General features: G+C 43.6%; 8 protein-coding genes across 20 annotated transcripts; 4 read left to right on the top strand and 4 right to left on the bottom strand.

The window, feature by feature from the left end:
* Nucleotides 1-14,349: 14,349 nt before the first annotated feature.
* Nucleotides 14,350-55,517, top strand: TMPRSS6 (transmembrane serine protease 6). The gene is made up of 18 exons (XM_054987842.1): nt 14,350-14,419; nt 16,845-17,001; nt 18,656-18,798; nt 19,789-19,856; nt 20,073-20,257; nt 28,647-28,688; nt 30,756-30,960; nt 33,282-33,418; nt 35,417-35,529; nt 36,491-36,600; nt 39,493-39,638; nt 43,938-44,036; nt 46,336-46,449; nt 47,741-47,857; nt 49,764-49,932; nt 52,338-52,609; nt 53,944-54,077; nt 54,232-55,517. Exons 1-18 carry the CDS (start codon nt 14,366-14,368, stop codon nt 54,391-54,393), a joined length of 2,427 nt encoding a protein of 808 aa, XP_054843817.1. The 5' UTR covers nt 14,350-14,365; the 3' UTR covers nt 54,394-55,517.
* A 2,484-nt stretch (nt 55,518-58,001) lies between these two features.
* Nucleotides 58,002-76,877, bottom strand: KCTD17 (potassium channel tetramerization domain containing 17). 3 transcript variants are annotated; one of them, XM_054989319.1, is made up of 6 exons: nt 76,662-76,877; nt 74,376-74,484; nt 66,272-66,363; nt 65,175-65,270; nt 62,919-63,044; nt 58,002-60,670 (listed from the first exon to the last, which is right to left on the bottom strand). In XM_054989319.1, the coding sequence occupies exons 1-6, from the start codon at nt 76,875-76,877 to the stop codon at nt 60,524-60,526; spliced, it is 786 nt and encodes a 261-aa protein (XP_054845294.1). In that variant the 3' UTR covers nt 58,002-60,523. The 3 variants fall into 3 exon arrangements, with proteins under 3 accessions (XP_054845294.1, XP_054845296.1, XP_054845295.1); XM_054989321.1 differs by having other exon boundaries at nt 58,002-58,786; XM_054989320.1 differs by having other exon boundaries at nt 76,776-76,876.
* An 8,881-nt stretch (nt 76,878-85,758) lies between these two features.
* MPST (mercaptopyruvate sulfurtransferase) lies at nt 85,759-93,744 on the bottom strand. 5 transcript variants are annotated; one of them, XM_054988131.1, is made up of 3 exons: nt 93,516-93,744; nt 87,783-88,405; nt 85,759-86,292 (listed from the first exon to the last, which is right to left on the bottom strand). In XM_054988131.1, the coding sequence occupies exons 1-3, from the start codon at nt 93,530-93,532 to the stop codon at nt 85,994-85,996; spliced, it is 939 nt and encodes a 312-aa protein (XP_054844106.1). In that variant the 5' UTR covers nt 93,533-93,744; the 3' UTR covers nt 85,759-85,993. The 5 variants fall into 5 exon arrangements, with proteins under 5 accessions (XP_054844106.1, XP_054844107.1, XP_054844110.1 ...); XM_054988132.1 differs by lacking the exon at nt 93,516-93,744 and adding an exon at nt 90,905-91,035; XM_054988135.1 differs by lacking the exon at nt 93,516-93,744 and adding an exon at nt 90,820-90,880.
* An 89-nt stretch (nt 93,745-93,833) lies between these two features.
* Nucleotides 93,834-102,461, top strand: TST (thiosulfate sulfurtransferase). Its single transcript, XM_054988136.1, has 2 exons — nt 93,834-94,485; nt 101,958-102,461. Exons 1-2 carry the CDS (start codon nt 93,891-93,893, stop codon nt 102,254-102,256), a joined length of 894 nt encoding a protein of 297 aa, XP_054844111.1. The 5' UTR covers nt 93,834-93,890; the 3' UTR covers nt 102,257-102,461.
* Nucleotides 102,462-112,293: 9,832 nt separating this feature from the next.
* On the top strand, nt 112,294-118,831 carry TEX33 (testis expressed 33). The gene is made up of 4 exons (XM_054989192.1): nt 112,294-112,616; nt 113,614-113,764; nt 117,576-117,686; nt 118,658-118,831. Exons 1-4 carry the CDS (start codon nt 112,338-112,340, stop codon nt 118,747-118,749), a joined length of 633 nt encoding a protein of 210 aa, XP_054845167.1. The 5' UTR covers nt 112,294-112,337; the 3' UTR covers nt 118,750-118,831.
* Nucleotides 118,832-127,051: 8,220 nt separating this feature from the next.
* CSF2RB (colony stimulating factor 2 receptor subunit beta) lies at nt 127,052-155,674 on the bottom strand. Its single transcript, XM_054987733.1, has 13 exons — nt 155,598-155,674; nt 152,742-152,871; nt 151,624-151,787; nt 149,309-149,466; nt 145,270-145,441; nt 139,728-139,863; nt 139,330-139,490; nt 137,616-137,740; nt 137,378-137,543; nt 134,920-135,010; nt 132,681-132,750; nt 129,844-129,932; nt 127,052-129,361 (listed from the first exon to the last, which is right to left on the bottom strand). The coding sequence occupies exons 1-13, from the start codon at nt 155,656-155,658 to the stop codon at nt 128,233-128,235; spliced, it is 2,652 nt and encodes an 883-aa protein (XP_054843708.1). The 5' UTR covers nt 155,659-155,674; the 3' UTR covers nt 127,052-128,232.
* An 11,738-nt stretch (nt 155,675-167,412) lies between these two features.
* Nucleotides 167,413-224,997, bottom strand: NCF4 (neutrophil cytosolic factor 4). 7 transcript variants are annotated; one of them, XM_054988769.1, is made up of 11 exons: nt 224,780-224,854; nt 197,654-197,693; nt 187,785-187,869; nt 185,566-185,719; nt 183,467-183,537; nt 176,855-176,982; nt 174,352-174,409; nt 172,110-172,208; nt 170,660-170,790; nt 169,439-169,504; nt 167,415-168,251 (listed from the first exon to the last, which is right to left on the bottom strand). In XM_054988769.1, the coding sequence occupies exons 4-11, from the start codon at nt 185,717-185,719 to the stop codon at nt 168,032-168,034; spliced, it is 927 nt and encodes a 308-aa protein (XP_054844744.1). In that variant the 5' UTR covers nt 187,785-187,869; nt 197,654-197,693; nt 224,780-224,854; the 3' UTR covers nt 167,415-168,031. The 7 variants fall into 7 exon arrangements, with proteins under 7 accessions (XP_054844741.1, XP_054844740.1, XP_054844743.1 ...); XM_054988770.1 differs by lacking the exon at nt 224,780-224,854 and adding an exon at nt 199,320-199,557; XM_054988765.1 differs by lacking the exon at nt 197,654-197,693 and having other exon boundaries at nt 167,414-168,251; nt 224,780-224,997.
* A 157-nt stretch (nt 224,998-225,154) lies between these two features.
* PVALB (parvalbumin) lies at nt 225,155-248,462 on the top strand. The gene is made up of 5 exons (XM_054988932.1): nt 225,155-225,262; nt 236,055-236,123; nt 241,153-241,285; nt 243,625-243,734; nt 248,246-248,462. Exons 2-5 carry the CDS (start codon nt 236,063-236,065, stop codon nt 248,272-248,274), a joined length of 333 nt encoding a protein of 110 aa, XP_054844907.1. The 5' UTR covers nt 225,155-225,262; nt 236,055-236,062; the 3' UTR covers nt 248,275-248,462.
* The last annotated feature ends 432 nt before the right edge of the window (nt 248,463-248,894 follow it).

The raw sequence follows: 248,894 nt of genomic DNA, 5'->3' as shown, positions 1-248,894 counted from the left end.
TGATTAGAGAGGCAAAAGTTTTATTTGAGGAAGTTACATACTTGAGGGAAAAAGGGGAGAGATCCTAGCTATCTGACTACATCTTGCAGAGAGAGAGAAGAAGTGAAGGCAGGAGAGAGAAGAAGCAGGATATTGCCCTGTTTAGCCCAATAGGAGACAACTCAAGGAAACGACCCCCCAGGAAACAAGAGAGGTGCTGCTCTCACTGTCCTAACTACGTGACCCTTGCTGCCCCCTGCATAGAAGGCTCTTCTTCCTTCTTGCTGCTGCAGTACACCAGACATTGCTATTTCCAACAATATTTTAATAAGATGTTTCAAATATGAATAACCTTGCCTTGTATATGAAGTTATAAGACAGTAAGATAGCCAAGAATGTGAGTCTCTGAAGCGGGACAGACAGCTATTGTAAGAAGATTGTTTTGGAACCCTATAAATATGACAAGCTGAACTGATTGAAAGCTTCCTCTTAGAAGGGGCTCCTTGCCTATGACCTGCTTATCTTTGGGTAGGATACTTTTTTGCACTTATGTAATTGATCTCCATAAATGATCTATGTAGTTATAAGGGATGGTATGATTTTCTGTTGATTCAATTGATATTAAGATCGCAATTGTCACTTGGTACTATTGTAATATGCCTTGGATCTCAGTGAGAAAGTCTGACTATGAATGAATGAATGAATATGTTTTATTAATAAAGGCTTGGAATGGAAGCAGAGATTCCATAATTGTATTACTTGTGTACAATACCCGATAATGAACCTAGAATGTTATCACTAGTGTACCTCTTGCCAGGAGTTAAATTATTTCATATAGGAAATCTAAGTAGATGCTCAGGGCTTCTTAAATGCATGTCTATATTTGAATCAGGCTTGACCAGAGTCATTTAGAACAAAGATCTGATAATAATTTAACCAATAGCTCATTGCTTTTTGATGCACTTTTTTTTAGGGGTTCTCAATTTGCTAATTTTTTTATCATGTTTAATTAGTTGTGGAGACAAAGAATCATAAGGGGAAATTGTGCTTTACCTTGGAAAAATGGGGCCTGAAAAAGGGAATAAAAACTGAGCAAAATGTTGAGTACTTTTATATTGAATATGATCATAGAGGTGTTTAAATGAGAATTTACCAAATTTAAAGAAAGCAACTTCTTAAATGCAAAAAAGATACAAAGTTAGTAAAATCTTTAAAAGAGAAGGAATGGAAATTAGAAAAAAATAATAGAATAAGATAAGAGAATGGAAGAACAGGACAGGATTAATAGAAAAATCAGGTAAGATTTCTAATCTTGGGCTTCGTAGTTATTGAGGGAGGGTGAAATGAAGATTTGGGGACATGAAGCCAGTCCTGCCTATTTGATTAAAGCAGGCCTGCATCCGGGTATTTATGACTTCACAGTAGGGATGTGCGTTTCGGCATTCAGAATGCCGAAAGAATGCCGAAACAAAAGTGTTTCGGCTTCTTTCGGGGAATGCCGAAACGTTTCGGGGAATGCCGAAACGTTTCGGGTAGCCGAAAGAAAAAAGCCGAAACGTTTCGGGATTCTTTCGGCTTTCTTTCGGCTTTTCAATGGGAAAATGCCTCCGTCTTCCCGGACGTCTGGGGGAGGCATTTTCCCACCGAATAAGCCCAAAATTGGTGGGGACCTTCCTCTAACCCTTCTCTAACAACCAACCAAGTTTCAGACAGATTGGACTTTGGGGGGCCATGTTATGGCCCCCCAAAGCAGGTCCCCCCATCCTCCCATAAGAAAGCGAAGGAGCAGCATATTGTTAGCATGCTGCTGCTCATCTTTCTTCATTATTTCCTATGGGGAAAAAATGAAGAGGCAGGCTTCCTTTGCCAGGGGTGGCATTTTGCATGCAAAATGCCCCCTTACCCTCAGAGGCCCTTCTCCCACCCCTCCTCCCACCCCCCACCAAGGCTCAGCCTGCTCCCACTTGGGGGGGCCATTTCATGGCCTCCCCAAGTAGGTGCTCTAATCTCTACCACTGACAGCTGGGGGAGGCTTGTCTTGCCAGGGGTGGCATTTTGCATGCAAAATGCCCCCCAGCCCTCTGGGGCCCTTCTCCCACCCTTCCTCCCACCCCCCACCAAGGCTCAGACTGCTCCCACTTGGGGGGGGGGCATTTCATGGCCTCCCCAAGTAGGTCCTCTCAGCCCCTAAAGTCCACCCCTTACAGCCCCACACAAACCCAATTCCCCCCCAGCTGCCACACACAGACCCAAATCCCCACATTAGCCCCTCACAGACCCAAATCCACCCCCACCTGCCCCACACCCATAACCCCAGGAACAGGCTGGCAAAGGCCAGCCCTCTCCCTTTGTTCCCTATGCTGGGAACTTCTAAACTCTCTTTCCCTGGGCAATTCTGCACAGCCCAGGGGTGCCACAATGGTGGGCACACTTCTGAGTGCCAGCTGGTCCCTGTGAAAGAGCACCTGAACCACAGACACCCTCCCTCAAATTCCCCCGCCACCTACAGAGATGGCTGGCCAGCCAGCCCCATTGTTCCCTATGATGGGAACCAACTGCACAACAAAGAATAAAACAAGAACAACACAAAATAAAGTTTTAAATTTTTTTTCTCCCTTCCAAAGTACAAGTAGGCAAAGCATTATGACACATTACACCAGCAGTCCCCCACACAGAAAAATAACACAACTCACTTAACATCAGAGAATCACAAAGCACGATTCCTGTCAAAAACACTTTATTTCTTGAACAGCTTTAGGTTACACAGCAGGGGGGAACACCAAAGGGCATGGCAGCACTATCTTACACAAACATAACACAACTCACTTAACATCAGAGAATCACAAAGCACAATTCCTGTCAAAAACACTTTATTTCTTGAACAGCTTTAGGTTACACAGCAGGGGGGAACACCAAAGGGCATGGCAGCACTATCTTACACAAAAATAACACAACTCACTTAACATCAGAGAATCACAAAAACACAATTCCTGTCAAAAACACTTTATTTCTTGAACAGCTTTAGGTTACACAGTAGGAGGGCACAACAGGGCATGATAGCAATGTACTACAAAAAATAATACAACCCACTTCACCGTTTTTGACAGCAATTGTGTTTGTGTGATTCTCTGATGTGAAGTGAGTTGTGTTATTTTTGTGTAGTACACTGCTTTCCTGCTCTGTGGTGCCTTCCTACTGTGTAACCTAAAGCAGTTACAGAAATAAAGTGCTTTTGACAGCAATTTTTTGGGGTGATTCTTTAATGTGAAGTGAGTTGTGTTATTTTTGTGTAAGATACTGCTTCCATGCCCTTTGGTGTTCCCCCCCTGCTGTGTAGCCTAAAGCTGTTCAAGAAATAAAGTGTTTTTGACAGGAATCGTGCTTTGTGATTCTCTGATGTTAAGTGAGTTGTGTTATTTTTCTGTGTGGGGGACTGCTGGTGTAATGTGTCATAATGCTTTGCCTACTTGTACTTTGGAAGGGAGAAAAAAAATTTAAAACTTTATTTTGTGTTGTTCTTGTTTTATTCTTTGTTGTGCAGTTGGTTCCCATCATAGGGAACAATGGGGCTGGCTGTCCAGCCATGTCTGTAGGTGGTGGGGGAATTTGAGGGAGGGTGTCTGTGGTTCAGGTGCTCTTTCACAGGGACCAGCTGGCACTCAGAAGTGTGCCCACCATTGTGGCACCCCTGGGCTGTGCAGAATTGCCCAGGGAAAGAGAGTTTAGAAGTTCCCAGCATAGGGAACAAAGGGAGAGGGCTGGCCTTTGCCAGCCTGTTCCTGGGGTTATGGGTGTGGGGCAGGTGGGGGTGGATTTGGGTCTGTGAGGGGCTAATGTGGGGATTTGGGTCTGTGTGTGGCAGCTGGGGGGGAATTGGGTTTGTGTGGGGCTGTAAGGGGTGGACTTTAGGGGCTGAGAGGACCTACTTGGGGAGGCCATGAAATGGCCCCCCCAAGTGGGAGCAGGCTGAGCCTTGGTGGGGGGTGGGAGGAGGGGTGGGAGAAGGGCCCCAGAGGGTTGGGGGGCATTTTGCATGCAAAATGCCACCCCTGGCAAGACAAGCCTCCCCCAGCTGTCAGTGGTAGAGATTAGAGCACCTACTTGGGGAGGCCATGAAATGGCCCCCCCAAGTGGGAGCAGGCTGAGCCTTGGTGGGGGGTGGGAGGAGGGGTGGGAGAAGGGCCTCTGAGGGTAAGGGGGCATTTTGCATGCAAAATGCCACCCCTGGCAAAGGAAGCCTGCCTCTTCATTTTTTCCCCATAGGAAATAATGAAGAAAGATGAGCAGCAGCATGCTAACAATATGCTGCTCCTTCGCTTTCTTATGGGAGGATGGGGGGACCTGCTTTGGGGGGCCATAACATGGCCCCCCAAAGTCCAATCTGTCTGAAACTTGGTTGGTTGTTAGAGAAGGGTTAGAGGAAGGTCCCCACCAATTTTGGGCTTATTCGGTGGGAAAATGCCTCCCCCAGACGTCCGGGAAGACGGAGGCATTTTCCCATTGAAAAGCCGAAAGAAAGCCGAAAGAATCCCGAAACGTTTCGGCTTTTTTCTTTCGGCTACCCGAAACGTTTCGGCATTCCCCGAAAGAAGCCGAAACACTTTTGTTTCGGCATTCTTTCGGCATTCTGAATGCCGAAACGCACATCCCTACTGTGAAGTCATAAATACCCGGATGCAGGCCTGCTTTAATCAAATAGGCAGGACTGGCTTCATGTCCCCAAATCTTCATTTCACCCTCCCTCAATAACTACGAAGCCCAAGATTAGAAATCTTACCTGATTTTTCTATTAATCCTGTCCTGTTCTTCCATTCTCTTATCTTATTCTATTATTTTTTTCTAATTTCCATTCCTTCTCTTTTAAAGATTTTACTAACTTTGTATCTTTTTTGCATTTAAGAAGTTGCTTTCTTTAAATTTGGTAAATTCTCATTTAAACACCTCTATGATCATATTCAATATAAAAGTACTCAACATTTTGCTCAGTTTTTATTCCCTTTTTCAGGCCCCATTTTTCCAAGGTAAAGCACATAGAAAAAAGCCGAAAGAATGCCGAAATAATGCCGAAAGAATCCCGAAAGTCGAAAGCCGAAAGAGATTCTTGTTTCGGCTTTCGGCTTTAACGATAGAGAATCTTCTTTCGGCTTTCTACTTTCGGCTATAGCCGAAAATTTTTGGCTTGCACACCCCTACTTCACAGCAATGGGCCTCAAATAACTGCCGTCTTTATTTTTAGAGGGTTAAGATGGAGGTGGATTCGTTGAACTACAGGATGCTTCATTCAACCTTATTTGTTATTCCTGACAGAGAGATGCATTATGAAAGCCTATTGTTCGGTCGTGTCTCTACATCTTTGGGCTTTGCTAAGGCGTGAGATGCCCAGGATTTGGCACCAGCTATGACCCAAGCATCTGATTTGCATCTCTACTTTTTGAAACTCTACATAATTGTTGATGCTCTCTAGGCTGAGGTTCTTCCCAGAATAAATCGAATCCTTGGGAATAAAAACCAGATGATTTATAAAATTTTAAATTAAAAAAAAGTCTACTAGCAATAAAACTTATTGTGAATATCTTTCCATATTTGAATTCAATAAAAGGTTTTGCAATAAAAACTAACCTAATTTCCAGCTGTAGCTGCAATAGTGTAGTGATGCCTACTGGCTCTTTGCCTTGAAGAACAAAAATAGCCCATGATTTGATTATGATATGATTGCTGGTTAATGCAGCTCATAGCCTTTGCTAATGGAAAATTGTCTAATTGATACTGCCTGTTGCTACCCTTATTTGAGGAGATCACCATCTAATTAGAAGCAAGAGTGGATGAATGATCTCATCCAAATCACTGTCTTTGCCAAAAATTAATTTTCAGACTATTTACTCCAATGCAGTAAAAGTTCAGTTAATATTTTGTCATGCTACTTCTTTGGCTTGAGGCAGATATACTGTTACCTCCATGAAGCAGTGCAGAAGTGACTACGATGCAGTGAAGGATGGTCAAGTTACAAGAGATTGATCACAAGTCCATTCCTTATCTCAAAGAAAATACAAAATAGTAAATACAGGCAAATTACTGCTGCATCAAGGAAGACAGGCCCACATCACTGCATACCACACAGAAGAGACAGGAGTGGCACAGAGTGGCTTCTGATTGCTTTGCCATCTTTACTGGAAGTCTCATTATCTGCATATTTATTTATATTAGAATCCTGTTGTGTAATATTTGTCAGAAAGGGACTATTGAATTTCAGTTTGAAATGGGGAAGAACATCACAGATATAGCGAAAACTATAGCAGAACAGTTGCTGGATTTGGCCAAGAAACTCATAGATGTTGTCTTTGCACACAGAAACAGGGCTAGCCCAACCCAATAGCTAGGCATACCTCAAAGGGAGAGGCCTAGAACAGAACAACCTTGGAGATAGGCATGAAACAATGGAGTTGTATGGCCTTGTGTAGATTCGAAGAACCGTCTAACCCATATCAATAGATACAGTGTGTTGAGACCTTGATGCAGAGAGTGTCTGAGAGTGATAGGAACGTCTAATTTCGCAGAAGCTGGAAATATAACTAAAGGTTGGGTGTATTGGTTGAGGGCCAAAAGATATTCATGTGTATGAGAAACTTGTAATCACTAATTTCCCATCAACATTTTTAAAATAAAATGTAGCAAATGTAACAGTTTTTATATACTTTAAGAAGATATTTCAAATATAACTTCAAACACCAGAGAAGGTTATCTATAAGATAATAAGTTATCCAAGAATGTGAGCCCTTTGAATTGGACAGTTATTGTTAAGAAATGTTCTGAAACTGTATAAATATGAGAAGCTGAATTGATTGGGAGCTTCTTCTTAGAAGGGGCTCTTTGCCAGTGACCTGTTTCATCTTTGGGGAAGATACTTTCTTGGACTCATGTAACTGCTCTCCTTTAACGATCTGCATTGTTTTAATGGATGGTATAATTTTTCTGTTGATTGAGCTGATATTAAGAATGCTGAATAATCATGTTTTATTAATAAAGGCTTAGCATATAAGCAGAGATTCTATAATAGTATTACTCAGGGCTTTTTTTCCTGGGAAAAGAGGTGGTGGAACTCAGTGGTGGAACTCAGGAATGCACAATGACGTCACTTTGGGTCAGCTGGAACAAGGGGGGGGTTAAAGTTTAAACCACCCCTCAGCGAAAATGGTCACATGGCCGGTGGCCCCGCTCCCTGATCTCCAGACAGAAGGGAGTTTAGATTGCCCTCCACGCCGCTGCAGCAATCTAAACTCCCCTCTGTCTGGAGATCAGGGAGCGAGGCCACCGGCCATGTGACCATTTTCAAGAGGTGCCGGAACTCCATTCCACCGCGTTCCAGCTGAAAAAAAGCCCTGGTATTACTTGTGTTCTACACCCGCTAACAAACCTAAAACATTATTTGTGGTGTACCTCTTGCCAGGAATTACATGATTTGCTATAGGAAAGCTAACTAGATGCTTAGGGCTTCTTAAGTGCATGCCTCTATTTAAATCAGGCCTGACCAGAATCATCCAGAACAAGGAGATACTACAAAAGACAGAAAAGAATTTGTCCTGGTTATAGAACAGGAAACCATGAAATACCAAAGCGTTTCTGAGCTGCCGCCTTGAAAATGTTGCATTGGCTGGTGGTTCTCAATCTAATATTGTGGTAGCCTGCATGCGATGCTAACCTCATTTGTTTGCTACATTCTACATTGTAACAAAAACAGGAAATTGGTAAGAAGAACCTTTTAATTGTTTTCTTACACTGATCTGACAATAAGATACACTATGTACTGGTCTTGCTTTAGTTTTGTTTGCATCTCTGAAGGGCTGTCAAACTACTATGGGCCTCTAGACAAAGATTACCTTGGTGGTCTCTTCTCATTCTGAAGAGCACACGTAAGAGGCTTGAATAGAACAGGCATTCTGTTATTGCCCCCTCCCCAAGTGGCATTTTACCGGGCCTCCAGGCAACCTTAGCCCCCCGAATTTTGTATCCTTAATCCTCCCTCTCAGCTGCCTTGCAACTGTATAGGAGAGATAATTCAGGAAAATGTTGGCTAGGAAAATGATTGACAGTACCTTGGAAGGCAAGTCACAGATGAGCAAAATCTCCAGCCCAGTTCCTGGAGTCAGGTGCTCTTACTTTCCTTCCCGTTCTCTTGAGGATGCATTTCTGTCCTCTGTCTTGCAAAATTTATCTCAAGGAAGCCCTCTAGGCAGGGCTGTTGTGGAAGGGAACTACGAGGGCACAATCCCTGAGGCTGGATAAGTTGTGACTGATTTGTTTTCATCTGATCTTTAGGTTGGGGTCTGGGTTGTGTGAGAGAGCCCAGAAAGAATCTTTGTCTGAAGGCTCATATTTCAATGAGCAACTGGAATAACTGAGAAGCTCTTACCTGCCCTTCCTCTAAGCTATTATACAAACCCTGTGACCACCTAACTAAGCTTTCAGTCAGATGACCTCCAAGGGCCAATAGGTTTCTTTCAGGTCTTCTAAAACTCCAGTCAGATACAGTACTTCAGCCCAAGAGAGGACTCTACTCCTTGTGCACTGCTGCCTTTGGCACTCACCTTGCTACTTTCTTCTGTTTTATTTGAACTTGCATGGACAGAGTCACATCAATGTTGACAAACACAATTTTGTTTCAATGTTTGCTAAGACCCTTCTAAACCATGGTCAGGATCTCTGCAATGGGCCTTACAATGGCTCTGGATTCTCCAAGCTAAAGGGAAGGATGTGTTTGTATGTGGTGGAGAAAGAATAATGGTATATCCTGGAGATAGTTTCAGATGGCTAGCCATATTGATCTGTAGTAGAAGAGCAAGATTTGGCCCCAGTAGCTCCTTAGAGGCCAACTAGATTTCCAGGGCGTGACCTTTTGAGTGTCAGACAAAGAGAAAATCAGACTGACACTGCTGTGAGTTGGCACTTAGGGGGTACAGGCTCTTCCTCTGAGATCTGGTGTATGGCAGGAGCTTTTCTGCTCTGTAGAGTCTCTCCTTGCCTCCGCCTATGCTCTACTTACGTATTTTGTAAATAAAGCAAATATTGAAAGTCTCCAAAGTTCTTTCCTGTGCGGAAAACTAGCCCAGGTGAATGCTGGCCCTGGAACTTCTCACTGCTTGGAGAAATGGTGAGAGTGTACCCAAACATATGTTTTAGCAACTGATGTCACAGCAAGGAGTTATCTGAAGCTAGCAGACAACAGACAGCAAAGGTTTCTACCAGCAGTGAGGAAAAGTATGCAAGGAGCCCAGTGGGCCCATGACTAGGCTAGGTGCGAGGTATGGATTTATGGAACAAAGTCTGACCGTTGGTCCAACTAGCCTCATATTCAGACTTGCAGCACTTTCTGAGGCAGTTTCTAGACCTGCTACCTGAGACCTTAAAAACCTAGAGATGTCAGAGATTGAATCTGTAATCTCCTGCATGCAAAGTAAGTGCTCAGCTACTGAGCTATGGCCCCTCCTTGGCATCCCAGAAAGCATATGCCTGGAAATCGGGTGAGGATGCCTACATGCAAAGCCAAGGACTTTAGGGTTTGAGTGCTGCCATTTACATCACAGGTAAGTTTCATGCATAAAGGCCCCAACAACTGTTCTGCTAGAGGCAGGGGTTCTTCTGAGGATTTGGGAGGTCAAGAAAAACTTTACTTTTTCCACATGTGGAAAAATATATACTAATAAGTTTAATGATTATTTTGATTATCTTGATATCAACTAAGGTTATGATTTTTGTATTCTGTATTTTAATAATCCTTGTAGCACATAGTTTTATATTTGTCTGTTTGTCCCCTTCCCTGCTTTTTTTCTGTGCTCCCCTTTTGTTTTAATAAAAAAAAAATTAAAAAGAAAGAAAAGAAAAAGTTACTTGAGGCAAGGTACTTTGTCAAGATAAAGCTTTAATTGCGGGGAAAGAACCAGGCATACAGCATGCCATGGTAATCAAACAGGGAAGAAAACCACCAGAAACAATTACTAAAGAGTGCTATTTATAATGATTAAAGTGCCAGTGCTCTACATAGGAATAAGTAATCGTAAAAGCCTATACAAAAATATTCAGTACATTTATAAATACAGTAGCAGTGCAATAAACCTTTCATACAATAAAAGACTGATTCTTTTTCTTATTTTCAATAACAGAGTTTAGTTGCCAATTAATAGAAGGTTGCATCCAGGTAAGTACAATAAATTCAAGCCCAGTTCATTAATGTATTAATTTTCCTTTTTAGGTATCATGATGGACAGTCTATCCATTCAGGGGTGTAGATGTAATACCCCAAAAGAACTCTAATGGCTGGTGAGCTTGCCAGCTTGAAATCCAGAGCTCAGCATGCCATTACAACAGGGGAAATGAAACAACAATCCCTCAATTTAGGCAGAAATCAAGTAATCCCTTAATTCAGGAGAAACAAACAAAACCCTTAACTCACAACACCAGCACACCCCTGAGTAGCTCCAGCAGGCAGGCCAGGTTGGTTACTTCCTTCTTCTATTATATATTGGGCCTCTGCTTACCTGGTGCAGCTTCAAGCACCAGCAACACCTGGCAATCTGTTAGCTCTTTGTACCTATCCGGACCTAGCACTCTGGTAGCTCTTTTAATCCTTCCTTAGGAGGTCACAAAGAGATAATCCTGCACCTACTTATGGTTTGTAATATTTAGTGCTGGTATCCTTGAAGCCAGAACTGCACCACCTGAAAACACCATTCCCTAATTCTCCTTGCGCTTCTTCTGCAATTGCACTGATTCTAGCCCTTTCAGCATACAAGACAATGAGCAAAATGGCAAAGAGAAGGACCAGGACACAATGTCTCACTGTCCTTGTTGCCTTTCTTTTTAACACAACCATAGCTGAGAACAACAATTCCAGAGAAGGATGTATCTATTCATTCTGTGGACAGGTGCAGTACAGGCAGAGGCGGTGTAGCCTTTCCATTTAGCAACACCTTGACATCTTTGCCAATGTCCCTCGCTGGTGGCGTATGTAGTGATGCACAACATTCCCATGGAAACATGGCTGTTGAGAACCAAATTCAGCACCAGTGGGTGGACAAAGCTCCTTTGCAACCAGGTCTAATTTTGGCCTGTTGTGTCCTTATCTTATTCACGCAGATGCCATGGTGATGATGATGAATTTGGTATGAATGGCTAAATGGATTAATTTTTCATTCCTTCTTCAAGTAGCAAAGCCTCAGAAAGAATACATTCCGTGAGAAAATAATGTCTTCTGGGGAGTTAGCACATGTGCCTGGCAGGGCAGAGATCTATGTTTTCCTTGCTCTACTCCATAGGTGAGGATTTTCCCCCCATGATCTTCATTAGTTAGACCACGGATGGTCACCTTCAGCAGTTCCTGGCCTATACATTTTATTTTATTTATTATTAAAACATTTTCATCCTACCTTTCTATTCAATAAGGACCAAAAGGTAGAAAACAATAAAAAAACATTAACAATCAACTTTAAAAACAATAATACATATATCAATATCAATATCTGTTTCTGTCTCTCTCATCTATCTAAAACAGCAGTTAAAACATAAAGAGGAAGGAGGATCAGTAAGGGAATGCCAACAAAACAGAACAAAAGTCTTTGCCCACTGGAGGAAGGCAACGATATTAAGGCTCACATAATTTTCCCCACAGATCCTGTTGGCTTCCATGGGCATTCATATTTCTCCAACAATCTAAACTAGAATAATGAGAAGTTCCAAGACCTTTCTGGACCTATAGAATTTAGGAATAAAGCTGTCTCCAAAATAGAGATTAAAAAATCGTTATTTTTTCCCAGCTGAGTCCTCCCACTGGCTGTTAGACCAATTAAGATAAGCTTATGAATCTTGCTCAACCCAGATGTAGTGGCATTTGACAGAGATTAGTGCTGCAGATAAACAAAGAGATGAAAAACGAGATGGCACTAGCAGTTGCACATCAGGGATTCTAGCACTAAAGTACAGATGGATAACTCATTTTTTGCACCATAGAAACAACTTGCTAGAGGAGGGTGCTGCTTACCTGCACTTTGCAGCGCCACCATTGCAAATGGCCAGAGAGAGGTATTGCAGCTATTAGCTCAATATGTGTCAGTGACACCAGATGTCCATTATGAAATGCATGTATTTCTTGAACAAGCGTGCCTGGTAAGGACCTGAAAGTAGCCCTACTGGGTCAGACCAAAGTCCCATCTAGCCCAGTATCCTAGGTCCTGTAATATCCAGCCAGGTAAACTCTGGAAGCGTATAAGCAAGACCTGAAGACAACAGCCTTCTCTTGCTGCCCTCTCTTCCAGCAACAGATATTTCAGAGGCATTCTGCCACTGAACATGGAGGTTCTCATTTAGCTGTGGTATAAACAGGCATTGAGAGACCTCCATGAATTTGCCTAAGTCCTTGTAAAGCCACATAAGGGCCAAACCAGATAATGATGCAGGTTGATCTGTGAGAGGATTTCCCCAGCATTTTCAAGATGGAAATAGCAGCTGCAAAGGGACCCAGCTCAGACTGGGCATAGTGCATGGGGAGAGGAGGATTAAGCTTCTGCCCCAAAGCAGTTTTGCTAGTCAAAAGTGACACCCCCACCCAACTCCTAGTAGCTCTGCAGGGGAAAAAGGACAGGCACCATCTTTTAGCCTGTCCTTTCCCCCTGCTTCCAGAGATAATAACAGCATGTGGGAAAGGGGAGCAGTTGGATTGGATCAATAAAAGCAAAAAATCAGAGAAACTTTAAGCCTATCTCCCCAGTACCATATAGCCCTTACCTGTACTGCAGCCTTAATGGTGGTGGAAATTGCCTTCAAGTTGTAGCCAACTTATAACAACCCCTGCTGGGGTTTTAAAGACAAAAGAATGAAAGAAGTGGTTTGCCATTGCCTGCCTCTGCATAGCAAACCAGGTCTTCCTTGATGGTCTCCTGTCCTCTTTTTGAAATCTCTTGTGTCGTTCAGCATCCCAGTTTGGACCTAAGCCACTGACCACAGACACATCCTGTGGCAGTGAATTCCGTAAGTTAATTGTGTGCTGTGTATGGAAGTTTATTCTTTTATCCAATTGAATGCTATAACAAAGAACAAAGCTACATCTTTGAAATGAATAAGGAACTGCAAATAGAAAACTAGGAACTAATTCTTCAGCTTCATACAGGATTAAGTAAATACAGTTTTTGTCTGCAGAATGGAAAATAAGAATGAAGAAAGCATGAAAGCAAAAACAGGAAGGCTAGACTTGCCAACCTCCAGGTGGTAGCTGGGGATCTCCTGGAAATAAAAATGACGTCCAGGCATCAGAGACCAGTTCCCCTGGAGAAAATGGCTGCTTTGGAGGCTGGGCTCTATGTCCGTCTCCTGTTCAAACCTCAGCCTCTTCATGCTCAACCCCCAGAATCTCCAGGAATTTCCTAATCTGGAGCTGGCAACCTTAGGAAAGCAGAGTTTGGTTCCACTCTTACTAGTTTTGTTTGTTTAGATTGTATTCTGCCTATGACTGCTGGGTGCACTGCACCACCTATTCCACCACACAATATTCCCTGCCTGTATCCATTCTGCTGACAGCCTTGCAGGAAGGGTTGCCAATAGGCCTGCCAGCCTCCAGGTGGTGGCTGGAGATCTCCCAGCATGACAACTGATCTCCAGGCCACAGAGATCAGTTCCCCTGGAGAAAATGGCTGGTTTGGAGGCTGGACTGTATGGCATTATACCCTGCTGAGGTCCCTCCCCAGGATCCAGGCCCAAAGTCTCCAGCAGTTTCCCAGCCAGCCTGAAGCTGGAGTGAAGGGGGGGGGCGTGTTTATAAAAAGAAATAAACCATTTCCTAGCACAGAGACACACATTGCTTGCACAAGAGGGTTTTTTTCCCCAGTTAGTCCAATTTTGACTTTATTCCCCTGGAACCAGCAGGTGTAACTAAGGCAGGGAAAAGTTGCTGGGCAACTTACTCAGTGCAGCCCCTGAGGAGGGGGGACCAGAGGGAGGAGGGGGGTGGAGGCAAGGCACTGTGATATCCTTGCTCTTTCCAGCATCTTCCACATCCTGCAAGCCATTTCCCTTCACCCCAAGCCCTCCCTCTTGATTTTCTCCATTTGGAAAAAAAAATGTGTTTCCCATTTGGCAAAGAGCGCTGCGACAATGTTTTCACCAATACCAAGTAGGTAAGGGAATGCTTTTTATTGGATAGAGTTCAGGTACTTCTGTGCATACCATAACAGGAGATCTTTTCTGGGATGTGCAAAGCTTTCTGTGTAGGGCTACAAAGGGACAAAGGCCGAAAGACGAGGACAGAGCCTCCGATTATTGATTGCAGGGCAGTCCTTGCGCCTGAGTAAATAAATCTCGCCCCGTATTTGCATATGATTATGTGTATGTGTGTGTGTGCTTTTGCATGCGTCCACCAGGCCCGGCACCAAACACAGTGGAAGAATCACAGGTAGGCCCTGTAAGTTTACCACCCTTTAGATTTTTTTTCCTAGTGAGGGAGGATGTTTGGTGGGTGTACTATTTGGGTGACGTTTTTGGTGATTATATAATAGAGGGCAACCTTTTTATGGCTATGGGGAGAAGAACAGCCAAAAGACATTGGGGTGGCAAAATGGAGGCCTAGGCATTCTGCTTTATTAGGCGTGAGAAGAAAGTTGTGTGTGCGCACGGTTAGGTTACCAGGAGCAATAGTAATGCTACTTCAGGCTTGTTTCTCTATTTCTTTCATGTTCTTTGCACTAGACATTCCTGGTTAGTTAATTATTTTCTGGCTAAGCAAAGAAGTGGCTGTGCTAGGGTTGCCAACCCTCAGGTGTGGCCTGGTGTTCTCCTGGAATTACAGCTCATCTCCAGGCCGCAGAGATCAGTTCCCCTAGAGAAAATGACAGCTTTGGAGGGTGAGCACACTACGGCATCACATCCCCCTTTGAGTGCCCCCCCCCAACTGTGCCATCCGCAGGCCCTGCCCCCAGATCTCCAAGAATTGCCCAAAGCAGAGTAAGCAACCCTAGACCGTGCATAATGAAAAGTCACAGAAGGGAGAGCAAGTGATGCTTCTGCCCTTTGTTGTTTTGGCACACTCCTATCATACATTTATTTTTTACGTTTCTATCCTAACTTCCAAGGGGCTTAACAACAACCCTATGAACCTAAGACCACTCAATGCAACTGAGCAGGGATTTGAACCTGTTTTTCTCTAAACAACACACAACTAGGGCTGCCAACCTCCAGGTGGGGGCTGGAGTTCTCCTGGAGTTACAAGTGATCTCCAAATGACAAAGCTCAATTCCTCTGGAAAAAATGGCAGCTTTAGAGGCCAGACTCTATGGTATACCATAGAACTTAGGAGAAACAGAAATCCCTCCACAGATACTGCACCCAAATCTTCCTTCCTTCCTCCCTTCCATCCAGTTTGTTAGTCTAGAAGATATCATAGGACTCCTGTTTATATTCCTAATGAGTTCGGTTTTCTTTTGCTCTGTCCTGTTTCTGGTTAACTGAACTGTCTTGTCTCTGTGTAACCTCAGTATGAATTTACTCTTTCATTTGTGTTAGAGAGAAATCTATCCCTGCAAGGCACAATTTGCTGTCATTTTCTTCTATGATGTTTTCCTCACTTCTGTAAGTGAAGAAAACATCACTAGAAGAAAATGACAGGAAATTTCCTGTAGGGAAGGAGAAATTAATCCTATTTTAGGATGTAGTGAAATAGCTCATAAATGATCATGTCAAATGACTCTGAAAATGATCCAAGACATTTCTGTAAATTCACCCATGCAGCTGGGCCCAGACTGGCACCAGCAACCACCACACAACTCAACCAGACTTTTCCCAGGGAGAGGCTGCAGGGGTGGGGGGGGGGAATAAAAGCAGGTTGGCTGATGCCTGGGAAGGACAGAAGGAAGCATGGAAAGGGGGGAGGTCATGGCTGCTGCTATGAAAGGGAAAGAGGAACTAGTGGAAGATGGGTTACAGATGGAAATGAGATACCCCCTGCAGGTGCTTATGGGTTCCCTGCTTCTTTATTTTGTTATTTCTGTATTTGTATATTACCCTCCTCTAAGAAACTTCAGAAAGTGTCTTCCCTTCCTTCACTTTATCCTTGCAGCATCCTTATGAGGTAGGTTTGACTGCAAGAGAATGACTGGCCCGAGGTCACGCAGTGAGCTTTGTGGTTGAGTGGTGAGTAGAATCTAAGAGCTAAGCTACAAGAGACAAATTAAACGAGGAGGAGCACATGAAGGGAGTCACAATATTAGCCGGGAAGCTGAGTTTTAAAAGAGATTGGAAGGCTTTGTCAATTCCCCTCTCTACAGAGCCAGGGGGCTGCTCAGAGGAGGTGAAACTGACAGAGCCTTCTGGAGGCAAAGAGGAAATTAACAAACCCTCTTGAGCAGCAATCTCCCTGGCTCTGTAGAGAGGGGAATTGACAAAGCCTTCGGATCTCTTTTAAAACTCAGCTTCCTGAGTAACATTGCAGCTCCCTTCATGTGCTCTTCCTCATGTAATTAATCTCTTGTAGCTTGGCTCTAAGTCTTCCCAGACTCAGTTCAGCGCTCTAACCACTACACTAGACATCCTTCTCTTGAAGGAGTTTGGCTTATACAATTCAGTTCATCTCTTGTCGAAAGGACCTGGTAGTAATGATGTCAATGACCTCGGCCTAAGACCTTGGAGAGCTAATGCTAGCCAGAGTGGACAATACTGACCTTGTTAGATCAGTGGTCTGACTCATGTGAAGAGAAACCTTTAGTGTGTCCATGTGTCATCAGGGATGATATGAATGCCTTCCAGCTCAGTTCTCTTGATTTGGTCAAGCCGGATCATGACATAGAACCTCAGTTATAGATAACAAAGCCGTTCCTGGTTTCCTCTTTAATAAGATTCCCATGATGGAGGGAGAAGACCAGGAGGAGGACTCAAAGGAACCATCTCAAGATGAGCACAACAATAGACGTTACAACCGCCGACGCTACCTCCTGTTTTCAGTTGTCTTGGTGTTATTGGGTGGAGCTGGAGCAATAATATGGTATTTCTTTGGTAAGTATTGTAATGTTTTGGTTGTTCTTGTTACTGTACTGTTGGGGAAATGAGGTCAGGGCTGCTGAGAATCTGACTGCTCCCAGAGGTTGTAGGGTTGATTTGCTGCATCTACAAAGTGAAAATGGGTTAAGGGAGAACCTGCAGACTTGTGGGTCGTTGACTGGTTCAGACAACCAGTTCCCCTTGTGATGAAGGCAGCTTGCATAAAAAATATGCCTGTCCCTCTCTTTCAACTAAATAAGGCTTTTGTTGTCTTACTTATTTGGCCATATTTAGGTGGCTAGCTGTGTTGGTCTGCAGTAGAACAGTAAGATTTAAGTCCAGTGGCACCTTAGAGGCCAATAAGATTTTCAGGGTATAAGCTTTTGAGAGTCAAAGCTCTCTTCTTCATACATTGTCTGGATGTCTGAAGAAGGGAGCTCAGACTCTCAAAAACTTGTCTCTGTGTGTTATGTGGCATTGAGCCACTTCCAACCTATGGTGACCCTATGAATGAAAGACCTCCAAAAATACTATCATGAACAAACTTGCTCAGATCTTGCAAACTGGAGAACATTGTTTCTTTTATTGAGTCAAGCCATCTCATTTTAGGTCATCCTCTTTTCCTACTGCCTTCTACTTTTCCTAGCATTATTGCCTTTTCCAAAGAATCTTGTCTTCTCATAATGTGGCCCAAGTACTATAGCCTTAGTTTTGTCATTTTAGCTTCTAGGGAGAATTCAGGCTTGATTTGATCGAGTACCCACTTATTTGTCTTTTTGGCCATCCATCGTATCCACAAAACTCTCCCCCAGCACCACATTTCAAATGAATCAATTTTCTTCCTGTCAGCTTTCTTTACTTCAACTTTCACATCCATATATCATAATGGGGAATACCATTGTTTGGATTATCTCGATATTGGTCCCCAGAGAGACATCTTTATCTTTAAGGATCTTATCTAGCTCCCTCACGGCTGCTCTTCCAAGTTTCAGTCTCCTTCTGATTTCCTCGTTGCCGTCTCCCTGTTGGTTGATAATTGAGCCAAGGAATAGAAAATCTTGGACACTTTCAATTTCCTCATTATCAACTTTAAAACTGTGTAACCCCTCAGTAGTCATTACTTTTGCCTTCTTGATGTTCAGATGTGAACCTTACCCTGCTTTGGCACTTTCTCCTTAACCTTCATCAGTACTCAAAAAACTTACACCCTGAAAATCTTGTTGGTCTCACTGATCCTGTTATTTGGACATTATGTACAATACCAAGATTTTTTTTCTTCCTCACTTCACAGCATAATTGTGGCATTACGTAGTTTATGGGAATAAAATAATCCAAAGAATATCTGCTGTTACTTGTTGTGTTTTGTTGTGTGTTTTGTAACCTATTTCTGTTCCAGTTTTTGATTCACAATTCTGGGGTCCTCAGAATGAATGTTGCCAAACTCTTTTTTTTAAAAAGTAATTTGGCCCTGCAAAGTATCCTAATGACCAAGACTAATAGTGTAGTCTTATGTAGAGTTGATTTCAATGGATTTAGAAGGGTGTTAACTCCAGTTAGGATTGCACTGCTAATTATTTAAGACTGAGTTTCATTGAACTTCCATTTTTTAAAAGATTGTAGTCCGTTCATTTCCTTGTTTACATTTCTCGCCGTTACTTTCTCTTGGCAGATTATAAACCACGTTTTTGGGAGTCAACTGCTCTGCATTTCTACTCTGGCAGTCTGAGGATCCTCAACCGGCAGTATTCCCTGGACCATGGGCGGATGGAATCCAGAGCTTTCTGGACAGAGACGGCCAAGACACAGAAGATGGTGGGGCGCAGCTTCATGGGATGTGGAGGGTATTCAGTGACTTTGGCCAGGATTCTGACAGGCCCTGCTCCTGCGTCTTGTTCAGCAGCAAGACACTCAGAAATAAAGCAGATGCCCCCTTCTTTAAATTTCCCTCCCCCTGCTAAGTTTCTGCATGCCATGCTGTGATAAAGGCGTGAGGGCACAGCCAGTCAAAAATGTAGCCACCTTTGTGGAAATTAAATGGTTCTGTGCAGGGCTTTTTTTCTGGGGAAAGAGGTGGGGGAACTCCCACCTGGGGCAACTCCTGGGAGGAGGTGGTGGGCCTGTCAAAGCATGGAAGTGCGCACGCTCCCGGGACTGCATAATGACGTCATTTCCGGGAAGTGACATCATCACACAGGCCATGGCTGCCCCGGGAGTGCTCCTGTGTTCCATGGTGGGGGAGGGGGTCCGATTCGGCCTGGGTAAGGCAAAATTCAGCCCAGAACAGGCAACTCTGCTGCAGGGGAGCACTCCCTCACCCGGCTGTGGCCAGATCCAGGCCATTTCGGGCCTGAATGGGGCCCAAAATGACTAAGATCAGTCTGCTGTGGGGCAAGCAACTCTTCCCCCATCTGGCAGGGGCCCAATGCTGGCCACTTCAGGCCTGATCCTGGCCATTTTGGGCCTGAATTAGGCTGAAAATGGCCGAAAGGGGCCAAAAATGGCCAGGATCGGGCCGTTGCCAGGTGGGGGAGTGTTCCCTTGCCAGGGTGAGGCCCGATCCTGGCTGTTTTGGCCCTGATCCTGGCAGTTCAGGGTCTGAAATGGGTCCAAAAAGGCCAAAATGGTGCCAAAACGGCCTGGATCGGGGACGAAATGGCCAGGATCGGGCCAGTTCAGGTTCAAAAAAAGCCCTGGTTCTGTGTACTGAATGTGGGGTGAATGATATAGCAAGAAGACTGGGGTGGGGTATCCCTCTGTGATTATACTGCTGCTGGTAATCACTGAAAAACATTTTCTTTATAGCTGAAAGATCTTATTCACGCCACTGAGCTGGCTCCTTACTACAACTCCAGCACTGTCTATGCTTTTGGGTGAGTATTTTTTTTCTCACCAATTTACTTTGAAGAATTATTCAGCCATTTGAAAGTTACCTGAGTTGTTACGTGTTCCTCTAAAAATTTGGGGGGTGGGAATCCTTTATTAGATTGGCTCAATGTTTCACTACTTCTATTAGCGATTGCAGGATACATGAAGAAACATGGAGCAGTGGAAGTAAAGATAATGATAGATATTTCTCTCCTTACTAGGGAAGGCTCTCTGACCTGCTTCTTCTGGTTTGCTCTTCAAGTTCCCAAAAGCCAGCACAAGGAGATGACTGCAGAGAAGGTGAACACCATGCTGTACAGGAAGCTGCTTGCCAGCACCAATCAAACCAGCCACCTTGCCTATCAAACCGAGTACAAGATTGAACCTGAATCCTTGGTTCTGCTAGGTAAGTACCATCCACATATATGCAGTAGGTATCTTCATGGCAGGACTGCTCTAGACAGGTTGAAAAAATGGAGGGAGGAGGAGCAGTTAAAGAGGGAAGGAGAAAAAATGATTGTGTAGAGCAGAAATCATTAACAGAAAAAGAAGAAAAGAACTATGAAACTGATCCCAAATGGTTCCCCCCTTATAAAACTAGGGTCTGCAACCTTTTACTATTAAAGAGCCAAACATCATAAAAATTCAGAGCAAGAGATCAACAAATAGCCAGTATAAAAACAGTCCATTTGCAGAACTGAAAATATACAATTTAACATTACTGATATCTGACATGTTGATTCATCAAGTTTCTGCACCCAAACATGGATTGATGTAAATCTTTTATTAGGAATTGTTGGACGCACGCACACACACAGTCTCATAATAAGTAATACATTTACTCAGAAGCACTGTGCATAATTACTTTAGTGCACTGGCATAAACCTGTGCATAGTTTGCACTTGGATTACTGCGGTTGTTCACTCCTATTATTTTCTTTCCTGTAAAGCATCTCTAAGAAATCCTTTAGCCTTACTAAAATCTTTGCCTGCCATTTCTTCACTATTCGCGCATCCCTCCAACCTCTCTAATAAAACTTAATTTGTATGATTTGATTTTCATTTTAAAAGAGTCATATTTGATTCTGTACACATTTGGCTCTGTTGCTATGATTGCAAACTCCTGCTGTAAAGAAATGTCTGCTGATGAGTGCTGAATTCACTAGTCCCCCAATGAGCTTCCTTCTGCGCTGGAGTCTGTTTCTAGATGTGGATTGCACTTGTTAGATCGGGGCATATAGATATGCTAAAGAAATATCAAAAGGATCTTTGTGTAGTGCAGATTTTCCATAAAGTTTGTTTTACACAACCTCACTTGCTGTTGCAAGAATCATTTTATTGTATCAGGCATGCTGATATGACTGGCTTCATTTGCTCTTAGTATATTAGATGTTTGTTTCCCTGGCTGTTCGCTGTCAGCAAATGAATTTGGGGTTTTAATTTTTCTCTCTGATCATCGATGAAATGCGACATGAGAACAAATCTATCATGCTACTCAAAATCTCTCTCTGCTATGATGCAGCTGCCAATCATTATCTTTTATTTACTGCTTCCCTCCATTTCTGATGCATTTTGCGTGACAGAGCTCTCTTCTAACTAATTTGTACATTACAGCTTTGCAGATAAACCTTGGCAAAGACTAGAAGAGCACATTTGAACATATCTAAGTGGCAAAAGCTGTGCATTGACACGGAGGGGTCATATAGTGTGATGACAATAGATTGTGATTACCAATGCATGTGAATAATCTTCAAGGGTAGTCCCACATAATGTTTAATGCAGTAACCAAACCCGATCTTAAAATCGCTTTGGACAATACAGTGACAAAGCCTGAGTTCCTTCATGTTCCTTCATTTTAGCATTCATCTTTGTATGTAATTCAACTTCTGGCTCCTGCGCCTGCGTATGAATGAACAAATATGAGTACACAAAGCTTAGTTAGACCATTAGTCTATAAAAGGCAGTATTGTCTACTGTGGCTGCTCACCAAGGTCAGGTAGAAGATTTTTGTATCACCTCTCATCTGATCCTTTTAACCCGAGATGTGGGGTGGGGTGGGGGTTGAACCTCAGACCCTTTGGATGCTAAACAGCACCTTCTTGTGATTTGCTGCATATCAGAGTACCTCGTATGAGGGCTATCAACAAGAGAGCACAAAATGGCAGCATCCCTCATACTAACTCTTAACTGAACTTGCCTATGTTGCAGATATTTGATGTCACCAGCAGTGTGTGTGTCCATTGGACGTTCAGGCAAAACAATGTTGTGTCTTTTTCTTAAACATTTAAGCAACAGCATTCGGCAGACAATCCAGTGCAACATTTCCTCTTGTGCTAGAGCTCTTGCGCATGTGCAGATGCAAGAAAAGGACTGCAGTAACCACTTGTACTAAGTCAAACTTATTTTATCCCTACTTGTGTTTCCACTTATGCAAAATCTTGTTCAACCAATTTATGAGCACTTCATATATAGAGAGAGGAAAGTTCGGAGTGTTGCACACAATCTTGTCCAAGCAGAACTGTGCTAAGTCTGTTTGTGTTTCCACTTGTGTTTCACTGGGTCCAAGCCAATGTTTGGGTAATGTCCATAACTTGATTCAAAATTGTAAGGAAAAGTTTTAAAGTCAGGCTTACTCCATCTTCTACATTCTCAGTCTTTTTTCTGAACTTATCATGTGGAGAATTTATACCTTTACATTCAGTCTGGATTCATATAAAGGCAGGTAGCAAAAGCAGTGGGGAAACAGAAGCCATATTTCTATTTAAAAACCTCTTGAAGATTCCATCACTACCTCAAAGTCCTCTTAAGTCTTCTTCTACTTGTATACTCTGTATTTCTATTACGAATAGAAAAGCACAGTCAGATATTAACTAATCAAAATCACCCCGCCTCTGCTGGTTCATATTGTTATGAGAGTTCTTAGCAGCCTTGATAATAGGTCACAAGTAATGGTTCCCTCTGGGGACCTCCTCACATTCAGAAGATGATTTAGAACAGGTGTTCTCCTGCTATCCTCCTCTGGCTCCTTCCCTGGTTCCCAGGCTCCCCATGGCAACCTAGGCCCCTGGAATTTTGTACCTTTCTGCTAGTCCTGTTCGTGATACATAATCCAAGTTGAAAAATTAACAAGCGTCACACTTCACATCTTTGGATGTGGCCATTATTCTGGTACTTGGCTGGCTGGTTTAGAGTTCATGAAGGTCAGGAGGAAGAGGGGCTAGATCCCACAGGTCTGTTAATGGTGGTGCCTTCCTTCTGGCACCTGGCATTGGAGGAAGGCACCATTGTTAGTGGAACTGAACTGTGGGATCACATCTGTTGATTAAGCGTAACCCAGAAGAACCCTGGCTAAGTAAATCCTTCTCCTAAATGCTTGCAAATGGGATGGTTCAGTCCAGAAATGACAGTGTTCCTTGTTGGGCATCTAAGCAGTTGCTTCAAGAAAAGTATCCAAGATGGTATGTTTATAATAAATTTGAAATATAACAAATTTACAACCACATGTATACTAAGACATAAGTGTTATGAACATAGCAACCTTTGTAAATATAGGATCTTCAGTAACCTTCAGAAAGGGTATTCAGAACAGAGGCAAATTCTAACTGGTGGTGCCTCTTAAAGCAAAGAAAGAAAACATACAAAGTATTCCCTTACAGACACGTATGATTTCTTTTGCTGTATTTATTATCTGCCTTTCTCACTGAGACTCAAAGTGGATTGCACAGTGTAAATCAATAATAGTCCGTATGAAGAGACATCTAATAAGCACAAGGAAGGTCAATACACTTAATATGAGGAGACATCAAATGAGCAATGTACTAGCACTAGGATTACCAAAATCTGATTGAGCATAGCCTGGCTGTTTCAACACGTTCTAAAAAGAGTGCCCCACTCACCAAATGCTGGCAGCTTTTTCGTGGGATTTCTGACATCTCCGTTTCCAAAACCAGGCAGTTTTCACAGTGCCATGAAAACGGAAGCAAAACTGCCTGCATCTGTTTTGGAAATGGACACCTCAGAAAGCGTTCAGTGAGTGGGGTGCTCTTTTTAGGATGTATGGAAATGGCCCCTATTAGGCATGATACAGAGTGTGGAAATAGTGTAGAAAAATGGTATTTCCTGAGTAGAAAGTGAATTGACAACAGGATGATAAGTGCAGCAAACTGATAATATACATAGTGGTATAATCTACAGTCCCTTGCCCTTTATAAAGTGCCTTCCTGAACTATTAGAGTATTGCCTATTATCTTTATAGAGAAGCTCTTGTGAACAACTCTTTACATAGATCCAGACGAGTTAGCTGTGTTAGTCTGTAGTTGCAAAATAGTAAAGAGTCCAGTAGCACCTTTAAGACTAACCAACTTTATTGTAGCATAAGCTTTTGAGAGCTACAGTTCTCTTTGTTAGATGCTAAAGGTGCTACTGGACTCTTGACTATTCTGTTTACTCTTTACTATTTTCTGTTTACTCTTTACTATTACGTTTTACATGATTTACCTGCAAGGTCTCTTTTCCTCCTGAACGCTCTGTGGTGACTCTTCCCTTAGCTGCTGCTTGGTGCTTTCTCTTTGGCTTGAGCAAGCAATGAAATTAGCAGTTCTCTCAAATCTAGCTCTGGGCCTTCTCTCTCCTGCTGCTGGCTAGATTAACTGAGGGCTGTGCCCTTGCATTTGATAATACAGGAGCAGTGTTATTCGTGCTCTTTGCAGACTGAATGGAGCCAATTCACTCAATTCTAAAACTTTTTAAAACATAGAAATAAAATAACCTCTTAATAGGAAAGTAGCATGTATTGAGTTAGCATTTGGGTTGCCAACCTCCAGGTGGTCACTGGAGATCTCCCAGAATTACAACTAATTTCCAGGTGACATAGATCAGTTCTGCTGGAAAAAATAGCTATTTTAGAAGGCAGACTCTGGCATTATGTCCCAGTGAAATACCCTTGTCTTTCCAAACTCTGCCCTTCCCAGGCTCCACCCCCTAAATCTCCAGGAATTTCCTAACCCAGTGCTAGCAACTCTAGTTAGCAGATATGCAATTGATAGGGATGTTTATCAAACAGCAGAATTAAACAGATCTTACCCCAGAAGCAGATTGTGTTGATAGATGTCTTTCCAAAGACACCTAGTCACATTGTTGGCTCATAGTTTGGAAAGGGCTGTCTCCTCTGTGCTTGAGTTAGTGCTGTGTCTGCTTGGCACAGGGTAAACATTTTGTTTGCACTCATTGGCATCTAGGCAGCATTGCAGACTGGAGGGAGGGAATGCAGGCAAATGCCATACCCCCCCCCCCCCCGCCCACCACCCAATGGGCAGCATTGCAGCCAGGATGGACAAACATTTTGCTTGTATCTCCAGAAGGAAGGAACAGAGCCAGAAGTTACATCTGGACCTTTCATGGATGCCAGGCAATGTCTGCCCCCTTTTCTCAGCAGATTCACTGCAGTCAGTAAGTCACAGAGAGACTACATCACCCCAACAGGAAAGCTCCATTCAGTTAACAACACACTTAGTTAAGATCACAGAACAGCAAACAATGTGTAGATTTGCCCTCAGGGGAAAGGAAAGGGGGGGAAAGCTTGCACACTAGTGCCATGGAGCAGGCAGGGGGGTTGTGTAATGGCTCTGTCCTCACCCAGTCCCTTCCCTGCATGCCCAGTACACCTTCCTGCTCGGTTTGGTGCCCAATGGCATTTCATGTATTTTTGGGTACCAACTCAGTGGGGATGTGAATCTTGTGGAGAGGACAGGAGAAGGGTAAAATCCCTGTTCATTTCCATCTCATTTTGATCAAGGTAGGGGCCAAAATGACAGTCGAAAACTGAAAGCAATAGAAATGAAAAATAAATTGAATGTCCAAAACAACAAGTGCAACAAAACAGAATCAAGGTGGAAAAAAAACAAGAACAACTTTTGTGTTCATCCATAACTGAAAATATCACTATCCAGGCTTGAAGCCTTGGCTTTACCTTTGATTCCTCCCATTTTTTGCTCCCTGTATTTAATCAGTTGCATCATTCTGTATTACATTAAGAGCCATGCACAGTGGTGATGTTATACAAATAATGATACGGCGCACTAAAATGCTGATGAACATGATAATGAATGCTTTCCTCCTCTACTGGGTGTAGAGTGGTTTGAAACATTAATTGGGAAAGGCTTTTGTATCTCAAAAGGCAGGTGGTACAAGAAAACCAATTTCAGACAGCAAATTCTAAGCGCTTATTAACTGGAGGGGTCCTGCATTAACTCTCCTTATTTTGATTTTTGAATCAGGAACAGACATATTTATTTTAAAAAAGAAAAAGAATCCAGACTAGATTCTTATGTATGTTCCAGTCATCTATAGTTGTTGCAAATCCAGGTATTCTTAAGAATAGGGATTCAGTACGCACATGCTGAACCACCCAGGGATTACTGCAGACAAACGACTGGGGTCGATTCAGGCCCAGAGCAGATGTTGTAGTAATCACGTGACTGCTGCAGACAGCAAGAGCAACAGCCTGGGTCTTCTCCACTTCGTCTATCCCATGATAATTGCAGAAAGTGTGCTTTGACATCATTGCATTGCAAATTTCCACACCTCCAATCAGTGCATTGCTTGTCACTTTCTCGGCCAGGGAAACTTGCAGCATCACCCGTTTTGTATTACTAGATATAAATGGAGAGACAAGAGGAGGCTATGCCCTCTGAGTTAACTAGGAGACTCCCGTTGGTGCAGAATGCTGCATCTCGGTTATTATCGGGAGCCAGGAGGAGCATGAACATTATTCCCATTCTGCAGTCACTCCATTTGCTGACTATCAGTTACTGGGTCCAACTCAAGGTACTGCCTATCACATATAAATCTCTTCACATCATTGGTCCATCATTTCCCTGAGAAATCCCAACAGAACCAAACTGAAGTCCCCCCAGAACCCAAATGCCCCCTGAACAAGCCAAGCCATTCTCCATTGTTTCCAATGGTGGAAAAATATTCCAAGCTGGCTATCAGGAAGAAGTGCACAAGAGCAAGACAGCCACTGGCCACAGGCACAGTCCCATATGCAAGCTAAACCCAAAGAAAGCACAACAGAACCAAAGTGAAGCAAGGGGATGAAATCCCTCCCCCCCAAAGAACTAAAGTGAAGCAAGGGGAGCAATATCAAACCAGAGAATGATGTAAAATCAGCAAATCGAATTCCACTGAAACCAAACTGAAGCAAGAGACACTGTTGCAACTTAGCCCAACAGAACCAGTGTTGCCAGGCACAACTCAGGGGCTGTGGGGTAACACCACAGAACAGATCGAAGCAAGTACCCAGCTGCACAGCAACAGAATCACCTTGCACAAGGCAATGGCAAGCAAACACAATTGTAACTTAGTATATGATGGATCCCTCTTGGCCTCAGAAAGTGAGAGGAGGGGTGATCTTGGGATACTCAAGTTCTTCTCTCGCTAGTCTCCAGCTTCCCAAATTGGATCTGGGATTCTCTAATCTGAACCAGCAAAACGGGATTTAGCCGAATTGCCATAAATCTGGCTATAAAAGCTGGTTCAGAAAACCAGATTGTACACCCCTTGTATTGTCTGCTCAGACTGGCAATGGCTCTCTGGGCTCTCAGGTTAAAGGTCTTTCACATCACCTACTGCCTGGTCCTTTTTAACTGGAGAGTAAATAACTGGCTAAGAGTAAATAATAAAGTGCATAAAGATAAAAATTCAAAACAGCAATACCAACAAAACAGTGCAAAACATTAAATATGCTCAAGAAATATTAACAAGAGCAGAAAAAACTCCAGCAGCATCAAAGCTGCAGTGGACAACAAGTACTAAGATCAGGTCAATCCAATCAGCACAGCTGTTTCCAATAATAGTCCTTAATCAAGCACCAGAAAATAGAGAAGGAGTCAAGTGAGCCTCCTGGCAAAGCCTTCTAGAGTTCTAAAGCCTAGAAGCCACCACAGAGAAGGTCCTGCTCCATGCTCCCACATGATGTATTTCAGATTCAGGGAGAGACAGAGCAGGGCTCCCTCTGAAAGTCTAAGCAGGTGGGCAAGTTCCTGTGGAAAAGCATGATCATTAAGATAACTTGACCCCTAACTATTTAGGATTTTAAACCAGCACTTTGAATTGGGCTCAAAAATCAACTGGGGGTCAGGTGTAGATGATGTAATACCAGTTATATGATCTGAAGCCCCCAGACCCAGTCAGGATTCTGGATGCCATCTTTTGGTCCAACAGAACTTTCCAAATGCTCTTCAAAGGCAATCCTGTACGTTCTAGTAATCTTATCAGGATGCCATGTATGACAGCAGCCAGAGTTGCCTTTTCCAGAACAAGACACAATTGGCACACAGTTCTAAGCAGGGCAAAAACTCTCCTGGCCATTGCTGCCATCTGGGCAACCGGGAATGGTGCTGGATCCCAAAAGAATGCCAGACTTTGATCCTAACTCTCCAGTGCAAAAACAACTACCAGACATTCAGAATAGGCCATATGCTTAATCCTAGAAGAGCCCTTCTGCCAACCAGCAGCGGCTGAATATCTCTTCCCAAGCATTCTTCCTTTCCCCTTCTCTTTCTAATCTCTGTTCATACGTGGCTGTTGATTATTCTAAGGTTTTCTAAAGTTATCTCTGAATAAACATGTGTAGGATTAGGCTCTCAGGTCTAAATTCCTGATAATGGGAACAGAAAGGGCACACTGTACCCTGTGGAAGATAAAAAAGGGTAATTGGGCAGGAAGCATTTTTAGTTTTAGTTCTTGCATCATCTCATGTGTTTGTTTTTCTTTATGTATTTTCTTTTCTGACAGAATCCAGTGTGAAAGACATAATAGTGCTGAAATCCACATTGGGTAGGCTGTTTATTTCCCACCTTTTTTTATGTTTGTTGCATTTAGGGCAGGGGTTCTATAGAAAGCTCCTAAATGTATGAGGATGTCAGGAACAAGGCGAGCTCTTGAGAGCATTCATGAACACAGTACCTCAAGGAGCAGCACAGACTTTGGGGATGGAGTATATACAAGACACAAGCCTTTTTTTAACATGTCAGCTACCTGAGGGTGGATCCTTACATATACTTTATATGCTGGGAGTGCTGTGTATGGGAAGAGGATCTGTGCTCATATCACTTGTTAAAATGCTTCTCTGCATACAGCAACGGTTAACAACAGTTTGTTTGAATACCGCTTTTCTGAACAAATTAGTGCCCACCCAGAGTGGAGAACTAATGGTGCGATCCTAAGCAGAGTTACGCCAGTCTAAGCGACTTTAACGGGCTTAGACTGGAGTAACTCTGCTTAGGATTGCACTGTAAGTTGGTGTTGTTATTATCCCCATACTACAGCTGGGGAGCTGGGGCTGAGAGGAGTGGCTTACCCAAGGCCATCTAGTGAGTTCCTGGCAGCAGTGAGATTTGAACCAGGGGAGTGCTCCCTCGCAGCTCAATTACTTAACCACTATGTTGCTCTTAAGTGCATCTTATACGCCACTGAAAAACAGGCTGTTTTGGGGTAACTGGTATATTATCCTCACCTAAGAGGGCACAAGCCCTGGTCTGGATAGCCCAGGTGAGCCTGATCTCATCAGATCTTAGAAGCTAAGCAGAGTTGTCTTTGGTTAGTAATTGGATGGGAGACCTCCAGTGAAGACCAGGGTTGCAGAGGCAGGCAATGGCAAACCACCTCTGTTAATCTTTTGCCATGAAACTGCCACCAGGGTTGGGTGGAGGTTGCCATAGTCAGCTATGACTTGAGGGCACTCTCTACCACCAACAGGGCACAAACCACCTCTGCTTCTCACTTGCCTTGAAAACCCCTTGGTGGGGTTGCCATAAGACTTGATGGCACATGTATACATGATAGGACATTTGAAACAAGCAGGGATATACCTAAATGTACATTATGGACAAGGCCAGTTCAAGGTATTTTGTCCCTCCCCTCCAAGCAAGGTATGCACATTGTCTTCTCTTGCACTGCCTCTCACTGGGTCCAAGCTGATCCCCTATGGCAGTGCTTGGACACAGCACTGCTAATGCAGCTCCAGGAACAATATCCGTCATCTCCTGCGCTGCAAATGGCTAGGAGTGAGCCAAGCCTTGTGGTGAGTTGGTGTCTGCCTCATTGTGCAGGCAAAAGCAGTTCCTTAGGTGGCTTGCTGGAGACATGGGGAACACACATGAACATCTATCCCAACAGCCAAGGTTTCAAAGCTGTACACCTGAGAAGAGCTAAAAATGGCAGTGGGAGATTTATTTTCAAAGAGGAAAAACTCAGAGCATTTACATGTGGAAAAAGGTATCAAAGCAGCTGTTTCACACATTCAGCAGCAAAAAAATGGGGGTTGTCCCCACAGAGCTGTAGCCAATTTTGTCTCTCTGACAAGTATCACTTGCATATTTTGAAATGCCTAACTTAATGGCATTCACACTTCATAGTTTTCTGAATATAGACACTTGAAGAAAACATTAGGTGTACACCAGGAAAATGTAATGCGTGAGGCAGCTCACAGATGCACAGAAATAGAGGACACCGTTAAGCACTTCAATGTTTGTTTCTAATAGAAATATGGAGTATGTTTCTCTCCCATCACAATTAATGGGCCTTAAATGTACTTAACTTAATGGCTGGATTGGGTGCAAAATCTGATATGGGGGGAGGAAAGATTACCATGTAATTCCATAATTAGCAAGGATTTCGCTGGTGAGAGTAGACTGGGACCACTGTGGGACAGGCCATACCTACAAGATGCAATCACAGTGCAAGCTGCTGGCTTAATGCAGAATTTCTCCCATCACTGTATCCTTTTGCCTTCATCTCTTGTACTGACAGAGAGCATTTTAAGTAAGATCAAAGCCTTTCCTCTATGTCACCTTTTTTGTACTTTAGCAGGGCTCTGTGCAACAGTTTGTCTTGTTTGTTCAGGTTGCTACAGATACAGCTACATCGGGGAGGACGAAGCCCTGAGGCTGAAGGGCCCAGATTACCTGGCCTCCAGTTGTCTGTGGCATCTTCATGGTCCCAAAGGTCACATGATTAAGCTACGCCTGGAGTGGACCCTCTCGGAATGCAGGGACAGGCTAGCCATGTATGATGCTGCTGGGCCGCTGGAGAAGCAGCTCATCACTTCGTAGGTAGCCTTGATATCATAGGGGCATGCCTGGCAACAGGAAATACAGTCATGAGTGCCTTCTCTCCGGTTTTCCACTCATATGTCAAGTGCAAGGGTAGACCTCTACATTACTTGTTGTTCTGTGATCATTTTAACAGACATCTTTCCTGTGATTTGCAGGAAGAGAAAGAGAAGGAAAGGGCTTTTTAAAATCCCCGTGCTTTTTAACCCACTCCCATCACCTCCAAGCTGCTTTTATGGCACCCACTGGTGGACAAATACGGTTACATTTTCCCTAGCAATATTCAGAAGAAAAATTGCAGGAGGGTGGTTAAAGCCCACCAATATCCTCCTGGAAATTGTATAGCTGCAAACTTTTTTTCTTTTTTAAAGGAAAAGCTTGTTAAATGATGAAGAAACGCTTAGCTAGGCTGGTTCATGCCTGATTTAAATGTGATGTTGCCAGGACAGGCGTAGCCATGCAATTTTATAGGTGGCCAGTGGCTCATTTAAATTGGACCCTCAATCACTGCAGTGATAGAACGCCAGCTGTTTGTAGCCTGCTTTGGGTGGATGTTACATCCGCATGCTAAAGTTGAACACATATCCCCCTTGGATGCGTAGTGGTCCAGTTTAGGTCTGGTCTAAGCAAAACTCTGAGGATGTCACACACTGTTAAGCTGCCAGCATCGTGTTTAAATAAAGATGGAGTCTGGCTATCCTCCTGTTCATGTTTGTTTATAAATACGTGATACAATTGTCATAGTTGGCTCAAAGACATGGTTTATTCCACTGAAGCCTTATGAAGAGGCAGCCCTGGATTCAGCAGAATCATCAAGTTTGTCAGGCCACATGTTCTTTAGGTCAACAAGATTAACTGCATCTAGTGATTAGATGAAACAGACTTTTTTTTCCAAATCAGAAATCAAATGGGAATATCTGTTTTGAATATTCCCACATCCATTCAATTAATCCTTTAATTGCAGTTCAGACATTTGCAGCATCATATAATTTAAACATTTCCCTAAATTGTTAACAATTAGTGGTTTTATTTATTTCATTATTTAAAACATGTATATACCTCACACTTCAGTAATTTTTTATCACATGGTTAAACAAACAAAACAATCAAGGTTACATAAAAATAAGATTAAAGACCAAAAAATAGCACTAAAACTTCACAAATTGATAACTCTCACAAGTATTTTTAATGTAATAAATAATAAGATGCTAGGTGAAGGGCTGGTTCACATGCAGAACTCTGAATTAAGAGGTGAGCTTCTGTATCCAGTATTACTGTATGGCCCTCACTCACAGTAAGATTGTTTATTTTTATTTATAGACTACCTTTCAACTAAAAAATCCCCAACGTAGTTTACAATACAATTAAAATAACAACAACATTCGATTTATATATCGCCCTTCAGGACAACATAACGCCCACTCAGAGTGGTTTACAAAGTATGTTGTTATTATCCCCATAATAATCACCCTGTGAGGTAGGTGGGGCTGAGAGAGCTCCGAAGAGCTGTGACTGACTCAAAGTCACCCAGCTGGCTTCAGGTGGAGGAGTGGGAAATCAAACCCGGTTCTCCAGATTAGAGTCCTTTTGCTCTTAACCACTACACTAAACTGGCTCAAGAAAAATTAATTGAAAGCCAGTAAAACAGAATAACAATTAATTTAGAGTACAGTAAATATTTTTTAAAATTCAGTTTCCAGTTATGCCACTCCATTTCAACAGCTCTCTAAGAAAAGCAGGTCTTCTCACTCACCCAGAAGCAGGGCTGCCAACCTCCAGGTAGGGTCTTGAGAGCTCCCAGAATTACAACCGATCTCCAGACTACAGAGTTCAGTTTCCCCTGGGAGAAATGGCTCCTTGGAGGGTTGACTCTATGGATTTATACCTCACTGAGGTCCCTCCACTTCCCAGCCCCTCCTCCCCAGATTCCACACACACACACCCGCCCCAATCTCCAGGAATTTCCCAACCTAGATTTGGCAGCCCTACCCAGAAGGCCTGTAGGGAGTCAAGTCTTCTCAGCTCCTGAGGGAGGGAATTCCCTAGTTGGGCAACAACATCTGAAATAGCCCTTCCCTCTGCTAAGGCTGATTCCTAAAGGAAGGCTGTGTGATACAATTACCAATCTCCAGTTGGGGCCTGGAGTTCTCCAGGAATTAAAACTGATTTCCAGACAGTGGAGAACAACAGATTTTCCCCTGGAAAAAAATGGCTCCTTTGGAGGATAGATTTAGACTTTCAAGTTCCTTTCATCTTTCCTCTACATCTTTCCAGCTTGTCAATACCAATGCTTGTATGTTTTCATGTTCTGCCTCAGGCTGTATGGCTGCAGCCGTCAAGAACCCTTGGTAGAAGTCCTGTCTTCAGGACCCGTCATGTCTGTAGTCTGGAAGAAGGGGATGTATAGCTACGATGATCCTTTCATACTCTCAGCCCAGGCAGTGCCTTTTAAAGGTAAGAAAAAATCACAGAAAGCCTGGAGAGAGAGCGAGAGAGAGATGGCATGTAGAGAACAGCATTTGTCAAGCCATTAGGTCCCCTTGCAAATTGTATATATTCTTACAGTCTCTTTTTCAGCTAACAATAATATAGCTGAGATTTCACAAACTGATGTTTAGTGGGGTGCAGTAACATTACATGACAGCTTGCCACTGGAATTCACTATCTGGAAGATAACACTAAGCCATTCAGTAGGAAGATAAGATGTCTGGCCATTCACAGGTTTTGTTATTGTCTTTCCAAACTGGCATGAGGATGCATATTTGTTGAAAGAAAAATAAATGGACTTGAGGTATTTCCTTCATTACTTAACGGTTTGCTTCATTCCCATAAGCCAGAAAAGAACTCGGCTTCCTTTTTGGTTGCACTGAAATATATGGTTGCCAACTTTCAAGCAGGTCCCTCTAGCTGTTCCTTTAAGATCAATTTGATCTGCAGCACTTGGCTGGGGATATTAGTTGCCTGTGTGCCATGAAAAGCGTCTGCTGTCCATTTCCACACATAACTGCCATTAAAGGAACAGGACATTTTCCTTTTGGCCTGCTCAAAGGAGGTCCTCCTCGCCTCCTGCTTGCCAGATTGGGAAACAAAGAATACAAAAAAGAGGCTTCTCTAGGAATCAACAACACAAAACAACCAAGACCCCCCTGCACCGGAGGAGGAAGCAATAAACCCAAATGTACAGAATCGTATATATCTATTTAAAGTGACTAGTGCAACCAATGAATATATATGAAGCATTTACAATTTCAAACAAACATCCTAAAACTGTGTATAAATACCCATCATTACAATCTGCACATATCAACAATTCTTCTAATAATTCCTATGGTAACAAAATTAATCCAATATCAAAGTTATTTCAAATACAGATGTGAACTAAAACACATATGTATATATACGTGACCATTCTTCCATAACACAGTCCAATGTGAACAAAATCCTTATGTCTCTTGCAGAGCTGTTAAAGTGACAATGGTATTCAAGGGCACAAAGAATATCCACATTTCCCTGACCCCAAAGGACTACACTGCATGCCTCTCCTGCATCAAGTAATTAAATGTCAGCCATCATCCTTGAAAAAGTGTAAAATACAAAACAGGTCGAGTGAGCTGGCTTCCCTGTCCGGCTCTTTCGGGGTCTTGTACCCCCGGGATGCAGTATCTGACCTGTAAAAGAAAGAACAGAGAAAGAGGATATTAGCACCATTATATCTTCAGAATTTGGTGCACTTACCTGATGAACTCCATACAACAGTGGTTGTCACTTTAAGACCTTACTCTGATGGCTCTGCAAAAGAAAGAGACAAAGGATTTTGTCCGCATTGCATTGTGTTATGGAAGAATGGTCATGTATATATACATATGTGTATTAGTTCAAATCCGTATTTGAGATACCTTTGATATTGGATGAATTTTGTTACCATAGGAATTATTGGAAGAATTGTTGATATGTGCAGATTGTAAAGATTGGTATTTATAGGTACTTTTAGGGTGTTTGTTTGAAATTGTAAATGCTTCATATTTAGTCACTGGTTGCACTAGTCACTTTAAATAGATATATACGATTCTGTACATTTGGGTTTATTGCTTCCTCCTCCGGTGCAGATTGGGAAACAAAGCTTGGAAACCAGGGTGCCAAGAGGCAGTTTAAAAAAAAACTACAACCTCCATTTCTGTATAAGTTCGATTTCACCATAAATACCAAGTTACTCCTTGATTTCTACAAAAAAGATACACACCTGCCTACCTTTCAGCTGCAGGTTTGCTGCTAATGATAAGCAGAAAAACCAGTCTGGATTCTCCGTAAAGTAGGGATGTTGCAGTGAAAACCTCACACAGCCCAGTTTTACAGCATCCTTAGAAGCAGCCCCTCACTTTGAGTCAGGAGAATAAACACAAGCAACACGTTTTCTGCCGTTCATCTGGCACAGGAACATTTCTGTCTTTTCAGCCTGCCAGATGAATCTGACGTTGCAGGGAAGCCTGGAAAAGCAAGGGAACATCAAGACTCCCTACTATCCCAGTTACTATGCGCCCAATACACAGTGCACTTGGCACATGACGGTAAGATCTTCTTGTCTCTACAAAAATAAGCTCTGTGTGACCTTCAAAAAATAATACCATACCAAGGAAATTATCATTTTGTGAACAACATATGCTGCGCACTTCAACAAATGTGACTGTGTTTTCTAGTTTCCCCCAATTTTTTTGTCATACGAAGCTGCCTTATACAGAGCTAAACTGTTTGTCCCTCTAGTCCTGAAATGTCTACTCCGGCTTTCCAGGGTCTGAGGCCAGGGCCCTTCGCAAACCAGAGATCGGCTTTGGCTGGAGATGCTCAGTCAGGATTGAATTCAGGGCCTTCTGTAGCCCATGTGTTTTTGACTGAGCTATGGATGCTTTCCTTTTAAGACCCAGGAGATAAGCTTCCAAGAAAACTCAGCATTGCCTGGAACACTGTCTGGTAACCTCTGGCTTGGACTGTGTATTTTCATTCAGACCTCACACCAAACCGAGATTAAACTGTGACCAGAAACAGACAGAGCTGATTCTCGCACGCTCCCCTGGTTTGTCCGCTTTCCCACTGCATGTAGAGCTCACTTTGCTTCCATGCTTGAGATACCTGGAACCAAGCTCCAGTTCCCAATGACATCCAGTTGTAGATGCCTGGGTGAACTGGAGTCTGTTCTCTCTACATGAACTGGGACTCTAAAGCAAAAGTCCAGTTTGCGGGAAAGAATACAAACTTTTGCTCATTCAGGCATCACATCAAGATTGAGTCATAGTTTCCCAAACCCAGAAGCCTTTAGTTGTGCTCTCTCTGTGTGTTATGTGGGATGGGAGTGAGGGAAGTGTGCAAGCATAAGAACAAGCTACCTCTGTTAGTTATGCCATCTAACTGATGGCACGCATAAACTTTCCCCTTTTCCCTCATCTGTTCTGTTTAAGACCTCTGGGCTGAATAGAAATGCTCCTTTTGGCACTGTGATGCAAACTCTGTGCTTGAACGTTTCCATTGCTGCAGGTTCCGTCTCTGGAATATGGAGTTGTCCTCTGGTTTGATGCTTACACTCTCAGCAGACAGACCAGTGATCTGCCATGTACTCAAGGGCAGTGGACAATCCAGAACAGAAGGTACGGGAATATAACTTGGGTATTTGTACTTACAGTCCTTAAGTGAAACCGTGTTCTTCACGTACAGTCCAGTTCATCTCTTGGTGGGCTGGAATTCTCTCTTAGGCTTCTGCTTTTGTATTATTATTATTACCCATCTTTCAAGAAGGCAGCTGCTAGGAAATGTTCTCTCCATCTGCTCCCACTGAGTCATCTATCTCTTCAGTGTTTTCAGCTCTGACTCTGTTCTTTTAACAGCTGCATGACAGGCAGACATTCAGGAGATACAGCTTGCGCTTTCCTTGTCTAAAGAAATCTGCATTGGTTAGATTTCTGCCTACAGTGCTGTTTTTAGAGGCCTCAGGCCACTATTGGGAGAAAAGGTAGCATATCGGCCCAAAAACCTGGAAAAAGGAGGTGTAAATAATGAAAGCTTTTGGGGTTCCCTTCCTTTGGCTTTAAAGAACAAGCCTGGAAGTGCAATCCTGCACAGAGTTACTCTAAGGTCACTGAAGTCATTTGAGTTGGCTCCAGATTGGCAATTTCCAGCGATTTCCCTGTCTCATTGTCGCCCCCACGCATGTCATTTCTCCAGGTTCCCTGGCTCCCAGGAACAGCATTTTGTCGAGATCAGTGTGGGCTGCAGTGGGGGGAGGGGGGAATGCAGGAAAGCTCCAGTCTGCAACTGGAAATTTTAGTCTGGTTCCAACTCAGTGTGTTTAGAGTGACTTAGCTTTGCACATGGCAGCATTATAAAGCTCTTTACATGTGAATGAATCCTGAGAGAGACCCAAACTGGCATAGGGGCCGTTTCCAGATGGCTTACCTGAAGCCGCTCCATGCTGCAATGTTGTGGATTGTGCAGGGGAAAACGCGAAATATCGCGTTTTCTCTCGCAAGTTTTGCGCGACGTCATGCAAAACTCACGCGAGAAAACGATATTTTGCGTTTTCCCCGGCACGATCCACAACATTGCGGCATGGAACAGCTTCAGGTAAGCCATCTGGAAACGGCGCTGGTGTTGCTGCCAGCAAACTTGTGCTAATTCCTTCTCCTTTCCCAGAGATACCCTTAACAATAGCAGAAGGCTGTCCTTTTTCAGGGCAAAACTGCACCAAGAGTGTGAAGCCCCCTGTTTTTCAGTTGGAAAGTAGATGTGTTGTTGGAGGTTCATGATTAGGTAATTTTGAGCCACCACAGTTATGATCCTGGGAGTTCTGCATCCACAGCTCTCCAGTTTTGTTTTTTATAAATATAGCAGGGCTCCAGTTTGGATCATGACTGCAGCATGGAGCAGGGAGTAAGCCTTTCCCTGCAGTCCATTTTCCTGGCCTGAATTGGCCTAGTGGCGCTGTGGGCACTCTATGCAGTCTGCATGTTTGCCCCAGTGAGGTAAATACCAGTTCAGTGCGGCCACCTCAGACCAGGAACTTGGCAAGGGGAGGTCCTGCATGCCTGCAGTTTTTGAAAAATGCTTCATGGTATTTCCAGCATCCCGTCTTATTTTGCCCTTAGCAGCCCAGAGAACGAGTAATATCTCACAGTGGCCACCATGTCACAATGGGCAGGAGAGGTCTGTGTCTATACAATGGCACTCCTTGCTGCTTTGTTTCACACTCCCTTCCCACCGGGTAGTTCAGAACCTGCCACTGCCCAAGACCTGTCCCTGTCTCCTTTGCTAGAGGCTTGGGACACTGGTTGGGCTCTGTGTGCATATGAAGAGTGTGGATGTTCCTAGTTCCCACCCCCTTTTCTCCTGTTTGCTATCCAAACCAGCCTAGCCAAGAGATTGTAGCCTGTGCGTGAAAGAAATGGCCTGATACACAGGTAAAGCTCTTTGAACACAGTTTGAGTTCTTAAAAGAGAAAGAACTTCATTCATTACAATACTGCTTTACACTCTCAAGCACATGTGAGCTAAAGACTATTGCAGAGCTAAGAAAGAGAATAGGGCTGCCAGGTCTCCCACTATAGTGGGAGGCCTCTTGCCGGCAGTCTTATTTGTCCATTGCTACTCCAAGTGGCATGGGGATAATTTTTTAAAAAGCAGCAATGTTGGCTATATGATGATGTCACTTCCAGGTAAAAGCCAGAAGTAACATGGGGTAGCTTTAGGAATCACCTGAAACTCTATGGTTTTACATCATTTCTGATGATTTCTAGAGCTACAGTATATCAGTTCCAGGTTTTACCCAGTAGTGATGTCGTAATGTAGCTGACATCATTTCCCCCATTTCCCAACCCCTCCTGCCAGTTGCAAGGCTTCACCTGGTAACCCATGGGTCTGGGGGCAGGAGGCTGTCCCTATATGTCATTTTCCTGATCAAAACCGCCCTCTCTGAGCTTCTGCTAGCCCCAGTAGGGGGGGAAGACAGGCACACTATGTCTTATCCTAACACAGCCTGGGGTGGCAGCTGCAATGGTATTTATTTGTAATTATTTATACATTTTTTATCCTAACCTTGGTCCAAGGAGCTCAGGTTGGTGCACATCATATTCCCCTCCTCCATTTCACCCTCACAGCAACCCTGTGAGGTAGGTTAGGCTGAGAGTGTGTGACTTGTCCAAAGTCACACAGTGAGCTTCCAGAGCAGTCCAGGGATTCAAACCGGGATCTCCCAGAGCTTAGCAGTGCTTTAACCACTACACCACTGGACTGTCTCTCCCTCTCCCCCCCTCTTTCCCTAGCTCTGTACCACCCTTTCAACAGCTGTGTTTTGAAGCTAAATGGCCCACCTGGGAGTGTGTTCATCCTCTCGAGCTTCATATGTTGTTTAGTCCTTAGCCTCATCATTAAACAACTTGCATTTCTTCAAGGTCATCAAATGTGTTGTTGCCTGTTGTCATGTTGCTTGGAGGCAGCATTACTGTCCAAAGGCTTAGTTATTTTTCCTACCTTTGTTTTAAAAACCAGGCTGTGTGGCCTGCGGAGTTTGCAAGCCTATGCTGAAAGGATTCCTGTAGTGTCCAGTGCTGGCATCACCATCAACTTCACCTCTCAGATCATCCTCACTGGGCCTGGAGTACAGGCTGCTTACAGCCTATATAATCAATCAGACCGTGAGTAGTCCCCTTCTCAAGAATGCGGTGCAGCTCAGCTCTGTGAAATATTATAGAGAAGTTTAAATCACACCCTGTTGTTACGAGTTTGGATGTCGATTAGTATGAATCAGGGGCCTATTGCTGTGGTTGTGCCTGACAGACTAATGGGTAGTATGGGACTTGAAAGAACATTAATATTCCTTAATGACTAAGGATGTTTTCTTTAATGGCCTGGAAAGCTCTTTCCCCTATGTTCGGAATGTGACACTGCTGAGAGCTACTGAGAGAGGCAGAGAAACTGTTACCAAGTCAGACTTATGAAATAAAGAGTGTGGAAGAAATGTGAGTTCAGCTGGGCTGGAGCCACAGGGGGTCTGCTCCATTGCTCTGAGAATCAGCTGCAAAATTGGCAGCTTTTCTGCCAGTGTTTATTTGTTTTTATTCTTCCTTGCTCATATATTTGTAAATGCAACATACATTCCACAGAGCTGTAAGGTTCCAGTGCTCTCTCATCCAAAGGAAACTAAACCATATCGTTCTCCGTCTACAGCAGGGGTCACCGTCTTATTTAATCAGAGCTGCTTCTGAGTCATGAAAAATGCTCCCTCTGACACACCAGCATATTACTTGTCCTAGGAACAAGAACATGAACTAAAAAAGCACCAGCGAAGCAGCACAGAAAATTCATATGAAATAAAAGCTTTTTTAAAAAAGCCTACAGTGGATCTTTTTGCATTCTCCTCCCGGGCCTTCTAAGGGGTTCATGAACTCTTCAGCAGCAGTTGGTGAACTCTCATGGGTAACCTGCAGGAGATTCTTGCAGTAGCCTTTCCACCATTTAGTGCATGGGCAGTGGTTAACCTGCTGAGAGGTTTTGCTGTCTGTGATTGAATTGTGAGGCTGGGACGTTGGAGTCTTTTTACACCTTTTACTGCATGCTGATTCAGCATCCCAGACTATGATATTTACAAGGCAGAGGTGAGTGATGTTGGCCATTTCCACATGTCTCCCCCTCCCAAAAAATAGCACAAAACTTATGGAACTACATGCCTTCATGGCACGATTTTCCATCATGACTTTGCTTTGTGGTGCATTTTCTGACGTCATTGCGCCACGAAGCAAAGGCATGTCGGGAAATCGCGCCATGAAGGCACAAGTTCCATAAGTTTTGTGCTATTTTTCGGGAGGGGCAGAAGACATGTGGAAACGGCCGTTGATACTTTCACCAATAGCATGTTCAACAGGGCCAGGTTCAGTAACGATCCGTTCAGGGGCATAATTGCTACTCGGTAACTGTGGTCCCTCAAAATAATAGGCATCTCTAGATGAGGTGCTTCAAAGTTTAGTCTGCCATTGCTGGGGAACCTGAATGGAAGAGTCCTCCGTCATCAACCAAGGTAGATTAAGGGTCCACTTCTGACATTACATGTCTTAGGTCTGTACCTATAAATGTAAAGTATGGTTTTGACAATGTACTGTAAAGGCTGTATAATCATTCCTACCAGCGGGTAGTGTTGCACATCTGAGTGTTGGGTTGCTTCTATATTGTTTGTTGTTCTGTTTTATTATAATAATAATAATAATAATATTTGATTTATATACCACTCTTCAGGATGACTTAACACCCACTCAGAGCGGTTTACAAAGTATTTTATTATTATCCCCACAACAAAACACCTGTAAGGTGAGTGGGGCTGAGACAGCTAGAAGCTGTGACTGACCCAAGGTCACCCAGTTGGCTTCAAGTGGAGGAGTGAGGAATCAAACTGGGTTCTCCAGATTAGAGTCCCATGCCCATAACTAGAGATGGGCATGAACTGGGGAAAAAACGAACCATGTGGTTCGTCAAATTTCACAAACCACAAACTTTCATGAACCTGCCCCTGGTTCACGAACAGGTTCGTTTCGTTTCATTCGTTTCGTTCGTGAAAACGTCACATCCAGGTCAGAAAATTGTCACTTCCAGGTCAGCAGAAGGTCACTTCTGGGCCAGCAGAAGTTCACTTCCGGGTCAGCTGCAGAAGGTCTGCAGGAAGGCCATCCCCTGTTGTCTAGGAAATTGATTGATTGGCACCAGGCTGTTTGCAGTGACGAACCAAAACACGAACCAAAAAACCAGCCTAAAAGTTCGTGGCCGTTCATCAGAAATGGGATCTGACAAACTGTGGTTCGTGAACCACAAACCAGCCTGGTTCGTGCTTAATTTTAGTTCATATTTCAGTTCTTGCCCATCTCTACTCATAACCACTACACCAAACTGGCTCTCTTGAATAAACCGTTGTAAGATCTGTGCCGGAGATAGGGTTGCCAACTCTGTAAGGTTGGGAAATTCCTGGTGATTTTGTGGGTGGTGACCCAGTGGGTGGAGCTTGGAGAGGAGCAGGAGCTTAGCAGGAACGTGATGCCATAGAGCCCACCCTGTAAAGCTGTCATTTCCTCCAGCGGAACTGATCTCTGTAGTCTGGAAATCAGTTGTATTTCCAGATCTCCAGGCCCCACTTGGAGATTGGCAACCCTAGTTGGAAACCACTTGGAAACCATTTATTAAAGTTGGTTCCTGAAACAAATATGTTATAGTAGACCATCCAGGAGCTCTTGAAATATTCACTCAGCAGCAAACACCAAGCTTGTTAGTACTGTGAAATGTCTCTAAAGATACAACTGCAAATTATAGTTGCCTTGTCCACAACTAAGGTGTGGATGGTGTAGTGGTTAGAATAGCATCAGATTAGGATTTGTGAGATTTGGGGTTGAATCCCGACTCCACCATGGAAGCTCATAGGGAATCTTGAGCCAGTCTCTCTCCCTCTGCATAGCCTACATCACAGGACTGTTGTGAGGAAGAAGGGAGGAGAAAATAATAGTATTGCCCTGATCTGGATGGCCCAGGCTAGCCCAATCTCATTAGATCTTGGAAGCTAAGCAGGGTTGGCCCTAATTAGTACTTAGAGGGAAGACCACCAGGGAAGTCCAGGGTCAATACACAGAGATAGGCAATGGCAAATTACCTCTGTTTGTCTCTTGCCTTGAAAAGCCCTACAGGGTTGCCATAAGTCAGCTGCAACTTGGAAGCACTTTCCACTTGCATCTACAACTAGATCTCTGATGGTATTTTCAAAAGTCTCAGCAAGAAAGGCAGGCTATAAATGAAGCAAGCAAATAAGTAAGTAAATAAATAAGATGGCACCAGAGCAGCCAGAATCAGTTTGATGAAGTGGTATTGAAAGGGGGGGGGATGCTAATCTTTCCCCCTGTGCTGCTCTTGTGATCTAAATTATCCTCACAAAGTAGCTATTTGCTTCATGTGGGAAAAGTACTTGCATCATACCTCTACAGTACTGGCATGCTTCCCCCCTCAGGACAAATATAGGAGGGGTGTCATTGAGATTGGGGAAGTGAGATGGAGAGATGGTCAAATATTCTCCGTTGCGCCACTTTCATGATAAGATTTAAGAAAAAAACACATAAGATCCAACTGGAGATTTCCAACTTTCACACATTTTATGACTCGAGGACAGGGCTTTTTTTCTGGGAAAAGAGGTGGTGGAACTCAGTGGGTTGCCCTCGAAGAAAATAGTCACATGGCTGGTGGCCCCACCCCCTGATCTCCAGACAGAGGGGAGTTTAGATTGCCTCAGCGGCGCGGAGAGCAATCTAAACTCCCCTCTGTCTGGAGATCAGGGGGCGGGGCCACCAGCCATGTGACCATTTTCAAGAGGTTCCGGAACTCTGTTCCACCGCGTTCCTGCTGAAAAAAAGCCCTGCTTGAGGATAAATACAAAAGAGTGTAAATTAGAATTTCCAGTGGAAGCCTAGACTTCTGAGGACTCCCTTGCCAATACTGAGCACACACCAATGTGAAAACACTGCAGCTGCATTAAGCTTCCCCCAAACCAAAATGAGTTACTTGTCAAACCTGATCAGGCCCATTTAACTAAAAGTAAACATTACAGCAATGCAGCTTGCAATAGTGACTTTAGATGAGTTATCATCAAATCTCACAGTCAGTGTTCCACGCTATTAAAATGTATTTTAGGGGAAATGTTTTTAATTCCTTACCACACTTTAGGCAAGAATTTGCCAGTCTGATGAACCGTCTAGATATAATTATACGATGCAGGTGTGTTTTGGAAAGGCTGGAGGTAGTCCATCTTTCATTCTCATGTCTTCGCACTTTAAAATGGATTTATATGTTTTAAAAATGTATAGTACATAATCGAGTAAGATAAAAGTGCTGAAATATATAAAATACAGCTATAATGCTTGCAATCATTGAATTTAATTTTGATTTAGCAAACTCTGTCTTTTATTTTAAAGCATGCCCCAGGGAGGCCCTTTGTTCTGTGAATGGCTTGTGTGTCCCAGCTTGTGATGGGATCAAAGATTGCCCCAATGGACTCGATGAGAGAAACTGTGGTAAGTGATCTCTTACTGGCTTGGATGCACAAACAGAAACATTAAATGGACTTGTTCTGCTTGAACAAGATCTTGTGCATCACCTAGCACTTCCTTCCCCATATATTATAATGCCTGCAAATTGAATGCACAAGATCATGTGCAAGCAGAAACACAACTGGGGATAAAATAAGTTTGACTGAGCACATATAGTTACTATGGTCTTTTCCTTGCATTTCCTCTTGCTCAAGAGCACTAGCGCAAAGGGACATTTTGTATTGGATTCAGCCCATTGTTTCTACTCTTTTCCCATCACACTTCAGTTGCCTTCATTAGCAAACGATTAAGTCCATCTTTGGACAGATGTTTCGGTCTGCTAGACCCAAGAGTAAATTCTGGAAGAGACAAAAGGGCTTGGGGAGAGGCTGTGGGTCCATCTTAGAGCACATCATGCCCATCTCTCAGGTTCAAGCCCTGGGTTCTCCACTTTAAAAAATCTCAGACATTGGGTGCAGGTGCTGGGAAAGTGATGTTGGAGAACCACTACTGGTCAGAATACATGCTAGTGAGCCAGACAGACCAGACTTGGTGTAAGGCGGCTTCAGATGTTGTTCATATACTTCCATGAAGCCCATCTGCTCCATTCAGGAAGTGCCATTTGCTGTTTGCTGAGTCTCCATTCGATAACTAGCAGGATATTATAAATATCCTAATAAAATAAAGCAGAGATTGAGTGATCCTGGCTCGTGCAAGGCCACTTTGTGTATCAGAGAGTGTTGGTTTTAGATTCAGTGGGCCCAGCCTCCAATCCCATCCTCTTATGTCTAGCAAATTTAGGTGAGTTGGCCGCTGCCATCACTTTAAAATGATCCCTGTGGTGACTGCTTTCACCACGCAAGACCCATCACTAGGTCAAAATGTTTTCTGTGGTGGTATCATTGCTACAAGTCCTTCCTGTGGTATAATGACAACAGGCTTCTGCATGAAGTGAATACATGGTGCACAGGGCACCATGAATAGGCTGATTCACAGCTAGGGCCAGAGTTCTTGAAGGACTGCTTCCTTCTGGATTATATAGCCTGCTGGTTAAGATTAGAGATGGGCATGAACCAGAAAAAAAAGAACCATGTGGTTCATGGTTCGTCACATTTCATAAACCACGAATTTTCATGAACCTGCCCCAGTTCGCAAACCAGTTCATTTGGTTCATGAAAACGTCACATCCAGGTCAGCAAATCATCACTTCCAGGTCAGCAGAAGGTCTGCCGGAAGTCCATCCCCTGTTGCCTAGGAAACTGATTGATTGGCGCCAGGCTGTTTGCAGTGACGAACCAAAAAATGAACCAAACGAACCAGCCTAAAGTTCATGGTGGTTCGTTAAAAATGGGCTCTGACGAACCGCTGGTTCGTGAACCACAAACCGGCCTCATTCTTCACAAACTTTGGTTCGTATTTCAGTTCGTGTCCATCTCTAGTTAAGATACTCTTCTCATGCCCTGCTCTCTGTGCCCCCACCTGCAGAGGTGAGGCAGAGTTTTTTCAGTGGTAGCACCTCACATTTGAAATGTCCTTCCCCTGGAGGCTCACCAGGCACTTTCCTTTCATTCAGACTCCAGGCTGCAACATTTCTCTTTACCCAAGCTTTTAACTAAAGGGTCCCATCTTTTTAAACTGTGGTTTGTTCTGCTCCTAGCAAGAGGACTGTTTTATTGATGCTGTTTCAGACCGCTCTCTTTTATATGCTTTTATTGACATATTTTCACTTGTATTAATTTACCTATTTCATTAATGTGTTTTTATTGACTTGCCTTTATTGTCTTCATTCGTTTTGTTTTTTATTTAGTTATGAGCTGCCTCAAGCAGGTCTGGAGAGGCAGCACACACATTTTTAAAATACATTATTCAGAAGATACCATATGACCATTTTATGTGTGTGTCGCCCCTTGCTTATATTCCTTTTAATGCAACATGATAGTCTTTGATAAAAAAATATTCAGAAAGGCAACAGCTGTGATTATTATTTTAAGTATGGTCAGGATTATGGTGTAAAGTTCCTCAACGAGTGCTCCTAGTTCAGGCCGTGGGTCCATCTGGTGGACAGAAGCTCTTTGTCATTTTACACAGTAGTTCTTGAAGGATGCATGGCACTGTACTCCTGCTGCCTGCAGTCTGGAGATTGAAGGGATTTGCCCCAAACATATAACCACACATGTGATAGAGTAACTTTGTTGCCCCAAATCTGCTCTCCATTGCTGTAGCATTGTCAGAAAATGTTGGCTTTCCTCTTCTTCCCTTTCTCATGTCTTTTGAAATCTGTCAGTATGCCCTGCAAAATTCCAGTGTCATGAAGACAGCACGTGCCTAGAATTCTCCAGAGTCTGTGATAAACATCTGGACTGTGTCAATGGGAGTGATGAGGAACAGTGCAATGAAGGTACGGGAAAGTATTAAGTTTAGACCATTTGCATCGAGCTGGGGTGTCGGTGAAGCATTTTCTCAGAATGTACCACCTTGCATTTAGTATGGACTGCAGATATAGTCTTCTGAATATTTTGACAGGAGAAGAATTCAAATGCTATTATATTGCCATGAGCAGTCCATCTGGCCATACCAGCCAGAACAAATAGTCTTCCTTAAAGTAGGCTAGAACCAAAGAAAGACCGGGGAAAACCAAAAATTTAGAAACTGTTAAATAAATTCTCATTAGGAAAGAAAATCAGTTGCAATCAGAAAAAATCCAGGATATGTTCTCAAAGCTCAAATCTTTGGAGTGTGAACAAGGAAAGGAATATCCTCTAGGGAACATGCTTTTTATGTATCCTCAAGCATCAAATTCAACTATTGTCAGAAATAAGATACTGGCCTAGCTGTCTGATTTGGAATGTTTATTTATGTGTATCATGTAACGACTCATCAAAACGGGACTTCATAATTCCCTTTGTATCCTTTATCCCTTGATTCCTTATAAAAATACTCTGGAATAAGCACTCTATAGTCGTGATGGTTGGTGGTATCCATCCAACCATACCAGAAATGTGTGCTAACCATAATCTTCCTGAAATGCGCAGTCATCATTTTGTCTGAATAGGACACCACATATATTTTCAGCTTCAGTATATGCTGTAGAAAAAAACCACAGTGCCCTATTTAGGCAAAATGGTGACCACGTGTATCGGGAGGACCGTGGGTAGTATAGACAAGCAAGAATACGGCATTGGGAACCCTTTTCCTGATAGTTTTGTGGTGGAAGGAATTTTTAATTAGCAGTTGCACTGTTATGATTGTCAGAATTGTTGCAATATCAGTACATTTGCACAAACTACACATTAACAATAACATTTCTGTATAGCGTCTGTCATATTAGGAGGTTCACACCCCTGGTCTAGTACTTCCACCCACCACTTTTTTTTTTTTTTAACCCACAGTTACCCATTCCGTGCAGGGAATTCTTGCCCTAAGGAAACACTGAGTGATAGAATCCACGACTTGCATTCTGAAGTGCTGTATCCTAAGGAGGGCTGTACTATATAATTTTTTTTCTGAAAGTATAAACCAGCTCTTTATGTCAATTATAAGGTCTTTAGACAGTAATTATGTGATTTTCACACTCACTGCAACTAAAAAAGCTGCTAGGTGTTTGGTGGCTGCAATAGTAAAACAGACAATAGGAATAATTATAACAGAAGAAGTAACCTATTTCATCCCCCTCCCCACCATGTCTCCAGGAGTTCCCTGCAGCCCTTTCACCTACCAGTGTACTGATAGGAGCTGTGTAAAGAAACCTAACCCTCGGTGTGACTCAGTTCCTGACTGCAAGGATCGTTCTGATGAGATGCACTGTGGTGAGAACTCAATGAGAGAAGACCTACTTGGTTAAGAGAAATGTCATCACTATGTCTAAGACTAAATCCAATGGCTGAAAAAGTAGCAACCCCCAGGCATGCACAACATAGGGCTTCTTACATACTCTGGTCATAGATCCAGAGGAGTTAGCCGTGTTAGTCTGTAGTAGCAAAATCAAAAAAAGTCCAGTAGCACCTTTAAGACTAACCAATTTTATTTTATTGTAGCATAAGCTTTCGAGAATCAAGTTCTCTTCATCAGATGCCTGATCCGAACTGGTCGATGCCTGATCCGAACTCTTTTTGATTTTACATACTCTGGTTATTCCACAGGAATACAGAAAAATATGACTGTCAGGTCTCGCCAGATATTTTCCCCAAGCACTTCACTGCATCAGTCAGGTGTATGAGTAAAAGTTACTTTATTAAAGAAGAATACCAGTATCAAGATGGTCAGACAGGATCATTGGCTGAAGTGACTCAAGTTAGCAAAGCAAGGTTAATTATAGGACAAAGTCCACGCCCCCAGTGGGAAAGAAAGTCCGTTAGGATTTTGGCGTGCTGAGCCAGGGAGCCAGGAGAGAGAGGAGGAGGGAAAGGATGAGCTCTGCTCAGTCTCTTAGGAGGTTGGTGCTGTCTCTGCTGGAACTTCAAGGCCACGTTCTCAGACCAGCCAGGAAATGGTAACCAAAACACCTGCAAGATAAGCAGCTAGCAACCAGTCAGCAAAACAGGTTCCCTCTGTATGTTCTCAGAGGTCCACTACACACTGCAGCAAGAAATCCATAACACATGGCAGATATGCTGGAGGCGTATCTGACAATGACTTTGTAAATCATCAAAAGAAAAGGTGATAATAGGCAGATGAAGACTGAGCATGCTTCAGGAGGCACAGAATATTGACTGCAAGTGAGAGTCAGTTAAAAGAGTGGGTGGAATTTGCCTATTAGAGGCCCTAAGACTTTGCAGGATCACAGGGGAGTGATTACTGAATTGTTCCTCTTTCCTGGAGTTCCTCACAGGCCTCCAGCTGTGTGTGGAGAATGCCCTCAAGTCATAGCTTACTTATGGCAACCCCTGGTGGGGTTTTCATGGCAAGAGACATCCAGAGGTAGTTTGCCATTGCCTACCTCTGCAACCCTCATCTTTGTTGGAGGTCTCCCATCCAAGTACTAACCAAGGCAGACCCTGCTTAGCTTCTGAGATCTGACAAGATCAGGCTCACCTGGGCTACCCAGGTCAGGTCCCTCCAGCTCTAGGCACCAGGCAATTAACAGTGCAGTCTCAAAGTTATACCCATCAAAGTCCATTGAAGTAAGTGGGCTTAGAACTAGATCAAGGTTAATATCTCCATATTAAGGATGAAGCACTGAGCGATAGTGGCTTATCTCACGGGCCAATTTTTTAATGTATACCATAGGGTTACCAGTCCCCCAATGGGAGTGGGGGATTTCTCCATCCCCAGCCTCGGCCCGCCACCACCACTTACCAGGCTGCCGGGGGAAGGGCAGGGAACTACAAACGTCCCTCACGCCTCCCTCCCATCCCCCGGTTTGGGCTCCAGGGGACCTGTTATACCACCTCCTCATTTTCATTCTGCTGCTCAAAATTTATCAACAATTTGCTACCCTTCAACTGCACCATGAATTTGTCATCTGAGACAGGGTTTTCAGCCTGTCTTATGTTTGGAGCCATCCTTGCTAACCATTAATTTTATTTAATAAAGTCACAAAGAAAAACTTGAACTAGAGTTTTCTGTAGCCATGACCTTTGAAATCCCCAAGAGCTTCTGTTATAAAGTGCCAAGAAACAGATGTCGAACAATTAAATAAAAAAAAAAATCTGGCATTGTATCCTGTTCCTCTCGTACTTGCTTCCCTTTTAGAGATCCTTTCTGTTTCCTCAGATTGTGGCCTACAGGGTCCAATTAATCGGATCGTGGGTGGTGCTGATTCCTTAGAAGAGGAATGGCCATGGCAGGCCAGCCTGCAGGTTCGTGGGCACCATGTCTGCGGTGGAACATTGATTGGAGAGCGCTGGGTGATCACTGCCGCGCACTGTTTCCAGGAAGACAGGTGACAATCGGAAGGGGAGTGGACAGAATCTTACGGAGTATTGTTCACGTTGCTTGCTGAGTTTTACTTGGGCCCAGGCTTTATGTCATGTGGGAGATCTTTAAGGCTTCCAAGAAGCTGTGGGAGTATTAAAGCTGGATCAGAGGCATGCTGCCAGGTGGTGAGGGGGGTTGACTCTTTTCCCTGTGTTGTTGGCTTAATATCTGTCTAGCACATTTTTATCTCACCCTTCCTCGACAATGCTCGGAGTGGCATAAGTGGTTCTTCCTTCCCCAATTTTATCCTTGCAACAATCCTGAGAGGTAGATTAGACTGAAACTGTGTGACTGGTCTGAGCTGTACCACTTCACATTGCAGATGGAGACATATATGATTGCAGGGCTTTTTTTCAGCTGGAACGCGGTGGAACGGAGTTCCGGAACCTCTTGAAAATGGTCACATGGCTGGTGGCCCCGCCCCCTGATCTCTAGATTAGATTGCCAATCTCAACTCCCCTCTGTCTGGAGATCATAGGGCAGAGCCACCAGCCATGTGACCATTTTCTCTGAGGACAACTCACTGAGTTCCACCACCTCTTTTCCCAGAAAAATAGCCCTGCATGATTGTATAGTCCTCCACACACAGAAATTCCCTCCACATAGAAGAGTGGCTTATCAAGGAGAAGATTAAGTTGGAATTCATCTCTTTGCATTTTCTCTGGGGATTTTTTAAAGATGGAAGAGCATTCGTTCACATGATTCCCCCACCCTGCAGTCTAAAGAGGGAGAGTCCAACAGACCAAGAATTGAGTCTAATTAGGCAATCAGTGCAGCACTCCCAGAATTCAGTTCTGTTTGCTGGTCTCTTTAACATTTACGGAATTGAACATTTTTAAGCTCATGAAAGAAGCAACGTAATAAGAATCGCACATGGTGATCCAGTGTTGATTTCGCAATGAGTAGACATTGGTTAACAATGTCCAGGAGGGACTGAAGACAATTCTAAGACAGGATGAAAAATGTTTTCTTGTTTATCATGCAACACTTGTATTCACAGATGTTTTACAAGTATTATTTTTGGGTCATCCACACCTCACAATAACTCTGAGAGGTATCAGAACCCATCCCCTATGGAGACACAGGTGCCATCTTCTACCAATGTAAAATAGTGTCATGCCAAGAAACTTTACACCATTTCATAGAAGTCAATAGCCTTAGAAGTGTGTGATGCTTCTTAGGATTGCACTGTAAGCAGCCGGCTCTTTAGTATCCCTTCTTCATTCGTTTTGAGAGCTTTGGGGGAAAAAACATGATCCAACAAATTCATGGAGAGTAGACATATCAATGATAATTAGCTATAATAATTTAAAATGGAACACCCATGTGCAGGGGCAGTGTACCACTGATTGCTTATGCTGGCACAAACAGCTGGTGAGGTCTGTAACCATCTTGCCAACCATGTTCCCAAGGATATATACTGGCTGCAGTTGAATACACAGTCCCTGGCTAGTTGGACTTTAGATCTGATCCAGGAAGGTGATTTTAACACATAAGCTTCCTTTTCATAGAATTTTAGGGGTGTAAGCAATGTGGAGATCATCTGTTGTAATGCACTTTTATGAGACAGACTCTCATGACAGAGTCACATTATATTACTGGCGCTAGATCTCTAACCTATGTCAGTAACACAATCACATGTGAGTTGTGGGTTCTCTTCAATTTGCACGTCTTCTCCCTGATTTGGTTCTGGATTGTTGTCCTTTTAGAGCAAGGGATGCTAAAGGGCCTGTAGGGGAAATCCACGAGTGTCCCAGAAAATGTGGGTTTCCCAAAACAGTGGCCGTCTATAAATCACGCGAGACTCACGGAAGGCTGCCGTCTTCCTCGCGCGATTTTTAACACCATTCAATTACAGAACGCCGTAAATCACTGTTTGTGGCGTTTTGTAAACGTCACGCAAAACTCGCATGATAAAATGCAATCTTCCGTGTTTTTTTCCGGCATGATCCGCAACGTTGCGCAACATCCCAGCTTCAGGTAAGCCATGTGGAATTGGCCCAGATGGCGTCAAAAATCGTGCGAGAAAGCCAGCAGCCTGCCGTGAGTTTCGCGCGATTTATAGACAGTGTGAAAGTGGCCCGTGTCTCCTGGGACTGTTTCAGGCTGGAAAAATGGCACAGGGTAGAAGGCTGAAGCCCCTTCTTCACATGTGCCACATTTCTGATCTTAATCAGGCACTGCACATGTGGGGATTAAAGAGAACCTGCAAGTCACAGCTGATCGTATTATGTCTGACATGAGGTGGGGACCTCAGAGCCAACCTGTGTACTCTGTAAGGTGTGATATATTGTCACACGGACATGCCGTTCCTCAGGCACCTGTAGAAAAATCGTGCTGAAATCTTGGCCTCCGTATTTTGCCTTGCAGGCTGGCTTCTCCCACTGTCTGGACTGTCTACCTTGGCAAGTGTTTTCTGAATATAACTAGCCACAATGAGGTCTCCTTCAAGGTGAGCCGAATCCTGCAGCATCCTTACTACGAAGAGGACAGCCATGACTATGATGTGGCACTGCTGCAGCTTGACCATCCGGTTGTCTTTTCCTCTTCCATCCGACGCATCTGCCTGCCTGCCAGCTCCCATCTTTTTGAGCCTGGCCTCTTCTGCTGGATCACTGGCTGGGGGGCAGTCAAGGAAGGAGGTATTTGCATTGTGTGTCTCATTCTGTGTATGTCCTTATTTGAAATGGTGTCAATCTGAGCTTTACAGATCATGGTGTCTCTAACGTGTGCTATATTGCCTGTTCAATTCCAAAAGTAATTTAGCATCATAGAATAGTATATAAAACAATGTGGTAGCTCCAGTTTTGCAGCAAGGTGCTCTTTTGCTCCCCTTAGTGGACCTTTGTATAAATTGCGATAATACCAATATATTTTTGGTATGTTGAAAAGATCAAGCAATTTCACTATCAAAACATTTTAGCCTGTGAATCCAAAGGTCTTCATTTGAACTCTATGCAGTTCAATTTTTTTTAAACTCCGAACTTAACACAAGTTTGAGAATGTTATTTAAAAAAAAAACCTTCTCAATAGCTGATCTTTTGAAGATAAAAAAGCTGTTCAGGATATTTCAAGATGAAACTCCAGGAACATTAAAGTAAAAAAAAAAATGGGAACTTTAAAAATTAGTACACAACAAGAAAAGGAAGTATGCCAAAAAACTATTATTATTGCAGCACTAGTAAATTATACAATCAATATAATCAATATAAACACAACAGTTTCAATTCAATTCAATTCAATGTGACTGCAAATTTGTCCCAATAGAATGAGAGAACCAAGTCCCATATATTGACGGAACCTCTTTATCACAGGCTGCAAACGGTGCCAATTGAAGTTAATTGGTGGCGTCCAAGGTTTATGAAATCCAAGGTGGCGACGAGCTATACCGGTTCTAAAAATTAACCTATGGCCTCCCTTTTACAGATACTTTCCACAATGCTTGAGAAATGACATAAGCTACATCTTTCAGTCCCTTCCATTGAATATGTACACCTTTTTGCCTGAGGCAGACGGAGGCATTCTGGTGCTCTCCAGAACTGGGCCTGTCTTTGAACACATTGGCCAGGCCTTGAATTAAAGCATCTAGAGATGACAGTCATATTGTGAGTTCTTTGAGTGAAGCGTGCCAAGGTGGGAGCAGGGGGGTTGGGGTGGGATCCACAGGGCTTTTTTTCAGGGGGAACGCGGGGGAACGGAGTTCCGGCACCTCTTGAAAATGGTCACATGGCTGGTGGCCCTCCCCTCTGTCTGGAGATCAGGGGGCGGGGCTACCAGCCATGTGACCATTTTCTCCTAGGGCAACCCACTGAGTTCCACCACCTCTTTTCCCAGAAAAAAAGCCCTGGGGATCCATATGTGCTGCATGAGCCCATTGAACCCAGAGAAAGATGTGTGTTGTAGGGAACTTTATATGAAGGGGAGACGTGGTTTTGCTCTTTGCTTTCTCGTTTCTAATCTTGTGCCCCACTCCCAGGTCCCACAAGTAAGATCTTGCAAAAGGCAAACGTATCACTGGTGCAGCAGGATATCTGCAATGAAGTCTATCACTACCGGGTCACACCCAGAATGCTTTGTGCTGGCTCCCATGATGGAAAGGATTCTTGTCAGGTAACTTGGAGCCTGTCTCTACTATTCCTAAATAGCTGGTGGGGTCCTCCTGCTCAGCTGCATGTAACCCACAGCACAGGTCAAAGCATATATATATGTTTCCATCTGCCTTCTTCCAAGCCACATGACGGTTGTTTTGTTTCATCTTTTCCAGGGTGACTCTGGAGGCCCTCTTGCCTGCCAGGAGCCTAGTGGCAGGTGGTTCTTGGCTGGCCTGGTGAGCTGGGGCCTGGGCTGTGCACGTCCCAATTACTACGGAGTCTACACCAGAATCACCTCAGTGATAGGATGGATGAAGCAGACCATGATGAGCTAAACAATGCCCCTCCCAATCCTGTAAAACTCCATAGGCTGCATGGAGGCACTACACCTGGGCCCCAACGTACCTTTCAAAGTGCTGGACTGCAAGAACGTTCCACATCCGACCAAATCCTATCTGATTTTCAAGTGCTGAATAGTGTAGGAGCAGAAGGGGCCTTACGAGGCCAGTAAGGGTAGATTTTTCAAACAGATCCAAAACGTGGGGCAACATTCACACTGAGGAACAATTGTGAAGTGCAGCTCTCTGCCATTATTCATCTGCCTTCATATTGCCACCAAAAGGTAGCAATCATGGTTTGTTTAGAAGGTAGTCAAGGTTGACTAACCTGAAGACCTTGAAGAGGGAGTATCTTCTGAAATGAAAGGTGGAGGTTATAACGTGGAAGCTTTTTATCCTCCCATGTAGAAATGCTTTGGGTTTTTTTTTAAATAGCCAAGCATTTATAATATGTAGTAAGTGTGCACACTGGAAGATAAGGGTACAGCAAGCCCTGAGCAGATGCTGCTGAGGGTGGGTGGAAGAGATGAACTTCATGTGAATGGTGTGATGCAATTATCCAATGAAAAAAATCCCATCATAGGGCTGCCTAATGACAGCTCATGGGACAGCCCTTAAAGGACCACATGCTCAACTGGAGAAACCTTCAGAAAGTTCCATCTTGGGACAGGTACCTGAGGCTGCCTAATACCAAGCCAGACAGTTGGTCTAGCAAGGTCAGTATTGTTTACTTGGACTGGCAGTGGCTCTCTAGAGTCTGAAGTCTTTCACTTCAGTTACTACCTGACCTTTTTAACTGGAGATGATGGGGATTGAACCTGGGACCTTCTGCACGCAAAGCAGGTGCTCTGTCACTGAGCTACAGCCCCTTTCCCTAATACTGGCTGCTCCACAATGAGCTATGTCTCTGCATTAACTGATTTTCAGGTTTGCATCTCCATCCATCACCAGTACACCTGTATCAGCTCTGTCCAGCCTCCCGCCTGGCTGATTGCCTCAGTGTGGGGAGCTGTTCTTCGCTTTGAGGCCTATGCTAGTTTTGCCCTCATCTTCCAGAGGACACTACCATCCTGGACACAACCTGAATATACATTCACAGAGTCATTTTTAAGTACAAGTAACTTTTTGCCATTACATAATGAAAATTCTTACCTATACCGGACCCTGAACTCACTTTAAGTTTTAAATGCACGTTTCTTACTAAAACGAAGTAACATACTGACAGTCTATGAAGATTGCTTTCCATAGAAACAATACTATTTGTTCCTTATAACAGTTTGATCTTGCCTCTTTGTCACCTTATTGAGGAAGGTAATCCATTTGTACAGCCTGTCCCTGTCATGTTTACTCTGAAAGTTCAACGCAGAGTTTGTATTCAAGGGCAAGTATGCACATTAGGACTGCAGCTTACTTCATTGTTTGCAAATGTGATGAAATTAAAGATTCATCAGCATACAGAAACATAAAATACCATTGTACTGTACTAACTGATATGGCAAATGTGAAAAATTGTTTTAATAACATAGTAACATTCAATTGATATACCATCCTTCAGGACGACTTAACACCCACTCAGAGCAGTTTACAAAGTATGTTATTATCCCCACAACAACAATTACCTTGTGAGGTGGGTAGGGCTGAGAGAGCTCCTAGAAGCTGTGACTGACCCAAGGACACCCAGCTGGCTTCAAGTGGAGGAGTGGGGAATCAAACTCGGTTCTCCAGATTAGAGTCCTGCGCTCTTAACCACTACACCAAACTGGCTCTCAGTTTTCTGTGAGAAGTTCATATTTGTTTAACTGTCATGGCTCCTGAACAGGGAACATGTAAGTTATGTAGTTCTATGATGGGGCACCAGATAAATCAAAGCATCCTTCATCTCTGCACCTCCAAACACATACAATATCAAGGTCTCTGGCAGAACCCATGACGAACCTGTTTGAAGCTGGCAGTGTTTACTGACTATGTGGCCAAAGAACATTGCATCAACACAAACAACACAGTTGGCCTTTTGCCAATACCCATGAAGGCCTCTGTTGATTTGAGGGACCAGACAAAAAGTCAGTTATGGATATCTTGGCCCCAGATTTTTCATCAGGAATAACCAGCTTGTGGTTTCTAAACTAGAAGAAATTCCCCAACTGGTATACAAACTATGGAGGACAGACAAAATGGTGACATTTTCTTCTGTAGTCATATCTGCAGATTGAGATGTCCATGATGACAAGAAGTTTCTGGAAGAAACAGTGCAAGCTGTGAAAAGACCTAAACAATGAAAAGTCCCAGGCCCCACAGCCCAGGTTGAGATCCAGGAGAGGGCAGCATTCATTGACCAGAATGATATGGGAATTGTGTGTCTCGTGGGGCTCAGGATTTTAATGTACTTGGGTCTTAGCCACTCTCGCTCTGTAAATGAAATGTTCTGGGATACAGAATTTGTGTCCCACATAAAAATGTAAACAGCTCCTGAAGTTCAAATTCCTTTATGGAATGAACTACTCCCAGGCCAACCCCCACTCCTCCTGCAGAACTGCCATAGCCGAGAAAACAAAGAGACAGTGATAATACTCTGTGTAATTTATGCAGAACTTCTTACATAGAATCCACAGGCGTAATTTTATGGGTATGTTGTTGCAGTATCAGAACTGCTAGTAGGCAACACCTTCCTAACCTTGTAGGATAGCACGGTGTTCCCTCGCTGCTAGATATCCAGAAATATCCAATGATTGAAATAAAGCCCCTTTATTTAAGTGGTTTGTTTTCAGACTTCCTAGATCTCCCTCCCTCATGCTTTACATGAGGGGATGCTGCCATCACAGGGATAAGAACAATGCAACATGGCTGCCCCGACTCAACAGCCATAAAGAAATATGTTTTGCTTTCAGCAAAATTAGAGGAGCAAACAATGTGGCCATGGTCATTTCTACAGTTATAGATTATCAAAAGCATACTTGTCTCTTATGTTCCTGTGCATTGATGTTTCCAAAATCTGCTTTTAGTACAATCTTTCCTGAATAATGACAGTCAGGCGAGGTATCGTGTTGCGTGGACAGGAAGGTGCACAATTTTTTCCTCTTGCCCACATAGGTGCCATTTTGCTACTGTCATCTTGTCACAGCCACTACTGCCCTCACAACACTGGAGGGCTTTGAAAATAAATCAGTCGTCCTTATATCATACTATAGATATATATATCTCTACTGATTTTTTTTTTTAAAAAAGCTGGCAAAAAGCCCTTCAGTGGTGAGGAGCCTCAAGGAATGACCAACGAAAAAACAGAGACCAACAGCCCCACCTTCCACTCCAGTAGATGGTCCGCAGCCCCTGCAAATCCCTCTGCATTCACAGTGGCAATGAATGGACAACATGGAAACATCACCACATAAGAGAGATCTTGGATGGAGTCACAGATCAGTTTAGACGTGGCTGCAGGCTGTCAAATCCCTCAGTAAGGCTGAACAGGTAAGATATATTGGATCTGTTCTCCAATCAGCCCTGTAGCACATCTGCTAGCTGGAAAAAAAATTCCCATTTCACGCTGAGAGGCAAACCCTTCAGTCTGCTAGCAGATCTGCCTATGAGTAAGCACGCAGCCTGCTTCTTCATATGCTAGGATGCTCTCAATTAGAATACAGCTCTCAGTAACTCAAAATTACAAACAGCAAGAGCAGAGCATTATGGGAGAAAGATCGATCGCTGACCCTTCTACTTCCCAGAAGAGGACTACATGGCTCAATATATGCCAGCATTCTGAAACGTACAACTGCAACAGTATCCCCCCAAAGGACTCTCAGAAATGTGGTTTATGGTAAAGTATAAGGAACCTTACTTAAAGATCTCTAGACCCTTTGGAGAACTATGGAAGCATGACTGAGAACCAGGACTATTAAGCAGGTTTGAAACATTTAAATATGTAATGCAGACATGCCTTTAGTTAGTTTGATTATTAAACTCTCCTCCTCAGCAAGTGTGGCAGAAAGGCAAAAATGCAACTGATATGCTTTGTTATCCCTATCATGGTTGCAGTAACAGTTTGGAAGGCCAGGTCTAGGGAAACGATGAAGAAACAACCCACATTCAAAGTGAACCTCAGACGGGATGCCTTGTTAACATCCGGACCTCAAAGATTTTGCCAAAACTCAAAATGCTACAGGCGGAGGGAAATGACTGAGTGCAGGTGACAAATTGCAACATAACCCCAACTCCAGACATGTGTTTTATTGTTTTTTTAAACACAATACAAAAATAAAGATCTAAAAAATTACACACACAAGAAAAAATTGATCGTCAGCATTACATCCTGAGACTTCTGGTTTGTAACAGCTTGAATCAACAAGAATGAACAGAGCTGGAAGACAACGTGAAATCAAGTAAAAACGAAAAAACAAGACTAAGATACATTAAAAAGGATGCAGGAAACGAAAACGTGGGTGGGAGAACAGATGTGAAAGAGAGAGGGAGGGGGAAAAAACACCTTTGTGAATACCAAGCATTAGGATTCCATAGTGCTACATTATATTCAGGCTACAGCTGAGAGCACAAAGGCTGCAGCACAGGAAGAGAAAGGCAACCCACCTTCTATACCAAATCTTCCACTCTCTTTCTGCAGGAAACAACATAAAGGCACCTTGGCAGCCTGCAACCTTATGCTGGGTCCCAGAACAAGTCTTACCTGAGACCCAGTTCAACAGAAGCGGCCAGTGTGACTGGGACATGCTTCACACGGCCAAAAAGCTAGAGCACAATTATCTGCTCCTTCAAGTCAATTCTGCCAGACAATTTGTTTTTGCATAGAAAAAGGAGACTGGAGAGAGAAATAAGGGCTTTTTCATGCACAACCCCAGTAGTTTCTCACTTGGCAGCCATTTCCAGGAAAGCCTTTTGTGTTGGATATGCTGACAAGGACTGCTATACTCTTCTGCTTTGGACCTCCAATTGAAATCAATCGTCTTAAGTGCACTTAACTCAGTACTGGATTGTGGCCAGCATCTGGACTCTGCTGCAAAGCTTGGCTTATTAAAAACCCTAGTTATAAATTTTGAGTGTTACACAAGAGGATAGGCAGTAGCTAGGTGGTGGGGACTGAGTGGGGAGGGGCAGACTTTCTATCATGTTCTACATATAGTCCCTCCTCAATCTCCTATTAATGTCCCCAGTCCACACTGCTTGCCCTCTGCCAATCATTCTTAAGTACAAGCAGAATTTTGCAAAGCAAGCAAAATGCAAAATACATAATTTATTCTGAGCAAAGAAATTGGGGAGAGGGGGCACAGAATTTGAGGTGGGGTTGCTTTTGCCAGGACTATAAATCAGCACTCTTTGCCATCTTTGGAGAAAGGCCCTGAAACTAGCTGTTCAGCCCATGCTTTGCGTGCAGGCCCAGGTTCAATCCCAGTTTTAAAAAAGGAAGGATCTTGGGTAGAGAAAGGTGGGAGTGGGCTACATGGACTCAATATAAAGGAAGAATTGAACAGTTGTTTCGTGTCATTTTCCAGCTACTTCTCCTCCCCCTCTTTCACTGCCCCCCTCCCAAGGGGAGTTACCCTGGAAGACAAATTCAGTGCAAGAAGCCTGTCTCCGTATTAGAACCTCAGCAGCAAAGTCCTTGAAAAGAGATGTGAGAACCAATCATACAAGCCTGAGAATGCAAACAGGAGTGGTGCCTGCAAAGTAGAATGGGGAAGAAGAGGAGAAGAAGGAAATTCTGACTAGGGTAGAATAAAGGATTCTAGGCGTGGGAGTGAAAGAGGAGACTGCAGCTCAGGCTTTCAACTTAGTGAGGAAACAGGCATTGTTGAGCAAGGGAAAGAGTGCAGAGCAGAGAGAGTACAAGCCAGGTAAACGGAACCCCAAAAGAGCAGGAGGAGATCAGGAGAGAATCAGCAGAACCCTGGTTAAATGACCTTGCTACCCATTTAAAAAAACCCTAGTTTGCATCAAAAAAAGCAACAGCTGCCCAAAGGAACTGATCCTCCCCAGTCTCTCACTGAGTCTTTGGCCCCAGCATCTTGCTTGCTCCCTGCAAGGCATTCCCTGATTCCTCTTCCAGAATGATTTCCTGCCACCAGCTCTCACCCAAAGGGAGCAGATGGCTTTCAGCTTGTGTTTGTTTGGGTCATGATTTTCCTCAGGGATTTGCTGCACCTTTCTCCTCCCCTGCGAATGCCTCAGCCTCAGCTTCTGTCTCCTCCTTCTGTTCCTGCTCTTCTTCTTCCTCTTCCTCCTCCTCTTCTTGCTGCTCCTGTTCCTTTTGCTCTGGATCCTCCTCTGCGCTCTGCATCCCAGCATGCAGTACAAAAGGAAGAGAGTGCGGGAAAAGCTTGCAGACTAGGCTTTGTAACCTCTAGCTCATCCTTAAAACTAGGGGGTGCAACACTTTCAGTGCAGTCCTTAGCAGAGTCACATCCTTCTAAGCCCACTGAAGTCAGAAAGCTGCTGTAGCATAGTGGTTAAATGGCTGGGCTACGAATTAGTACTCTGCTGGTTTGAATCCCACTACTGCCATGAGATCAGCAGGAGGCCTTGGGTAAGCTACTCCTCTTAGCCCCAGCTGCATTGTGGAGATAATAACAACACTGACTTTGCTCACCACTCTGAGAGTGAGGCATTAATTTGTTTAGAAGAGAAGTATATAACCACAGTAGAAAAGAGCAAGAGTCCAGTAGCACCTATAAAACCAACAAAATTTGTGGTAGGGTATGAGCTCATACACTACCACAAATTGTTAGCCCTATAGGTGCTACAGGACTCTTGTTCTTTTCTACTTCTACAGACAAACACGGCTACCCATCTTGATCTATATAACCTCAGTTATTATTAATGGACTTAGAAGGGTATATAACTGTGCTTAATAATAATAATAATAACATTTGATTTATATACCGCCCTTCAGGACAACTTAATGCCCACTTAGAGCGGTTTACAAAGTATGTTGTTACTATCCCCACAACAAACACCCTGTGAGGTGGGTGGGGCTGAGAGAGCTCTGAGAGAGCTGTAACTGACCCACGGTCACCCAGCTGGCTTCAAGTGGAGGAGTGGGGAATCAAACCCGGCTCTCCAGATTAGAGTCCTGCATTCTTAACCACTACACCAAACTGGCTTTTAGGGTTGCAGTTAGTCAATTGACCCACTAAAAAGCTGTAATTGATTTAAAACATTATCCTAATTAATTGGGCTGATTATTTTTAATCCCTTTAGTTCCCTAAACTATAGGTGACAGGCACCATTTTAAAAGAGCCAACCCCACACTGACACCCCTCTCAAATAGGAAGGGAATGCCTCTTCTAAGATAGCGTGTAATATGCAAGTGTGAAATATTTGTATGAAAGTGTGCATATCATATAAGCATTTTTCCCTTCAGATTTTATTCATATGTAAAAATGTATAGCGATTTAATAGATTAAAGCTGATACAATTAATTGGCTGAATTTCATGAATGAACAGCAGTCCTGTTGAAGTGGTCAGATTTGCACTCAAAAGAATTTTGGTTCCTTTTTTAATTAATGAAGGCTTTCAAGGAAATTCACTTTCCCCCAGAACATCACATACATATCCTACATAAAATTCAGGAGATGCCTGCTTACCAATCAAGCTGGAAGTTTTACATACTACATTTCCGTATCTATTAAAACAGGTAGCTCTGCCTTTCTCCCTGCTTCTCCTATCTTAGGGTAACCATGTTGCTTCCACTGACCAAACCTTAGCAGGAGAGATGCCATTCACCCTCTCCAGAAGGAATAAAAAGGAGACCATAAGCAGCACTGTCAAGGAGGCATTCAAAATATTTAGGGCATTTGTGTACCAACAGGATTGCAGTATGGTGCTGGTGGAGAATAGATTAAGTGGGGCATCAGACATGCCCCATGCTTACCTTCAAACCTACACTGACAGGCATGCTAGCAACTAAGAACATTGGCTGAATCCCTCTTAACCTTGTCCTTCTCTGCAAGATTTCATATTAATGTTGCTGCTACTTTAAACAAAGCTCAGCTCCTTCATGTGATTTGGGAGAGATCACCAAGCAACCCGGCACTTCCTGAGAGTTCTCATCTCAGGCAGTAGAAGCTGTGAATGACAGAGCCAGTAGGGAAGGGACAGCCAGTATTTAAGTCACTGGAAACATATCAGGTACACAAACCAGCTTCAGAGCACTGCAAGTTAATCAGAGCTCTTTTTTTAAGAGCTCCATCCTTTTTTTAAGAGCCTCCATCCTTTGAGTGGCCAACAACAGTCTGTTCAGAAGCACAACATAGTAGTGCATCCATGTTCACCCCCAGGTTCTGACAGCTAGCGACTCCAATGTACTCCAAGATTGGGATTACAATCTTAGTTAACGATCACATAAGCCCTATCCTGCTCCCTGTATTTAATCCTCCATGAACAGAGGTTACTATGAAACTATATTCTGTACCCTGAAAGGAGAAAGTACCTCAACATCAAGAGTGAAGTAGTGTGCCTTTACACATTTGTTTGAAAAAGCAGACAATTAAGAAAAGAAGGATGCTGAGAATGGCTCTCACCTTGGCTTTTCGACTGGGCTCACAAGCCAAGCCATTGGGTGAGCTGCACAGTTCCTTGGAGACGACACACAGGAACTCTGACTGGTCCTCATTTCCATAATTATAGGACGATCCAATATTCACCAGCTAGAAAGCATAAAGGAAGGAATTTATTCAGCTGTTATTTACTTATTGCATTTCTATCCCACCTCTCAATAAAAAAAGTTCAAGGACAGATAAAATACAAAGTAAAAAAAAAACAACAGCACGCTGCAAGAGGAACAATATATATTTTTGATTCTAGTTTGTGAGCACTCATTCTCCCTTCCTCTGTCTAATACAGATAGGCCCCACAAAATACCCTGGAATCAAGAACATTTGGCTCAAATGCCACTATACAAACACACCATTTTCTGGCACATAATTAATGATGCTTTACTCAAAATTCCACAGAACATAACAGAAAATTTTTGACACCCTGCAACCAACGAACGCTCTTGATTGCACAAGGATATAAAATTAGGTGCACTTACATACTTAGCATACATTGACCAACTGCCAAATTTGCTTTTTTGCAGAATTTCTCCCCCCTCCCCTTGTTTTAATTTGGTGCTAGACTACAACTAAGGGGAAGGGGATGTGCAGAAGACATCTTTGGTGGCAACAGATATGTAGAAAAAGGGAGCATACAGCGCAGCACAATTCAAGGTTGAGAAAGGAGATAGAGTGAACTCCTTTCTTCTCCTGTTACACTAGACATTAGCAGCACCCAATGAAGCCGATAGACAGATTCAAGATGGACAAAAGGGAAGTACTTGTTCACTAAACAAGTAATCTAATTGTGCAATTTGCTGTCAGTAAATGTAGTGATGTCCATGGGCTCAGATGGCTTTAAAAGACAGATTCACAGAGGAAAGATCCATCAGTGGCTACCAGCCACGCTGACCAAAGGGACCACCGCATTCAAAATCCTGGATACCAGTGCTAATAGCAATGGCAGAAAAAGAGCTTGCCGTGCTTGTTAGAGCTCCAGGGCCAATGGTTGGCTACTGTGAGGAAATAGGATGCTAACTGAATGGGCCCCAGGTCTGATCCAGCAGGGCACCTCTTATGTTCTAAACAGTTTATATATAAAATACATTTCATTATAGCTAATGAGATTCTGGGTTAAACTTGTAATTTATATAAAGGAAAGCTGTTAGTTGCAAGAATCAGCACTTTTAAAAAATCTGGAGGGAAACAAACCAGTAGGAGAAAGTTACAATACGTTGTAAGCTACCTTGACCTTGTTTTCATTACAGACAGTGGTGAAAAGTGTTAAAGTGTTAAAGAGCATAATAAATGCTCTTCCAGTCTATATTTGTCAGTTAACTTGTGGCACATTTCTGACCCATACACGAGATTCCATTTAAATGCCAAACTCCTGGAATCTAAATTCCCTTGCTGAATTATCTTGTCTGGAACTTGATGTTTATGTATTTTGTATTATGTTCTTGTCTTCTCTTATATATGGCAAGTGACAAAAACTTGTGTACAATCTTAAAATCTAGAAGATAATAAATGTTCCTACAGCAATTGGTTCCCAGTGGCTCATCTGACATAGCTCCAAATAATTCAACTACCACATGAGTGACTGTAGTTCCTTTCAGCACAAATGACAGTGATGGATAGACTAAATTCCTTCATCTAACCTGCTAGCACAGGAACTAGCTTCAATCCTGGTGCATTATTGATAAGTCAGAGCATTCATCAGAATCAGCCCATATGTTTTCTAGCTCCACTGCACAACTGGAGGGCAAGGTAAAAAATATCATAAATCTCATAAGCTTGATTCTGTGATTCTGCTATCTACAATGCTTCACCTCCTAGAGACAAGCCAGAAGTCACATATGCTATTGTCTTGGTTGGTAGTCCCATCCAATAGTAACTGTTAATTTTGTTGTACAATTTCTAGAAAGGAAATTTCTGCTTATTCATAGCATCACCATAAGAACAGACCAAAGGGGGGGGGGGAAGCAGGGTTAAAAAATACCTAAATAAACAAAATAAAAAGCAGGAACGACAGAGTGCAGGGGAGAGGAACCATGTGCCTCAGCGTCTCTTGGCTGTGTCGCTACCAACAACTAAGCAAAAACTGACGTTTCTTCTTGTGTTAATACCCTGGAGATCAACCAATCAAAAGATGAGATTTAAACCTTTAAGAACTGAGTCTAGGGAAACTGTATTCAAAATGTCCCCTCCTTTGGTTTGCAGTGACCACCAGTAATTCCTATATACCTGTTCAAAGCGCCATCCATCAGACATAGTGGAAACCATCTGAGTGAGCTCTTCCTCTTGGCACTGCAGCACTCGGTACACGTGCTTTGGAGGCACCTAGGAGGAATGGAAACAGCATTCATGTAATAAGAGGGCCTTTCTCCCAGTTACACTCACCAGGTTTGAAGTGCCACCTAAGCAGAGTTACACTTTTCTAAGTCTAGTGATGTTAGTAAATTTAGAGGAAAGTAACTCTGCTTAAGATGACACTGTCAGCTCACTCACAACCTCTGTGCCAAGGCAGATCACATCCGGAAACTGATACAGGTTATAAATTGTCAAATAAAGATGAGTAACTGCTAGCTGCAATAGCGGTAGCTATACACTTAAAGAGCAGGACATCCTCTTTGGAACCTTCCTTGTCAGTACATGTGATTGCCAGTTCCAGATTAAAAGGTTTCTGTGCCTTTTACACGAAGGCTGCACTGAACACATGAGGCTGCCTTATACAAAGGCAGACATTGGTCCATTCAGCATGGTATCGTGCACTCCAATTTGAACTCTGTGGGAACTCAGGTTGAGATACATCTTCCCAGGACTTGTTCCTAGAGATGCCAGCCACAGTTCGTATTTTCCACAAACCAGTTATGTGCTACTCAGCCACTGCCTCTGAAATGTCACGTCACAAGTAAAAGCTCGAGCTTTTTCCAAAGGAAAGGGTACAGAATGCTCCTACTTCAGTGAGTATTCCCAGTGTCTGCTCCCCAACACAAAAGTCCTTCCTTCCCCTCTCTCTCAGACTTGCACAGCTGTGGCAATTTATGTACGTTCCCCCAAGCAATTGTCTTTTCTACTTGGAAACAACTCTTATACTTAAGTTGTGATCTAAGATTCAGGACAGCAAGAGCCCAGAAATTCAACCATGCAGCAATCAGAAAAAAATATCAACCAGTTTCCTCCCCACTTGCGCAAGACTGCTCCTGGGTCCCCACCAACATGGAATTAAATGTTTTCAGCACCACCAGGGAGCACAATGCCCCTGAACTTCCATCTTACACGCCCTCTGCAGTGATCCTCCATTTCTCAAGTAGGCTTTCTGTAGCCACATCCCATCACACCTGTGTTACAGTGTAGTCTTTTTCCTCCAGTCTGTCCTTTATTAGTCTGATTAGAGACCCGATGTTGTAGAATTCAGCTTCTTCCAGAACCCCTAAAAATACAGGCAGAAGGCACAAGAGAGATTGGAATGAATGACGCCATTAACTGTGGTTTTTATGTGACCTACCTGTTTTAATACTAGTTTACCTTTGTATGATTTACTTTTGTTGTGGCCTGCTCTCAGCCTGCTTGCATTGGAAAGCAAATTGGGAAATACAAAATACAAATGAACAGCTCTGCCTTATAAGTTATTGAGCTACCTCACTGATGACTGAGTAAAATATGAACATTGTCATCTTGTCTGCATACTTATGAGGCTTGTATGCTCTGATACTTGAACCATCCAAGTAGGAACAGTATAAAGATACTTTCAAGACCAATTTTCTGAACTGAATCCATATAACCAGCTATTAGCAGAGCATTTTGAGAAACTCTGCAATGCTCAGGTCCACTGAATGGGGAATATGTTGCACTGAGTTGTCATGCATACAGTGACAAAGGTGTTGGACTACGATCTAGGAGACCAAGGTTCAAATCTTCACTCTGTCAGGCGGCTTGCTGGGTGACCTTGGGCCAGTCACCCTCAGCCTAAGCTATTTAATAGAGCTGTTGTGAGAATAAAATGGAGGAGGGAAGAATGATATATACCATCATAAGCTCCTCAGAAGGGCACGATAAAAACAAATACAATAAATATATACCTCAATACCATGGAAACAGAGGAGGAAAGCCCCACATATGGTTCTGTTCAGAGAATTCAGATTCTAGAGAACAGCTTTATTTCTGAAAGCTGAGGGGGGAGAGTATCTCATTTTACCCTGTATTCCCACCGCCACTACTTCTTCTTTCCCTTCCCTGGCAGTCCCTATCGCCTCTCCCCTTTTCATGTTTCCTCCTCTCTTTCCCATCAACCAGCCAATCTACATTCATCTGGCCCATTTCCTCCCCCTGACAGATTCACCCAAGAAACCATCTGGCCAAGCTGTGCAGTGGCCACAGGCCAAATGGTGTGAGTACCATGTGTCTGGGGGCCACTCAGGCCTGTCCCTGGTGAGTCCTCGTCCATCAAGGAACATGATGGGGAGGGACCTTTTCCAGGGCTGTCTAGGCCTCCAAATTCCATCCCTATTCTCCTGCCATGGCTTTGATTTATAGAAACCAAGGTTTAGAGGCTCAGCAATATCATTGTGGTTGCCTAGCAACCTCCAAATGGCTGCTACGAGCAGGAGGGAGGAATTTGGCACTTACCTCAGTCTTCTTCTGCACACAGACACAAAGCATGGGAGTGCTCCCAGGCCTGTGTGATGATGTCACTTCTGTCACTCCAGGATGGCGACGCAATGACGGCACTCCAGGAAATGATGTCATCACACAGGCCTGGGAACACATACATGCTTCACACTGGGCTGATTTGGACCCATGTGAAGCAAAGCAGCACTCCTGGCCCTGGACTCCAGGGAGTGACATCGTCATGTCGCCCCAGGAACGCGCCCTGGAGGTCTGTTTCCCTGCCTCCCCCCCCCCCCCGCCACCCTTACAGGCCACATGAGTGGGGTGCAGGGGGGGACCAGGGAATCCCCTGCCCCCACTGGGGGAACGGCAACTCTAATTCAGCTCCTCCTCATGTTACCTTAAACATATACTTCGGGAGGGTTCTGGTCACACGCAACACTCACATAGTTTCAGGTCTTCCCTACTTCACCCAGCCTTTTATCTTGAAAACACCTATCCTTTTTTGTGTGTGTGACCTATTTACTTCTGACTCCTTCAAAAGGTTTTCACTGCCACTAAAGGCTTTTGCCTTAGACCTGGTAATATAGGAAGGCTTGTTACTGATGTTAGTTTTACAGAATGGTCAGCACATGAAGGTGGTTGTGAGATAAAAATGGGATTTTTTTTCTTAAACAAAAGTAGAATGTATTGATATGTACGTAAGTGTGATGGTTGCAGAGTTATGCTAAGCCTGTTGGTTTCTGAACAATTCTTAAGCGTCATGGTTTCAAAAATAATCATATCTTCTCAAAGGTATGTTCTCAGTTGCGCAGACTAATTTTGCACACAGATCTTCAGTAACAGAATAAACGCGCATCTCATCCATACAGACATAGATTCACTCAGGCTTTTCCACATAGCTTGCCTGACCTAAAAAGATTAATCTCTTTCTCTTGGATACATACAGACTGCCCCAGGCACACACACAGTGTGCCTGATTTGGCAAGAATCTTTTCTGAGACACCCAAGACTGACTGAAAACCTCTTCCCTTAGCTCTCTGACTACAACTCCAGTTCAATCCTCCCCATAAGCTACCACTACCAGCCAATCATAGCAGACTCTATTCACCCATCCAGCCCCCTCTTTCTTTCCTCAGAGGCCTGCATTTAAACCTATAGTAACAATTATTTAAAAACCCATATTAGCAAACAGAAAAGAAATCCAAATTAAACACATTGAACGCAAAATATTACACCCTAGCTCCATCTTGTGGTTCTATTGATCATGTACTCTGTGGCATGGTTTTGAAATGGATATATGACCCTTGACTGTGTCTAGTGATTGCTGAAATCTTACAAGTCAAAAGGGTGGCTGGAGGTCAGGAGGTGAGGCTCTGATGCTCCTCACAGCTCCTTGCTCCTCCTAATGACTAGCGGAAGCAGAAGGTAATTCTAGTAAAAGCTGCAGGATCAATTGGGCTGTTCTTGCAAGCTTAGAACTTCATGCTGCCATCTTTGAGGCTTGGGGGGACCTGGGTACGATTACCTCAACCTGGCCAAGGCCCAGGCAAAATGACAGCACAAGCAAAGTATTCTGGAAGAATATAACAGTAGTCCAGCTGGCCAGAACTAGAGACTCATCTAGTCCAGCATCCTGTTCCTAACAGTGGCCACCAGATACCTCAAGTCCACAAGCTGGGCATGAAAGTAACAGCCCCTTCTGTGTTCTTTGTCCCCAGTATCTCATGGTCAGAGATCATATCACCTGTGAACACAGGGCTTCTTCCATTTAGCTATCACAACAGACCATTCAATCTTGGTAGACCTATTGTAAATGCGCAGATAGCCAACTTCATACGCCACTCCCTTTGGCCACACATCTGCCATCATGATGGCTTCTTGCTGAAAGGCCCACAAAGACGTGGAAGTGGTCCCAAGCAAACTGGACCCAAGTATCCCTTTTAAAACTACTGCCACCATCACCCAAACCCAAACTTCCCAATGATATGCTTTATCTGGAAATACTATATTAGAGAAGAAAGGGTTCCAAGTATTAATCCTTCCTCACTATTTAGTCACCACTGCTGGGCAGCCAGGAAGGTGCAAGCTGGGCTTCTGACAGCCAGATCATACATTAATACTGCTACCACCATAAATCCTCTCTATTTTTTTCCTGGCCCTATAAGGAGGTTTAACTCAGACAGGTAGGCTGGATCAAATGCATATTCCCCATAAAAGAGTGGCTGAAGTAAGAGCCACACGGCACCAAGTAGACTGGCTTATATGGCATCCCAGTAGACTCCATTCCTAGCTCTTTGCTTGTTGCAAATTAAAGAGGAAACCCTGAACTGAGAAAATAAAAAATCCTTAGGTTCTGCTGAGGCATGGGGGAGAGGTCAGGGAGACAACTATGAGACAAAACTAAAATGACACCCAAGTAAAAAAAAAATAGGAAAGAGCCTGGTATTGAGCACCAAGGAGATACAGGCTTTGAATGCCAAAAAGAAAGAGGTACAATTGTGGGTAGAGACAAAAGAGGAGGAAATATTTATTTCTTCAGTCTAGCATCCTGTGAGCTCTATAATTTGCTCGAGGCCAAGACCCCACAGTACGATGCAGTTAAAGGCACAAAAGGGAGTTAGAATTTTTGTAAACTCAAGCAGAACACAATTGCCATCAGCGTACAAGCAACAATATGATGCTGCCTGCAAGAGAACAAACAGATGACAAATGAGAAAGAGGAAAGGTGAGGGGAGAAGCTAAAAAGATGCCTTAAAGAGTTGACTTTTAATATTTTGTGTTGTTGCCGTGCTTTATTTTGTAAACTGCCTTGGGCAGTCTTCCTGGATATATTGGATAAACACTTTCTAAATAAATAAGTGGGGGAAGAATATACAGGAATGCATTAAGCTGCCTTATATTGATTCAGATAATTGGTCCATCAAGGTCAGATTGTCTACTCAGACTGGCAATGACTCTCTGCAACACCTACACAACCCGATCCTTTCTGCTGGAGATGCTGGGGATTGAACCTCGGACCTTCTGCACGCAAAGCAGATGCTCTACCACTGTCAAGGGCCCCTTTCTCCAACTTTGATAGGCCAAAAAACCCCCTGCAACTTCACAGACTATATAGTCTACACCAACCTCTTTCTCTGGATCAGGGCAAAGAAAGGGGTATAATTTTTTCCTGCAGTGCTGGAAGTGTTCCCAAGGGGGTGTTTTATGGATGATTGGTAGGGTGGGGCGGGGGGGGGGGGAGATGTGCTGTATGGTTATCTGTCTTTTCCCCTTACCAGGCAAATTACAACTCCAGCATTCCAGTCTCCAAACACCAGCATCACTTGTGGTTGCCCTAACACTATGCCGAGTCTCCTCCGCTTGGTCATCCCCCTTCACAAAGTTAATCACAATCATTGTCAGACCCCATGCTTCCTTTATATTACTTTATATTATGAAAGGTTACTGTACTTGATCCCATTTATAACAACTACGCTATTAAACATGTCAATGCTTTTAAATAAAGCAGACAGTCCACTCTGAGCGTGAGGGGGAGGCGCAACGGTTAGCATTCAGTCTGAAACCAGATGTGGGTGTCTTGAGGAATAAATACAGAGGAAAGCAGAAATCTCTGCGTGAAAACAAACCCCCACACATGCTTCTGCTTCCAAGCACACCCCAGGACTGAGATGCAATTTCAGCATTATTAATGAATACAAATCTGCTGTGGCAGACAGCCCCATCAAAAAATATTACAGAAGACAGCACGTAAAACTGAAGCTCTTGGTAGCAAGGATTTTTTTTAATCTATCATTTTAAATTCAAACATTACCTCATCCCTCAAAAATAGAAAGTCTTGCCACATATACTAAGGAAGTATAGTGAGGAAAAGGATTAAAAAACACCCCAGATGCCTAAATATTCATAAAATGCATTTCATTTTAATGATAAGGGTGGATCTAAGTGTTGTCCAATATCTTTGACTAAATCTTAAATGGGAAAGAAAAAAAACATCAAGATGAAGGAAATGGCTAATATGTCACAAAATAGTAAGAGAGAAATAATTCTACCAATACAGAGAGAGATAGAAACTGGTAAACAATGCCCGATGAACAAGGGAAGGACAAAAGATACAGCGCATGTTTCAAATGCAGGAAGCTGCGGGTTCAGTCACTGGTGTTTGTCCTTAGTTAAAAGACACCAGCACTGGGAAAAACCTCAGCCTGAGACCCAGAAGAGCAGAAGCCAACTGGAGCAGACTATGCCTGCAAAGTCTGTAACCTACCAAGCAGAACACAGCTCTCCCCTGACCATATATGGCAGCCCGCCAGGAAGTCTATACACTTTTTGCTTGCCCAGGGCTCCAAGAAGCATCCAATAAGCTTGTGTTCAACTTGGTGAATTACTAACCTGGCGTAGATGGCACTAGGCTAGAAAGGAAGAAAGAGAAACCCCTATGACTGAACCACGACAGTATTCTGAGTTGTAGATCTCGGGTCTTGCATGCAATGCTATCAACAGAGGGGCAAATGGTCTTACAGGATGGTTAAAAGATGTATGAAATAGCTCCTTTGCGGAAGCTAAGCTCCAGGCCTGGTTAGCACCTGGGAGACCTCACGAAAACCCTATGTATACTGCCTTCCACAGTGAAAGAAAGGCAGAATGTACTGTAAACACAACTAAATAATGATAGATCCTTTCTAAGGATGTGTTATTAGAAGAATACACACAGAGAGGGTAAAGCATTAATATCACTGCACAAGACAACTTCTTGAATCCTGTAACTATATTTAGTCACTCTGTTTAAAGTAGACTAAGTACAAAAGAAGACCTATTTGAATAAACAAAGACACTGGATGATTTACATGAACGTGAGATGTGCAAGAGCAGCCAGGATGATGTAGAGGGAGAGGAAATTACATTCTTTGAACACGCTCTGTGTAGGATCTAATATCAGAGGAAGCGATCCATTTAGGTTAAATGAAAACAAGGGAATATACAAATGTCCCATTATTAGATTCTGGACTAATAGGAAAATGGCTCCCCGCCCTGGAGTAATCATGATATCAAGGCACTCCATCCATCTTTCAAAAGGTATCAACACACTTAATTATTTCAAATCCAACAAAGTCTTATGGGAGATACAGAAAGCTGCTCCCCCTGCTACATACTTTTCTATTGCAGAAGAGGGGAAAAAATGGGAAAACAGAAATGGAGTATCAGGTCAGGTGCTAAGGCAAAGTTCTGTTTGACTGGCTGAAAAGCGTGCTACGTAAAGAGCCTGACTGCCACGTTTTGTGGCGGGAAGGGTCCTCTGTCCTCCCACCCACTCCCCTTGCTTCACTCCACAAAATACAGCCTGGTGATCTGGATAGATGCTATGAGGATGTATTCCCTGGTAGCATTAAAGGTATACTTCAGTTACTTAACATATTGGGGACATATTTTTGTTAAGCTTATTCTTCAGGGATTTCCACTGATCATCTCTAGCCCACCCTTTTGACCTCAGCTCTCAAATGCCATCTGGACGATCCAGGATAGTGTCCTTTTATGATGTCAGTTTATTTGGAAGGACTGCTTGGAGTACAATGAATGAGCTTCAGTTGCATTAAATACCTTGGGACAAGGCGTATTGTTCTCTCACAGGCCTCTCTTTGGCCCCTGAGGTTACTCCCTCCAAACAGCAGGGGGGCTGAAATGAGCAGTTCTCATTCTGTTTCTGCAGAAACCACCCCCTTTAGCAAAAACTCAATAAAACTGTACTAAAAACCCCACAGAGAAGTTCCTTCTCCAGCTGCTGTCCAGTAATAGCTTTCTGGATGCTGCTTACTTCAGAGAAGGCAAATGTTTGCCTTCTCCTTTGCTAATTTGCATCCTCCTTCTCTCCAGAGGCACGCAAGATCCTCTTTGCTTGCAGGCAACAAGGATAGCACTTAATGAACCCATCGAGGAATCAGTTTCCCTAGGAACCAGCATTCAGTTACTATCCAGAACTGATCTGAACCTGCCGTTTTATCTGGAACTTTGCCCTCAACACATTTCAGTCGACTGGATGCATAAACAACTATGGCCACTAGAAGCCTGAATCCCCCTGCAATGGCCTTTCTGTTCTCTCCCTCTACCCTTCCTCCACACATCATTCCAGGTCCTAGATATGGATTGAAAATGTCATAAAAGGTCACTCAAATCAAGGAGACCACAACCGAATAGCAAGAATCTTTTCCCCACACCTACTATTTCCTTTTTGATAAAGAAAGTGAAGCAAAAGCAGAGGGGTTTCCAATATAGATTTTGAGGAAAGGAAACTGATAGGACTGGAGTCTTGCAGAGTAATTTGTGGAAAGCCCCATATCCAATATTAAAAAACAGCAGACACCAGAAAGATCTTCCATTTATAAACTATGAAACTTGTGTCTCAAAAGCTTATGCTGCAATAAAATTGGTTAGTCTTAAAGATGCTACTGGACTCTTTACTATTTAGAATAAGGGACTTATTTTCTAGTCTTCAGGGCTGTGGCGTTTTGGGGGTTCTTACCAAGAGGATTATGAAGGACTTTAAACATTTAAGACATCCCAATGCATGTGTATTCTCAAGGATCAAATCATGTTGCCACAGGATATTGGCACTATTTCTTGCGCTTCCCTTCACATCCAGTTTGGACACAATTCTTAAATAAAGAATCCATCTTAGTGCAGTAAGCCCATCAGTCATACTGTATTTACTGTGGATGCTGCATAGTGTTGCAAGTAAATCTTTATTTCGCAGTTGATGGGGCCAAGGCCTATTTCAGCCAGCTTTTAGAAACAACAAATGCCACTCCGCTGCTAGAGTAGGCAGATTGGAAGCCTCACCTTCTTCAGCCATATCTTTATCTAGGACCAGCTTCCCATGCCGGAGGAAGTTCAGGATGGGTCCAAAGTAAGTGGGGTCCCGATCGATTAGGTAGGCACCTGTCTCATCCTAACCAGAGAGCAAAGGAAAAAGAGAAAAACAGGATGAGTACCCTTGTGACCAATGACAACATTCAAATTGTCAAAAACCACACAACTAACAACTGCTGTTCACTTGCCTATGAAGCATTACCTCTGCTGTCTATTGGTTGTGCTGCTACAGAATAAGCATGACTATGCTAATGAAGAAGAAGGGAGAGTCATAGAACGTTATTACAACGAAGAAAATAAAATGTTGACCTGGATAAGAAAGAAGCTTCATACAGAATTTTAGGGACAAGCAATGTGTTTGTGTGGCGGTGGAGGAGTTGTCTTGGGAAGCAGGGAGGGACAGCCAAGAAGGCAGAAAGAAGATGAACAAATACCTTACACATGGTTTAAGAATATGGGCTCAATGTTGTTAATAAGAACAGATGGGAGAAAGTAAAGGCAGCTGAATTCTGATTATTTTTGAACTAATATTCAGTCAAATCTTCAGCTACCATCCGAATTTTACATTTTTAAAAAAATGTACCTTTAAGGTCCAGGCCTCACAAACATCACAGATAAAGTGATTATTTATTCATTTATGTAAATTTATTTATTTATTTATTACACTTCTATCCCACCCTTCCCACAAGTGGGCTCAGGGTCGGTTACAACAGTAAAACATAATTTACATTAAAACTTCAATAAAACCACAGAATTCCTGTTAACACCACTCTCAGGCAGCAACCTTACACCCTATCCCTGTATTTTTTACCCCATGCTGATGAACTCCAGCGTGGACTGCTGGACTCCAGACTGATGGTGGGGCCCCACCAAGACTGTCCTAAAAAACAACTCACCACACTCAAACAACATGCTGGCCTTCTATGAACAGAGTAGTCTTTTCTTGACTCAGTTTTCATCTCCAAACGCTTATGTCTCAAAAAGCACTTTGTAAAACTTAAAAAACTGGAATTTTTAAGTAAGCAATTCTTAGGCGCGCAATTTATATAATCACAAGACAGCCAAGATACATTTTTGGACTCTAAAACTGCAACTCCCATATCAGACTCATGGGTTGCCTTGCAGATTAGAAAGCTGCCTTCCATCTTTATACTGGAAGTTTGGCAAAGTGGTCTGTGATGAAGTGACATGATTTTGTAAGGAAAAAGGGCTGTGGCTTGTAAGCAGAGCTTCTGCTTCACATGCAGAAAGTCTCAGGGGTAAATCCCTGGCAACTTCAGCTTAAAAGCATCTTCTTAATGTAGGTAATATTAAAAAAACCTCTATGGGACACTCAAGGTCAGGCTAGACAATACTGACCTTGACGGACTAGGGGTCTGATAGTTTTCAAGACAAACAAGTAACATGGAGGGAGGGGAGCGAGTTTTGTGATGGTTTCAGGTAGGTAGCCGTGTTGGTCCGTAGTAGAAGAGCAAGATTCAGGTCCAGTAGCACCTTAAAGACCAACTAGAGTTCCAGGGAATGAGCTTTTAAGTGTCAAAGAGCCCTTCTTCAGAGTAGTATCCGACAAAGAGAGCTCTGACTCTTGAAAGCTTATACCTTGGAAATCTAGTTGGTCTTTAAGGTGCTACTGGACCCGAATTCCTGTCATCTGTTTTGTGAGCCTCTCTCTGCTAGCAGGTTTCATCAGGAAGCTGCAAGCATCAGAATGAACAGGATAGCAAGCAGCAAAATTACTTCCCAGGGGTAACTGATTATCGCCACACTTCATGAGCCAGAGGTGCTGCCGCAATTGCTCCGTAAGTAAATATTTTGCATATTCATGCAGGTAACAAAGGGGCCGGGGGGGTGGGGTGGGGGGCGAAACGAGGTAGATTACTTCCAGAATAAAGATGCTTCTGTGGGATTTGCCTCCTTAACCGCTCGGGCACTGCAAGCATCCATGTACCTCTCTACCACAAGCTTCCAAAAAAGCAAGCCGGCTACTTTTCGAAATAGAAGAGAGAAGGAGAACAAGATTCGCTCCCGGGGCCCAGGGACTCTCGGCAAGGAGGCGTGAGTCTGCAGAAGCAACGAAAAGCGCACGAGCAGCAGCGACTTCAAGAGGCGGAGGCCGAAGCCCCGGGCAGTGCAGGCGAGCCCTTTGTCCTCTCCCTGCCTGCAGGCGCTGCTCAAGCACGGGGGAAGCGAGCGCGCCGCACATGCCTGCAAAACAGCGCCGATCCTTAGGGAGCAAGAAGCGAGCCCGCGCCTTACCCGATCCGACTGCAGCTCCTCCCCTTGGCACAGCCGGCAAAGGAATGATTTCTGCTCGCGGCACAGGGTTTGCCTGGTAGTTAAGAAAACGGTCCCTCCGACATTCAGCCTCACCCATTTGCCGCGGTTGCTGGAGGGCAAGGGCGCTGGGTAGCTCTCCCATGCATAAGAAGCCCGCTGCACGGCGTGCATTTCCTCCCCTCGATCCATCCTCATCTCCCTTTCTCTCTCTGTCCCTCCTACTTTTACAAACCGGCGGCACTCCAATTGCAGGTGTGAGAGAGGATTCTGGGAGTTGTAGTTCTCCCGGGGATTTTTCTTGGAGGTGTGGCGGAAACAACCAGCGTTTCAGCACAACCAGTGTCATTCTCAGCAGCCGGGCACTGGGTTCAGCCAGTGGGGGAATACCACAGAATGGAACCAAGCAGTACCTAACCACAGGCATGAGGCCTTCCCTTGCTTCAGTTTGGTTTGGGTGGAATGGATGTGATTCTCTGACATTATGTTCGTCCCCTTACTTCACTTTGGTTCTGGGGCCAGGGGTGGGGCGGGATTCCATTCCTGTGCTTCAGTTTGGTTCTGTTGGGCTTTCTCTGGGATGAGCTCAGCTTGCATTCGGACATGTGCCTTGGACATGGCAGCCTTACCTGGTGAGTTTCTGCAGTAGGAGTCAGCTTTAACTTTTTTCCCATAGGAAACTATGAGTTGCTGGGGGCACCTTGTTCAGGGCCCCACAGAATTGGCCCTTGGGGTCCAATCTTCCTGAAACTTGGGAGGTCACTAGAGGACAGTTAGGAATAGGTCCCATGAAAATTTGGTGGTGTTTGCATGAAAAATGCCACCCTTGGGTGGGGCGTCGCGAGCGTTCATGCCGGATGCTTGAAGACCGGGCTCCCAACTCCAACCCACCCACCCCCATCACTTTTAAAAGCCTCACAGCCATTCCTTTTTAAATTCAGCAATGGGGAAGACTGGGGGAAACAAAAATAAAGATGCAGAACCCCACCCCACCCCCCATCTGTAAAAGCTTTATTTTCTGGCTGGAGAGCCCAGAAGTAGTGCCAGCACGGAGCAACGCTGACTACCCAAGATGGCCGGCACCAGCAAAGCAGAGTCAGGCGAGGAAGACGCACAGGTATTGGAACTTGAGATTAATCGTAAAATTGATCAGTTAGAAGACAAAATAGCCACCAGAATAGAGAAACTCTTAAAACCTATGAATGAACAGTTGAAAGAAATAAAGGACACATTGCGGCGAATAGCTCAAACTGCTGAAACAGCCTTAGAATTAGGCTTGAGTCTCCAGGAGGAGACACACAACCTGCAGACCAATGAGAACTGGCTTAAAAGCAAAAATATGGACCTGGGAAACAAAAGATAATAACCTCAAATTTAGAGGTTTTGCTGAGTCAGATGAAGGCAATCTGATCTAGCAGCCTTCCTTGCAGGGTGGTTGGCGCAAGAATTACATCTAGAAGATGGCATAGTACCAGTCATAGAAAATGCCTACAGGCTAGGCTCACCCCGCAATTTAAAAAGCAAACTCAGTAGAGATATAGTAGTTAAATTTCTGAATTCATGCACTAAGGATAAAATACTACAAGAAGCAAGAAAGAGAGGTTTCTTTGCATTCCAAGATAAGAAAATCCAGGTTTTCCAAGACCTATGAAATGAAACCCTCTTACAAAGAATAGAACTTAAGCCTGTCACATCTTAAACTAAATATCAGATATAGGGTGGCTTCAACTAAACTGCAAGTAAAACATCAAGGTAGAATACTCCAAACAACTAATCTTGACTCTGGCTCACAACTCCTTCTGGAACTGAACTTGGCACCACAAGATGAAGACATCAAGACAACCAATGGAGGAAAAGACTGGAAACCTTCTACCCTAACAAAATGGAGCAAGAGTCCTGTAAAACAATCTTCCTGAAAAAGACAGTGTTGACCTGAAGGCTCTCTGTGTGTCTGAGCATGATCAGGAAGATCAAAAATGCTTTAAACTGCAATCAAAACTAATTCTTTTTCATCCTTTTTACTCCTTCTATCATGCTCTTTTTATCATCTTCCTCTTCTGTCTCTTCTCTTTTATTAACCTTTATCATTCTAAATCTTATTGTCCACCGATTGGGGTGGGAGGGAGTAGTCTAGTGTTCGTATAAGTTCCCAGTTTTACAGGGTCCTCCAGAGTAAGGGAGAATTTTAATTCCCATTTTTTTCCACGGATCAATAGGTTCCATGCATCTGGAGAGGTCACTCCTTTGGTAAAGGAGTTAGTTATAATGCAGTTACATTTAATACTTGTGGTTAGTGGGGGGGGGGGTATTTTTAAGGGCAGTAGCACAAACTTTATAGCCATGGAAGAAAACTTTGGGGACTGATGCTGTAAGTCAAACAACAAAAGAGGTACTCTCAGTCTATTTGTTTATTAATATAATTTTAGCTTTAGTTGGCAAAATGAGTGGGATTGTAAGTTATGACTGATAAGATCAAAGTAATTACTCTAAATTGTAGGGGTCTGAATAACCCTATCAAGCTTAAGTGCATTACAACAGCATTAATTAAACAAAGGCCGGATATACTGTCCCTGCAAGAAACTCATTATAGAAAAGTGATGCCTCAAATGCTAAAATCAAACAGGCTTTCTGCTTATTTTCAAGCCCCTGGCTTATCCAAAGCCAGAGGTGTAGCAATTTTATTTTCTAAGAATAGTAGATTTCAATATGTTGATTCAAAAATAGACCCCTAGGGGCCGTTACATTTTTGTTAAAGGTATTCTTGAAGAAACCATGATAACTCTGGCCTCTATATGTGCACCAAATGACAAACAATTAGATTTTCTTTATGAAACCATCTCTAATTTGTGCATGTTTGCAGATGGTGAGATATTGATTGGTGGGGATTTTAACTGCATAGCTGATTTAAAACTAGACAGATCATGCGGTAATAAGGCACGCAAATCAGGTAAAGTGCAATTTTCAAAACTTAACCTTTTATTTGATACAAGTATTGCAATCTCATAGTTCCAATACTTACAACTTAAACATTTGCTGAAGGGACCTTTATTTAAAACCTTATCAAAACCTATATTAACTGATTTTGAATATTTGCTCATACACTTTCAATCACAACGTAAAGGCTTAATAGCAAGAATCTATAATATTTAAACTTAAAGGAAAGTCACATCCCTCCAAAATATCAATCTAAACAGAACAGGGATTGCAATATTACCTTGTTGGAGACCCAATGGGACACAATTTGGTCAGGAAAGACTCTACAGTCCAAAGCAATCAATATTAAAATGACATCTTTTAAATTAATGGCAAGATGGTACATGACACCCCTTCAACTTCACCATATCAACACGAAAATACTCCCACTTTGTTGGAAGCAATGTGGTTTAGTTGGAGACTATATTCACTGATGGTGGATGTGTCCCAAAGTCCAACTATACTGGGATCTGATTATAGCAACAACAAAAAAAATTAAACCTGAGTATGCAGTCCCGAAACATCCTGAAACAATCCTCCTAAGCCTTTGGGAAGACCCCACGATACCAACCATCAGGAAAAACTTGATTTTCACAATGCTTGCAGAGGCAAAAATGCTCCTAGCAACAGCCCGGAAACAAGAAAAGTTGCCATCCATATCAAATTGGAACAAAAAACTATGGGACATTTTTATCATGGATAAAATAGCTGACCACCTCCAATCCGTTGATAACCCGCAATACCAATCATTATTTTTAAGCAGTGGTTACCGTTCTTAAATTATATAAGCAAGGATAAGCAGTCATATATCTCTGATCCACAGGGCTTTTTCCTGGGAAAAGAGGTAGTGAAACTCAGTGGGTTGCCCTCGGAGAAAATGGTCACATGGCTGGTGGCCCCGCCCCCTGATCTCCAGACAGAGGGGAGCTTAGATTAATCTAAACTCCCCTCTGTCTGAAGATCAGGGCGGGGCCACCAGCCATGTGACCATTTTCAAGAGGTTCCGGAACTCCATTCCACTGCATTCCAGCTGAAAAAAGCCCTGCTGATCCATATATTCATAGTTTTATTGGTGTAATCTGAATAAATATATTATGTTTTGTAAAGTTATGGTTAGACTAGTAGTCATGTAATTTGCTAACTCTTCCTGGGCATATTTAATCTTTTCATGTTGTAAATAGTTCATTGTTTATTGTATACTGTTGTTTAAAGTTTTGAAGAAAAAAGTTATAAAAATAAATTTAAAATAATGTCACCCCCAGCCCCCTGGATACACCCCCCCGATATTTTTCACCATATGGAATAATGGCAAGTGGGTGAGAGCACCTTCTTTGGGGGCCATAAAATTGGACCCTGGGGTCCAATCTTCATGACACTTGGGACATCTTTAGAGGAGAATCAGAAAAATCCCCCATCGTGATTTTCCCATGGAAAATAATGGCTAAATTTTTCAGAATTCTGATTTTTTTCAGATTTGTTAAAAAAATATGGATGTACTGCATTGGGGGGGGGGAACCATCCAGAAACCTTTCAGACAGCACTGTGATGTATCTGTAAGGATTGCTACAAGAGCCAGGAACGTTATTCAAGTGACCATTTTTGAACAGCGCTTCTCAATGAGATGTTAGGCTTTTGAGAGTAATAATTCCCCTAGCTAGTTCTGTAGCAACAAAATAAAGCAAGAATCCAGGGGCACCTTCAAGACAAAATTTATTCTAGCATCAGCTTTCAGAGCTCATTTCATCAGCTGCATGCTCAGATGGTCTTCATGCATTTGATGAAGTCAATTCAGACTCATCAAAGGTGATTTGTTTCTGAAATGCCACTGAACTCCTGTTTTATTTTACTAGGCTTTTGAATACTAATTTGCTTGTCTTTGTACTGCTTGCCAAGGTACTGCAATGCAATGCAGGCACAAGCAATCTCTGATGTCAATGACACATGTTTTTGTAGGCACCTCAAAATTAAATTTATTCCCATGAGACTTGTGTTTGCAAGTGCATGTAGTATATACGTTCCTATGCCAAGACTGGTCACAGTTTCTGAGTGTGTGTGCCACCAAATGTATTTGCAACTATGTGGCATCCTGTAATTTTCCACTTGCCACAGGTTATGCATTGCAATAGAAATTAGGAACTGCAAGAAAAAAATACATCTCCACGGAGAACAAATAAACAGGTCTTTATGGATTTATATACTCCTAACCTGAATAGCCCAGGTGAACTTGATCTTGTCAGATCTCAGAAGCTAAGCAGGGTTGGTCTTGGTTAGTAACTGGATGGGAGATCTCCAACAAAGACCAGGGTTGCAGACGCAGGCGATGGCAAACCACCTCTGGTAGTCTCTTGCCATGAAAACCCCACCAGGGGTTGCCATAAGTCAGCTATGACTTGAGGGCACTCTCCACAAAGGGCACTTTATACAAGTTTTGGTTTGCTTTCCTTTTTATGACTTCAGATGTCTTTCCAGCAATGAAGTCAGCACTAAGAAAGGGCTAATTAACCCCTTTGAGTCTGTAGTAGATAGACTTGTCTATTGAGAAACCTTGCAAATGTTGTAGGATCACTGGCACATTTTGCAACTGCAAAGAAAAGAATTTTGCATTCTTTTCTTTCACGATCATTTACAGGAAAAAGAGAACACAGTAATGAATTACCAACTCCTAAAGCAGGAAGGAATTTGCTAGCTCAGTTACATAAAACTGGGTACTGGTGACTCATGTAGTTCAAGGACTAGCCAGTCAAACATATGCTCTGTCTAAAGTTCCCCAAACACTAGCAAATCTTCACTCTGGTAGTCGGCAGCTGGGGCCTTGTTAGTTTCATTTAATGCTTCTCAAAGCATGAGAATAAACAAACCTCCCTTGGGAGGGTCAGGCAATTGCTAACAACCTTGAGGCTTCTTCCTGGTCTTTGCATGGTAAAGGTTACAGCAAAGGCTTAGCTGTACATAGGAAGAAGCCCAGTGTGCTCTGGAAAGCACGTTCACCATTCTGCTGTAACACACTCCTCTTCAGGATTAAGCTGGGATGTCAGATTTTGCTCAGTTAGGACTGTGCACGAGTTGGCATGGTTTATTTTTACTATTACGTATTTATTTTGTTTTCCATTTCAATGGGAGATGTATCCAGATGTGACACCACCCCTCCCCCCATTCAACTGGGAAGACATTCTCAGAGATTGGACCCACCACCCAAGTCCTTGTCCCTGTCAAATTTCAGGGAGACCGGAGAAAGTGCCCCATTGACATGCCTTTTAAAAATTCTTGCATACAGAACGAGAATAGTAAAGGTGCTTGGCAATCCAGGAAGGCAAGCATTTGTGCACAGTGATATATACGTTAGGGGGAGAGGAAGCTGATTGCCATTCACACATAAATAAACCGAGGGTCGTTTTAAATAAAACAGAGCATAAGCAAGGAGAACTAAATCCTGTCCCCTCATCTGCATCTTCCCAGGTTGCACTCCAATGCTAAAAGTTGTCCAGCGTTGATCCTGGAAAGTAGCTGGGCTTGGAAAACAAATGAGGTAAGATGGGAGAGGTAATAGGGCTCAGGTCTCCCTCATGTACATATTGTTTAAAAAGAGGCCCCCTCCCGTGTTTTAGCACTAACAGGCCACTTGCTCCTACCTCCCAATCTGGTTTGGTCCTTAGTTTAATTTGCTAAGAAAAGCTGTCTTTTCTCTCTATTTGATGCAATAGTAGCTGGAGTAGGTGATTTCTTTTCAAGGAAATAATAGAGTGGGGAGGGTTAACTCCTCCCATATTTACTGCCGCACACATACAGAGCTGCCTTTATAGAAACATTCGAGATACATCGGTCTTGCTATGCCAGCCCATACCTCTGTAACTTTCAGGCTTGACTGCTGCGGTGTGCTCTACATGGGGCTCCCTTTAAAGGCAATTGAACTCTTTGTTATCTGGTGACAGACTGCAGGCCCATATATACTACAGGCCTATATTGTACTGATTTCACTGGTTGATTCCTTCTAGATTTAATTCAAGATACTGGTTTAAAGGGTTAAACCTCCTAACAGCCAGTGACTGATGTATCTGAAAGATTGTCATTCCGATATGGTCATGTCAATTGAGGTTAGGAAGAAACCCTGTTCCATCTGTCCATGAGGTTTGATAAGCAGGTGCAAGAATCAGGGAACTTTCTCCTTGGAACCCCTTCACCTGAGGATGTATAGGAAGCTACAGTGCTCTTGATGCCTCTAAAGATCTGCAAGTAATTTTTATTTAGCCTGGCGCTAGCAAGAAGGGGTTGCTGTTGAGATCTGGGTGGAATTTTTTTATGATGTGACATTTTTTGTATTTGATTAAATTTATTGTGAAACTTCTTTGGAATGATGGTCTATAATTTTAATAAAAGAAATGCCCTTACAATTCCCAAATGCCTCCAGAGAAGGGTCTCTGTATTCCAACACTGACCTAGGTGAGTCCTGAGAGCTCAGTGAAGCTTTAAAGCTTGTACACTTTCCTCAGCACAACTTCACTCAATGTGAGACTGTTGTTCTGAGGGCCAGGGCCATTTTTCCACCTGGGCTTTCCATCATCTACTGGCCTTTCCAATAACAGGCAGATACCAGAGGGACAGCTAAGGTTCTGGTTTGTTGTGTATTTCACACACAAAAACAACATCCTGAGTTCAACTGTACTACCTGGAGGTCTGCCTACCCACTACTACTGCAGCCTACCTCTCTCAAAAGCACTGGGAGCAGTTTCCAGGACTGAGCACCTGCCCAGCCTCCCTTGGAAGTTGCCTCAAGCCATTGCACCTTTACTACAGGATTAGGCTTCAAGGTTGCTGGCCCCAACGTCTGTAGGGAGTAAACGTGGTGTTCTGCTGACCTGGAATACCCCCTCCCTTATCCTCAGGAAACCCTGGACCTTACCAGCTGTCCACGGATAACCTTACAGTAAAAGACATGATCTAGGAGTGTTTGTGACCGGGAGTTGTTCATTGTGCCTAAGAAGAAGTGTTTTCAACACGAAACGGGAACTGGAAAATCTATGCACGCATCTGCCCATCGGCACACTCATCTTCTACCCATGTGGACTGTGGTCTACTTACCTGGTACTTACCTGGTACCCTGGCACAGCTTTCTCCTACCTCCGGATCTCCCATTGTGGATTATTTATGGCTTTTGTATACGACTTTGATGAACTGAAATTGCATTCATATTTATATTCATTTATTGCTATTGTACACTGTTTACACTGTTTGCACCTGCACTTTGCAGTTATATTTAATAGTAAGATTTGGTTAACTGGTGGATTCCCGGCTTTTTGTATTCAGTGCTATCTACTATCCGGGTTTGTCTCCCCTACTCTTGGTAGCACTTGCCCAGTAATGGCAAAATACATCCCAGTGATGCCCCCGTCCCCTGTAAAACTACAGAAGATTTTTGAAATTCCTAGTGTCATGATGTCACTTTCTGTTTCTGAAAGAGGAAGTGACTTCCAAGAAGTTTCTGCCCCACTAATGCTCCCTGGGATTGCCAGCCAAGGGCTTTTGCTAAACCCACTCCCTGACTGTCTTGACCTATGCCTGAGCAGGCCTTTACTCCTGAGGCAGTCTCTACTCCCAATGCAGTGTTTAGAACCCTCTCAAGGGGGCTAATACTGACAGTCATCACCCCTGCCTGCCTTCTGGCTGCCATTAAGCCAAGTCCTGTTTGGTAGCTAAAATGCAGCCTTTCTTGCGACTGTTCTTGGGCTCCACTGCATCCCACTCTGATCTGGGTGTGATAAGAGTCAATATCAGTGCAACCTAAGCAGACTTACACATTTTTAAGCCCATTATCTTCAGTTTTACTTAGAAGGCGGCAAGTTCGCTGAGGATGCGACTGTATCTTTCCGATAATTTTGCTCCAGTGCAAGAGTGCAGAACTGTGTGAACTTAAGCTGTGGTCAACAGCATGCAACATCAGGACAATATGCTTCAGAGGCTGAGCAACTTCAATGAGTGGAAACCAGATTTCAATTTGTGGGGAAAAATATTGTTATTAAGATGTCAGAAGAATGACACAACCTGTCCAAGTGCAAGATTAATCCCATCCCCAACCCTGCCCAGTGTACAAATGTAGCCAGACCTCTTGATCCTAAGTTCAATCAGAAATTTTATCCACCATCCCAGAACCACTGCTTCCCATCAACAGCACAGTGCTGTAGAGAGGGGAAAAAGGCATTACTCATGCAAATGAAACATGCAAATGACCACACACACCCAATGTCAGCAGATCCATTGTCAAAGATGTTTTGCTCAACTGTAGTAATGTAGTCCAAGACCTGTTATCAGGCAACATTTCTGCCCCCTTTATGGCAGGAAGGTGCCTCTCAAAGGTTCTTGCACCTTCCCTCTGAGATGATGTGTTCTGGCCGTGCTCGCATGAACCACTCCACCCAAGCTCCGTCATAAATGGCCACGTCAGGCTTGCCACAGAGATATGCCGCCAGTGCCACATGACAAGCGGTGACTCCTGAGCCGCAAGTGGCAACAAGGGGCTTCTTGAGATCCACTTTCCTCTCCTGAAATAAGCTGTGGATGTCCTCCGGACTCTTCTCCATGCCAGCCTCAGTAAGGAAGTCAGTGAACGGGATATTCACCGAGCCAGGGATGTGGCCAGGTTTGATTCCTGGGGGAGTTTTTTAAGAAGAAAGAGAAAGAGGAACAATGTGAATTGGAGTTCAGGTTGTAACAATACCTACACCCCCCTACCTGCATCCTGGCCTGGTTCTTCTGGTGTTTTACCAGGACATAAAACTAATGTTTCAGGCCTGTTTCACTGAAATGGCAGATGAAGTTGCAAAATTGTTCCATAACTGAACCAGTTCTGATTGCAGGACATCAACTGGCTGAGTGAGAGCAGTTCCAAAGAGATCTGAGCTGAGATTTCCATTTCAATGAGATATTAGACCAGTTAAAGATGATGTGGGTAAGATGTTCTTGCCTGCCGCATCACAGAATATTCTTGTGGCTGAATTAGAGTCCATCAGTCTGACAGCATTTCCCAAGGACTTAACAACGACCTGAGGTTGCTTAGCCATTACAGGGGTTAGTCAAATTAGCAAAGCAAGGGAAACTGCATGATCACCAGTTACTGTAGTTGTGAATGATTCCTGTACTTTGCTTGATTACATTTAATTTTACATCATTACATCTCATCCTATACTTCTTTGCACTTCATAGCCTTCTGAGCCTACTACTTACAACTATTTTTCATAGATTTTCGCATGTATCTTGATGACGGTAGTCCGTGAAAGCTTATGCTAGAATAAAAACTTCTTAGCCTTTAAGGTGCCATAGGTTTCTTCTTTATTGTTACAGTATCATGTACTGTATATTCATGTGGATTTCCTATTGCATCCAGGGACTAGTAACGCATCCCAGCCAGTTTGATCCAGGATGTACTATTCTGTATATTTGCAGAATAATCCACAGAGGCCATGTGAGTGATCTTGTACTCTTATTTTATATCCTTTGATGACTCACCTGACCTCTGCAACGGATGTTTATGACTCTACTAATCAAATGTTTCATTTCCATTTAAATGAGAAACATGGTTTTGTCAAGAAACCATAGCTTCTGGACACTCACATCTTCTAAATATTTTTATTTGAGATAAGCCCCACTAGGTTCAAGGGGACATACTTACAAAGAAGTGTGCTTAGAACTGCAGCCTTAGCATCAAACAAGTGATTGTGCTTAGTATCCTTGCACAGGTAGCATTCTCTGTGTTTTTCTCTCTAAGCAGACATGTTTGCTGCTTGCTCAAAGATTTTTGGTGATGCTCCTAGCCCACATAAAGGATCTCTTTAGTTGCAAACAGATATATCTGAATTGTTCTAGGAACCAGTTAATATACGTTTGTTCAAAAATACCTGAGTTTCAAACTGGAAAAAAATGCTTTAAATCGCTCTTAAATGGCCTTGCTTTCAATGTGTCTACTCTGGGTAGGAACAGAATGCGAGGTACTATCTGAAACAATCGTGATCTGTGGAACTATAACCAGAATTCAGATCTTACCTGTGAAACTGAGTCTTATTTTCAAACTAAGCAACTGAGAAAACAATGAGCTAAAGAAACCTAACTCTTCTGCTCTGGAGGTCGAAACAGATGCATTACCTTCCCGGGGCTCTTCCTCCGTCCCTTGGAACCGGCCTGCTGACCGCGCATCCACAAGCTGGAAGTGGCATGATTCAGTGTTCTCCATAATGTCCTCATGGACCTTGACTAGTGATTTGTCCAGAGTAGCATGGAATTCTGCAGGCACAGGTCTGCTCTTTTGGGAGGTGACCGGAAGGCCCTCCCGCATCCAGTTCTTCAGCCCACCGTCCAAGAGAGAAACAGCATCGTGCCCAAAGGCTCGGAACATCCACCAGACACGAGGGGCAGAGAACAAGCCCTGTTCACTGGCGTCATACACCACAACATGGGAGTCGCTTCCCACACCTAACTTGCCCACATATTCTGCAAAATCTCCTGCGCTGGGTAACATGTGATCATAAGGCGAAGTGCGATCACTGCACTGATCCACGTCAAAGAAGACGGCTCCAGGGATGTGGCGCTCCTCAAACTCATGCCGAGGGTTGCGCTTCATTTTGGGGAGGTACCAGGACGCATCCAGGAGCCGTACAGCCAGCCCAGCTTGAGAAGACTTGATCGCTTCAGAGACCCACTTAGCAGACACCAAAGCTCGGTACAGAAGCTGCTGAGACATTGTCCCTGTGTCCTGTCCAGATTCAGATCTAACAACAAACAGAATTTCCATGTTACCCTATATTCGTTTTCTTGCCCAGCAGTGTAAATTCACATATTCAGGTGTTAACTGCCAAATGTTGAGTTATCAATGGACACATGTGCAAATCAGCCCACAGTTAAGGTATGTTACCTGACAATTCCTGACTGCCAAGCCATAGTATTCCCATGTTACAAAAGTACAGTGTTGCTTGTGTACAGTAAATGTACTTAGAAGTCTGAACTAAAATGGCCAGCTGAAACTGGAAGAATATCTTACAAATTATAGCAATACTTTCTTAGGTTGTCACACCAAGGAAAAGGCAATATACTGTTCAGCTAGTGCCCCCAATAAAAAAAGACTAGAAGATGCACGACAACATGCATTGATCTACATTCTGTAAAAGTGCCTGAAAGATTAAGAACTGTTTACACAGGGCTGCCTCCCCACCCCCCCAATGAGAAATAATATTTGGTTCCAAAAGTGGTTAACTTCAAAAAAGAAACCTGATTTTTTAAAAGTTGAAAATGTATAATTTTTAATCTGTATCACTTTGCATTATAAATACTTTCTTCCTCTTTTCCTGGAATTATTTTCTGACTGTCTTTATGCTTGAGCAGATGATACATACATATATTGCAGCAGACACTATTTTTAAAAAGGCCAGTGCAGGCTCCAAGTTCTTGCACTGGGCCACTTACAAAAAAACCCTTCGCTTGGAAAACAAAAATGCCCTTTTACTGCCTCTGGCCTTCTTGGCTGTTCCGTACGAAAGGAAAAAATTGTGTTGTTCCTGTCGCTGTGCTGATCTTCAAGCCTCAGAAAATGCCCAGTCTTAACACACTCTGGAGCCAGCCCCGGAAAAAGGACTTTTGATGTGTGAAAAGGGGAGTGAGCCTCTTCTAAAATGGTGTCTGGCAACTGCGATTTTTGTAACTGTTGTAAACCCATTAAAGCTACATTCTGCTTTTTTTAAAAAAAAAATCTGCTGCTCAGTGAATTGGGCCTCTTTCTTAACTCTAATCAACTCTTTCAAACTTAGGCTCAGGTTTTCTTGGGAAATACCCCTTTGAACAGGAGCATATAGATGGGATTTCTAAACTATTAGAAAAGTACTCTGCACATGCTCTGCAATATTCAGTTTTGCTGCTTGAGTCTCACATGCAGGAGAACTGGTTGAGAATGAGGTGACAGAAGAGCTCAGGTGCTAGAATGGACTGTACTACTTCAGAGGGCAAGTGGGTTCCACCTTTTAATGTCCCTTTGCATAAAATGCTTCCTGCCAAAATAAAAGTTGTACACCAGAGAGAAAAGTTGTACACCAGAGAGAAAAGTTGTACCCCTCCATCTTTGCCTGCAATGATAGTTTTCTGTTTGCAGAGAGGTTTTTTCCTAAAAATATAAAGGAGTATTTTAAAATGTGATCTTCTGCCTTGACTCTCAAAAGCTCATACTCCGGAAACCTAGTTGGTCTTTAAGATGCTACTGGACCTAAATCTACTACAGACCAAGACAACTACCCACCTGAAACTAGCCATCACGTCAGCATTCTACCACCACAATCCCAACTCGGGCCCAACCTGAACAGGACACTGCTTGGACAGAAGAACATACCTTTGCAACATTGCATGTGCCCAGCATTACATTTAAATTCAGTCTCAGAGACTTGGTGTGCAGTGCCAGAACGCCAAGACTTTTGTAGCCCAGGCAAGTGTAGCACTGGCATACAAATACTGCGCACTTACAAAATCTCACGGGGTAAATTCTTCTGTCCCACGAGCATCACATTTAAGTTAGGCATCATGTGAACCAAGCCTTCAGACAAAGATCTTGCCCAACACAGGCTACTGGAATTTTTAAAAGGGTTTTGGTCAGGGATCGACCCCTTTCTGCACACAAAAGATATGTTCTTTCAGGAAGGCAGATCCACTTCTCTCCACCATCTCAATTTCTGTGGGAACAAAGCAAGAGACACTTACTGGTCTCCAAGGCCTTCGACTTCTAGGGCTAGTGGGGTGCCTGCGCCAGGGGCGCCTGTCGCTCGAGTTCTCACCAAATTGTAGCGGCTACCAGAATTTGGGCTCCTGCCTCTGCCCGCAGGTCTTGAACAGGCCAGTTTCTAGAGCGGGATCGGATGACCTCTGAGCACATGGGCGGCAGTCCCCGTGAAACCCGCCCCCAAAGCTCCCTCCCTCGAAACCCTCGAGGTCTAGTTTCAGGCGAGTAGCAGTGCTGGTCCGCAGTAGAAGAGCAAGGCTGGAGTCCAGCGGCACCTTAGAGACCACCTAGATTTCCAGGGTGTGAACGTTTGAGAGCAAAGCTACAAGTGACGCCAGACACAGGTTGGACACTTGAGGTAAGCTGACACGTGTCCAACTGGTGTAAGGCGCCGCTTATAGCTTGGCTCTGAGAGTCCGAACTTACAGCCTGAAAATCGAGTTGGTCTCGAAGGCGCTACTGGACCCCCGGCCTTGCTCCGAGTCTCGACGCTCGTCCTCCCGCTGGGTACCTGCGCGCCCTCCGAGCCTCCCTGCCTTCCGTGCCGGTCGCGGCGCGCAAAGCTCCTCGGAATCACAGCGCTGCGCCCAGGCCGGTTCCTTCCTCTTCCATGAAACACTCCTGGGAGGAGACGAGCGCCACATCCCACTTTGTCATCTAGTGACGGGAGGGCGCGGCGGGGCAAACCAACTCGTGGCAAAGGGACGCGTGGGGGAGTGGACAAACTGCCCCACCTCAGCCAGGCTCCCGGCTACTTTCAAAGGGCCGACCGAATTGGTCTTCTGTGCAGGAAACTGGGAGCAGAGTCGACCTTAGTCCGTCCCCCGACCCCGAGCGTCTCTCTGGGGAAGGAGAGAGAACCCGGCTCCCCTCCCTTCGTGCAGAACTCGAGAGAGCCGGGCGGAGCTGAGATATGCCTAAGGGGAAAGGAGCAGTTTGTGGCCTGCGGGGCTCAAATGCAACCCTGCTGGCGATGCCCGCGACGGCTCTTTGCAGCCCTGCGTGCTCTGAGCTCCAACTCAAAAGACAATCAGGCTCGAGCCCTCCTTTCTCCCCGTTCAAAGCTGCTGTTTATAAAGCGTGCGTGTGCACGCAAATTGTGAGCGCGCATCCGCACGGCCAGAGGAGTGGAAACCACCCCAATGGCGGCGTCTTCGGTAGGAATAAGGAGAAGGGCGCACGGTTGCTAACCTCCAGGCGGTGGCTGGAGAGCTCCATGAATTACAACTGATCTCCAGGCCACAGAGATCCGTTCCCCTGGACAAAACGGCTGTTTTGGAGAGTGGACTCCATGGCATTGTACCCCGCTGAGGTCCCTCCCCAAACCCCGCCGACTCCAAGTCCCCCCCCCCTTCATCTCCTGGAATCACCTCATCTGGAGCTGCCAACCCTAGCGGGATATCCCCAGAACGGAAGGGGAGATACTGAAGGATAAAGTTGCTTCTGAGAAGGCAGAGCAAGACAAAGACTGCGCAAGTTACTATTTAAAGCCGGAGGCGCACAGATTCAGTTATGTGCTCTGCCACAGACTTCCTCTGTGACCTTGGATGAGTCCTTTAATATTACTATACAGTTGGTTGACAAGTGACCCGTACTGAAAGTGAGTTTGCAGGCCACAGTCTCACAACTCCATAGAATGAGAGTAAACACAGAGTGGGTTTTGGTGTTCTTGCTTCAACATTTAAGAGCCCAGTAGATTCTAGCGCTCAGCAGAACAGTATCCCCTATTGTATCCCCTATTACCTCAGCTTCTTGTTAAAGCATCGATTGCATTGGAAAATGTGTGCATATACATATGCTGGGGCCTTTAAGGAATTGTGGGGAAGAGGAGACAATTTACAATTTCGAAGTCCGCAGAACCCTCTACCTTTTCTGTAGCCCGTGTTTGCAGTTTGCAGCATCTGCACAAGGGGCAGCCAGTTTACTAGTAGATACATAGTTTTGTTTGGATGTTTAATTTATTCACTTATTTTAATTTATTCACTGCCTTTCTTGCTGAGACTAAAGCGGGTCACAATTGTTTTTAAAAATGCAATTAAAACAGTATCATATGTACAATAAACAATGCCATAAAACGGCCCCCATTTGGCAGGGGAATTTTTAAAATAAATGTTTCATAGGTATAATGAAATCAGCTTTAGGTGTGGACTTTCGATTTACCTTAAAAACTCTTTGGCTTAATTATGTAACAATATTTTCCAGAAATGTTTGTAGTATTATTCTACGTCTGTCGTATTGTTCTACGTTTAATCCCTACAGCTAGAATTGTGTTTGCAAGGCACTAGAAACAGCATATCCTTCTGAAAATTGAAGAATGGATTGAGAAATGCAAAGAAATGTATGGTTTAATCAAACTTACTGCTTTCAGAAATGGAATGGATGTTTGACAAATCTACACTCTGTAGCACCCATTAATTTGAGACTGAAATCTCTCAGTTTTTCTTTCATTGTAGTTGGTTAATGTAACATTAAATTTTTCTTAGTGTGGTACCGAACAAACACTTTCTTTTTGAAAATTAAAAACAATAACCTGTTATTTTTAACAAATTAAATCTACAACCCTGTGTTCGTTCTCATTCACAGAGAGAGAGAGAGAGGAGTTGTCATACGGGGGGAAGTTATATGCTACAGGTCAATGTACCCTGTAGGGTTACTGTTGTTGCATAGACATGCAATTTGGAAGCAAAGCCGGGGGAAATGTTGCCGCAAATTGGAGTGGGTGAGACTCTGTCTCCCACTGCACAACAACAGTAGGCTTTTAATAGTGCTGCACTATTAAAGGCCTGCACAACAACACCAGGCCTTTAATAGTGCTGCACTATTAAAGGCCTGCACAACAACACTAGGCCTTTAATAGTGCTGTACAGAAACAGAACAACCGAAGCAGTGTTCTTGCATTGGCAGTACCCCATGAGGTGCCTTGGCCTTGAAGCAGAACAGAATACATTCTTAAGTCACCAGGGTGATAGCCTGGCTCCTCTTTTCCTCCTGTGTTTGCTTCACCCTTTTCAACCCCACATTCTCAGCCTTCCTGGGACTCATTTTGCAGTTTCCACTTTCAGGTTCGCCCTTCACCCCTCTGCCAGATGAGCCAATCCCATCACTGTTGTACCATCACTTACTGTGGAGCTTGAAACATTTAGTCTCGTAAAGGCACGGCACGTCTTCCGACAGCTGGCTTTGAGAGGTCGGGAGGCAAGAGGAAAAGATACAAACTTTCTGGGAGGAACTTGGAGAGACTTTTATTCTCTCTGGAATCTTTTAATTCACATTCTAAAAAGCTACCAAGCGACTGAAGGGGCCGTGGGGAATATTCTGGGACTGGCAGTCAGTTGTGGGAGGGTCTGTGTCAGTCCAAAGTACAGGCCTGAAGACAAGTGAATGCAGTCCCCACCCCTTGCTCCCTGATTGGTGGAGAACAGGACACCAGAGCTTGGGAACTCTCTGCACAATTCATTCCGCTGCAATAGCCTCAGTCAAAAAGTCTCTTGGCTAACATGGTGCAGCAAATCCTGTACAGAGCTCTGGTCTCCACCAAATGGCTTGCAGAATGTATCCGGGCCAATAAAATGGGACCTGAGTTGCGTGTGCTGGATGCATCCTGGTATGAACCAGGGCAGAGGGATGCCCAGAAAGAGTTCAGAGAACGGCACATCCCTGGAGCCTCCTTTTTTGATATTGAGGAGTGCCAAGACAAGTCCTCTCCTTACGAGTTCATGCTGCCCAGTGAAGAACACTTTGCTGACTATGTTGGGCACCTGGGCATCAGCAATCACACACACGTGGTGGTGTATGATGGAGATGACTTGGGCAGCTTCTATGCACCCCGAGCCTGGTGGATGTTCCGGGTTTTTGGGCATCGGACTGTCTCTGTATTGAATGGAGGATTCAAGAACTGGGTGAAGGAAGGTCACCCTGTGACGTCAGAGTTCACCCGGCCAGAGCCAGGCTTGTTTAAAGCATCCCTGGACAAATCACTCCTGAAGACGTATGAAGAGATGGTGGAGAACATGACATCTAAGAGGTTCCAGGTGGTGGACTCCAGATCTGAAGGAAGGTTCCGAGGAACAGAACCTGAGCCAGGGAAAAAAGGTAGGATTAGCAACCTGGAACCACAGTCAGTCACAAGGATTGTTAACTGCATTAAGTCTTTCAAAAACATGTTTTGTGGGAGATGTAAGATTGGGTTTCAAAATCTTTTTAAAAAAAACTTAAGCTGCAGCTGCAGAAGCAATGGAGGAAGGGTGTTTAAACCTTTCTGTTGTGCCTTTTTCCATTCCAAATTAACCTCACCCCACAAGATTGCTTTTAACTTCATGAGAACAAAAATATAGAAACTTGCTGTGTCCTAATTAGCAGCTTTTAAGTAAAACTCAAAAGTTGTGAGATTTATTTACAGCCCTCCCAACTTAAGTCCAGTCTCTTTGGACTCTCTGCTGCAGCCTCTTGATCACTTATTGCTGCTGCAGTGTAGACTCATTCCTTTAGTACAATCCTAAACAGAGTTACAACCTTCTAAGCCCATGGACTTTAACAGATTTAGAAGGCTCTAACTTGATTTAGGCTTGCATTGTTAAAGTGCAGTTTTAAGAACACTTTCTTGGGAGTAAGCTCCATTGAATAGATCTCAATAGGGTTCTTAGACCTGCTTAGGGTTGTTTTTTGTCTCTTTTGTACACTCTGGGGTGTAGGGGTGTGGGCCAACATTTCCAGGGACAGAGTGAAGTTTTCTTAAAAGTCTGGAAATGTTTAATCCTGGGGTATTTTTTCAGCTTGCTAGAAATGCATAGGTACCTTTAAAAACTGTTTTAGCCCTTTATACCTTGCTCTTCTCCTCTTTATATGGCATAAGCCATATGCATTTAGTGTCAGGGGGCAGAAGTTCCATGTTCTTCCCCCAGGCGTGTATTTGATATGTCGCCTTACAGAGTTTGCTGCTAGCAGATGCAAATGTTGGCATTTATACTTGCCAGTAAATTGTCAAAGAAACTGAAGCACAGTTTAAATAATTTGTTGATAACCCAATCATTCTGCTTCTCTTTTAAACAATGAGACTATTTTTTTTTGTTTTTTGCGCAAGACGGAGAACCAGATTGTCTGGTTCTTTAAACTCTATTTAAAATCCAGATTGTTACACAAGAATTCCAAAACACAATCTCATATTCTTGTATTGCCCTTTTCCTCCCCCTCCCCCCTGCCCCGTAATGTGTATGAAATTACAGAGCTGGGACTTTACCTGCACAAAGGTCTAGAGCCAAAATGGGGAGGGGGGGTCATTTATGTGTTAGGGAGGAATTGCAGTGTGACCTCGCAGATCAAAGATAAGCACTTAAATTGCTCTCCTAAGCAGAGTCACACCCATCGATGGACTAAGTCAATGGACTTAAAAGGGTGTGACTCCCAGTGCAATCTTAAGCAGAGTTGCTCCAGTCTAAACACACTGATTTCCATGGACTTAGAGTGGAGCAACTCTTCTTAGGATTGCACTGCCTGATCATGAATTTCCCCAGCCAGCCAGTTGAACTTCTCATTCCAAACAGAAATGTTAGGTGAAGAGACTGCTCTAAAGCATTTTCCTTGCAAGGTAAGCACTCCTCTGTCAGGAAGGGCATGAAACAGACATGGAGGTACTGTCACATGAGATGGTAACGCCTGTGCCGGTTTCATTGCAGGCATGCCAATCTGCATGTAGCTAAACACATCTTCCTGTCATGTGCCTGCACAGGCCATGTTTGCCACCCCAGGCTTCTATTTGTTTTTATCTCCTTGAGGCTTCTCCAAAAGAATATTGGGAACTCTGTTTTGCTCTTGAGTACTGAACACTCTCAGGGTTGCCAACTGCCTGGAGAAAAAAACAAGTCCTGTTCCTCTAATATAATATGTCCAGAACTCAGCCTGGACTCAGAGCCACCTCCCTCCACTGATGCTGGCTGCCTGGGACCACGCCAAGCAGAAGCAGCCCTAGCAAGCCCTACTCACCCTGCAACAGCCTGGGGATGTCAGTAGAAGGAAAGGAAAGGCCCCAAAGTGCCACGGCAAGCAGGGAAGAGTGGGCTGCCACAGACGATGCTCCCCAGTCATGATGACAGCATCCGCCAGTGCCCAGACATCTGAAATGAAGCCGGGGCTTGAGCAAGACCCAGCTATGTCACTGTTGTCTCCAAAGCCTGGCAGATTGGCCAGGAAAGGCTCTGAGGCAGCAGCAGCAGCTGCACAGAAAGCCCCAATGCAACAGGGCAAGGGATGGGGCCCAAGACGAAAGAGGGCTCAGGCAGCAATCCAGTCACAGGCTGGTAAAACTCCGAGCAGTGCCAGCTACAGCCTAGGCTGAATAATTCTCCCACCCCTGGCCCACGTGGTGGCACTTGCCCTGGGGGCAGAGGCAGGAGGATCCACCTGCTCATGTTCCTTAGAGTTTATAGAAGCTGAGAATCAACCGTCCACCTTCTGATTCTTTGCAGAATCCCAGTTTTTGTACTTTGAGCACCAAACTAGACATCATGGTGTCCTCAGGCCTGCCACCAAGACAATACTACCATTTTAAAGTCATTTGAAGATGCCGTGAGGGCCCACTCCTGACCAGTCCAGCAATGTGGCACTCTTGATTCCCCTCCACACCTTTTCAAGTGTCAAAACAGCCATGGGGTGGGCATCTCGGTATTTAATAAGGTGCTTCAGCCTGCTGCGATGATGACACTGTATTTCATATTGACTTTAAAACAGCAGTGATATCCTCATGGGCGCCATGAAGATACCATCACATTTAGTTTGTTCCTGACACAGTTTTCAGGTGTTACATGGTTGAATGCTCCCTTGTGCCCTTTCTACACAATAGCCCAAAACCTGCCCCCTTAATTAATATTATTGAATACATTCCACTTCAGTAATAATGCAGAATCCTGTTTGCATCTAAGGGATGGGCAGATCTGCATACAGGAAACTGGGCTCAGGAGTTAGTCCCAGGCTCTTCCTATAGACTCTTGGCCTGCAGCAGGTTATCTGTCCTGCAGGGTACCTTACCTTGTTCTGGTCACCTGTCTGTCCTCTGCATGCCTCTGGCAGTTTGGAGTAAGGTGTCGCTAATATGTGGATGATAACGCCTCAAGCTGGACTCTGAAAAGGCAGCATATTAATATCCTAAATAAAGTTATTATGTTCTCTACCACACACATACAGTTGACATTGTCGTTTCTTCCCAGTACACTTCATATACACACATAATGCAGAATGGGAGTGTTAGAAAAAAAGCCCAAGGAGACACTTGACTTTTCCTCTCCTAGATTTCCCTCCCTGCTGATCGGGTGTGGTGAAATATGATAGATTGCCTCTCTTCTCACAATGCCTCTGTCTTTAACTACAGACTGCATATTTATAAAGGTTTTCAGGAAGATTGAGGGCAAAGCTTACACTGGTACAATGTATTAAAATACATTATTCTTGATTGGGGGGGGGGCTCTAACTCCTCCTCTAGGTGAAAACAGCAATGGGTTACCTCCTAAAAGCAGTGTATTTATGGCTGAAATCACAATGTTATACACGGGGCTTTTTTCCGGGAAAGAGGTGGTGGAACTCAGTGGGTTGCCCTCGGAGAAAATGGTCACATGGCTGGTGGCCCCGCCCCCTGATCTCCAGACAGAGGGGAGTTTAGATTGCCCTCCGCGCTGCAGGGGGCGGGGCCACCAGCCATGTGACCATTTTCAAGAGGTTCCAGAACTCCGTTCCCCCGCGTTTCTGCTGAAAAAAGCCCTGGTTATACAACTGCTTGAAGACGGTGCTGCTGGTATAAGGCATTCTACCATAATGGATGTCAGAAGATCCCACGATGGGAGGAGGTGCGCAGGGGGGGAAAGGACAGGGATGTGCTTTGCTAGTTAGTCACTCCTGACTTAAGAGGGTTTGTGTGTGTGTGTTTTAATCACTTCAATTTAGTCTCCCTTGATCGCCTTTAAGTGACTTCCTACGCTTGCAGTGAGTGCGTGGGTAAAGGATTTTTTCAAAACCATTCAAGGATAGTAGTAATGGCCAAGGATTCTTGCATACTATTAATATCCTTAATTCTTATGAATTAAGAACTTTACCTGTAATTTAGGTCAAAATGCTCATAATTGGAATTTCCATTCCACTTGGCTTTTGCATAGCCTGCATAAACTTGTTAGAATGTAATTTCTTTTTGCCGGTGGTGTTTGTTTAAGGAAGGTGTTTATTAAGTAGGCAAAAACTTCTTAACACATTCCTGTCACTATCAATCCAGAAATGCTAAAATACACATATATAACTGGAAACTTGCAGCAGGGGTATAGATGCTTTTATTGGTTACGAGAAAATCACAGATCCCATCTTTTTAAAGCCCCACCTGAGAATAAGGCAGCCACTTCTAGCCAAGACAGCGGATACAGCTCTGTTGAACAATGGTTTCTGCCTTAGAAGAGATATCACCTTATTTCCATTGATCTCAGAGCCAAGCTACAAGTGATGCCTTACACAGGTTGGACACTTGTCAGCTTCCCTCAAGTTTTGATGGGAAATGTAGGCGTCCTGGTTTTACAGCTTGGCTCTCCATTAAAGCTGCAAGACCAGGACGCCTACATTTCCCCTCAAAACTTGACGGAAGCTGACAAGTGTCCAACCTGTGTCAGGCGTCACTTGTAGCTTGGCTCTCAGTGTTCCACTCTGTGACCAATGTACAGGAGTTTCAGCTTTTCAGAGCATAGGTGTTACATGAATGGGGGCCAGCAGAGAACATTTAGTGTAACATTTATTCATATAATCAGGCTTTTAGCAAGTCTTACAGTGCTAACCAAAGCAGTCACACCTTTTTCAGTCCATTGACTTCAATGGATTTAGAAGCATATAATTCTGCTTAGGATGACTCCGTTAAGCTGTGCATGACAGAATCAAGAGCAGACTGGTCATGTAACTTACAGGGAAAGTTCCCGGTTGCCACTATTGTGCACTATGATATATTGCTGTTCTGGTTCTCTTTAAAGCAGGGAGTGGGGTCGGGGTAGAGAGAGAGAGAGTGTGCACATCCAAATTAGTCAAAAGGATGAAATGTACATTATTCTCAGTTCAACATTTTTGGCCCTGTGCAGCTGACACAGTGTCCAGAGGAAGCAGAGCCAGGTCCTGAGGAGTACACAGAGGAGACAAATCAGAACTCAAATGAGATGAAAAATGTCCATCTGGAATGGTGGGAGAGCAACTGTGGCGTGATTCCAGCCCAGCTTTCAACAGGGATTGCTGCAGACTCAGCATTCCCGCCACTCTTCTTTGCCGTGCAAGGGGGGAAGCCAACATGTTACTGGTTTTTGTAGCTTTCCATTAGGATACTCTCCTAGTAAAAGACGGCGATGTATCAGTGCCTTGGCTTAATGCAGCAGAGCCATGACTGAGGTCACAATTGGAAGCCCAGATGAACAGCCGAGCCATTGCAGGGTGAAGGCTTTGATACATTTGTTTGAATGTTGTGAGATATCGTAGGGCAAGGGTACAGCCAAGCAACATCAAAATTCAGAGCAAGAGATCAGTGAAGAGCCAGTATAAAAAAGTCCATTTGCATAACTGAAACTATAAAATTTAATATTTATGATAATTGGCACACTGATTAATAATCCATAACATTTTTGCAGCCCAAACACTGTTTTTTGTAAGTCCTTTATTAGGAAGTGGCACACACACTCACACGAGGTCTCACAATAAGTAATAAATATATACAGGAGCACCCTGTGCAATCAGTGTAGTGCTCTGGGCTCACATATATCTGTGCACAGTTGGTACTTGGATTATAACAATTGTTCACCTCTTTCATTTCCCCTTCTGTAAAGCCTCTCTAAGAACCCCGTTAGTCCTATAACAATCTCTGCTTGCCATGCACATACTGGTTATTCTAGCATTCTACCAATATATCATAATTATTTCTTTTTCTTTTTTAAAACCCATATTCAGTTCTATACTGAGCCACATTGGGCTGTAGAACCACATACACATACAGAGAGAGAGATCTGGAGCCATCAGGTAATCACGTTGTGAGGAAAAGCACAGCCATTTTTCTTGCTAGCCAGAAATACACAGCAGTTCAGTTGCTTGGCCTTGAGAGTGTAACTATGCAGAGAGCAGCTTAGATAGCAGAAACTGGTAAACAAAGGAGGCTGAAACCAGCTAAGCTAAGAATGAAGAGAAAGTTTCACTTACAGCTGACAGAAGAGGGTGGGCTTTGTTTCAGAACAGAGGCTTTGTCTCAAGGGTGTTTTAACTTGCTTGAAACTCTGTCCTCTTATTTCATGAAATAAAAGCTTTTCCTCCTCAAAGTTCTCCAATCTTGGTGTAATTATTGGGCAAATGCACCAGGTCATAACGAACTGGCATTTTTGTAACAATCCTGTTAATCTTCATGGCTTCTGAGCAGGCACACATTAGGACTGCACACACGCAGGCCAGCTACAGAGAAGACTAGGAGTGCCGCTCCGCCCATTGGTGCTTTCCCTCAACTTTACTTTCCCTTTTTAGAAAAGCACAGTCCAAACATGTCAGCATGGAATTTGGAAGGAATGGTGGACATTTTCCTGGTCCTACCCACATTTATGCCATTTTTTCACCATCAGCCCCACATCCCCTGGTGTGCCTCTAGAATGCATTGGTAATTGCCATACCCCTATAATGAATTATTGCCACTTTCCTATGCCAGTTTTTAATAGAACTGTAGTAGCACTATAGCACGCGTGAAGAAAAGAACAAAAAGGGGAGGACAGCAAATTGCCATGGCAGCCACAATGACCATGCTCAAGAGCCACTGTGGAGTTGCTGCAGAGCATGTGTAGAAGGGAAAAGTCAGCAAAAGCATGGGGGAGGTGTATAGAAAATGTTCATGTACGTAAGCCCTGTTGCCAACATGCATTCCTCTGTACTAGAGTGGTAATGAAAGCCACTCAGAGGATCTTTGGCATGTGGAAGCAGCCTTAGATAAATGTTCAGTGCAGGTTTTGTGGATTTATCCCAGAGAGGAAATGAGCTGTTCAGAATCCCTTCTACATCAGCTTTTTTAAGGAATTCCCTTTTTACAACCTTTCCACTAGCCTTGTCATGAAATGCTCTGTGTCTGTAGTTTTCTAGACAGAGGTTAATTGGCACCTTCAAAAAATGAGGAAGACCCTTGTGCTTCATTAAAGAATAGAAGATTTATTGTGGCATAAGCTGTTGAGAGCTAGAGCCCAATTTATTAGATGACCCATGAGGATCTCCTTAAGTGGGATCAGGTCCACAAAGGCCTATGAATCTGTTTGTCTTTCAAGTGCCACAAGACTCATTTTAGGATTTGTTGCAACAAAGAAAGATGGAATGTGGCATCTTCAGATTAGAAATATACTCATTGGTTTATTTTACAAGGGCCGATTCCAGATGGCCCTTCACTTGCCAAAACGTCGCGCGTCGTCGCGCAGAAAACGTGAAATATCGTGTTTTCTCGCGCGACGACACGTGACGTTTCGGCATGGGGAGGGCCGTCTGGAATCGGCCAAGCTTGGCTGCATGGAGTCTCCGTGGAAACTATTTTCTCTCTTCTCTTCTAGGGATTGAACCAGGCCATATTCCAGGCACTTCGAACTTGCCTTTTTTCAGTTTCTTAACCGAGGAAGGATTTGAAAAGAACACTGAAGAGATCCGTAGCATGTTCCAAGAGAAGAAGGTGGACCTCTCAAAACCATTGATTGCCACATGCCGCAAGGGGGTCACAGCCTGTCACATTGCCCTGGCAGCATATCTGTGTGGCAAACCAGATGTGGCCATCTATGATGGCTCCTGGTGCGAATGGTTTCACCGTGCCTCACCAGAACATAAAATTTCTGAGTGGAATCGCAATAAAGCATAGTAAGTGAGGTGTGTCTGCTGTGATTCTTCTCATTCGTGCTCTGAAGCTGAGTTTCTTGATCATTTGTAACTAAGCAAAAGGAAGGAAAGTATGTGAAACTTGTAGTCCTTTATAATTTTTTTTCAGTTTTGTAATCCACTTGATGTTTTGCTCCCTATCTCCTTTTCTTAATCAGGTAACTGAATAAACTAGGATGTAAAGTTAAGTGACTTTATGTCTTTTGTTACTGCGCACTGCATGTATCAGAACAACATATTTCTGTTATACTTCTCCTGACTGCCTAAAACTACTAGCAAAAGAACTGGTCCTCGTGTAGGTTTTTTAAAAAAATCCACGACTAGCATTTGCAATGATTCAAATTTAGAGTTTTTCAGTTTACAGTTTGCAAAAACATTTGATTTGTTTTTAAAAGCCTGATATAGGATTAAAAATCTCAAAAATGTTGAGAGCAATATTTGTCCTTGCTCAGACATTGTACTGCCTCTCCCTCACCAGAGTTCAGGAGACATACATTTGGTAGTCATCACAACCAAAAATGGCTCCCAACTTTGTGGCAGTGGTCATCACCAATATATGGAGACAATAACAAACAGAGTTGAATCCAGGGGAAAGTGAAGCAGGAGTGTAGGGGGTATGATTTCCCCTCTCCCACCAATTCACTGTTGTTTTAGATTACTTCTAATATCCTAGGCAAACACATGGGCCAAATCCACACACACTCACCATCCGCTTATCTTGCGCAGTCATGGCAGTTGGGTTCATTCCACTACCATGCTGTGCACCATCACATTCACCCTCCCAGTGCGTCTTCATGGCGCAATCACTTCTCCATACTCCACTGAGTAAAGTGTTATAGTGGGCAGTTACCTCCTCCGTCGTCAGTGTTGACGGCGCACGTCACTTCCCTTTTTTTAAAAAAAGTTAATTTTGCGCTATACCAATATTCCGACTCTCATGTAGGCAGAGCCAGGGAAAAGCCAGAGTATTTATAGGGGGAAACCAGGTTCCATTCAAAGCCGAGAGTGGCAAGTAACTGATGGTAAGATAAAGGACCATCATCTGTTTCTTTTCCCACGCAAACCGCTGCTCACGGTATACCGACCTTTCTTTATTGTGCAAATATGCTATGAAAGCCCATTTTTTTAAAGAAAAAGGGGCCGGGCAAAAACAGATTTCCGCCATTATCACGTAGTATGGAAAGGAGGCACAATTGTGGCGCGTTGATGGCGGGGAACACACAGAATGGGAAAGCATGTGAGTATCTGCTTGAACAGCGCCGTGGTTGCGAAAAAGGCACGGAAACAAAAAGGAAGTGTGGATTCGGCCATGGAGAAGTTAGTAGTATTGAACTTTATTGGACTTACTTCCAAATAATTGCACAAAAGATGTCATGTTTAAAGTAGCTACACTCAACTTTCATCATCTGTATATGGCAGGGAATTGTGATTGGCTGCATCTCACCAGCAGGTGTACATGTAATGAAATAATTACGTTTCCGTTCAGACATGATGGTATACACGATATACACTCTTAGTATATTTGGTGATAGTTATTGTTGATTCTTTGTTCATCAGCAAATGCAGAGTGACTTAAGTCAGAGCTTCCAGTGGTCTCTCATAAAGACATTATATGCACAAAGTTGCCTTATACTTAATCAGACTATCGGTCCATCAAGGTCAGCATTGTCTGTTCAGACTGGCAGCTGCCCTCCAGGGCTTCAGATAGAGGTTTTTCATATCACCTGCTACCTGATCTTTTTAGCTGGAGATGCAGGGGATTGAACCTAAGACCTTCTGCATGCCAAGAAGATAGTCTACCATTGGACCACAGCTCCTCCCCATTGATCAGGTGCACACCCATGTGATTTATTTATGGTGTTATTTTTTTTCTTTTTGCTCTTCAGATGACTATTCTACTCATTCAACTTTTGTGTGAGCCTCAAAATAGTTGAACTGCACTGCAGCACCTTGCACAAAGAGGGTGGCTCCAAAATGTACCTATAAACTGAAACCACTGCAGCTAATGTCACATTTCTTCCATGAAACAGAGAAAGAGATGCCCATACGAAATGTGTGAAATCAGATCTGGGTTGGTTAAATTCTTATACACCTTTCTCATGTGTCAATCAGCTGGAGACAAAAATAGATCTTAGCCCTCCAGAAAACTGTGAAACTGAAGATACTCATTTGTGAACTTACTGGCCACAATCCAACACAAGCATCTTTATGTCAATTGATTGCCAATGGGTTTAAATATGCTTAACTATGATGGGTTGTGGAAATAAATCTGATGGATTTCAAAGTATGTGATTTCCATATAGTGTTATTGGGCCTGAAGAGCAAAACAAGGCAGCATAGTAATTTTATGCCCTTGAAAAGCAATGGCTGAAGAAGATCTTAAATAACTGTTGTTATTGTATGACGAGGGCCAGGAAACCATGACCCTGTGAATTTCTGTAATGCTACAGAACAAGATAACTCTCCACTGGTACCTATGTTTACTTGGGTTCCTATAGCAACTACAGCTCACAGATGGGGATGTTTGTCACTAAGCAACTGCCTTGGTTGCCACTCATAGTTCCGACTCTTTATCTCCACTTCTGGACTTCACAAGGACCTGCTGGATTCACCAAGAACTACTTTGGCACCTCAGTTGGCCACGGAAGAGGTGAGGCACACATTTATGAGGCAGGCTTGACTTCTGATATTAAAATAACCCTCCCAGGCAGCTACATACAAACAAAGATGCTGAGGTAATGTGACCTACACAAAGGGGGCTTGGTTTTTAGGCACAAGCCAGTGCTGTGGGCCTTTGCTGCTGTCTTGCTGCTAGTCCAGGCCACATGTGGCAGGCATGTTGGGTTCTCCTTGGCCACCTCAGGCAACTGATTTGGAGCCACGTCTGGTTGGCGACACTGGGACACGCATGGCATGTATATAGTTCATATATCATCATTGTCGTGCTGTTCACAGCCGGAGGTTTTTTGAAAATGGCCAGGCAATATCTTTACAAACATCGGGAGACAAGAGACTTGTTTCAGTGTCAGCAGGAGCTTGAGGAGGTTAGGTCCTCGCTCCAATGCCAACCAGAGCAAAAGACAGTCCAGCCTTTACCCCAATATGTACAAGATCTTGAGGAGGTTAGTCCTGTGCTACGATATCTCCAGCACCCTGAAGAATTCACCAGCTTCCATCAACAACTACAACAGCCAGAGGAACAGGGTGATACCTCAGTCCAGCAGTCTGAGGAAATCAGTCCTGTGCTGCAGTATCTACAGCAGTTGGAGGAGATTGGTAGTAACCTCATCCAGAGAGACAGATGCCTCATATCTCCCTGTCAGGAAAATACCAGCAAAGTGGAAAATGTGACTCAGGTGAAAATATGTGGGACTAGTGAAGCTATAAGTATCTTCATGGGAACACAAAAGTTAAATTGACATTTCTGGCTTGTAATGGGGAGGGGGAATATCCCTTTTAAGCTTCCCTGGTTATCTAGATACCACCAAATTCTAGTAGCAACTAGAATCTGGCAATGTCTTTGCAATTCCACTTACTAGCAGGACTGTACCAACTCAGACCCTGGAACTGAAGGGAGACCAGAAGGTTTCAACCCAAGTCCAGAAGGCTGCCTTAATACTATGGAACATGTGACCTATAAGCAGATGCTTCTTCCTCCAATGAGTCATGGATGCTTCTGGAATCTGAGATTCTAGAAAGAGAGGCAGAATTTTTGAAAACATTTGGGAGAAAAAATCTAGGTTGTTATTGTTAATAGCAAGTGTTGAGCAGAGGGATGGGGACTTGTTAGCACAAGCCATGAACTGGAGAGTCAAAACTGATCTGCTAATCTTACTTGCTTAAGTGTGAGGGGCAGGGGTCATTTTGAGGGGGAACGCACAGGAACACTGTTCCGGTAGTTCTCCAAAGAGGTCACATGTCAGGTGGCCCCACCCACCTGATTTTCAGTCATTTTGGACCCATTGCGGCCTGGATTGGGGCCAAAGCAGCCAGGATAGGTGATATCAGGGGGTGTGGCGTATGCAAACCAAAACCAGTTATGCTAATGACACACTTCTGGTGATGGCAAGGGGTGTGGCATATGCTAATGAGTTCCTGCAGCTCTTTTTCTACTGAATGGCCCCTGGTGAGGGGGAAATTGTGATAAACTGTCAGTCACCAGCTATGTTTTGCAGACAGCTAAGGTGACCAAGGGCCATCATATTGACACCTCCAAATGTTCAAAATTTAGATTCAGAATTCCCAAAATGACTTTGAATTGAAACACCTCATGTGTGTGTCTGGAGGAGGGGAAATCCTTTTTTTTTTTAACCTCAGAATTTTAAAGATCATTGTTAGCTTATGGGATGAAAAAATTTCTAAGCTGCTGTGAAGGCTACACATGATTTCATGGAGTCCCACCAGTCTGCTGTGACGCTCACTTGGGTGACTTTGAATGACTCTCTCCACCTACCTCACAGAGGCTTTGTGAGGACAAAGTGCTGGAGTGTCACTGCAGCGTAGTTGTTGGGCTAGGGCCACCCTACCTGATGGGATGGTTGTAAAGATAACAGGGCATAAGGGAGAATTATATAAGCTGCTCTGAGCTCCTTGGAGGAAGGTTGGGATAAAAAATGTGAGAGAGAGAATATGAGGTAAGGAATATGAAACGTCATGGAGTAAAAGCCTACTTCTTCTATTGTCAATTTCCAAGATGAACAAACATCAAGAATTATTCTCTATGATTGAAAATACTACGCATCAACAATGAGTGCAACTTGATTCCATTTAAAGTGAGAGGCAAGAATCTGTCTCAAAGAGACATGGAGGTGGTCTGTGTTATGAGTCTACCTACACTTTGAAGAAATGTCACCATCATATGGAATGTTCCTAAAAGAAAGTAAAGCCTTGTTCCAAACTGATTGATATACCATCTGCTGAAACATCTGGTTCAAGCTCTACAGAACAGTCTTTGAGCTTTAATTCACGGTGATTCATAAGCTCATGAATTTAGACTTAGCACTGGGATGCTTAGAAATAGGTAGAGGGGATGGGGAGCAATGAGGAGAAGTAGAGAGCAAGAGATTAATAATACAAAGTTTGACTCCATTCCCATTAAACTAGCAATAGGTGACTTCAGTTACCTGGCCTTAGGATTTCCCCAGGTAGCCTCACTAGCATAAGTTCTTTTCCCAAGAGGCTTCTTACAATGCATCTCAGCTGCTCGTTCTAATGTGAGACAAGCACAGACAAAAGGTTTAGGCTTTAGATGTCTCTGCTGCCAGGGTGCCATCAGCAGCAGATGGTCTGTCAGGGTTCTTTTTATGGGTCCGAAGCAAAGAAGAGTGAGAGAAGGTGAGATATGTAACAGGAGTCCCCTGGCAGAAAGCTGGTGCTGTTCACCCCATCTAGGGGTCAGAAGGAGGAGGAACTAAAGGCCTCTTAACCTACATCTGTAAAAAGGTTGCCAACGCTGACTTGGGAAATACCTGGAGATTTGGGGGCTGCGGCTAGGAAACGCTGAGCTTGGGGATGGGAGGAAGCTCAACAAGATGTGATGCAATAGAGTCTGCCTCTGAAGTTGCTATTTCCTCCAGTGGCACTGATCTCTGTACAACTGGTCAGTTATAATTCTTTGAGAACTCCAGGGGTCTCCAGCTTGAGGCTGGTAACCCTAAGTAGGTATATAGCAGGTGAAGGAATATAGAGTAAGTTCCGAGCTGTGTATGCTCACTGGATGAGTGGGGAAAAGGCTGCATACACTTTTGTTTGTTTGTTTTTGTTTGTTTATGTTTTTAATAGTCTGCTTTTCTCACTGAGATCCAAGGTGACACAGTGTAAGTCCATGTGATGAGCTACTGGGACATTCAATAAACAATAAATCCACCCTGATCCTGCCCGTGTGGGGAGGGTGGAATATAAATCAAATATAAATTAAAAAATAAAAATATAATAGGGTATGCATAGCAGAAATTTGAAAAGAAGCATAAAATTCAAATACAAAAATACAGGTGAAACATGGCTGTACCCAGGAGGATCCTATCTACATCTACAAACCGTACCCAGTAGAATAATTTGTGTGCATTAGAGTTGCCAGGTCCTCTTACCCTCCTAGTGGGAGCGGGGGATCTAGCACTCACCATTGCACCGTTCTGTGAGTTCTCCCCCTAACCTACGTGAAGACGTCACTTCTGAGAAGTAGATCCAGAGGAGTTAGCCGTGTTGTCTGTAGTAGCAAAACAGAAAAGAGTCCAGTAGCACCTTTAAGCCTAATCAGCTTTACTGTAGCGTAAGCTTTCGAGAATCACAGTTCTCTTCGTCAGATGCATGGAGGGTAAGAAGAAACTAGTCAGATATATAGGTGGAGAGGGGAGGGGGGAGTAGATGCAATCAGTAGCTTCTGATAATGGGATCAGTTTGCTTCTGATAATGAAATCAGTTACTTCTGATAATGAGATAACCCTCCATGCATCCAAAGAAGAGAACTGTGATTCTCGAAAGCTTATGCTACAGTAAAGTTGGTTAGTCTTAAAGGTGCTATTGGACTCTTTTCTGTTTTACTTCTGAAAAGTGATATTGTTGCACAGGCGCAGTGGGCTGAATGGGGCCCAAATCGTCCCGGGAAATGACGTCATCCCACCATCCCAGGAGTGCACCTGGGAGACCTGTTTCTGCACCCTTCTCCCGCCCCCCACCCACCAACTGGGTGAGTGGTGGAGGGGGACAGAGTGTGGAAGCAGTGGATCCCCAGCCCCCACCAGAGGACCTGGGATCCCTAGTGTGCATGTAGGCCTCTTTAATGATAACCAGGAAGCCTGGTTTCCTGATCAGAGATAGTTGTACTCAGATAATTCTACACCCAAAGGTCCTGTTCTGGCCTTCCACTGGCTGCAAGTATACTGGGGATAGGAACTAACCTTATGATCCTGCTCCCCATTCTCACTTGTTCTCCTCTGCACATACGCAAAGTTCCAAAAAGGGCTGGAGTGAGAGTCTGACGCGTATAATGGGATAACTCTCTGCTTTTGTCTCTCTGGGCTTCAGGAAAAGAAGCATATATATTTCATCACAAGAGAAAGTAGCACAGAGTTTCTTTGCAAGTGGTTCTCCCAAAACAGGGCTTTTGTGTGGTGGTACTCACTGGTACTGAATACTGACACCTTTGGGTAGCCTCTCCCAAGTCCTAAGGGGGAATTTGTGGAGTTGAGTGCAACCATATAGTACTGGCACTTCTTTCTTAACAAAAAAGAAAAAAGAGCACTGCCAAAAAGTAAATTGAGAAGTAGATCCCACTGAAGAACATTTGAGATAATCCATACTTTGTTTCTCTTTCTAGCAGGTGCCCATGGATTCGGCCTTCCCATTTCCTGCCGCCACACATCATGAGACCAGGATGGCCGATGAAACAGCAGGTTGGAAATATAATGGGGAGAATGGGGTGGGAGTGGTGGCATCTAACTTCTCCAGAATTCTCTTCCTTGGAAGGCTAACTCAGAGTCAAGCTACAAGTGACTTTTTTCACGTGTAGAACACTTGATCATTTTCTCAAGTTTTCCTGGGAACTGAAGTCCCAGTGTCCTTCCCCTCTCTGCTAGAATCGCTGCTTGAACAGCCAGAGAAACCCGGCTCCAGCAGCAACTTTTGCAAATCGTTCCTCCAGTCACAAACCTGCTCTCAATGATCTTTGGGGGAGGGCAGCTGCAGCCTTCTCCCTGGGTATCCTACTCCCAGGGAGCTGCTCTGGATTTGCAAAAGCTGCTGCTGTAGCCGGCTTTCTCTGGCTCTTCAGGCTGCGACTCTAACAGAGAGGGGAAGGACACTGGGACTTCAGTTCCCAGGAAAACTTGCAAAAACGATCAAGTGTTCTATGCGTGAAAAAAGTCACTTGTAGCTTGGCTCGTAGACTCTCTACACTCGCACTGTCACAGTCCAGGCCTACATCATGACATGGAGAGAAGACAAGCTGAAACTGTTTCTATAGTATCTGTTCAGCATCTCCCTTCCCATAATGTTTATCACTTGACAAGGTGGAAATCCATTCTGTGATCTGAATGAGTAATTCAGTAGGTGGTAATAGCGACCCTTTTTCAGAATATGTATGCACTGTGTTTGTGTGCATGTGTACAAGCATCGGGATATCTATGGAGAAATATTAATGTGTGTTCTACCTTAAATGCATTGGGAATGGTAGAGTTTTCCTGTCCCCTCCCCCAATCTGAACATAAGCAAAGGCCATGCTTCTTTGCTGCTCCTACTGGACTTATCTGAAGCCTCTGATATAGTGGACCCTGCCATCTTGCTGAGGCATTTGGAGGAAGAAGTAGATATTAAGGGATGTGCTCTGGACTGTTTCAGAGCCTCACAGACTGGACTCAAAATATTGCCATCAGAGACCAGTTGTCATCAGGCTGGGACCTGCCCTCTGGGGTTCCATTAGGGTGCAATTCTATACCTCATTCTATTCAGCCTCTATGTAAAGCCCTTAGGACAAATCATTCATAGTTTTGGGGTTGGCTGTCATCAATATGCTGATGATACTCAGCTCCAGGGCCTTTTTTCAGCAGGAACGTGGTGGAATGGAGTTCTGGAACCTCTTGAAAATGGACACATGGCTGGTGGCCCCGCCCCCTGATCTCCAGACAGAGGGGAGCTTAGATTGCCCTTCGCGCTGCTCGGCAGTGCAGAGGCCAATCTAAACTCCCCTCTGTCTGGAGATCAGGGGGCGGGGCCACCAGCCATGTGACCATTTTCTCCGTGGGCAACCCACTGAGTTCCACCACCTCTTTTCCCAGAAAAAAAGCCCTGCTCAGCTCTATATCTCCTTATCCAAATCTTCTGGTGCTGTTAGAGATCCTGAATTGCTGCCTTTCTGCTGTAGTTAACTGCCTAAGAATGAACAAATTGAAACTAAATCTTTACAAGACAGGTAATGCTGTTTGGGAAGGCAGTGATCTTGAAGGTCATCATGTCTCTCCCTTTTGATGGGGTTCAGCTGATCCTCCTCGCTGTCTTGGACAAGAGCTTAAGGTTTTTACTGGCTCCAACATTACTGGTGGAGAAGCAATTCAATGTACCTGCAAAAAAAACCCCCACCACTTTCTACCAACTTAGTTTAGCCCAGAAGATGGCCCTGTACCAGGACTTGTTTAATCTGTCGACTTGGATCCACGCAAGGTAACACTGAGACTAGACTACTGTAATGCACTCTACATAGGAATCCCCTCAGAATCAACTGGGAGACTCCAGTTGGTGCAGAACGCTGCAACTTGGTTTGCAAAAGTAATTGGGCTTTCTTATAATGGAATTGATTCAGGAAAAATGTTTTAATGAAGGGAAAGAGACTCTACTGTGTATAATACATACTATGTGTTGCTGTATATATTATCCTATTATGTAATTACTGCATCATGTAATATACCATGTTAATACTTATGCTTTGCTTCAGCTTTGTTTCAGATGTTTACTTGGTTTTAATTTCCATATCCTAATCGTATTATATGGTTTATTAGATATCCAAGCCTGTTGACTGCACTGGTTTACACTGTGTAATCCACCTTGAGTCTCAGTGAGAAAGGTGGACTATAGCATTAAATAAATACATAAAAGCTTATGCTGCTTCTGATAAACACAAACCAAGAAAGCATGTGATTGGGTACTGCTGCATTTCTAACACTATCTATTACACTCTGTTTTTTCTTCCAGTAGTGCCTGGATATGGAATCAAGGAGCAGGTCACAAATAACATGGCTGGGGAGTGGGCCAAGCACAAAAGACCACCCACAAGAAGCTCCAGCAGGATTTCATGCAAGAACTCCGTAAGCCCAACAGAGAACAGAACAACTGTGGGTGCTCCTCCAGCCATGCCACAGTCATCACCTTCCATGCAGCATTTCCCAACCAGAAACCACAGCAAACAGACCCTCCGGTCCAAAACTCCCTCTGCTCTATGCATTCATACTGGATCACCCAAAATATCTGTGAGAAGAAAAGAAAGTCTTGATAATGCAACTTCCAAGGGAACAGGGAATCACCAAAAAGGGAGGTCTGGAAATTCACGACAATCTGCTAAGACCAACCAAGAGGAGATGGAAGATAACTACATTAACACAGATGAACTGGGAAGACAGTATCGGCCAATAGGGACCCGATTACTCGGATCTCCTCGGAAGACTGTGAAGGGCAGCTGTGAAGACATGAAAGATGCCCAGGATGTTTCAAGTGCCAAAGAATCATTGGCATCAAGTGGCCATGATGTTAAAGCAGAAGGGAAGCCCCTTCAAGAAAAGAAAAGCCATCTAATACCCAACAACATCAAGGCCAAATATGGCACATCAGTGGTAGAAAAACTGGTCTCTGAGGAGCAGGTAAAGAAAATAATTATCATTTTCCAGGAGCAAATAACAACATGAGTCTGAACTGGCTATAATTGACCAGATTAAAATGTGGTATGCATCCATGGGACAAAATAAGCAGGAAGTTAAGGAGCTTATTGTAGCCATGTTTATTTTTAAAATTAACCAAGGAGTTAGAAAATAGGACACTATTACCTAATCATCAATATAGCCTGGAAACATTTCCACATTTTAGTATTCTACTGTTATTGAAGACACTTGAGCTTGTCAATGTTAATTGCTCTGTCAACAGAGAACACATTGAAGCAGCAAAAATATCATCTGAGATCCATCATTTATATGAGACCTTTAGTTGCACATTGAGGTTTCATTTCAAGAGTAATAAACAGCTCCACCAGAGGCCAGCCATTGTGCAGCTTAACCAAAAATTAGAATGACTATTCTCCAAATTCTGATTTTAAATACTTGGTGCTCCGTGGACCCAACCTCAGAATTTTGATGGCTTCTAGCCTGCCCTTCCAACTATGACCTGACCTTGGCCAGTTGACCTTCCACCCTGCTTTTGGGGTGGAGCCAGGGACCTGCCATGCCAACAAAAATAACTTGGTACGCTGTTGCTCAACACACATGCTGAGATTGCCTCCTTACTCTCCTAGAGTAAGGTACAGCCAGGCCCCATCCATGGACCTGCTTTCAATTATTTGTAGTGAACTATTTCTTAGATAGATGCCCTGGGTTTCTCTTTTGGAACAAAGAAGATGGGGTAGACATATAATAACTAAATAATGCAAGCTACAGACAAATGTCTTTTGTTATTTATACTGATTAGGAACAAGGGTCCCAAAATATGAATGATCCATAACATTTCTGAAAGGGTGTCAACCTTAGATCCCACCATAATTACTCCCAGTTAGAGGAGGTACCCTAAAAGTCACAGATGCCCCTTGGTTACTATAAGCACATAATGATCTCTGGGATGGACTTTGGCCTCATTGTATTTGTTTTCTAGGCTCGCCGAACTCTCTGTGAGGCTGGACTGATCCAAGGGCAGAAGCGACTCAGTGACTGGACATTTAAGCCTCTAGAGAACCCAATGGCAGCTTCACCTTATGCTGATTATTATGAACTAGGCTACAACATGCGGTCCAACATTTTCCAAGGTGAGGGACATTTTTATATCTATCTTCCCATTTCCTAATCTAGTTCCAATTATGGTTTGAACTGATCTGAGTTTACACAGATCCCAACTCTGACACTATGTTTATCATGCTCTGTTTTCTGTAAGAATCTTGCTTCTTTCACAGGTTCAATTTCCTTTCAAGAGGAGTCTTATGTCTCTGTAATAGTCTTGCTGCTGCTCAGTGATAAAACATCTGCTTGGCACACAAAAGGCCCCAGATTCACTCCCTGGCATTTCCAGCTGAAACAACTAGGTAGTAAGTGCTGTACAAGACCTCTACCTGAGACCTTGGAGAGCCACTGCCAGTTGGAGTAAATAGTACTGACTAGAGGTGGGCATGAACTGGGGGGGAAATGAACCATAGGGTTTGTGGTTTGTCACGTTTCACAAACCATGAACCACGAACTTTCACGAACTTGTCCCGTTTCATGAACTGGTTTGTTTGGTTCATGAAAACATCAATTCTGGGGCAACACAAGGTCACTTCTGGGGCAGCAGAAGGTCACTTCCAGAGCTGCAGAAAGCCCATCCCCATGTTGCCTAGGAAACTGATTGATCGATTCATGAAAACGTCACTTCCAAGGCAGCAGAAGGTCACTTCCAGGGCTGCAGAAAGCCCATCCCCCCGTTGCCTAAGAAACTAATTGATTAGTGCCGGGCTGTCTGCAGTAGAGATGGGCACAAACCGCATTACGAACTTCAAAAACCCATGAAAATGGCAATCGCGCGATCGCGATCCGGTGGTTCGTGATTGTCCACAGCCAACAAACCAGTGTTCGGAAGAAGCCTGGTTCGGTGCATTCGGCCGTGGTTTGGGAAGCCAGAGTCAGGTGCCAGGAATCAATTCCCCTGGCAACGGAGCTGGGGAAATGCCTGAACTCTGTCTGTGCTCCTTCTGTCACCCTGGAAACCTGAATGGAAGCCCAGCTTACCTTGATTGGCAGGTCTTCCTTCCAACCATGGAGCTGCAAAGCAGTTACAATTTGGGAGAACACACCCAGAGGAGGGAGGGGGAATGGGGTGTCCTGTAGTCACGGGCACTCCAATCTCATCCCTGCAAACCCTAATAGGCAGCTCTGATGGCCAAACACAGACCTCCTGCATTGCTCAATGGGACCTGTGCTTATAAATAGCCATGGGCTCCCAGGCTGGGTTTCACTTTTAGCGAGCAGTGGAGTGGGACAGAGCTCTTGCTTGCCACTTGCTAGCCTTTGGGGAGAGAGACTGAGAGTATAATTGAGCTTGGATTTTTGTGGGAGTTTCCTGGGGGCCTTGGATTGGAGAGGGTATAACTCCAAGATCTCTTTTGCAATCTTGTCCAAACTTGGGTGATAGCTGTAGGAGAGCATGCAAAACACTCCCCGGGAATATGGGCTCTCTAAGTGCCATGGGGGCCATTCCACGCCCAACGAACCATGAACCAGTTCGGTAATGGAAAATGTTCGTTGCGGTTCGTGATCTCAGGATCGTCGTCGGCACCGAATCATGAACCGCTGGTTCATTAAATTTTTTAGGTTCGTGCCCATGTTTAGTCTGCAGTATCGAACCGAAAAACAAACCAAACAAACAAGTTTGTGGCAGTTCGTCAGAAATGGGCTCTGATGAACTGCCAGTTCGCAAACAACGCACCGGCCTGGTTCAATACAAATTTCGGGTTGTATTTCAGTTCGTGCCTGCCTCTAGTACTGACCTTAATGGACCAATGGTCTGATTCAGCATAAGGCAGCTTCATGTCTTCATGTGTACTTAAAAACATACAGTCAGGGCATATAGATAAAGATAATGCTTGGAGAGTTGCTAGTGACCAGGAAGAAAAATAGCCCCCTAGCTTTCTTTTGTGCTTTTAACAGAAGCTTCATACGCATATCCAGCAGGTTTGAAAATAAAATAAAATATCATCTGATAATTGCTGCAGGACAAATAGCTATTAAAGGCATAGTTAAAGAGATTAGTTGAAAAGTTAGCAACAAAGGCTTTCCTGTCAGCACTATCAATTCATTCCTTCTCCAATCTCTCAGAATAGGATAAAGTCTTACTTACTTTAGTCAGATTCAGTTTCCACAACACTGAGGCTCACCAGGCTGATAGGAAAGCTATTGATATCAGTGCTTATGATTGCACGGTAAGATGCAGAGATAGAAATACTTCTCAACTTGACAATTTGTGGAGAATTTTTTTACAAATGTAAAATTGTAAATTTGAGATTTTTATATTAGCAATTTCATTATCACGTGATAAATTTCAATAAACATTGTTTCTATCCAAAAGGGGGGGGGCAGAGAAGGGAAACTACATGCTGTTCAGATTCTTCCTAACCCAATGGCTCAATGAACACATATCCTATTTTTTCAGCTCCTTAAAATATATATATTACCAAGGAGTAGATATGAGGCTGATGAGAGAGCACAAAGGATGAAAAGTGCTTCTGGAGAACTAGGCTTCCTTTCCCCCACTTTCACCTTAGAATAAGCCATTTCCCCATGTCTTAAAAATAGCGCCCTACTTTTGCGCAATTTCTGATGTTACTGGTTCCAAAATGGAGGCAAGCAGTTATGATTCCATTTTCGTGGCACCACGAAAATGGAATCATAACTGCCTGCCTCCATTTTGGAAACAGTGACGTCAGAAATCATGTGAAAGAGCTGCCAGCATTCTGTGAGTGGGGCACTATTTTTAAGACATGGGGAAACGGCCAATGACTGCTTAAACAATTTCACTATTGGGAATTCAAAAAGGGAAAGCTGAATGAAATTCATAACAAAATGACTGGACAAAGATGTCTGCCTAAAATACCTTTGGATGCTCTTTCTTTGTAAACAAAGATGCAGAGGAGTTAGCCGTGTTAGTCTTTAGTAGCAAAATCAAAAAGAGTCCAGTAGCACTCTTTTTAAAGGTCACTGTAGTTCAACAGAAACCTTTCAAAAACAGAATCCAGTGGGAAGCTGCTGAATTGGAATTCATATGTAAATTTGACTCAGTCAAGCTGGGATTGAATAGAGACTATGAATGGTTATCTCATTATCAGAAGTAACTGACTTCCTTAACAGAAGCAAACTGATCTCCATATCAGAAGCTACTGTTTGCATCTACTTCGCCCTCCCCTTTCCACCTATATATCTGACCAGTTTCTTCTTGCCCTCCATACATCTGACGAAGAGAACTGTGATTCTCGAAAGCTTATGCTACAATAAAGTTGGTTAGTCTTAAAGGTGCTACTGGACTCTTTTTGATTTTGTAAACAAAGTCAGTGTGAGAGGTTGATTCAGGACAATGGTCATGAATTAAAAACTTCTTTCTTCTCCTGCTTGTATGAATCAACCCTTCAGCCTCAACAGTCTCCTAATCTAGAGGGTCCCAATAGTGTTGAGACTTTTGACATTCTGAGAAAACTGAGTGGGCATTCACCACAAAATAGCTGTCATAAGGGGCTAGCCAGTCACAAAACACTGGGAGGTTTCAAGCCAAACATTCTCTTATCTGCTTTCAACTGGGTGTTTCCTGAAGACAGAAAGGTGCTGCCTCCTAGGTTCTTCTGAACCACCTCCCATGCCAATGTGGTAGAAGAAAACCAGGATCGGTTTATTGCTTTGGGAAGAAGGCCACCTTGGGACACTAAGCTGGGGAGCAATACCCCCATTTAATAATTTACAGTACCCAAATCATATAGGCACCTTTTATCTTGTTCTTTTCCTTACCTTGGACCTTATCCCATGATCAAGTTTATAGGTACATATTTCACTAATGATTATAAAAGAAGAGGCTTAAGAGTTCTCAAATGTTCTTTCTTGCAGGAGGCCCATTAGAAAGCAAGAGCTTGATGAAGGATTCCTATACCCCAGATGTGATAAAGAGGGCAGTCCGGGATCCCAAACACTGGCACGGAAGGAAAACCGATGATCTAGGTAGGGATTGCTAGATTTTAAGAGCACAAAAGAAGAATAGGAAGTAACCAGCAACACAATCCTTAGAACACTTTACTGGGAGTAAGCCCCGTTTCCACACGTCTTATCTGCCTGCGGAACATCGCGTGAAAGACCCGGAATACAGCATCTTCTTGCGTGAAATCGTGCCAGGAAGACGCTGCTATCCAGGAGTTTTGCGTGAATGTTCCGCAGGCAGGTAAGACGTGTGGAAACGGCCTTGAGTGGGATTCTGCACAAATGTGCTTAGGATTGCTCTCTTAGAGACCTTAAGCAAATGCCATATTACTCAGTTCCCAAATTTATTATTAGGGTTGCCAAGAGCTTGGAAAGAAATGTCTCTTTAATAGAAGCCTAATGTGTGGAAATGGCCAGCTGAAACTTTTAATGGCAAGTAGCTAAACCATACTTAGTAAACACCATCTCATTAAACCTCTGTTAAAGGGACAGGACATTTCCCCCCAAGAAATTGGCCGTTCTATCTATAATATGAAGAGATAATAACAACTCCAGCATGATTTCTAGGCTATTATAAGGATTATGAAGATAATACATGTGGAGCACTTTGGCAAAACATCTAGATATATAAATACTGAGTATTATTATAATCTAAACATTGGGATTTCACTGGATTTACAGTTTGCAAAGCTCACATCACATGACTGAGCACTTAAATTAGGAACATGTGTAGTTTTGTTTCTGTTACTGCAAGTGATAAAAGATCCCATCACATCTGTATGTTTTAATGGCTAGTGTTAACACTGTGTTATCAAATAACCTCATATTCAACTTGCTCCTTCTTTAGTGCATACTAACCTTTCTTTTCTTCCTGCCGTTTCGGTCCCTTGTCTTTAACAGCTGCTCTTCTAGTTTCTTCCCAGATACGTCTTTTTAGCATCAGTGTTCATCGAATGGTCAATAATAAATATGAACTGTATTTTGCTTCTCAACAGGGAGATGGTTCCAGAAAAATGCCCTAAACCTTAACCTGCAAAAAGCTCTGGAGGAAAAATATGGGGAGAAGAACAAAGGCGGCAAATCCTAAGAACGCATAAAAGAGGGATGAGAGCCTTCTGGGAATATCTACCTCTCCCTACTGATGGAATAAACCTCCATGCAGCCTCTGATGTTGTGTGTGCTAAGTGTTGATGAGAAAGCGTCATATTGCCAACAGGCTAGAAAAATAGCAGCCTAGCCAGCTCTTGTGCTTTTAACAGTCATCTGCCACATGCAGAAATCATCAGGTGGCATTTTTCAAGGCATCCCATTGCATGTTACTTACTTGTCTCTGATCAAATGACTGTTAAAGGCATAACTAAAGGTGCCAGAGCAGAAGCTGGCATCCTTAAACTAAGAATATCAATAGAAACTGGAAAAATACAACATAGGGGACAAGTGGAATTATCGGTGGGAGGGTGCCTGCCAACTTTTAAACTGGCCCCTCTAGCTGTCCCATTCATATGTGCCATCTGCTATTTACTTCCATCCTGTGAAAAGCTTTCAACTGTCCATTTCCACACAAGAAGCTTCTATTAAAGGGACAGAACATTTTTCTCCTGGCCAGTTGGCACCCAGAGGAGTGAATTACCAGAGAAGCAGATCTATGGGGGAACTGCCCCTGCTCTAGTGTTTGTAATACTAGCTTGGCCAGCAGGTGATAATGTTTATTTCCATGACATGAAAATCCTCAACTGATGTTTCCAGCTCAAGCTGGTGTTAAAAGCACAAAAGACCCAGCGGGGAGTGGGCGGGGGGGGGGGGGGGAGCGCTGACAACCCTGATGGAGGTTACTAATCTCTTCCCTCTCATTCTATCCTCTTCTACTAGAAATCTTCAGTGTCATTTCCTACAATGTTAAATATATGGGCTCTCCCCAGGTTTACACCGTATCTACCACTTTCAGGAATATATTGAGAGAGTGACGTAAGATGGTCCTTGTTAGTTCTCCCATCATATTATTCTCCAAGGGGATTCTCCTGCACAGAAGCAGAATGTTCTTTTTTTATTTGGTACCATCCTCACACCAATGTGCTTTCTTATGGATATTTGTATCTCTGTCACAACATCTATTGTAATTTGATGAATAACTTCTACATTGTACTTTACCTCCAAAAAAATAATAGCGTGGGGGAGGTATTAGTTCATTCCTCTTGCTTTCCCCTGAACCAAGAAGTAAGGAGGGCTTTCCTGGCAGCATTTCCTTCTTGTAAAGAATAGGAACAAACTGTGAAATGCAGCTAAGAAATCTGGAGAGACAGGTAACCTGAGACTTGAATTGGTTTTTGATATTTCCTTGTTGTTTTACTCCAAGTAAACAAATGCTATATTCGCTAGATAGTAATCTGATCCAGAAATGGCTTTCTTCCATTTTCTATTCTCATTTTACAAAGGTCACTTTCTAGAGAAAATAAAAGTCATTTTTTAAAATACCCTCCTAACCAGTAGTTCTTATATCCACTAAAACTTCCTGTAGTCATGGAACCTTTTACATAGCCATGCAATAGACTGTGGATCACTTGTGCCTCTCCCACAGAATCCCAGCCTATACAGTGGTAGAAAATCTGGGGCACATTCAATGGTGCACTCTCCAGTTTGCATGAGGCACTGTGTGTTGAGGTCTGTCGGACATAATCTTGTATGACTACAAACAGTGCCTTTGAGAGCATTTCAATTGCTCCTCTGACTTCTGGGCAACTTGTCTACCACTACTGATCTTCTCTTCTGATAAACGATTCCATAGAACACTGTTTGAAAACTCTGATCTAAACCAACAACAATGCTTGTCAGGAAATGACAGAGACTGGCATTCTATGGGGCCGGACTGGAAGGCGGCATGTGTGGGTTTTCAGGATCTTGCAGCTACTTTGTTTTCAGCCTCTCAGAGAGCTGCTGCAAGGAAGATGATAGACCAGAGACAAGACTTGCTGCACTTCTACAAAAAGTAATAAGGTTGCCTGTGTTGACACAGTAAGACCTGGACTTTATGCCTTCATTCCCCCACCCTGTGGATCTCTTTCAAACTTGGTCTCAGATGGAAATTCCTTGTTTGTGTTGGGCTGTATTTGCTCTTCCAGGAAAATAACTCAGAGATCATCTCTGCATTTCTTTATTTATGGGAATGAAGTTGATTTACTACATTTATAATGTGCTTTTCTTGCCAAGATTCAAGGTGGACTGCACCCCATAATTCAGCACAATTCAACAGTGACTTAAGAGAAACAATATAAAGTTACAGAAAATACACTACAGTCATTGGAATCAACCTTGGGATAGGTAGGTTTGTTATGGACTGCAGCCTAATTAGCAATATGTGTTGCCCCCTAGGTGCTATATCAGACTGCGTTGCGGCTAAGTAGTCACACCTGACACATGTATGGGTTAGAAATGGCCACAACTTTATTGATTACAGCCGTATGGAGCATTGGCCTGGCATCTGGGCAGGATCCCCGTTGGCATCGTAGGCCTGGCTGCTGACCGATGCATCATCCGCCAGCCTTCCGCTGGCACCTTGGCACATGTTGTTCCGTCGCCGGCCCTGCCTGGCAACCCTTGCTTCCAGATCCGTCGGGGTGAGCAGTCCCGCAGGCCCACTCACCCTGTTGGGATCTGGCCCAATGCCTCAAAAACCACCAACCCATAAAGTTGTGACAGAGCCCCCTCGATAGCTCTAAACTGCGGAGGGTGGGAGGGTGACAAGCTGCTCCTGCAGATGCTCGAGTAGCAACGGTGCTGACCACGCTGGATGGACGCTCCTCCTACTACTCTTCGTCCCGCCTCCACTTATTCCTGCACCAGGTGCCAACCCAGCTTGCCGGTGAATCAGCAGCTTCCTTTTACAAAAATGCAAAGTATTTGCAATTCAAGGGTGTGTTTGCATATTCTCAGAGAAATTTCCTATAGCATTTTAGTAGTATCTCAGATTAAGTTGAACCAGGCTGCATCAGGAAATGCTGAGTATTTAGGAATCAGCATTGTGTGTGTTGTTTGCAATGGCAGCAGCTGATCAAGGTTCATTCCAGGTCAAGCATTACCTTCTAGCTGAGCCAGAGGGAACCAAGTCATCTGCCCTTTTTGAACCACTCCCAAATAGTCAATATGTTAGACTGGAGCCTGTGCCGATTTGACTTGAGTTGTCATAGTGAAATCGTACTAGGTGCAATGTGGGTGCAGTGGATTGAGGCAGTTGTGTGCGTTGGATCCAAATGGCACACAGCCAGGTTGGGTTTTGCAAGCTGCCACAAGCATTTGAAAAACTGTTGCAAAGATTACCGACGTCAGTTAGGGCTTATTTTATACAGTGTTGTTGGCAATCATGTAGCCACCTCCTAGTTGTAAGTTATAAAGATGAGACCCAAGTAGGGACTCTGAAGATGACGGTTTAGGTAGCACTTCAAATAGTATATGGATTAAAACCAAACTATTCGAGGCTGTAGATCTAGAGGAGTTAGCCATGTTAGTCTGTAGTAGCAAAATAGTAAAGAGCAGGGCTTCTTTTCAGCAGGAACAAGGTGGAACAGAGTTCGGGAACCTCTTGAAAATGGTCACATGGCCAATGGCCCTGCCCCCTGATCTCCAGAGAGAGGGGAGTTTAGATCGCTTTCCGTGCCGCTCCAGCACAGAGGGCAATCTGAACTCCCCTCTGTCTGGAGATCAGAGGGTGGGGCCACCAGCCATGTGGCCATTTTCGCCGAGAGTGATTTAAACTTTAAAAACCTCCCCCCTTGTTCCAGCTGACCCAAAGTGACATCATTGTGCGGTCCTGAGTTCCACCACTGAGTTCCACCACCACCTCTTTTCCCAGGAAAAAAGTCCTGGTAAAGAGTAAGGCGGTACTGGACTCTTTACTATCTGAGGCTGGACTCAGCAGGCAAAGCGATGATTTTGGAGGTAGTTAATGGAAGTAGGAGAGTCCTGATCTGTATAGCCCAGGTAACTTGATCTCATCAGATCTTAAAAGCTAAGCAGGGTTGGTCTTGGTTAGTAATTGGATGGGAGATTTCCCATGAAGACTAGGGTTGCAAAGACAGGCAATGGCAAACTAGTTCTTTTAGACTCTTGCTATGAAAGCCCTGCCAAGGGTCACACCACAAACCCTATGCTACAATGGTTAGGAATTAAATATGCCTGTATCTGAATGATAATCTTTGGATGTAGATTGTGATTCTTTGTTAAAGATCTTTATTGAAACAGAAGAAAGTGGATCTATAGGAACAAGTACATTATCACAGCCTCCCCTATTTGGAACGAAACAACCAACTAATGCTTTCTTCATACGCCGTGGAACTACAACTAGAACAAGGACTAATGTGCATGGACTTTGAAAGCTCTTTATTATGAATGTTTGAGCTCTTTAAAAGTGGGCTTGTGCAATACAAGTGGAACAGAGCAATATACTATTTATTAACTGTGTATATCAATTGTAAAATGTTATAGGAGCACCTGCACTTTACTGATTGGATTATTTGCAGTCCGTTTCAGGAAGCAACCTAGTCTTTTTTTTTATATGCCACTAGTATGAATCATTACTTAGCACAAGCCACTTTAAGAACAGAGTTCCTGGAAGTTATGTAAGCTACATATTGTTTGTCTACACAGAAACTTGTTTAAACTGATTCTTGATAACTTATGAGTAAATTGTAATTTGAGACTGTATAACTCTCCTTTGATGATTGACTGAGTATACACTTATAACTGAGTTTGTTTCTTGTGGATAGTAAGATATCGTGTGTTGTTTGTTTGCTTTATCACTGGTTCCACGATACTCTGTTTGCATTACTTGAAGGATCACCATAAGTCAGCTATGACTTGAGTGCACTTTCCACCAAAATGAAAGTGAGAAATTATGATGTATTGTCGAAGGCTTTCACGGCCGGAGAACGATGGTTGTTGGGGGTTTTCCGGGCTGTATTGCCGTGGTCAGTCACCTACAGGAAAAGTGTTTTTGCCATATATCAAAGGAATTACTGATCAGATGGGAAAGCTTATGGAAAAACATAACCTTCAAGCAGTATTCAGACCCACCCGAAAAATACAACAGATGCTACGATCAGCAAAAGACAGCAGAGACCCCCTCACCTCTGCAGGAGTATACCGTATACCCTGCAGCTGTGGACAAGTTTACATCGGGACCACAAAGCGTAGCATCCAGACAAGAATAAAAGAACATGAAAGACACTGCAGACTTGGACAGCCTGAAAAATCAGCAGTGGCTGAACATAGCCTAACTCAAACAGGGCACAGTATCTTATTCCAGGACACCAAAATACTGGACAACACTTCCAACTACTTTGTCAGACTGCACAGGGAAGCCATTGAAATTCACAAGCATAAGCAAAACTTCAACAGGAAAGAAGAAACCTTAAGAATGAACAGAGCATGGGCTCCAGTTCTGAAAAACACCAGGCCAACAAAACACTCCACACCCGACAATAGCCCTGCAGAGAAGATTAGCACATCAAGCACCAATCCATATGCAAAAGAACCTCCTCAGGATACAGTGAAGCCTCCCGCCATTAGCATTCCACACCCTGGGAAACTCTTACAGAATGACTCAGCTCAACCCCACTCCTCCTGAGTAGATACAAATGACCTACATCTTTTCCACACTGTGACACTGAGAGATCTCTGTCTTTTGGTGCTACACCTCTGAAGATGCCAGCCACAGCTGCTGGCGAAACGTCAGGAACTACAATGCCAAGACCACGGCAATACAGCCCGGAAAACCCCCAACAACCATTGAGAAATTATGATTTTTTATTTTTAGTAGTATGCATGTAATAAAAAACAAATTTCAATTAAACCACTGACAAAAGAATTCAAAGTCTAGATATGACTGGTGTGGTGTCCACGTTATGCCCCTCTGCTATCCAAAAGAATGTCATGGGAGGTGGTCAAGGACAAAATACTCAAGCGGGGGCGTGAATCCTCACCTCCTATGGTACCAGGAGCCATCAGCAGTCCCTTTGAACAAACCCTCAGCTGAGGAACTGAGGGATCACATCTTGAGCCCTACCAGATGTTAAATAAGAATTCAGCCCTGCAATGTAGGACACCCGATGGTTGAGTTCCACAAAATCCCTTACATGGCTGATGTAGCCAAAGAGACCAAGGTACTAGATTTGGATCGAAGCCCCAAAAATAACACCACAGAAATATAATTAATGAAGTTTAATAAAGAATGTGCAAAAGCTTACAACTATAGAAAGTAAGGAAAGAAAATAATAAAAACAAAATAACTACCCTAAAATACTATACAGGCTTTGGTCCTCTGACACAGATGTTACCTTGTCAGTCTAGAAGCATACAAGTCCATGTAGAACCCAAAAGTACAAAATTCAGAAACAAAAGTCCTGGGCTGATACCTATCCTGGCAGTCAGGTCCCGAGCACAGAAAGGTGTGTGGCGGCAGGTATTCCACTAGCAACCACAACAGTACCCAACTGGAAATAGCAAGAATGAAGAGCCTTGCATTATGCCAGGCTGTCTCCAGCATTGCATGATCCTGATTTACCAATCAATGGGTGTTACTAGGACATGTGACCATGTTCCTCTGTGACTGGCAGGCGTTCACAGTCAGAGGAACTTACCCTCACCAAGGTTCCTTGTGCTAAGGAGATGGAATTTCAGTACAAAACTCCCAGCTTAGCCCTGAAGCTCTGATCTCATCTGCACCCACCTGCCTCAGTTCCCCATCATACTTATCTCTCTGACAACTGCAGAGTCATAGTGACTGTACCTTTTCAGAGCCAAGCCTTCTGTAGCCTAACCAGGCCTGCAAACCTGAACCAAAGATTTGAAAAGCCAAGAAATGAACTAGGCTAGGCCAGTTCCTTGACAGTCCATACCAATATCTGGAGAATTAACTAAACATGTGGTTTAAAACACTCTACAAAATGTTCAAATAAGCTAATAATTATCCAAGCACATCAGAATTCACAACATCAAGTAGTTAATACTAAAATCCATTAATACATACACACTTCTTGTATGACTGCAAATTCATGATTGTATATAGTTTAATAGTTTATTCTTATAAAAAAATTAATAAAAAAAATAAATTTAAGAATTCACAACATCAAGATAACTCTTGTGTGTTCCTTAGAAAAACTGTATGAAACTAGGGTTGCTGTTCCCCCAGTGGGGGCGGGGGATCCCCCACTGGGGGGATCCCCCACTCCCAGTTAGTTTCCAGGTGCTCACCTGTGGTGGGCTACCTCCTGGGGCTTTGCCCACCAATCTGCCAGCAATCAGTGGGAGGTGGCAAGCCCTGTGGACATCGCCCAACACTGGCAGGCACCCCGGGAACATGTACAGTGCACACGCTCCTGAGGGGTGCAATGACATCCCACTCTTCACTAGGGCCAATTTTGGCCTCAAACAGGCCAGAATTAGCCCCGCTCAAAGAGCAGGAGCATGCCCATGGCCAGCATAATGACATCACTTAGGAAGTGATGTTGTCACTTAAGCACAGGAAGCATACATGCAGAGAAGGCAGAAGGTAAGTGCCAGGTCCCCCCCTTCCTACTAGGAAGGTAAGGGGATCTGGCAACCCTACTCTTAGCCTCCTCTCCCCACCACCACTCACCTGGCCAGCAGGGGGAAAGGTGTGGGGATGGGCCTCCAGGAGCATGTTCCTGGCATAGCACAATGATATCACTCCCAGGATTGACGTCATCATGCAGGCCCTAGGAGTGCTCCTGGGCTTCGGCTCATGCCAATTTGGCCCATTTGGGGGCCCAAGCCATCTAGTGCCACAGAACCGCAAATGACTCTAGTCAGTAGGAATATCATAGGCAATATCACATCTCGCATAGTCACATCTAAAACTATAGAACTTGGGAGGCCAAAAGAAAAGAGCAAATTTTTCTTTTGGAACAAGAAGGGGAAAGGTGGTCTTGCACGGGGGAGCCAGAAGGGAGAGATGATAAAGCCCCTGAACACAAGGAAGAAGCTATTATCTCTTAAGCAGCCATTCATGGTGAGGGTGTAAGCTATTCTCCTTTCTATACCTGGACTTCATCTTTAGCACGAATGGCTGAATCCACAGAGGGAGAGACCCAACGAATGGCATAAGGTAATGGAGGATTTATAAATACTTGCAACTCCAAGAATGAATAGTCTGATGGTTGTTGTGGGTTTTCCGGGCTGTATTGCCGTGGTCTTGGCATTGTAGTTCCTGATGTTTTGCCATCAGCTGTGGCTGGCATCTTCAGAGGTGTAGCACCAGTCTTTTGGTGCTACACCTCTGAAGATGCCAGCCACAGCTGCTGGCGAAACGTCAGGAACTACAATGCCAAGACCACGGCAATACAGCCCGGAAAACCCACAACAACCATCGTTCTCCAGCCGTGAAAGCCTTTGACAATACAATGAATAGTCTATCCTAATTTTCCATTATTAGGCTATGTGAGAGTTAGGGTCAGAGAATTGCAGTTTTATTGGCATTTCTTTTGTCCTTGCTCAGTGTATTGTATCTACATATGTGGTGTGTGTTTATTTTCTTAATAAATTTACTTTCATTTGGCATGCAGTCAGTCTGATCTCTGAAATTCTCTCTAATCCCTGTTTGATCCATGGGAACCAAAAGGGGGAGGAGGGGAAGAGGCAACAATTAACCCTGCTCCCTTAGAGCATTCAACCATGCATATCGGTCCCCCAGTAGACAGAGAGAGAAGTGGGGAGACATGACTGCTGTGTGGAGCCTCTCAGCACCAAGACAGCAGAGGATTCCTAAGTGCTAAGCCTCAGGAGGACTGTGTCCTAATAACCAACTAGATAGTGGCAGCAAAAGTTACCCAGAGAGAGAGAATAAGATACCAGGAGTGGAAAGAAAGGGTCAGGTTGGGCAGGTGACCTGGAAAGCTGAGTAACTTTCTCATGCCCGCATGGACAGAAGCAAAGGCACGCAAGCCCCACTTAACCACATCATTATTATATATTAATTTCAAAATCTCTCTTCTCAGCCTCTTATCTGAGCCTCAACACTAGGATTGCATATGAAAAGCTTTTTCAGACCAAGGTCATCGGACCCAACAATTCTGATGTCACTCCAGTCTAGGATCACTAAAGGAAATAAATTGCTTCCCCCCAGAAGATTCTGGAAACCTCATAATGTTCTTGAATATGAGGAACAATAGGAATTTAGAAGATCTTTTTCTGTGGAGGCTAGCTGAGAATCTTACCCATTGTGGTAATATAAACGTTAACATTGAAATTCTCTTTTAAATAGCCCAGATGTACACAACATTGACACAGCAATGCTAGCACTATGGGTTGTGGGATGCTGGCATTTAATTTGGGCCAAAGCATGACCTAAAATGCAATCCTAAACACACTTACTCTGTAAGCCCATTGACATCAGTGGGCTTAGAAGGGTGTAACTCTGTTTAAGACTGCACAGCTAAGTGACTTAACTATTACAGTGATCACATGAAACTTTACCACAGTAAGCACTTTTCTGAGGTATGACAGTCGATGAGGATTTTCACTACAAGTGACAGGAGGGACAGTGCAAAAAATGAGATTATGCTCATATACTAACAGGGCTTTCATTGAGGTACTCTCCTTCTCTGACTTGGCAGATGTGAGATGTGGTCTGTAGCTCGCTCTCAACAAATCTGCCTTCCCTAAGAGGCTTTGTGAGTGACTGACTGTCTTCTGTAAGCAGGTGTCCTATGGATCCTTCTTGGGATTTTGTGATACGTTTGGTGCTAGGGAAGAAGCAATATTCGTCCACCTGGCGTAAGAAAATGGGGCTTTTGCCATCAGGGTTGAACACAAGAAAGTTCTTGTTGTGTCCAGGGTCTTTTTTGGATAAAGCATCTACTTCCTTTGGCATAGACCTTGGGGTAACAGGAAGAGCCATAAAATAATCTCCCAACACATCATGGGATGTTTCTGAAGAAACAATTGGTGCTTGGTCCTCAAGTGGGAACACAGTGTCTGGTTTCTTCTGGAACAACTCTGGGTTGGAGAGACCTTCTATTGTTTCAGACAGCTGTGAGGCAGATGTTGACTTAGTAGCACAGGTGAGCATCTTCTCCTTCAAGGCCAGGCCAGGTAACAGAACTGAAGAGTCTCTTTCTGTATTCCTTGATAGATCTTCAGTGGTAAAATAATCCGAAATCCCATTTTGTGAAAGGTTCTTAGGGCTTGTAGGACTTTGTGGCCTCTGACCTTTGTTTTCCTCTTTTTCCAATACATCACTTGCTAACTGGCCTTCAGCTGTTTCTTGCTTTTTAAGAAGTGGCAGCTTCTCCTCTTCCTCAAATTGGACAGTACAAAGTGGTGGGATTGTCCCTTTATCTTTTCCCACTGGCAAAACCTGGTAACATGATCCATGAGGAAGTTCCACATATTGCATAGACACTGGTGTCTCTCTCATTTCTAAAGGGGCAACATCTTCCTGAACATCAGGCACAGGTGACCCTAGAAGGGACATTAAGTATGGACCAATAAAATCAAATACCTGCCAAGTTAAGCCCACCCTAGCATTATGACAATAGGCAAGCGTGGAAGATGGTGCAGGCTGCCTCAAACATTGGTCAACCTTGTCTTCAGAAAATCCTGTTATTTCTGTATTCTGTAAGACAGCTGGAAGTGGTTTTATTTTCCCTGACTCAGCTCCAAGAGAGTTTGAATCTAAAACCAGCATTTGCCTGCAGAAGGGAAAATAAGTAAAGAACATTAATCAGTTAAAAAAAAAGATTATCCCAGGATGCTTCCATACTACTTCCATCAAGGACATGGACTGAATACAGCTTCCCAAAGATCATGTTGTAGTTCAACATCTCAGCAATAAAGTGAATTGCCTGCTTGCATCTCACCGAAGATGCATGCTGGATCAGACTATACCATCACGGCCTGAACTATCTGCTTTCTAGGTTTCTATCTTTTTAAATATTGCAATATTCACCCTGATTTTTTAGTGAGCTCTAAAACTTGTACAATGTTTTGTGTCAATTTGGTTGGTTGGTCCAAATAAAAGGTATTTGTCCTTGCTTATATATTAGAATACTTTTGTGCTGTTCAGTCATTCCTTTCTTCAATCGCTTGCAAGTGGAACTGAAACTTGGGCTCCACACTCAGCATTCATGGGTTCCCCAGAAAAATCCAACACTGTTTAGCCTAATATATTTACCTGTCCAATGCACTGCTGCTGTTGAACTCTTCCTCTTCTAAAGAGCTCTGTCTACTGCTATCCTCAAAGCTTTCAGTCAGCTGTACTTTCTGAGAAGAAATAGTAACAAATATCAATTTCTCCTAAAGCAATGGAATGTAGAGGACAAACCTAGAATACAAGAAACAAGCCATAGCTGTGCCAGTATGTATACTACAGCTCTAACTGGCCTCTGTATGTAAGATTCTACCCAGATGTGTCATATTTTTGTTCATAGATCCAGAGGAGTTAGCCGTGTTAGTCTGTAGTAGCAAAATCAAAAAGAGTCCAGTAGCACCTTTAAGACTAACCAATTTTATTGTAGCATAAGCTTTCGAGAACCACAGCTCTCTTCGTCAGATGCATGGAGGGCAGAAAGAAACTGGTCAAATATAGAGGAGGAGAGGGGAGGGGAGGAGGAGAGGAGGGATGTAAACAACTCCTTTGTTCAGGGGCACTTTTTTGCTTTTCCCATTAAGCTGCTGTGTTTCTGCTCTGCACCCTTGTGTGACTGCATAGGTACATTTAGATTCTCCCTTCTATATCTGCATAAGCTTGTTTGGGACACATATACACAATGATGTGAATTTAGAAGCCATTACAGTGAATGGAAGGGCAGCAGCTCCTTGAAATCAAAGAATTTTCAAAAGAATGGTCCAGGGTACCTAAACAGGTGATTCTATCACAGGCAAGCTTGGGCAGCTTTCATCTGTTTTCTCAGGCTCTTTTGATCTCTCCTCCCACATATCCCAAGGGTTGCATTGGTAGAACCCTGCTGCATTCCTGTACTTGCATGCTTAAGACGTGTATAGAGAACTGGGTAGAATATAAACAAGATGATGGTGTGATAGGCAAGAGAGGTCAGATGCTAGCCTAAAACTCAACTCTTGCGGAGCTCCTGGAGAACTGGAATTTTCCACTTGTAGTTGATCCCCAATAGCTATGATAATGCTTAGGCCAGGTCAGAAGCAGACTGAAAACAGGGACCATGAGCTGCTTGGAGGGGTGGAAGAGATCTACTTTGGCTAGTAAGACTAAAGGTCCCTGTTGCTACTACACTGGAATGTTTGCTTGCATTGAGTACATGTTGGGCATTGTAGACAGAGGAAGGTAGGGTGATGCAACTTTATACTGCATGCCTGGTTCACTTTGTTGATTTATGTTTTTTTTTAAAAAAACTACCTTGATTAGATCTCTTTTAAAAATACTACCAAGGTTAAAGACATAAAACTCTATTTGTAGTGTTAAAAACACCTATGTCCCCATTGGACCTAGGATAAAGAGTTCTAGCATTGACACAGGAAGCAAAAAATTTCTCACACTCATTCAGAGACCCAACCACATCCCTGTGGTAGCATCTGCCATAAGTATAGTCATACTGGCGCTTCATTCTCAGTGCCACTGTCAGACTGTAGTTTCAGGTGGGTAGCCATGTTGGTCTGCAGTAGAAGAGCAAGATTCAAATTCTCTAACACCTTAAATACCAACAAGATTTTCAGGGTATATGCTTTCAATCAAGCTTTGTCTGAAAGCTTTGACTCTTGAAAGCTTGTACCTTGAAATTCTCGCTAGTCGTTAAGGTGCTACTGTAATCTTGCTCAAGTCACAGGGAGGAGACTTGGGAGGGGGGGGGGGTTTCTCCACAAAATGAGATGGAATGGCCACCTCATCATGAGAGCTTCATCAGCAGTCTGGTTTGCTCATGCACTGTGGACATTTTAAAATCTGCTGGCTTTCTTACTACTGCCCTATCATTATCAGGTCATCATTTAGGGGCAGAGTTCTGTTGTTTTAGAGTCAATTGTGAGGAGCAGGGCTCATTTCGAGGGGGAATGTGCAGGAACACAGTTCCGGCAGTTCCCCAAAGAAGTCACATGACAGGTGGCCCCGCCCTCCTGACTCTCGTCCATTTTGGGCCCGTTTCAGCCTGGATTGGGGCTGAAACGGCCTGGATCGGGCCTCTGACAGGTGGTGGATTACTCTCCCACTCAGCAGCGGCCCGATCCTGACCATTTTGGGCCCCTTTTTGGTGATTTTCAGCCCCTTTTTGCCATTTTGGGCCCAATTTCAGCCCTGAATGGCCAGGATTGGGTCCAAAACAGCCAAGATAGGTGATGTCAGGGGGTGTGGCACATGCAAATCAGTCATGCTTATGACACATTTCTGGTGATGGCAAGGGGTGTGGCATATGCAAATCAGTCATGCTTATGACACATTTCTGGTGATGGCAAGGGGTGAGGCATATGGTAATGAGTTATGCTAAGGAGTTCCTCCAGCTCTTTTTCTACGAAATGACCCTTGGTGAGGAAGATTGGGCAGATCTGTGCTGATGACAGACTTCTGGGAGGTGCAGCTTATCTTGCAGAAGTAAGAAAAGCTGCTTGTGCTGAAATTCTCTTTTCTGCACAGATATGAAGGATACAGGATCCCCGTAACCTTTTGCAGCTGGCAAGCCTAAGAAGCTGAAAGAGCTGCAGTTTTACTCTGTGCATTGAGCCTCATATTTTGAGCCAGAGTAATCCATACCTCTTGAATTGCAACGAGGTAACCAATCCTCTGATACATAAAGTGTGACTGTCTATCAAAATGAGGTGGGGGAGAAAATGAAAAGGAAGGTTGCTTGGTTTTAAAAAGAAAGGTTTCTTGGTCTTAAAATCCTTTACCAAGTTCAAATATATAGTGCAGATATATAGTTCAGTTAGTATCTCATGGAGAATGGCTCGCTTAGTAGTTGGCAAAGGCATGTGATACAAACACTGTCTTCAAACAAAGAACTCCAATGGAGAGTTTGAGGGAGAATCCAGTAAGAGGTCACTTACCGTAAAATAATCTGGGAACAGAATGTTACTGGGAGGGCATGGAATGCTTTTCTCCCATTCCCTTTTCTTTCTAGAAATATAAGAATGGCTTTAATATATCAGACCAAGCAGAGTTTCACCTGCCTCAGAATCCTGTGGGTAGTGAGGGAAAATCTACACATTAGAAATACCACATGAAAGCCTGCTGAAACATGGAAGCTGCCCCACATGGCATCCATAATTCACCACATGAATCAGCTGTCTCACATGAAGAATCGCCACATACATCACTGCTAGACATTCCTGGCATCAGGTGTAAATACCCCTCATGGTGGCTGTGAGTGACCCATTACTGCAACCACATGGAAGCTGTTTCCAGACTGTTTCCATGTGGCATTTGAATCATGGCGATTAGCTTTAATTTGGAGGAAACATACAACAGGCTCAGAGATCTGTTGATGCTAATCCAGCAAGTGGGCAAACTTTAAAAACTCTCAGTTATGCTTGGAGGCCTCTTAGTCCTTTTGCAACCATGTTCTCCTCTTGAAAAATATTCCTGGTCCAGTTCCTGCTCAGACTTAGGCTGAGACTAAATGCAGATGAGGTAAATTTAATCGGACTCATCATGATTACACTGCAAAGTATCATATGGAAAATCGGCGGGGGGGGGGCGTATTTTGTTTGTGGTCTTGAGGTTCCTCAAGGCTTTGCCCTGGATGGCCCAGGCTAGCCTGGTTTCATTAGATCTTGGAAGGTAAGTAGGGACAGCCCTGGTTAATATTTGGATGGGAGATAGGATTGCCAACTCCAGTTAGGGAAAGCTCTAGAGCTTTGGATGTGGATCCTGGGGAGGATGGAGTTTGGGTAGAGGAGGGACCACAGCAGGGTATAATGTCATAAAGTTCACCCTCCAAAGCAGCCATTTTCTCCAAGAGAACTGATCTCTGTAGTCTGGAACACAGTTGTAATTCCAGAAGATCTCCAGCCACCACCAGGTGGTTGGCAACCTGAAAGTAAGCCTACCAAGAAATTCCAGGGTTACTATGCAAAGGCAGACAATGGCAAACCAACCTCTGTTTGTCTCTTGCCTTGAAAACCCCATGAGCGTTCATCATAAGTCCGCTGCGACTTGACAGCACCTCACACACACACTTGAGGTTCCTCATCCCCAAATCAAAGCCCTGTGACTACCATGATGTTTGCCTTTCAGCAGAAGCTGCATCTGTTTGCATCTGTTTGTAGCAGGAAAAGGTTCTTCATATTACAGCCACCAAGGGAAGGATGCTCCACTTGGTGGCTGTTTCCAAAAGTTGAGCTGTTCAAATGCAGCGCTTCACCATTGCAAAGATTTCTTCTGAGGCGTTAGTAGTGGCATGATGAAAATCACGTGGTCAGCATGGTGGGATGCTGCACTCAAACAGCCAGGGCTCATTTTGAGGGGGAACGCGCAGGAACGCAGTTCCGGCAGTTCCCCAAAGAGGTCACATGTCAGGTGGCCCTACCCACCTGACTCTCAGCCATTTTGGGCCTGTTTCAGCCTGGATTGGGCCCAAAACGGCCCGGATCAGGCCTCTGACAGGTGGTGGATTACTCTCCCACTCAGCAGTGGTCCGATCCTGACCATTTTGGGCTCCTTTTCGGCCATTTTCAGCCCCTTTTTGCCATTTTGGGCCTAATTTCTGCCCTGAATGGCCAGGACTGGGTCCAAAACAGCCAGGATAGGTGATGCCAGGGGGTGTGGCATATGAAAATCAGTTATGCCAATGACACACTTCTGGTGGTGGCAAGGGGCGTGGCATATGCTACTGAGTTGTGCTAATGAGTTCCTCCAGCTCTTTTTCTACGAAATGACCCCTGCAAACAGCACATTATGTGGCTCCAGCTGCCACACAGAGTGATTTAAAGCCATTAGATATGGTGCTGAATCTCATGATAACTATTGTTCAGTTCAAAACTTTGGGCCCCTTTATGGGTTATGAGACAAAATTGCTCTCATCTCCCTGTCCCCAACCATATCTATGAAACATGAGAAAATACATGGGACAATAATCTTGCCAACAATGCATGAAAACTAAAAGAAACAAACAAAAGAAAAACATGGCAGTATATCCCAAAAAGCAGCTTCTGCATAGGGGATATAATTCAGGCTCAGAGTCAAGACAGTAGAGCCTACGTGCCTCTTCCCTTCTGTCCCCCATTCCTCCTCCCACCACTGTGACAATACATCCAGGGGTCCATCCTATTCACAACACAGGCATACCTGACTAGATATTTTTGGCTGCAGTAGAGTCCCACTATCGCCAAAATGATACAGGGTGGCACAGCAAGGGCAAAACTCCAGATAGGCAATTCTGAAACAGTAAAATCACAAAGAGGATAGGAAACCAAAACGAAAATCAAAACCATCCTCAGTCAAAATGAAATGGAATATGACAACGTGAAATGCTAAGGAATTATGGAGCATGAAACTGTCCTGATAACTGTTTGAACTTCTGAGCAGTAGGAATGTTTAGAAACATTCCATAACACCTCAGCAGCTGAGCTAATGACTCACAGGAATATACTAACACTATATTTTGTTTAGTAAAACAGTTATACTCTGCAAAATCTATATGCTCTGTGCTTTAATGACATCTCATTTATCTTTCTACACAATAAGATTATCCAGAGGTGACTTCACTTCACAAGCAAGTGTGTGTATGTTGTGTGTACTAGTAGATTGGTGGATAAATAGTTGATTAGTCTTATCAATTGATTAAAACATTTTGATCATATAAAAAGATTGCATACAGATTTTAAATTAAAAAGTCATTAAAAGTACTGATAAAAACTACAGATGACAGTGTTAAATGCTATCTTAAAAGACATTAAATTTAAAGAAAAAGCATACTTTGTTTTTACATAAATTCATCTGAGAAGAGGCATTCCCCATAACTCATATGCAGGTATGGAATGCCTGGAAAAATCATTATGAATATAATTTTTTAAAAAATCTTTATTTGACATCTAAATTTAAGAAAGCAGAATATTAAGCTTAAATCTCCAGCTGAAAGACCAAAAATATGATTGGGTTTGTTTACAAATACACAGCTGCTACAAATGGAATCCTCCCATTACTTAGTGGGTTTGGACAAGTTAGTAGGGTTCTGGGTTATGGGGGAGTTAATACTATTTGAGTCAAACTTGAGCTAAACCAGTAAGTATTACTTGCTGCCATTTGCTGGGAAATAGTTCCACCAGTGTCCCCTAGACAGGCTATGAGCCAAGCTATTGGCCTGCCTACAGACATGGGGGAGAGAAAGAGGAAAGGTTTTTAATGGACTATGTTGATTAAATCTGCAGTCAAAACAAGTCTTTAGGAGCACATCCTTCCACCGAAGTCCAGGAAGTAAAATGTGGGGCAAATGTCAAGCCCTGAAAATACTCCTGGTTTCAAGGTTACATTTGCAGTGACCAGTGGTACTGTGTTGGGAGGGAAATGATCTGATAATTCCAGAAGCTGGAACTAAGAGCCAAGCTACAAGTGATGCCTTACACAGGTTGGACACTTGTCAGCTTCCCTCAAGTTTTGATGGGAAATGTAGGCATCCTGGTTTTATAGCTTGGCTCCGCATTACAGCTGCAAGAGTAGGATGCCTACATTTCCCATCAAAACTGAGGGAAGCTGACAAGTGTCCAACCTGTGTCAGGCGTCACTTGTAGCTTGGCTCTTAGTTCTAGATATCAGTGCTGCTCTGTTCCCCCTCCATGTGTGAGGTCTGGAATAGACATGAGCAAGAACCAAAAAAATTTAATGAGCCAGTGGTTTGTGGTTCGGTGCCAACAACAATCCCAAGATCACGAACCGCAACGAACATTTACCATTGCCGAACCGGTTCGCGGTTCGCGGTTCGTGGGGCGCAGAACGCCCCCCGTGGCACTTAGAGTGCCCATATTCCCGGGGAGTCTTTTGCAAGCTCTCCTACAGCCATCACCCAAGTTTGGACAAGATTGCAAAAGGGATCTTGGAGTTATACCCTCTCCAATCCAAGGCCCCCAGGAAACTCCCACAAAAATCCAAGCTCAATTATACTCTCAGTCCTTCTCCCCAAAGGCTAGCAAGTGGCAAGCAAGAGCTCTGTCCCACTCCACTGCTTGCTGAAAGTGAAACCCAGCCTGGGAGCCCACGGCTATTTATAAGCACAGGTCCCATTGAGCAATGCAGGAGGTCTGTCTTTGGCTGTCAGAGCTGCCTATCAGGGTTTGCAGGGATGAGATTGGAGTGCCCATGGCTACAGAACACCTCATTCCCCCGCCCTCCCCTGGGTGTCTTCTCCCAACTTGTAACCGCTTTGCAGCTCCGTGGTTGGAAGGAAGACCTGACAATCAAGGTAAGCTGGGCTTCCATTTGGGTTTCCAGGGCGACAGAAGGAGCGCAGACAGAGTTCAGACATTTCCCCAGCTCTGTTGCCAGGGGAATTGATTGCTGGCACCTGACTGTCTGCCTTCCCGAACTGCAGCCGAATGCACCGAATCAGGCCTCTCCCGAACGCTGGTTCGTTGGCCGTGGACAATCATGAACCGCTGGATCGCAATCGCGCGATTGCCAATTTCGTGGGTTTTTTAAGTTCATAATGCGGTTCATGCCCATCTCTAGTCTGGAATAATCACCTCCATTCTGCCCTCCCACTAAAAATGAGCCCAAGGGTCCTCATTCAGAAATCTCTACTGTGACTTACCACTTTCAGTATCCCATTCATATTCTTCACTCCACTTGCTCCATGGGCCATTATAGGATAATAATGAATGCCCTGCTTTTGCCCGCACTTTTGCCTTGTAATGGGTTCCTGGTTCCAGCGACTGCAAGGTGAACGAGGCTTCTTCACTGATGTTCTGAGGCTGGATCTGGGAAAAGAAAAAATATTTTTTTACTCCAGGTCTTGTTCACCTATTGCGATGCAAGCAGCTACTGCTTACCTTCTCATGTGTCTTTCCAGCTTCCCAGTATAAAACTTGAAATATCTTTGGAATATTATCTTCTATGCGTTTCCACTGCAGTTGGTTCTTTGACACAGAGAGCTGATCAGGAGGGTCTACCTTGACTAGAAAACAGAGACTGTATCAGGATATGGATCCATCCATCCAACTACTTGGCCTCGCTTCTCAAGCTCTTTCTAATGAATATTGGTGCATGGATAAAGCATCCTTCATTCCATATCAAGGACACATGTAGCAGAAAACAAGAACTAATTATATGTACAATGTGGACCATAGCAACAAGCTTAAGGGTCATTGTCAACGCAGTCAACACCTGGGCATGATAAACCCACGTAAAGAAAAAAATTCCTCAAAATTAGTGATGTCATGACTGTTCATAATCATCTAGTCCAGTGTATGATTGTTTTCATCTTGTAAGAGCCAGTATTGAGTGTTGGAGTCCAGAGGCACATTAGAGACCAGCAAGATTCTTCTAAGGTGCTGCTGTACTTGATTCCTGCTGTTCTACTTCAGACCAAAATGGCTATCTACCTAAAACTGTATTATGCCTTGAGTACCATATCCTTGAGAATATAAACCGAGTTTCTGAACTAGCATAAATTAGCAAGTAACTCTGGAACATGTAGCTTTCCAGGTGGCTGAATACTCAGCAGAGACATTAGGTGCATGGAAACTTGTCCTCGGGTATATTTATTTATTTTGTGCATTTTTATCCTGTTAAGGAGATCAGGATAGTGCAAATTGTTTTCCTCTCTTCCATTTTATCCTTACAACAACTCTGTGAGGTAGGTTAGGTGGAGGGAGAATAAATGACTCAATATGTTTCATGGCAAGTATTGTTGAGAACCCTCCACTCCCCAATTCTAGTCCAATGCTCTAACAATTATTTCTCACTGTAGCAATCAGGCAACCTGGAAACTTCGCACCTCTGTGCTAGTTCTTGGGATGCTGCTGTGAGCATCTTCAGTAACATCATTGCAAGAAAGCCTGATGTTTCTACTGAGAAGTCAGACATCCTGGAAAACTACATTTCCCAGAATCCCAATTATCCTTGAAGCTGCCATTTCAGTGATCCAGATGCCAGGGAAGAACAGAGTTGCCTTACATTTGTTGCTGCCACCATCACAACCACCAAATTAGTTTGGGGGAATGGCAGAGACAGCGGAGCAGAGCTCAGGGGCTCCTGGGTGAAGGGACTGGGGAAGCTGATGGGGAGGCTGGGGGTCACAGGACCTTGGGCCCATATCATAATCCCAAAAGCAACTTCAGTTGCATGAGGAGCTTTTTGAATGGATTCAGAAAAATTGAGAAACTATCTGATTTTTCAGAGAATGTTTCATATGAGCCTGTTCTGAACAGAGCAGGGCGAAATTCACTCATCACTATCCCAAACACCTGTGACTTTAAAGAGGGTTCTATGATGTGCTGATAGCTCACATGGAGAAGTGATCATACCAAAAGCGTTGTTAGTACCTGGCCATGTTATTTCTTCAAGAGGCAAACATCCCCTGATTTGCACCACTCCAAATTGGCTGTTTAGTCTTTCTTTTGGTCACACCTGCAATAGCTACACTCTCATGTGTATTCTCCACATTTGCCTCTTCATGAATAAGCACTGGCTGTGTTGGCCATAAAATCAAGGCCTGCATAATCCCCTGTGAATCAATACATGTATTTTTCAAAAGAAGCTCACTGTTGTACACAGGCGCAATCTTTTTCTCATCTTTCTTGGGCCGCACAGATATGAGGTATTGACTTAGTCTTTTGGGGTTGGAAATGCTGATCTCGCAGCTTTGCAGTACATGACGGGCGTCTGCTAATTCCTGTTCCTCAACTGGGGAGCATTGCCTCTCTCTGAGGAACAAGAAACATGACAAAGAAAAAGATACGTCAAACAAAAGACAAGCAGAATCAAACAGGAGTCCAGTGGCACTCACAAAATTCATTCCAGCATAAACTTTCAGGAGTCAGAGCTCCATCAGATGAACAGTTCTGTAAATCCACCAGTCCAATTTATGCACACTGCAGCAATGGGGAGGGGGGGGTGCAAGCAGACTCCCAGGCAGCTTTGCTCAATGACAGCTCACTTACTCGAGTTCCAGACTGGCTTTGTAGAAGAGCGCAAACAAGACAGAACTGGTGAGCTCTCGTCTCACCTCCCAGCTGCAGTTTAACCGATCTAGACCATTAAACAGACAGTGAAGGTTCTTGGGTTGAGCTTCATCACCTAACAGAAAAACCGAAAAAATATTTATTTATTAAAAAATACACCCCACCCTTCCCATCACTCAGGCAACTGACAAACAGCTTAAAACAGCTTTATGTAACATAATAAGACCATAATCCCCCTTAGGGAAGACCTAAGAAGAATCAGTCTGCCCATAAACAACAAATGCCATCAAAATCCGCTCAGCCAAATGCTCTCACAAATAGAAACACAGACATGAAGCTGCCTGATACTGAATCAGATCATTTGTTCATCAAGATCAGTTCTGGCCACTCAGATGGTCAGCAGCAGCTCTCCAGATCATATACCTGATTTTTAAAGTAGAGATGCCATGGAATGAATCTGGCACCTTCTGCATGTTAAGAAGCTGCTCTACTACCATGTAAACTTGCCAGGGGCCCACCAGTGGTGGGCAAACTTGTGGTGATCCATGCCTCTGTCTGCTGTGCTGATCACTAGCCGATCAGTAGGAGGAGGCAAGCCAAGGAAATGGGTGCATGCCCCCCAGCCCGAATAAATGTGGTCACTTCCAGTGCGACCTGGAAGTGATAGAGTTGTGCCAGGGCTGATTGCCAATTCTTAAAGAATCAGCCCTGGCACAAGACCATTGCTTCTAGGTCTCCCTAGAAGTGACATCATTGGCAGGGGTTGCAAGCCAGCATGCATGCTGACACACACACACACACACACACAAGTAAAACTGGGGTAAGTGCCCATTGCCCCCACCTCCCAGAGTTCCTACAGGTGCCAGGGGTGGGGGCTGGCACCCCTACCACTGAGCCATGGCCCCTGCTAAAGGATTTGCATGCCTTCCTAAAGGCCTTTCTCACTGTCTCAGGGAGCCCATTCCCCAGGTTAGGCAATCACAAAGCAGGCTCTTGGATATGTAGATGTTAAACAAGCCTGCTGCACTGTGCATATTGACAAGAGCAATGGCTCAAACAGAGTTGGTGCATTGGATCATATACAGAGTTTTGGTTTGGGATATCTGGTATTTAGCAAATGTAGGGTTGAGTGGATTTCCTCCTTTCTATTCTTGAACTGTTCTTTCTGTTATGCAATCTGCACCTAAAATTAATTACATCTAAAATTAATTCCTAGATCATGCATAGCTTAATGGATTTGCATTTCTCCACCCCCATATTACTAACATACGGATAAAACACTGCAAAAAAGGAGACTACACATGTAATTAAGGGTAGTGTCAACAGTGCATGACAATGTCCTTGTATTCTCAGATTTACTGTGTGTACCACCATTCAACACCGGATCCATCCACCATATCATGTCACTTTGGGTTTTTTGTTGTTTGTTTGTGGGGGGTGTGTGTTGCTGCATATGGAAGCAGGGCTAGCCCCACCTAGCAAGTAGATCAGGCAGATATCAATGGACTTTTTAAATCAAACTGAAAACCAGGTGCTATATGTGGCCATAGTATTTCTATCTCTGTGCATGTTTCCAAACTGCATCCAAACCCTGCCTTGAACCTCAAGGCTATTTTTCATTGGCGGCTCATATCTCCCCATTTTTTGATGTCAGAAAGCTTTCTGGAGCATCATCACCTTAACCAGTTACCCTATGTTCATGCATATATGATTACACCATTCTTTTGTGTTGTGCTTTACTGATGTACACGTGTGCTCCTATACATTAGGAAAACACACAAAAAGATCCATGATACAGCTGTCCATATAATCACATCAACGTCACTTATCAATGCATCCTTGCACATCAGTAACATAGAAGAAGGAAAAGATGCATATTTATTTATCTACGTTATTTATAGTCCGCCTTTCTCACTGAGACTCTAGACGGATTACACAGTCTAGGACCAATACAATCAATAGGACAAATACAATCAATAGGACAGGACATCCCATAAACAAAGCAATAAGGACTGGATTGCAGAAATCTGAAAACAAGCAGACCTCTGAAAATGGAGCTGAAACAAAGCATTAACATTACACATTAAACAAAGCAGAAATTACTTGAGCTGGAAGAACTGAAATTTAAGCAAGCTGGACTTCTGCAACACTATGTACAAACTTCAGAAATAAAAGACAGAACAGAGAATTCCTAATGCAGAGAATTTCTGATACAGGAGAATCTCTAAATCATAACTGTCATTGGAAAAAACATTAAATGTTTAGAACACCATAGACTTAAACTGGGATAACTCACTCAGTATAGGAATACACTGTATATCTCCTAAAGTGTCACCAGTCACACTGTAGCATAAACTTGTGCTTTTTCTTTTGGGCTTTTTTAAAAAAAACCAAAAGCCAGCGGTGGGGGGAATTACATGACAAGAATTTGAAAAAAGCTCAGAAAGGGAAGAAGAATAGATTTGTAGGAATGAAGGTCTCTTGTCACCTTGCTGAAAAAGACAGCGGCAATGTTTTGAAAACAATCTCATTAATATGCCAGAAATGTAGATATTATCTCCTCTAATGCTAGTTAGCTCTCCTTAATTGCAAACCACCTCTGAACATCTCTTGCCTTGAAACCCCTACAGAGTCACCATAAGTCGCTTGTGACTTGAGGACACTTTCCACCACCAACGTTCTAGAGCAAGCACACACATATGCAAACATCCACACAAGCCAGAACCTCAGTACTGTGAAGGGAAGTGTAGAGCTAGAACTTGCATGGACTGGGTCAACCGAATGATCAAGGGACTAAAGCACTTTCTCCATCAGAAAAGGCTAAAGAATTTGGAAAGCTTCTGTTTAAAAAATAAGACTAAGGTGAGATGTGAGAGTGTTATAAAATTATATATGTCTGGAGAAAGTAGACCTTGATATTTAGCTAAAAAACAAGTGACATATATGGGACTGTAGGATATATTCAGCAAAATCCTGACATTTGACAGCCTATGCTGTGTAGTGGATAGAGTGTCAGGCTAGGATCTGGGAGATCTAGGTTCGAATCCTCACTCTGTCATGGAAGATTGCTGAGTGACCTTGGCACAGCCACATACTTTTCAGTCTAACCAACTGTAAAGGGTTGTTGTGAGGATAAAATGGAGGAGAGGATAAAGATAGGGAGAAAGGCAGGGAGTAAAGGAAGTAAATAAATAAATGTATAAAAGACCACTCTGTATGCCTCTATTGAAACTCTCGGCATGCTGCAAGTCTGATGTCAGCGTTTTCTCCCACATGCAGTAACACAGTTTCCCATCCTGTGACCACTTTCAGCCCACTTCCTTCCACTTCCTCAGAAAGTTGTATCACTTGGAAACTCTGCATTGTGCAAACAACTCAAACCCTTGGACTCAAATGTCTATAGTAGTCTGCCACCACTTAGACATTTTAGGTGTATTACCGTAATAGCCTGCTGTAGGCACTCCAGAAATTCTCCTCTTGAACATGGTCTGCTTGCATGTGTGAGATAAAACAATCTAGAATCCTTCACAGGTTTTCTAGGAGCAAAGAAACTCCCATTTGCCCAGGGTCTTGCATTCATACGTCATGGCAAATTGAAGCTTAACTCAAAGATTCCCAAGCCAGTCCTTAAACGGTGTTTCAAGCACAAGAGGAGGAGGGAAGGGACAGTACAAGCACAGCCACACACTGACGGTCAAACTAAATGAAATGAGTAACACAAGTAGAGATGAGCACGATCAGCATTACGATAGAAAAATGCCCACGATAATGGCGTTCGCGTGATCGGGACCCAGTGGATCGGTGCTGTCCACGGCGACCGATCCAGCGTTCGGGGGGAGGGCTTCATTGGGGCTTGATTTGGGCCATCAGGATCTGATCGGGGATGCAGCCAATCAGGCGCCAGTAATCTATTCCCAGGGCAACAGAGCCAGGGGAATGCATGAGCTGTGTTTGCCCTCCTTCTGTCGCCCTGGAAACTCGAATGGAAGCCCAGCTTTCCTTGATCAGCAGGGCTTCCTTCCAACCACGGAGCAGCAACACACTCACCACCAATTGGGAGAAGAGATCCAGGGGAGGGAGGGGGAGGGGGGTGTTCTGTAGCCATGGGCACGTTTTTTGCTTTTTAAAAAAACAGGGCTTTGTAGGAGGAATGGCTGTTTTTCTGTCTGTCACTCTCTGTTTTTAACCTGCTTTTAAAACACTGTATTTTGTGGGAAAACCTCATTCACGGCTCTGTGTGTGTGTTTAAAATATGCTTTTGGAAGACTGGCTGCTTGCTTTTAAAATTGGGTGGGGAGGAATGGAGGATTCTGTCCCTGCTTTTTTTAAAAAGCTGGCTGAAACATGTTGATGGGGTGTCTCTCTCTCTCTATTTGGAGAGGCAGGGACGGGTTAAAAACTTCCCCCCCCTCTGCTCTATATGTGTGTGTGTGTGTGTGTGTGTGTGTGTGTGTGTGTGAGAGAGAGAGAGAGAGAGAGAGAGAGAGAGAGAGAGAGAGAGAGAGAGAGAGAGAGAACATTCCCTCCCTGAGGGGAGGTGGCTCATTGCCGGGTTAAAAACTCCCCCCCCCTGCTCTAAGTGTATGTGTGTGTGTGGGAACGTCCCCTCCCTGAGGGGAGGTGGCTTGTCGCCAGGTTAAAAACTCCCCCCCCCTGCTCTGTGTGTGTGTGGGAACGCCACCTCCCCGTGCCCGCCGGGCCCGGCGGTCGCCGCCACCACCCATCTTCCCACATAGCTGGGAAAAGCAGGGCGCCCCTCCGCTTTGGCCTCCCCGATCCGATCCACAGATCAGAAATGGGAGTTGATCGGTGATTTGGGTTCGTCGCTGGCGCGGATCCACAATCAGCTTGATTGGTAATTTCTTGGGGATTGTGCCCACCTCTAAACACAAGTCAGGTTTGGGACAGTCATAAGTAACAGCAGGGAACTAACATTCCCAAGCGCTTTGGAGCCCAGTTTGGCTTGGGAGAGCAGTATGGTGGGGGAGGAGCTTCATTCTTCCCTCCTGTATCATTTTTCTAAGTTGAAATGGTCATACAGTCCACAGAACCTCAAAGCAGAGCAGCCAGTACCCCTGTGGCTGTTTTTCTTGGGGAAATGGCAGGTACAGCAGGAAGGAGGGGCTGCTTTAGCCTTCCTGAGAAAAAGTGACTGGTCCAAGTTCACCCAGCAAGCTTCCATAGCAGAGTGGGGATTTAAGCCCGGATATTTCAGGTCCGAGTCCAGCACACTAATCACTACACCACCACATCTAGTTGAACATCTGGCCTGAACCTTATTTAGCCAGTTTGCATACTGCTGCTCAGGATGCACTCCACAACCAGTGCCGACTGGCTCTCAAATGCCCTCATGCCCCAGCAAGCCTTCACATGGATCATGTCTATGCTTGCCAACCTCCAGGTATGGCCTGGAGATCTGAAATTATACGCCCCTCCTTTCCTTAAACCGCACCTCCCCCAAAATCTCTAGGACTTTCCCAACCCAGAGCTGGCAACCCTGACCATTTCACCAGGGGTTTACCTTCTTGTACTGTCCAGTTCACAGCAGAACTCCATGCACTATAAAAGCCCGAAAGATGACTGCCTTGGTGTGGTTTGCTTCGAACACGAGCAATGTAAGTACTCCCAGGCACAAGATCACCATGATGGAGAAGGCAGTGTGAGATGTTTGAGATGAACATAGAGGAAGAGCTCTGTTAAGTAAGAAAGAGATAGTCATGGAAAAGGGGATGGAGGAGAGGAGGAAGACTCTTTCATGAGGGAAAGAGACATGCTTTGCCTACAAGAAGGCCCCAGGTTCAGAGGTAACAGGTGCTGATAAACAACTAATCTCTGCTTGAGAGCATGGAGAAAGCCTTGGCTAGTAACAGCCGACAATCCTCAGGTACATGAACTCAGTCAGACTCAGTATGGCAGGTATATAATACCAAGAAAAACATAGCCTTATAGTATTTGTGCTTCATGCTGTAATGCAATATCAAATGTTTTAGTCTTTCAATGTCAAACATTTCAGGAAGCTTTGCAGAAGCTGGTGGAACAGGAATCCTGTTGAACTGAGGGAAAATGAAAAGCAATTGAGTATCCACTAAAATATTGCCAGGAATGCTCTAGCGTAAACTTAGGCTGTGTTATCTAGCTTAAAGGGCCTCCATGAATGTTAGTTAGAAGCGCAACCCCCCCCCAAAAAAGGATTCTTTGGCTTATACAAAACCTGCAGTTTAAAGTATAAGGAATATGGGAGCAAAATTCCACAAGAACAATTGGACTCAGAAGGTCAGAGTGAGAAGAAACACATATTTTTTTTCCTCTTCTGTTTCTGTTCCGTTGATCAAGAACTTTTGATTAAAGAAATTAATCAATTAAAGAATTGATTAAAGGCATTCCGTACATAGGCATAATAGCCCAAATCCACGAGATATGCATTGATCAAAGCCCTCTTTTAATCTCCAGAGGTACCTCACACCTTGACAATGGTCACACATGACACTAGTTTTGCAAGACAGATAGTTAAAGCAATTGAGATTTCCTGTGCAAATGTAGTTCCTGGAATGCTATAATCTATCCAGGAAGAACCATTTGATCATGGCTGAATCCACATTACCTCGGCCCTGGTGTTGCACTAAATGTTCGCTAAACACCCGGAAGTATAGCGTCTTTCAAGCGTGATTTCTGAATCACGCTTGAAAGACGCTATACTTCCAGGTGTTTAGCGAACATTTAGTGCAACACCGGGACGTGCCGAGGTAATGTGGATTCAGCCCATCTCTCAGCATATCCATATCAATCTTAACACTTACCCAAAGTGCGCTTTCCTTGCATATTCTAATACCTCTCTTTTTAAGGGTTAAGTACCTTATCCTATCGTAGATCATACTTTTCAGTGCACAGCAAGGTCTCAGAATCAGGGCTGCACCAATCAGGACCCAGTCCAAAGGCCACCAATGACTTATAGTTACCAAAGTCCTGGTACAATATCTGGAGACACCATGATATTGAGACAATAGCAATTCTTCCCCATTGACAACAAGGTAAATTCAGGAGCATAATAGAAGCTCTCAGGGCGCTCTGTTCTTGGTAGCTGGCTTCCATCCAAACCCATCTTCCACTTATCATGAACACTGAAGCTTCAGACCCTTCCTCTTCAAGACAAGTGGAGCATCATTTCTCTTCCTCTATTCTGCTTTCCTTCCCCAATTTAACCTTTCACATCCTCTTTTCCATTCCCCCTCTCTTAGCTCTCCCATTTTCCATTGCAGACTGGTTGTCTTACTACAGCTGGCTCCTTCCCACTGCAGACTGGTCAGGGACTCCTTTTTCATTATGCTAAATCCCATTCCTATTTACCCCACCATACCTTCTAGTCCTATTTTGGGCAGTCCATCCCCTGTCTCTCCTCTCTGGATTGGTTTGCTCTAAACTAGCCAAGAAGGAAGTACACAATTTGGATCCTGAAGATAACTTTAATCAGGAGGAACATAGGGCCAAGCTAGAAGCGACGAATTACACTTGTATGGCAAGTGAACAGACTCACATGTATTCCTCCCTTTTCACTTGTGCTCCACTTGATCATGAGTGGAGAACAAGTGGAGCGCAAGTGAACAGGGAGGAATTTCACATGTGAGTCTGTTCACTTGCCATACAAGTGTAATTCTTCACTTCTAGCTTGGACCTTGGGTTAAAGTAATACAACTGCACACTAGCAGTGCATGAACTGATTGTTTTATTTAGTTTCTATAGTACAACTGCCTACTATCTCCATTTACCTCACTGATTCTCTGTTTCTAATCTAGTCTGTTGTCCGGACAACAAACCAGCAAGTTACTTGTTGGTTAAGCATTTTGTTTTCCCTCCCGCCTCTCATCAATGTGGGAATTGCTGTATCAAAACCGAGTTGAGTATACGCCAGAAATGATTCCATCTTAGCCCCATGTCTTATGTGTGGGCCATGCATGTGGAGGGGACGCTCTGACATGTCAGGCCCTTCTCAAGGACTGATTAGGGTAACAGCTATTTGTTTTTAAGCCATGGAATCCTTGGCTTCCCCAGATTAGCTGTGAACTAGTAGGCCTCACCCATACCAGATGAACCAGGAAATTTCTCATTCATGTGATCTCACCTATCCCAGGTAGATTCCAGAAACAACAAAGAATAACAGATTCATTGTGTTTAGAACTTGCCTCATAAGAAGTACATTCTTGCATGGATGCTTGCTGAATGACCACAGGTCAGTCACACACTCTTAGCCTAACCTACCTCATAGGATTGTTGTGAGGCTAAAAAGTAGAAGTGGAGAATGTTGTACCCCACTTTGGGTCCCCACTGGGGAGAAAGGCAGGGTAGGGTATACATGAAGTAAAATAGGATAAAAGCTTTGGCCACAATTAATCTCTTAACTTTCAATGTGCCTAAGAGTTTTTATCATTTTTGCTGCAACCAACTAAGATGGCTATACCTCTGAAGGCTGATTCCAGTCTCTTCTATCTGTTCTGATTCTTCTTTTTTAAAAAAAGTTTTAAGCTGATAAAGAATTGGTGGCCAAGAAGGTAGTACACGCTGGATGGCATGTAGATGACTGACCAGGGATAAGATCCTACAGTGCTGTTATATCTGCACAGCAACTGCTCTTCTGACAGAACAGCTTTTCCATTTGTGGAGGAAGGGATGGGGATTTCTTCCCAATTCCCCTCTCCCGCTGCAGCCCCCCAATCCCGCCCCCACCCCCCAGTTCCTTTGGAGTCACTGATGCTTCGGAGCTCTGATGCTTTAGGAGGTAAAGGCTGCAGTGGGGGAGGGGGGAAAGAGGCAGGAAAGTTGCCTTCCTGTGGCAATATGCCATTCATGCTGTGTAAAATCCAAGCCCAAAGTGTGAGGCTTTAGTCTAACCATGTTAGTGGTTAGACTATTGGCCTACAACTCTGGAGACCCAGGTTCAAATCCCCACTCTGTCATGAAATCCCCTGAATGCCGATGGGCCAGTTTATTCTCTTTCAGCCTAACCTATCTCACAGGGTTACTGTGAGGATAAAATGGTGGAAAGGAGAAATACAATGATCCCAGCTGAAATACTTCTTTTCTTTCACTCACTTCTCTCCTTCCATTTCCACCATGTTGCCTCATGCAGCACTCGTTGCCTGTGAGATATCATTCTTCCCTAACTTCTATTCCACACTCACAGGACCTGTATCTCCTGTACCTAAACAGAATATTGTATCCTGAAGACAGAATTAGGGTAAAGAGTAGAAGGCATGCAATTAGGCTCACAAACCAAATATGACATTGCTAGCTCTCTCTCTTTTCCTGTGTTAATTGTAGGTTGCTGCTAAAAGCATTCAATGATGATGTGGCAGACAATCATCTATGAAAAGTGGTACCATGCTAATTTGTTAGCCATAAAGGTGTCCCAGGATTTGTCACCCTTCCTCCTGCAACAAACTAAGGTGACTACTCTCCTGGAATCCATTCAAAACTTCTCATTGTTGGAAGTTCATACAAATGCTCTATCTGGTCTTTTGTTGAATGCCAGCCAGAATATCATTGTAAAACTAAATGGTCACAAATACCTCCCAGGGTTCCCAGTCCCTTTTGTAGTTGACTTCATAGTCCAAGGTTTCATCCAGCCGATGGCTTCCATTTGTTCTACCACCTGCTTTCCATGTCAGCAGAAAGTCACCTTCTTCTGTGAGGTTGATGTCTAGTTCCTTGGGTGGAGGAGGCTGGACTAAGAGGATGAGAAAGAGATATGCAGATCAGTCCTTTGCTTATATTAAAAACAACAACAACAACACAACAGATCTGCCTGCAGTGACCCAATATAAAGAAGGATACAGCTGCTGATTTCAGCAGGTGGTGTGTTTTTTCTCCTGCTTGACAAGTTGCTGCGAAACTATTAATAGAAGCCCTTTTCATCTAGTTATCCCAGCCACCACCTGCTTGATCATGGTGGTGTTTCTCAGTTCCTAAAACTATTCCAGGCAACAAACCTTCACGTATGGGTCACACTTCAGGCAGACGTTCAAAATTGACTAGTTCATATTTCAGCAAGGACCAAAGTCTATTGATCAGATGTGTACCCCAGTAAAAAAATTAGTTTTACTTGTCAGCTTTGGAGGTGCAACTACTTCTCCTTAATAAACTGTGAAAGCTGCTGAATGTGATCATCCATCTGAATATTTGTTTCAAATCTGGGAATGTTATCCCAACCGGATTCATACAAAACAACCCGGATCCATTTCAAGCAAAAGTGACACCTTGTTTATTACTTATGCTAGGCATAAATTTTTTTTCTTAGATTGTTCCACAGGACAAAGAAAGATACAACAGATTAATCAGGGCTGGTTCTACTATTAAGCCAACTGAGACAGATGCTTCAAGCAGCAGTTGGGTGGGGGGATGCAAACCTCCCACCTGACCCACCTGTCGCCAGCTGCCTGTCCTGCCCAGCCATTGCTTCTGAAGCAGCTACTCTTTCTTGCTCTCTCTCCCCCAGCCATCTTTACACACAATGTGGCAAGCCATGCATGTCCTATTGGGTTTCTCAAACCCTTGCGTAATTCTCTCATCTCATATGCATCACTGTGATTGCAACCAGGGTTATCAGGAGGGTTGCAAGGGCAACCAAACTTTTGCAGGAGGAAGGAATCTTGCCATACTCTCTTTATAGAGGAGGTTTGGGTCCTGCAGCCAACAGGTGGGGGATGGGGCCAAGGGCAAGGCAGGGGCTGCCCTGGGTGGCCAAATGATTTGAGTAATCCCTGACAGTACTACCGTACTATTACATCACAGAAATCTACTGTCAAAAGTTTGCTACACTTAGAGCCAAGCTACAAGTGACGCCTGACACAGGTTGGACACTTGTCAGCTTCCCTCAAGTTTCGATGGAAAATGTAGGCGTCCTGGTCTTGCAGCTGTAATGGAGAGCCAAGCTGTAAAACCAGGACGCCTACATTTCCCATCAAAACTTGAGGAAAGCTGACAAGTGTCCAACCTGTGTAAGGCGTCACTTGTAGCTTGGCTCTCGGGGTCTTAGATGTTTAGTGGATGCTCAGTCCTTGAATTCTGTGCACAAAGGTAGGGGGGCTTAATGAAAACCCCAAGCCCCTCTCCCTGAGCTATACAACTTTGACCCCCTGTAGTTTACTAAAAATTGCAGCTGGGAGTCTTCACAAATAAGTGGGGCCAGGGGACTCCTGACTCCCTGTAATTGACCCAAGAGTGGAAATTTGGGTCTTTGACAAACATGTCAGAAACAGGATGGGGAGAATTTGATGGCGAAAGTGGCAAGTGGGAGGTGACTAATACTTGAGAAAATGGTTCAAGGAGAGAAATGCAGGGCAGAAGCGGAAGACTGGGGAAAGGATTAAGCAATCCTTGCATGAAAATTTCGTCTCCCCTTCAAATTGCACATGGGTGTGCACACACACACTATCACAGTTTAGGTGTTTGGTGTAAACCCAGATTTCTAGATCTAGAGCCCTATCAAACATCTGACCTCAGAATTATCAAATATCAAAAAGATCAGAATTCCAGTTCTTTGTCCATTCTGATGATGCCCTTGAAAGTTAGACTGACAGTGGGAGTGATTAGGGTTAGAGGAAGTTACAGAACTCTACATTGTACTATATGTTAATTTTTTTGTATGTCTTATAGTAGAAACCTACATGAGATTCAGCCTTGTGAATAGTACGTGCATTCCATTTCATGCCAGTGTAACTTGCTAAACTAATATTGTCCTATGATCAGAACCAATACAGAATATTTTCAAGGTGACCATTCATATGTCTACCGTAATGTGCAAATACAAAAACATTCATCTTGTGGGAAAGATAGTTATGTATGAATTCATTCCATAATGTTCCTGGGAAACCTGAACACATACCATTGTCAAAGAGGCTGACATTCAGCTTGACTTCCAGTTTCCGTTCTGGTTTGAAAGTGTAGAACTCTGATATTAAAGCACTGAAATAGGATTCGTTTCTGTAGCAGTTCCACTTCCAACTTTGAGAGTCCATGTCTTGGGAACAGGTCATCTGTTCAAAGTTCCTGTAAGTACGAGAAGAGACTTTTTATTTTTTTACTAATTTCAGGGATGTCTCCAAGGGGTAGCTCTAGTGCTCCTCCCAAATATTTCCCCCAAGATCTTTGAGCTAGTGTAAATGTCCAGGAGCCTTGACCTAGATAGACCAGGCTAGCCCAATCTTATCCGATCTCAGAAGCTAAGCTGGGTCAGCCCTGGTTAGTACTTGGATGGGAGACTACTAAGGGTTGCTATGCAGAGGCAGGCAATGGCAATCCACCTCTGTTCATCTCTTGCCTTGAAAGGCCCTGTGGAGTTGCCATAAGTCAGCTGTGACTTGACAGCAAAAAGAAAAAAAATCCCCAGGATCTGGTTGATTTGAAGGGTCATCCTAAGAAGCCCTGCCTGCATCTTCAGAGACTAACAAGAGTAAGTTATCACTTCACTTCTGTGACAATTCACTTCTTGCAAACTCTTACCCTCTCTGAGTGGGCCTACACCAAAATACACTAGAGAAGAAGCCTGTCTTTCACTTCTTGTCTGATTTTTCCAGCTCTGTACTATGAACTGCATCCCAATGAGATAACAAGGGGAAATCCTGATGATCAAGTTGATGCTTGATACACAAAGAAACCAGGAGACTGTAGTTCTGTGAGTAAAAAGACAGGAATCTTCAACACAGAATTCACCACGTCTCATCAAACTACAATTCCCAGGATTCTTTAAGGGAAGCCATGACAGTTACATTGGTATAAAATGGATATAAATTTGTAACCAATATGTAGTACAGAGGCAGAATCTTAGGTCTCTTCTCAGCCTCATCCACTTTCATTATGCAAGAACAGGAATGTTATTCATATAGCAGACACTTTGAAGATAATCATAAGTAGGAGCCCTGTCTCTGGAAACCCCCTTGAACTCAGCAGTCTTCTGTCTCTTTGTTATTTACAATGGTTAACAGTTGGATTTGGGCCACTCACGCATGGTCACTGGTCTTATAGAAAAGATTCATCTTGATAAGCTTTTGTGCATCTTGTTGCTCAGACCAGGTACAGGATACAAACGAGCGGTAGTCATTAATACATTGGAGGGTTTCCGTGAGCTGACTCCCTGAAAAGGAAAGAGAATTTTCCTCAGAAATTGGATTTTAACTGATGTCTTATAGGGGAAGAGGGGGCAGTAGAAAATGTATGGCTAAGGAATAATGTGTCCGGGGTCTGAGCCCCAGCCCCCAGACTTGACAAGAGGGAACAGCAGGGGACAAAAGGGTGGCAGCAACTCCACCCCCCAAACCGGCAACCAGGGCCAGAACCTACCTACTCCAAGGGGAAGGGGCAAAAGGCCAGTACCTCAGAGGGGTGGAGGGGGCAAGGAGAAACCAGCCAGCCCCACCCTCCAGGGGGAAGAGAGGGGGCTAAGCAGGCTGGAGGGAAAGGGACACAGCAGGGGGAAGGTGGGTCCAGCAGCAGCAGCAGCAACCCAAGCAGAGCCCTTACCTGGCAGGGAGAGGACGCCGCCGCTGCAGCCCAGAGCCACACCATGGCTAGAAGACAGCAGCCTGGCTCAGGAGTTGCTAGAAGCCAAGCCTCTCCAGGGGGGACTGCCACAGGCATTCTGGGGGAGGAGATGGGTAACCCCGCCCAGCATTGCTGAGCAGGCAGCGCAGAAGCTGGCTAAGGCAGCTCCTCGTGAGCATGGCCAGGCAAGCCCAATAGCACAGAGGCTGGCTGGGGCAGCTCCTTGTGAGCAAGGCCAAGGAGCCCTCAGCTGGGGATGGCTCGCACTCAACCCCACCCTGCCAGCAAGGCAAAAGAGCCCAGGAGGGATTAGTGGTTGGAGGGAAACACCTGGAGGAATGCACAGCTGGGCCCAGTCAGGAGAGGGAACAAGCCTGGAAGGAGGGCGGGGTGGAGAAGGGAAACCCTATAAAGGGTGGCTGGGAAGAGCTCTGGGGGGTGGGTTTGAGTAGGAGTGATGGAGCAGAGCGGGAGTGGAGAGAAGCCAAGGAAAAGGCAAGAAGGAGAGTGGAGGTTTGAAGGAGAGTCTTGGGAGGAAGAGATGGTGGAAGAGGCAGGGGGTAAGCAGGCCAGGTTGAGCAGGCCAGCGAGTGGATTGAGAGGGAGTCAGGGTGAGGTATACTGCCCCTCCTTCCACAGAGCAGGGTCCTGCAGAATCCCTGGCCCCCCTGTGATGTCAGGGGCAGACTGCCCAGTGCCACGCCCAGCGGCAGCTGCGGCAAGCCCTGACATAATGAACTCCCAAATCCCTTACTCATGTCATGATGACTTTAAAGAACAGAAATATTCCACCATCTCAGGTCCATTCTACACATAACAAGTGATTGCCATTTGGCAGGCATGAATCCCCTGTGAGAAATCAATTCTAAGGCACCGCAGGGCCCAATTCAGATCAGGACTGTGGCTCAGGAGGAGGAAGGCTCCAGCCTTTCTCCCCACACCATTTTCTTGACCCAAAATGGCCGTGAAGGCATTATTTGCACATACAGCACTCTAAGACTGGAGATCCTCCTTCCCCATACCCCAATCCTGATTCTAATTGGGCTTCTTTGGTGCTTTAGAATTGAGTATCCACAGGGAATTTGCAGCTGCCATATGGCTGCAAGTCCCCATAGCAATCTCACATTAATTGTAACATGAGGTTTAGGCCTCGGATTCATCATCTTGAGGGCAAAGGAAGAAAAGTCTTCTCTAGTGACTTGTTGCTGACATGCTTGCAAATGGATATGTCTGTCCACCTTCAAGTTTATCTACTACCTCAAAGCCATCCGTGCCTGTTTATTTAGAAGTAAAGCTTATTTCCCTGTAATTACACACAGAGTTGCAAGTCATACTGAATTCACTGGTGCTTCAATGGACTTAGAAGGATATAACTGTTGAAGGTGGCACTGTTTATCTCTTGTATTATTTTTCTTTGCCATTCAATCATCTCCTTATCCATGGCTAAGCATCTGACTAGTTTGCTCAGTTAACCATCTATAAGCTCACCCACCAACCTTATTTTTCATCATGGCAATTTATGAAACTATATGGACCATCCGTTTTCTCATAACTTTCAAGCAGTTATTATTTTGTACTTGCATAATAACTATGACAAACTGTGTTTGTGTGTGTAGAAGTCTGTACATTGCAAGGACTCTGGCATGGGCAGAGCCAGGCACCCCTGTGCCTTCTCCATTGCACTTATGGGCCTTCTGCTGGTGGAGACCCTGTCAGGGTTGGAGTTTGGGATTGCACCCATTGTTTTATTTGAAGACATGATAAGAACATGCGAAGCTGCCTTATACTGAGACAGGCCATAGGTTTATCAAGGATAGCATTGTCAACTCTGACTGGCAGCAGCTCTCTAGGGTCTCAGGCAGAGGGCTTTCACACCACCTACAACCTCAGCCTTTTTAGCTGGAGATGCCGAGGATTGAACCTGGTACCTTCTGCATGCAAAGCAGAGGCTCTGCCACTGAGCCACAGTGCCTCCACAAACATCCCTAAATGCAGTAGTTTATACTTCTCTTAGAAATGAATGGTAACCATTCAGTTACAAGAGAAGTAACTCCAATCCAGACCTCCATTACTGTGAAGGTTAAACCTGTCTTAGTGACCTCACTGTCTGGCAAAGCAGCTGGAATTTGTTCCCTCCCAGATGTTTTCCAGATTGCACCCAACCTTATCCTATGAGCATCTGTTGATGGTGCAAATAGCAGGGTTAGAAATATGGTGATAAATAAATAAATCCCACAGAACTTAGTGGGAGTCACTGAGAACTGAGCGATTCTCTATTGGCATAACCTTGTATGCATGTTGTCTCAATCGAAAACTCACATTTAGCTTCATTGATATGCAAGATAAAGCTCAAAGTCAGGAGAACTCTGCAGAAATTCATGTTCTTCCAAGTTCTATTTTTCTTCTAGATATAAGAGGCAGAAGACCTTTCCTTGTTCACTTTGCAGCACCTTCTGTGTTACCTAATGAATATGGGAGCAAAGTGTTCATCGTGAGAAATGCCAGTCCCAAATTATCTCACCTCCCACACCAGTGGCTTTCAAATGTTCTAGCTGCAGGGAGCCCTCATCACATTGACTTTTTCTGCTATGGAAACCCAGGGAACCACCATTTGTTGCAGAGGATCCTGAGATGTGTGCACACCCAGTTCATGGGTTGGGGGAGCAAACACTAGACCTGCTTGGCCTCACCGATACCACATGTGCACTGAGGGCATTACTGCGCTTGCAAATTTCAAGGAAAGATTGGCAGTAGGGGAGAAACTGTCAGTAAATTTATGCTTCTATCCTAAGCAGAGTTACTCCAGTCTAAGCCCATCGGTTTTCCTGCAGTCTCATGCACCATTATGGCCAGCCATTTTCTACATCCATCTTTCATGCTTCTGTGAGGAACAGCTGTTCTCAGATTTGGCAAGGAGCTCTGTAGCTGTGATTTGGGCTGGTTCTAATATGATCTGGAGTTTCCTATGAATGATTGGGACAAGGCAGTTCCATCCAGAGCCAGTTTGGTGTAGTGGTTAAGAGCACAGGACTCTAATCTGGACAGCAGGGTTTGATTCCCCACTGCTCCACTTGAAGCCAGCTGGGTGACCTTGGGCCACTGGGCCAGTCACAACTTCTAGGAGCTCTCTCACCCCCACCCATTTGCAGAGTGTTTGTTGTTGAGGGGATAATAATAATATATTTTGTAAACCGCTGGGTGTTAAGTTGTCCTGAAGGGTAGTATATAAATTGAATGTTGTTGTTGTTGTTGTTATTCCTTGACAGAAATATGGGAAATAGCTCCTCCATATTGTACAGGATAGGCTCAGACTGGAAACTGGGGAAACTCCTGTCATTTTCTCCAGCTGTTTCACCCCAGAAACTGAGCAGAAAAAGAGCTATAGAAGGAACCAGGAATTCATAGCTGTCTCTTCTCCAGCCCCAGAGCCCAAAGTTTCTTCCAAGAAGCCTGTATCAATGCTCCCCTCCTCCTTTCTGTCCTATTTCAATCACAGGCTCTGAAGTAAGGAGGTTGCTATCTTATACTTTTGTAAGCAAAACTGCTAGAGTTTTTTTGTAAGCAAAACTACTATATAGTTTGTTTACTTGCTAAGGAGAACATATGCTCTATTCAATAGGTGATTTTCTGTTTCTGTATTTATTTTTTGTATATTTAAATTTGTATTACAAACAAAAAAGAAGTAATATAGAATGATAAAGAATAATTTTATTCCCATTGTTTTACAAAGTAATTCTTATAGTCTCTATATTAAAGAGTTCCTCCATACATATTCTTTGTAACAAGTTTAAAAAATGGTTGAATATTATCCTGAAATCTCATGTTCCAATAATCAATAAAATCCATTTTTCTACGTACATGTCAGCTAATTCATTTTTTTAACGATCTTTTAAAGTATGTCAAGTTAGACATAAAAGCAGTTGCCAAATTCTTCTAAGAGACTCTACTAAAGGAAGAGGGATCTGGTTTTTCCAAAGAAGATGATATACAATTTAGCAGTAGGTAACAAATCCATTAATTCCCAGAAGGACCCTATTACATTTCTGATTTTGTCTACAGTTCCTTGCCAGAAACGTTTAATCCTGGGACAAAGCCAAAAGACATTTAACAAGTTTATGTGGCCATTTCCACAATGCCAACTGTTTTTTCCTGTATTTAAGTAGCAAAAAGACCACCCAGAAGATGCTGTGAGAGAGTTATGTGGTCACATCAGATGCAGCATAGCATCCTGGATTTGCAGCCACTGTCAAAGGCCCAGAATCCAGGAAGGACCCCACTGTGCCACAAAGCGTAAAGACATTCGAGTCTGTGTGGAAGAAACGCTGGTTTGTCAGAACGAGCAGAAAGGGAGTCACGTGGTCCATCATCTTCTTGAATAAGCTCTCTTATAATAATACGCAGTTCACCAAATAGATAGGGGGGAAACACATGATTAAAAAAACAACTGACCTTGCCGTAATCATCATAGCTTCTTTAGCTGAAATGAGAGGCATCTTTGGAGATGCTGGAGAGCCAGACCTCTTGGTCCATATTCACTGCCTGCTGAACGTCTTCACAGACCATAGGAGTTGGCCAATCCCCCAGTCTCCAAATCTCCCCTTTTGTGGATGAAAATGTTACTTTGCATGCAAAGGGTGTGCTCTCTCCCTTTGTGTGTATGTGTCCACTTCTGAATTTTATTTGTCTTTCATTTCCTCTTCTGAGAAATATGCACAACTTCACTTCTCAAACAGAAGAAGGAAGTTGCTTTGTTTCCATTGATTGCACAACTTCATTCTTTGGAAAAAGGATGAAATGTTTTTTTTATATTGGCAACAGAGCTCCTCTTGTAGCTCCTCACCTCCCATCAGCTTGTCCTAAGTGCTGATCACATATCTCGTAGGCATACAGTCTAGGGTGTCAAGCTGGCATGGAGAAAAATGTCCCTTTAACAGAGGCTTAATATGTGGAGATGGGCAGCTGAAGCTTTTCATGGCCTGGGGTAAATAATATCACCTGTTAAATAACATCCCATCAAACTTTTTTAAAAGAACAGGACATTTTTTTCTCAAGGCCAGCTGTCAACTTCATCTCTCAAGTCCTTGACCTTGTCTCCAGCAGTATTTCCTTTCCCTCTTCCTTTTGTCCCCCCCCCCTCCCCACGCAGGTCTATAGTTTTGTCTGTCCAGCCAGATCTTGCAAAGGGGTAGCCCTGTTAGCGTGTTGTAGCAAAACAAAACAACCTTTCCTTCTTTTCCTCTTAATTGCTTTCCCTCTTTTTAACATTTTTTCTCCTTCATTTTGCTCTCTTCCTTTCATAACCTACCTTCATTTTTCTCTTTCACCTTCTAATTTTTCTGCCCCTCCCCCTTCTCATTCCTATCCTGGTTGGCAACTCAGAATATATTTGATGGTAGTATAGCAGCAAACCTTTGTTAATATTATGAACAGAAAGGGAAGTTAAGGTTGCCAACCTCTAGGTGTGGTCTGGCGATCTCCTAGAATTACAACAAATCTCCAGATGATGGAGATCCATTCTTCTGGAGGAAATAGCAGTGTCAGAAGGAAATTTCTCCGTCATTTTGGTGTCAGCAGTGGGATGGAAAAGGACACTGCACTTTTCAAACAGTTGTGACCCAGGAAGGACACTTCCTAGAAGAATGACAGAGAAATTTCTTTTACCCATCCAGGGGTTCTTTGGAAGGGGTCCAAATGAAGAGGCAGGACAATATTGAAAATGTCTCTTCATTAGCAATGATGGTACATTGACGATATATTTTTTCTTTTTGATGAGTATTCAGTGGTAAGTAAGTTTTGTGAATGGATCAATACCCTGGATCCAAATATTCAACTTACCTGGCAGAGCAACCAACAAGAAATTAATTTCTTAGATATTACGGTCTTCAGAAGTGGTGACAATCGGGCACAAATACGTCCTTACAGAAAGAAAACTGATAGGAATTCATATTTGTACTATGGTTCTTTCCATCCAGCCCATCTAAGGAATAACATTCCTTATGGCCAATTACTTAGACTAAAACGTAATTCTACCAGTGAGTATGACTACAAGAGGGCCAGTATGGTCTTACAGAGATCCTTTGAACAGAGGGGCTACCCCAATAAAATATTGTCGGCAGCACAGTCCAGAGCATTAGCTGTACCTAGGGACAGCCTTTTTGAAGACAGGACAAGAACTAGGGAGGATAGATTATGATGGGAGATGGACTATACCCCTTTAGCTAAGTCTTTGCATAGAGTCATTTGTCAACACTGATCTTTAGTGTCTGACATACAGGGTTGTGAATTGCCACCCTCCGTGGGCTATAGGAGGACCCGTAATATTAAAGACAAGAACTAGGGAGGATAGATTATGATGGGAGATGGACTATACCCCTTTAGCTAAGTCTTTGCATAGAGTCATTTGTCGACACTGGTCTTTAGTGTCTGACATACAGGGTTGTGAATTGCCACCCTCCATGGGCTATAGGAGGACCCGTAATATTAAAGACATGTTAGTCCATTCGGTCTTTGTTAGGACCCCAACTACACAAGGAATACCCATGGGTAACTTTAAATGCGGGCATTGCTCTATATGTAAATTGATTTTGGAGGGGGATCATATAGACGTACCATCAGTGGGGAAGAGTATACCTATCAGGCATTTTGGAACTTGCCAGTCTGCAGGGGTTGTGTATCTCATTGCATGCCCACGTGCCAAATTGTATGTGGGCAATACTACTAGACCTCTACGTAGCCGGATCCTTGAACACATCTCCAAGGTCCGGAATAACGTATTAGAAGCCCCTTTAACACAGCATTTTTTGGATTCGGACCATAATATATGGGACATCTAAGTAGCTATTTTGTTTGTTGGATGAAAAGGCTCAAGCCAGTGTGCTGTCAGAGATTTGCTCAGGAAAGAAGCCCAGTGATTTTTTCATTGAACACCTTGAAGCCGCATGGCTTGAATAATGAGTTAGCATTAAATTGCTCTCTAGGCTGAATAAGCTGTGGGGCGTTACTGCAACTTTAACTTGAACAGGATGGGCTTCTCTATATAAGCTAATTAGAAGCCTAAGGAGGTACGCATGATCACTGTATCTGCATCACTCTCCCGGTGCTATGAGGGAATGGACATTTGAGATAATTAATCTCCATATGGGTAAGCATGGCAACATGAATTTTACTTTTGTATTTAATATTCATTGTATGTGATTGATGCCATTACTGTATTGTGTATGAATGCTATAGTGATCCTCTGCCTGCCCCTGAGGAAGTCGGAAGACGAAATCTGGCATTGCAGCCGGCCCCCAGTTTGGGCTACTACCCTTCAGGATCTCTCATGTGGAATATTGAAGAAAACCTATAAGCAAGAAAGAAGAACTTAATGAGATTTGTACTCTCTAAAAAGCACAGTACTTACCTGTTATTGGATTGGGAGTTGGCATCCTGCTTCCTTGGAATGTATGGGAGGGGAATATGTGATCCTTGTTCTTAGAACTTTGTATTTTGTATTTAATATATGATCTTGTTGTATGAATTGCACGTTGTAAATGTATATGAATTTGGGAGCTCTAGCACTTTAAATAGATTATATTACTGTTTCTTTAATCCCCGGTGGTGTTCTTTTCCACTCTGCTTTTGAACCTCCAGGTGGTGGCTGGAGATCTCCTTGGAACTGCAGTTGATCTCCAGACTACAGAGATCAGTTCCTCTGGAGAAAATAGTTTCGCGTGTTGGTCTGTAGTAAAAGAGCAAGATTCAGATCTCTGGACATCTAGTTGGTCTCCAAGGTGTTATCGGACCCGAATACTGGAGAAAATGACTACTTTGGAGTCGCACATGTACACATACACCGTTTGAATAATGAATAAGCAGGTTTTTTCCTGCCCAAAGAGTTGCAGCAATGCAACAGCAAGAGCAATCAGCCTCTTCTGGTAAACTGTAGGCAAAGTGAGATTTGTAACCAATGTTATACCCCACCTTTCTTCCTAATGGTGACCCTAAGTGGCTACCATTGTTCTTTTGTCCTCCATTTTGTCATCACAACAACCCTGTGGAGTCAGTCTGGCTGTGTGTCTGTGACTGGCTCAAAATCACCCAGGAACCTTCCATGGCAGATTAGGGATTCAAGCATTACAGACACTTGAGAGGTGGCTCAAAGGCTCACTCATTACACATCATGAAGATAACCTGGTCCGGGTTGCTTTGATTCTCCTCATTTCTGGCACTGCAGCTCCCATCATCCCGAGGCTGGTAGCCAGTTTTCAAACAAGTAGCATTTTTTCTGTGTTATACCTGCCACAAACAGAGACCCTTAACTTCCATTACAAATAGCACCGAGCTAGGGGGCAGGGGCTGGAGATATCAGCCAGGATATTGTGATACTTTTCATTTTTGACCCTGGAATTAGCTAGCACAATCACCCTGAAGATGGTGGCCAATTTTGAGATTCCTAGCTTTACTTTCCGTTGAGTTGTGCTTGTCCCAAACAGCTAGATGGCCAGACACACTGATTCTTTTATTATTATGGATTCATGGAAGCCATGTTTTGTTATGATTTTTGTTGAGGATAGGGATGCCATTCCCCCACTGGGGGCGACGGATCCCCCACTCCTACCCTCTCCCCCCTACCTCTACTTACCTGGCCAGCAAGGGAAGAAAGGTGGGGGGAATGATGTCACCTCTGAGAGTTATGTTTGGGGTTCAAATTGGCTCACTGAAAAGCGCAGGAGTGCTACCATGGCTGCACGATGATGTCACTTCCTGGAAATAACATCATTGCATAGGCATGGGAGCATGCGTACAAGTAGCACCCAGGAACACCGAAAACGTAAGCACCAGGTCCCCCCTCCCATCGGGAGGGTAGGAATGCCTGGTATCCCTAGTTGGGGGATCATATGTGGGGGGAGGTGGAATCTTTGTCTGGGGGCCCATGGTGGCTCTTGGAAGCCCAGTAGGCTTACGTTGATGGACAGGAGCAGAATAGACCATGCACTCTCCTGTCAGCCCAACCCAACTCCCCACCACTTAACTTGGTAAGTGTGTGGCTACAGGGCCGGCCCCAGTGTTTCTGGCACCTGAGGTGAGAAACCTGTTCTGTGCATGTGCGCTCCATGCACATGAGCTCCAGCCCTGTGCGATGACATCACTTGTGATGTCATCATGCAGGAGCATTCCCCTCGCCTGAGGTGGGTGGCAGCAGCAAAGGGGCGGAGAGGCAAGTGGGGACTCGCCTCCCCGCTCGCTGCCGCACCTCTGGGGCAATGATATCACTTGTGACGTCATCATGAAGGAGCGTCCCCCTCGCCTGAGGTGGGCAGCAGCAGCAAAGAGGTGAATAGGAGAGTGGGGACTCACCTCCCTGCTTGCTGCTGCGCCTCTGGGGCGCCCGGTTCACCGGGAGCTGAGCCGAGGCAGGCAGCAGCAGCGAAGCGGCAGAGAGGCAAGTGGCACAGCCCACTTCCCCATTTGCCTCCCTGCTTGCTGCCGTGTCGCCGGGGCGCCCGGCTCGCTGGGAGCTGAGCCAAGGCGGGCAACAACAGTGAAGGGGCAGAGAGGCGAGCGGGGATGGCGCCTCCTTCTAAGTTCAGCGCTCGAGGCAATTGCCCCCATCGCCTCAATTGACGTGCCGGCCCTGTGTGGCTAGTAACCCCACAGAGTTCTTCCTCTTGTAGTGACTACAACATCTGTCAATGTGGACAAAGGAAGTGAGTATTCATGTATTTTCCAGGAAGTTATTAGCCCTGTGCAGATAATCCATACGTAGAGGGGGGATGTGGGATCGTGGCTGCTGACTCTGTGCAGCTGAACCTTCCATACACTGACTGGCTCTTCTGCCCAGAGTCTAAAAGTGTGCAAGCAGTACATGCATAAGCTCCTGCACTTTTGCACTGTTCATCATACATATTTCATGGCTTGTAGGCCATGTAGTGTCTGTGCAGATGAGCAGATCAGTACCTGGCTATTGGGAGGCAGGCTGCAGGGGGGGCGGGTGAACCTTCTCCTCCAACCAGGTATTGGTAATCTGCAGGGTGGCTCTCTTTGCAACTCTCATTTTCTAGGAACTGTACATGGAAAAGACCTTACTCCTACATCCAATTGTTGATGAGTTGTGGCATATGCATGGGGAGTCTCAGCGCAGAGCTTGCACACTTTCTCACCTCTGCCTTCCCAGCAGGAATGCTGCAATTTTTGTGTTGGATGTGTTTGACAGTCTGTTTGAATGCAATGATCAGAGAGGAGCTGAGTACATCTGGTCTGTATGTGCAAAATGCTGCAGTTCCAAGCAGGTCGTCAATTAGTAACTAAGGACTACTTAGATGAACACTGGTGGGTAGGTGTTGTTGTTGTTTTAAAGCACAGCATCATTTAACTATGGCACATCCATGCAGTAAGCCATCACTCCGACTGGGTAGCTTTTGCATTGTCATGTTTAATTGCTTATGCTTTTTTCCAGCATTGGTTCGGCTCTGTAAATGATTTCTGCTTGTTTTCAAACTTCTGCAATCCATACCCTATTGCATTGTTTATTAAATGTCACAGCCTTTGATGGCATCAACTCATGTCGGGTGTAATCCATCTTGAGCCTCTGTGAGAAAGATGGACTATAAATAATATAAATAAATAAATATATAAAATTAAATCTCTCCTGAATTTTTCAGGTAATTCCTATCACGTTGTTGTGATCTACTTTTCTAATGATTTATTGCTGTAATGATGGAAGTGCCAACTTTCTTTTTAAAAATAAGTCTCTTGCTCTTCCCCTTGCAGCATTACAAAGGGAAATACACTGCCTTCCAGCGACATGACAAGAATAATGGCAACCACAACTATAGGAAAAGCCAGCTTTGCTACATTGCACTGTTAGGAAGGAATGCAGTGGAACAGCATGTCAAACAGCTGGGAACCAGTCAACGAACAGTTGAAACAATCATTGAAAAATCGGATTCTCCTCTGTGATTGGCAAACATGATGTGAGCCAAACTGGTGGGTGTTCAAGCATCCCTATTTTTCCCAACATTCAGCAGTGGATTCAAAACATGATGAACGCTTGCGTACTGCCTGACCTCTCTTTCCAACATTGTAAGTGAGTCTAGATGTACGCGTATTTCTTCACTGTAAAAGGGCAAACAGAGAACATTATGAAAGGCAGGCTAATTAGTTGTGGAATTAAATTTGCATGGATTATAAGGGCCAGCGGCTTTGCAATTAGGAGCAGGAAGCATTCAGCAACTCCTGCTGGCGTTGGTGCCAGCCAAAGGTTATTCAAGCAGTAACAAACTCTCTTCCTTCTTCCTTAACAAAACCCATGGGGGAACGAGGCCTTCTCTTATACCTGAGCTCCCCCCAAAGTGCCTAGCACGCTTAATGGCACTGCGGAGTTAATAAATAAAAGCCTTGTGGAGAAAGTGCACACAGTGTCAAACCCTCCTACAGACTGAACAGGCAGTTTATGAATATGGTGATATCATAAACCCCTTCCCCTTGAGTGCCCTGAACACAAGACATGCTGCCTGGATAGGCAGAACGGTTCCCTATCAGGCTGGAGTTGGAAAATTACTGGAACGTGGGTCATGATGAGGCAAGACTGGTTTGCTGCCCCATACCCTGGAACTGTGCAAAGACTTAAGACAAAAGGGGTCTTCCAGGAGTTCCTGAGTTAATCTCATCCACACCCTTCCATATTTCCCTCATCCACTTCCTAATCAGTTTTATTCAAGGACCTGATAACTCTTCCCTTCTACTAATTGCGAGTCATCTATCACCATTTTCACCTACAGTTCCTCCCAGATATGCACAATCATATCTTTCCCAACTCCTTGTCTACCTCCAGAGGAAGCCATTAAGCTATTGTTTTGGGGGCAAAAGGTGTAATCCTGCCCTAGGGTACATTTTGCACTGTAATTGGGCTGCCCTCTGCCATAGCTATATATGTGTTCCTTGGATCCACTTGCACACCCTGAGACTCGCGTCTGAGCCTTCTTCTTGCTGCAAAGCACTGGTTCAAGCTGCTACTCTCTTAAGGACATCCTCTATCTCCTAGACTGGTAAATATCGCCCTTCCCCCAAAGCCCTTTTTCCTCACTGCCTTCCTAGATAGTTGTGTGTGTTTGTTGTATGCTTGCTGTGTGTTTGCCTTGTTATTCCCCTTTAATAAAAACCATTCCTGTTGAACACCTGCCTGTTTATTAGAAAGTACTTTTAGGGAATCATCCTGGTATAGATTGGTGGAGATTTTGCTAGCTACCCCCTCTTGCTGCATCGCCTAGTGTGCTAATTCCCCCAATTTGCAAGGAGACCCCGCCCCCGCCTATTTAAGTAACAATAGTCCTTGATCTGGCAAATCACTTAGTACCTTTATGACTAAGAATATGACACGTCCCACACGTTTCTACAAGATTAGCCATGTGGTTTCCTGAAAGTGGCCCATTGAAGGATATGAAGGGAATTTTTACAGGTACCTTCCTTCCAAAGTGCAGGTTTGCAGCAGAGAATCTGATATAGAAACTAATCCGATAGTTTTAATGAAATGCATTTTTAAAAAAAAATAGAAAAGAAATGCATGTTTCCTTCCCAGCTAGCATTTCCCTTGCTGCTGAAAATGCTGTAGGTGCATCTCGTACATGTACCCTCTGGACAGTGCCTGTGGTGTCAGCAGTTAGAAGAGCGACAGTGTCCATCTCACTGTACTTGTACACTGTGCGTGCTGGGTTTTTTAAGAGGCGAGTGTAAGAGGTGTGCTCCTTGATTTTTCAAAAGACTTCAAAGGCTAAGTGGTGATTCTTCATGGAACTTTTATAAAGCACGAGGGACAAAATACTTCTCTGCCCTGCAAACAAGTTTCTCTTTGTATGTCTTCCTTTATAGAACATATATTAACACCCTCCTGCAGCAAGTCACAGATTCTGGACTTTTGGGCACAGGCGATTTTTGCCGCTCTTGGCCTCGTACTTCTTTGGGTTTCCTTATGAACTGAGGACACTGACTCCCCCTTCAGATTTCAAAGTGGCGTTTCAAGGATTCTCTTCCAAACGTTCTGCAGCAGTGCCTGGGATTCGGAAGAAAACCCAGAGAGAGGTACGAGGCCTAAAGTGGCAAAAGTTGCCTGTGCAAAAAAGGCCCATATGATCATCAGCAAACTACTTCTCCCTGGCCTGCTGATAGCGTGACACATAATTGACATGCGGCTTTTTCTAAGGCTTCTGGGCATGCCTGCTTGTGATAACTACTGCATGTGTAAATTGGAGGTGGGAGGCAATAATCTGACAAGTACATTTCATACTTAGCACACAGTTAATTACCATAATTTTAAATTTATTACTCTGCTAAATAGTCTCTCTCTTTCCCTCCTTGTTTGGGAATAAATACAAACAACAGAAAAGGAAGAGAGATCATAAAAAACACCGCTCTCATTCTTCCTTGGAGGAAATTGCCTAAAAATGGTTAAAAGGCTACATTTCCCGTGAGCCTGTCCTTTAAAGAGGCAGACCCTATTCTCTGTTGCCAATACAGGCATTCCTGTTCTGCTGTACCAGCACAGCTACAGTAAATGTGTTTCCCTTTGTAGATGCTACAACAGTCTTCTTTTGGGGTGTGCCTAAAATGATGCTCACTTCTGTCTATCTGAGGATGGTCAATTAAAATTCATGTGAGGGCTGGGATTCCCCCAGATGTGTGAGTTTCAAAACTCAAATATCCTTTCAGCAATCCTGATCTCTCCCCTGCTGTGCATGCAGAGGGCACTGCAGGCTGTGAGAGTAAACAGAAGAATCCAGATTCGGAGAGCCACCCTAATTTCTTCTCACGTCTTTAAAGGGAACTGGGGTGTGTGGCAGGGGCTGCTAGACATGATATGGTTGTATGGATTGCTGAGTTTCACTTCTCTCCCTCTGCACATCAACTTCCTTTTTCCTGGGAAATCTTTACCATGTAACACAGATGTCAGCACGTCATGGCAAGGCCCTCCTCTTCTAAGAAATTCATGTCTGAAGCAACCTTGAATTCCCTGAATGGATGGATGTAGGTTTGTGATGCATCGAGAAAATCATTCTCTCTCTCTCTCTCTCTCACACACACACACACACACACACACACACCTCCTTCTCTATCAGTGAATGGTTTAGAAAACTATTCTGGTACCACACAGTCCAAAGGTCCAATCTGAGTTTCTCCTAAATGTAGTCTGAGTAATCCAATGATGTATACAATGTTGTGCCTAGGAAGAGGATTTTTTTATTATTAGATGTAGCTTTTTGCATTACTAACAGTACAATCCTAAACTGAGTTATGCCCTTCTAAATCCATTGAAGTAAATGTGCTTAGAAGGGTGTAACTGTTTAGATTGTGCTGCAAGATGAATAACTAAAGATTTTAAAAGGATTTTTTAAAAAAATATTAATTTTTTCAAGAGCCTCATATTATTAACCAATATACAAATTTCTGAGACACTTGAAGAAATTAATAGTCAACATTTTTACATGAATAAAATAAAATCCCTTTAAATTTGTTATTAATAATATAATTGTTATTAATAATATAATTGCTAGCTCACTGGTACCTAAAAATGGTTGACAGAGCTTGGAAAATTCTTTCAGTAGCTTGAAGTATTATGTATTTTCACCAACTAGTCAAGAAATAAGTCAAACCTACTAAGTTATGTCTTACATGCTAAATGCTATAGGAAAGTATGGAGAAATCATCAGAAATTTATCATTATTGCTGACTGTTGAATGACTTTCCCTTCATACTGAAGCAGAACGAGCCATTGAAGATCACGGTCCTTTCACTGTTTGTGTTGGGCTGGTGCTGTAGACCGTGTAGTCATCTTGCCAGGTGATGTGCAGTTTCCACGGGAAGATGTGCTTTGGGAAGATGGGCCTATTCTGGCACTGCAGCACCATGAGTTTCACATCCTCGTCAGAGATTAAACGGATCAGGTCACCCTCTGCATCCCGATAATTCAGGGCAATATCATCACGCCCAAACTCTCTTCTGGAGAAGGAAAAACACATTGATCCTTAAGCTGAAAATCACGCCTAATAAAATGTTACATGCCCTGCTCCCATGCCCTCTATGTGTTTGTCCTCGTAATTTATGTCAAATTGCACGTGTTAACGGACATGCATTTTCAGCCACACTTGGGAGTCTCCTTTTGTCTGCACTGATGTGTGGACTCATTGTTGTGATGCTATCCCATGATTCTTTTCAGTTTAGAGCATGCTTGTTACTTTCACCTAAATCAGTAGTTTTAGAACGGTGCTTTAGCATTTGGCCACAAGGTGGGGTATGTCAGATTTGTCCCTTCTTTGGCCGTTTTCACATGTCTCCGCATAGTGCTAAACTCATGGAACTAGGGCGTCTTCATGGCATGATTTCTGACGTCACTACACCATGAAAACGAAATCGTGGCACGATGATGTTAGAAATTGTGCCATGAAGATGCCCTCGTTCCATGAGTTTAGCGCTATGCCAAGATGTGTCAAAACGGTCTTTGTGTCTTTAAGACAGCATAAATGGCAATTAAAAAACTAAACATTTATATGCAAATATTTGGCTGAATGAACAAACATGCTTGCTTACATATGCTTACATATGATAGCATATATGCCTAACTGGACCAATGCAGAGATACGCCAAGATTAAAAGTACTGATAAAGGCAGTGAGGAAAGGGAAGGACAAAGATTAGGCAAAAAGATGCTGCACTAAAAGTTAGCATTAATGAGCAGGCTTAGCAACTGATCTGTTTAATGAAGTGCTAAGTGTGGCATTCAGAACTGAAAGGGAAGGGCACATCGGATATGGTATTAAGTAAGAATGAGACACGCTAATAGCAGCGTGAGCAAGACCTGCAAAGGAGATAGCGCTGGCATGACAAATTAAGTCACTACGCACTGTTACAAGTTCCCATAGGAGAAGAGCATAACCAGCTTCGGGGAACAGAACTCCCCACTTGTTAGGAAGGGAAAAAACAAAATCTTTCAATCACATCTATTTAAGGAATCAGGGAAACAATCGGCCTGCAAGCAGAACACGGCCTTTCCAGATACCGTTACAGAGGTGATGGGCATTTCAGGAAAAGTATCCCAAAGGGGAGGGGCATCTCCCTAGCGCACTGGGGGCAGGAACACGAACACTTCCAGTGTTTTCTGAGGGTGAGCTCCTCTGCTTATGCTTTTACCTCATTAGTTCCATGAGGTCTTGGAACAGCGGGGTGCTGCTCAAGTCCTCATCCACCGATATGTCCCTACCAAAGGAAAGAACAAGATCAGCTAACAGGAAACCTGGACACTGGGACAGAAGAGATGGTAGGAAATCAGTGATTGGAATCCCCACCACCACCACCACCACCACCACCACCACCAGTTAAAAATGTCAAGGGAAACACTGGAAGGGGGCACCAGGGTTGAGCAAGCAAGAAAGGAAGGGTTAACATATCCTCCTTGTGTGATTTTGTAATCCCCCCCCCCACATACACACACACTGTTAGTTATTAGCTCTTCAATGGGTTCAGTTTTTATTAGCGAAACCACACCGGGTTTTTTTGTGTGTGTGTGTGTGTGTGTGTGTGTGTGTGTGTGTGTGTGTGTGTGTGTGTGTGTGTGTGTGTGTGTGTGTGAGAGAGAGAGAGAGAGAGAGAGAGAGAGAGAGAGAGAGAGAGACCCTTTCCTCCTGCTGCACACCCCCGATTTGTCCCTTCTTTGTGTCTTAAGGACAGCATAAATTGCCAATTTGTTTTTTTAAAAAAAATCTAAACATTTAAATGCAAATATTTGTCTGAATGAACAAATGTACTTGCTTACATATGGCAGTATATATGCCTGTGTTCACACACTGTACTCTTTGAATCAGATATAAATGTGTTTAAATGCACAGCACTGTCAACTGCAAATAGCATGTGCACATTTAGATGGAAGTGAGCATGCCCACAATAAAGACAGAGATGGCAAGTTTTAAAGAACTGGGCACTGCTTTCATGTTTATGGAGGAAGCACTACAAAAGCCTGATTTTATCCTTTATAGTGGCTCTGACTGTGGGTGGCCTAGCCATCTGGGGCTAACCACACGTGTGAATGAAAGAGAGTTTCAATGCCTTAAAAAAAAGCAACTAACCAAAGATAATCTAGAATAGAGCAGCAGATATTGATATAATTAATCCCCATATTACAGATGTGGGGGGGGGGGAGACGCTAAGAAGTATTCATTTGCCAAGGTTACCTAATGAATTCATGGCAGACACAAGATTTGAGCCAGGGATTCCCCAACATTTTTCACTACTCATTGCCATTTGGTCCCAGAGAACTTACAGATTGGAAGGAAGTGTTCTCTTCGAGCCTCACTGGATATCAGAGCTTCATCAGCCAGGTAAAGAAAGGAAAAGGAAAAGACCTCACTGGATTACCTGATGGAGCTGAGATTATCTTCATGGTAATAGCAGCGTAGCCAATTGATAGTGTCTTCTTCTTTTGGGAGGTCTTTAATTATGTCCACAAAAGCATGTGGGAAAATGCCAGTGGCGTCTTGGACAGTTCCCTAGGAGAAGGGGAATGGACCACACAGTAAAAAGGTTTTCGTGTGTGTGTGTGGGGGTCATATGTAATCAAAGCAAAAAAAAAAAAGCCCAATGCATTTTCTGTGAATACGACTAAGGAATTTTTCTGACATGTGCGGCAGAGGGAAGATTCTTATGAGAAAATTAGTGGGCTGAGAACCGAGCTAAGAGAAACACAGTATGCTAGATATCAGAGATGCTACACTTTGCTCTACATTCTCGTACTAAGGACCTGGCAAGATTAAAATGCAGCTCCATTTAACATTCACACAGTAGCCACTTCTCCACTGCAAAGCAACCTTGGAAGCAGATAACGTGCAGCAAGAAGTGGCAGATGATACTTAACTCTTTTCCCACCTACTATTTTCCTCTCTGAAACGCTTGTTTCTTGCAAGGTGGAACTGCCTTTCCAAATAAGTCTGCTACTCCAGAGATCTATGGATGGCTGCTACCCAGACAGATCCTCCCAAGATGTCACCCACTGTCTTCTATCTTAGAATACATGATGCTCATCATAAGCATGTCTACAGATTAGGCATGAGAACGTGGATCACTTACTGTACAGAGGCAAACAGAAATTGCTTTAAATAAGATAATGGAATTTCTGCTGGGTTGAGATATTTGATGGCTTGCCTTGTAATATTTATACCAGTGGTACTCAGTTCATGAATCACAGACAGCTGCTTTCACAATTACTAACAACTGAAAGACCCACATTTACTTCCATCCCTGGTGTGAAGCTCACAGCTTAACTGTTCCTCTGTCAGTTGCTTTTCAAGGTGGGTCAGCCATAAGCCCCACCAGGCCAAAGCCCTGCTCACTTTCCTGAAACATGGGGCAGGTGCCATATTGGGAAACAGTGCTCAGAAAAGCCACTAGGGGCATGTCAAAGCCACATGTCCTGAGCTACTAAATATTACTGAGCTATACAATTATGGCAAGAAGAGCAGATTTCCATTAAAGAGATTCAGAACAGCACTCAAAGCTTTCTACAGGGGTGATAATAAGACGTACATTGGAGGCAGCAGAATTTTGATCTAGATGTTGAAAAAACTACTGAGTTACAGAACCTAGTTTTGCCACTGATGTTGACCATCTTAAATTTCATTGTCATACAGAGATACCAGGCAAATTCCAATGAGCTTCTCACCATTAGGACATGAAAGCTCTACATTTAACATATGATGTGCTTTTATTTCATCCAATAATTGCAATTAAGCTAAGCCACCTCAATTAAAAGGGGGCCACCATACGTTGGACAGTTTGCAAATTTATGATTAAATGAAACCATAACACTAACCTCAAGCCAGTCTTTGTTGACCTTGCTCAGTAAATAGATCAAGTCTCCTTTCTTGAAGCTTAGTTCCAGTTTACTGGCCCCAGTAAAATCAAACAGTGCCTAAAAAAAAAAAAAGTAAGAAACACCTGGAAGATAAGTGAGCTGAAGAACTAGATGCTGTTCAAGAAGATAAAGATTGCGTGTTTTCATTCTGTATGTGCCTCATGTGCTTGGAAGCTTAGAGGCAGAGGTGAACTGAGATTTTAAAACAGCTTTGGACCAAGCTTAGCCAGCCAGCCTCGGTAGTGTGGCAGGGACCAATGGGCTAGTACATAGGCTGGCCAGGATGACAATGTATGCAAGCTCACCCCTTATCATCACCATGGCTTAGGTCTAAGCTAAGAATCCCCCATGGCATGATTGGGACTGCTTTGTTCAGCTAATTTCAGTGACCCTCCATGATAGCAACCTACTGAAACTTTTCCAGTAAGTTATAGGACCAATTAATAGCTGCTTGGCAAGCTCTTTCGAGGTTAAATCCTTCATCATCAACCTTATCCTGTTTGTGCTGCCCACACTAGAGAACAGAGGTGACTGAAAAGGAGGCAGCTAGACAGGCTGGGCGGGGGCACTCTAGCTGCTGATCTCTGTTTTAGTTTCATAAATCTTACTTCAATGGATCATAGCAACGGAAGAGGGGATTTTATTCAATCCTTTATGGATTCAGGCCAGGAAGACAGAGTGGATCACAGGGTGGCATGATAGGTGTTTATTCTCAAGACAGTAGAGATCATCCACATCTGAATTAGAGCTGAACTGTAGCCAAGAAGAAAGCCACTAGGAAAACAGACCATAAGCCAGATGCAAGACTGTATAATGGTAGGTCTACGCTATAAACATATAGCCCCAAATCTTACCTTAAAGTTGAATGAGGTAATGTTCAGCTTTCCTCTATCAGGTTTTTTCTATCATAGCTCAACCTACCTAACCAACTGGTTTATCTGTTCTAAGATTTTTTTCAATGTATCCAGTAACTTACTCTGCCAGTTCCAACATCTAATGACATTCCCACCAGAGTGATGTGTTGTGTATTTTTTTTTGGTTAAACCTGCCTTATTGTAAAGACCCTTGCCCACTATGAACAGCTCCGGCAGGCATGTCCCATCTCCCACTGCAAAATTATGCAGCTCTACAGTGACAAGAGCCATCGGAGATTGTGAGCCAGGAAGAATGTGCCAATAAATCCAACTTGCAGGGATGCTCACCACTAAATTTTTAAAACAAGCCTTGAGGCCACAACGCAATCTATTAGAGGAGGCAAAAATGCCAGGAGAGAGGCTCTGCCCTGAGCCTCCATGCTGTACAATGGACAGTTTTAATTTGTGTGTGTAGCTTAATTACCATTAGTAATTCACCTAATTAAACTCCCAGTTAACAATGTGGCAACTACAGTTTCACCTTTTCTTTATACATCTATGAAACAAAATTAAGTCTGTGCTTTGTCTATGACTTAGTCTAAACAATTCAGGCATCATGGGGACACTTCCCTTTTCATGGAACATATTAGTTCATTTAAAAGATTTACTATGTGCATTTGCCAGCTCAGGAATCTATCTCAACAATTCCAGGATGGCTTCCCATCACCATTTTAGCCTATGGCAATTAGAAGGTTCACATTATACTCCTGCAGAAGAAAGCAGAAAGGTTTTATGATTGGCTGGCCTTCGTGTTCAGTCTGAAACCAGGAGATTATCAAGCCATTTCTGTTTTCTTTCAAAGAACTGTGTCCTACTACTTCCTTTAGAAAATTTGCAATGATTTTCTGGATGAGCCCTCCAGAACTCTGGGGAAAGTTTTTTTAAAACCTTTTAGACTGTTCAATGCCAATAAACATTTGCAACAATCAACACAGAGAAAAAGATAGTCTTGTATGTTGCATTCAGCACACAACCCATTGGGTAAAATCATTTAGGGGAGGGAAGGGAGCTGTTCCTCTTGGATAAGATAGGACTCAAAACAATGGGTTTAAACTACAGGAAAAAGGTACCAGCTGGACATTAGGAAAAACTTTTTCATGTTAAGAGTAATTCAGCACTGGAACTGCCTGCCTAGAGATGTGGTGGGTTCCCCCTCACTGGCATCTTCAAAGTGTGGCTGGACAAATACTTGTCAGGGATGCTTCAGGCTGTTCTTGCATTAGGCAGGGGGTTGGACTAGATGATCTTTAAGGGTACTTTTAACTCTATGATTCTATGATACTCACCTCAGCCCTTGGAGCTGCCATTCTGTCAAAGCCAGGTTCTTGGGGAGAAATGCTCTTTCTGTGGCAAAGGGGAGCATAATTTTTTTTATCAGATACAGTGAAGATATGTCAGAAAGCAATGGGGTTAAATTTAATGGAGGGCCATGGGTCAGCGGTAGAGCATCTGCTTTCCACGCAGAGAGTCCCAGGTTCAAACCTCAGCCTCTCCAGTTAAAAGGATCAGGTAATCAATGCCAGTCGGACAATAGAGACCTTGATAAACTAATGGTATGACTCAGCTTTGTGTGTACAGAACGGCAGATTATTGCTGAATAGCTTGTGTATTTGGTAAAGGCTGAGAAACAGTATTGCCAACTTTTCAGTTTTTAACCAGCATTACCAGTTTTCCACCCTTTCTGGCCAGTTGCAATTTATCTTCTTAAAACAGAGGGGTCAGAAGAGAGGCCAATTTAAAACTCTTCATTGCCTCTTTAGACAAAAAAAATTTGCTAACCTGAGCCATTAACACTTTTGCAGTACTAGGCTTGCAGCCAAGTTTAATGTTAATTTTCAACCTAAGCTGTTCTGAGCCTCAAAATCAGCTTCTCTACTAACTACAGTTGTTTTGGCTACCTTTTCTGCTTCCATTACCTTCCTGATATCTCCTCAGCCAGAGAGAGTGAAAGAGTGAGAGAGCAAGAGCAAAAGCGTGCAAGAGAGCAAGCACAAGAGTGAGAGAGCATGTGTGCAAGAGAGAGATCTGTGCTCTGGGCTCTGCCCCTCCACTCTTTCACTCCACCTTTTGACCCTACCAAGCTACATCCCTTGACTCAGACTGGGTGGGCCCTAGGCTGGGCTCCACTCCTGGATGGGTCTCATTTAGGATTACCATTTGCTCACTACAAGCTCAATGGAGCCAGCACTCAATGGACCAGTAGGGAGAAAACAGGGGAAGAAATGATATCATGGGACACAGCAACATCACTTCTGGGTGAAGACTTGGAAGTGACCCATTATATTAAATGACAGTCTAGGAATAAAGCATCACCATGATAGATAGGACTGGCTCCAGCTCTGCTTCGCCTGAGAGACAGCCAATGGGAGCGAGTGGAATGCTGGGCCAATCAGAGTTAGAGCAAAACTACAAGTGACAAAAGGCACAGGTTGGACACTTGTCAGCTTCACTCAAGTTTTGATGGGAAATGTAGGCATCCTGGTCTTGCAGCTTGACTCTCTGACTGCTGTCTAATGGACTTTTCAACTGTCACTTGTCCAACATTCTGCCAAGCTGCCTACATTTCCCATCAAAACTTGAGAGAAGCTGACAAGTGTCCAACCTGTGCCTTTTGTCACTTGTAGTTCTGCTCTTAGACGGTTGAAGGGAAAAGAGGGCTTTTGAGAGAGTGAAAGAGAGAAGGGTTTCTGAGATGCTGCTCAGAGGGGCAGCAGAAAGTTAGCTGGCTGCTATTCTTTTTATTTTATTTTAAAACCTTTCCTGTTTAACCCCAATTTGTTGTTAGTTAAAAATCCGTTCACTCCTATGTTTCTTCTTATAAATAAAATTTATTTTTGCTTGGTTTAACCCTGGCTGGCATGAGATTGTTAGCTGAGGGGAAATATCTGACACACACACAAATGCTCTGGCCATGTGGAAAGGACCTCAGGCATTAAATGGTGGCAGTGTACCCTGAGGGAAAGTAACCTCTGAGGTCCCTTTTCCCCAAAAGCCCTGGGGGGTAGCTGGGTGAGGGGAGGTACATATAGGGAACTGCCTGCCTCTCTGGTGGAGCCTCTGAAAGAGGAGACAGGAGACCCTGGCCGTTTCCACATGTCTTACCTTCTGCCAGAACATCGCGGAAGATAGCATCTTCGCACGAAATCGCACCAGGAAGACGCTATCATCGCACAAGACAGCGTCTTCTCACATGAAATCACGGCAGGAAGACGCGATTTAGTGCAAAAATCCCGGATGACAGCATCTTCCTGGCATGATTTCGCGTGATAAGACGCTGTCTTCCGCGATGTTCCGGCAGAGAGAGAGAGAAAGAGAGAGAGTGTGTGTGTGTGTGTGAGAGAGAGATAGTACTATTACTACTAATAGTAATAATAACTGCACTTATAGACAGATTAATGTCTCACCCAGAGCAGTGAACAAGTTAGTGTTATGATTATCCCCACAATACAGCTGGGGAGCTGGGGCTGAGAGGAGTGGTTTACCCAAAGCCACCTACTGAGCTCACGGCAATAGTGAGATTCAAACCACTGGAGCGCTGATTCACAGTTGAACCACTTAACCACTGTGCTACAGCAGCTCTCAAATCTCTACCATAGAGACTGCAGACATTTCTAGAGTGTCACCCATCGTGGTGGTGACATGTCGTGTGATGTTCCCCCTACTTATGCCCTGCCCTAGCAAGCTCCCTTCCACTAGTGCCAGGAGCATGCCCAGCAACCCTAGGCTTATCCCTTGCCAGATTTGTGCCTTCTATAAGTTGGCAACAAAGAAAGAAAGAAAGAAACTTACACTCGTCGAGTGCGTGGCCGAAGCCTTCTCAGCCCCACAGGTGTCTGCTCACTGTCAAAAGGTGACTGATAGAAAAACAGTCGAACATCTTCATCCATCAGAAACCAAACAGGCAGGCTAAGTAGTTTCTGAATTGAAAGATGAATGCAAATAGGTTTTCATCAGGTTCTCCCTCATGAGTTATTTATTTATTTATTTATTTATTTATTTATTTATGCTACCTCTCCAGAGACTTGCTTGAGGTAGCTTACAACTACTAAAACAAAACCATTACAACATAAGCATTAAAAAAACCCGAGACCAACACCATCAAAGAACAATCAATAAAAGTCAATAATGATGTTACTTTGCTCAGGCAATTTCACTGTCAGGATCAGGAATCCAGTCACTCATCAGGTTGCAGTTGGACAACTGTAGGCTTCCCACTGCTTTGGTCCGACATGGCAGATTTGGTGCACAGGACTGTAACACATTCTTAGAATGCGCCACCTTCCAATGTTAACCTTTATCTAACATAGGGTAACAAAGCCAAAGCCCAACATAGGAACAACGGACCTGGATTTCCATGGTATGAAGATGCCAGAGGAGCTTTCATGTAAATATTCATCATGGTCCGTGTGTATGCGTATGACAGGTGAAACTAAAAATCCATTAATGAAGGAGCTTTCATTTTTCCTAAACTGATTGCTCTCTAGTGTTAACGTAAGGGGAAGCAGAATGTGGTAGATAAGGCATAATGCTGACAATGCAATTCTGAACAGTTACATCCTTCTAAATCCTTTGAAATAAACTTTGATTAGCATTGCACTGTGAGTCTCTTAGGGCACCTCAGCACAACTGGTTTAAAAATTCCCTAGGGAATCCTGGGAACTATAGATCTGCAAGAATCTTTAACAATGAATTCTGAGCATTTTTACTGTACTACATTTCCCAGGCTACTTTGTGAGAAGCCATGACAAAATGGTGTAAAACAGACACAAATACACTGTACCTGTATGCCCTAAAACTGCAACAGTGAATTTGTATTGCATATGACTACAGTTCAATAGGACAGAACCTGGACATGAAGACAAATACCCACTGCAGCCAGTATATATTATATTCGTATTTATACACAGTAATGATATAGATGAAATGGCACATATTTGGTGCATACAAGCTTGGCCATCAGGAAGGGGGTGGGAGTGAAGGTGAGGGTGGGGGTGGCAATTTGGAATCCCCCCACTGCCAAAATCTTCCCCTCCAGGATTCTATAAACTCAAGTTTTTGAGCAAGTTAATTTCCATCTTCCCTTTCATTCCTCTTGAATAATCTCAACTGCAGTAGAAAAGAGTGAGAGTCCAGTAGCACCTATAAGACTAACAAAGTTTGTGGTAGGGTAGGAGCTTTTGTGAGCCACAGCTCACGTCTTCAGATACCATCTCAACTGCTCTCACATTCCAGTTTCCTATGCTAGTTTGGCTCATGGTTTTAGGCTGTGCTCTGCATTAAGATGTTTTATTTTTCTAATTTTGGTTTTGTTTGTTACTGTTATCTTTTTTCTGTTCTTTATAAGTTTATTTACATTCTTTTTTCCTTTTATCTTATTTTATTTTGACTGCTTTAGCATGGGGAATATTATTGGCAGATAGCCTGTCCCCTTTCTTCGCTCCCTATTAGGTCTAACTATGGGGGGGGGGCATATTTTAAGTAGTACTGTAGTTTATTTATTTTTCTTTCTTTTTGGTTTTCTGACTATCTCTAACCTTTCAGAGGACCCAGAGGATTCATTAGTTTATACTTTGATAGTTTTTCTTTGCTTTCTCCTCCATTAATCCCAGTCACGGGAGAACTGGGCAGGGTGAGGCTACAGCTGCATGTAGGGCTTGATTTTAATCACTTTAGTTCAGTTCCAGTTAATGCAGGCTGTTATTAGTTTGTTTTTATTTTATTAGACTGCTTTTATTTTATTTATTTTTATTGTATTAGTCTTATTTAGTATTTTATTACTCCTAGTAGCTTGAAGTTTGTTTTTGGTCTGTTGTTTAGCTGGAGGGCAGTTGACCTTGCCTTCTCTGAGTAACTCCTTATTCCCCCCTCCCCAAGACACTGAGGTGTGCTGGGTTATTATCTGGGTTAGTGGGGGGTGGGCGTTGCTCTGTTTTCTTTAGTTTGCCAAAATGAACAAGTGGGTATGCCAGATTGAAGAACATTCTATAAAAGCTAAGCAAAGTAGATTCAATATTTTTTTAATAAATAAATTGCCCTTTGTGCCGCTAAAAAAATCAGTTTGAGGATTTAGAGAATGATTTGGACACAAATGAGGTATTTAGTATAAATCATGATCTAGAAAATGGACCTTCAGTATTAAGTGTAGGTATAGAATCCCAAATTAAAAAGAAAACAGATGAATTTGACTTGTTGGCCTCTCGGATTATCTTTATTGCTGACACTTTAAAACTTAATATATGGAAAACTGGTGTTTATTGCTATCTATTGAATTTGTCCATAAAGAATCAGAAGGATCCAGTTCAAAATGTGGGGAAGTGCCCCTGCTCTGAGACAGTTAAAGGAAAACATCATGTAAAGAATAAACCGTTGCCTGGTAACATCTTCTCCATGTCTGCTCTTGAGGGAAAGGATAGATTACAATTAAATAGATATCAGGTGGTAATTATGTTCTTTCTCTATCAGGGCAGGTGGATAAATTAGTGGGGGGAAAGAAATAGCTTGCATCATCTCTCCTATTTGTTGGGTATGCCTGCCTCCAACATAGATCTGAAATACATAGAAAGAATTCAAGGTCCTATCAAGGGAGAATGCTATATCTTGACCCTTTTTTGCCTAAATCCCTTCTATGATGTTTTTAATGTAGGTCATCTTGGAAAATCTTGAATTCATTTGACAAGAGCCTTTAAGAATTTAATAAGAAAGCCCTTGATTAAAACAAAGCTAGATCAACCACCCTTACAGAAGAGGGCAGAAAAGATGATAGAGCCACTATTAATTGATTTAGAAATTTCTTTAGATCAGAAGTTAAACTATACTTATAATCTAAACCACCACCACCCTGTAGCAGGTTGCCAGGTCCGACTCGGTCAATACCTGGAGATTTGGGGGTGGTGCTTAGCAAGGATGTGACATCACTTAGTGACATCATGTCCTGTGATGTCACTTCCAGGCCATTCCTAAACCCCACCCCTTCCCGTGATGTCACTCCCGCTCCCCTAAAACCCACCCCTTCCTGGTATCACTTACTTTTAAAATTAAAAATCTCCCACTTACATCACTTCCCACCCTCACCTTTCTCCCATCTTACATTACCTATAACCTTTCTATACAGCCTAGGCTACTGCAGCAAAAAGTACTTCAAATTATATTCACACAAGCATGCCAAAGGAACCAAGCAGAGTACTTATTTGTAAAATGGGAGGTTCTGGGATAGTGTGGAAGCCTTCCAGCACAACTGAAACACTGCCTCTTAGTGCCAGCTGTGGAGCTGGATAGCATGTTTAGGGAAAGGTACTCAAGCAATGTGCTCAAAGGTGCTTATTTTGGATATACAATATGACTAGAACTGTCACCCCCTTAAACGTTTCTTAATTTATCACCGCTCTGGGTAAATCACTAATCTATCTAGAAGAGCAGTATATAAGCATAGTTTTTATTATTATTACTATCATCATCAATCAGATGACATATAGCAAGGGCCACCTCTGCTACGGGATTCCCTTTTTCTCTCCTGCACCCAGGTGGGAATACTTTTTCTGATATGTTAACACATGCACACCTAAAGGTGTGTGTGTCCTTTTTTCTGAATAATCCCTGCACTATACTTGTTATAAAGTAATAAATAAGCTTCCAGCCCTAATCGTTACCAAAAGCATGGATGAGTGCATGAGTTACAAAGAATGTGCACAGTAGCTGTGCTCTGGTAAGTTCTTTATAAAGTAAAAATTTACATGTTTAGGAATGAGTTTCTGCCCTCATACAGTGTTTAACATCTCCAAGGTGCCATCCAGGCGAGATCTTCCAGCTCAGTTTCGAATGCAGTTCTGTCCTCTCTACTTGCAAATTAGAAAAATGCCAATTGCAGTAAGGGCTCTATTGGGAGGGAAGGTGGCATGGTATAGCCAGATCTCAGAAGTTAAGCAGGCTCAGTACTTGGATGGGAGACCACCAAGGAAGACTTGGTGGAGGAAGGAAATGGCAAATCACCTGTGCCCCTCACCTGTTTTAGAAGTTCCCTTGCTGGAGCCACCATAAGTCAGATATAGTTTCTCTCCCCCATCCAATTTTTCTAATATGTGGCCTGATGAAGTTTTGTAGAAATTAAAAATTTCCATGCTGTTTTGTTAGTTTGACAGATGTTAATAAAATACTCTAAATAGATTTTTTTGGGGCGGGGGGGGGGTATACTAGGAACAGTATCTGATCCTCAAAAGTAGCTGCAGAAAAATAACTTCTTTCAACAGTCTTGTGAGCAAAGTGATCACCTCAATTTTTCTATGGGGGAATGGAAAGGAAACCAATCTGCAGAGAATGCTCAGTAGCCTTTATGATGGCCGGTTATTTTCAAATCCATTATCTAATGTGACAAGTCTACTGTGTTAAAGCTCTTGCTATGTTCTGAAGTATATGTTTTTGAAACTTTTATTTCCATGCCAAACTCCTGATGTTTCGTGTTTTGGCACATCACGCTGTGGAGTTCTTCAAACTGTGCGTGTAGTGGTGTGAGGGGGTATCTCTAAATAGTTTCAGATGCTCCTAAGAGATTCTGAACTTCTTTCCAAGTGGGAGTGCAAATGGATGGGCATGGGGAAAGTAGATTTATACCATGCCAACTGCCTTCTAAGTAGACCTGCTTTGAACATAGTCTGACTCTCCCCCCCACACCTTCCCTTCTTTCTGCATCTTTATAGTCACTCTCTCTCTCACACACACACACACCCTCCCTCCCTCTGTCTCAATCACAGGGACCCCTCCTGAACTGTCTCAGTCCAAGCAGGAAGGAGGGAACAGTTGCATGCAACACCAAGTTCAGGCTGTCCCAATATGTGCCAAGCCTATCCCCTGGGATGTCTTTGGATGACAGGCAGAAGGAAGGCAGCAGTACCCATCAGTTTGTGTCTGAAAAAGGGAGCTCTGTCTTTCAAAAACTTACACTTTGAAAATCTTGGTTTCTGCAGAGTAGGAATGCCAGCCTCCAGGTGGTGGCTGGAGATCTCCCGGAATTACAACTGATTTCCAGGTCACAGAGATCAGTTCATCTGGAGAAAATGGCTGCTTTGGAGGGTGGACTCTATGGTATTATTCCCTAATGAGGTCCCTCCCCTCCCCAAACCCTGCCCTCGTCCTCCAAATTTCTAGGAATTTCCCAACCTAGAGCTGACAACCTAGTGCAGAGTCACTGGACTAATATCCTCCTCTTCCCTCTGGTTTTTCTGCCAACAGAAAAGATCCGCTGCCCTCTCCTCCCCTCCAGGCAGGAAGACAGCAAATGCAAGCAAGCAAGCACTGACGCTCAGGCTGCATTCCCACCCTCCAATCTTGCCCCATTTGAGCTGCTCTCCATCTTATCTTGCAAGGAGCTCTATCAAGCTAATTCTCAGGGTGTGCTGCAGACGAGCTGTAAAGAACTGCAAAGGGAGAGCAGAGCTCACATGCACTCATTCAAACACCACAGGCTGCCCAGGACAAGTCTGAAGCAGGGAAGGGGGGAAGAGTGGAGGAAGCTCAGCTTCTGTATTGTTTTGCAAATCAGTGAAATTTGGAACTAGGCAGCTGAGACTTACTCACTGGCAGCCTCCTCCACCCCATTCTCTGCTGGGACAGACACATAAGTAAGATTTAAGAAAGGCAGAGGACAGAACTAAATGGAGCAAGTCAAGGATCCCTGCATGGGAGGGGGGGGGCGTCAAAGAGTGGAACTTAAGACTCAGAAGGCTGCGTGTGAGGTTGCTTAGATCTGCTCACCTCCTCACCACCCACCCCTCCACACAAATAAACAATTTTAAGAAAAGCGTCCCCTTGGGGAAGCCTCCATTTCCATTAGGAGGAGAACTCAGCCTAACCTACCTCTTCTCCTATTACAGAGTGCACACAGAAGCTGTGCACACCAGCTTTTACCTGGAGAGGATGCTCTAGCTGAAACTTGTCTTCCTTCCATAGAGACGAGGAGGGAAGAATGCTAGAGTGTCCCCCTGGTGGTGGCCATTCCCCCCCCCCCCGCTGCTGAATGCATCGGAAGCGGGGGGAGGGTGCTCAAACCAGGGGATCCCCCGCCCCCAGCCGGGGCCTGACAACCTTTGAGAGACCCTGAAAATGAAATAGAGAAGGATGTAGAAAAATTAAGATCTTGAACTGCTCTCACATTCTGTGCCTCCTTGAGCGTATTCAACCCTCATCAGGCCAGTTTTTGTTAGTATACAAAGTCATATTTTTCTGTATCCCTACGGATACAGTATCCCCAGTATCTAGAGATTTCTGTCTCCTCTGTGGATGGCCTGGTGTTGTCGCTTTCGTGAGCATAACGAGGAACAGCCAATTTACTACTGAGATACAGTGATGGCAGCTCTCTGTGGCAGTAACCGATGTGCCCAACACAAGCCCAGCTGGAAAATTAACTTTTACCTTCATGTATGTATTGAGTATTGTAATCCGGCTTTCTGCAATCTCTCTTTTTGCACCAACATAAACTTTCCCTAGAAAACAAAATCAAGAGAACTGGTGTTGCCATGGAAAGGAAGGAGAAGGAAATGATGCACCAAATCTGATTGCTAAAGGACTTTTTCCTTTAGTAGCTTCAAGACTATTATAGACTTATGCTACTTTAGACTCCCTTTAACTCTCACCGGTTTCCCCAAACAATCCATGGGAATTGTAGCTTCCTGTGAGCCCTAAGAATTCTTCTAGAGAATCCTTAGAGCAGAACCACAAGTGACAAAAGGCACAGATTGGACACTTGTCAGCTTCCCTCAAGTTTTGATGGGAAATGTAGGCAGCTTGGCAGAATGTTGGACAAGTGACAGTTGAAAAGTCCATTGGACAGCAGTCAGAGAGCCAAGCTGCAAGACTAGGATGCCTACATTTCCCATCAAAACTTGAGAGAAGCTGACAAGTGTCCAATCTGTGCCTTTTGTCACTTGTGGTTACTTGCCTTACACAATTACAGTTCTGGGAGTTCTTTTAGGGTGACAGAACGTCGTTAAACCAGTGTCAGTCTGTAGTGTGGGTATTCCTTAAAATACAAGACAAAACCTCATAATATTCTGAAATGAAGTAGACCGAGGCACCCAGCTTTCTATAACTAATGGATTGGACCCAGCAATCTGTCAGCTACTGCAGATCTTCCCCACTTCCCCCTCCCTCCAACATCCATTTCTAACCCCTGGAAAGTGATGCAATGGTGTGGGCCTTTGATAAACATGTCTAAAGCAACTTGAATTATAGGTATTTAGGAAGCTAATAATAATTGTTCTGTATCACAGGAATGATGTGACATAAAATATGTCTCCTTATGACAGAATACAGGATAGTATATCTGTATTATAGACAAATTTGGCTAACATTCTTTCACACTTGGAAACTGTACTTCAGTGAGTAAAGCTTTGTCATAAGAACAGTGATTGTACTGAGAAGGGATTTCTGTTGCCCCTTATGGAAATGAAGACCCAGTGCCAAACCTGCTTTGGGTGCCTGCACTAAGCTTTTGCATGTCTGATTTTAAGCTGATGTCAATTCTTCTGTTGCGGCTTCCAATGCTGGATCTGAATGGGGGAAATAGATCTCCAATGTTTATTTCACTATTAGAGAATGCTCAGTGTCTGTGCCCCATGTTCCTGTTTGAAACTGCAGGCCACAACCAGGTAGCCTTCATGGGGCGAGACAAATAATGGGAGGGGACTTGCTTGGAACAAGCACTCCTCACTTCTGGGGTCTTGGGATGGGAACACTGAATTAGCATACCCCATCTCCAAAATTAAGGCCATCTCACCTTGTCCTTGCATCTCTAAGAAATAACAGACATTGGTACAGGAAATCCAAAGCAGAAACATATAGTAACACCAGAGTTTGCAGATGTAATAAAAAACCAGAAAATTCCATTTAAAAGTAAAGTTCATATAAAGGGTATCTCCAACAATGTGAGATACCAAAATGGCCTCTGATCATTCTTATTTATTTTTTTCCTCCTCTGGGCTACTTCTCTGTTGCCTACATTGCCCTGTGCTGGGAAGATAGTCTGGTTTTCTTAGGCAACAAACTTTATTCAGCAGAAACAAAGAACACAAGACCTAGCGTAGGCCTTTCCTAGCAGAGGGAAGACAGTCTTAAGGCCAAACTACAAGTTATGTTTTCTGACAAGTCAGGGTTGAATTCCCTCAACCCAACTTGCTTTCCCTGCAGACGCACAGCAGTTGTGGGAAATGGCATTTTAAAGGACTGCAGGGGCCAGCTTTGGTTCATGACCACAGCATGGGGGGAGGAGGGCCTCCTACCTTTCTCCCACACCATGTTCCTCAGCTGAATTGGGCCTCTTTGGACTTTTAAAATGCCATTTCCCACCCCTGCTGTGTGTTTGCAGGAAAAGTGAATTGGGTCTGGGGAACCCAATGTATAGTTTGGCCACTGTTCTCTTAAATAACTATCAGTTTTGTATTATTCACTAACCCAGAATGATTTATTATTAGATTATCTAAAAAGTGTGGGATCCGAGAGTCTCTGTGGTTTACCTGGCAGGATGGGAAGTGTGCATGTAAAGAGGCTGTTTTTGCTCCCCGCACTGTACCTTTCTTCTAGCTTGCCATGCAGGTTATAGAACTGGCGGTAACGACGAAAGATCATGTACCTTCCTCCTCCTTTTGTCTTCACCTCAATCACAAACATCTGGAAAGGAAGAAGTCCTGACAACCAATTTCATTCATGAGCAGATCAGTGATAGGGAGCAAGGGGCCACAGTTTGGTGTTGCATGTAAGAAGCCCTGACATCTCCATTTAAGAGTCCCTGGTAACAAGGATAGGAAAGACCTCTCTGATCCTGACAACCTGGAGAACTGCTGTCAGAGTAGATACTAGTGGGCTAGAGGCACCATGAACTTTACCTGGCATAAGGTATCTTCCTGTATCCTTAACATGAGCCAGAAAGATAAAAAAAAATAGAAATGTTCTATGTTATTATTTCAGTGGGGTTTTTTTTAATGCCGCCTCTCCAGAGTCTCCTTATGGCAGCTTATATTTAAACCTGGGATCCTTTACCTATTACACACATTAACTAGCTCAGTAAAACTAAGGAGACTGCCAAATACTGTTTTTTATTTATTCTTTCCTGCAACATATTTTTATTTATATTGCACCTAATTTCTTTATCTCCCCACCAGGAGTAGGCTGTCTTAAGAGCACAACTGATGCATGGGAGTATACCAGGACATGTGGTTCAATAAGTATGAGGGCCCTAGGCCATAGGGTTTTAATAGCAGCAATCAGCATTTTGAATTGAACCCAGGACACTAGAGTTATATGTTCCAAGCCGCTGATCCCACACAGGACTCTTGCTGCCACATTTTGTTCCAGCTGAAGATGAGAAATCTTCATAGGCAGCTTGTGGAGAACATGTTACACTAGTCCAATGGTAGTATGGATGAGCATAGATAGGCTGGCAGAGTTTAAACTGAGGTCCCAGCTTATAAACTAGATGCAACTGCAACAAGACACTCCTAGCTGCAGGGCCAACCTGTTTTTCTACCATTGAGACTAGGTCCAAGAGCATTCCCAAGCTCTTAACTTCTCTACTAAAGAAAGCTCAACCACATCTAAAGCTGGTAAATCTGTGTCAGCCAAGCAATCTGCCTTCGCAGCCAATGACACCTTCATCTTGTCTGAATTAAGATTCAATTTGCTCATCCTCAGCCATTTGATCACAGCTCTGGACGCAGTGCAGGATTTTTACAGCTGCTTTCAGAGGCTTAGATAATGAGATGTTAAGCTGGGTGCCATCCACATATTACAGACAGCCCATGCTGAAGCACCTGATGATCTCAACTAAATGTTCTAACATAAAGGTTAAAGAGCATTAGGAATAAAAAGGATCCTTTGGGACCCCAAACATCAGGTCCTAACTATCTGATTCTGCCTCTTCTACAGCTGTCTGTCAACAAGGAAAGAATAAAAACAACAGAGGGTTTTATCCCAAGTATTGATTGTAGTCAAGCCACCAAAATATCAGGGTTGGCTGTATCAAGTGCTGCTGATAGATCAACCACAATCAATAGATATTGATTGCCCTTATCAAATCCAGTTATGGTTTGCCCTGTTAGGAATGGGATCACAGTTAAAGTTTACATAGTTAAATCTCAACCTGTTTTCTGCATTTCATGGCCTTCTGACATGTGAGTTTGCATATGTAAGTGTTCTACAGATTTATTTTTATTTTACTTTGTTTATACCCTGCCTTTCTCCCCAATGGGGACCCAAAGCAGCTTACATCATTCTCTTCTCCTCCAGATGACCTACTCCATGTATCTGATGAAGTAGGCTCTAGTCCACAAAAGTTTATGCTAGAATAAAAACTTGTGTGTGTGTGTGTTTTTAAAGGTGCTACTTTCCACTTATTCTCCTATTTATTCTTTAATGTGTGGCTTTCTCTGTGCATGCTAAAGCAGAAATTGCTGTTAGTTCTTCCTTTGACCATGAATGTCAGAAGAGGGATTTTGAAGATTTGCTAGCACCCCAAAGAATCTAACAGATATGGGTGCTCTTGCTTGAACACTTACAGAAAATGTTAGCATTTATGGTGAAATCTATCCAATGTTGTAATTTCCCATTTGGAATATCCTTTTTTTGAAACTATTAAACAAGATTTGCTAATTCTTAAAGCATGCACTTTCTGCATTGCCAGCCTCCCCATCCTCTGAGTGATACAGAACAGCATGCACGAGGAAAGTCCTTCTCTTACATAGTAACTGGAGAAGCCTCTTTTCTCTTCGATGTCTGCAATAGTCGCAGAAATAGGAACGTCATCTGGAAGCTGGTCATAGTCACTGAAAGATAAGGGGAAAGGTTATTCTTGTGATGACAAAGATTATGATGAAATAGCATTTTTCTCTGCCTACTTTTAAATTAAAATTAATATTTATTTATTTATTTTATTCATTCAAAACTTTATGTTAGGCTGCCTGTCCAACCAGCTTAGGATCCACAAGGCAGTAAAAAAATCAAAATCATTAAAGCAAGCTTTAAAATGGATAGTATAAAAATAATTCAAAACAACAATTAAACAAAACACAGGTACAGTTAAAATGCACACACAGAAAAAGTGGCTTACAAATACTATATAAAAACACAATAGCCCTTTGCAGTTGTGTTCTCCCATTCATGTGAACTGGAAGCCCACCAGCCATGCATTTTGGAGCACGATACATGCAGTAATTTTGTGTAAATTGGACAACATGTGGATATTCCATGCAGGTAGAGCTTTCATTCACATCAACCAGAACCCTGATAGTTCGCACAAATGTAAGCTGTACCTGCATGGAAAATCCGTACATTGCCTAATTTATAAGGCAACAACCATGCATATTGGGCAAATCATGCAGATCCTCATACTCCTGATATAGATGGCTGCCAGGCTCCTGATTCATGTGACTGGAACAGAACATATGCATAGTTCTTACAGAAATCCAATAACCATTTTGTAAAACAGATTCAGAAAAAGAACGTCATAATTTAAACAACTGTCTCGCAGGTTTGCCTACATAATAAATAGTTTCACTTTTTAAAGGGAATTCCACAAGACTGAAATGGCCCTGGACTGTCCCCATGACATTATTTAGTATGGGACAGAAACTTGTGAAAAGTCCATTCACAAAGACCAACGCAGGTGGATGAATTTGCTAATACAGGGAGACATGTTCCCTATGCTGGGCCCTGGCCCAGAAGGGGAGTGAAACTGACAGAGCCTTCTGGGAGCCAAAGTGGAAATAAACAATCCTCCTGAGCAGCAATATTTGCAAGCTCTGTAGAGAGGGGAAATTGACAAAGCCTTGATCTGTCTTTTAGAATTCATCTTCCCAGTTAACATTGTGCCTCTCTTCACTTGAGCGTCCTTGTGAAATTTGTCTCGTTGATAGATACTCTTAGTTCTTGACATGAAGTGATGTCAATTTTGGGGGGTGGGGGTATTGTGGCTATGGTCTTGTTGTCCAGTAAGTAAAGTCAAAAAGTACTGAGAAGATAACACATCTGATCCAGGGCTTCATTTGTGCCAGAAAACTGAATCCTGGTACATTTGAAGGAAAATGCCTCTAATAGTCTAAGCACTAGCAGAGTTTGTTTTAAGGACCTGCTCAGTTATGGCACCAAAATTATGGAATTCTCTCCTCAGGAAGATTCATCTGTCCACCACTATCACTGTCTTCCACCAGCAGGTGAAGACTTTTCTCTTTTGTTTGGTGTTCCCTCACTGAGCCATCCTCCCGTTTATGGCCGTTTCCACACAGCCAGTTGTCCCTGCCCTTTGCCCACTTTTTGTGTGCGTTTTGCTGAGTTGCTTTGAAAAGCCTCCGCACACTTTTACCTTGTCGTTTGGGAGGGGAGGTTGGGCACTTTCATCATTGTCTTTTGCCTCTCTTTCAAATGTCTTTTTTTGCTCTGCACATGTGTGATTGCATGCTGAGAGCTTTGAGGGAGGAGCTGGGCTGTGATTGGATAATTCCTCACAGCACTTTAACCATTCAAATGCCCAAGAACACAGAAGAAGACTCCATCAGCCCATGCCAATAGAAAAGACCAGGGAAAGTGCGGTCCCAGAAAAGACACCGAAATAATGGAAACCAAGCAGCCTGCAAACATTTTGTAAACAGAGACGTCTGGAATCCTGGGGAAAAGCCGACAGCTTCCATAAGTGGATCATCCCTATAAGGACATGTGGAAACAGCTTATGTGTTGTGTTTCTAAAGCTGGTTTTAGTATGTTTGATTGTTCACAATCTTGGGGACTCTAAAGTGGCTGGAAAGGCAGCATAATAATAAAAAAATAAAAATAAATTTTCTACCCCCAATGAACAAGTTCAACCTATCCCTTCCACACTCCCTTAAAGAAAAATGGTAGAAATTGCATGCTACTACCATGCCATTGCCATTACTAAAGTTTATATTGGAATCCAGTACCCAGATAGGCCCTGTTTACTTTCAACACAGTTCCTATGATAATACAAGACTACTTTCACTGTCTCACTTGCTCATTCCAAGATGCAAAGGAGAGAACGAGAGAGTCTGGCAAGGTATGGAATGGTGCAACTTTTTGAAAAAAGGAAACTCAGTGCAAATGCAGCATTCTCTTGCCATTGTTTTTGAGCCAATGGCAAGAGAAGAAATAACCAGCAGGAAGATTTTAAGGGACTCACCTCTCATCTCGCAGCTGCTTAGGAAGAGACATTCCTTCAGATACCTCAAGAGACAAATTGGGATGGAGATAGACGTTTCCCTGATCTATAGCTTCAGGTGCAAAGCAGTTTTCTCTGCTCTGAAATATGCACCGTGAATTCTCTGCAGGGCTTCAGTGATTTCCACCTTCCTGAATGCTTTTGTTTTCTGGCAATGGCCCTCCCCCCTCTGATTGAGGAAGTGCTGCTGCTGAAAGAAAGGCCTTTTGAAACAGAGAGGGAGGTTGCATGACATGCGCCTGAGTCAAAAGCACTGTGCTCTGTTTAAAAACAAACCAACTGTAAAGCAGCTGTGAGTGGAACAGGATGAGATTTAGGCTCCCAAAAGTCCAAAAGACAGGCCCTGCTGTCCATTTTGTACACATGTAAATGATTCAGAAGTGTCAGGTAGTGAGCAGATTTTGGCCCAGAAAGAACCCTGGAGTAAGAGTAGCCCAAAGCAACCTCACTAAACTTGATAGTGAGGCTGATAGAAAATGAAATTCAGCTAGTATAGATAGTAGTGTTTCAAACAGGGATGATGAAACTTCAGAAATTTAAAATGAGCATAGAGTAACCATCTCTGTCCCCCAAATAGCTGACACTAGAGACATGTTGAAGTTCCAAGTTCAAGAGATGGCTGATCCTAGGAAGAGTGTATGAGCCCTACAGCAGCTGTTAGAGATCTCTTCGCTCAGGATCCTACTCTTAGGTTCACACAGCAGAGACAGGTGTGTTCAAAACAAGATCCATTTATGGGAAGATACAGGGATAGGAGCAACTGGTTTCAGGACCAAGGAACTTTTGCAGTCTATACTTCTAGCTCACAAACGGAACTAATTAAGCAGAGATTCCACCCCATGAGACTAAACCAATGCACACAAATATCAGAGTAGTGGTGGGGGACTCCTGTTCCATTGTAATGTACACAATAAATACACTACAGCACATGTTTGTCACCCAAGCTAAACTCTTCTGTTGGGATTTTAGGTCAAAATCTAGACTGGATGCTTTGGGGGGAGTTGTTCTTTGTCCATTTGAGCTGGATCTGGAGGCATACAACATCTGGTGTTCTTCAGAGGGCCTCTGTATGGCCCATGGTGACCTTCATATCTCAGGCTTGAAAACCAAGAAATGTAATCCAAGCAATAAATACCATTTTTCTAAGCAGAGGACTGTTCCACTTCTAAGCTGCTGAGACATAAATTGTCTATTGTCTATTGGTTGCCAGTACTAAAGAAAGCTGTATCTGATAGGTCTGTATGAGAGAGAGGTAGGGTACTCTGCATAGCAGTGATCCTCCATGCACCATGCAGTCCAGGTGCAGAAGCTGGAAGGAACAGCTGTGCTACCTTCTCTGTTTAGAAACAAGGGAGTAATACAGATTTCTTGTGCCTGCTTCATTGCTGTAGCTACTGAGTGATGACATGACTCCTGCAGAGCATGATCACACAGAAGAAAAGAGAAGGAAGTGATGAGCATGGAGTTCTTGGTCAATGCTGTAGCCACATTACAGCATAATGTGGCTTGATCTCCTCCACATATAACTGTCATTTCAAACACACCCTACTTCACCTTTTCCATGGCTGTAGGTCTTTCTTCTCATCCTGCAAATAATTTTTTTTAACGTTTTATGCGTGTTTACTGATTCACCAATCCCCATCAATAAACTTGTTTTCTTTCTCTCCTTGTATAACCTCCTAGATACATCAGACAGCTATATTCATCTTAAACACTTTTTACCAACAAAAAGATTCCTAACCCCCAATGCAAATAACTTTATATTGATTCCAGTGGCAAAATATATAGGGGCAATAATTAAACATCAGAGACATGATATCAGGTAAGATTCTTCCCATTTTAATTTTAATTTTTGCTTCAGGCAAGAGCCGTATGAGCAGTACTAGATAAATATTGATTCCAGTGGAAAAAATGTTGGAACAATTATTGGAAAATATTGGAAATGAAGACTAGCATGGGGCTACCAAAAGAAAGCAAAGAGAAAAGCAAAATATAAGCACTGCAAGCAGAGGGGTAACATTGAGGACACGACCCAAGGGGAAACTTTATTGCACAAGAGAAAGTCTCAGGAAGCATTGAGTCTCTCCTGGATCACTGAGGAGATTCAGATTTCATAACAATGTTCTTTCAAGTTTCCTTTTCGCTAATCAGAGGAAGCAGAGAAGTGCCCATCAGTCTTTTTTGTCCTCATGTTTCCCATTCATAAGCAGTAATGTAGTGATAAATAAGTAATTATATTATAATAGGAGCTTATCAGCCCATTCAGAGTTGATGTAATATTAAAGATTACCCTGTTGGATTCCTGTGTGGATAGCAGGTTCAGTTTTGTAGGGGGGAAATTACAGAAAGACAAAACAAGAACCTCTCCTCAATCAATCCACCGATCATGCCCCTGAGTGTGAAATGGGACAGGGGCATGTCCATTCAAGGAAAGAACGGGTCATGTGGGCTGCTCTTTGCAAGTTCACAGCCTGGACTGACATCAGAGGTGGTGCCATAGCCCACACCTCAGCCCACAGATGCTGAAGCCTTTGGCCCCTATAAGTACTGAACTTGGGATTTCCAACACAACTACCAGGAGGGACTGTGGTTTAGAGGTAAAGCATATACTTCGCGTGCAGAAGGTCCCAAGTTCAAACCCGGGCATCTCAAGTTAAAAGTATCAGGTAGTAGGTGAAAGACCTCCGCCCAAGACCTGGAGAGCCACTGCCCGTCTGAGTAGACAATACTGACCTTGATGGACCAAGGATCTGATTCAGCATACATTAGTAGTCATGCCCCTTCTCCTTACTGAAAGGGCAGTTTATGAATATGGGATATCATAAACCCCTTTTTCCTCATGTGCCTTAAGCACAGAACAGATGCCAACCCTGAGTGGAGTTGTAAAATTACCAGAAAGTATGTCAGATTGACTAACTGCCTCTCCATGGCCTGGGCAAGCACTTAAGTGAAACAAAGAGGTCTTCTGGGAGTTTCTGCTTGATCTCACCAATACCCCTCCACCTTTCCTCACCCACCTTCCAAAGTAAGGCTATTCAGGGACCTGATAAGCCCTTCCCATTCAGCAATCATGGGACATCAAGCACCCTTCTCACCAGCAGTTCCTCCCAGATATATATAAATCAAGCCTTTCCCAGTTTATTGTTTCACCTCTGGATAAGCCATCAAGCTATTGTTTAGGGGGCAGAAGAGGTAATCCTGCCCCAGAATATATTTTGCTCTATAATTAGGCTGCCCTCAGCCATGTGCTGTGTGTGTGTGTTCCTTGGATCCATATGCACACCCTTAGAGGAGTGTCTTAGCCTCCTTCTTCTTGCTGTGAAGTGCTGGCTGCTCACACTGCTGCCTCTGAGGACATCCTCTATCTCTCCTAGACTGGTAAATATCACCCTACCCTGAATTTCTCTCCCTCTTCCTCCTTGATTTTCTAGTTGCCCCTGTGTGTATGCTGTGTGTATTCTGTGCAATTGCTCCTTTACTGCTCCTTTAATAAAAAACATTTCTGGTTCATTCAGAGAGTTCTCTAAGGGGAACAATCCTGGTATACATTTGGTGGAGATCTCCATTACCCCCTCTTGCTGCATCTCCTTGAATGCTAATTCCCCCAACTCACCCCCCCTTATTTAGGGTAACACTTGAAGCAGTTTCATTGTATTCTAAGTTATGGGGGGGGGGGGTGACTCAGTGCTAGAGCATCTGCCCAGCATGCAGAAGTTCCCAGGTCCAAACCCTAGCACTTCCAGTTAAAAGTCTCAGGTAGAAGGTGATGAGAAAGGCCTCAACCTGAAACCCTGGAGATTCGGTGCTGGTCAGAGTAAATATCTTGGCCTTGATAGCCCTGTGGTCTGATTCAGTATAATTATTCACTCACTGGGCTATGCTAACATGATGAGAGAAGTTCTGGTCTTTCCTTTACCCCTGCTATTAGGACAGAGAGCTGCTGGATGAAAGGATCACTCCGGAGTTTTGTGTTTTGTTGCTTGTTTTGTTTGTCTTCCTGCAGTGGTGCTGACTGCACAGTCGTTGTGTAAACTGAGGAGGCAGAACCAGCATTGCTTTTCCTTTCTCTGGGGTATCTGTTAACAGAGTTTCCTGCCCGTAGCCTCCTGCTCCTTCCTCAGAAGACCCAAGGGATGTGATGGCACATCACCTTGAACAAAAGCAAAATCCAACATAAGTTATCTATGAGGAGAACACAGAGCATTTTTGCATGTCCCTTTATGCTAGACTCCCTTCCAGAAAAATTGCATCATACCTCGTTCCCTTCCTTCAAACCCTCCTTCCATACCCTCATTTCCCTTTCTCATGGGCATGATGATGGGAGAACCACAAACAGCTCTCAATGATTCTTTTATCCAGAGGAGTTAGCCGTGTTAGTCTGTAGTAGCAAAATCAAAAAGAGTCCAGTAGCACCTTTAAGACTAACCAATTTTATTTTATTGTAGCATAAGCTTTCGAGAATCAAGTTCTCTTCATCAGATGCCTGATCCGAACTGGTCAAATACAGAAGAGGAGGGGAGGGGAAAGAACAGGACATATATCACAAGAAGACAGAATGCAATTAGTGTGAAGGCAATCAAAACATTCCTTTGCTTGTAAATGTAAACATCTCCTTTTGGTGTGGAGTCAGTTTGCCGCAGTGAAGGTATACAATTCCTATGTAGTATAAGCCCTCGATAACCACAGCTCTCCCTGCCAGCTGCATCTGACAAAGAGAACTGTGGTCCCCGAAAGCCCACAGGCACTCAGGCTGAGATAATTGACAGACAAAGCCCACACCAGGCGTCTCTGGGCTCCCCCAGACCACGCCTCTGTAAAGGAAATCTGTTACCTGTGATAATGTGATAACCATTCATAGTCTCTATTCAGTCCCAGCTTGACAGAGTCAAATTTGCATATGAATTCCAATTCAGCAGCCTCCCGTTGGATTTTGTTTTTGAAGGGTTTCTGTTGAACCACAGCGACTTTTAAGTCTTTGGTGGAATGTCCTGGTAGATTGAAGTGTTCTCCCACTGGTTTTTGGACGTTTCCATTTCTAATGTCAGATTTGTGTCCATTTATTCTTTTGCGTAGAGGTTGGCTGGTTTGTCCAATGTACAGACTACATAGGAATTGTATACCTTCACTGCGGCAAACTGACTCCACACCAAAAGGAGATGTTTACATTTACAAGCAAAGGAATGTTTTGATTGCCTTCACACTAATTGCATTCTGTCTTCTTGTGATATATGTCCTGTTCTTTCCCCTCCCCTCCTCTTCTGTATTTGACCAGTTCGGATCAGGCATCTGATGAAGAGAACTTGATTCTCGAAAGCTTATGCTACAATAAAACAATGATTCTTTTAAAATCTGTAAATAGCAGCAGGGAGCCCCTCTTTGGATCAGGGGGCATGGGAGAATCAGGGGCTTAACCCTTTCTTGGATGCCATTGTGCTGTCAATTCCTTTTCTCCAGATCCGCTACTTGGTCCATGAATAAAACACGCAAGTACCATATCTCAGGACAAATAATGGCTTGGGGAGGTGGGCAGCTGAGATTGTGAAAATGGGAAGAGGAATTTTTCTGCCCCACCCCACTATAGCCAGAAACCAAACTGGAGCTGCCTGCAGCAGCTACGTATAGTAATAAAAAAATCTCTTCTTTGGCCATCTCCTCCAGCCTCGTCTCTACTGCAAGGGCCAGTAACATAAGAACATAAGAACATAAGCAAAGCCATGTTGGATCAGGCCAGTGGCCCATCCAGTCCAACATTCTGTCACACACAGTGGCTAGAAATCCAGTGCCATCTAAAGGACTGTCAGTGAGGCCAGGACACCAGAAGCCCTCCCACTGCCTTCCTTCCAGCACCAAGACAACAGAGCACCACCTCCCCACAAAGAGAATACCATCTATCTCCTGTGGCTAATAGCCACTGATGGACCTCTGCTCCATATATTTGTCCAGTCCCCTCTTGAAGCTGGCAATGCTTGTAGCTGCCACCACCTCCTGTGGCAACGAATTCCATGTGTTTATCACCCTTTGTGTAAAGTAGTATTTTCTTCTATCTGTTCTAACCCGACTGCTCAATAATTTCATAGAGTGCCCACGAGTTCTTGTATTGTGAGAAAGGGAGAAAAACACATCTTTCTCGACCTTCTCTAACCCGTGCATTATCTTGTAAACCTCTATCATGTCTCCCCTCAGTCGTCTTTTCTCCAGGCTAAAGAGCCCCAAGCGCCTCAATCTTTCCTCATAGGGAAAGTGTTCCAACCCTTTAATCATTTTAGTTGCCCTTCTCTGTACTTTTTCCAGTGCTATGATATCTTTTTTAAGGTGTGGCGACCAGAACTGTACACAGTACTCCAAATGAGGCCTCACCATCGATTTATACAGAGGCATTATGATACCGGCTGATTTGTTTTCAATCCCTTTCCTAATAACCCCTAGCATAGCATTAGCTTTTTTTATGGCAGTCGCACACTGTGCTGACGTTTTTAGTGAGTTATCTATCATGACTCCAAGATCTCTCTCTTGGTCAGTCTCCGCCAGTTCAGACCCCATCAACTTGTATTTATATTTTGGATTTTTGGTTCCAATGTGCATTACTTTGCACTTGGCTACATTGAACCTCATTTGCCACATGGATGCCCACTCTTCTAGCCTCGACAGATCCCTTTGGAGTGCCTCACAATCCTCTCTGGCTTTCACCACCCTGAACAATTTCGTGTCATCTGCAAATTTAGCCACTTCACTGCTTAATCCCAATTCCAAATCATTAATAAAAAGCCAAACTATGTCAAAATTCAGAGTAATAGATCAACAAAGAGCCAGTATAAGAATGTTCATTTGTGTAACTGAAAATACACTACTTAACATTACTGATAATTGCCATACGGATTAACAATCCATAAAGGTTCTGCTGCCCCAAAGCAGTTCCTTTATTAGGAAGAGTTTAGTTTGACCCTGAAAAGGCCTTTTTAGACAGAGCTTTTGCACTGAGAACTAGCTCAAAGATGGTGTGATGGAAACTGTAGAAAACATAAAAAGACAGGTGCACAAAACAAACTCAAGGGGGAAACAGTCCTGTTAGAGACATCTCACCTAAAGATACTAGTGACCATTGGAATCTGTCATGCATTCCAAACATTGTCCTCTTTTTCACAATAATGGGATTCCTTGCAGAATCTATAATGTACAAAGGGAATAATAAGAACGGTATATGTGTGTATGTTTTTTAAAAGCAGAGTCATTCTCTCTCTCAGCCTAATCTACATCATACTGAGGGTAAAATGTACTGGTGATATTGGTTAGTTGTTGTAGCAAAGCTGTACAGTCAGGAACACTTGGAATCATGTGTGGGGAAACACTCTCCATGCAAGTATCCTGCAACAGATAAAACTTACTTTTATTGAAGCTGATTCATATTCACTTGCATTCTTGCAACTGCAGAAGAAAAACAGAAACCTAATCTGAACAATGCATTCCGTATTACAAGTGGCCAGCTAATCCAGCTGCAAGTGAAGTGGGGAGTACGGTGTGCCTCCTGCAAACTTGCACAGGAGAACTCAGCAGCACTGTTTTGCTTCTTGCAAGACCAGCAGGAGAGAGAACAAAGGCACAGAAAGAGGAGGAGGAGACAGATAGAAGCTTCTAGCTCAGACAAAGAGACGCATCACACAAATAAATAGTCTGCTTCTAATGTAAAGGGGAAAAAAAGCATCCCCCAGTGTCCAGACATGCTGAGTCATCTCTATTTCAACAAAATGGAGGAGGAGACTGAAGTATGCTGTCCCAATCTCTTTAGAAGAGGGTGGGATTAAAATGTACTAAGCAAAAACCACATTGGCTGTCAATTCAGCTGAGAGCCATTCAATCCAATTTGACCTAGTCAGTACAGTTGCCAACCACCAGGTGGGGCCTGAAAATCTCCAAGAATTAATACTGATCAGACAACAACCATCAGTTCATCTGGAGAAAATGGCTGCTTTAGAGGGTGGGCTTTATGGCGATATACCCCAGTGAGGTCCTTCCCCAGGCTTCTCTCCTGCCTACAATGAACTTGGGACATACATAACTCAAGCAGGCCAGTAAATTGTGAGTCCTCCTCTGCAACAGCTGCCCAGCCACCTGTCAAACTGCCGAACTGAATGGCAGCATTGTGCAGATGCCAAACTGTCCAAAATGCTGTTTGGTTTGAATTACAAGCAAAATTGTCAAGACTGTCATGTGACAAAATGGACATAGCACACAAAGTAAGTTCAAAGGACTGCTGCAGTGTATGTGTTTATGAAGTTCTCAGTGTCCTGAGAGATGATGCCCACGCCCCCCCAGGCTGATCAGGGCTTCAAACCAGGGTTTCCCATTCCCAAATTTAATGCTGTAGCCAGTCATCACATCACCATGACAAATTAAGAAATTGCCTTCATTTGCATTGCTGTGGCCAACTTATTTCTACTATGGCTTTAAAAGCTTTAGAAGATTTTGTGAAATTCCAGGCAGGGCTATTTTGGTGTTTAGTTACATTCATTCTGCATAGATTCCATATTAAGAGAAGAGGTGGCTTGGCTTGGCAGACATTGGCAGTGAAGCTATACCAATGAGAGCAGAATGCACTGAAGAGTAAAGGGGGGGGGGCATTATCAGGAGAGCTTTTAAAAGCAAGAAGAGCCCTGTTGGTTCTGGCCAGTGTTTGTGAATTTTACATCCCAATGGGAATCCAATGTGGCTTGCAACATCCTTTCCTTCATTTTATCCTCACAACAACCCTGTGAGGTAGGTCAGTGTGAGAGCAGATGACTGGCCCAAGGTCAGCATCCTTCCATAGAAGAGTAGGGATTCAAACCTGGGTCTTCCAGATCCTAGTCCAACACTCTGTCCACCCCACTTTGGCTGTGGTCCCATCTGCAATTGCTATTCAGAAGAGAGGGGCTATGGCTCAGGAACAGAGCATCTGCCTTGCAAGCAGATGGTGACAGGTTCAATTCCCAACATCTCTAGTGAAAAGGATCTAGTAGTGATGTGAAAGACCTCTAGCTGAGTCCATTAGCAGGAAGGGCAATCAGTACTTACCTTGATAGACCAATGTTCTGATGATTCTGTATAAAGTAGTTTCATCTATCCATCTTGTCTGGCATTCTGTTTCCCACAGAATGACAAAATGCTCCAGAAAGTCTAAAGCAGGAGTCAAAAGCCTCAGTTTGTTGTTGCCCGCCCCCCCTTGCCCCAACAATTGCTAGCTCTGATTATCAAAAAGTCATATCCTGGAAATTTAGTTGGTCTTTTAGGTGTTACTGGACCTGAATCTTGTTCTTCGACAGACCAACACGACTACCCAACTGAAACAGAAATTTTCTGCCTATAAATATCTTCCTGGCTGATAGCCTACTCTGTCCTCTCTGAATTAGTCTCCCCTGCCCCCTTTAAAGTCAGCTTCATCAAAAACAGTGAGAATGAAGAGGAAAATAAAGGGAGATAAAATGACAGTGGGAGGACATAATAGGCACAAAAAGGCTTTACTTTCTTGAAAATCAAGGGGAGAGTAAGATTCATCTTGAAAACTCTTTCCTTTTCTGCTGGAGTTTCCCCCAGCTTTGAATAAGGTGAGATTGAATAAAATCATATTAGAGGAGATAACAGTCTAAGCGCATTCCTGAAAAGCTGCCAGCCTGTGTGTCTCAGCTCCTCACTCTCTTTGGCAACACTTTGTTTGCTTTTGAAGAACAATTTGAGGACCCCTGGCCTTTACTTCAAAGGAAGGAACTGCTGCCAAGCATTAGGCCCTGGCAATGGAGAAACGAGAGTACCTTCCTATCAGCTCCTGTCATGTTCGCTTTTGACCACATCATTGGTGAGCATGTGGGGAATTTTCTGAAGGGACAATGTGAATCCCTGTGAGGTATTTTCACAAAGAACAGAGAAATATCTGAGGAAAGGGAGAACTAAGACCTGAACAGAATCAATCATGGTGCTGTTTTTGAAGCCACTTCAACTATTTTTTTTAAATCTCCCAAATAGATTGTCAAAAAAAACCCTGCTGTCCTGGGGGGCGGGGGATATGGCTCTATGAGGGGCAAGGGACCACAAGGTAGCTAGTGAGAAATAATTCTAACTGATCCAGGTCTCCCTCTTTTCCCCTTCTGCTGAATGTGACATTTTCCCCTGGCGCCTCACTCCAAAAACTGCTGCTAATTTTATGCCCAGGGCTCTGATACTGTGTAATTTGAGACTAACATCTCCTCCAAGCAGTCTGCCAGTCAAGGCACATACACCCTGTGGCACTGCTGAGACATTAGGGGAGGGAGGAAAGACATAAGGCAAATGTCTAAGCTCACAAGAGGATGTTTAGATGACTTCTGCCCCTGCCTAGATTTCCTTCTCCCCCCTTGCTGTGCCCTTTGACTACAACAAACTGGGATAATCAGCAAAGTGGTCTTATTAACTTTGCCTTTCTGAATCTGTCCAAAGTCTAAAGATGCTTCAAGGTTGAGGGGCATTCCTTTATCATTCCTTGTATAAAGGAATGAAAGTTACCCACAAGGATCATCTCTGGCTGGAGATATGCAATCATGAAAAGTGGTTCGAAACAAGTATCTCTCCAAGGTACACATACATATTTGTTTGTCCCAGCCTGTCACATCTGATCAAGCAGGTTTTTGCACTTTCAAAGCACTTCCAAATAAAAATCCTGCTAGACCAGTTTACTGTGAATAAAATTGGGATGAATGTGCAATCCTGTTTTTGGACTACATTTGATTCTCTGATAAAATGATCATCTGTTTTGAAGTGATTTTTGGACACAAAGCGGATTCTATTCACTCTCCATTTTTCTACATCCAATCGTTTATAAAACAGTTTTCATTTGCAAAGTGCTTTACAGTCTTTATTTTGCTTGTCCTATCTGTGACCTTAAAAAAGGGGCCAAGGCTGAACAGTATGACTTGCCCTAAGCCACAGAATGACTCAGGGGCAGAGGCAAGGTTTAAAACCACATCTCCCAGACCCAAGCAACTTATTAGCTCCTGGACCCCAGACTGAAGAAAGCCCCATAAATTCTTTCTCAGAAGCCATTGTCTCTCTGCTCCCAGAGTGGCTTGACTAAAACCACCACCACCACTGTTTAAGAGGAAGAAAAGCGATCACTCATCATTAATAGATGACTGTTATCAGAGCTGTTCAGAGCCTGTTCTCAATTTAATCAAAACTTTGCACCAAAAATACTTAAATCACTCCAACTTGTTCTTCGTCCCCATCCTGTCTGCAAAATGGTTCTTTCTTAATCAGTCTCTTTTGATTTAGTTTAATTGGGCTGAAAGCACTGCTGGTTAAGAGGCTGGAATGAGTTGATCAACGTGGGCAGGATAGTTCTACTTGCTACCAGGAAGGCACTCTTGCTTCAATTCTCCTCACACAATCTGAAGGTCTTTGGGTTTGGGGCAGGTAAAGCTGGAGTTCTTCAAGTAATAAAGGCAAGGCAGATGAAGGCCTGAGATGAGCTTACTTGTATCTCCAATAATTAGGATCAGGGTGGCCGATGCCTAGAGAAGAAATAAATGCTTGTCCAAGCAAGACTGGGGATTATGAAGGTTCAGTTCATTTAGAGCCCCTAGAAATTCATCTGTAGTTTGGATACATCTCATGATTCAGGACTCCTGAATCTTGGTGATCCTTTGAGAACATTGGAATTTTGAGAAAGTGTATTGGGCACCACCACAAAAGCTGCCACAGGGATGGGACCAATCATGAAATGGCAGCGAAGGGAGCAGAGGCAATCACAAATTTTTGGGAAGTTCCAAGTAATAATGATCTCTTGCAATGGAGGCAGCTGCTAATGAGTGGGTGCTCTGTGCAGATGCAAAAGCAGTTTCTCCTGGGCTCTTCTAAAGCACCTTCTGCTCCAAGGAAGAAGCCAGTATCAGCTGTTTGGTTTTGAGAAAGACTCCATTTCCAGAGAAAGGGGTTTGCCTCCTGCACAACTACAGAAAGAAATATAAGAATGTCTGTGTCTAAGGCTAAGCCGAGAGAGCACAGCTATGTCACTACTTCCAGGGATAAGCTAAATGTTTTTCTAGTCAATCAGCTGGTAGGAAGCAAAGTTTCCTGGGTTTTTTTCCCTGTTCCATTCAAGAGTCTTTGGATTTTATCCCCAAGAAACAAGAAACAAGTAGACATTAAGAAATACATTAGCTAGTGCGCACTCCTAACTGTCATGTTTAACTATCACTGGCTTAGCGTCACTCAAGCAGAGAAACTGCCTGTAGAGGAGTAGATAGTTCATCACTCTGCCTCACATAGCATAGGACTAGACTATAAGAATCCTGGTGAGAAGGGTTGTTGGTTAGTTCAGTCTGTAGATTTGGTATGCCATACGGTTTAGTATACCTCTTAAGCAGAGAGCTTGTTGGTAATTGCCTGATACCAGTGTAGGTTTCTGAACCAAGAGGACATGTGTACCAGACAGTGGCAATCCTAAGAGGAGTGGCAGACTGGACTCTTATTCTATTCAGACATCCTGTACCCCTTGGCTTAGCCAAGAGGAGTGATTTATGACTCAGCTGCTGACTGGTCAACACCCTCTCATAAATCAGAAAGCATGACACATGTAGGTCAAGTTCCTTCATGGCCTCTTTCTGCCAAGGGATGTGTCTGTCTGTGTATTTGCTGTGGCTCCCACATGTTGGCTTTTCTCTGCTTTGGGTTCCAAAATGGATTTTTTTGGAGCACCCACATGATGCCGCATTTTAATTGTCCTGTTTCTGGGTTTTCCCATCCTCAATATGTTCTTCCTCAAACCCTCTTTTTGGTCCTTTTCTGCACCCATGGAGCTTTCCTCACACACAGCCTAGCCCAATTTCCCCAACCCATGACAGGCAACTGTTTCTAGTTTGCACTTTTCTCTTCCAGTCAGCCTCTGATTCACCCCGTCCCCAGTCTTCTGACTATTTATATGTCATATTTTTATCCTATCGTTCCTCCAAGAAGCTCAGGGCAGTATACATGGTTCTTCTCCCTTGTCTCACAAAAATCCTGTGAGATAGGTTAGGCTAAGAGAGGGGGTGACCTGGCCAAGGTTACCTAAGGAGCATGACAGCAGAACGGGAGTCTGAACTCAGGTTTCCCTGGTCCTAGTCCAACACCCTAACCACTACGCCTCTCTGCCTCTGCTTCATCATTCAAGTTAATTATTTGTAGTCTATACTCTTATTCCAAACTTTCATACAGCCCCGAGAACCCCTTACAAGTTGCCTGTTCATTCCTATAGCATTAGTATCGTGCCTTTCACAATGCAATCCTCAGCATGCATGCTCAGAAGTAAGTCCAACTGAGGACAATGGGAGTCTCTCTACACAAGACATCTTACACAGAATGCTCAAGTGACTTACTTTCTGTATGGCCTTATAGTCAAGTGTACTCTGTCTCCCTAGAAGTGTGTGTGCATCCACAATGGGAGAACAAGTGTAAGGTGATCTTTCACTTGAGCATCCCCGTGTAAGATGTCTTGTGGAGAGAGACTCTGGGACTTGCTTCCTAGTAAAAGTGTTTAGGACTGCAGACTCAATCTTCTTCCTGTTTTGTAGCACTAGATGCATGGGCAGCATTGGGGAAAGGAAGAATGTAAGAAATCTAGAATTGCCTCTTGTATTTAGATGTGTTCAAGGTCACATTTCCCATAAAAACATATGCTTGTTGTTGTTGCAACAAAATATGTACTCCTAGTACAGTAATTAAGGCAGCCTTATTTTGAAGCCTAACATCTCTCTAAAAAATCTATTGCATCATGTGCCAAAATTAGCAGAAATGTAACAGTTCCTGATTTATAGTAAATTTCCAAATGTTCACAAATTTCCACAATCATTATCTCCTGTGTGCAAGTAGATCCAATAATGAGTTTGTTTATGTCAGTTGACCTGCCAACCATCAGTTCACTAAGCACATTTCACTGCACTATTTTCATATAATAGATTGAAATATCAAGGCAATTTTGGAGTTGCTAAACACATCCTACACTACCAAATAAGTTCATTTTTGAACATTATAGGCCCTTTGGAGGGGGTGGCAATTTACCTGATTGCCTCTTTGTCTCTGTACCACTTACTTAAATCATGGTTTGTTTAACAACCTATGTTAGACTACAACACATAAGTAACCAACCAAGGTGGTGCATAAATCCTGATTTATGTGCTGCTTGCTTTCTGTTTGTCTCACAGTAGGGAAAATATCCTTCTTATACTGCCATCTCTGTGAACAGGTAGTTGCAAGGGTCCAGTGTTACTAGGACAGCCCACAGCCTAGAAAATAAGTGTCCTTTGCCTTTAATAGAAGCTTTATGGGCTGTTATTTACCAGGTGAGGTTACCTCCATGGCAAAAAAGCTTCACCTGCTCATTTCTGCGCATCAAGCCTCCATTAAAGGGACAGGACATTATTTTCTAGGCGTGTGAGCAATCCTAGCAAGCAGTGGCCATTCACAACCAACTACAGTTGCCAAGCCACAGCTGGCATCCCCAGGGGCAGTTAAGGGGTGGAGATTGTTCTCAGCATTCCAGAAGTGCTCAGAGGCTTCACAAGGTTGGGACCCCTGGTTTTATCATGATGCTTGAAAATCAATAACCTGACCGCAAACCTCTGCAAATACACCTTTACTCGGCTCCTCTGGTTACTCCATAGTGGTGGAGAGTACCATCAAGTTATAGCTGAGTTATGGCAACCCCTGCTGGAGTTTTCATGGCAAGAGACTAACAGAGGTGGTTTGTCATTGCCTGACTCTGCTACCCTCATCTTCCTTGGAGGTCTCCCATCCATTTTACTAACCACAGCCAACCTGGCTTAACTGCCAAGATCGGGCTTGCCTGGGCAATCCAGGTCAGGGCAATCAGTCCATATCTGATTTAAAAGAAGAAGAATGAAACTTCTCAGGAAAACTAATGACTTTGCTTTAGATCAGACTTTGCATTACAGCCTCCAGTTAATTAGGGTTGCCAACTCCAGGTAGGTAATACCTGGAGATTTGTGGGTAAAGCTTGGTGAAGGTGGGGTTTGGGGAGGAACCGTAGCAGGATATGATGCCATAAAGTCCACCCTCCAAAGCAAGCAAGCAAACAAACATTTTATTTTGACAATCCTTAGGAAAATGACAAATTCAGCAATAAATGAATATACACTAAAATACTTATACACATAGTACTGGTACAGTATGCTTAATGTGAATTATATTTTCAATGTTGATACAAATCCAAAAATCTATCTATTTTTTTACTGACTTTAATTTCATACTGAAATTAAAAGAAAGGGGCTCAAGCTCTGCCTGCAGAATCTGTGGTGCTCTGTATCATTTCTCTAGTGAAAAGGGTTTCCTAGCAAGACTGGGGGGGAAATTCTGCCTCAGATTTCAGTCACTGTCAGTTTCAGACAATAACTGTCAGATAAAACCCATGGACTTTATATAAATGCACTTCAAATGATTCTGCAGGCGGAAGTTAACACTGCAAGGTTTGGATTTCCAAAATGGTGTTAGATATGCATTCACAACATACTAACACCTGTCTGAATGTGGCCACAAGAGATATGAGGAAAGGATTTTTAAATGTGATTGGCAGCTTAACAGCTGCAATGTACAACAGATGTAAGATAACCATCTTCCTTAACCCACTGCCAAACAAATCCCTCCTGGATTGTGGAGAGAAGGCAGAGTCAAGCCCCTATTGAACAATTTACTACATCAAGCTGGTTCTTTTCAAGTGTTCTCTTCCCATTGTCTGGATTTGCAAAGGGAAAAAAAGCAGCTTGAATTTCCCTGCTATGCGCATCCTACCACCCTCCTATAAAGTGCAAATGATCCTTCTCATCCTACCAAAAAGCTCTATTACTCGGGTCTGAAGCACTGAACATCAGCTTTTAAAGGTGAGTTTTGCCTCTCCAAGCTCCTTTTAAGGAGCTATTAGTCTTATAGGTTCCTTAATCCCTCCAACTAAATTTATCAGCCGTTGATTGCAGCCAAGAGTTATGCTAAATTAAACTTTGGAATCCCTTGTAGCGTGTATCAGATGCACTCAAGGGAGGTGGAACTGTAAACCGTGAGTGTCCTAATTACAAGTTTCCAAGAGACTCTTCCTTCTCATCCAAGACTTTTTTCTCCTCTTTAAACCTGCTATAGCTCTGGTAGTTTTGGCATTACAACAAGACAATCCAGGGATTCTGCCTGCCACTCAAACCCCTACTGTGTCCAACAGGTGCGTAAGCAATGTATCTGGACATGAGCATGCCAGGCCTAGAGTGTGGTTTGATCTACCTTTTTAATGTGCACATATCTGTGATCTGCAGGTATACCTCTGTGATCTCTCTCAGCATCCGACCATCTATGTTGCATGTCTGTGTATATGTGTGTCTGTCCCCATGCTACATTTATATATCTCTCTCTCTACTCCCTATCACTCACATCCAAGGCCTTTCCTCATATTATGCAGGATAAAACTATATGGGATGTTCCATAATCTTCCATATTTTTAAGACTTATTTCCCAAATGTAATCATTTGCCATCACTTTGTGTGTGTTAGCTAACACCTTGAATTGAGCATGATTACTGATGAGTAGCCAATGGAGTGACTGCAGAAAGGGAGTAATATGCATGCACTGCCTAACTCCTGATAATAATTGAGTTGCGGCATTCTGCACCAACTGGAACCTTTGTGCTGACTTTGAGGGAAGACCTATGCAGAGTGCATTATAGTAGTCTAGTCTCAACGTTACCATAGAGTGGATCTAAGTGGTCAAAGTAGAAGGCCCTCTTCCTGGCTAGACTGAGTTGGAAGAAGGCATTTTTTGCACCTGCATTAAGTTGCTTCTCTAGCAGCAATGCTGAATCCAGTATAACTCCTAGGCTTTTAACTGAGTCTGTAAGCAACAACTGAACCCAAAAGTGGGGAACATAACGTACTTCAGTTACTAGACAGCAAGAATAAACTAACCTAATTTTTGTCCCACCTTTTCCCATGGAGCCTTAGAATCACAAACTTGTCTTTGCACTCCACAAGAAACCACTGAGGTAGGTTCAGCTGAAAGACAGAGACTGACCCAAGATCACTTAGGCTTACCATTCCCCCGCTGGGGGTGGGGGATCCCTTGCTCCCACCCTTCTGCCCCTGGCACCCACTTACTTGGCTGGCAGGGGGAGCGCTCCCCAGGGCGTGCCCCCCTAAGCAGCAGCACCCACCCACCCAGAGCTGCGCCACGTGCCCCGAGCCATGCCACATGCTCCTGCACCCACAGCGGGCCCGTTTTGGGGAGAATCATGCCCCGCAGGGCCCAATCCAGCCCTTGGTGAGTGCGGGAGCACTCCCAGCCAGCCTTTGACCCCCGCGCGATGACATTACTTCCAGAAGTGATGTCATCGTGCAAGCCAGGAGCATGTGCATGCGTGAAAAAGAAAAACCCCTGAGCGGCAAGGTGAGTGCCAGGCTCCCAATCTCACACCGGGGGAGTAAAGGGACCTGGCAACCCCCTGGTTTGGGCTCCAGGGGACCTGGCAACCCTAAGGTCACTCAATGAGCTTCCTAGGCAAATGGGGTTATGACGACTCCAAAGCTGGGATCCTATAACTGCTACACCAGCACCCCTACAGTCATTTAGGGCCTCAGGCCACTCCAGAAAATAAAAAGGGGGCAGTTAAAAGCCCCCTTTCATACCCAGAGCAGAGATGCCAAAAGGAAGAAGCAGTTTGATAAGACATGAAATAAATTAAGATCTGTTACAATATTGAGTGAAACACCTGTTTGCAAAAAAGTTCATCCTAAAAGCCAAGACCCTGCCGTGCCAGAGGCAGTGTGCCTCTTTATATCAGTTGGTGGGGGCACGGGCGGCAGGGTGCTGTCGCAGTCATCCTACTTGTGGGCCTCCAGGAGGCAGCTGGTCAGCTGCTGTCTAAAGAGGATACTGCACTGGATGGGCCTTTGGTCTGATCCAGCAGGACTCTTCAAATGTTCTCACCTTCGTTAGCTGAAATCATTTCAGATTCCAGCCACAAGCAATGGTTAGTGTCGTCAGTGTTTGTGACAATACAAGACAAATATTGTAGAAGGCTTGCAGAGATTCTTAAGACAATGTCTAATGCCTCAACGAGAGCAGGCAATCTCCAGGGAGGGGGGTTGCCACCTCCCACTGATCACCACCAGCATTGCCATCTCCAGGTTGGGAAATTCCTGGAGATTTAGGGGTGGAACCTAGGGAGGGTGGAGGTTGGGGAGCATTGGGACCTCAGCAAGGTATAATATGATAGAGTTAATTCTCCAAAGCAGCCATTTTCTCAAGGGGAACAGATTTCTGTAGTCTGGAGATCCGTTGTAATTCTGGGAGAAGTCCAGGCCTAGGGTTCCTAGTCCCCCAGTGGGGGGCAGGGGATGCCCCACTCCCAGGCTCTGCCCCCCGCTGTCTCTTACCTGGCTGATGTGGAGAAAGGTGCAGGGAATGGACCGGGGAGCTGAGAAGCATTCTCCCGCATGCCCCAGAGCCTTCGTTGTGATGCTTAAAATGAAGGGAAGCCCCCCCCCCAGACACCAGGGGGGATATTTTGCTTAAAATCAGCCAATTCAGAAAGTTCCCCCTGTGCCCCCCCCCCACAATCCTCCCCCATTCCCCAGTTTGAACATGGTAACCCTATCCAGACCACATATGAAAGTTGGCAACCCTCCATATGATCTTTCCATTTGTGTTTCTTTTTGCCTGTCAGGGAGGGGCAATTCTCTCCTACAGACTGCACATTCCTCAGGAACTGGGCACTTTCACTCATGCAAGATCAATGTCTTTCAAGATGCTGAAAAGAATGAAGTGAGTCAGACACGGGAAAGGAACACTGGAGCAACTTAGCTTGAGTGAAGATGCAGAAGCAGCCAAAGTAACGCATTCACAGATGTACACAGCAGCACTGCTCCAGAAAACCAAGTAAAGCAGCTCAAACAATATGATGACAAAATGAGGAAAGCCAAAAGAGTGAGGAGAATCAGGCATGTTTGCTTCATAACTTCCTTTTTTAATTTGAGGAAGGAAACATTTATGTATTTGAAAGTGAAATGTTAAGTTTATTCAGGGCTTTTTTTCTGTGAAAAGAGGTGGAGGAACTCAGTGGGTTGCCCTTGGAGAAAATGGTCACATGACTGGTAGCCCCACCCCCTGATCTCCAGACAGAGGGGAGTTTAGAGGAGGCACGGAGGGCAATCTAAACTCCCCTCTGTCTGGAGATCAGGGGGCGGGGCCACCAGCCATGTGACCATTTTCAAGAGGTTCTGGAACTCCGTTCCCCCGCATTCCCCCGGAAAAAAAGCCCTGAGTTTATTTATCTGTCTCTCTGTCAGTAGCATAAGAGATTAAAGCAGCATACTTATTATGTAGGAAGAGGTATCACCTACTGATTAACTAAATAAACCTTGATGCCTTACTTTCCCCCAATTTTTCTGCATATTTATTTATTTATTTATTTAACTTCATTTATACTCCACCATTCTCCCAAGTGGGGACCCAAAACGGCTTATATCGTTCTCCTCTCCTCCATTATCCTCACAACAATCCTGTGAGGTGGGTTAGTCTGATAGTATGCAGTTTTCCCAAAGACACCCAGTGAGTTTCCAGGGCAGTATGGGAATTTGAACCTGGGTCTTCCTGATCCTAGTTCTAACCACTACACGACTGACTCAGCCGTATTTGTCATACCACTGCTCATATACCAAGTCTGATTTTTAAAAATAATTTAGTTGTGGAAGTTCATGTTTTCAGATTGCCTATACTCCTTCACAGTGCTATACTAAGGACAAGCAAAATAAGTATCATAGAGCACACAGTGCAAAACATGCCCCAGTGAAGCCAGTAGAGAAACTTACTTGTCGATTTCAGTAAATTTGGATCACATTCACTGTGCTTTAGAAATTATAGCAATTAGCGAATAATAATAGTAGCAAGCAGGGGAGGTAGAGTTGCCAGCTCTGGGTTGGCAAAATCTCTGGGAATTTTGGGGTGGAGCCTGGAGAGAGTGGAGTTTGGGGAGGGGGGCCTCAGCAGGGTATAATGGCATACAGACCAGCCTCCAAAGCAGCAATTTTCTCCACTCCCAGCTTTATTTCCCCCAACTGGCAGTTCTCACTTGCTCTCACCTCCTCCTTGCAGCCTGATTTCCAGAATCCAAACTCTACCTCTTATTTGGGGGGTGGGGGAAATCAGGCATCAGCAACCCAAAATGTCACAATATCATCTGCATATGCAGGAGTTGTGTTTTTATTTTTTATGGTTTTTTAACACACATCTCTGCATTTTTTTGTTTGTTTAGTCTTCAGATTTTTCTGCAACCCTGTGCTTTATTTAAATATCCACCCTATCTCTTTGTGCCCTGCCCCTTAAGGATTTTTTATCAACACAGCTGGACCATCATAGGAATTAGATATATGATCATCTTTGGGGGTATAATAACAGTAATAACAGAAATCAAAATACTGGTTGTTGTTGTTGTTGTTGTTCATACAAAAGTTGGCTCCAGATAAAAATCTGATGAATAACAGTGCAATCCTAAATAGAGTTATTCTCTTGCAAGTCTAATGAAGTCAGTGGGCTTAGAAGAGTGTTACTTTGTTTAGCATTACCCTGTAATTTATCTGCATAACAATGGGATTAGATTCAAAGCAATTGGCTTTAATAGACCAGGTATTCTTGTTACAAATGTAAAATTGCATGTCATAATAATAGGCATCCCTGTAACAAGGTAGACTGAACAAAAAATTAGAGGAATGAAATACCTTATTTTTGCAACTGAAGTTTAAAAAGTATGGAGGTATGAAACACCACAGAAATTGCCCGCTAGCGCTTTATGCCAGAAAAGTTGTAGATAATTCACCAGCACAAAATCTACAGGAAAAAGTAGATCAAAGTACCATTACTGTAATGCAAAAAAGAGTGATATTTCTAACCTGACATTTTGCCAGAAGATTTTTTAAAAAGTGAACATTACATAATGGCTTTATTTTCTCCTATTATTTAAAAGGCAGATTGCAGTGAGCCTATTTTGCATTACCTATTCTCTTCCTTACAATGGTTTCGTTGACCCACAGGTGCTCCAAAGAGATGGATGCCCAGCAATCTAATCCTTTGTATTTCCTGGCTGGAATTTTGTCCTGCATCTTGCTAAAAAACTGACACCTTGTTTCTCAGGGAGATGTAACCTGATCTCTCCAGCAAGGCCAGATATTTTTTCTATCCAATTAGCACTGATTCCAAACTTGCAGCTTTTTGAAGAGCACTTGGTGCTACCAGACTAATGCCACTAGACATTTAACACTGCCCTTTATTTTGAACATCTTCATCTGAAGAGGAGTTCTAAGTAAGTTGGAAGCTTGCATTTCCACCAATTTTAACATTAAGGGATCCAATAAAAGGAATTGTGTCTGTTGTTCTATGTTTCCTATGAGATAAAATCTCACATCTTCACTAATAACATGTTATTGAATAAACTGAAGTCACTGATCAGGTAATCATTTTTAATTAACTAATAACTACTTATAAAAATAACTATTAATAAAAAAATAATAAAAGAGACTGAATGGTGAACCAAGAAGCCACTGATTCAAATCTGGTCTCTGCCCTGAACTCACGAGCTACTCAGATGACCTACCTTACAGGGTTGCTGTAAGGAACACTGAGCTAATTATGTGAAGCACTTTAAGCACCCTTAAGAGCTGTAAAGAGTCTAACAGTGCAATCCTAAACAGAGTTACACCCTCCTAAGCCCATTGACTTCAATGGGCTTGGCCCACCACAACAAGCAGAAGTCCCGGGCAGTGCCACTGCCTATCAGAGAAATGAGGGTGCCTGGTGGGGGCCACGGCCGTCATGCTCCTGCCACTGGACCCTACTTGCCTTCCTTAGGCAAGGGCAAGGGCGCCCGGCCAAGCCACACATGGCAGGCTGGCTGGGTGGCCCTGTCTCCCTCTGCACATCCCTCCTTCAATCAGCCCCTCGTTTGGAGAGGCATGCACGACAGGCTGGTTCCACAGCTGGCCTGGCTGCTCACTCATCCTCCCTCCTTTGAGGATGTGGAGGCCATACCCAGCCAAGCTGCATGGCCAGACAAATTCGTGAGCAGCACCGGATCCCACCTCCTCCAGGCCCCAATGGGTTCCTATCACAGAAACTCCTGTTGCAGCCAAGCTGGATCTTTTGGGGGATTGGGGATTTCTGCTGATGCCATCCTGCCTCAGTTGCTGCTGGGCAGTCTTGCAATGCCTGCTCCCACTTCCTCTGCAGTCTCACCCATGCTGTCCTCCAACCCTGGCATTGCTCCCCCAAGATTGCTGTATCTCCCTCAGAATATTGTCCAGCCCAGGTATGGTAGCTCAGAGACTGCCCAGGCAGCAGTGAGGGGAGCGGGGCGGTGTCCAGCTAGCAGCAGGAGAGATGGCACTCCACTATCATCTGGCCCAGAGAGCTGATATCCCTTGGGCAGCCCTGGCCCCTCTTCTTCACATAGATGAGCCATTTTCATGAGGAAGAGGTTGAGCTGTTCTCTGGACAGCCTTCCATAACAGTAGCCCATCAGGAAATCTTCCAGTCAGTTAAAAGGCTGCTCTCTGCTTGGCTAACTCCAATACTTGGCAAGATTGGGAAACTTCCACTGGCTATGTGGGTTAAGATTAAGCTGGTGAAGTCTTTAATCAGCTTTTTCTTCTGTTTCTCGGTGCTTTGAGGATCAGGGACTGGATGGATGAAGGCGTCAGACCAGCAAAAATTATATGAGTGACTTGTTGAGTGGAGTCTCAGCAGCACTGCCCCCCCCCCCCTTTGAAAGAGCATGTCATTTTAATCTCTTCTGCTCCAGGATCCTCATGGCCAACCTGCATGCGGTACTTGAAGCATCTGAGCAGAACTGGCACAGTCTTATTGCAAACCCTTCAAGCAGATCTGGCTATATATCCCTGCCATTTAGAAACTGTTGACCAATTAAATCTTACTAGGTGAATAGCCAACTGACAGAACCCTCACTCATTGCTGAATGCTAGTTATAGACTTCCTTAGTCAGCCCTTTTTACCTTGTATGTTGGCAGGAAACCCCTCAGATAAAAATTCTAAGATCATGGCCACGATGTTCTCCTCAGCATGCTCAAGCCAACCCTGTAAAAGCTTCAGAAATTCAAGGAGTCAATCTCTTCCCATACACATGAAAACCTGTGAGATCTTGAAAATGGTTAAACTCTTGTCTACATAATGAACAATTATTGAGACATTTTTGTGAACATCTAAGGCCAAATTCTACTTAAAATATTATATGAAATCAAACTAAATTATAAAACTGTGCACAGTTTTAATGTTTAATATTTCACATTATTTAGTATCAATATATATATGCATCACTTAGATCATTATAATCATCATATTTATTTAGTTCCCTAAAGTTTCTGGCTGCTGTTTATTTTCTCTTAAATATTCTGATTCTTGATGCAGAAGAACTAGTTGTCATGGTAAGTTTGTTTTGCTTCTTTATATTTTGTTTTCAAGGAAAGTTATCTGGAAAAGAAAGGCAGGCTCCGTTATTGAGGAGAGGAAGGGTTGGGGTGGTATAACCTAATAGGGCTAAAAGCACTTAGGAGAATGCAGAATGTATGGCAGAATTCTTAGGCAAAGCACCTGGGTAGTGAATGCCCATAGACACTTGGCCATGTGAGCATTTTAGTATGTGTTTAGGAACCTTTGCTATATGGAATGCCACAGTTTGGTGATTCAACCAAATGGCCAGTGGTCATTTTAAAAAATGAATTCAGTCTCCCCACAATATTTTTTCTCCGATGTACTTCCTTTTAATTCTTCGTCTACAACTGGCTACTTGGAAAGAAGTTTTGGAACTTTATTTTTATATATGATCACAGCAGCAAGAGTACTGTATGCACAAAAATGGAAAACTCCAGTATTGCCTACAGTGGAAGAATGGTTGATAAAAGTTTTGGAGCTGGCCTCAGTGGCAAAACTTACTTCACTGATTAGAGAAAAGACATCTACATTTTTGGCTGAATGGAAACCATTTATAGACCTTTTACATGAAATAATGATTTGATGATATCTGGATTTATGGATTAAGAATCATGAATAGAAAAAAGAGGGCTCTTATGGTTAACATAGAATAAGCAAGACTCTGAAAACAATATATATTTGTTGCAGAGAAAACTTATAGTTTAGGTTTTTCCCTCTCTTTTTCCTATCTTTCTAAATTGTATTCCTTTTTATTATTAGTTGCCTGCCTTGTTTGTTATTTTATGTTAATATGTACTGTTAGTGTGGTTTTTTAGATTGTTGTGTTTTTTCTTATCTTTTATGTTTACAGTTTATTGCTTAAATAAATAATTTATAACACCAATTCTTTGTCTACAGTGGGCAAGGATTAAGCAGTGTAACTGTCATTTGACTTCTAGTTTATCCTAGCATACAGGCCCCTGCAGGAATAATTATATGGGCTTTTCCAGCCTGGTGTGAGTAATGCTAGAGTGGCAATTACATCAAATGCCTGATAGACACACAGTTCTCTATTACATATAAAACCGGCTCTTTCCAATTTTCTCCAACCCACATCATAGTTTTCTACTTAAAATAAAAGCTTGTCTTTCCTACTTCCTTTCCTTTTTTCTTTTCTGCACAGATACCTAGGAGAGGATTTTGCCCGCCTCCCCCAATTTAGTGAGTTATGCCTAACTCTAACCAGCAGCCTGGAAAGCAGCTACAGTTAATGTTGTACCTTCTTTTTTACAATCACTCATGCTTGTATCTCATGAGACATTTGTTTGCTTGGCTATAAAAATGGTTAAGTACTAAGAGAGATTCCAAAGCTTCACCCAAACACTTCAGTCACATTACTCCTAGAGACGGGCACGAACGAAAATATGAACCAAAATTAAGCACAAACCAGGTGGGTTCGTGGTTCGTGAACCACGGTTCATCGGATCCCATTTCTGATGAACCGCCACGAACTTTAGGTTGGTTCATTGGTTTGTTTTTTGGTTTGTGACTGCAGACAGCCTGATGCCAATAAATCAGTTTCCTAGGCAACAGGGGATGGGCTTCCTGCAGACCTTCCACTGACCCTGAAGTGACCTTCTGCTGGCCCGGAAGTGATGATTTTCTGACCCGGATGTGACGTTTTCATGAACCCAATGAACCGGTTCACGAAAGTTCGTGGTTCATGAAATTTGACAAAACACGAACTGCATGGTTTGGGTTTTTTCTGGTTTGTGTCCATCTCTAGTTACTACACATTATGTGGTTCTTTCCAACATTAAAACAAGAGAGAGAGAGAATAAGGATGACCTGCAAGTGAGAGAGGAGCTATTTAACTCACTGTCGTGCTATTTTCCTGCCCAAAATTGCTACTCTTCAATATACAGTTGCTTGCAAGTTCCCCTCTCCTCTGTGCAGGGAGTAAAATCACTAAGTGGGAGCAATTTTTAGCAGGAAATCTGCAAGGAGAAAGAGCTAAACAGGCTCTCTACTCCTGCACTGATCGCCAGCTTTAAATTACAACCCAACAACTGTGTTATGTTGGGGAAAATAACACTCCTCCAATACAAAATTTACTGATATAAAGAATTCTAGCAATCCAGTGATCTCCTGCTACAATTAATTGATCCCTCCCCCATTATCTTTGTAGACATCTTTGGTAATGTACAGTTCCATTCCTATGGCTGGGGCCTACTTTGGAGAGCTACTGCTGCCCTCGAGTTCTCAAGTCAAGCCAGGAAAGATGGTGGAGCAACGCTGTAGATAAAAATCGAGTACATTATTTGAAACCAATATAATACAAATTAAATTAAATGACCAAAATATCTATAATCTGCAAAATAATGTAGTGAAGGGAGTTCAGAGTGATTATATAAAATATATTTGATTATATGATAAATTTAAAACTCTTATATGCTTACAAGTTTTAAATTTACTAGCATATAATAGGTTAAAATGGTTTTTGACTGAACCTCTGGGATGTTATAGAGTGTTTATAAATATTTTAACTTCTCAATAAAAAGAATAATTGTTAATAGCCATATACTGACATTTTCACACTGGGAGTAATAGGGTGGGTTGATTGTCACATGTAGGTTCAAATCTGCCTACCTTTTTGCCTCTGCTTGTAATTTACAATAAATTATGAAAAGAAGGAAACAAGTGACCCATTGAGACCTCCTCTGTACTGCCACATTTCATTATTCTATTTGGAGTCAAGTCCCAAAAAAGTAATAAAATGAATAGACCTTTCAGAATATAAAACAGGAAATAAGTGGCTAGGAAGGGTTATAGTGGATCATAAATCAAGAAGCTGGCAAGACCATATTCTCATTGGAAAAAGCTCGTTTGGAGTAGAGTGTTAACTGCTGGACTGAACACAGTTCAGGAAGGATGTCACAAAATGGAACAGATTTGAGGAAAGCTACAAAAACAATAAAGAGTCTTATATGTAGGGTTGCCAACAAGTCCAAGGCTTAAGTGTGGAAATGGGCAACTGAAGCTTTGAAGCTTTTCATGGCTTGGTAGATTAAGGTCTCATTGCTAGAGATCATGGAATAAAGCCCAAGGAAGCAGAGCCAGTTTGGCGTAGTGGTTAAGAGAGGTGGGATGCTAATCTGGAGAACAGATTTGATTCCCCACTCCTCCGCTTGAAGCCAGCTGGGTGACCTTGGGTCACTCACAGCTCTTCCAGAGCTCTCTCAGCCCCACCCACCTCACAGGGTGATTGTTGTGGGGATAATAATAACATACATAACATAAACCGCTCTGGTGGGTGTTAAGTTGTACTGAAGGGTGGTATATAAATCAAAGGTTTATTATTATTATTATTTAGTTTACATGGTAGGGGGGGAGGCAGAAGCAAAGAGAAACAAGAAATGGAACAAGTTGCCTAATTAGATTTTCTGCTTGCTGGCTTTCAAGCAGACACTAGAAAGTCTGCTAAAGATGGTAAGGAAGTCAAGGTTGGACTAGATTCTTGGTTCAGACATAAATCAAAACCATGGTTTATTTTAATGATGGTTACTTTGTGAAAATAAAAATAAAAGTTCCATCTGTCAGGAGGAAGGTAATGAGGGGTAATAAAAGGCAAGAGAAGTTGTGATTTTGTGCTACTCTGGCGGGCATCTCTGAAATTTGGGGAGTGTGTAAGGATGACATTGTGAAAAAAACTAGTATTAAATTAGGATGCCCACACATCATGCAAAACCATAGTTAAGATGAACTGTGGTTAGCTTCAGACCATGGTTTCCAATCCTGATTTGACATACCATAAATGTTACCAGAGCTGCCTATGTTCAAACACTCACAATTGCTATAGTTAGTTTTTTACATAGTTAAGTGACATCTGACCCAACCCAGGAACTCTTAATAATTAAATCAATCTTGGTTTGCAAATTTTAGTGATCTTGACTGTGCAGTTTTTCTTAAGAATATAACATACGCCTTGCTGGAGTAGATCAAGATCCATCTAGTACAGCATTCTTTGCGAGAATTTTGGCAAACCAGAAGATTCCAGATGATTCAACAGAAATTGACCAGCCTGTTTTCTAACAACCTCACACTATCTCAGAATAATTTTGTACCAAGAGAGGCTGGAAAAATAACAAAAAGATTGGAGAGAGTTCTGGGATTGGCAACTAGAGGGAGACATAGAGAGTGATTTATGAAAAGAGTTCATAACCTATTACAATAAAAAAGATGAGATATATGACATATAATCTTTTGTTTAAAAAAGACTGTTGTGCTTGAAAGAGTAAGGGGGGGGGTTGAGGAAATTGTTCAAACAGAATAAGAGTATTTCACAAGTGACACTAGGAGCCCTTTACACATTTTCTTTTGCATGAGTACGGCTAAAAATGTAAAGGGAGGGTTTCGGTTGGAAAGGTGGCATATAAATGTTTTAAATAAAATAAACCAAACATGTGTATCATACTAAATAGTTGTCACAGAGCCAGGACTGACTGACTGACTGAGCTGATTTTGAATGCAATTGGTAACCAACTGTAAGAACCTTAGTTCAGAAGGCAGAACAAAACTATTTTGAATGAATATATAGAATGACATGGGGTTTGCTGCAAGCTATTGTGTGAAATATCCCTATTTATTTTTTAACTTACTTCATTTATGCCCTGCTTTTTAATCTTAACTGGCTCACCCAAACCAGCTTTCTCACCCGAACAGGCTTACATCATTCTCCTCTCTTCAGTTTTATCCCCACAACAATCCAATGAGGTAGGTTAGGCTGAGTGTGTGTGACTGGCCTAAGGTCACCCAGCAAGCTTCCATGGCAGAGTGAGGATTCAAACCTGGGTCTCCCATATCTGAGTCTTCGCACTCTAATCACTGCACAACGCTGGCCCTAAGAATTCCTGCTAATCTGGATTGCCATGTGGCTCAAGAACATGGCTCAAGAACATAGAGTGGGAATGCCCACTCTAAATTTCCTCAAACTCATTTTAACGGCTGTTTTATTTTTAAACTGCTGCTTTCATGCTTATGTTTTCAGTTACTCATTGTCCTTATGATTTATACGTTAGAGGGTTTTTAAAGATCATTTTCATCCTGAACTTATTAGAGAGACAGCACAGTGGCTAGAGTGTTGGACTATGACACTATTTATAAAGATCTAAAATAAATACATTATAATTCCTATCAGTCTTAGGCCTTTTCTGTGTTGTTTCTGTTGCTGTGAACTGCTTTGAGGATTCCAGATTTGAGGTAGTTGAAACATAAATTAATATTATTTATATTATTATGTTGTGCTCCATTAATTCAAAGTTTTAAGCAGTGAGGGCAGCGAGGCAAAGGCTCCGGAAGGGGAGACAGTCTGGCATACCAGAGGCAGCAGAGGGCTGTGAGAGAATCCGCCTCCTCTGGAGCAATCTCCGCCGGCTCTGTCTTTTAAAACTATGCTTCCCGGCTACAACTGCATCTCCTGGCACTTGACAAACGCACACCCAGTGTCTCATATAGAGAGACTCTAAGCTCAGAGCAGGAGCAGTGGTGCTGGTGGGTGTTGGCTTCCCTGTTGCTTCCTTTTGACTCCACTACTGACTCCACTGCTGATGCATCCGACAAAGAGAGCTATGGTTCTCGGAAGTTTGTGCTACTATAAAGTTGGTTAGCCTTAAAGATGCTACCGGACTGTTTACTATTTTGCTACTATAGACTAACATGGCTAACTCCTCTGGATCACTGCTGACTTGTAACTGCAGAAGCCACCTAACCTGGCTTCTTCTGGGCCTTATTAACTTCCTAGTCAGCCCCTGCTTTGGCCTAATAATTTCTTGGCCTTTCCAGAAATAACTAAATGAGGCAACCACAGAGGCTCCATTTCAGATTTTGACATGGCAGCGGGAGGGATGTGCATTTCTAGAACAGTCTTGATTAAGCTGCAAAGCAAGCAGTGTTCTTTGAGAGGGTTTCTTGTGTTCCTGCTTTTTAAAACCTCAGAAATAAACAATAGCAATGTTATCAACATGATTTTTTTTTAAAGCAAAGAGCCTCTGGCATGTCTCTGTGGTACACAGACCTATTTTGTTGTAACACAACGGAGGAGGCCAGAAATCCCTGAGGAATAACCAGATGTGGTCTGCAGGGAACACTCTCTAAATGACATTCCTGGGTGATGGTTTGGCAGTCTGCCTGTAAACTCTGTAGAGCCCATAGAACTAAGTGTTCCTGAAGATGTACTCTTTCTACAGGCCCCCTCATAGGCTCTTCCTTGGTGCTTTGTCTGATCTAGGCAGGCAAGCTCTATATTGCACCTCACAGATAAGCTGCATTAAGAACTCATGATAAACTGTGGTTTGTGCAACAGACTCTGGTTGGACATAAGTAACAAATCCCAATTTGTGTATAAACCCCACTTGACTGCTTCCTTACTCCTTCGCTCAAGGAGACCATTCTCCCTATACTCCCATATCTCTGGTGAGGCAGCTGCAAAGGCTGGTGCTATTCAATACACTGTGGTTTATGAATTCTGATACCCTGGGAGTTAGAAGTTAGGCTAAGAGAGAACAACTGGCCTATGGCAGAGTGGAGTTTTGAACCTGGATCTCCCTAATTCTTAGGGTTGCCAGCACCCTAGTGGGGGTGAGGGATCCCCCACTCCCAAGCCTTCACCCTTGCCACCTCTCACTTGGCTGGGAGGGGAGAAGGTATGGGAATGGGCCAAGAAACCCCCAGAGAATGCTCCTGTGCACTCCAGAGTGTTTCTGGGAATGCACTGGGAATGAAATCATTCCCGGGCATGATGGAGAAGCACAAGGTCTCACCAGGGGCCAATTTGATAAAAATTAGCCCCTAGATTGGGGGCTACTTTTTACCAAATCAGTTCATGGCACAATCCGTCTCTTCCACATCGTGCCAAGAATAATGTCATTCCCAGTATGACGCAGAAGTTTTCTAGAGGTAGGTGCTCCCATCATGCCCCCCTACAATCACCCATCCCCCGCTTTGAGCCCCAGCCAATCTGGCAACTCTACTAATTCTACTTCAGCCACTACATCACAGTTTCTTGTGATGTCCGATTACAGCTGTAGAATGGAGTTAGGGTGGCCACCTACTAGCCTAAAAGATGCTTCTGTGCCTTAATAGGCTTGGAACAAGGAGGAAGGAGGCTGGCAAATTACAGGGAGATAGGCCTCATTCATGTAGGTGTTTGTCCAGTAGGTCATCAGACAGAGGCAGAATTAGGAGAGCGTGCTCCATGTCGAAAGGGAGCAAAAAAGCTGTAATGCTTTATTTTCTAGCCATCTGTTTTATTTATTTACTTTTCTACAGAATGTATATCCTTCTGCCCTCACAAAGTCCCCCCAAGGCAGCTCACAAATTAAAGCATACACAATAAAACCACATTTTAACACCATTAAAACCATCCAATAAAACCATCATTAAAATAATTAAAACCAGAGCTGAAATACATACAGAACAAAACAATTAAAAACATTGCGGCAGGAAGGAGGGACTCAAGCTCACTATGTCTTTCTTTCCATAAAGTACATATATATCCATGGTTTGCACTATTTCTTATCTTCCAGGTGGCCCCAAAGGTACAATGCTTTCTTGCCCATTCTGATACAGAAAACAGCTACACGGTGGCTGCTTGGTTTAGCTGTCCCTTTTATCTCCTGTTGCCCCTACTATAAAATGAAGCCAGAAGCATAATATTGTCTCGTCCTGTACTGGGTAGGAGATGGGGGAGGGGGGCAGCACTGGCAGGGTAATTAAGAGCATATCTTCCTCTGCAAACCTGAACCTATTGATGCCCCTGCTCAGTCTTATACCTAATGCAGCCTTCGTGTTGATATGTGTTTCAGAAACCTGCTGAGGGAGAGAGCTGTGGGGTGATAAGCCTTTTGCCAACTACCCTGCTGATGGCGCCACAAATCACCTTTCATCACTGTAGGAGAGGCCTACTTGTTGATCTCTATGCAGCTACCTTTAAAATGAAGGGAATTATGACAGCACGTCTAAATTCCAACCCCCCATGGGCAAACAGATTAATCACAGAGATGTTTTAGATCATAAGAACAGCATGTGTTCTCCAGCACTGTTTCCTCACTCAGTTCTCACCCATTCTCTTGTATGGCTGCTTCAAACTTTAAAAAAAATACACAGGGGGGACCTGATCATGTTTCTCTCATGGCATGTGTAGTTGAGCCCTAAGTAAAGTGGGGAAGAACTTATCTGGGACATGCAGTCTTTTAGATGACTACAGAAGAATCTGTAGAAAAAATGAGGGGAGATCTATGACACAGTTTATGGTTAGGGGTGTGGGGCTCAGGTTAGAGCAGGGTGTCAAGTATAAGGTCAGCTGTGGCATCCCTTCCACACACTGGGCAAATCACTGAACTGTCTTTGGAGCAAAGCACCAGATACTCTTAGCAGAGCAATGAAGCTGACCCACCTGAGGTTTCTACTTCGTGCCACAGTACTCACCTTCTCTTCCTTCCCCACTTCCAGCGATGCACTTCAGAGCCATGGTGGTGGCAGAACTCTGGCATAGAGCTTACAACTTTTAGTGGGGGTGGAATCTGGATATAACCCCCTAGGCATCTACAGGGAGGGGAATCTGGTGCTCTAACTCATTTGACTACCTGGGGTGAGAAAGCACAAAACTTGCTCATGCCATCAGTCCCCAGGCTGGAAAAACATTGAGAATCACTGGGCTTTCAATCACACGGTGACACCCTACTCACCCCACGGCTGATTTTTCACAGATGTCAGCAAGGGTTTGCAACAGCTCCTAAACAGAGCGGGATTCTTAAGGGTGACCTACAGATGTCAAGTTCTGCATCTCATTTTCAGACCCACCAGGTAGAAAAAATGCTTGCTGGCTCATGAAATATTGCCAGGTAAATTAGCATTGGACAGAGTCCTTTCCCTCTCTCCCTGGCTGATGGGGGTTATAGATTTTCTTTCCTTCACTTATGCGCTACTCTGCCAATAAGCCTCACTAAAAGTACTGCTTTGAACAGGTAAGTGTGAGAAACGATTCATCTGTTCCTCAGATTGCCAGTTAGTTTTTATACTAATATACCTTGCCACAAAAACCCATTGAGTAATGCTGCTTTCCATTAGGCAGGGAGCTTTCTGTTCCAGCTCCTGGCTAAGAAATGCGTCCCCCCCCCAGTTTGGCAACTTCCAGATGTGCCTGCCCTTTGCAGCAAGGAGCTGTTGGTTTCTGCAGATACAACCTGCATCAGCTTACCAAAGGGAAACTGGAGATGTCACCCAAATGCCAGTGATGACAGCCTGCAGATCCATATGATCAGCAACTCTTTAAGAAAGTCTCAAACAATACACCTTCCTAAGGCAAAGGAAAACAAACCTTTGTATTTTCCTGGGATTAAAAAACACGGGGCGGGGAGTGGGATATGACAAGTTTACAGTGGTTATTTGCTTGTCAGGACATAACAACCACACGGCGGTAATATAACACGGGCAAAATGGAATGAAAGTTGTAAAGAATCATAGAATCATAGAAGAGTTGGAAGGGGCCATACAGGCCATCTAGTCCAACCCCCTGCTCCGTCTGCACCAAAAAAGGGTAAGTGAAAGTTCTCTTGGGAGTGTGGATCAATATATGCACGTTTTGCACACACAGAGACCTACACTCCGACCAGTGATTTATAAGGGTATCATCTAATTGTGAGCTTGGAAAGCAGTTTCCTATAGACAGTGCCCAAAGGAGGATCAAGCTTTATAGCACTGATAATCCCCAGCAAATCACAGTGTGTGGTCCTGGTTCCTACCAGAGATTGTAGATTCTGTTGCAGCATCTTCAATATGCAGATAATAAGCCAACAGTCTCTTATTTTCAGGGATATCCTCAATTTGAAACTACTCTATCTTCTACACTGTACTCAAACACCTGGATTCATAAGGGTGACCTATGAATCCAGTTATCATTGTGTGCTTCTGATCTTCTGGATCAACCCACAAGCATTGTCTAACAGTTGCTAGATTATAGCAACTAACAAGGAAACAGACTTCACAAGTTTAAAGATGCAGTCAGTAGGAGAGTCTCTTCCAGCTCCTTTGCAGTTTCAAAGTGGAATTTTCCATTTCTCTTTCCCTCTGCCCACCTCCCTGTTGCAAGGATCCCAACTTCTCTGCTTTTTATTATTGACTTCAGGGCTATCTGTCTGGAATTTATGTGTACAGATCTCTGCCTTTGTCAGAGATGGGACATCCCAGATCTCTGTACGTAGTACAGGCTACAACTCTGAAAAGTTACTCTGTTTTGGAGAAGCGTGGAAGGCATGAAAATCCCTGGAGTGAACCTCTCAGCTTCTTCAGTCTTATTAGGAACGGTGTGGATTCTGCATGTCTGAAATCACAACAAAAAAGTATGGAATTTGGATTAGGATCTGGGAGTCCTAGGTTCAAATCTCGACTTTGCCATGGAGCTCACTGGGTAACCTTGGGCCATTCACTTTCTCTCAGCCTAATTCACAGTGCTGCTGCTGCTGTGTGGATAAAATGGAGGAAGGGACAACAGCGTTGCAAACCACTTTGGGTTTTCATTGGGCAAAAAAGCAAGGTACAAATATCTAAACAAATACATTTATTTATACCCCACCTTTCTCCCCAGTGGGGACCTAAAGCTGCTCACACAGCTCTCCTTTCCTCCATTTTTATCTTCACAACAACCCTGTGAAGTAGCTTAGGCCTAGAGTGTGTGACTGGCCCAAGGTGACCCAGCAAGCTTCCATTGCCAGAATGGGGATTTGAATTTAGGTCTCCCAGATCCGAGTCTGCCACTATAGCCATTATGTCATCCAGTACGAGAATGATTCTTTCCTATTCTTTTGGCCTGGGGAGAAAAATAAATGAAGGAGAGAACCTCAAAAAGTCAGAAGTTTCTGAGAAGAAGATTCCTGGTGGCCATGGCACAGGATTTCAAACCTTAATCTTCCAGAAAGCTAGCAGAAACAACGTGTATATATATATCCAAACGTAAGTAATTCACTGTAAGTTAGAGAGGCTGGCTTGTCCAGCGGAGCACTCACCTTTCAGTGCGTCTGCACGTCTTTTGAGAGAGAAGGCCGTCCCTCCTGCGCCCCAGTTGCTTCCTCCCTATCAAGGTGTCACTGCCTGCAAGGAGGCTGAGTCGCATCCTTCATCCCTTCGGCACGCTGTTTAAATAGCCGGACAGGGATGGGGCGAGGCCAGTTCGGCTCCCGGGACAAAGAACGGGAGTTTCGCCAGAGCGCCCCGCTGGACTGCCGAAGCGCTCGGTTTCGGGAGCAAGTGGAAGGTGGGTGCCAAGGATTATTAATAGGACCGCGTGTTGAGTTAGGGAAAGGTGAATGTGATACCATCGCTACCGTCCCAGAGTATCTGACACCAGCAAGCGGAGGGGCGGGGGGGGGCATCGCCTTCCCGAAATAGAAAAGGCAAGAAGCCTATATAAGTGGGGGTCCCACCCGGGGTTTCACCTTTCCCCGAGCACCTCCAAAATCCACCGGCCTTTCCCGGAGCGCAGTCGACAGGTAAGTCGGAGGTGGGGAAGCAGCCCGTGCACCTTCCATCAGCCCGTCGCACACTTTGTGACTTTGTCTGGATGCGCATCGTACGTGCAATTTCTCTTTAACTCCGACGGGTGCCCAATAAAAACTAATTGCAAAGGGGAGAATGGGGGCGCTTAAAAGACGTTGGGGGCCTCTACCCTAACAAGCAGATTGTAGCAGGAGAAGGAGGGATCAAGTGGAAAGAGAGAGAAGACAGTGATTTGGGAGAAGGAGAGCCGGGCAACTGAGGGGAAAGGGACAATGGACTGGAGCAAGGAGAAAATGGTGCAAAGAAAGGTGCACGTAAATGGGGACAGACATGGGCGGGGAGAAATAACTTCCCTGAGGCTAAGGAGAAAGCAAGCTGAGGGAACTTTACTCCGAGTAGTACCCGTGCGTTGAACACCCCAGAGCAGGAGGCGAAGGCAGCCCTTTGAAGAAAGCATCCTCACTAGCCGCCGTCAGTTGGGCCTTTGTGGGCTCCTACTACTGTTCCGATGTTCGCCTCTTCCTTGCTTGAGCTGGTTTGGAGCCGGACCTGTCGGTTATTGCGGACATTTCTTTCAAACAGAGAGGGTGTTTATATATTTTCAGGTTGCCTACGCGTGGCTTTGTTTAGTCTGGCAGCTGGAGAGATGCTTTCTCCCCCCCCCCCTCCCTCGCGCAATGAGGTACGCATAATTTGGAATTTATTTCACGAAAAGTAAACGGTAAAATGGAGCGCAAAAAAGCAGGACCCTTCAATTAGAAGGACTATCAAGGGATGCTTGTAGGTAGCGGGTGTGGACGTGAAAGCTTCTGAAGCGCCAGACCTTTTGCAAATATAACAGCGGAAACAGCGATGCCTTGTTCGGAAAAACGGGCGGCGATGCTGGAGGATCCGAAGTACGTTTGGCAGCTCCAGCTTTGGAAATTACTGGAGACTTTGGGGGGTTGAGCTTGGAGGGGGCAGGGTTTGGGGAAGGGGAGGGACCTCAGCAGGGTATAATGCCATAGAACCCAAGGGACTGATCTCTGATGTCTGGAGATGAGTTGTAAAATTCTGGGAAATCAACAGCCACTATCTGGAGGTTGGTAACCTTACCACTAGGAAGAGAAGATCCTCTCCCTGTTCACTTTCTTTTTTTTTCAGACAGCCTATTTCACAATAGAAGAGGCTAGCTTTCTCCTTGGGTTAAATTTAAAATACTAGTTTGGGACAAAAGTTTTCTTCCAAAGAGAGTTTCTAGAATAATGGCCATGTTGTCTTCAAAAGCATACATACTGGGGTCCAGCATGGCACTTTTGCAGGCCTCCTTGAAGAATGCTGTGCATCTCTCAGGTATGCTGCCCTAACTACAAGAGTAAAGTTAGTCAACCTCAAATTGAGTCTCTACGTTGGTGAAGAGAGGCAAGATCTACCTTTTCTGTAGGAGTTGCTTTAAGTTTCTGCTTCTCCTTTTTTGAAATCCCCACTCTTTGGAACTAACAATTTGGGGGGCTAAGGGCATCCCCTCTCTCTCCACCAGTTACTTTAATCCTCTCTCAGGTTCCCTTATCAGTTACCACCAGCCCACCTACATCATTTGCCACTGAAGGGTTTGGCAACTGCAAACTGGCTGGAAAAGTTTCCTCGGCTGGTGGGGGTATCCTTCTTTGCTTGGTGCTGGGCTCAACTTACCCATAAGGACCACCCTCCTTCAGGGGAAATTTGAGGCAAGGGCAGCTTGAGCATCTCAGTTCTGGCTGTGGGTCAAAGAAAGGTTTGATGCTCCATGACCTGATGCCTGGTTGAATGAGGGCCAATGAGGAGCAGAAGGTATCTGAAGAGAGGGACAGACAGCCTGGTACTCCTTTCTGGCTTTCTCTGGAAACCAGGAGCTTGCACTTGCCCCAACCCATGTTCTGCAGTCTTGTGCAAATTGGGAGGAGGAAGCTAGAGAGCACAACTCATTGCCCTTGTTGCCAACAGGTGGGGGGGGGGAGCCCTGTCCCTTTAAGTCCTGATGTTTGGAAGTGAGCAGGTGACACTTTTCATGGCAGGGAGATAAGTGACATCACCTGATAAATAATATTCCATTACATCTCTGTTAAAGGGGCAGGACTTTTTTCTCCAGGTAGTTGGCAACTCTAAGAGCAGATTGGGCATGGGAGGCATCTTGTTTTCACAGCAAAAGGGGGGCAGGTGATGTGCTTAAATAATAATAATTACAATAACAATACAGGAGTTGGGCTAGATTTAGGTCCAGTAGCACCTTAAAGACCAAGTAAATTTCCAAAGCTCAGATAGGCTGAAAGAGAAAGGATTGGGAAAGAAGGGCTGCAGAGAATCAAGCCATGGCATGGGGCGGGATTCTGGCCCTCACCCTTTTGTTGTTCTTATAGGATCCATGAACCCCCCACATATTTTCTGCCAGATGAAGGGCTCTGAATCTCACAAAGGTTACAAGTGCCTACAAAAATACAGAGGAGTTAGCCGTGTTAGTCTGTAGTAGCAAAATCGAAAAGAGTCCAGTAGCACCTTTAAGACTAACCAACTTTACTGTAGCATAAGCTTTTGAGAATCACAGTTCTCTTCATCAGATGCATCTTATGCTACAGTAAAGTTGGTTAGTCTTAAAGGTGCTACTGGACTCTTTTCGATTTTGTTTCAGCTCAGTATCACATTTCTGCTTCTTTTCAAATTTCTGTGATCCATGCCCCATTGCATTGTTTATTGAATGTCCCAGCCATTTTATTGTCTTACATTGAGTAATCCACCTTGAGTCTCAATGAGAAAGGTGGACTATATATAATACAAATAAATAAATAAATCTTCCCCCGAACAAAGAAGAACTAGAAACAATATAGAACCAACCCAAACACTCAGATGTGCAACAGCATCACCCACTGGAGGGGATGATTATGTAACCATTGCAATTTACTAACCAATATACAATATACCAACCAAGGACTTCAAGTGGTTAACTGTATTGGTCTGTAGTAGAAGAGCAAATTTCGAGGCCAGTAGCATCTTAGAGACCACCTAGATTTCCAGAGTATGAGCTTTCAAGAGTCAAAGTTCCCTTTATCAGATATATGGAGTAGAAAAAGGTAGGAGTCAAAGATCTTTTTGACTCCATATATCTGATGAAGGGAACTTTGACTCTCAAAAGTTTATACCCTGGAAGATGCTATTGGACCCCAACTAAGGGCTGTGACTCGGAGCCAAACTGGATGTGACAGTGGTTATGGGTCTATCCATCTATGCCATACTGTATGCAGTCCCAGTTCTTCCCTCCCACCACACCTTTTCAGCTGCCCAAACACACACCCTTATTGCTGTTTTGGCACCTGAAAAGGTGTGGAGGGGGAGAAACAAGAGCTCCTGGGGCTGCCACACCACTCATGTGCTCCAGGTTGCGGCATTGCAGCAATTGCAGCAAGAACCATGAATGCTTTTTAAATGGTGACAGTGGCCATAGGATGGATCTGTGGCTCCTTCCACAACTAGTTTGGCTCTAAGTGGTAGAACACATGCTTTCCATGTATAGTAAGTCCCAGTAAAATTGAAAAGTAAAATCCTAGTAAAATCAAAAAGAGCTTTCGAGAATCATAGTTCTCTTGGTCAGATGCGTCCCTCCATGCATCTGACAAAGAGAACTGTGATTGTTGGTTGTTGAACTGTGATTCTCAAAAGCTTATGCTACAGTCAAGTTGGTTAGTCTTAAAGGTCCTACTGGACTCTTTTCGATTTTACAAAAATACAAGAGAGCAGGCTCTGGAACAAGGCAGTGAAACCATGGTCAATACCAAGAGAATTCTGATTTATATATTTTCTGGTACAGTAACAGATTTGATCTTCCCTAAATTGCACTTCCTGTTGGGTGACTAGCATTGCAGTGAAGGTTTGTAAACAGGCTATTAAACAGAAAGTATTGGTGGGATATGCAAACAGGATGAGAGGGGAGGGTTTCACTGGGTAAGTGGGCAGAGACGACCTTAGTTTTCAGCAATAACGGGGCAGGGAGGAATCCATCATTTTCACCCTCCTTGCCAGGTCTCCATAGCATACTTGGCAGAAAAGGTGGGATATAATTTTGTCCTGAGCTGCTGCTTCCACTTCTAAGTATGTTTCTTTGAAACTACAAGAGTAACAGTCTAATTTCTCCAAAAGAGGTAGCCATGTTAGACTCTTGAAGCAAAAATTCAAGCAAGTCTAGTAACACCTTAAAGTCTACCAAGAAATGTCTGTTGCAGCAAAGATAACAATGCTGTGAGACTTCAGTCACAGCAGGTTCTTTGTCCCAGCTTGGTTTCCTTCCCCCCCCCCCGCCCCCCGTTGCTTCCTCTCAACATTGTGGGTGCTTCTTTGTATCTCCTATGTTTTCCCCATCTTTCCTGTATTCTTCTTAGACCTACTTTGCAGCAATGTTTTGGCAAAGATTGCCCCAAAACTGAGGTGGCACCCATATGAATGGGAAAGTCCAGTCCCACCCATGTTGGTGCCATTTTCTGTGCCACAGCCCCCCTGTAGAGGCCACTTCCCTTCTGAAGAGGGCTTTTAAATTTTTTTAACCAGCTTCGAATGTCATTATAATGTTATAACAATCTGTCAGCCAGGTATTTTAGCTTTAATTAAAAAGAAAGTCCCTTTCATTGCAGAGATAAGCCTTTCCTCTGAATATTACCACAACGACAGGGACTAAAGACTAACTTGGTTTAAAATGAAAGCTGGATATTCAGAGAAACTGATAGACAGGCTGTAATAATTTTACAATGATATTTAATTGCTTTTTTTAAAAAAATGGGGAAAAGGCCCTAGTATGGGTTATGGGTGGGGAAATGGTTCCAAGGCTGCCCTATCTGGAAAACAACATCCCCTCCCCTATTTTAGGATAGCACCTTCTGCTTCTTAAATCACATGCCCATAGTAAATGGTGTCACAACATCCTTTGCATCTGAAGAAGTGAGCTGTGGTACACACAGAATAAAATGTTAGCCCTTAAGGTATCACTAGACTTCTGTTTATTTTTTACCACAAAGTGGTGATCAAAGCCAAGATTCTGTCAGTTCGGTTCTTTTCTTTGCTCTGATCTGCCACATAGGAATGGGAGAGGGGATGGAACCACACAGGACCCTGTCTGTCTGCTATAGCTCCACCATCCCATTCTCTCCCCATTGCTCCCTCTGGCATGGGAAGTCTCTCTTGATCTTGGAACCATTTTTATTGGAGGCCACAAAATGAACAAAGCATAGATTTCAGAGCACCAATAAGCATGCTGTGACAAGAGCCTTTCCCCATTGTTGGGGTATGCCTGTGATTCCATCGTGCTCAGAGCTCAGCCTTATTGTGAACCTGTTGAAAGGCCTGATTGCATTAGCCTATGCACTTTATCTCCTTATTATGCATACACTAAAGGGAGCTGACTCCATTTGTGGCCTCCTGCTAAGGAGAGGGAGACAAGGGCCGCTGCATCTCCCCCCAACAAAGAACGGGTGCAGATATCCATTAAATAGAAGTTATTTAGCCTACAGATATTTGACTCTTTCTGAATAACGTTAAATTGCCATTAATAAGACCAAAGAGCTCCACTGAAACTGGGATGCAGACAGTGCTGTCATTGAGAACTGGGCAAGTTGTACAAAAGTTGCTGAAGTTATACCAAAAAAAGTCTACACGTGCAAATGACATTTGGAGCTCAAGGGGCTCGGTGGCTTGGATCTATGAACACGTTCCATGCCAGCTGGATAATCTCTGCCAAGTGGCATGATTCCTCTGCCAAGATCAATGGTTTTCAATGGACACTTGTGCAAGTAGAAGTTTTAAAGGAAGAGGAAGTACGCTGCACAGCAGAGACAATCTAGCTTTATAGGATTCAAGCCAGTATTTAGATGTCTGCATGCTATGCCCACTGTTCTCCTAACCAAGTTATGTTAACAGTAAAATAAAACACAAGAAAACCACAAAATTAAGACTATAAATTGCATTAATACACTAAAACAACACTAAGAACAATTTTGTAAACACCCTGTGCACATATTCCCTTTGGATCAGAATCAGACTACTGAAAATGCTCTGCAGAACAGTTCTGTTTTTCAGCCTCATCAGAAAGCCCGGAGTCCCCCACCCCCACCCCGTCCTCTTCTGGAAGACTGTACTACAGGCATGGGGCAGCCACTGGAAACAATGGTGCCCAGCTGTTAATAGAATATGCCCTAAACAGAGAGGGTACAACCAATAGGGTGGCAAGAGAGAAGCAAACTGGAGTGTTATATACTAAAAGATAACATAAATATAATAGTAGAGTCCAGTAGCACCTTTAAGACTAAGCAACTTTATTGAAGCATAAGCTTTTGAGAACCACAGCTCTCTTCATCAGATGCCCAGAATCTAGTACAAACTATAAAATGTTGCTTCAGTAAAGTTGTACATCCAGAGGAGTTAGCCCTGTTAGTCTGCAGTAGCAAAATAGCAGAGTCCAGTGGAACCTTTAAGACTAACCAACTTTATTGTAGCATAAGCTTTCAAGAACAACAGCTCTCTTCGTCAGATGCAGGGACAAAGAGAGCTGTGGCTCTTGAAAGCTTATGCTACAATAAAGTTGGTTAGTCTTAAAGGCGCTACTGGACTATTTGCTATTTCAATAAAGCTGGTTAGTCTTAAAGGCGCTATTGGACTCTTTACTATTTTGCAACTACAGACTAACACAGCTAACTCCTATGGATCTATAAATATAATAGGCACCATTAGGAAATACTAGCCCAAAGAAGTAATATGGTACTAAAAGCCTGTTATCTCCCAACCCCCAAAATTCTGTGAGTGACTTTAAGATGGAGAAAGAAATAGAAATAGCAGCTCTCAAGCTGTGAGCATCCAGCAAATGCTGATACTCACTTATTTCCTATTCTTGGTCCTTTGATCATGCTCCTACTTTGTGAACTTCCTTAGTCTCTACTTAGTTTCCATATTAAACTAAAAAAAACCCCTATCATAGCTCATATTTAAAGTCTTCCATTCCTTTCTGCCTCCTTACCTTTTATCTATTTTTCCAAAGCATATTGCCTCCTAGACAAGTTGTTCTGATGATGTCACCTCATTTGCTTTCTCAGACCATTCATTCTCAGTTATAAGTTTTTACCCTGGGATTTTCTTATTTGTTCTACTACTCTATAGTCTCTGTCAAAAACCATTTCTTGTTTCATCCCTTCCTTCTCTGCTCCATTTTCTCCTCCTTATTGCTAACCTCTTTTATTGAGCATTTTAACTCAATGTCCTTCCTTTTCCCACCTGTCTAATATATTTGACATCTGTGTAATATATTTTAGGTCATTTTCAGGCAGAGACATTTGTGTTTTTCCCTTATTGCAAAGCATCTGGTTATAGGCATAATTATAATATGGTATTATTGAGGAAGCTGTATGAGAAAATATCAGAATTTGGGGTGAATTCAACCAGATTTACAACCTTTGCATAAATGTAATTGCAACATTTCTAGATACGTTTTAGAACAATGTATAAAAACAAGAGGGAAGGCAACCTTCCCAGAATCTAGTACAAGCTATAAATGTTACTAAACTTAGGATGCTATCACAATTAACATATATGTAGGTGGAAAGTCAAATGCAGATATATTTAATTTCAGAAAAAAGGTGTTTACAAATAAAGTATTAGGGAGCTGAAAGAGACAATCTAGAGATAAAATATCTTCAAGATGCTTGATTGTTATTTAAAACTACCACAATAAAGATTAATTTTAAAAGTACGTTAATTTGGAAACAAAGGGTATGGAAGGTCTCAATGGAAAAAAGGGTAAATGAGGAAAATAAAAAGAGTGCCAATAGCAAAGGAAATATATGTTGATAATAGAAAAGAGTCCAGTAGCACCTTTAAGACTAACCAACTTTACTGTAGCATAAGCTTTTGAGAATCACAGTTCTCTTCATCAGAGTTCTATTTTGCTACTACAGACTAACATGGCGAACTCTTCTGGATCTATATGTTGATAAAGAGGCAGATGAGGAAAAATAATTCAAAGTTAATATTGCTGGAAACCCTGACAGAATATTGCTAAGAACAAATGTGTTTAAATAAATTAGGAGCAAGAACAGAAGGCAGTCAGATCATTAAATGATAAAGATGTGAAAGGATTGCTGAAGGAAGATAGGGAGACTTCAGATAACCTAATCAATTCTTTGGGTCACTTTGAAGCAGGTCAGGAGGGCATCTGAATAATATCAAACCAAGATTATAAGGGATGAGGTTCTATGGTAAACTGGCAGATTAAACTAAGTGCATGGCCTGGACAGTCATTTTTTAAATTGAAATGTTTGATGTTATAACAAAAATGTTCAGTGTATCACTGCACATCAGTCTCCTTTATGAAGAATTAGAAGAAGGTCAAGGGAGAGCCAGGAAACGATACACAAACCAGCCTGATGTGTGCCATTGTTTACAGGTAACACCAAGTTATTCAGAATGGTAAAAACTCAAGCAAACTGTGAAAAGCTCCAAAAGATCTCTCCAATGGATGTTGTGGGATTCTGAGCTGGGAGCCAGAGCTGTTGTGTCTTCCTTGCCTTCTCCCTCAGGCCTTTTAAAGGTCCACGCCATGCCTGGGGCATGCCCAATGACCTTTCCCTACTTAGCAGCCCTAGAGGGATGTAGCAAAGCCCATGAAGGAACAATAATAGCCTTGGAATAATCTTTACCTGCTGCTCCCCTTTCCCACTCCCAGAAAGTGGATTGTCAGACATCTGGGTGGTAAATGGCTAGCTGTAATTGATCAGCTGGCTGCTGTGTAGCTCTTTACAGTGTGCATTTGCAGCCCCACTTGGCCTGATAGGTGCCAGCAAGGCTTTTTTTTCTGCGAAAAGAGGTGGTAGAACTCAGTGGGTTGCCCTCAGAGAAAATGGTCACATGGCTGGTGGCCCCGCCCCCTGATCTCCAGACAGAGGGGAGTTTAGATTGCCCTCTGCGCCGCTCCAGTGGCACGGATGGCAATATAAACTCTCCTCTGTCTGGAGATCAGGGGGCGGGGCCACCAGCCATGTGACCATTTTCAAGTGGTTCCGGAACTCCGTTCCACTGCATTCCAGCTGAAAAAAGGCCCTGTGTGCCAGGTTTGGAATCCTGCGCCAAGGAGGGTAATTGAGCATTGTCACCACCGCTACCACCACCCTGAGAGCGGCAGATGAGATTCCATGTAAGCGCTTACTAGTGCACACTGTGGTAAATAATCAGTCCCAGCTTCACATATACACTGCTGCAATCTGAACCAGAAGTGACAGGAAAGGAAAGAGATTGTGGTGGGTAATTTAATGAGACTATCAACTACGTATGTAGCAATGACAAGGTAAACTCTCTGTTAGAAAGTATACCATATAATAATAGCATGGCCAGTATCAAAATGCCTTTGGTGCAGTCATATTTTGAATATTGTGTGGGTTTCTGCTCATTCTGCCTCAAAAAAGGATATCATAGAGCTGTAAAGCTGCAAAGAAAGAGCAAGCAAAATGATTAAAGCCTTGGTTGTCCTTTTTTCCCCTTTACTGCAAAGAGAGGGAAAGACGTTTGGGGCTTCTAGGTGAAGAAAGACTACATAGTTGAGAATGAACAAATATTACACAACTGAGATTTATAAAATTATGAGTGTCATGAAGAAAGTGGACTGTGACCCCCCCCCCGCCCCTTGCTGGATTCACCCAATTCAATTCATTGGCAGTAAATTCAGAATAGCCAAGAATGTATTTCTTCACACAATGCAGAATTAATACATGGAGTTCTCCGCTACAAGATGTGGTTTGAAAGTAGAGAGGGAAGGACATAGAGGAAAGGGCTGTCAGTGATTATTAGCCAAGATAGCTAAATGGCTCTGAATATTGGGGGGGGGGGTTGGGGGGTCTTTCTGGAAGTGTCTGGCTGGTCCCTGTTATACACAGGATGCTGTGCTAGCTGGAACTTTGGTCGGACTCCTCTACTTCTCAGCCTATGCCTGTAAGCAATCCCAGTGTGAGGGTTTACTCCCAAGTAAGTATGCAAAGGCTGCAGTTTAATCTCTAGATTTGCAGCAGCTTGGACTGGAGTTTTTTTAAATTGTTTATTTTGCTGGCCATGCCTCACTCAACCTCTCCCTTCTTCCACTTTGTTCTCACAAAAACTACCCTGTGATGTTGGTTAGGGTGAGGGACCATGACAGGTAGCTGAAGCGTTGGGCCTGAGGTAAAAAGGCGTCGGTTCATTCCGCTTTGGCACCTCACCTTGGGCCAGCCTCTGCCTCACAGCGCGGTTTCCAAAAGCAAAAGGGGAGAAACCCGCGTCCCTCAGCCGGCGCTCTGGAGAAGCCTGGCGGGATGAGTCTGAGCGCTAGCAGCGCTTGAGAGCCAGAGCCGGGGGGTGGGGGCTCCCCTCCTTTGCCCCCGCGCCACCTCCGCTGCCCCGCCCGTCCGCCTGCATGACCTTGGGTCGACCCACTTCCCGCCCGCCGACAAGGGATGTTGGGAGAGGGTTGTCTGCAAACCGGCGCCCAAACAACCTTCGCCCCCAGCCTGACCCCACGCGGGTCTCTTCTGCAAACTGATGCGCCAGAGAGCTGGAGCGCGAGACGGAGCGCGCCTCGGTGGCACTTGTGCCTCTGCTGCTTGTGGCTGGCAGAGCTCCAGCCCTCTCCCGGTGTGCCACCCCGCCCAGCACTGCAGCTTTGGTCATATGAGCAGCAACGATAAGGGCCCCCTTTCCCCCCTCCCTCCTCCTCTTGAATGTTCTTTTGGGGCTGCACTTGGCTTCCCTCTCTCTTTCGCTCTCTTCTTCCCACAGTTGCAAGGATGGCTATGACTGACTTGCTCAACGCGGACGATATCAAGAAGGCGGTGGGAGCCTTTGCAGGTGAGCCGCGCCGGAGCCCCCGTCGCCTTCGACCCGGCTGGGAGGGATGCGGAGGGGGCTTTGTTGGAAAGTCGGGCTCGAGGGGAGACCGGAGGGCGATGCAGGAGAAGCGGGGCCGAAGCGACCCGGGGATGCGTCCTCTGCCAACTTCTTTGGACGCTACGGAGATGAGACGCCCCATTAATTTTACAGCGGAGAACTAAAGGGCCACTGCGGACAAACTCTGTTCCGCAAGTAGCGGAGAAGTTTCCCCCTTTTGACAGCTCGAAGAACGGCGCGGGGAGCTCCAAAAAAGCTCTGCTTCGGGCATCGCCTTTCAGCCCCTGGTCTTGAGCATCGCTTCCTCTATTCTCAATAATTCCATTTCTTTGCAAAACCTCCCAGTCCTTGTCCCGATGCTTTTATGATTTTCTGGTGTGCTTGGGCGTTTCGAGTGTAGAATACTTTAAAAAAATAGAGACCCATGGGCTATAGTTAACTGGGGCTACGGGATAGTTTCAGGTGGGTTGCTGTGTTGGTCTGCAGTAGAACAGCAGGATTTGAACCCAGTGGCACCCTAGAGACCAACAAGAGTTTCAGGGTGTGAGCTTTTGAGACTCAAATTCCCTTCTTCAGATAATAGGGGAGAAGATGCACTGGCTAAGAGAGTCCAGACTTTACCTGCAGGGCTTTCCTTCTGTCGAGCGCACGGTGGGCAGCTGCCATCAGCAATTTAAAATGGGCAGGGGTGGAAGGGTAGGATAAGGCATGGGCTGAAGGGGTTCAACTCCTGATCCCAACACACACAACTCCAGGATGTAGGGAGCCTCGCCCAATTCCCTAATCCCCACTTCTTAATGACATCTGCCCTTCTGGGACATATGGCTTTGAATGGAAATAAATATAGCATTATCAATTCCAACCCCTTCCCCAAGGCATCCTCTTCTTTTCCTCCCCCTCCTCATATATTTGCCTGCATAATCTCTCCCCCCCCCCCCCCAGTCCACACTGTGCCAGAAGCAAAGAGCAGAATCCAGCCCAGGTGCCTACAGACTTCACGAACTCCAAGGAAGTGTTGTTCACCCTACCACCCCACCCCAAGAAAACTGCATTGTCCCAGTATCTCTCTTGTCTAGATTACTTGTTTTCCAGAATGTTTGCAATTCCACCATGGCTATGTAAGAAATTTCCCACCTCTTAATAGCTGCTAATAGGGTGACCTTGCTAATTACCACATCAAGGACTGAACTCTGAAGAAAAGTCAGACCAGCAGTCCCAAGAACAGAAGATGCAACCGCTTCCTCCTAAACTGCTGTAATCCTTGACTCTTCTTTGCTCCATTTCTAACATCACTGGCAAAGGGGAGAAAAGAATCCCCCACATCCCTTTCTTCACTTTTCATTCATTGATTCTCTCTGGAATTGCATGCAGTGCCGGAGGAAGGCTGCTGCCCTAATAAAGAAAGAAGCAAAGCATTCAGTTCTACCTAATCAGGGCACTTTTTGGAGGTCATTCACTGTGTTAGATTTCCCTAGTGCCTCTCCTGGATTCAAAGCCATTGGCAGAAAAATCTTTAATTTCAAATGCTTTGAAGTTTCTGAGACGTCTTTTGAAAATTGATTTGGATTCTGAAAGGAGGGCTGCAGTATAGCAGTCCCTAGGTGACTGCCCTACATGGACAGCCAGCCAGCCAGTGTGATATTGTCCTTGTGATTACTAGGATCTGGGAGAACCCAGGTTTGAATCCCTACTCCTCCATCTAAGCTGGATAGGTGGCAATGAGTCAGTCACTCTCCTTCAGCCTAACCTACCTTACAGGGTGGTGGTTGTGAGAATAGCATGGAGCAGGGATGAATGATTTTGTAAACCACTTTGAGTCCCTGTTGGGGAGAAAAGTAGCAGGACAGATGTAGATACACATAAAAAATTAGCCATTGTTTTAAAAAACGTCACTTGAACACTAATCTTTGTTGCAAATTCTGGTGCTGGACCCTTAGTCCATTTCTAGTGTGTCCTACTCCTTTGGCATACAGGATGTCCTTACTTGAGATGGCACAAGGTGTCTCACTGGTAAAAAAAACTGCCCCATCCCACCTCTACCTGGCATCTTTTCATATGCTGAGCTGATCATGATAGGTTTTGATAATTACTGTTAATGTCTGCCACGTCTTTACTTAATGTCTGTCGTTTCTTTACTTCTCTGATAGAGACCAGTCTTGGTTAATAGAGACCAGAATGTTCTCAGTTTTGTGTTATCTGGGATTTGGCTTGGGAGGGTGGGGAGAGTATCACGCAGCTGCTAAGCAGCTTTTGCTTGTCATCATCATCTCCACAAGCATCAGCAGTCATCCTGGATACGTCCAGGATATTTTGACACCATGCCGTTGTCTAGTTTGCATTTATGGCTGAGCCAGCCCTGCATAACAGGAAACCCCAAGGGAGGCTTTTGAATACATAGGATCATGTTGCACAACATGGGCTGGTGATGGGATGGAAGTCGCTTCTCCATCCCTAACATTTCATTGTTCCCTCCTCCAATAAGATAGGAGCTGTATTCCTTCCTCACCCTACGATCGATGAGTGTACATTTTTCTGACGCTTAAAATGTTCCAACTGATTAAACACTTGTATCAAGCAATTAAAAAGTTTGTTCATTTAAATCACATTTAAGGAAATTAAAGTGCTTTTCGTAAAAGCTTCTAAACATTCTGAGAGGCAATTTCTTTTTTTAAAAAAAGGTTTTGAAAGCTTTTCCATGGTCATTAATCTTTGTCAATTTAGATTTTACTTTCTTTGAGGACTAATTCTTCCTGTTCCTACAATGCAAAAGATTGTGGATAGCAGTAATCTCTACTGGCTGGATAATAGTTGAAATTTTTAGGTGAGTCCCCAAGGAAAGTCCACGGGTTGTAGCCCAACATGTGGAACTCAATTCTTAGCAGGCAATGTGTGATTGAAAGGAGAGAGGAAATGTCCATCAATGAATACATCCTTAAATACTTTCCTCTCTTAGTTCTCTCCATACATCTTTCTTACCTTCCAAACTTGTAAGTAAGCCCACAGATATTTTTTACTAGGGTCCTTGCTTGTACATTCCTATGTTAGCCATGTCTGGGGTACCCAAGCAACAGAATGAAGCCGTAACATCCTCAGATGATAGAATGGACGGTATCACTTCAGATTACAGGTGGGACAAGGCTTTTAAAATGTTCCTGTTTTTGTTTTTAATCCAAAAGTAGAAAGCCTATGGAACATAGAGAAGCCTGGAGAATAACCATTCTCAGTGCAGTAGTTAGTACATACAGTGTTTATGTAATCTTCAAGATAGTATCTCCACTTGTAGTGTAAAGTGGTACAGTCCACTCCAACACCTCAGAATTCTTGAACAGCATCTTGAAAAGGATGGGGTGAATGGGTGACAGGGACTAACTGCCTTCCAGTTAACAAAATGTTTCTGAGCTGATTATCTGGTCAATACTTGGGGCCAAACTAGACATGATGACGTCCACAGGTCCAGCCTGCCAAAACAACTGCAACCCACCCACCCCTTTCATGGCTGCTTCAGCACTTGAAAAGCCATAGTAGGGAGGAACAAGGGCACCTCAGCTTGCCATTCTATGGGCCTGATCAGGACTAAATCTTTGCAGCATTTTAAGATCACTTTCAAATGGCAGTGGCATCCAGGGGTCAGAGCCATGAACACTGTGGCATCTATATATTGTCGAAGGCTTTCACGGCCAGAGAACGATGGTTGTTGTGGATTTTCCGGGCTGTATAGCCGTGGTCTTGGCATTGTAGTTCCTGACATTTCACCAGCAGCTGTGGCTGGCATCTTCAGAGGTGCAGCACCAAAAGACAGAGATCTCTCAGTGTCACAGTGTGGAAAAGATGTTGGCAGGTCATTTATATCTACTCATTTATATCTACTTATATCCCAACCCCACCCCTCCTAAGTAGATATAAATGACCTGCCAACATCTTTTCCACACTGTGACACTGAGAGATCTTTGTCTTTTGGTGCTACACCTCTGAAGATGCCAGCCACAGCTGCTGGCGAAACGTCAGGAACTACAATGCCAAGACCACGGCTATATAGCCCGGAAAATCCACAACAACCACTGTGGCATCTACTTCAGCCCTTGATCTGCTCTGACAACAGGAAACTGGGCAAGTGACTGTTGATAAGCCTGTATCTTAGTACCTCCCAATTGCATCTTTCTCCCCTATCCAACCTTAAATATTTTGCCACATCTAAAAAAAAATACTATATTTGTTGATTTCTTCCCCAACCTGTCTTCTGGAAGACTATGAGGAATCTCTTGTACTTCATTCACACATACACTTTGCAAGGCTTAATTATTCTCTTATCAGCAGAGAGAAATTTACAATCTAGTCATACATGCAAACAGCATTTATTTATTTATTTATTTATAGTCCACTTTTTTCATTGAGACTTGAGATGGATTACAATGTTTAAAAACAATGCAATGCAGTGTTAGTTATTCAACAAATATTGCAATATAATTAGATTATAAAATTAGAAAACAATGCAATGAAAACAGTATAATATATGACATATTAAACAATGGAAACACTGGATTACAGAAATTAAAAAAACAGGGCAGTAAGAAAATGCATAGAGTAAACAGCGCCATCAGCTAGAACCCCAGTCCCTTTATAAAAAAATTCTAGTACACTACAGTAACAATTCTATTTTACTCCTACATTTTATTACACTTGATTGCTACACTCATGATCACTTACAGCTGAATGTGTTAACAGAGTCCATGGGAGCACTGCTGATGGTGAGCATTGCACTTGATCTGAGATTTTATCTCTGGTATGAGATCTGTGATAGCTCATGCATATATTCAGGCTATTACTTGACATTGCAAATGTAAGTGATGAAGAAGCTGACAGGTGAAGCAGCTTTAGGGCTCCTGCATGTTGCAAGCGAATGGGCCCTGTGCCATCTAAGAAGGGAGCTAATTACTAACATGCCTGGATAGCTAGTCTCACCAGCGGTCTCCGTGTTCCATTCTCCCTGTAGCTGCTGAATCTTTTAACCACAAGAAGTTCTTTGAAATAGTGGGGCTGAAAAAGAAGAGCCTCGAAGATTTGAAGAAAATTTTCCACATCCTGGACAAAGACCGAAGTGGCTTTATTGAGGAGGATGAACTAAAGTAAGCAAAATTTGTATTCCCCTTACCTCTTATGCAAGCTGAAAAGAGGATTGTTGCGATACGCTATAGAGCCTGATCCCACTCGGCAACAGTCACATAGGTGACCTGGCGGCCACAGGCCAGAGGCCAACATGCACATTGATTTTTAAGTTAGCACTGTAGGATAGATGGATCCATGAAATGGCTTACAGAAAGGACAGCAACTGCTGACACAATCCTCTACAAATTAATAGACCTAGAATTACATTTTTGTGGTGGAAAGGCTTAAGATGACACTGGAGAAGGGCCACCCTAAGTCAGTGCAAAAGCCTACAAGCAAAAAGTCTGTTTAAATAAACAGGAATCTTGGGGAAGGCTCTTTGAAGTTAGGTACAATTGCATCCTCAGCAGAGTTAGCCCCTTTGGAGACCATTGACTTCAACGGACGGCACTATGAGAGAGCACTCCCTAAGCAGGTCTGTTTGGAATACATCTCAGATTTAGTCAATGGGGCTTACCCGCAGGAAAGCGTTTAAAGGATTGCAGCCCAAATCATGCAATTAACATAAAATTTAATTTTAATAAAAACATTTTCAAGTGCCACATGCTCCCCAGTCGGGAGCTGTTTCACTTATTATTGAACAATTGGGCAGAATACTGCCTGCATGTTTTGTTCCCATGTATCTCTGTAAATAAAAAGGGCTAGATGCTTTTTTAAAAAAATGAAAGATGATAATTCAAGGCATATCCTTGTGCAGCCCAGTGATTCCAACGCGCCACCCCCCCCCCACCAGCTATAGTGCTGCGTTCATTAGTTTTACATAGGAAGAGAGCACTTCAAAGGAGAGAAATCTCAAAAGAGTGCAGCTTGAAGGAATCTGTAACATTGCTCAAAATAACTGCTGAACCATCTGAAATAGAGCTTTCCCTAGTGAGACTTTCTTCTACCTGAAGCAGCCTCATGTGACAATTTTCTCTCTCTTTTTTTCCAGTGACTTTAGTAAGGTCACCCTTACAAGTCAGGACTGGACCAAATGCTGCTGGCCATGTTCTTTCTCTGCTTGAGCTTAAGAATGACTGGGTGATGGTGAATAAACAGAGAAACCTCAGTCCAGGCACAAAGGAAATAGGCAGTTCTGTAGAGGAATTGCTGGCTGTTACTGGTGGGGGCCCCGTCATGCTCCCCTTTAAAGAGCAGGTTTACAGTCTGAGAGTGTGCCAGCATACAGCATGAGTTTTGGATACTCAGATGGCAGCTGTGGCCCAAAGAACATCCTATCCTCTATGATTTCAGGGGTGGACTGGCCATTTGACTTACAGGCAAAGTTCCTGGTGGGCCACTCTCCTGGCAAGCCACTGGCATCCAGTAGCAAGCAGAGCCATAGCCGCAGTACCTCTGCTGATGCTGCAGCTGCCACTGTGTTCAGACCTGGCTAATAGTGCCAGTGGCAATGAAGGAAGGGGCAATGGGTGAACCAGTGCCCACTGTTAGTTGGTCTGCCAGCTGTGTCTTTTCTTAGGAACTAAGAATCTGGCTATTATAAAAAAACTCTTAAGTTGGCCACTAGAAACTGTCTTATATAAGACTGCTAAGTTTCAGAAGCATTTGACACCAGTCCTTTATAAGTTGCCTCAGTCGCCAGTTTATTTTCAGGCTAAATTCAAGATGCTGTTTTTGACCTTTAAAGTTGTATAGGGTCTGGGTATTTCATATATTTCTCCCATATAAACCTCCCTCTCCCAGCAGTTAAGAATAGCTGGAGAGATATTGGTTCAGGTTCTGCTGCCATGACTAATTATTAGCAATATTATATTGCCTACTTTTTACACCTGCACAGTTAGCAGCATCTGTTCAAGAAATGATTGCAAGGTTAGCCAGGATCATGGACAGACACTAAAGGCACAGAGAGACCCTAGTAGTAAGTCTCAATTCAAAATTCTCAAACTGATTTTTTTCCCTTTTAACTGTATGTGCCTTTTAAAACTGGAAGTGCTGTCACATAAGTGGAAGGTGAAGCTGCTATAAAAAGCATTGTAATTGTGTAAGGAAACTGCAGTAATGCATACAAATGCACTCAAATTCATTTAATCATATCCAAACAGCTCACCAAATTATCCTTGCTTGTGACTGGTGAGCAAAGTATCAGCTAAACCAGCAGGTGCTTGACCATGCCTAATTTTAATATGGAATGCTTTTTCATCAAGTTGTTTTATGATGTTTTCATTCTCATAAACCACTATGAATTTTTTTTCATGAAAAAGCACTCTCTAAATATATATACAATAAATAAATAAAATCGCACAATTCAATATGAGATCTCCTGGATCTGGTTCCCATTTTCCCTCTTTCTTTTCTGCAGGTTTGTATTGAAGGGATTTACCCCTGATGGCAGGGACTTGTCTGATAAAGAAACCAAGGCACTCTTGGCTGCTGGAGATAAAGATGGAGATGGCAAGATTGGCGTTGACGGTAGGTGCCTTGTTGGAGAGTTCGAGCTTGGCACTGGGCAGACAGATTTAAATAATCCCATACCATGAACAATCCCAAAGTTGTTGTTCCCAAACTATTAAAAGGGGCAACTAATTTGTTTTGAGAAAACTGCTGGTGTGCCTCAAGAAACAGATTAATGTAGTAACTCCTGTGAACCCAAAGCACCAAGTGAGCTGCCTGCCGCAACTCTGCATGGTCCATGTCTTTCTATCAGCCCCTGCTGCAGGCAAATAATTCTGCCACATTTATTTCATGGAGATATTTGAACATTCAATTATTCTCACTGCAGAGATTTAGTTGGATTACACGTTTCACTTCTGCAAGGATCATTTCCTTTTTCAGTCAGGAAAACTTTCCCAATGCCTTCAATTTTAATTCAGAGTTAAAGTGTGTCTTGGTTCCCTGAAGTTTGGGAAACACCCATCTAAAGTAAGTGAGTGAAAGGATAGTCATTAAGTCAAAGGCTCACAAATAGATGACAGGAACAAAACATTCTATTGTTATCATTAGCCCAACCATGCATACAGCTTAAATGGGGAGAGGCAAAAAGAGAATACTCTTTTTTATGAATCTGGTCAATATATTTGAAAACTTGGTTGCAAAAAGATACATCCCACACACTTTCAAAGTACTTTTGGGTCTAACTATTCTTGTGGCACCCTCTTTCACACAACAGGTAGCTATCCCAGAACCAGCACTTCTGATGTGTTTTTGAGCATGGCGGCAATATGTCAGAGGCTCTTACTCTGTGCTGAATTATTATCCTTTAAGAAAGTGAAAAGTCAAAGACACAAAATCAACCCAAAAATGTGAGGGGCTGTGGCTGAGCAATAGAGTACCAGCCTTGCATGTCAAAGGTCCCAGGTTCAATCCCCGGGATATAGTTTAAAAGATCAGGTAGGAAGTGATGTGAAAGAGCTCCGCCCAAGACTCTGGGGAGCTGCTGTCTGTCAAAGTAGATAATATTGACAATAGAGTAGTTAGTATTGATAGACCATTGGTCTGACTCCAAATAAAGCATGTATGTGTGTGAGAGAGAGACAGAGCTGCTCTTAAAAACAAGTATCAAGCAAGCAAAGGCAAGTCAAGCTAGTTTATAGAAGTGATGGGAGTTTCCAGAGAACTAAGGGTTTGTATGTAAGAGGGAGCTCCACAAGGAATCACAGGAGGGAAGGAAAGGACGGACGATTAGGTAATTCCCTGCCCATAGTGTAATTGCATGATGCTGCTGAAGTCTAGGTTTGGTTGAGCACTGACTTACTATCCTTTAAAGGCACTGAAAAGAGAGAGACAGTAAAAGTGAAAGAGCTCACCAGCAATCTAATTCCTCTGGCTGCTGTGGCTTTAGGACAAGGCAAACAGAAAGGGGTTTCTCTAATCCTCAGCCTGAGGAGTACAATGCAGGAGAATGGTTTTACCTCTCTACTCTCTTCCTGCCTGGTATGAGAAAGGGATTATAGTTGTGGGGGGCGGGGGGGGGGACAGATGATCTGGACTGGAGGGTGCACATGCCATGATCCTAATTTCACCTGCTGGTCACATTCCATGATATTAAAAATTGTTAGGGACTGCACTGGACTAGAATAACTCTGCTTAGAATTGGACTGGTGAGGACAGAGGAGAATTAGTTTTGAAGAATGCAGATTTCACATTGTGCATCTTTCCTGGTCTTCATCTGCTTTGAAGTGATTTTCCCTTTCTTCTGCCCCCCTCCTGCAATCTTTAACTAATGCTCATGTGTCTTCAACATTCCATGGCTCCCGGAGGACAATCGGCATGCTGCTTTTGTTTGTTTGTTTAATTTCCAAACTACTACTGGTTCTACATACAAAGGAGCCCCCTGAGGATGTGGAAACACCTGTTTTGTCTGTGGGTGGCCTCATATAGTTGCTTTATTGATAGGCACGGAACCAAGAAAATCCATGATTAGGAGTAATGATTGTTGGCATCTATTGCCTCTAACTCTTCTCTAGTTGTTTTTAACTTCCCTACCTCAGCCATCAGAAAGTTCCCTAAGAAACAAGGGAAACAGTACGGGGAGGGGGCTACATTATTTGCAACCCTTGAGTTAAACAAAACATTCCTCAAGACTGTGGCTTCCAGGTAATACTTCCATGCATAATGATTTAGAAGAACAAGCTTATATGGCTTTCTTCTCCCACAGTGGATAGGGTTGCCAAGATGTAACCCAGAAATTTAAAAACCCAGCGGCAACCATAGCTTCAGCTAGACCTTGGGCCTTTCATCTGCCCCTCTCCCTGCCAGATGTGCAGCATACCTGGCAATGCTGCTTTCTACATTAGGTGGAGGAAGAGGGAAAGACTAATGAAAGAACAGGTGGGACAAGCTATGGCTTTCTAAGCTTGCTATTCATTGATATCAACACCATAGTGCAAATGTCCAGGTTACAGCATGGCAGTCATAACAATGGGAAATGCTTTGGGTAATTTGTCCTTTTGTCTTCAACCTTTCTGCACACATGACAGGAAGTAACATGGTATTTATCATGTGACATTAAATGTAACACATGATAGGAAGAAGAGGAGTTCTGCCTTTGCTAAAAGGGAATCCCTTTCACCACCAAATGACCTCATCTTTGCTGTCCTGATGTATGCAAAGAGGTGTAACATCACCCAAGCAATTCATATCCACTACCAGCAGATCTCCCAAAAAACAGGAAACAGTTGGTCTGTAAAGGCTGGTGTAATCCAGTAAGCGGGACTCTCAGGTTTCCAGTCCACGGGTTGAAGATGGTTGTCCTACAGTTTCTTCTCTGTAATAGGGCCAGCAAGCTTGTCTTCACACCCAAATTTCTCCTGACTAGTGTTTTTGGAACAAGGCATTTTATATTGCAAAGACTCCTCTAGAGCAGCAGAGTAAACTCCCCCCTCCCAACACACACACATTATATATTCTGCAGGATTTCTGCCAAGTGATTCCTAGGCCTTCCAGAGTGGCCTAGGCAAGGGTTGCCAGCGGTCTCCTGCAACCTTTGTTTTTTACCACGGCTCTGAGTGGTGATGGGAGAATAAAAATTTAAAGCCAACATTGCAGGAAAACTTGGAAGTGATGTCACATCACTGTAGGAATCATTGGAAACTCTATGGCTCTCCCCGGTCCCCACCTCCGGAGCTCCCAACGGTGGGGTTTCTGTTTGCTTGTTTTCTGTTTCAGTGCAATTAAACAATTTTCTGGAAAGCTGAGGCAATTGTTTTGGCTGGTAGATGGGGCTTACAGCTCCAAAATGAATTGTAACAAATCTGCAAATGGCCCAGGAGTATAAGCAATGCAGACCGGGTTCTTATCTCACGATAATCAACCTCTAAATCTTGATTGTATAAACAACAGCCTTGGAGATTATCACATTTTAAGCCTGCCCTTCATTTGAAAATCTCAAGAGCACCCACTTTTTATTCTCACAAAAACCCAGTGTTTCATTATTTAATGTGTTTTAATTATTGTTTGCAATTGTTTCTTAATATGTATTTTTAAAAGCTTGTTTTAATAGTTTTGATTGTTCACCACCTCAAGGGACCCTATGTTGGGTGGAAATAGGGTTGCCAGGTCCCCTTACCCTCCCAGTGCTCCTGGGATGCTCCTCACACACGTGCTCCTGCACCAGCATGATGATGTCACTTCTTGGAAGTGACATCATTGTGCAAGGCTAGGAAGCATGCACATGCTTTGCAGTGGCTGATTTGGGCCCCAAATGGGCCCAATTTGGCCCATTTGGGGCCCAAATTGGCCTGCTGTGCAGCACTGGAGCGGGTGGCGCAACACAATGATGTCAGTGATGCCATCAGGCCGGCCCCAGGAGTGCACTTGGGAGGCCCATTCCCTGCCTTTCCCCCTGCCATCCAGGTAAGGGGGGGGGCAAAAGGTAGGAACAGGGATCTTCCATCCCCACCTACGAAATGGAATCCCTAGGTGGAAAGGTGGCATGTTTTAAATAAATGAAGTAGGTTAGGATGAGAGATGGTGGCTGACTCATGTTCACTCTGTGAGCATTATGGCTCATCGAAGATTTGAACCCAAGTCTTCCTGGTCAAAATCCGTACTTTACCTCCTATACCACACTTGTACCTTCAGTAGGTGTATAAAGGGGGTGGAAATTTCTGCTGGTTTTCTTAGCCCCATATGCCAAGCTGTGCATGCCAAAGTGTTTTTTTTCTGTACACAGGTATTTAAAGCATTTGGACAACTAACATCATAGGAATCAGAGATCTGTTAACAGATCTCAGAGAGGAATGTCCAAATATTAGCAATGTTTTGCTTTATTACAGTGTTTATAATTTTGTAATCCCCCTTGAGTCTCTCTAAATGAGACGCGTTAGAGAGAGTTTAGAGAGTCTCATTTGGTGCAAAAGATGGATAAGTAATGAAATTAAATAAACAAACAAACAAGGAGAATGAATGTGTTATCTCAGCCTCTCGTGTGCCCCCTACTCTCTCCCTGCTGACCTTCCTTGTCACTTCTCTCTCCCCTCTAGAATTCACATCCTTGGTGACGAGCTCATAAAAGCTTTGCCCAATCTGAATCCTTCATCCACCCTTCGCTGCCTGATTCCAACTGTTCTCTGCTGACCTTCATAGTTCCTCTTCTGTTTATTTATGTTGTTTTATACTCCAAGTCTGTTTTCTGCAGCCCTGTAACACTGTAATTGCCTGAAAGATGCTGTTAAAATAATAAAGGTCACATCAATCTGGGCTCCAGTCTCCCTGCCGTTCAGATGTGCCTTGTTTTGATTTCAGCTTGTAAAGGGACAATGGAAGGAAAAATCTGGGATGGGGCGCCTCTCTTCCAGCTGTAGTGCAAGAGAGTAAGACACAGGAAGCATTTACCAAAATTATTTTAGCAGAAATATGCCGATAGTAAATAATTTAATCTCCTCTCCCTGCTTTGAGGCATGACTGATTTCCTCTCCCTCAAACTTTCCTGGATAGATGATGTGCATCTGCTCTTAGCCTTGACAAATCTCTAGGGATGGCAATTACACAACTTCATTTGGCAGCCAATTTCTTTGATTTAACAGTTCTGGAGGCTGTAAAACATTTCTAACAGCTAACCTCAAATTTCCCCAAAAACATTTTCTTTAATGCTCAATAAATCTTTCTCTATGTATCTGGCTCACTTTGTTT

Source organism: Eublepharis macularius, chromosome 9, assembly GCF_028583425.1.
Source record: "Eublepharis macularius isolate TG4126 chromosome 9, MPM_Emac_v1.0, whole genome shotgun sequence".
Lineage (NCBI taxonomy): Eukaryota > Metazoa > Chordata > Lepidosauria > Squamata > Eublepharidae > Eublepharis > Eublepharis macularius.
The sequence above is the reverse complement of the archived record's forward strand: the minus strand, read 5'-3'. Positions and strand labels throughout refer to the sequence as shown.

Coding starts and splice junctions, on each gene's coding strand:
- TMPRSS6 (XM_054987842.1), top strand. CDS start 14,366: ATGCGTCCACCAGGCCCGGCACCAAACACAGTGGAAGAATCACAGGTA. Junction 20,258..28,646: donor TGAATCCTTGGTTCTGCTAG/GTAAGTACCATC, acceptor CTTTTCTGACAG/AATCCAGTGTGAAAGACATA. Junction 35,530..36,490: donor AGTGCACTTGGCACATGACG/GTAAGATCTTCT, acceptor CCATTGCTGCAG/GTTCCGTCTCTGGAATATGG.
- KCTD17 (XM_054989319.1), bottom strand. CDS start 76,877: ATGAGGATGGATCGAGGGGAGGAAATGCACGCCGTGCAGCGGGCTTCT. Junction 74,485..76,661: donor AGGAGCTGCAGTCGGATCGG/GTAAGGCGCGGG, acceptor CTCTCTGGTTAG/GATGAGACAGGTGCCTACCT. Junction 65,271..66,271: donor AAGACTACACTGTAACACAG/GTGTGATGGGAT, acceptor CATTCCTCCTAG/GTGCCTCCAAAGCACGTGTA.
- MPST (XM_054988131.1), bottom strand. Junction 86,293..87,782: donor GGAGGAAGAGCCCCGGGAAG/GTAATGCATCTG, acceptor AAACTCCCCCAG/GAATCAAACCTGGCCACATC.
- TST (XM_054988136.1), top strand. CDS start 93,891: ATGGTGCAGCAAATCCTGTACAGAGCTCTGGTCTCCACCAAATGGCTT. Junction 94,486..101,957: donor ACCTGAGCCAGGGAAAAAAG/GTAGGATTAGCA, acceptor CTTCTCTTCTAG/GGATTGAACCAGGCCATATT.
- TEX33 (XM_054989192.1), top strand. CDS start 112,338: ATGGAAGATAACTACATTAACACAGATGAACTGGGAAGACAGTATCGG. Junction 113,765..117,575: donor GCGGTCCAACATTTTCCAAG/GTGAGGGACATT, acceptor TCTTTCTTGCAG/GAGGCCCATTAGAAAGCAAG. Junction 117,687..118,657: donor AAGGAAAACCGATGATCTAG/GTAGGGATTGCT, acceptor GCTTCTCAACAG/GGAGATGGTTCCAGAAAAAT.
- CSF2RB (XM_054987733.1), bottom strand. CDS start 155,658: ATGAATTTCTGCAGAGTTCTCCTGACTTTGAGCTTTATCTTGCATATC. Junction 152,872..155,597: donor GCATATCAATGAAGCTAAAT/GTGAGTTTTCGA, acceptor TTTCCTTTTCAG/GGAGTCAGCTCACGGAAACC. Junction 149,467..151,623: donor TGTCAGCCTCTTTGACAATG/GTATGTGTTCAG, acceptor TCATCCTCTTAG/TCCAGCCTCCTCCACCCAAG.
- NCF4 (XM_054988765.1), bottom strand. CDS start 224,886: ATGCGACTCAGCCTCCTTGCAGGCAGTGACACCTTGATAGGGAGGAAG. Junction 172,209..174,351: donor TGGCAGCTCCAAGGGCTGAG/GTGAGTATCATA, acceptor TTTTTTTTTTAG/GCACTGTTTGATTTTACTGG. Junction 169,505..170,659: donor GATAATCTCAGCTCCATCAG/GTAATCCAGTGA, acceptor TTCCTTTGGTAG/GGACATATCGGTGGATGAGG.
- PVALB (XM_054988932.1), top strand. CDS start 236,063: ATGGCTATGACTGACTTGCTCAACGCGGACGATATCAAGAAGGCGGTG. Junction 241,286..243,624: donor ATTGAGGAGGATGAACTAAA/GTAAGCAAAATT, acceptor TCTTTTCTGCAG/GTTTGTATTGAAGGGATTTA. Junction 243,735..248,245: donor TGGCAAGATTGGCGTTGACG/GTAGGTGCCTTG, acceptor TCTCCCCTCTAG/AATTCACATCCTTGGTGACG.